This window comes from Ascaphus truei, chromosome 3 (assembly GCF_040206685.1).
Source record: "Ascaphus truei isolate aAscTru1 chromosome 3, aAscTru1.hap1, whole genome shotgun sequence".
In the NCBI taxonomy this organism is placed as follows: Eukaryota; Metazoa; Chordata; class Amphibia; order Anura; family Ascaphidae; genus Ascaphus; species Ascaphus truei.
In genome coordinates this window covers 428,920,514-429,208,871 of record NC_134485.1, presented here as the reverse complement: position 1 = coordinate 429,208,871, position 288,358 = coordinate 428,920,514, and the positions used below count along the sequence as shown (strand labels likewise).

Genomic DNA, 288,358 nt, shown 5'->3' with positions numbered 1-288,358 from the left:
TTATCCCTCTCTTCCCCTTTATACTTCTTCCCTCTCTCTTCCCCCTACACCCACTCTCAATGCCACAGAGAGTTTACTGAGGCTCCGAACTACAGCTCCCACTGGGCTCCCACCCCACACTGTTGGTGGCAACAGAGGTTTGGCAGGTGTATGGACCTGCCACCCAGCCAGGCCCCCCTACAGCTGACGGACCCGGGACAGCTGTTCCGACTGTCTCCCCCTGTCGGCGGCCCTGCTCCCTCTTTCTCTCTATCTCTCACGGTTCCCCCCTTACACTCCATTCCCTCCTCTAGCAGTGCCATGTGTAATAAACCTTTAGGTATCGGTACTTTTACATCCATTTGGATTCTGACGTTTTGATCTGTTGTTAATAAACTTGTCTGATGCATCATGAGGGTTTTCTTCTTTCTTCTATGTTTTATGTTGTGAGCATCACTTGTGTAAATCAATCATTGATGCTCTTGAGACACATAGCTGTGGGTGTCACTATTATTCTATCCTTGAAAAGAGACCCCTCTACTGAATACTGTGGTTGTGTAGTAGAAAACATATTTGGGGTACAATTGCAGAGACATTTGGAGTAGATGCAGGTGTAAGGGTTTGTAATACCTGACCAGGGGGGTGTTTAAGTGCGTTTGGAAGGGGCAGACTAGCCTCGATGCACAGCTATTGGAATGCTTTTGGTTCATGAAGAAGACCAAGTTAAGGACCGGTGTTGAAGATGAGGAGCATTGGAGACCGGTGAAGACTTTGCACCAGATCTCAAATCTGGCAAGCTGTGGACGTTCCCTGCTGGTGAAAAAGCAGCAAAGATATGAAACGTCCCCAAACAAATCCCAACCACAAATCTCTTACTCAGAGAGCATCTCCGGCATCAACTCTCACAGAAAGGCCGGTCACTTATGGGAAAGTTGGGGTATATTGTAAGAAAATTGGGGAGTTTAATCAATACTCGCATAACAAAAAGTGAATCTGTAGTAAGTGGGATTTCTTTGTATCGCGTGGCAGAGAAGGGATTAATTATTCAAGCATGTAATTTTTCCTGTTGCCCTTCCCCCAAAAAAGAACAGGGAAGGTAGCTGCTAATTAGGGGTATTGCAAAATCTTGTCCCACACCCAACTTAAAAGTGTTGAAATTAGGTTTCCTGCATCTAAATTAATGCAAACCAAATAAGAACTGCATTTTATTATATGGTGAAGAATTAATAATTCATCATCTCATTTTGTTTTTTATATATATATATTTATAATACTTTTGAGACTCTTTTTAATAAGAGAACGTATGTGTCATAGAAGGCCTCCCACATTAATACTCCCCCTTTGCCTTGTTCACATGGTACAGCCCATAACTATAAATGGTTGAGATGTTCCGTGCTGTGATACTTTGTGATAATTGTGACACTGATACTTCTGTCTCATTTATCTGCTGTGTGCACATTGCTTAAGTTGCGACCATGAGTACTGGAGGAATTGGTTCTGTAGAGCCAGCGGACCAAGCAATCCAGGATATCTGTGACAAGGTAAGAGGAGCCGGTCACGCAGGCGACAAACTGGTAATGTTATGCAGTGCTCCTGAGTACCAGTACTTTTATTTATTACCTTTACCAGCTACACATATTTTCTCTCTCTCTCTCTCTCAAATCAAATCAGCTTTATTGGCACGACGAAAGAACATTTCAATATTGCCAAAGCGTGAATAATAGGGGGTGGGGGACAATAATTACACGAATACTAGGGGGTAGGGTATATAATGATTGCACGGTATATGGGTAAAAGTTTCACATAGTCTCTCTCTCTCTCTCTCTCTCTCTCTCTCTCTCTCTCTCTCTCTCTCTCTCTCTCTATATATATATATATATATATATATATCTCTATCTCTATGAATAGACGATACCGTTCTGTGACTAACAAAATCCTTTATGTGTGCGAGCTTTTGGGATACACTGATCTCTTCTTCCGGCGGTGTTACGCTGATCTCTTCTTCCGGCGATGTTACACCGATCTCTTCTTCCGGCGGTGTTACACCGATCTCTTCTTCCGGCGGTGTTACGCTGATCTCTTCTTCCGGCGGTGTTACACTGATCTCTTCTTCCAGCGATGTTACACTGATCTCTTCTTCCGGCGGTGTTACACTGATCTCTTCTTCCGGCGGTGTTACACTGATCTCTTCTTCCGGCGGTGTTACACTGATCTCTTCTTCCGGCGGTGTTACACTGATCTCTTCTTCCGGCGGTGTTACACTGATCTCTTCTTCCGGCGGTGTTACACTGATCTCTTCTTCTTCCGGCGGTGTTACACTGATCTCTTCTTCCGGCGGTGTTACACTGATCTCTTCTTCCGGCGGTGTTACACTGATCTCTTCTTCCGACGGTGTTACACTGATCTCTTCTTCCGGCGGTGTTACACTGATCTCTTCTTCCGGCGGTGTTACACTGATCTCTTCTTCCGGCGGTGTTCCACTGATCTCTTCTTTGGCGGTGTTACAATGGATAAAGCAAGAAAGGGTTTACTTAAAAACAGTGCATCCTGGAATGTATCTGTGATATATATACACACACACACTCTGAAATGCATTGCAGGCTTCTCTGGCACCAAAGGGGTTACTTAAAAGTCCCTCTTGCAGAACAATTAGAATAAGCCCCATTAGTGGCATGTAACTGGCGTTGACCATTTGCATGAAAGGTTTGGTCTTTTCTATGGGATAAAGCACAGTACCGTTTCATTCATATGGCTCTTTGGCCACTGCTGACAGTAATGTATGTGGCTTGACTACAGTTTTAGAAGGGTGATGATTATTGATGGGCAAATGTATCAAAATTTGGTCAACAACTTCATGGACAAACTTTTCTATTTCTCACAATCCAACGCAAAATAACCTTTTCTTATTCCCCAAACCCCCCGAAGCACGCAATTCTGTCCAAGTCTCTATTTCGCTGCCTTTTCATAATAAAGATTTTTGTATTTTTTTTTAAGTCCATCGTTGTTGAATTTTAATCAAATTTTTGCAACTTCTTTCCAAATTGGAGAACTTGAGAAGAAATGCTATTTTCTTTGCATATATTTAAACTTAGGTCAAAAGTTCGCCTATCTCTAATAATGATGTTAGAACAGAGAACCAGAACTTTTTTTTTTATTTACAAACCTTAACTATTTAAAGAAAATTCTCTCAGCCTCTCATACGATGACCATCCCCTGGGCCCTATTCCCTCACATCTTCTTTTCTCCCTCTCTGGCACACTAAGCCCAACCCTAACTCACCTTTTTAACCTTTCTCTCACACTCAGCATATTTCCATCTTTTTTTTAACATGCACACATCATGACCATTCTAAAGAAACCCTCTCTTGACCAGCTTCTCTCTTTCTCTAACTACATCCCTATCTCACTTCTCCCCTTTGCCTCCAAGATACTTGGGCAGCTCGTATATTACTGCATGACTCACTGTGTCTTCACCTATTCACTGCTTGACTCTTTAAATCTGGTTTCCACCCTCTACATTCTGCTGAGATAGCTTTATAAAATGTGTGCGGCGAACGATCTAGTCACTGCTAAATCTAAGGGTTTTTTCTAATGACTAATTCTCCTGGAACTCTCTACTGCCATTGAAATCGTTGATTACCCCCTTCTCCTCCCCACTCTCCACACCATTGGCCTCTGTGTGACGCAGCACTCTCCTGGTAGACGTCCTACCTATCCAACCTCTCTTTCAGTGTTTCCTTCTCTCATGTCTCCTCTTCTTCACTACCACTTTCTGTTAGGGTCCCGCAAGGCTCTGTCCTTGGCCCTCTGCTCTTCACACTCTACACCTCTCCTTTTGGGGAACGAATACACTTATTTGGCTTTCAGTATCATCTGTATGCTGATGACACCCACATTTACCTTTCCTCTCCTGACCTCGCCTCCTCTTCCTTGACCCATGTCACCAAATGACCCACCTGATGCTTAACATATCCAAAACAGAATTTTTAATCTTTCCTTTTCTGTCACCCTTACACCCACACTCTCCCACATTGTCAATAATAACACATTCAAATCAATACCCCAAGGCTGCTGTCTAAGGACAATCTTTGATTCTCCTCGCCACGGGAGACCAGGTTATTTACACCTTTTTACCACGATCATTCATCGAGCAAAACAAGGTAGAGAAATAAATTGTAATTTATTCGGCATAAATTCGCATACACACAATGAAACATAAAATACAGACGAAAATACACATTTTCTGGGGGCCTGGGGTCGAAAACTAGACTCTCCTAGGTGCAGGGAACTCTATGGGAGAGTTTTACCCTGACCGCGAGTAAGCGTAAATCTCCTAGAACTCAAATCGGTGTAAAATCCCTGCCGCGACCGCTACGTTCGATTCTGAGAACTTGGGCGCAAAATGATGGACTTAGTCTCAGGCTTGAAATCGAAGCCGGTTGCCTTGGTATTCCGATCAAAGCATCTTTGAAAAGCCCAACCTCGCTCTTTCGGCTCTGACGCAAGGGGAACACATCATCTGATTGCCTCACGGCTTCTTATAGTATTCCCTGCTTTAGTAATAAAATAAAAGCAGACCGGACAGCCAATCAGCGCGTGGGAACTTTCTTAAGCAGCCAATCAGAGCCAAGCTGGGTAGAAAAGCCGGGTTAGCAGGACATTTCAAATAGCTAAGGGACATAAACAAGCCTGCGACATCTCCCCCCAGCTATCCCAATGCCACCCGCTGGGCAGGCACCCCTGGGTCTGGCAGAACAAGTGGCAACCCGGAGGACTGTCCTTGATCTCCAGACCCAGTACTCCACCTTTCCCTCTAACCAAACGCTGTTCGCACCTCTGGGCATTCTCTGGCTGCTTTGAACTCCGACGTCAAGCAGACATACCGGCGCCTATGGGTTTACACTGGCCTCCTGTTTGGACATGGGTTCCGAATATTTAAACATATTAAAACAGTATTTTAATACACTCGGAGTCTCTGAGTACAGGGAACAGAAAGGGGAAAATATACTCTTTTATTTCTGTTTACAAGATGTTCCCACATGCTTTCCCTTTGGCTCAGGATTGACCTCAGAGTCCCCCCCAACCTAATGTACGGTTCGGTACCCACAAACCATATATTGTTTGTGGGTCACATTGGCACTAGCTGGGGTACCCCACCCCCCTTAACCTAGGGATTCCCTCAGCTCCAGCAATACATTTTTATCACTGTGCCTCATTCTCCTTTCCGAGTTGTGCTGAAGCAGGATGCCCTAGTGGTGAGTCGCGCTAACGTTTTCAAGGGGAGGTATTACAGTATTGTTTGTGGGTCACTTTGGCACTAGCTGGGGTACCCCCCTTAACCTAGGGATTCCCTCAGCTACAGGAATAATTTTTTATCCCTGTGACTCATTCTCCTTTCCGAGTTGTGCTGAAGCAGGATGCCCTAGTGGTGTGGTGCTTACGTTTTCAAGGGGAGGTACTGCCGGGATAATGTGCCTACATGTATCCGAGAATCAGGTATGATCCCCGGGTACATTTATTGGGGAATCGGTAACTCTGGACCCCAACCTCCTAGGCACATTCGGACAACGGTTTCACTGCAAAAAAAAACTTGAAACTCATACTCTAGCAATCCCTGCTCAATTGCACGCCCGGAAAGGGAAAAACACAAAAAAGGGTTTTATTACAGACAGTATAATACAATGTTACTGGGTCCAAGAGCTAACTCTCTTAGACCCTTATACACGGAGCAGGGGTAACCAATCAGGCTTTAACTTTATTATATAGCCTTGTTAACCCCTCCCGTCACACTCCTTCATTCTTCCCATTCAATCCCTCACTAAGTCCCGCCTTCGCCACCTCCAAAATACTGCCAGAATACACTCACAGTGCAACTGAATTCCTCATCCCTTCCCACCTTGACTACTGCAACCTTCTCCTTGTTGGCATTCCCTTCATCCATCTGTCGTCACTCCAATTCATCCAAAATGCTTCTGCTAGACTCATCTACCTTACTGACCTCTCCCCGTGTGCTGCTTCACTATGAAAATCCCTTCACTGGCTTCCTGTATCCTCTAGAATAAAATTTGAAATCCTGGTTCTGATTTACAAAGCTCTCCGTGATGCTCTCCCCTTTCCTCTCAGCCCTCATCCCCAAATACTCCCTTACATGCCTTCTCTATTATGCCCATGACCTCTGCCTCTCCTCCTCCCTTATTATTTTGTTTTCCTCCCACCTACAAGACTTCTACCATGCTGCACCCTCACACTTGAATTTACTACCACATATATCAGACTCGCCCCCGAGCTTTCAGACTTATAAAAACTTCTGGGAAAGCTCACCCTAACCCAAAAGCATAATGTTTTGGAAGCTCTGTACACACTACTGCATCTAAGAAGAACTATCATTAAAATGTACCACAACTTGGTTTGGTCTATTTAATTTTCATGATAAACTAGGCAATGGTGTATGGTACAGGGATATTTACCATAAAAAAATAACCATTGAAATGTTTAATTATAAAGGAAAGTATTGAAATTTCATTAAGTTAGCAAACTAACCTTATCACTTTACCATCTTCCTCTATTATCATTCCTGAAGAATGTCGTCAACGTATCAAGCCCAGTTCAGAATGTACATGTTCCGTGCAGAAGCTCAGGTTAGGCAGTGCTGAGCTCTCTTCCTCTCCAACTTAAATATTTTGTTCCCACACAGATAAAGCCACAGGTCGAAGAAATGGATGGGGCAAATTTTGGAACGTTCATAGCCGTGAATTATACATCTCAAGTTGTTGCTGGAACAAACCTCTTTATTAAGGTAAATGAGGGTTGATGGGAAATAACAGGGGTTTTGAGACCTTATAACCTTCTAAAAAACATTAAGTGCTGGAGAAACTTGACTCCTGTCGACTAAACTATTGTCTAACATGTCTAATTAATCTTATAGATGATGTATATACAATACAGTCAATAACACCAATTCTGCTGGCCTCTATAGTGGGATGCTATTCATGTCTCTGCAGAGGGATTCTCTGAAAGTGTCTAGCTGAATGATTTGCTAGTCTTTATAAAGTGCCCTTGGAGACTCTGAAGAAGGGACCTGAGGGGCATGTGCTCCAATTATTCTAATGGCCAATAAAGGTTTCATATATATACCCTACATTTGTTAGTTTACTACGACAAACAATATTTTCTTTATTGACCAACACACAGTACCATCTTCTTTTTGCAGTCTCCATAATAGAATGTCCAGCTGGAAGCTATAGAGAAATAATCTGTTGGTCTCTACACTCTTCTGGTCTCTGCAGAGAGGTGCGCAGCTGATCTCCATAGAGGAATTTATTGCTGGCCTATCCTTACAGTCATAACAAATCTACGTAAGTACCAGCACTCACTGTCTAATAGCTAAATGATGAAAACAGTTGTAATGCAGAATAAACATTTAATAATAAAATGAACCAGAAATAAATCAAATGTGTTTGCAGAAACCAGTATCACAAATGGGCATATCACAAAGTGAGGGGTGGGGGGGGGGGGAAAGAAGGAAAAGGGGAAAAAACATGAAACACAAGGAATATACACAAAAAAACGGATAACGGAAAGTATGCTAGGGGGGCGACGTTTCGAGGGACTACCTCTTCATCTGGCCCATTCCCCCTGGTCCAAAAGGACCGAGAGGTACTTCCCTAAGCCTCCCTTCCCCTATACCTGGTCAAATCAGACACCCCTAAAAATAGCTAGTAAACATATAGTGTAAGCTAAATACAGCTAAACAGCTAATAGCAGGGCAGCAAGAATCCACTAATGGTACAGTTAAAGCTGAACACAGCTTGCAAGAAAGCAGCTTGCAAATGAGCACCAGGAGTCCACACAGTCAGTGAAAGGTTAATGAGAAAAATAAATGAAGTGGTCAAACCCTCAGTGGCTCTGCTCCTTCAGCTGCTCGTGTGGAGTGCACATATAGGGAAAGGGAGGCTTAGGGAAGTACCTCTCGGTCCTTTTGGACCAGGGGGAATGGGCCAGATGAAGAGGTAGTCCCTCGAAACGTCGCCCCCCTAGCATACTTTCCGTTATCCGTTTTTTTGTGTATATTCCTTGTGTTTCATGTTTTTTCCCCTTTTCCTTCTTTCTCCCCCCCCCCACCCCTCACTTTGTGACATTGCCCATTTGTGATACTGGTTTCTGCAAACACATTTGATTTATTTCTGGTACATTTTATTATTAAATGTTTATTCTGCATTACAACTCTTTTCATCATTTAGCTATTAGACAGTGAGTGCTGGTACTTACGTAGATTTGTTAGTACTATACAGGGGAATAAGGGTCCCCTTTTGTTCCGTGCACCCTGCAATTGCATATATTTAACACCATCAGAGTGCTGTCTATCGTCCCCTTTTACCCTATCCTTACAGTCATGTTCAGTGGTCTTCTCTGTGTGAGACTCTAGGAAGCAGACTGTTATGTTAATTTCATATAACAATCTGGCAGCAGACACATCCTGCCTTATAAACTGGATGAGTGATAGGCAGCACTGAGTGCCTGTAGCTGGTTATGCTTCTACCACACCTCTCGTCCTAAAATCGCCGCAGGGCAAAGGAAAGATGCACCAAATGTCTAGACTTTAGGAACTGGTCTAGCCAGTACAGGGGCTATTTACTACGAATAATCTATAAACAACATGCAATGCGTCATGGAGGAGCAGTTCCATTCTCTGGTACATATGTCCTGTGTAAGAAACGTGATAATAAGATCTGATACATTTGACAAATGTTCTTAGAATAACGTCAGTTCAGACGAGAAGTTTAATTGACACATATATCGGTTGAGGAAGATGACACTTCAGGGACAGTCACTTGAAGTTTTAATGGATGGAAATGCCCCTTTTGCCTTAAAATGTAGAACCTACCTAAGCAACAATGTATTAATAGGCATATAACAGACAGCGCCATCTGTATGAAAAAATCGTATAAAAGATATGATGTATATCAAAAGATGGAAGTAGTAGGGCTGGGGAGAAAGGGGATTCCCAAATTCCCACACAAAAGATAAAAGTACACAGATGTCATCATGTTTAGGAACCAAAATGTGGTATGTTTACTGATAGATAAAAAAATAGATGCACAGCGCTAGAAGGACAAAACTGTCAAAATAAGAAGCAAAAAAACAGAAAAAAAATCACAATAAGTTGACACTGGTGTGTCTCTACCCCAGCTTGCTGAGATCAGAAATCTCTCACAGCCGAGCCAGACACTGCTGATATTAGAGCCCCCCTTATCTTATTGACTTGTACGGGGTTGTTTTTTGATGTGTATATTTTTTCCCTTATTTTTTAATTTGCATGCACTGCCCTGTTTTCCGCTCCTTCTGTTGGGATAAGGCGTGTCTTCCCCACATCTTATTTCCGATCTCAGCACTTTTCAGCTGGGGTAGAGGCACACGTGTATCTACTTATTGTGAGTTTGTTCTGTTTTTTTTGCTGCTTGTTTTGTAATTTTTGTACCATGTGTGTCTCTTCTAGCTCTGAGTATCTATTAGTAAACATACCACATTTTGGTTTATAAGCATTATGACATCTGTGTACCTTTTATAAGTGCGGGGTAGACCTTGGTTTATCTATCGATGTATTCATGTATTTCATCACCTACAGTAGATTCAATCAGAGGAATATCAGCAGTGTGTGGCTAGTGTTCTGTATTAAACGAACGACACATATTAACACGTTTGATACCGTTGCAAGCACACACACAAAATACTCCTCTCCATAGCGTGACAGCTAGCACGTTCCCGGGACTTCTGCAGTAAGTTCTCTTGTTCAAATAATATACAGTATGCGCATGTATCTTGCAAAATGAATACATGGATCTTGGAGTAGTAATATTAGGTAACACATGATTAGTAGAATAGAATATATGATTTCATGAGAAGCAGGGGGCTATTTATCAGATACATTTTTCTGCACTATTAGTGTATAAAAGAACCCCACATTGTGCGATATTTGCTGCTGCTCTGTCCGAGATTATTTGGACGGTTTTGCCGCACAGAGAATTTGATGCGCTCTTTCCTTTACACATATCTCACATTACATTTCAAGCTGAAATCCCTCACACACTACTTTTTTATTTAAATATTCTTAAAAAGGAGAACATTATTAGTCATATAAAAAGAATTTCAAATTAAAACGGAACGGCCACTGGATTTCTTCGGCTTTGGGTCCACTTGGGATACGTTGGGTTAATCTGTGTGGCACGATGTGTCCCAAATGAAAATAGTGAAGTTGCCGGAGGCCATGTTGTTGTATCCCAGGCCACACGTGAAATCGGAGGCCTGTTACAGAGGGGTAAGAATGGTTTTCACTTAAAGGGGGCTCACAACGATCTTCTTTATAAAAAATCTATAATAATAATAATAGCATGTTATTGTATAGCGCTGCTAATTGTACGCAGCGCTTTACAGAGACATTTTGCAGACACAGTCCCTGCCCCGTGGAGCTTACAATCTATGTTTTTGGTGCCTGAGGCACAGGGAGATAAAGTGATTTGCCCAAGGTCACAAGGAGCCGACACCGGGAATTGAACCATGCTCCCCTGCAGCAAACTTTCAGTGCCAGTCAGTGACGTTACTCAGTGGGAGGAGGGGGGGGGGAGTGGGAGGAGGGGGGGGAATGGGAGGGGGGGGCGTGGTTTGAGCGGAGGGACCTGCTACTCCCCCCCTCCCTCCACGGGCTCGGTATTCAGGACAGGAGGGAGCTGCTGCGGGCTGCTGGAAGATTAGCAGCTCCATCCCCCTTCCCCCACAAATGCCCTCCTCAGACACGCTGACACTGAGACGCTGACGCACACACACACACACACACACACACACACACACCCCTACCTTGTATAGGAAGCTGTCTGACAGCTCCCGCTCCCGCCCCCGCCGCTGATTGGCTCATCAGTGCACCATGTGACGCGTCACCGCTCAGGATCACAATTTTCTTGCATCCCCTGGCGGCTGACGCATCACAGCGCGTAGTGAGCCGTGCAGCGAGGGGGGACTGGGCCCGGATCAGAAGGATCCCCCTGCTGGTGGGGAACGCTCACGCGGTCGTCCGCGCCGCCGGGCGCAGCGGGTCCCAGCCCTTACTCTCCCCCTACACTCCCCTCTCTCTTACTCTCCCCCTACACTCCCCTCTCTCTTACTCCCCCCTACACTCCCCTCTCTCTTACTCCCCCCCTACACTCCCCTCTCTCTTACTCTCGCCCTACACTCCCCTCTCTCTTACTCTCGCCCTACACTCCCCTCTCTCTTACTCTCGCCCTACACTCCCCTCTCTCTTACTCTCGCCCTACACTCCCCTCTCTCTTACTCTCGCCCTACACTCCCCTCTCTCTTACTCTCCCCCTCCCCCTACACTCCTCTCTCTCTTAAGGGGCGGCCCAGTAACTTCTCAGCGCACGCCGTGCATTCAAACTTCGCCCCCCCCCCCAGTTCCTCCGGTCCCAGTCCCTACCTTGTCGCGCACCTTTCCCCGCGGTGCGCGACAGGTTTTCAGGCAGGCAGGGGAATTTGAGATCAGAGTTTACGACGGAGGCGTGGCCACGCCCCCCCGGCAGTTCAGCCAATGAGGGCGAACCACGTGAGGTCATGGCCACGCCCCTGCAAACCCACTGCCACGCCCCCTCCCATCGCAAACGCTCCCTCTCCCCCCCCCAGACCACAGAACGCGGTGCAGCGCTGTGCACGTGCCCCCCCCCCCCCGCCGGGCGCACGCGCCACAGTGCTGACTGGGACCTCACCCTTACTCTCCCCCTACACTCCTCTCTCTCTTACTCTCCCCCTACACTCCTCTCTCTCTTACTCTCCCCTACACTCCTCTCACCCTTACTCTCCCCCTACACTCTTCTCACCCTTACTCTCCCCCTACACTCTTCTCACCCTTACGCTCCCCCTACACTCCTCTCACCCTTACTCTCCCCCTACACTCCTCTCACCCTTACTCTCCCCCTACACTCCTCTCACCCTTACTCTCCCCCTACACTCCTTTCACCCTTACTCTCCCCCTACACTCCTCTCTCTCTTACTCTCCCCCTACACTCCTCTCTCTCTTACTCTCCCCTACACTCCTCTCACCCTTACTCTCCCCCTACACTCTTCTCACCCTTACTCTCCCCCTACACTCTTCTCACCCTTACTCTCCCCCTACACTCCTCTCACCCTTACTCTCCCCCTACACTCCTCTCACCCTTACTCTCCCCCTACACTCCTTTCACCCTTACTCTCCCCCTACACTCCTCTCTCTCTTACTCTCCCCCTACACTCCTCTCTCTCTTACTCTCCCCTACACTCTTCTCACCCTTACTCTCCCCCTACACTCCTCTCACCCTTACTCTCCCCCTACACTCCTCTCACCCTTACTCTCCCCCTACACTCCTTTCACCCATACTCTACCCCTACACTCCTCTCTCTCTTACTCTAACCCTACACTCCTTTCACCCTTACTCTCCCCCTACACTCCTCTCACCCTTACTCTCCCCCTACAATCCTCTCTCTCTTACTCTACCCCTACACTCCTCTCTCTCTTAATCTCCCCCTACACTCCTCTCTCTCTTACTCTAACCCTACACTCCTCTCACCCTTACTCTCCCCCTACAATCCTCTCTCTCTTACTCTAACCCTATGCTCTTACTCTCCCCCTACAATCCTCTCTCTCTTACTCTACCCCTACACTCCTCTCTCTCTTACTCTAACCCTACACTCCTTTCACCCTTACTCTCCCCCTACACTCCTCTCTCTCTTACTGTCCTCCTACAATCCTCTCTCTCTTACTCTAACCCTACACTCCTCTCTCTCTTAATCGCCCCCTACACTCCTCTCTCTCTTACTCTAACCCTACACTCCTCTCACCCTTACTCTCCCCCTACAATCCTCTCTCTCTTACTCTAACCCTATGCTCTTACTCTCCCCCTACACTCCTCTCTCTCTTACTCTACCCCTACACTCCTCTCTCTCTTACTCTCCCCCTACACTCCTCTCTCTCTTACTCTACCCCTACACTCCTCTCTCTCTTACTCTACCCCTACAATCCTCTCTCTCTTACTCTATCTACACTCTTCTCTCTCTTACTCTCCCCCTACTCATCTCACCCTTACTCTCCCCCTACACTCCTTTCTCTCTTACTCTACCCCTACACTCCTCTCTCTCTCTTACTCTACCCCTACAATCCTCTCTCTCTTACTCTCCCCCTACAATCCTCTCTCTCTTATTCTCCCCCTACAATCCTCTCTCTCTTACTCTCACCCTACACTCCTCTCTCTTACTCTCCCCCTATACTCCTCTCTCTCTTAACGAGCGTTAGTAAAAGTAGCAGCGCTAATAACAGGGATTTTTCATGTCACAAGGACGTGTTAAAAACATATTGCAAGTGCGTTAAAGAAGCATTAGTCAGGTGAATTAACAAAAGCTAATACAAATCTTGTTATAATATTGATAAATTTAGCATTTTTACACTGACACTTTTCCCATTATTTGTAGTGCCCTTCCTTGATGTCTTTTAAGTGTAGACTATTAACAGTTCATTAATAATAATTATTGTAGAGGTATGTATGAATATAAAGTATCATACACACATACTTAATACAGTCATGATTAGGTCACCCACACATATCATACATTCCCTTTAATCACTAAAAAACTTACTATACTTAATGAGTTTCAGGCATTTATATGATCCCTAATATATATCTTTGTATGCAACTTGTAGCTTTTGGAAAGGAAAGGGTTAAGTCCTGTACTCAGTACATTGCTTTTACCCTATTCCCAGGAATAACACAATGATAACATTGGTCTGGATGTAACTGTAACGCCAGGTTTTGATGTGACCTAATTATCGTTGCGTTATTTGTGTGCGTTAACATTATCCGAGGTGTGAGGATCCGCATTGTCAGGTAAACGGCACATTAGCATATGATCTGCATATGATTAAGCCAGGCGTCCTTTAAACGCAAGGGTATCGTCATGCAAATCCCCTTTCGGGATACGTTAAATGGCGATGACATAACGATAGACATTTAATGGACCTCTTGTTGAGTGTACGAGGGATGGGGAGTGAGCAGACAGTATCTATCCTCACAACATTTCTCTTCCTGAATTTCAGGTTGATGTGGGAGGTGATGAATTCCTGCATCTTTGCATCTTCGAGGACCTGCAGGGAGAACTTCTCCTCAACGGCTACCAGAAAAATAAAACCTTGAGTTCCCCTCTGAGTTACTGCTAAAGGACAACGACACAGCCAAGTTCACCATGCAGAAGAATCCTACATCAGTCTGCAGAGGAACACAGCAGAGCATCTGACAAACGAGCCTTTGTAATCCCTAATAAAGTCTTGTTTATCCCCTACTTATATCGCCCTTGTATGATCAAAGCTTTTATGTCTCGTTTGTCTCTTCAGTAGCAAATAAAAAGTGAAAACAAACCAATGGAATCCAATGATGAATATTTGGAAACTCTACGCACATAGATACTTTGGACCATTGATGACTCTGGAAATAAAATAAAAGCACTCAGCCATGTAACCCCTTTCTTATCACTTTTAACATTTGCCTCTGTATTTAAGAAATATGAGAAGCTTTGCAGGTGTGGGCCTGGAAGCCAAACTCTAAAATGCACAACAGGTATATAACGGAATATACTATGTAGCACAGTTTCCCCCACCCTATGGGAGATAAGGCGGCTACGTTGTGTGTGTGTGTGGTGCGTTACCTGCGGCTCACAGGAGGCCTGAACCTCCGCCGCTGGGAGCCTGGGGTGTGCCTGATCCGTCTGGTGACAGCGCCTCCAGCTGTGCGGGATCCTACTAAGTTGGATAACCCCGTCACAGGACCCAATGCAATAACACACACACTGATATAGATAACAGTTTACTGCACGCATATGAAAAAGTAACAACAATATAACACCCACACCAAATAGGCCACACACGGCCGTAACCCGACAGTGCCCTCCAACGCAGTGCCCACACCCTGATGGGATATCCCCCCAAAGTACTGAGGTGCCCCATGGCACCCAACCACCCTGGTGTCCACAAGAGTCAACCCACCAATGTGTGCAACAGCACTTCCCACAACTAAAGTGTGATGTGTTGGTGCACTTGGTGATACCTGACGGGGCTGCAGCACCTGGTAGCGCAGACTGAAGACAAGGGGAAGCCATCCGGTCCCACGCCGTCGTTGTCAGCGATGAGTCTGCCTCCACGTGGGGTGGTGTCCACATGGAGGGTCCCACCATGAAGAGAGTCTCTTATCTGTGGGGTGATCTGGTCCCAGACCAACAGATTGCGAGTTCGCCGCCGCGTCCTGGCTGTGTCCCTCTCACTTGGCACTACAGGGGCAGTGTTCCTATCTAATCGGGCTGTCCCTGCAGCCACCACAAGCGTAAGGGAGTTGGGGCTTAGCTGGGGCCAAAGGGGGTCTCTGGCCTAGTGCAGGGGCCACAGACACCCTGCACACACACCCTATCCTCGTCCCAATTCTGACTTGCGTGCTCCTAGGGTGCCAACTGTATCTATTCTCCTCAGCAGGGAAACCAGGCATCGCGATTGGCTGCTGCAGCCCATGTGATCTTCAGCCCCATGGCCTTCTGGGGGCTGTAGTCCCTCTCTATACCTCTCTATAATGGACGCATGCGCAAACGGTACTGCACATGTGCGCGCATTATCAAGATGGCGGCACCCTGCCGCCGCGGATATCCGGGGACCCGGTCGCCCCTGCACATCCTCCCTACCTACGGCGGTCTACCCGCCACCTCCGGCGGCATTAGCATCACCTGGGAGGTAAGGGTGGGCCACGGGGTAGTCCAAAGGGGAACCTGGCCACAACCTCCCCCTGGTGAAAAGACCAACGTCCCGGCTTGGGAAAAGCGTAACACATAATCACAACAGATTATATAATAAAAATGCATTGCAATATGTACAACTTATCACGTCATAACTCTATATCAAGTTATTGTAACGCTTGACTGCCCGCAGACCTGGCCAGTCCCCAGTACTGAGGTGGGTAAGGGTATAACACGCACCCACAGCAGTGAGGGCGTGCCCGGAGTGTGGTATGATGCGTTGCCGGGTCTGGTGAGAAAGGGTTTGCCAGATACTTGCCGCGTCCGGGGCGCCAGAGGTCCGAAGGTTTAGATCCGAAAGCTGTAGGTCAAGGGCAGGAGAGAGCAGCGTAGTGAGGTCCAATGCCGAGTCTAGGGAGTAGCGAGGTACACGAAGTCCAACGAGAGCCGAGATCAAATCCAAGGGTATCAAACGAGGGCAGGGACCGGAGCGAGAGCTGCAAAACACAAGAGAGCCAGGCATAGACCTCCGTACTACAAAAGCCACAAGAAAACTATGCAGAGCTAGGAAGGAGAGGGCAGACTGGGGTTATATATGTGGGAGAACCAATGGGAGAAAGAGGTGGAGCGGGGGCCTGACTGAGCGGCCCCATCGATAGGCTCAGATGCCTGGCGTGGTGTTCACTGGTGGGAGGTGGAGCCAAGACTGCAGGAGGATTGCAGAAGAGAACGGGTGCGGGCGCACCCTGTAATTCTCCCGCGCGCGCGCCCCGGCAGCGTGTGGGTGGAGGCGGCATGCGCCGCGGAGGACAGGAGCGGCGCCCAACCGGAGCGGGTAAGGAGCCGGCGGGGAGGGGGCCTGGAACGTGCGGTAGTGCTGGGAGCCGGGGTGACGGGGGCCCGCTGTAGGGCGCGTGTCCTCCGATCCCTTACAGTTATACATTTCCGTGAACATCACAATAACAGGTTTAACTTTACTGCGAGACCACTGCTGAGCATCATAGTGGGGTGCCCCAAATTAATCGCACGCTACCCGGTTGGGAGGGTACCTCATTCTTTGGCTTCTGCAAAGCTCTTCTTCAACTCCCTCGGGGGAGTAGTGTCCATACTCTTGAGACTCAGCCTATCTCATTGGGGTACTACGTTCTCTGAAATGTCTCTATGAGGTATAAAGCAAGGACTTCTGGAGTCCAGAGGAGGGCTCATTGGAGCTACCGGAGTAGGTGTCTGAGGCCTGGGCCCATTACCCGGTACTCCTGCGGGAGGTGACCCTTGATTTCTGGGTGCCCTTTGAGAGGGTCCTTCCATAGGATCATCATTTTTTTCCGTTACTGTCTCTTCAGGACCTTCTGGCTCACCGGCTAATGGTGTAGTCTCTGTCTCTGGTTCATCATCCCACTCTTGTCGGATAGGCAGAAGATGATTGCGGTGCCAGACCTTTACCCAGATCTCCGCATCTTTTATTCGGTACACCGGGAGGCCTGGCCTCTGCGATTCGACCTCGAATACCCTGTCGTGCCAATGGTTGGCCAATTTGTGTTTGCCTGTGATCCCGAGGTTACGGAGGAGAACTGCGACTACAGGACTGTTATTGGCATTCAGCTGAGCGGAAGTTTTCTCTATTAGCTGGTAAGCTTGTGGCAAGCTTTCTTGAAGCCGCTGTACATATCTGAAGTGCGTCCTGTTGGGTACCCCGTTGGTCGATACCCTCAGACGTATGTCTACAGGAACCCGTGCTTCTCGCCCGAACATTAACAAGTAGGGAGTGAACCCCATGGACTCGTGACGGGTGCAATTATAGGTGTGCACCAGGGACTCCACATGCTTACTCCACTCATTCTTCTGAGACCCTTTTTGGGTGCCGAGCATATCCAGGAGTGTCCGGTTGAATCTCTCCAGCAGAGCGTCTCCCTCTGGATGGTTGTTCGGGACTTGGTGATATTTAAAAGCTTAAGCTTTCGAAGTCCTGGCCTTGATCCGAATGCAGGTGATTGGGCAGTCCATAATGGATGAAGTACTTCTCCCATAATATCTTGGCCACCTTAATGGCCTTCTGGTCTTTGGTTGGAAAAGCTTGGGCGTACCGGGTGTAGTGGTCTGTGATCACCAGTACGTTGCCGATGCTTCAGGAATCTGGTTCGATACACAGAAAGTCCATGCACCCGAGCTCTTCAGATGAGCCATTGGAGCGGCTCTGGTAGGGAGTGCCTTTCTCTGGATGCACCGTGAGCATCGGCGGAAATGGTGTTCCACCGACTCTCTCATCCGCGGCCACAAAAAACGGTCTCATATCAAACCGAAGGTCTTGTACACTCCAAGATGCCCATGGTCATCATGTAGCGATCGCAGGGCCATGTGTTGTAGGTTCTTGCGTAGCACCAGCTACATTCTATCCAGGTGGTTATGGTATTAAACCACCCGATAGAGTAGACCCTTGTCGATTTTGAATTTATCCACTTTTCGCATTAGTATTGTGACCGTGTCGCTGGGATTACGTTTCAGCAATGAAGGTTTGTTTTGCTGGATGGCCTGGCGGATAGCTCCAGCCACAAGATGACGTATCTGGTATTGCACCAGATCCTTCCAGGCGATGATCTTGTCTGGGGTGATATTCATTCCATCGGGGTTACAATAGGCGGCAGGGATAGCCTTGGATTGGCATCCCAATGAATTCATGACCCTCAGTTCGGAGAAGGCCACTTTATCTTCCACGATGGCTGCGGTTGCACACATAGCCTGCAGGGATTTCTTCCCAGAGGTCCTCATGCGGGATGGTACTAAGTCCCGGTCTTCTGGATAGAGAATCGGCTCAGATGTTCAAGGACCCCAGCTTGTACTTCAACGTGAACTGGTAGTTTGAGAGGGCCGCCAGCCATCTGTGGCTTCTGGTGTCCAATTTGGCGGACGTCAAAATGTATGTCAAAGGATTGTTGTCCGTACGCACCTCGAAGGTAACTCCATACTGGCAGTTATGGAGTTTGTCCATGAATGCCAACTTGTGGACGGGATAATTCTGCTCACTGGGGGTTAAACTATGGCTGACATAGGCCACTGGTTGGAAGCCAGCTGGGTACTTCTGGTGCAAGACTGCACCAAGACCGTTGAAGCTCGCATCCACATAAAGGATGTAGGGCTACTTGGGATCGGCGTAAGCGAGAAAGGGTGCCTCCATTAAGCATTTCTTTAAGCCGATGAATGCCTTTTCACAGGTGACCATCCATTTGTTGTCAAATGGTAGTCGCGCAGAGGTGGCTTTCCGCCCTATATCCTCTGGGTATATTTTGAGAAGATTGTTGAGGACCTTCGCTTTTCTTGAATATCCCGCCACAAAGCGGCGATAGTATCTGTAGAATCCGAGGAAGGAACGTCGCTCTATGACGTTTTCTGGTCTTGGTCAGTTCACCACGGATTCAACTTTGGTGGGGCCGGTAGCTATCCCATCTGCAGACACTATGTGTCCTACGTAGGTCACAGATGTGCAGCAGAACCGGCAATTGTCCAGAGACGGCTTAAAGTCTTCCTGGCCCAGCCAATCCAGCACTTTCAGTAGCCGTTCTTTGTGTTCTTCCAGAGTCTTTCCGAAGATGATGATGTCGTCCAGGTATACTAAGCACTCCCGTGGGTTCATGTCGCCGATGGTCTTCTCCATCAAGCGCTGGAACATTGCCGGGCACCACAAATGCCCTGGGGCATGCGGGTTAACTGGTAAAAACCAAGGGGACATACGAATGCCGTCTTTTATTGGTCTTCAGCACTCATTGGTACCTGGTAGTACCCAGATCTCAGGTCCAGTACACTGAACCACTGACTTCCCGACAGCGCATTGAGAATTTCTTCAATGTTCAGGGTCCGACAATCCACACAGGCGGACCGATCCATTCTTCCTCTGCACAACCACGATCGGTGATGCGTAGGGGCTACGGGATTCCATCACAATCTCCGCCGTCTCCATCTCTTGTAGGACATCTCTCACATCCTCCACATCTAAGGGAGCGATGCGACGGGAACGCTACCGAAAGGGCATGGTGTCACTTAGCCGGATGATGTGTTGGGCGTTTCGGCTGCAGTCCACATCCATCTCGCTGGTGGAGAACACTTCATGCGTTCTTCCAACTTGACCGTTAGCCGATATTTCCACTCGGCGGGCAGGGTTGAGTCCCCAAAGTCGAATGCCAGCCTGACCGGCTCTTCCTGCACTGCGGCGGTGTTCACCTGAGCCATCGTCGTCACGGGGGTGACAGGGTATATTCGCCCCAATCTTTGACCTTGATCGAAGGGCATGGGGTACGGGGCGATCTTCTGGACGAACATCTTGATCCTCCCAGGAATCTTGGATTTCCCTTCCCACACTTCGGCACCAGCTTGTAGCCTCGGTTGGCATCTTCCTCGAGCGTAGTCTGTAGGGAAAAGAGATGATCGGCCTCATCTCGGCCCGGGTAGCAGCACACTGCGGACAGGCACTTCCCTCCCCCTGGTGGAATCTCGGTTAACCCCGCCTGGAAGTTGAAGAGGTCCCCGTACCCATCTTGGGCTGATATTTTGCAGCACTCTTCCTGTAGTACTGGGTAGATTTGTAGGGCAGACAGAGGTCATTCGCCGGCCTCTTGCAGGTATGCGTGGATCACAGCCCACACCACATGGCGTTGGTCCCCAATATGATCGGGGAACTTGGGTATTTTCGAGGCTCGGGGCATATCAGAGCCTCCACATCTATGGTGTGAGACTTTTCGGTGCGCAGCTGTGGTATCTTCAGCCGAATCTTCACCACGCCATCAATGGGGTAGTCCTCATTGCTGAGTCCCCACAGCTTAATCTTGTGTGCCGACTGCAAGGGCAGGTGTTTAAGATTTTGGTCATAGAACGGGCGGTACACAATGGTCACTTGGGACCCAGTATCCAGCAAGGCGGATGCATATTTGCCATCCACGAGGACGCGTATGATGACAGGAAGAGGAGGGCCGCTATGGAAGAAATCGCCCCCGCCTTTAAGAGAATAATTAAGAGTCTTGAGATAAAGTTATGCTTAACACTGTTATACCTTATTGTGATTTCTTTCCTGTTTGGAAACTCAACACCTTTCCTCTTTACTAATGTTTTTGATTAATACTTTTTTTCCCCCACCCTTCTGTAGCCTATTGTGTAACAGCTAGCACCCCGAAAGCCTAACCAGCCACATGGATTTAAGAGGGCAAGTCTGGTACACTGTTCTCTAGTCCCTGTGACCACCTCCAAGTCATTCGTCAACAAGCCAAATACTGAAGTCGCCCACTAGTCCAATCTAAATAAAATGAATGATCACTGTCTGCTACTTATCTTTTAATCAATTCTCACCCAGAGGTAAATATTTAAACCCAGGCCAATGTTCTTTATTTTGTACAGCATCCTGTAAAACGCTACATAATTCCTAAGGTGGAGCATTATGTATTCCTAGTGAAAACTTTTAGTTTAGAAGAATTTGAAGATAATTACATTTGAATAATTATGGACATTGAAAGCCTATCTACTATATATTTCTGAAAGCACTGTATGTCTGCGTCCCTAGCGGCAATCTCATTGGTCCCTTGGCCCGCCCGCCCCCGCACACCTCTCATTGGCCTGAGGCGGAGTGACGGGCCAAAGGACACACAGACACACAGACACACAGACACACAGACACACAGACACACAGACACACAGACACACAGACACACACACACACACACACACACACACCTCTCTCTCTCTGTCCTCCCCCCCATCACACTCACCTCCCTCTCCACTCACCTCCCTCCATCTCCCGCTCCACTCACCTCCCTCCCGCTCAACTCCCTCCCCGGCGCGGGGACAGGCAATGGGCAGAGCAGCCTGCCGCTGCCTCCACTCACCTCCCGCTCCCTCTACTAACCTCCCGCTCCACTCACCTCCCCGGCGCGGGGACAGCCAATGGGCAGGGCAGCCTGCCGCTGCCTCCACTCACCTCCCGCTCCACTCACCTCCCCGGCGCGGGGACAGGCAATGGGCAGGGCAGCCTGCCGCTGCCTCCACTCACCTCCCGCTCCCTCTACTAACCTCCCGCTCCACTCACCTCCCCGGCGCGGGGACAGGCAGTGGGCAGGGCAGCCTGCCGCTGCCTCCACTCACCTCCCGCTCCCTCCACTCACCTACCGCTCACCTCCCCTCACCTCCCGCTCCCTCCACTCACTTCCCCTCACCTCCCGCTCACCTCCGTGGCGCGGGGACAGGCATTGGCCAGGGCAGCCTACCGCTGCCACGCGGCACCTAAGATGGCGGCGGACGGAAGGACCCCTCCCTCGCGGACTAACTAACATGGAGGCGGCCAGAAGGAGAGGTGAGAGAGAGAGAGAGAGAGAGAGAGAGAGAGAGAGAGAGAGAGAGAGAGAGAGAGAGAGAGAGAGAGAGAGAGAGTGTGTGTGTGGTACACTGTGTGTGTGTGTGTCTGTGTGTGTGTGTGTGTGTTACACTCTGTCTCAGACACTGTAGAGTGGGGACCGTAGCTACACATGGGGGGGGGGGGTCAGGAGCGGAGAAAGATACAGGGGGAGTGGAGAGGAGGGACCCGTCAATTTAAAGCAAACCAACCCCCCTCCTGTCCACTGCCCCCCCCCTCCTGTCCACTGCCCCCCCCTCCTGTCCACTGCCCCCCCCTCCTGTCCACTGCCCCCCCCTCCTGTCCACTGCCCCCCCTCCTGTCCACTGCCCCCCCTCCTGTCCACTGCCCTCCCCTCCTGTCCACTGCCCCCCCCTCCTGTCCACTGTCCCCCCCTCCTGTCCACTGTCCCCCCCCTCCTGTCCACTGTCACCCCCCTCCTGTCCACTCTCCCCCCTCCTGTCCACTGTCACCCCCCCTCCTGTCCACTGTCACCCCCCCCCTCCTGTCCACTCTCCCCCCCTCCCATCCCCTCCTGTCCACTGTCCTTTCCACTGTCCCCCCCCCTCCCCCCAGCCACTGTCCCCCCCTCCTGTCCACTGTCCCCCCCATCCCCCCGGCCACTGTCCCCCCCCCCTCCTGTCCACTGTCCCCCCCCTCCTGTCCACTGTCCCCCCCCTCCTTTTCCCCCCTCCCTCTCCTTTCCCCCCCTCCCCCTCCCCTCCTTTTCCTCCCCTCTCCCCCCCCCTTTTTCCTAGCGCTAAATGTAACTTACGGCCAACGCCGGCTCTCCCCCCCGCTCCCCTTTCTCCCCCCCCCCGCTCCCCTTTCTCCCCCCCCCCGCTCCCCTTTCTCCCCACCCCCCGCTCCCTTTTCTCCCCACCCCCCCGCTCCCTTTTCTCCCCACCCCCCGCTCCCTTTTCTCCCCACCCCCCCGCTCCCCTTTCTCCCCCCCCCCGCTCCCCTTTCTCCCCCCCCCGCTCCCCTTTCTCCCCCCCCCCGCTCCCCTTTCTCCCCCCCCCCCCGCTCCCCTTTCTCCCCCCCCCCCGCTCCCCTTTCTCCCCCCCCCCCCCGCTCCCCTTTCTCCCCCCCGCTCCCCTTTCTCCCCCCCCGCTCCCCTTTCTCCCCCCCCGCTCCCCTTTCTCCCCCCCCGCTCCCCTTTCTCCCCCCCCCCGCTCCCCTTTCTCCCCCCCCGCTCCCCTTTCCCCCCCCCCCCCGCTCCCCTTTCTCCCCCCCCCGCTCCCCTTTCTCCCCCCCCCGCTCCCCTTTCTCCCCCCCCCGCTCCCCTTTCTCCCCCCCCGCTCCCCTTTCTCCCCCCCCGCTCCCCTTTCTCCCCCCCCGCTCCCCTTTCTCCCCCCCCCGCTCCCCTTTCTCCCCCCCCCCGCTCCCCTTTCTCCCCCCCCGCTCCCCTTTCTCTCCCCCCCCGCTCCCCTTTCTCCCCCCCCCCGCTCCCCTTTCTCCCCCCCCCGCTCCCCTTTCTCCCCCCCAGCTCCCCTTTCTCTCCCCCCGCTCCCCTTTCTCTCCCCCCCGCTCCCCTTTCTCTCCCCCCCCCGCTCCCCTTTCTCTCCCCCCCGCTCCCCTTTCTTCCCCCCCCGCTCCCTTCTCCCCCCCCCGCTCCCTTCTCCCCCCCCCGCTCCCCTTTCTCCCCCCCCCGCTCCCCTTTCTCTTCCCCCCCGCTCCCCTTTCTCCCCCCCGCTCCCCTTTCTCCCCCCCCCCGCTCCCCTTTCTCCCCCCCCCCGCTCCCCTTTCTCCCCCCCCCCGCTCCCCTTTCTCCCCCCCCGCTCCCCTTTCTCCCCCCCCCCGCTCCCCTTTCTCCCCCCCCCCGCTCCCCTTTCTCCCCCTCCTCCCTTCTCCCCCCCCTCTTCCCCTCCTCCCTTCTCCCCTCCCCCTTCTCCCCTCCCCCTCCTCTCCCCTCCTCCCCTCCCCCTTCTCCCCTCCCCCTCCTCTCCCCTCTTCCCCTCCCCCTTCTCCCCTCCCCCCCTCCCCTCCCCCCTCCTCCCCTCCCCCCTCCTCCCTTCTCCCCTCCCCCCTTCTTCCCTCCCCCCTCCTACCTTCTCCCCTCCCTCCTCCTACCTTCTCCCCTCCCTCCTCCTCCCCTCTCCCCTTTCCCTCCCCCCTCCTCCCCTATCCCTCCCCCCTCCTCCCCTTTCTCTCCCCCCTCCTCCCCTTTCCCTCCCCCCCTTTCCCTCCCCCTCCTCCCCTCCCACCCCCTTCCCCCCTCCCACACACTTCCCCTCTCCCACACCCTTCCCCCCTCCCACACCCTACCCCCTTCCCCCCCTCCCACACCCTACCCCCTTCCCCCCCTCCCACACCCTTCCCCCCTCCCACACCCTTCCCCCCCTTCCCACCAATCTTCGCCTTCCTGCTCGCCTTCCTGCCTCCCCGCCTCTGCTTTCGTGCCCACCCGCCTCTGCCTTTCACCCGCCCTTACTCCGCCCGCCTCTGCCTTTCACCCACCGCCTCACAGCCGCTGCATGCACTCAACAGACTCCCGCCACACTCGACACATACCTGCCGCCTCACACACCTGCTGCCTCCCGCCCCTACGCACCGACATCACTGACCCACCGCCTCACACCCTAGCAGGACCCCCACTCACAGAGAGCACTCACAACCCACGCGACACCTGCCGCCTCACACCCTAGCAGGACCCCACTCACAGACAGCACTCACAACCCAAGTGCCACCCGCCGCCTCACACCCTAGCAGGACCCCCACTCACAGACAGCACTCACAACCCACGCGCCACCTGCCGCCTCACACCCTAGCAGGACCCCCACTCACAGACAGCACTCACAACCCACGCGCCACCTGCCGCCTCACACCCTAGCAGGACCCCCACTCACAGACAGCACTCACAACCCACGCGCCACCCGCCGCCTCACACCCTAGCAGGACCCCACTCACAGACAGCACTCACAACCCACGCGCCACCCGCCGCCTCACACCCTAGCAGGACCCCCACTCACAGACAGCACTCACAACCCACGCGCCACCCGCCGCCTCACACCCTAGCAGGACCCCACTCACAGACAGCACTCACAACCCACGCGCCACCCGCCGCCTCACACCCTAGCAGGACCCCCACTCACAGACAGCACTCACAACCCACGCGCCACCCGCCGCCTCACACCCTAGCAGGACCCCACTCACAGACAGCACTCACAACCCACGCGCCACCCGCCACCTCACACCCTAGCAGGACACACGCCTCACATTTTTACATCTGTTATGTCACCAAAATATACATTGTACTGTGGTGTGTGTACAATAAACCATTTTTAAACAACATCGTATTACATTTTATTCCGTCTTTCTTTTCAACATTATTATCCAACCTTTACAACAAATAGTCATCTATTGTTCCACGATTTATAAATAATACTACCTATTACGCATTTACATCCCGGGCAACGCCGGGTCTCTCAGCTAGTACACAAATATTCCACATCAACAGCGAGTACCAGATGCAGAATACTATTTTAACAACAGATATGACTCACTTCAACCTCATGCATTCCTATTAGAAATAGTTGAAATGAAATTTACACATTCTGTTGGTTAAGAGCGTTAAGTTGTATGTAGGTTAATATTACACATTTTCTTTCTGTGTTCTCTTTGTGCAAATCTGTGCATCCTATCTGTTTCTGTGATAAAATCTTCCTGAGTGACACAGTGATGACTTGTCCTGCTAATCACAGTGCACCAGATGCGGCTTTAATGCGGCTGGGGAACGCTGTTGCCGCTCTCAGCTGTGATAGACACGTTAAGTCACCACGGGCCGGGGGGGGGGGGGGAGGGATTCTAGGAACCTGGAATTTTTATGTAACGGGTATTCCCTATGAATACAACCGCTACTACCTGCTGTGCAACCTGTGTGGCTCTCAGGAGCCTAAGCCTCCGCTTGGGGAACCTGGGGTACATGCATGCTATACATCTCGTGGTGCAACGCCTCCACCTGGGAGGGATTCCACTGGAATGGAAGAAGGCCCTCACAGGAAACAATCACACAAAGCGAGCAATATAAAACAGGACTGTCTTTACTGCATATCATAACATATATCATCACATATCAACACAACATCCATGCGCCACGGCGGACGCTAACCACTCTGCGCCACGGCGGACGCTAACCACTCTGCGCCACGGTGGACGCTACCACCTCTAGGCGTCACGGCGGACGCTAACCTCCCACAGAGTGATCCCACCCCGTGTCCAGTAACCCCCACCCAAATGTCTCGCACCCCCAAAGTCAAATACCACTGTGCATGTGTATGTGTGACTGCGCAGCCACTATGTCTGGTGATAGGCCTGGTTGGTGCACGTGAGTTGCAGGTTACCTGCCCGGGCTCCAGCCACGGGTACCGCGATATCACTGGAGATCCGCCCGATCCGACGTTGTCCTCCACACCGCGTTGGGTGAATTCCAGCGCGGATAATATCACCTTAGTCCCAGGGATGTAGGTGGTGTTCTGAGCCCAGAACCCACCTCACAGGGCCGCACGGATTCAGCACTGTGTCCCTGACTAAGCAACCAATTAATGGAGTAGTGTCCCTATCTAGGGCCTGTCCCTAAGCTCCACAAACTACTAGGTGGCTCAGGACCTAACTGGGATCTTGGGGGCTGCTGGCCTAATGCAGAGGGTCACTGACCCCTGCATCCACACCTTACCCCTAGCTGGTCCGGATCCTGACTGCCTGCGTGGCTGCAAAACCCCGCGAAATGTATCCTTATTCCTGCAGGGCCATACCTCAGCCCTATTGGCTCCCTGGGGTCATGTGTCTCTGCCCCTAAGCACCCTGGGGGCTGGCAGTCTATTCTCGCGCATGCGCGAGCTGTCTGGGCCTCCCGCGCTGTGCATTGCCATTGCGCATGCGCAACAGCCCTATGTATGGCGGCGCCCTGCTTCCCGAGCCGCCGGGCCGGTGGCAACGCGATCGCGGCCTTAGCGACGGCCCGATCGCGTCCCCGGCAACCGGCCCGCTTGCGTCCCTAGCTACCAGGGATTCCTCTGCTCCCGCTCCGGCCCCCCCTCACTCCCTCGCACACAGCGTTTGGCCAAAGGGAGGAGGGGGTCAGCCACAACAAGGGGGGACCTGGCTATATCTACATCCCTGATTACAGGTATTACTGGTTTATCATTCACTACCACATGCCACAGTGCAAGCATAATAGAATTACTAATACCAAACATTTATTCTGCTGAGCAAACAAAGGGACGAGTTTATGTGAGTCCTGGATGTGTTTGGAAATGTGCTGACGTTGCAAAGAAATGGGAGAAACATTACTTTATTTGTAACATAGTGGATCAGCACTGGTAGATTTCTTATTCGGCATACATTTCTTTTCTAAAACGATGTGTAACCTTTTCTTAAAGATAGCTACTGGATCTACCATCACATGCAATGGGTAGTAGCAAAGGTTGTTTTGTTAATTGTGTGCATTTAATCGTCCAACTTGTAACAGGCAGATTTATTGGGGGGAGGGTCATGTGACTGCTTAGATGTATAAATCACCAGTTTAAGGATATGCATTGGCAGGGTAGCGTTGGCAACTTAAATGATGCATCTTAAATGATCATCTTTATGTGAAAATATATAGTTAGACTAGAGGTTGACTGGGGACTGGATCTACTGCAAACTCTTCTACACAAGGCAACAAACGGTGAGCTTATATTACCACACTATGATCCCATGCTTGTCAGCCTGCACTTTTAACCACCGCACCCCCCGTACACCGTATTTACTGCAGCCTCTCCCAACACTGAGTGCACACAACTCCCCCCCTCCCTCAACCACCAACCAACTCCATCTGCAAACCCTGAATAGGCCCTAGCATTGCAATGCAGCAAAACATTTTGGCAAGAAAAAGGCACACCTCTGCTGTGTACTCTGCACACACTCACTTGGCTCACAACAGCTTCATGCAACATTACCTACCTCTGTGATAATGAACCTGCTAGGTATCCCAACTCTGTTCTTTCTTGTGGCCTCATGGAAATGTTACTCTCTTTATCCATTACAATATAGGTCACGCTATATAGTCAGAGTAGACTACAACTTGACAGAGTAACTGATTCTAAATTTCAGACATGCGCAATGCCCAGTTGAGGTTTCTGACTATTCCACGACTTCAATACTTTGATTGGTCCATCAGCAACATGTGACTGCTGACGTCCATTGAGCGCGCTGGCTTGATAAACTCCCCCGCTGAGAGACTTCACTCCCGGAAGAAGCCGAGTGGGGCGAAACGACCGTCGGAGTTCTGCGGGGACCAGCCTCTTACCGTTTATTGCAGTCTTCCCTGACCGGGAGCATGACGGAGTTCTGTGCGTGGCTGAGGATCTAATGTGCGAATCATATGTGTGCTTGGTGCCCACCGGGTGATATCGATTTCATTACATCTATCCCTAACTACACTGCCTAAACTCAGGCGGTGCTCCTTTATACAGCGTTTATATACAGCATGTTCCTGCTCTTGCTATAAACCCTCTCCATTATACGGCAACCGTTACCATGCTTCAGCCACTATATAGTACTGCCCGTTTGGAAGATGTGCTCTTTTCCAAAACACCCAGCTTTAACATCTATGTGATCGGGACTTTAATTATTGGCATGGACAATTATTTTTGCTATTAAGCATTTCGAGCACCTGCCCACACCGGATGCCCTTGTGTTTTCGCTACAATCAACATTTTTTTTAGGACATATGGTTACTTCAATCTATTTCTACACAGGATCAATCACTCATACTCTCACTCTCCTCACATGAGTGCTAATACTGCTAACAATTATATGATATCCTTTGGGCGTCTTCATATGACGATTAGGAATGATAATCTACAATTAGGAAGAGTAGTGTTCTTTTATTAAGAACAGCTAATCGGTGATATTAGGCTCTATCAATTATACTAGCCTTTTCCTTGTCTTATAATGCAGGGATCTTCTTGGCTATCCCTGTAAGGACATTCTCTTTCCTCTGTGTTTCCTTTATCCTGGAGACGTTCTGTTCCATTCTGTGCCTTTTGATTGTTATTATATAAGTGTGAATTAATTACACCCGCAGGTCATTACTTTAATTGGGAACTTATAGTTCCCTTTGTCTGTGGTAGGTCAATTGTTCGGATTTTATTTTTTCCATGTCATGAGTTTGTTATTAGGTCTCTTTAATGATACTGTGTTTTTTTTTTTTGCTTTATGTTATATGAGGTTTTCTTTAGGTTCCTGCTTTGATTTTAATCTGTCTTTTTTTATCAATTCTCGTGTTCATTTTTTTTTTGTCTTTAATAAACTCTTTTGTACAATTGTTATATATCAGAGTGATCCTTGTGGGTTTTCTTCGTTTTGTGTTTTGATTATATAAAAAATAAATATATATATATCTGTGCATGCAATGTATTGTATATAATGTATACCCTGCTCACTGCTCTTACTGTAATTCCTTTTTTTTTTCTCCTCCTGACCTGCTCTTAAATGTTTTGTTCAGCAAGTGCAGAAAGGTTTTCTTTGTCAGCTGTGATGGATAGTAAGATCCACTGAGTGTTAGCAGTTCTATGGTTCGATTGTCAACAGCAGGATATGCATTGCTGGCACCTCTACAGTTGTAAAACATTCACCCAAACTATTGTTTAGGACGGATCAGAAAAAAATTATTTTATACAGGGTAAATGATAATCCATTTAATGTATTTTACAGCCAAGTTGTGTGTGTGAGATTAAGGGACCTTTTAGACAAAGCTTTAGAAACCCAATTCATTTAATTCTTTATTGCATTTTGAAAGTGCTCACTCACTTGGGATTAGGCGATCGGTCTCTGTATAACAGTCCTTGTTACAGATGTTCTTATGGTTAAGCCTGATTGATTAACCAATAAATATATATTTTTTTTTATTACTATAACTTTGGTTCCCTGGCTGTGTGCTGCTGAATTTTTTCATTACTTACCTGGATCCTTCTACATGCAACTGGTAACGCCCTACAACTACACTGAGAGAACTCCAGGAGTGGTAAGGATTACAATTCATATACTTCCAAGGACTCAATTAAGAAGAATTGAAGCGAGTTATTTTGTCTTTCAATCGTTGTTTATACCTCCAATGAGGCTGCTTCAGTAGTGTTGGACTCTTATGCTGGTTGCTGCCTTCAGGAGGGCTATGTACCTCAATGAAGACTACACACTCACTGTTAAGTTACCCACTCTATCACTAGGAGTTTCTGTCTTTGTTAGCCTTTAAATGGATATTACTTATCATACATCTTTCAACTGTTTCAGCACCCAATTTCTCTCTTTGCAACCCTCTTGTTACAGAGGACTAGAAAGCCAGTCGAGAATTTTCATTGTGGTTTAGGCGTCTTTTGTCTGAATTAATGGTGCTGCTTTGAAAGTCTGGGTAAATGCTACAAATATTAATACTAGAGGCATGAATACAATATAAAGCATGGGTATTTCCCTGTAATTCCACCTGTGTGAGAAAGACTTTACAGCAAAATTTAAATGAGGAAAGGAGAAAAAAAAAGATAAGTAGACGGATTAAAAAGAAGTAAAAACATGTTTGGGGGTGCAGCAATGCTGTTCCTCATCTGCTAAAAGGTTTGGGTATGTACCCTGTTACATAGGTGTGTGAATCCCAGGTAATCTTGCAATAAAATGGTAATTCTTCCAGGGACAACTGAACTAAGACAAGAAAACAGCGCACAACGCTCATAGTGTAGTATTAATAATATATATTGTGTTTAAATTACACAATATATATTAACCCCTTTTTTTACACAATATATATTAATACTACACCGAGTTTTGTGCGCCGTTTTCTTGTCTTTTTCTCCCTCCAGCTGTTGGGGGGGTGTTGAACCACCCCCTTGTTAACAGCTGCAGACGCTCATTACATACCCGTTTCAGGTCACGTATACTTTTAACATCACATTGATTTTTGTGTGTAATATCACTTTGATTGTTGATAATTTGTGGGTTCAAATTACGGTTGTCACTGTTTTGTATTTAATATAGTATCGCACCTCTTTCATTTTGTTTCTCAACAGAACAAAGGCCTTGAAAAAATATATAATAGAGATTGCATGGGGAAGCGGGCAGCTGCACAGGGTACTTACAAAAAGTGTATAAATGAAGGGAAGACAGCCGCATGATCATGATGTCATTCTGATCCTAATGTGCCAATATCAATAATACTTTGTATATATTTACGGTGTGGTATTACCGAGTACAGTTTTAAGCACTTCTACATAGAAAATAAAACGAACTGCAGAGAAAGGCCCCAAATGAATAAAAGGTGATTGAAGATGTAAACTAATCTGGATAACCGTTCCCTTAGGCTAAGGCCCTGCTGCACGCGGCCACCTTGCGTTGTGGCAGCGCGTTCACGGCACTTCGCCACGATCTGCAGGAAGCCGTTTAGGCGTGGGGGAGGCATGGCCAAACCGGGTCGGGGCCACGATGTACATTTTCTGACCCCTGTGTGTCCAGCATTCAGGAAGGATCCACCCCCTGCCGGCGATCTCCCCCCTGCCTCATTGGCCCCATTCCACACCACGTGACGCGTCGCCGCACGGTATCACAATCCTATTGTAGCCCCTGCTGGCTGACGCATCACAGTGCGTAGTGCGCCTGGCAGCGAGGGATTGGGGGCCGACTAGGGAGGAAGCAAGGACCTGGTGAGTGGCGCACACCCAGTCGTGGACCCAAGCCGTAGTTTAGATCAGAAAAAAAACGTCTAAAATACAAATATAATCAGGGGAGGGGGGGGGGGGGGGGGGGGGGGGAAGAAGAACCACCACGAAAAGTAAGCAAGCTTCATCCCAGGGGCAGTACAAATGACCAAGATCCCTTAATACTGGAGGAAAGAAGATTACCAGCAAAGTGTTATTTACAGCAAGGACAGGCAAAGTTGGGAATTCTCTACCAATGGATAATGTGATGGCAGATACATTAGATTTTATTAAGGTTAAAAGGAAAGTTATACATGGATATGCCAAATAAGTTAAAACCCATGTTAGTAAGGATGTTGACTAGTGAGAAATCAAGTTGCCATAACTGGAGTCAGAAAGGAATTTCCCACTATGAAGTAATTTGCTGTTGGATCTCTTGATAACGGAAGGGACAATTACCCACAAACATTTTGGCCAAAGTAGGGTCAGGATTAGGGGTGAAAGTAAAGATTGCCACCGCAGGCAAACTGCCCTGGTGTTGAAACGGCCGAGGCTAATCGTCCTAAACACCTTGATTAAATGTAACATTGGTTGAACACATTTCTTTCAACCTAAGCCATGTTAGAATATGTCCTTGTAATGTCAACTTGGTGGGAAAAAACTAATCGGCAGCTATGAAAAAGTATCGGAGAATTGGGGAAGGTACAGCCGGATTAAAAATAGTAACATATTTTAGGAAACATGGCTGATACTCCCATCTTGTGATAAATGTATGTTTTTGAATTATGTCCCATTGCGCAGGAGCAGTCAACCACTGAAAATCCTGCTATAAAAATGGCAATTTGTCCACTAACCAACACTTATGAATTAAGGTCATCAGCTGTACGGTGTTTTCTGAGCAGTACCCGTGCATCCCCTAGTTACTACCTTCATATGAATGGAATTTGTATTTTAATTTTCTCTGAATAAACTTTAAAGATTTTAAGTGCACCCGTGCTTTCTTTGTTCTGGTCAAGTTACATAAAACTCCCTTTAAAATAGAGTTCAACCAATCCCCACTAAGTCCAATGAGCCATCAATCTGCAGAGAAAATACATTCACCAGAATCAAAATACCTTTTCCCTCCAACCCATGAGGTGTAGCCAAATAATGATTGTACTGGTTCAGGAGTAACATGATTTAATTTGTATCACAATTACATTTGTTTGCAAAAGGTGATAGATAAAAAAAGCTTTCCAGATTACAAAAACAGAAGGTTGAAAGTCAGCAAATGATCATTTAGACGGAAAAGTTACTAAATGTTAGCAGAGTAATGTGTTGCAGGTGCCTCTAGCAGTGAGGGAATTAAGGCGTCCTCATCCCAAGTGGCTTATGAACAGGACATCGGAGAAGCAGACAGCCTCCTGCTCAGAAATAGGTAAGCTCGTCATGCTTGTTCTTGTCGATCTGGCAGTCCGAGAGTGTCAACGTTGCCCCCGCATGAGGAAGAGTTTGATAGACACGCACATGCAAATACTCCTCACCTCCCACGTGGATCTGAGGAAGGCAACAGATATAAATATATCAGCAATACCACATTGCTTGTATAAAGAAAAGAGAAAATGGGGTAACGCATACGACCATGTATAATTCTACATTCTTACCCAAGATGGCAATCATTTTGTACTCCGGTTATAAATTATGATTGTGTGCCTAACATAATGGCTGCCCTAGTGTTTCGATCAATCCTGCAGTCTGAATAACTCAGCAGCTACAAAGTATCCTTATAGTACTAAGGTAACTATCTATTGTTGCAGTTTACAGCTCAAACTGCTAGGAACATTTCTCTCACTCTGCTCCTCTTTGCTATAACTGAGACTTGGCTCCCTCAGTCTGACAGCTCAGGAAGTTGCCCTCTTATGGTGGCCTCCCACACTGCACCGTGATGGCAGGGGTGGAGGCGTGGGGCTCTTCTCTGCCATTACCAAACCCTTCCTATTCCTCCTTTGAGGCTCACTGTCCAGATTGTCTCTCCACTCCCTGTACACATGGCGGTCATCTATCGCCCACCTTCATCTACTCATCCGCCTCTCGCTCACTTTGAGAAAGAAAGAGCCAGGATTCAGACTCCCCTGTTCGTCTCCTTGGGGACTTAAACTGAAAACATTGATGACCCCTCTCTCCCTTGGGCTTTCCTCTTTAGTACATCTAGATGGACTGCAGCCAGCACCAACGAGGATGGCCACTATCTAGACCTGAAGTTTTTAGTGAAAACCAGATTTCTCCATTTCCCTTTCCTCTGACCATCACCTCATCTTTTCTCTCGCTTCTCCCCATCTCCATCATGTTTCTGCAGAAACCTGCTCTTAACCTACCAGCCTTTGACTTCACTTTACACTCCTCCATCTTTCAATTCTGCTAGAGACCCCGACAACCTGGTCAGGAACTACAACTCTAGTCTTATCCTCCTCTTGATCTACATGCCCTGCTTTCTCTGCCTTACACGCCCTTCTAACCCCAGAACCTGGCATAATTACCACACGTATGCTGCGTTCCTCCACTCGTTCCTCTGAAGCAAGACACACCCTCGCAGACTTCCTTCACTACAAATGTATGCTATCCTGTTTCAACTCTTCCCTCAGGCTAAACAAACCTAATTTTCTTCACTAATCAACACACAAGTCTAACCCATGCCAACTGTCTTTGACGCTACTCAAACCAACCTCAGCTGTCTCATCCTCCATCTCATGACTTTGCCGACTATTTTAAGGAAAAGGTGGAATCCATATGTTAGATCATCCCCTCTGAAAGTGGACATTCATTTTCAAGAGGTGTTCCTCTTTAGATTTCCCTGTCTATACAAACACAATTTTTTTTCTTATTTTTGTTGTGTTCAATATTCCATTCAGACAGGGAGATATTTTGTGGTATGGCATGGAGAAGTACCCCAAGTTCCTTTAAGGTTCTGATGGAACGGGCCTGAGGAAGGGGAAGTCAGCCCCGAAACGTTGTCCCTCTTTTGCTCCACCACACATGCTTTTTTTTGCAGTGAGGCAGTTTATTGTTCGTACCCAATTCTCCTCGTTTCCCTTCCCTCCCTCCTTGTCATTTCTTGGCTTGTGTTTACATCGATTTTCCCTAGGACGATAACATCATCATCAACAACTTTATTGTACATTTCTATTACAATACAATCTATTTTTTCATATTCCAGTGTTTTTTCAGTTTATTCTCAGGAGTTCTGGGGACATTACTTTTGACAAACGCGAAAGTGTTACAAAGATCTTGCACTGCTTGGGAGGTGTGCCAAAGCCCGCTATATTATAATAATAAAAAAACCCACACGGGTGTGTACGCATGTTCCAAGTCAAACTTGTGTTTTGTACTTGTACCGTGGCAGGTTTGGATATTAAAGTACTAGTGCTGTGAGAATTGAGCCAGAGCGGGGGGTGGGGGGCACGATCGTGCACACGCCGGATCGTGACACATTTGTCTCCATGAAGGAGTTTTAGTCCTATGAGAATTTAGGTAGGTGCCAGCAAAGAAGTTTCACTTCAAAAAAAAATATAAAATATAAAAACAAACCAGTCACTAATATTACAGAATGCTGCTTTAAGCACCATGTATTGTTGTCACTCTGTATTGCCTTAATATTTCCCTTGAAGGATTCCCCCCCCCCACTAATATTGATCACCTGCATTTAACATATAAACCCTTCATCCCGAGAGCAGCCAGAGAAGTGGTTAAACATGCCTGCAAGTCATTCACTCTGGTCCTAGGAGGGACTGCATCTCTACCGAAGGAAGCTACAGAACATGAATCTTAGGGCTCCAGGGTTTGAGGCTTGTCAGCTATCTGCAATGTGTGGGGCTTAATGCGAGTCCAGGTTTGTGTAGACTGGAGCAGTGCATCACTTCTTAGGCTGGGATCACACCGTGCGAGATGGCCAAGCACATATTGCAGGATCCCTAAAAGGCCGCTCCTAGTGCGCACGCAAGAAGCGTCCGCGTCACGCGAGCAGTTCAGACAGTCATGGCGAATCAGCACCGTGATGTCATAGCCATGCCCCCAGCATCACTATAAGCAGGGATTGCTTGTGCTACAGCCGTGTGGCACGGTAAGAGCACGGTCGCAAGCAAGCAGAGTGCATGAGCTCTGCCTTAGGCCAAGGCCCGAATGTGCGCGACAGGGTGTCTGGCATCGCTCGTTATCTGCATCAGCGCGGCCCGATTGACTCCAGGCAACGTGTGGCGGGGAGACATGGTGGGGGCGCGGTCATGATTTCACACGGCTGTTTCACCCTCATTGGCTGAACACAAAATTTGTCTTTTGGCAACGGCAGTCCCGCATCGGGCCTACGCACACATTCCAACTGGGGCCTGCCCCATAGAGAGCTGTGCCTTGCGCGCGGCACGCACGCCAACGCGTGAGCAGCCAGCGGGGACTAAGCCTTAGGCAGCAAGTGTTGCAGAATGATACTTTTCATGGAACAAAAATTGGAGGGCTTGGCAATGGATAAAACCCTGATTGTGTGTGAAATATTTAACCAAGAAGTGATCTTGTAGGAGAAGAGTTGATCATACATTGCAATGTGTTGCAGTGACCAATATATAAATCCTTGGTTTCTCAGCCTACGCTATGGAAAAGGAAATAGAGGACCAATAGAACAGTTTGGTTATTGATTATAATAAATAGACTTCTAGCTGATATGTGGAACTTCTCCTCCCCAATATACACATTATTATGATTTATTTATTTTTAAGTTGAGAACATATACATCTACTTGTGCTTCAATGTCAGGGTGGAAATAGCCGCATGAACGCAATACCTAGCATACATGTGTGATTATTTTAGTCCTTGATGTCTGGATGGTCTGAATTAAGTTAATACCTTAATGAAGTAATTGGTCCCAGCAACAACCTGAGTTTTGTACTCAATGGCTGTAAATGTGCTGCAGTTCTTCCCAGACTTCTGTTCAACCTCCACCTTCACCTGGGGAAACCAAAAAAGGGACAGGGTGGTCAATGCTACAATTTCACCATGAAAAGTTTCCCAAGTGGACCACCCCCGTGTGACATTTACACAAACTAAGCACATTGGACAAAAACAGGAGCCAGGTGCTTGATATTGCACATTGATGCAGACAAGATTAAAATTATGCCATTTACAGTAATGTGGTTACAAAAACGCCTCAGTACATAACTCTCAAACTTTATGGGGCAAAACATAAATAAGTACATTTTCTGGGTGTACATGCTCTAACTATCCCCAAGTAGTAAGACACAAAAACACTTTAATGTTACCTTTATTTCATACCTCACTACAATCTCTCAGTGGAACATTTCTATTTTTGAAGATTAGCATAGCAAAGCAAAATAAGTTTGTTGGGCCACATATATAAATTGCATCTGTAAATATTGTAAGAACGGTTTACACAACCCCAATCTAATGCATAGATTAGATCTTATGGCGGTATGAGCCCTTAAGGGAGTATGCTTTTTATAGCCTACATTTTACTTTTGTCCGTGCATTAATGTTACCCTCTCATGGTGCACTAAACTCAATTACACCAGCTACTGAGGTTTATCGGTTTCACCAATAAGGGCTTTATAATTACTATACAAACAATGGACAAAATAGATACAACATTCACCTTTAGTTTTGGTGGTTGGGGAGGGGCATGGGACAAACCACACCCAAGGCTCTTACATTAATGAAAAGATTGAGAAAAAAAAAAAGTCAAATATATGTTTTTTTATTTAAGTGGGAAAGCAGAGCCACATTTAACCCATGAAGGAGACCACTGTGCTTAGCTGAATTTCCTCCAAGGAGGGGACTGCCCATTTAAAGAAAGCCAATTAAAATTACATTTATGCCAAAATGGTTTCCTGGTCGGCTACCAGGGATTGCACTTTTAACCAAGAGTTTCCATGGAAGCCCCATACATGGCATAGATCCGATCTTGGTTGTGCCACTTCTAAAATAGGCCCATAGTGAGAGCCCACATTAACTACAATGTCCAATAGTGCGGGATCAGTGTGATAACCAGTGTTGGAGAGCAGTGAAACTCCCACTGACTGTATATCATCACTGATTAGGCCTACTGTTCCGTACATAAAGGTTATTTGTAGGCCCAATAAAGCAAACATCTTTGGATAACTGTATGAAGCCATTTAACTATACTTGGCTGATGTGCTTGTTTTCCAGACCATCTAATGTCATGTTGTCTATTCAGATGCCTTCACAAGCCCAACCAAGATCATTGCACCATAGAGCATCATACGACTTCTGCAATATGACTCACAGAGCCCCATGACTTAAGATACTAGGAAAGTATTTGCAGTTTCCTCTAATGATTTATATGTAAAGAGTGTGTACAAATAAAAAGAAGAACTGAAGCTTTCTGCAATAGAAGCTACAGAATGACACCCAGGCCAATGTTTAATATGCTGAGAAGCGTTAATTCTGCCGTTAAAGATCCATTCCAGTGTTTAAAGTTAATGCATCGTTAACCAAGTTACCCTACTTTGCATGTCCACAGCCAGAATTTTGATATTGTTAGGGCTTTAACCATATGATGGACACCAAGAGGCTTGGAGAGCCCATAAAACTGATATTTGGATGAAATTTGGTCTTGGACAGTTTAGAAACTTGAAGGCCTAGAAACAAACGCTAAAGGGACCTGGCATACTCAGTTGGCCCTTTTCATTAAATGGACAATTAATGTAGTTGACAAAATCACTTTATATAAAGGCAATAAGGAAATTTGCCCCTTTAGTTAGATTTTGCAGTGCAGACAAACGTTAAAAAGCAGAGAAATAGGATTTTGATATGGTACATGAAATGGTTTGTTACATTTACAGCTAGCAAAGTCACTAAGGTGCAGGGTCACAGCATTACTTAAGTGAACCCTGTTCCCTTATGTAACTATTTGTAACCATGTATTTGTCATCTTAACGGTGCCCAGGACATACTTGAAAACGAGAGGGAACTCAATGTATTACAGACATACCCCGCATTAACGTACGCAATGGGACCAGAGCATGCATGTAAAAAGAAAATGTACTTAACGTGAAGCACTGCATTTTTCCCACTTATCGATGCATGTACTGTACTGCAATCGTCACATACGTGCATAACTGATGTAAATAACGCATGTGTAACAGGCTCTATAGTCTCCCCGCTTGCGCACAGCTTCGGTACAGGTAGGGAGCCGGTATTGCTGTTCAGGACGTGCTGACAGGCGCATGCGCGAGCTGCCGTTTGCCTATTGGGCGATATGTCCTTACTCGCGAGTGTACTTAAAGTGAGTGTCCTTAAAGCGGGGTATGCCTATACTACCAGGTAAAACATTTTTATAAATAAACCAAACATTAAACCCATGACAGTAATATGCTGAAAGGGTTAACCCTTGATTAATTGTTAAAACAAATAGAGTATAAAGGTTATTGTGATTGTTTTAACATTCATTAGTTTCCATAACAGTGCCAAAAAGGTGCGATTTAGGCTTGTTCAGGCTAATTCTGGTTGGCATTTTCCCACTCCTCCCTGTATCACATGCTAGTGCTGTGTCAAGTGTATGTGGCCAGGTCTGGGTCACACCCACAGAATTCCTATGGTCAGACAAATGCTTACAGTGAGACAAAGTCATGTGGAGCTGAGTCACATCCAACTCACCGGGGCTTTCCTTTCCTGAATATAACCCTAGAATAAGAACCTGACCTGCTTTACAAGTGGGACATGGGGCAGCGCATACACTGCACCTGCTTTCAAACTAAGGTCTATAGAGTTGATAGTTAAGGTCATCTTTTTCCCTTTGAGCTGCATTAACCCTTTGAGTGCTTGAGAAGCCAGAGCACCAGCATCCCACATCACGGGGTGGCCCCATTCCAGCAACGTGCCAGCATGCACCCAATGCCCACAAGTAACCAGGGCCCTAAGGAAGGTGTTAGGCGATAACCCTGTCACTACCAGAGGGGCCAGCACTTACCAGGTACTGATTAACCCTTTCACTGCCAAATGAGGCTCATGCAGGCCTCTCTAGCAGCAAAGAGAGGTCAATCACACAGCAGGGTATAAAGGGAGGAGAGAGTTACCCCAGGTACTTTGGAAGCACTTTTGACTTGGAGAGAAGGAAATCAGACTCACTATCTCAGGCTGTGGAAACAGATTAGCATCATACAGAATAGTTATACATTCAATTGTAAAGGGGAGAGGGAGGCAGCTTAACTCTTTCAGGGCCAGAGGAATCTATGTGACTACAAATATACAGTTAATAATATATTTGTAATTTATTTTACTAATTAATATTTATATGTACATTTATAATAAAAAGACAATAAGAAATCTATATTTGTAATGAAATATAAAACATTTACTAAAATAAAACACAGTTACACCTGTAACAAAGAAGTCCCTCGCTCGGCGGGCGTCACTCACCGAGTCACAGATAGCCTGCACCTCCGGGCTGGCGGGCTTGGCCGACGCGAGTCCTCCACAGAGCGGCATGATGTGAATCCGAGCGGCTGCGGGTCCACCGTCCTAATGTCAGCTGAGCGCTCCCGGCACAGCCATGTGACCAGCGGGGGGCGTACCAAACCCAGGAGGCTGGGGGGGGGGCTGTGACGTCACCAACCCCTGTACAGCGCAGCAGGGAGAAGTGAACCCCGAACAACGCCTGGCCCCGAGATTAGCGCTGCGTCAAGTGTATTAAATATGGAATAAGACTACTGCATACAAATTGGGTTTGGTTAGTGTTTGAGTAAGGTTGGGTGTTCTGCAACCTCTCCCCCCCCCACTTTGATCACAAATGGATTGATCCGGGGTGGTCTGCTGTGTGCAGCGGGGGAGTCACGTGGGGGTTTGCCAGAGCTGGAGGCGTTGCCATGGTAGCGGCGCAACGCAAAGGACGGGCGGGGTAGAGGAGGCGCTGGGGACGTGTCGCATATTATAATGTGTTGCGCAGTGCATCATGGGAGTGACAGGATCAGTAATGAGTGGCAGTTATGTCTCCCGCCATTTTCTTCGAGGGGGGAGGAGGGAGGAAACAGACAAAACTTGTTTATTATCTATACTATAATCTATACTATAATTCTAAATTGGATTCCGTCTGTTTGTTTGTATGTCCGAAGCATTGAAATCTCAGAAACCACACCACGTAGCACAACAGCACTTTCACTGTACATTCTGCTGCGGATTTGTAGGTCAACGCAACTATTTTGAGCTTCCAATGTGACTCACCTCCCAAGTTATGGACATTCTAAGTTTCCCTCGGCTGTCCAGCAAAAATGTTATAGCCCCCCGCTCCCCGCTGCTCACACTCCCCCCCAGGTCCCCGCTGCGCACACCCCTCTGCTCCCCACACCCCCCCCGCTCCCCGCTGGTCACACTCCCCCCCAGGTCCCCGCTGCGCACACCCCCCTGCTCCCCACACCCCCCCGCTCCCTGCTGCTCACACTCCCCCCCAGGTCCCCGCTGCGCACACCCCCCTGCTCCCCTCCCCCCCGCTGCGCACCCCCCCCTGCTCCCCACACTCCCTCCCAGGTCACCGCTGCGCACACCCCCGCTCCCCACACTCCCCCCCCACTCCCCCCCAGGTCCCACACTGTTCCGGTCCCCGCTGCACACCCCCCCCCCCCCCCCCCGGTCCCCACACTTCCCCCCCCCCCCCCGCTCCCCCCCCCCCCCAGGTCCCCGCTGCGCACATCCCCGGTCCCCGCTGCACACTCTTCCGGTCCCTGCTGCTCACACTCACCCCCCCCCCCCCCCCCGTCCATAGCTATGTCACATTACAATGTGTTATTTTTATACCATAATTCAATTTTACATTCCCCGGGCGAAGCCGGGTACAAAAGCTAGTTGTTATATAATTGTTATGCATATAGTAAACTGTTTTACCCATACCCTTGTGTATTGGTTACTGTATGTGGGTCCTGTGTCAGGGGTTATTCTACACCCTAGAATCCCACCCAGGTGGAGGCGCTACGAGCATCGTTCCAGGATACACCCCAGGCTCCCAGCAGCGGAGGCACAGACCTCCTGTGAGCCGCAGGTATTGCACCGCAACACACCGTAGCCACACATCTTCCACCGGGTGGGGGGGAGGAAGTGTGTTACATTGGGAATGTGGGTCTCTGCACCTTTGGGTGTAGTGTATCACGTGAATACATTATCCAGGATAGTTTTCATATGCACAGTATCGTGCATTTAATGAGTGAGGGACTAATCAAACCATATAGAAATGTGCCGTGCTCAGATCAGCCCCTTTTCAATAATTAAAAATAAAATAACTTATACAAAACGCCTAGTTACCAAGAACTGTTTGTATTGTGCGCCAAGTAAAATAGATACTGCACTGCAGGGTGAGGGTGACCTGTCCATGGCCCCTAAGGAAACAGAGACACAGCACAATTAGGACTGCAGGGTATAGATAGAGCAAGAGACACAACCCTTTCATTATGCGCATTAGGCTGAGTTTAGACAGGCTACTACACGTTCGCGTGTCCGCACCTCTGTCTGCTGGGCGGTGTGTGCTCATGCCCAGCAGACAGAATGAACCGACTTGGAGGCCGGCGTCAACGCTGCACTTCGCCGTTTTCAGTTTGGAAACTCCCACACAGCAAAGCGCAAGAGTGGCGAACGCGCGTGCACGGCGCATCGCGTTCTGTTTGAACGCAGCCTTACTAGGTGAAGAGATAGGGGGAGGTTAGGTATCTTGTTTTTAATCCTGTGCAGTAGCTGACATGTCATGTGCTCTGAGCAGCTCTCTGACAGTTAGGGCAGTTGAGATTACAGACTGGCTGGCATTGTTGCCACCTTCTGCTGAAAATAACCCGGAGACTTTAAAAAAAAAAAAAATTGTATTTATATATTTAACTGTCTTACCTTCTCCGGCGGTTGCGCAAAACTTTTCTTGCTGCGCCCCCCCCCACCTCCACCCGCCGCCTGCTCTCCTCCGTTGTCGCACGCCCCCCTAACCTTGGTGCGGCATCAAATGACGCCGCGGGGTCGTGTGACGTCACGTGACCCGCGGCATCATTTGACGTCACGTTACCATGGCAACCGTGACGTCATTTGACGCCGCATTGCCTTGGTCATGCGTCCTGGAGCCGGCGGAATCTCGGTAAGTAGAGGTTGCAGAGGCCTCACGTGGTCCCCCCCCGGCATTTAATTTAATTTAAATGCCTTGGGGAAGAGCGGGACCTTTGCAACTGCCTGCGCTGCCCCCAATAAAATCTCTAATGGGTGCGCGAACTGGAGGGCGCAACATTTTCTAGGAGGGGGGTGGGGGGGATGCGGCCCTTACATAGGCCCAGCGCTCTTCCTCCAAGCATTTAAATTTAATGCTGGGGGATCGCATGAGGCCTCTGTTTATAAGGTGACCATATTTTTCCCGGCAAAAAGCCGGACAAATGTCGCGCATGCGCAGTCGCACTCGTGAATGGCAAGTGCCGACTGCGCGTGCACGAAGATCACTTGGCGGTCGCTTATGCGCATGCGTGATCGGAGCTTGCGGTCGGCGTCGATAGAAAACCGGGACAGTGGCCCAAAAAGTCGGGACAGAGGTCTAAAAACTGGGACTGTTCCTGCTAAACCGGGGCGTCTGGTCACCCTTTACTATTTACCTGCGTCTCTGATATTCCTTCCTTGGTTTTAATACACTATAAGTTATTATCACCGTACTATTTGGGACGTCTTGTTATTTTCATGTTATTTTACTGCGCTCGGCTCTTTTTTAGTAGCATGTAAATAAAAGTTACGTTTTATATGCCCGTGGGTGTGCTCCAATAGTGTGCTCGTGTCTCTAGAGCAGTGATTCTCAACCGGGGTTCCACCGAACCACCCTTCAAGGGTTCCACGGTCAACAGTGGGCGAAAGCTGGGGCAAAATATTCTTTTCAGAGTTCTCTATTGTTAGTTTATAGTTTATAGTGTTTATAACCAGTGCACAGATAGCACCCCCCTGATACAGCACAGTGGGTTGGGGCCAACATCCTTAACTCAGTTTTCGCACAAATTTTGGTCATAAATAAATGTATTTCGACTATTTGAGCTGTGCCGTTTTTTTGCTACTTTTTATATATAGATTTTGCATGTGTCAGCAAGTTAGGTGGAGTTTTCCACTTGTAACGTTTAATCTGTGAGAACATATTTATGCAACTTTTCTGCCAGTATTGCACGTAGAGAGTGTCTCGCTGTTGTTACTCGTACACACTGTGCCCAAGTTGCTGAGTAAGGTTTTTTTCCCCCAAAGAGTTCCTTGTATCAAGTTGTATATTTCTCATTATGCTAAACAGCCTTTTTTCCAGAAGCATTGCTGTGAGGAATTAGGCAGATAAACATCACAAGTTTTCGAAGCATAGATAATCTGATAGTCCTAGAATTTGGAAAGCAGACAATTTGAGAGCTCTGTCGGTATTCATAGTGTGGGGGACTCGTAACTCTAGTCCATGCTTTTAGCCCGCCTTGCTGTAGCTGGCTGACTGTAAAATCAGAATTCTATACACTATTACAGGGAAGCGCAAACTTTTTATGCTGCGCCCCCCTGTCTTCCATGCTGCGTCGCCTGCGCCCCTCGCCCGCGATCCCCCCTCCCACCTTAGAGCTGCGTCAAATGACGCTGCTGGTTTGTGACAGGGTGAATGAACGTCACCAGCCATATACCTGGCAAACCTATGTTTAGGCTTGCAGTGCAGCAGTGACGAGGTTAAGTTTCAGTTGAGAAGGGCTGCTTAATTATTCTGACCCCAGCTGCATAATCAAGGTGTTTTAAAACCCCCAGGCTGTACACACATGCAAGCTAGCTGGTCAGGAGACAGGACTGAAATACTGAAGAGATTACTGCTATAAGGTCTGTTTTTCAAAGTACATGTGTGATGAACTGTCTGTGTCCTGCATGCTGAAGAGAAGCTGTCTTGTTTTCTATGCTGAAGAGAAGCTATTTTGTTTTTGTCTGCTGAAGAGAAGCTATTTTGTTTTTGTATGCTGAAGAGAAGCTATTTTGTTTTTTGTATGCTGATGAGAAGCTATTTTGTTTTTGTGTGCTGTATATTTTTAAGGCTCAATAAAAAAAAGCCTTATCAAGAGAACCCGCGTGTGTGGTTGCATGTACCCTGCAACAGGGGTCATGTGATGTCACGTGACCTGCGGCATCATTTGACACGTGTCACGTCACATGACCCCGCAGCGTCATTTGATGATGCGTTGCCATGGCGACATGTCACAGAGCAGCTGAATCTGGGTAAGTAAAGTGTTGCAGAGGCCTCACGCGATCCCACGGTATTTAATTAAAATGTAATGGGGAAGAGCACGGGGCCTCTGCAACGTCCTGCGCCCCCCCAGCAAAATCCCCCGCCCCCCAGTTTGCGCACCCTGCACTATTACACACTTTCAGCTCTGGATAATTTATGTCTGCTCTCATCTAAACTGGCATCTAGTGCCAACCCCAAAAATGTTCTTTGACCTTGAATTACACTTTGAATATTTTAAAGTGCTTTAGTTGACATTGCAGCCTTTCTAGTAAGAGTTGCTATTGTGGATCAACATTTTGGCCCTCCACATGTTTCATTGTACAAGTCCATGTGAGTGCAACGTATCTTCCTGCATGTATCTTCAATACTTCAGCCTGCCGAGCACCCATGGAATATACTTCCTTGGAGTTATCGTGAGTGCCCTATTACGAAGACCATTATTTTTTTAACTCTTGATATGAGACCACACAAGTCTCCCCAAAGGCAGCTCCCCAAAAAGGTCTCCACACCATGCCCCTCTTCACTGCTCCTGTCCACTAAACCAGCGTGGGCAGGGTCAGTTTCATCAAGGACAGCTTGAAAAACCTGGAATTCGTCAGCTTCCCTTCCCTCCCCCCGCCCCCCACCCCCCCCATTCGGCATTTTGCAGCTGGTAGCCATCACTTCGCAGCATGGGCTCATTTTGATATGAGACCACACAAGTCTCCCCAAAGGCACCAGCCAAAGGTTGTCTGCCGTTCGCTGATGTTTGATAATATTACAGCTGTTCTATTACAATCTGAAACTCACCAACCCTCTCGCCCACTGTACCCAATGTTTCAACTTACCCTGCATATAGATTGTAAGATCATTGTGGCAGGTCCTCTACTAACACAACACATTGCAGGTTTATCCTACCTCTCCTAAGACAGCACATTGCAGGTGTATCCTACCTCTCCTAACACAGCACATTGCAGGTGTATCCAACCTCTCCTAACACCATTTTAATCTACAGTAGTCTGTAAATGCTACATACGTCCATAATCATATCTCTAACTGAACATGAAATGTCTGTAAATTGAATATATAACTTCTGTTCATTTAATACAACCATGTATTATTACCAGCCCGTGGAGCGGTAGACCTTTTGGCTGCAGACTGAGTCAGGGAAAGTTAGATTGTGAGGGTATATACTGCACCAACACACTTTATTCGAGCAAATACCCGGTATGTACCTGGCAGATACCTGGAATGCGCCGCTCCTCACCTCTGGCAAGCCCCGTTGCATTTGCCTTCCCAGCCTGGGTTCATGCCTGGCTGATGGGCGGCTGATCTGTTAAATGATAATGATTAGGATTTAATAGGCTGCAATGCTTCACGTGTCTACCAGATGGCATAAATTCATGAATTGTAATGCAGTATATATATATGTACTGTGCAGTATTGCAGCCAGCGGGAATAAAATGCTTCAATCCCTGCCGGAAAATAACTCAATGCACTCGGGCAGAAAACAGTCACAAACCTCAAAACACCCGGGTATACCCGAATTCGTGGGACTAGCCGAGCTCGAATAAAGTGTGTCGCCAGTGTACCCTCCAGTATATGTGGTAATTATAGCATTTATTAATCTTTATGTGATTGCGCTTATTGTATTTCTTTTTTCTATAATGTATTATGATAACTCTGTTTTTTCCTGTCTGACTCTTGTGTAACAAAATAATTGTATTTAATTTTAGTTGTTCTCAGTAAAGTTTTGCGCGTATTAGCCCCCTCCACCTTCCACAATGTGCAGAAACAGGCAGTATCTGGCATGAAAAGGCCTGGCTCACAAATGCATTAACAAACATTTGCTCAGCTAACATGCTTGGTGATGCAGAAATTCTGTCATGGTTCTTGGATTCTTTGCACGTTGTGATGTGTTTTATTGGACTGGAATGACAATTAATGACACATCTTATTGTGCCAGACCTGTTCATCAGCACCTTTCGAGAATCTAGTTCTGTTCTCATTATGCAGTATTGCAGTTGTCCACCAGGCTTCAGACTAGAAGAAAACTACAACTCCCACAGGCATTGCAATGCAGGACCCTTCCACTTGAGCCCCATTTAAAGGAAGTCCTATGCGCCTGACATTGAAACTTTGTTTCTGAACAGTACCTGTCAAGCTAAGTACCCTGCCTGTGTTCCATGGTGTTTTGACCTCCGACTTTCTTTGGACTTTGTATTGACCTAATCCTCAAATACCGTGCTGCCAGATTGTATATGGCCTCGGAACTATACTGGACTTTGCTTTCCTGATCCTTTCCTTCTGAAAATAACTTCCAGAGTTCTGTCATCCTCAGTGTTCTCAGATATTGCACCTATTCATTTCAAAACCATAACACAGCCTTCCTTAGGTGTGACTTCAAAAGTGACAAGGTGTTCACCCCAGGAACAAGACAGGTGAAAAGTGAGCCCTCTGAAAATGTCAGGGTGCACTATAAAGTTGTCCAACCTCTTCTAGGCTAAAGAGAATAAAGTCAGATAAAGATCCCCCAAGACAAATGTCAGCGAGGTTTGTAGGGAAAAATCCTGGTGTGGGTGGCTTTGAGAGAAAAAACATCCAGAAGACCTGAGTATCTAAGGAGTTATTAGCAGAGAGCCTTTGATAGAATGGCCTGAATGTCTACACTGCAGTTGGCTGCAGAACCTTAGTGTGAATAATGAATGTGCACCATACTGTTGCCATTAACCACCTCATCACCACCACACCAGTATACAAACACTGGATCAGCCAACCTCCCACTGCTTAGAAACAAAATAATACTATCCTGTGCTCGAAGGAGTGAAGCTATGCTCCATAGAACTAAGTATGTAGCAATGTAGATATCATGAATCGAGACATCAGATCATATAGTCATCCTTCAGAAACGCACCTAGCCAGGACATATATAATGTACAGGGCAATTATAATCCGCTTACCTCCTTGTGAGTCTCTGGATCTCTAGTGCCGTGGACTTCCTAAGTTGCTGCTCGCGGCTGTTGGCAGAGTCGCTTGTATGTAGCTGGAGTCCAGTAGATTAAAGACCTTCTCTTTATGTGTGAATCCGAGTGGTAGAAAGTAACAAAAAAAGAAAAAGAAAGAACGGAGCCTTGCAACCGTACCAAAAACTAGAAGTCTCGAACCCGACTTGAAAAATGAAAGGCTTTATTCAAACAACAAGTTTAAAAAACAAACAAAACCTCCCACGCGTTTCACACCACTAGGGGTGATAAAGCACCCTGGCTGTGTGAAACGCGTGGGATGATTTGTGTGGTTTTTAAATATGTGTTTGTTTTAATAAAGCCTTTATTTTTCCAAGTCCGGTTCAGGAGTTCTAGTTTTTGGTCCGGTTGCAGTGCGCAGTTCTTTGTTCTCTTTTTTTTTTGTGTTTGTCTACACTGGATTATAAAGGGGCACAGACTGTAATTAAAACAACTGTACCAATAATGCACATTGTTTTGAAGGTACCATCCCTCCTAGTAAATACGTGAACTAATTACCTTGACATGTTCAGTAGGTTAAATGAAGTTGCTTGACACCCCTTTTATAAAAACAATACAAGTATTTATTCTTAAACTTTTAGTGTTTCCATGATAACCAAAGGCTTCGGAATATTTAGCAATCCTTACTTATCAGGACACTATTGCACGGAAATTCCCTTTCAAGACAATGGGATTTTCCATGAGACGGGGCCCAGATTGGCACTGTCCCATTTTTTTGTTTCACAACAGTTTTTTTTTTTTTTTTAAGTGTAGCCCCGGGGTTATTTTTGACTCACTGACCCCCCTCCGTGAGTGCCGAGTGGTCGCGGGTGCCGCCAGAGGCAGCGACGGACCCGCCGGCACTTCGCGAGGGTGGGGGCCAGTGCAGGGAGCGCTCGGCCTCCCTGGAGCTCCGGCGGCGCACCCGGCTAGCGGGGGCCGCCATGACACACTACGCAAGCGTGCGCGGGATCGCGCATGCGCAGACAGAGGCAAAGCGTCCCGGCAGCCCTTAGGAAGTCGCGCGAGGGCAGGGACGGTAAGGGAAGGGTTGCGGCGGCCATTAGGTGTTCGCGCATGCGCGGGAGAAGGGCGCACGCGGCCCCAATGGTATAGCAGCCTCCTGGGAACTACAACTCCCAGGAGGCATAGGGAGACAGGCACCAGGTGCCTGATAGGAGCCAATAGGGCTGGAGGATTCTCAGCCCAGAAGAATAAGATACATTTCGCGGGCTTAGGAACGTTAGTTGGAGCTGGGAGCAGGAAGGGGAAGGAAGGGTGCAGGGAGCGAGTGGCTCCTGCACCAGGTAAGGATCCCCAAGTCCCAGGCAGGCCCCAAATCCCTGAGAGGGTAGTGGGTAATTGATAAGGGACGGCCCGAGATAGGGAGCTGCCCCTTAGGTGTGAGAGGGTGCTGGCTTGTCAGTGGATCCGGCTGGTGTTGCTGTGAACGCTGACAAGTAAGCACAGAGCTTGTGCAGCGTGTGCGGTGTGTTATGGCTGCATGTTGCTATCTGCAGGTTGACTGGGTGTGCGGTGTGTCTGCTGCAGGCGCTGTTATTTAGCTAGTTGTTAGTGAGGCTTAGGGGACTTGGAGAGCGAGGGGAGTGGGACAGGTCATAACCCCTGCAGGCCCATAGGAGTTCCCCAAGCCACTACAGGTTGTGGTACAACAGGGACAGGCCCTAGGTTAGGGTTCCTGTCACGTGAGTGCCACTTAGAGAGATAGGGACACAGCGGCTGCTGCTGTTCCTGGGAAGCGGTTCGGACCCACGTTGGGTCCGCAGAGACTATTCCAGAGTGGGACCGCCCTGGCGGTCCACGTGCCCGGAGTTCGGTTGGGGATCAGAGGACGTCATCCTACAACTGACCCTTTGTGAAGAGTTGCTGACCCGAGCACCGGAGTGCTCGGCAGGTATCACATATTCCTAAGTGCACCACCGGGCCCTTAGCTTAACTGTGACTGCGCAGTCACCCACGATCTCCGTAGGAGTGCGGGACATTGGGTGGGGGATTACCGGACACTGGGTGGGAACACCGATATTGTGTGGAAGGTCATACAGTTATAGTATAAGGTTATGTTGTGTTATGTTTTCTATGTGCGTTAGTAAAGTATTAGTTATTATCTATACTGTGTATGTGTTTATTAAGTGTCCTGCGAGGAACCACTCCCCCGTCGGTGGGAGCCATCGCAGGTGGAGGCACTGCGCTATGTAATTGAGTGAGTATTACCCCAGGCTCCCAGCTAGCGGAGGCTCGGATCTCCTGGAGCCACAGGTGTTAGACAGCAACCAGTAGTCCCTTAGGAAAGGCGTCAGAAAAAGGGCTACATAAGAGGTGAAATGGACAAGGGTATAGAAACATAAAAAGCAGGAGGGTGGACACCAGGTATAGGGGGGGGGAGGGTAAACAGGGCGGCAAGTTTTTCAGTCACATAATTATTACAACATCATTTGTAGTAATATAGTCAGCATAATGGCTTATCAATAGTTATAGTCTTCTAAGGGTTTATTTCTATTGAGTGTGGACTCGGGTGTGGCAGGGAAGCGACTGTCAGGTCCCTGTTTAAATTGGGTAGAATCGCAGACACCCTCACCTCCTAGGTGCCGTACGTGACAACTAGAAAGGCACAAATAATTTGCCTGCAGGCATTGCTGTGCTTGGCTGTACAAGTGTTTGCATTTTCCACTTTTTGAGCAACTGAAAATGACTCATAAAAAAAAATGTTTTACTTTCCAAATGGCTATAATTTCGTTGCTAACTTTTACTGCGGGGAGATCTTCCCGTCGAAGAAGAGTGTGGGGGATTAGAAGGGATATGTACTGTACTATGCAGACTATGCCAAAACCAGCTTTGTTAAACATGTATGTAGTGGGTAGGCAGGTCAGGGCAGGAGAGAGCAGAGTAGTAGAAGGACAAGCCGAGGTCGAAGAGTGGAGAGGTGCGGATCGTAGAGGTCACTAGCCGAGTCGATGGTTGGAGTAAGCAGGGGAGTCAAGGCAAGGCACGGCAGAAGTGCTTGCGACTAGCACACGTCACGTGAGACTATGCTCAGCCAACTTTCTGGTGGAAGAGGCTGAGCATAAATAGCTGGGTGAACCAATCAGGCGCAGAGCTGAACCGCAGACAGGAACAGGACTGAAAATAATCAGCTGACCGGAGCTTGATGGGGGCGAAGTCTACAACAGATCCTCACACCCGGAGAGCTTACAATCTAAGTGGTATGTTGGGAGACTTACCTGATAGTGGGTGAGGGAATAAGTGCAGTAGATGGCAGTGCTTGGCCACAATGGTTGGTAGGAGCGACTGTGGGTATGGGACTGTAGCTACAAGTCCAGGCTAATAAAATGCTTAATTTAAGAGCTGAGTTTTAATGTTTGACTTAAAAGTGGGGAGAGAAGGTGCTTGGCATATACGGAGTGTGGGGGAGTTCCACAGGTAAGGGGCAGTGAGGGAAAAGATTTAGGGCGACAGAGAACAGTAGAGGTGAAAGGAGTGGAAAGAAGACCGTTATGGCTAGAGTGCAGGAGAAGAGCAGGGACATTATGAGAGATCAAGACTGATATGTAGGGAGGAGCCGATGAGTGGAGACCCTTGAAGGTAAGGAGGAGAACTTTGTAGGGGATCCGAAATTTTATGGGAAGCCCCATAAAGAGAGTCTGAATAAAATGATTAAACTGTGACAGCATGAACCAGCAAGGGATGGGTTAAAGTTTGAATGCAGAATAGGGTTAGTTTGAAGGTCAGCAAAATAGCTTATCAAGATACAGGCAAATACAGATGCAGGCAAGAAGCCGCAAGGTCTACAGACTATTGACCTTCTTGAAGATAAAGACTTTTTCAACACCATTACTTTAACTAACCTAAATATGCAGGAAAAAAACCACCAAAGACCCTCCATCCCCCCACACTAAGCCAGAGAAAGGAGATAATAGGAAAATGCTGACAAGAAGATACAGCTAGGGCAGGGGAAGATTGAATATGCGTGAGTAGGAATGAAATAGGGATACTGTTGTGTGTGAGTGTGAGTGACTGGGGCCGGCCCCATAGAGGGCCGTGTATTGTTCACGCCGCGCACGCCATAGAGCGCGCAGCCACGAGCAGCGGGGACGAGGCGATAGATGGGAACACACAGGGTTAGCTGTTTTAGAGATAATAATACATTGTAATTACTATTTGTTTATATTCTTCTTTATTACTCAGATTTTTCTGTGCTGCTTTATACTTCCATGTATTTACAGTTAGAATCCTTCATAGTTGTGTAGCCATGTCCCCCGAGCCGTTACTGGACCCCCCCCCTCGAGACACTCACCGCGGCGATAGGGAGGTTAGAGCCGCTCGTGGGGAGGTGCGGGGGCTCTTGTGCACGCGGCCTGTTGCCGGGGATGCGATAGGGCTGTCGCTAAGGCCATGGTCGCGTCGTTAGGGTCCGGCGGCTAGCGGAGCAGGGCGCCGCCATTAGGGATAGCTCTCGCATGCGCAGTTAGAGCAGGCGCCGGGAGAACTCCAGACAGCTCGCGCATGCGCAGATAGGAGCCCGCGGAACCCTAGCCTACCAGGGAAGGCTCCAGGCAGGGACTACGTGATGCCAGGGAGCCAATAGGGCACAGTGACTCCCTGCAGGAGCAAATAGATACTTTTCGCGGGTTGTCTGCACGTTGGAGTTGGTGACCGTAGCAGCTAGGGGAAGGAGGTAGGGTGCAGGAGTCAGTGACTCCCTGCACTAGGCCAGCAATTCCCCTAGGCCCCAGATAGCCCTGAGTCACCCTAGTGGAGTGTTGTAGGGACAGGCCCTAGGTTAGGGACTCTGCCCCATTAGCTATTTGTTATAGAGTGCAACGAACATTGTGTGTCTGGCTGGGAGAGAGCTAGACTATTATCAGAGAGAGATCGCCTCTGATGGATCATCCTGCGGTGGATCACGGATATCGTGCGGGAGTTCGCCTTGATCCTTTGTGAAGTCCGCTGCAGGTCCGAGCACTGGAGTGCTCGGCAGGTAACCCATAACCTCACGTGCACCAACAAGGCCTATCACCAGACATAGTGGCTGTGCAGTCACACACACACACTTGTATATGACTTGGGAGTGCGAGACATTGGGTTGGGGTTACTGGACACGGGGTGGGATCATTCTGTGGAAGTGTTAGCGTCCGCCATGGCGTGTAAAGTGTTAGCGTCCGACATGGCGCATAAAGTGTTGGCGTCCGCCGTGGCGCAAGATAGCGTTAGCGTTGTGTGAGACGCAGTGGGTAGTGTCTTCTCTAGAGAGGGACACCTGTTATATTCAGTGTGATGATATATGTGTTTCTTATGCTCCAAAGTAAAAGGTATTTGGTTATCTCCCATACGTGTATATGGTTATTGTATGATGTCCTGCGAGGAACAATTCCTGCTCTGCTAGGAACCATCGCAGGTGGAGGCGCTGCACCGAGTAAGTGGTTACTCATAGTATCATAAATGCCCCAGGTTTCCCTTGGCGGAAGCTCAGCCCTCCTGTGAGCCAACAGGTTAAGCACCACACGCATGTAACACTGTATGTTCTCCGCACCCACACTATAATCTGCGATTGGGTGGGGGAATACCCGTTACATTTGGAGGTGCTGCTGAGATTCTCAGACCTGGGGTGCCCTGTTCCAAAATTTGTTTTCAAAATGTCACTACCGTTACCATACCCGTCGTGCGCAGAAGCGCATGACTGGGCAGTAGTGCTGCAAGTACCGCCGCGCCACACGCTTGTGGTGCGCCGCGTTCCTGTTGATACTCCGTCATCGTTCATACAAGTGGCCTTGAGGCAACACCCAAATCTGCAGGAGGCGGCCACAATAGAAGTGTTAGAGCGACATTTGGAGACCGAGGAGTATTGCTCCGTGTTAGTGAGTATAGGGCAAGACATAACTGAAGGTCAGGGACCCTCAAGCTTGTGGCTCGGAAGCTCAACCGTTTCCTGCTGTACGGTGGTTTACCCTGAACTGTCCATAAAATCTGAACCCCGCAGCTCTTGCACGAACTTAGAAGAGGTTGCTATGTATACATCGCCTGTCCCTCCTGAGAGTTATGGCGGGGATGATCTGGTTGCGCCCACTTATTGTAGTCGCCCGCTAAGTATTGCTCAACCGTTGTCATATTCTCTAGCCTGCTGTACCCATGCTTGGCCACCGGGACTGCTGCCACTCTCAATGTCTTGTTCTAGCCTGCAGTACCTATACTTGTCCACCGGGATTGCTGCTGCTAAACTAAGGAACATTCCAGACTCTGATACCTGACACCTCTGCACCTGTGCTCCACCTCAGCCTGCCTATATAAACCTCCCTTTCCAGTTCCTCCCTTCCCTGTTTATACTGGTTCCTAGCTCCTGCAAGGTTCCTGTGTTTACTGCTGTCCTAGCTATTGCTATCATCCTGTTCCAGTTTCCTCGTTGCTGATCTCTGCTTGTTTCCTGACTTCGCTACCTGCCGCCTGCCTTGGACCCCTGCTTGTTTCCTGACTTCGCTACCTGCCGCCTGCCTTGGACCCCTGCTTGTTTCCTGACTTCGCTACCTGCCGCCTGCCTTGGACCCCTGCTTGTTTCCTGACTTCGCTACCTGCCGCCTGCCTCTGATCTCTGCTTGTGACCCCTACTTCGCTCCCTGCTGTTTCTGCCACTGGGATCCACTTCAGCCGAAGTCCAATCCTTGACAACCGTCCTCTACATTTGGGGATGAAATCCGACTGCTAGCTCAAACTATCATAGACATGGGGGCGGCCAAATCCGATGCGTCGGCCAACAGCAGTATCGCAAGCTAAAAATCTTTTCGGGAAACAAGCCGACCCCGACGGGAGAAGAAGAGCTTGAAGTTTGGAGAGAATATACTTCTCAGGTTCTAGACGAGTGGACGTGATGAGTTGGTGAAGCGGCAACGCATAATGGAATGTCTGCGCCCTCCCGGCTCCACCACAATACAGATGGCTAAAGATCAGCATGCGGACGTCACCGCACATCAAATGCTAGAGACTCTTGTGTGGGCTTACGGGCGACCCGAAGATGTAGGACAACTGATGAAGCGGTACCTCGATCTTTGCCAGAAAGACGGAGAGGAGCTATCGGATTTCCTACAGCGGATTCGAGCAGTCTTATGGGAGATGCGAAAAAGGAAAAGTATTACGGCCGCCCAAGTGGATGTATACTGTCGTGCTCAATTTCTGAGAGGAGCGATACCTGACCACCATATCGTAATCATGATGAAGGGTGACCCCCCTTCCTGGGAAAAGCTAATGGATGTGATAAAAAAACATGAAGCCTATGCCCAGTTGCACACTTCCAAGAAGACTAAGGAGCCCTCCACAAGTGAACCTTCACAGGCTGCTGCGGCAAAGACCAAGAAAACCCCGATTCAGGACGATGAGGACACCACCAAGGCCTCGGTCCCCACATCTAGACCAGCAAGGGAATCATCTTCACCGTACAGGGGTCCTCCTGAACGAAGAGAACTCAATTGCTATACCTGCGGTTAGAAGGGCCACTTCTCCCGGGACTGTCCAGAAAGGGAGGACCCCCCGGGGGAAAAACCTCCCGACAGAAGGCCCCCAGCCCGGTCGATGGTGTGCCGAGTACAAACTGCCGGGTCGGACATGGAGACCCCTCCGGGAACCACCGCGGCCCCTGCAGAGGCCGACGCCGGGGATGACGCCTCCAACCGGGAAGCTTACAGCCAAGTAGGCCCCGCAGCTGTCGTGCGGGTGTTAATAGAAAGGATCTATGCGTCGGCTCTACTGGACACGGGGTCACAAGTGACCATCATATACCGCCCGTTCTATGACCAGCACCTCAGACACTGCCCCTTGGGAGCGGCCGATCATGTGAAAGTACGGGGGTTAAGTAATGAAGACTATCCCATCGATGGGATTGTAAGGGTCCAAATGGAAATACCCCAACTGAACACCGGCAAGACCCACTCCATGCTTGTAGCGGCGCTGGTATGTCCGGAGCCCCAGGATCAGTACAAGTATCCAATCATCCTGGGTACCAACACCGACATAGTGCAAGCAGTGGTCCGAGCATATATGAAAGAGACTAACGAATTGCCGCTAGCCACCTCCCTCCTAGATCCGGTCCTACGAGAGGAGTGCAAACGGGTATATGCCCTGGAGCGTCACGGGGATCTCTACAACCGTCAACGCGGACTGACGACCATATTACCAGGGGGAGTGCAAAGAATGGCCGTCTGGTGTCGTTATCCCGAGCGAGATGAGAGCGATCAGCTGCTCTCTCTGGAGAGTACACCGGAAGAAGAAGAAGTTCGGAGAGGGTATAGGGTACTACCCGAAGTGAGGGAGTGGGCGACTAAGATCCCTCTACGAACCCATGTGTATGTGCAGAATCTCTCCCTCTTCCTGATGGAATTTGATGCCGACCAGAAGTTAGGTTGCATATATCCGGTCAGCCCTGTAGAAACCACACCTCAGGTGAAGGCGGCGGCCGTGGATGAGCGGTTAGTCGAGCTGGACTTCAACTTCGGTGAGTCGACGCTGTCCACCCAGTGGAAGGAGCGGCTGGCAACCCAGTTGAATCAACGACGACAGCTGTTCTCCACGAGTCAGATGGATGTGGGGTGCAGTCGCAGCGCCCAACATACCATTCGACTGAGTGATGCCACCCCGTTCCGAGAACACTCTCGTCGCATCGCCCGCGGGATGTTTGACGATGTGAGGAACATCATTCACGATATGGAAGATGCCGGGATTTTGACGGAGTCTCAGGGCCCCTACGCGTCACCCATAGTGGTGGTGTGTAAAAAGAACGGATCCGTACGACTGTGTGTCGACTATCGAACTCTGAACAATCGTACGATACCGGATCAGTACAACCTTCCGCGCATTGAAGAGATACTGAATGCGCTGAATAGAAGTCAATGGTTCAGCGTGCTCGACCTCCGATCCGGGTACTATCAGGTACCTATGAATGCGGAAGATCAGGAGAAAACAGCTTTCGTCTGCCCATTGGAATTCTACCAATTTACACGTATGCCCCAAGGTATATGTGGGGCGCCTGCTACCTTCCAACTGCTGATGGAGAAGACTATCGGGGACATGAGCCCGTGGGAATGTCTTGTATACCTGGCTGACATCATCGTCTTCGGAAGAACTCTGGAAGAGCACGAAGAGCGGTTACTTAAAGTGATAGACCGTCTGGGGAACGAAGGGTTGAAATTGTCCCTAGACAAGTGCCGGTTTTGCCATACCTCAGTGACCTACGTGGGACACATCGTGTCCGCCCAAGGGATCGCCACCGACCCCGCCAAGGTAGAAGCAGTAGTGAACTGGCCTCGTCCCGAGAATGTCACGGAGCTGCGATCCTTCCTGGGATTCTGTGGGTATTACTGTCGCTTCATGGAAGGGTACTCTAGTAGAGCTAAACCCCTGAATCTGTTGAAGATATACCCCTCAGAGACCGGAAGGAAGGCTGTATCGGCACACCAACCGTTTGGTGATAAATGGACGTCTGAGTGTGAGCAGGCCTTCCTGAAATTGAAGAAGTGTCTGACCGAAGCGCCGGTGCTTGTGTATGCTGATCCCGAACAGCCATACGTTCTGCATGTGGATGCCAATCTCAATGGACTAGGTGCCGTCCTGCACCAGAAGCACCCTGAGGGTCTTCGGCCTGTAGCCTACATCAGCCGCAGCTTGATGCCCAGTGAACAGAGATACCCCGTCCACAAGTTGGAGTTCCTGGCTCTCATGTGGGCTATCACCGAGAAGCTCCACGATTACCTGTACGGTGTTACCTTCGAGGTAAGGACGGATAACAATCCCCTCACATACGTCAATACCTCGGCCAAATTGGACGCCGCCGGACACCGCTGGCTGGCTGCCCTAAGCAACTACAGGTTCTCCATGAAGTATAAGCCGGGACCTTTGAATATAGGGGCTGACGCCCGGGTTAAGTGCTATTCCAGATGATGAGGAATGGGAGGAACTCCCAGGACCCGGAGTGCGAGCTATGTGTAGCATGGCCACCATCGTCAACGACCAAGTGGCCTTTTCAGAATTACGAGTGGCCGATTCATTGGGATGCCGGTCGCAGGCTGTCCCAGCCACCTACTGCGACCCAAAAGGGATGAACATCACGCATGACAAGGTATTACGGTGGAAGGATCTGGTAGACTACCAAATACGAGACCCTGTCGTTAGTATCATCAGGCGAGTCGTTGAAAAGAAGAACCCAGCCCTTCTGAAACGCGCGCCCAATGATTTGGTGGCCTTGCTCATGCGGGAATGGGACAAATTCGAAATAGACAATTGCTTACCACCCGGATAGGCGACAACTAGTCCTCCCTCAGAACTTACAATACCTGGTGTTGAAGTCCCTACATGATGATCATGGACATCTTGGTATAGACAAGACCTTTGGGCTGGTCAGGGATCGCTTTTTCTGGCCCAAGATGCGAGAGGCCGTTGAGCGTCACTGTCGCCGCTGTACTAGGTGTATACAGCGCAAGACCCTGCCTACCCGAGCAGCCCCCATGGGCCATCTAAAAAGTTCTGGCCCCATGGATCTTGTGTGTATGGACTTTCTGTGCATTGAACCTGATAGCCTGGGAATATGCAACGTACTGGTCATCACGGACCACTACACCCGATATGCCGAGGCCTTCCCCACGAAAGATCAGAAAGCCATCACAGTTGCAAAAATATTATGGGAGAAGTACTTCGTGCACTATGGTCTTCCCAATCGCTTTCACTCCGACCAAGGGCGGGACTTTGAAAGCACCTTGATCAGAGAACTACTCAAACTGCTGAACATCACCAAGTCGCGAACGACCCCATATCACCCCGAAGGAGATGCACTGCCCGAGCGTTTTAATCGAACCTAACTGGACATGCTCGGAACACTACAGAGTGCTCAGAAAACTGAATGGAGTCGACACGTGGAGGCCCTGGTGCATGTGTACAATTGCACCAGGCACGAGTCAACGGGATTCTCCCCATACTTCCTCATGTTTGGGCAAGAGGCGAGACTGCCAGTGGACGTAAGGCTTAGAGTTTCGACGGATGGGATACATAATGCTGCCCATTTTAAATACGTGCAGAGACTTAAAGACAGTTTACAGTAGGCCTATCAACAAGCTGAGAAGGCTACAGCTAAGTTGAACGCTGGCAATAAAAGACGATACGATCATAAGGTCAAATATCGGGAACTTCGTCCTGGGGACGCTGTGTTGCTTAGAAATCTGGGAGTCCCGGGAAAACACAAGTTAGCTGACCGATGGAGGGATGGAGTGTATGAAATAGAGTCTCAGATGCCTGGCCTCCCGGTCTATCGCATCAAAGACACTGAAGGCCGGGTAAAGGTATGGCACCGAAATCATCTTCTTCCCATCCCACAAGTGGGAGATGAAGATGCAGAGATACTGGCCACACCGCTCAACGGTGAGTCCGACGTACCAGAGATGGGTCAAGAGACTGTCCATAACGAGACCCACTCTGAAACGCCTGAAGACCCTATGGAAGGACCCTCTCAAAGGGACTACCCTGCGGATGGGACATCTCCCGGGGGAGCTACGGGTAAAGGGCCCCGTAGGCCAATGCCTACTAAGGTGGCACCAACAGGCCAGCCTTTGAATGTACAGAGCCCGTGCTTTGTGCCTAACAGAGACTGTTCAGAGACATTTCTCCCCGCAAGGGAAGAGGCTGAGCCTCAGGACTGTGTTTATTACTCCCCCGAGGGAGTTGCAGAAGAACAGCTTCGCCGGAGTCAAAGAGTAAGGTACCCTCCAAACCGGGTAACCTATGATCAAATTGGGGCACCCCATTATGAGGCTCAGCAGTGGGCTTGCAGCAGAGTGCAGTCTGTCATTGTGATGTTCACTGAAATGTGCAATCTGATCTAGAGATATTTAAGATCGTATGTGGTTGTTGCAATTTTTTATTATATAACTTCTGTACATAGTTATAGTAGGTTGTGTCCCAAGCGAGGACGTTGGGGATTTTACCAGTGGGAGGATGTAGCCATGTCCCCCGAGCCGTTACTGGACCCCCCCCCCCCCTCGAGACACTCACCGCGGCGGTAGGGAGGTTAGAGCCGCTCGTGGGGAGGTGCGGGGGCTCTTGTGCACGCGGCTGGTTGCCGGGGATGCGATAGGGCTGTCGCTAAGGCCGCGGTCGCGTCGTTAGGGCCCCAGCGGCTAGCGGAGCAGGGCGTCACCATTAGGGATAGCTCGCGCATGCGCAGTTAGAGCAGGCGCCGGGAGAACTCCAGACAGCTCGCGCATGCGCAGATAGAAGCCCGCGAAACCCTAGCCTACCAGGGAAGGCTCCAGGCAGGGACTACGTGATGCCAGGGAGCCAATAGGGCACAGTGACTCCCTGCAGGAGCAAATAGATACTTTTCACGGGTTATCTGCACGTTGGAGTTGGTGACTGGAGCAGCTAGGGGAAGGAGGTAGGGTGCAGGAGTCAGTGACTCCCTGCACTAGGCCAGCAATTCCCCTAGGCCCCAGATAGCCCTGAGTCACCCTAGTGGAGTGTTGTAGGGACAGGCCCTAGGTTAGGGACTCTGCCCCATTAGCTATTTGTTATAGAGTGCAATGAACATTGTGTGTCTGGCTGGGAGAGAGCTAGACTATTATCAGAGAGATCGCCTCTGATGGATCATCCTGCGGTGGATCACGGATATCGTGCGGGAGTTCGCCTTGATTCTTTGTGAAGTCCGCTGCAGGTCCGAGCACTGGAGTGCTCGGCAGGTAACCCATAACTTCACGTGCACCAACAAGGCCTATCACCAGACATAGTGGCTGCGCAGTCACACACACACACTTGTATATGACTTGGGAGTGCGAGACATTGGGTTGGGGTTACTGGACACGGGGTGGGATCATTCTGTGGAAGTGTTAGCGTCCGCCGTGGCGCATAAAGCGTTAGCGTCCGCCGTGGCGTGTAAAGTGTTAGCTTCCGCCGTGGCGCATAAAGTGTTGGTGTCCGCCGTGGTGCAAGATAGCGTTAGCGTTGTGTGAGACGCAGTGGGTAGTGTCTTCTCTAGAGAGGGTTATCTGTTATATTCAGTGTGATGATATATGTGTTTCTTATGCTCCAAAGTCAAAGGTATTTGGTTATCTCACATACGTGTATATGGTTATTGTATGATGTCCTGCGAGGAACAATTCCTGCTCTGCTAGGAACCATCGCAGGTGGAGGCGCTGCACCGAGTAAGTGGTTACTCATAGTATCATAAATGCCCCAGGTTTCCCTTGGCGGAAGCTCAGCCCTCCTGTGAGCCAACAGGTTAAGCACCACACGCAGGTAACACTGTATGTTCTCCGCACCCACACTATAATCTGCGATTGGGTGGGGGAATACCCGTTACAGTTGTGTGAATGGGAGTGAAAGATTTTGTTTAGGTTTCATCACCACGCCCGGGAAGCAAAGCAAAAAGTGGGTTACCCTATTGGGTCAAAGAGGGGGTTATGTTTAAGGCTGCCAGGGGACTTCTCCGAAAATACTGGACACAAGGGTGAAAGGTGCGACATGCTCGAAACACACACACTCACACCCCTCAACGCTCAATGTTGTTTCCTCCTCTCCTTGGCCCCACCCCCAAGCTCCTGATACCTCCTCCTGATTGGCTGTTGCTGGGTAATGCAGCCAATCAGAATGGAGGAAGCTGCCCAGGCCTCTAACAGCAGCCCTGCTCTCTCCCTACTCAGGCAACTTCTGTGGCACCAACCCGGTCAGGTCACTATGCCCAGAGAGGTAATACCGGTATACACATACACGCCCAAAGAGGTAATACCGGTATACACATACACGCCCAGAGAGGTAATACCGGTATACACATACACGCCCAGAGAGGTAATACCGGTATACACATACACGCCCAGAGAGGTAATACCGATATACACATACACGCCCAGAGAGGCAATACCGGTATACACATACACGCCCAGACAGGTAATACCGGTATACACATACACGCCCAGAGAGGTAATACCGGTATACACATACACGCCCAGAGAGGTAATACCGGTATACACATACATGCCCAGAGAGGTAATACCGGTGTAACGGATTTTCTGGACTAGCCTGACCCACCCAATCTCACATTGGCCCCTGTGGTCTAACCAGTCCCCATTACAGTGTGATGTCTGGTGGTGCACCTGTTGGCAACAGGACTCCTGAGTCTCCCGCATGATGGTGTGTGGGGATTTGCCAACCCAGACAGGCAGCTGAGGTAGTGTGCTTGAGTCCTACCTAGATCCAGTGCAGCGCCTCCACCTCATCAGGATCCCATCTTGAGCTTGTGGATGGTCCTGGTGAGGAACTCCTCTGTGATGCAGCCCCCTGCGTAATCACTCCACACTTACACACGAGGGTATCTTTCAAGAGGAACATCTTTATTGTTGGATGTGGCTAGCTGCCCTCCACAATGGGTGTATTTAGCCACACATGATTGTCCAGCGGCTTCCCTCTGAAAGGTATATTCCTCCTTGATTAGGGAGTCCCTATCCCCGTAGGGATATCTACCCTGTGCCAGGTCCCTGGTCACAGTCTCATAATTCCGCAGCGTATAACATAATCACTCCTACAGCCTAGCAACAATTTCTGAACTCCTAACTTTTGATCAGTGCTGTGCCTTATGTATCCTCTGGGGGCTGACACAACTCTGACATCACCAACCATGGAGTCAGGGCCTGTGACCACTCCCATCCATACATAGGGCACCTCACCAGGGTGTGTGGGCAAACCTCCATAATTACTGCTGGCATGCCCATAACTTACCAGGCCTTACTGTCAGCAGGAGAGATGACTGCAGCCATTTTACAGCATGGCTACACCGGTATACACATACACGCCCAGAGAGGTAATACCGGTATACACATACATGCCCAGAGAGGCAATACCGGTATACACATACACGCCCAGAGAGGTAATACCGGTATAAACATACACGCCCAGAGAGGTAATACCGGTGTACACATACACACCCAGAGAGGTAATACCGGTATACACATACACGCCCAGAGAGGTAACACCGGTATACACATACACGCCCAGAGAGGTAATACAGGTATACACATACACACCCACAGAGGTAATACCGGTATACACATACATGTACAGAGAGGTAATACCGGTATACACATACACGCCCAGAGAGGTAATACCGGTATACACATACACGCCGAGAGAGGTAATACAGGTATACACGTACATGTCCAGTATTACCTCTAATCGACAGTCCTGTTTAATACTGGACACCTGGCAATCCTATCTTATGCTGGACTTTGGAATGTAAAACCCCCATAAAGAGGTTAGTTTGAAGGTCAGCAAAATAGCTTATCAAGATACAGGCAAATACAGCTGCAGGCAAGAAGCCGCAAGGTCTCCGGACAATTGACCTTCTTGAAGATAAAGACTTTTCCAACACAATTACTTTAACTAACATAAATCTGCTGAAAAAACCCACCAAAGACCCTCCATCCCCCCACACTAAGCCAGAGAAGGGAGATAACAGGAAAATGCTGACAAGAAGATACAGCTAGGGCAGGGGAAGATTGAATATGCATGCGTAAGGCTGCGCTTATGGTGCCCGCGACGTCGCTCCAATAGAAAAATGATAGTAAGTGCGATGGCGTCGGAGTGACAAAAATTTGAAAGCCGGGTAAAATTGATTTTTCAGAGACTGTCGCCACATGTGACTGTCTCTGAACCAACCAATCAATCACCCCGTCGCTAGCGAAGTCGCTGAAAGTTAAATTATAACTTTCTCGGGTGGCGACGCACTATAAGCGCGGCCTAAGAATGAAATAGGGATATTGTTGTGTGAGAGAGGGAGAGCGAGAGGGAGGGGGAGGGGGAGAGGGAGAAGGAGAAGGGGAGAGGCGAGGGAGGGAGAGAGGGAGGAGGGAGGGAGAGGGAGGGGGAGGGGGAGGGAGAGAAAGAGAGAGAGAGAGAGAGAGAGAGAGAGAGAGGGGTGTGTATACACATATACTTTAGGAGGGATCATTTGTCGTGACCAGCTGTTTGCTCTCCTCACACTGAGGCAACACTGGGCTATTATCCTACTTGCATGCGGTGCTATTAAACTAAAGTTACTGTGAGAAACTTCTCTGTGTTGAACTCGCCTTCACTCAGGTGCCCACAACTGATCTCCATATTCAGGATGTGATCTGACTTCCAGCTCACCATCTAGTGGCAGTCAAGTGAAGCACGGACCGGACTCCTTCGCAGCACCCTGACACTATGCCCAGAGGGACAGAGTCTGGGGCACTGCAAATGTAATGCAACAATGACCTTTACTGAGCACCTACAACTCAAGAAGCTCAAATTGCCCTTTTGCAGACACCTGCAGGCTACATAACCCTTAGGCTAAGGACATGGTGCCGCAGTCCGCGCGGAGGCTGAGGGAAAGCGGGTGCTTTCCCTGGCCATAGTACTCGGGCCATGGGGGGGGGGGGGGCGTTCCTGGGGGTGTTCCTAGTGACGTCATTGGGCGAACCGCTCACGTCACCGCCCTGTCGCGCGAGAAATCACTTTTAACTCATTTCTCGCGCATTGCGCGCCCTCTCCTGCGCCCGCACGCCACATGTACGCGAACACTGCTTTAAGGCAGTCTGTTTGCTCAGCGTGCGGACGCATCTGCGCGGTCTGAGGTACCATGGACGCAGCATTACAAATGCCTGCTCAGACAGACGCTGTTACAATTTCCCATCTCTCTCCAGACGAACAAGAAGTGCTGAGAAAGTCCCTCTGTCAGTGGCAGGTCGCATCACACACCTGTACAGCTCGGGGAATCCCGGGTGTGGGATAGAACAGACAGGACAGATTCCTAGGCGCCATTCTGCCTACTTGATTCAGCACCATAAAGTTTTTAAGCTGCGGCAGCGCTGCTGTAACCTTCCAATGCAAAAGGGGCCTGGCAACGCATTGCTCCCTTTGCCGGGGCATGGGTAAAAATGGTCATTACACAACATAGGGAAGATCAGACTCGTGATTGAAATATTAGATTTCACAAGAAATGTCACGCAGCTGAAAAAACATTTATTTTTGATTTTCAGGAAGTTGGGGCTATAAAAAAAACATTAATCTGTGCCACATATACAAGTCATGTGCTCACAGGTATGCTGAATGGGACACCTATGAATGCCGAGGCAGCTGTTTGGGACGTTTTTGGACAAAAATCCCCATTTTCAGTTGAAAACAGAAGGAAAGTCCACTGCAGTGTGTGTGTATGTGTATGTGTGTATATATATATATATATACACACACACACACACACACACACACACACACACACACGGCTCGACCCATGCAGTTGCCCGGTCGCCATGGGCGACTGCATTTTGACCGCTGTCGACTGCTTACCTGCGGCGGCACAAACCCCCGGTCTTCATCTGCAAATTCTTCTTTTCCCCCCGCCATGGCCACGCGCTGTCATTTGACGTCGCGCGGCCATTTTAACTGAAGCTGCAGGGGGAAAGGTTGAATTTGCAGGGAAGAAGACAGAGAAGGCCGCACAACGCCGTCGAACCCCATAGCGGGACCCCGCCGCAGGTAAGTGTCGTGAGGGGGAGGGGGAGGCAACTGACTTTGGGGGGCGGGGGGGGCTTAGTGGGTTTTTGCCCAGTTTGTCGGGCCCTGAATATATATATATATATATATATATATATACAGTGGTTGACAAATCACCAAAAAATCTACTCGCCACACAAAAAAATCTACTCGCCACCTAGTACCAAACGTGTGCTGCTTGGGCCAATATTTACTCGCCCGGGGGTTAAATCCACTCGCCCGGGGCGAGCAAATGTATAGGTTTGTCGAACACTGTATATATATATATATATATATATATATATATATATATATATATATAAAATAAAGTCTGTGGTGCTCTATTTATAAGGGTCTCTTGGTGAAAAAGATGGAACAAATAACAGCACCAGACTTACCAAGGTACAAGCAAAATGAGTGGGACTTTTTCCTTTGCTAAAGGTGGCACCATCGCGTGTTCCAGTTTTGCAGCCAGAAGGCTTCGATAAAGAGACCCCCATATTCAGTGTTCGACAAACCTATACATTTGCACGCCCCAGGCGACTGGATTTAACATCGTGGCGAGCTCCTATTGGCCCAAGCAGCACACGTGTGGTACTAGGTGGCGAGTAGATTTTTTTGTTCGGCGAGTAGATTTTTTGGTGATTTGTCGACCACTGCCCATATTCACTAAAGTATGACAGCTATTATTGATCCTTAATACCCACTCAGGTGAATGGCTGGTTAATGAGTGGTTAATGAGTGGCTAATGAGTAAAACCAGTTATCACACGTCATTATTACAGTATTCGATTGCCTGGCAGGGACATGTCTGCGGTTTTATGGCTTTCTATTATAATAATAATAATTGTTTGTTCTCATATAGAGCTGACAGTGTACGCAACGCTTCACATATAATCTTTGCAGGCAGGAGTCCCCCCCCCCCCACTGTAGAGCTTACAATCTATGTTTTTGGTGCCTGAGGCACAGGGCGACACAGTGACTGACCCTGGGGCAGAAGGAGCAGACATCGAGATTTGAACCAGGCTCCCCTGATTCTAACACGGTGATCCCCGTTATCAGAGTTGGGGTCTTTACTCACTGAGCCGCTTTTTCGGCTCTAGTAGAATAACCTTTACTGAAGCCACTGAAAGGGGTGTGGAAGATCGCTTCCTCAGACAATCTCTGTTGGATCTAACAATGTGGTTTTGACGCCACACTTCCAGCGCTTGCAGAACAATACCAGCATGGTGACACATAATGTGGTGTCTGGTAAGTAACCCGGTGCTTGTCAGAAAGTTGAGGTCTTGTAAAGGAGCCAGCACTGGCAGCTGACCTAAAAATAAATAAACATTTTGTAAAGTATTTAACAATTGTCGTCTACATTTAGCATAGGCTTAACTTGATGGACGTATGTCTTTTTTCAACCTCCTCTACTGTGTAACTATGTGACTATGTATTGAATTATCTTCTTTGAACAAATGTAACCATTCTCACACCTCTCCCAAATCTCAGCTCATCAACTTTACATAATATTTATTTTTCAAACACTAGGAAATGGCATCAACCACCCAGATGTCCACCGCGTAGTCATGACATTGCTATTACTACACTTTGCTCCTTCTTAGGAGGGACTCCTCTTTTAACCCCTTGGGTGCCATGCTTGGCTTGCCAGGCAGTGTGCCTGGGATTAGTTCGCTCAGGGTTTGATGTTGTGTATCAACTCTTCACCTAAGTATTCGCAGCTGCATTCAATCTGAACCCCTTCGGTGTACATCTGCATTGCCCCAAAGGCGGACAGCCTGATGGGGCTCCCCAAGAGCTGCTCCCCCCCGCACAGGACGAGCGTGCTAAGGCTTAACATGTGCTTGTACTTTGTGGAACGTCAACCCCACCCACTGGAATGTTAAGGAGCCAAGAGGACAAAGAACTTTGTGTTCGCAGCTGCATTCGATCTGAACCCCTTCAGTATATATCTGCGTCGCCCCAAAGGCGGACAGCCTTTGGCGCGGACAGCCTTTGGCGCAGCCAAAGGGCAGCTAAAGGAAGTGAGCCATTTGCTGATGTTTGGTGATGTTGAAGCTTCTCTATTTCATTCTGAAACTCACCAACCCTTTGTACCCTGTACCCAATGTATTGTTATAACTCTGTGCCCAGGACATACTTGAAAACGAGAGGTAACTCTCACTGTATTACTTTCTGGTAACACATTTTTATAAATAAATACAATTTGTTATATTTTGCACTTCAATTCTTTTATATATTTATTCAACAGATTAAATTTTTCTGATTTTAGGTGGGAAATGATCACTAATTGAATCTCTTCCGCTGCCCTGGATGAATGTATAGTGGCCTTGATGAATGTACAGTATAGTGGCCTGGATGAATGTATAGTGGCCTGGATGAATGTATAGTGGCCTGGATGAATGTATAGTGGCCTGGATGAATGTATAGTGGCCTTGATGAATGTATAGTGGCCTTGATGAATGTATAGTGGCCTGGATGAATGTATAGTGGCCTGGATGAATGTATAGTGGCCTGGATGAATGTATAGTGGCCTGGATGAATGTATAGTGGCCTGGATGAATGTATAGTGGCCTGGATGAATGTATAGTGGCCTGGATGAATGTATAGTGGCCTGGATGAATGTATAGTGGCCTTGATGAATGTATAGTGGCCTTGATGAATGTATAGTGGCCTGGATGAATGTATAGTGGCCTGGATGAATGTATAGTGGCCTGGATGAATGTATAGTGGCCTGGATGAATGTATAGTGGCCTTGATGAATGTATAGTGGCCTTGATGAATGTATAGTGGCCTGGATGAATGTATAGTGGCCTGGATGAATGTATAGTGGCCTGGATGAATGTATAGTGGCCTGGATGAATGTATAGTGCTTCCACTTCTGTGCTCTATAGCTTCGGGAGCTGATACCACTTGTTAAAGATTTGGCGTATGGATCTCTGACTCGCGTGTATCAGCTATCATTGCAGAATTTTTCTTTAGTGTACATAACACGCACACTATATAGAAGACCCATTCACTTATAGGATCATTTAGAAGCGCCTCTTGAAACAGGTTTTTAGTTGGTTTACTGTAGTGGTTGAACATGACCTGATATTGCTTCTTATCAGTCATTCCTTGGAGTTGCTAGCCGCAGATTCAGTGTATAACGTCCCATGTGGCCTCTGACTGTATTGCAGGGGTGGCCAACTCCAGTCCTCAAGGGCCACCAACAGGTCAGGTATTCAGGATATCCCTGCTTCAGCACATGTGGCTTAATGGATGGAGCCACCTGTGCTGAAGCAGGGACTGACTGAGCCACCTGTGCTGAAGCACGGATATCCTGAAAACCTGACCCGTTGGTGGCCCTTGAGACCTGCAGTTGCCCGCCCCTGCTGTATTGTGTCACAGGGTCTGATGCTGCACACTGTCATGAAACCCGGACGCAGCGCACACGGGAAAACCCCGCAGCGCACACGGGAAAACGCCGCAGCGTGTTGATCAGAGGAAAGGAATCTTATTGCACGTTTATCCTTTGCTATGTCTGATGCAAATCTCTGTATTACAGGCAGGTATAACGTGACTCGGCATTTACAGCAGCAGTCCTGGAGACACTTGTGTAAAAAATAAATAAATAGGTTTGAAGCATGGGGTCTTCAGAGCTGCACCCCATTAATTTCAGCTTTCGGGGACCACCTGCTTCCCGAGATACTTACTTCTGAAGGCAGTGCCGGTAGGAGCCCCGGCTGGCGGTTTCAAAGTGGCACGTCCTGCAAGCCAATAGGAAGCCGCGATGTCATCTCTCATGACTTCCTTATTGGCCCATGCGAAGCAGGAGATTTAAACTGCGCAGAGATACCGGTACCCCCTACTGAGGCGAGGGTCTCAGGAAGCAGGGGGTCCCCAGAGCTGAAATCAGCGCGGGTCAGCTAAGGAGACCGCCTGCTTCAAACCCAGTAAAAAAAAAACCAAGGTATCGCCAGGAGCGCTGGTTTAAAAGGACAGTCCCCGAGAGGGCGCTGACAAATCCCATCAATAAACACCTAATTAGTGTAATTAGAAGGATTCAGTAGCCCGTTCACTTACTTGTATCCGGCGGGAAACGAACATGATTTCTCCCTCGCTCCGGCTGTTCACGGTTACCTGTTAGGCTAATGAGGGGTTTATTCCTTAAATGAAGTGGAGCACTATATACCTGATTTGAGGGCGGACCAACAGTCTTATCACTCAAAGAGATTAGATAAATATTGTAAAAACTCGCCATATCTTTTGTCCACCGTGAAAACCTCAAACGATTTTTTTTTTTGGCACCAATTACCTACATTTAAACTACGAAACATTCCACTTTGATACTCGGAGGGACTACACCTTTTAAATGCAGGTTGTTTATTAAATTAAGTAATCTAAGACACCATTGTTTAACTTCTGCTTTAGGTTAGACCAGGGGCGGGCAACTCCACTCCTCAAGGGCCGCCAACAGGTCAGGCTTTAAGGATATCCCTGCTTCAGCACAGGTGGCACAATCAGTGGCTCCGTCCATTGAGCCACCTGTGTTGAAGCAGGGACTGATTGAGCCACCTGTGTTGAAGCAGGGACTGATTGGGCCACCTGTGCTGAAGCAGGGGCGGATTGAGCCACCTGTGCTGAAGCAGGGATATCATTAAAACCTGACCTGTTGGTGGCCCTTGAGGACTGGAGTTGCCCGCCCGTGGGTTGGACTGTACGAATTTGTAGCCAGGAATGTTTTTTTTTACCCTGGCAGTCCCGCAAAAGAAAATCCCCACGAAATAATTGAAATGAAAGAGAAGCGCGGGTGAATGAACGAGGGAGGGAAGATGACGTTTTATTGGCGATAGCTTTAGCAAGTAGATTCTATCTTCCTTCACATAGGGGATGTCACACTGATTGTAATTTCCCTTCTGCATAGAATTCCAGGGCGGATTGGGCGCCGAGGATATAACAGGACAGCGTTTAACCCTACTGCCCGACATTAAACCAGTCTGTATATCCCATAATGCAAAGTGCCTACACCCAATGGTTTTACCCGGTGTCTCACGCGCAGGCGTCATCCCGTGTGCTGCCAAGCTGCTTCCCTGAGCCGGAGAAGATATTAGCCCCAGTCATTTGAGTGGAGACCGTTCCCTTCTTCGCCCCCCCCCCCCCCCCCCCCCGGGAAGAGGCTTTGCAGCATACTCAATACGGACCGCCGAAGTAACCGGACCATGTTGATAGATAAAAGATACCTGCTCTCCACAGCTCACTGTTCTAGAGCGAGAACCCTACATTTGTATGTCAAGCGCACACATTTTATTGTTTCTGTTTATCATTGGAGACCCAGATTTATAATACATGGGGTGAGTTAGCCTGTGTGATAACAGATTGCTACATTCCAGGCATTTGTTCCCTCCTCACTGCCCCACGTGTAAGGCAGTCCGTGGTTGCATAAGAGGTAGGTGTATACAGGGGTGGGCAACTCCAGTCTTCAAGTGCTACCAACAGGTCAGGTTTTTAGGATATCCCTGCGTCACAACAGGTGACTCAATCAGCCCCAGCTTCAGCACAGGTGGCTCAATCAGTGGCTCAGTCAAAGACTGAGCCACTGATTGAGCCACCTGTGCTGAAGCAGTGATTTCCTGAAAACCTGACCTGTTGGTGGTCCTTGAGGACTGGAATTGCCCACCCTTGGTGTATACTAACGCAGAGGTTCCCACCACCACTTCTCAACGACCCCTAACCGTGCGGATTTAAGGCTATCCTCACATTAGCACAGGTCGCCCAATCATTTTGACTGAACCCCCCTGGACTCAAGCAGGGGTATCCTTAAAACCTGACCGGGTTGGTAGTCCCTGAGGTCTGGAGTTAGGAACCTATGTCCCAATGTATCAGTAGGTCTGAATTTGGAAGTACGGCGTCTACACACAGAGCCAGATCTAATCTACTTTCACAGGGTCCCCGGTAACATCCAATTCACAATGACTTTAATGTAACTGGTATATCATTAAAAAAACAACGCCCTACTACACACGAAAGTACTACGCTCAACGAGTGATATCCCTACTCATGCTCAAGACATCAAATACTGAAAACTTTCTATGGATCTCAGTGAGCGTGGGAGCTTTTAGATAGAGAGCCCTGTCCCTCACGGTGAGAAAGGCTTTGTAAAGAGTGACAAAGGCCAATCGGCTGAAACGCGTCAAAGGATCTGTCAGCTCCACACTCGTTGCAATAAAGTTTTTTTGAATCACGTGACCGGCCTTCATTCTGTTTGCACGGCGGTGCATCGCGTCTTTTCCCTTCACGAGGTGTTCCTGCTCACACTCATCGTTTCCGGTCGCACGCCGGGTTGCTGTGCTGGCCGCACACCACCTCACCGCCGGTCATAGACCACCCATCACGGCGGATGAGTCGTTCGAGGGTTGGCGGTGCTACGCATCAGGAAGATTTTCTACAGGCACGCCACCTACGGCTACATCTGGGTGAGTCCCTCTATACAATCATTATAGTGCTCCGGGGGCAATTGCTGGGAGAGACTGCTATCACCTGGTGAGCTTTGCCTAAGACCTACAATTTATTCATTGAATTTGGCCATCTTCAGCAACTTACCTATACTTCTTGAGCACCTAGTTGGTTCACTTTATGTGTACCTGTGTGTACCTTTGTAAAGAGTGAAGCTGCCCCCAGCTCATGGTTCTAAAATCTAAAAGTAAGAGGGCGATCTCTTTGGGGTGAGACTTCTTTGGGCTGCACCGTGATACCCTGCAGCACCACATCTAATGTTAATGTATCGTTTGTAATCCCCTCCGCGGCAGAGGTGCGGGAAAGACATCGCTTCGCAAAGACTTTCCAACAAGTAGTTTATTAATGTGCTAACATGTCACTTATCTTCCCTTTTGGTTACACTGAGAATACTGGACCATTTATACAGCAACGTCTTTATCTGCACGGCTATGCAATACGATAACGGGATACTCTGCCATTCTCTCGTTCCATTTACAATCTATGGTGGTTACAGGAGTATTCCGTCATTAATACAGATAATAGAACTCATCTTACCTACCACATATATTAAGGCATCAGTTACGATGCACACTGAATGTCTTTTACGCGGACTTGTTGCACTCACTAGAGACATTCCTGTTACTAGGAAGCATTATGCGGGTTTAAGCGACTATATAAACAGGATACAATGTCTTGTGAATCCCTGGCTCCTCCGCCTACATTATTATTAAACACAAGCAACACAGTTGGAGAGCTATAGCGGCAGGGTTATCAGTGCGTCTCTGTATGGTTTCCACCGGCGGTTAGTGTCTGGGCAAGGTAACTGTTTGGCAGAAGCTTCTTTCGTCCTTACAATCAGGTTGGAAATACGACCCTGCTTTCCTTCGAAGCACTGACGGGTTTGGGAGCGAGAGGTCTTTGATTGTTCAGCCTTGGCCAGTGTTATCTTACTACACTATGTTGATACTCCTACATTTCAGATGGGCCCTATAGTGCATTTAAGTGCAATTATTACGAGTTTATTGTGTTTTCTGTAATGTCACCATCCACGGCATTCTTTGCATTCCCCATCTGAGTTGAAGGTAGTTCTGTGCTTTGGTTCTCTAGATTGGTTTGGCTGGCAGACTCCTGGGACTCTGTCTCATCAATGTTGGAGGCTGTTCTGAAGCTTGACTCGCTTCCTCCATCACTGTTCTGGAGTGGCAGCAGAGCCTTGTGCCTCATCAGGCTGTCATCACTGTTCTTGCCTTCCAGTGAGTTCTTGGGTTTCATTGTTTTGTTAGCCACAGCATTCTTTTGGGGCTCATCAAAGCTCAGTGACAGGGTGACTGTACCACTGCCGAAGCTTACTTTTTGCTTGCATCCTCGGGCCCTTTCTCCAGCAGAAAAGGGTTCCTCGTGGTTGCCCTTACTGCTGATTGAGGACGATGGCGTGGAACCTGTAGATCCTCCCAAGCTATTGGACCTTTTGTGAGAGACGTTGCTACGCCTCAAGGTGGCCCTGGCTGCCACCTTAAAAGCATGGGCTACTGTACTGCAACGGACTTCTTCAATTGTATTTCTGGAGGGCTTAAACAAGATGATGTAGATTTTGTTAAAAAAGATGCAGGCTAGCAGGCCGAAGCTGGAAGCCAAGATAGCGATGACCTCAACTGCAGAAACAAACTTCCCATAGGTGCTTGAATACGCTGGGATGAAGGAGATCCAGACAATGAAAAAAATGAGCATACTAAAAGTGATGAACTTGGCCTCGTTGAAGTTTTCCGGCAGCTTTCTGGCCTTGAAGGCAAAGAAAAAGCAGATGGCAGCCAGCAGACAGGTGTAGCCAATCAGGAACCCCAGTGCCATCAAGGACCCTTCGTGACACGTGATAAAAATAATCTCATCTTCCAGCTCCTGATTCCTGTAGCTCAACGGGGGAGCTGTGTACAGCCATATAACGCAGGTCACAATCTGCACGAAGGTGCAAAGGAATACCAGGAGGAACTGGAGGTTCAGTCCCCACCACTTCCGGTGGAAGCTTGTAGGGATTTTTGCTTCGAAGACAAGGAGGACGCGGTTGGTCTTTACTAGAATGCAAGAGATGCACAGGACAAAACTGATGCCAAACGCCGGTTGTCGTAACCGGCACGTCCAATCCTGTGGCTCGCCGATAAAAAACAATGAGCTGGAAAAGCAGCAGAGCAAGGAGAAGAGGAGGAGGTAGGACAGCTCGCGGTTTGTAGCTTTGACAATGGGAGTGTTGCGGAATTTTATGAAAACACCAAGAACAAAGGAAGTTAGGACTATTCCCAAGATGGCAAACATGGTAAGCGCAATGCCAAAGGGCTCTGTCCAGGACAGGAACTCTATCTGCTTGGCAATGCAGAACGTGTGGTTTTCATTGGACCAGTAATCTTCGGCACATTTTTCACAGGCACTTGCATCTGAAAAAGTCAGAAGAACATCAGTTTTGTTAGAACTGTTGCACTTATGTATTGTATTGTATGTCTTTATTTGTATAGCGCCATTGATGTATATAGCGCTTCACAGTCATAGTACACATGGTAATCATATAAATAACAAATAATATAAATAACAAGTCATAATAATAAGTGCTTCAGACATAAACGTAACATTTAGGAAGAGGAGTCCCTGCTCCGAGGAGCTTACAATCTAATTGGTAGGTAGGAGGAACATACAGAGACAGGAGGGGGGGATTTTGGTAAGTGCTTCTGCAGGGGGCCAAGCTCTATGCATCATGTGTCTAGTAATATTTACGCTGCTACTCATATGCTTCTTTAAGCAAGTGTGTCTTAAGGTGGGCCTTAAAGGTGGATAGAGAGGGTGCTAGCTGGGTATTGAGGGGAAGGGCATTCCAGAGGTGTGGGGCAGTCAGTGAGGAAGGTTTAAGGCGGGAGAGGAGTTTAGATACAAAGGGGTAGAGAGAAGACATCCTTGAGTAGAACGCAAGAGTCGGGATGGTGCATAGCGAGAAATTAGGGCTGAGATGTAAGGAGGGGCAGAAGAGTGTAAAGCTTTAAAAGTGAGGAGGAGAATTGGGTGTGAGGTGCGGGATTTGATCGGAAGCCAGGAGAGTGATTTCAGCAGGGGAGACGCTGAGACAGATCTCGGAAAGAGTAGAGTGATTCTGGCAGCAGCATTTAGGATAGATTGTAGGGGAGACAGGTGAGAGGCAGGAAGGCCGGACAGCAGGAGGTTACAGTAATCAAGACGGGAGAGAATGAGGGCCTGAGTCAGAGTACTAAGATGTAATTGTTTATATGTCTGATCATTCAGAATAATTGTACATTTTATAGGAAGGCTACACCCCCAAAATTTTACGTGCTTTTTATATCCTTTTTTGTTATTGTTTTAATTTTTTTTTTTTTAAGCATGTTGAAGTTATAAATGAAAAAAAATAAGAACAGGAGGCTTCCATGTGGCCTCTTTGGTGTTGTGGTTTAGAGTCAGTTGAAGCGGCACTTTGAAAAAAAAAATGTCTTAAACAGTAGCAGGTTTTTCCATGTTCCTGTGCAGGACGGGTCCACTGTGGCCATTCTCCCTCCACTGCAGAGGTAAATGAGAATTCTCACAGGTAGTGTTAGGACCTGCATACTGGTCATGCCATGACGTGGCTGCATACTGGTCATGCCATGACGTGGCTGCATACTGGTCATGCCGTGACGTGGCTGCATACTGGCCATGACGTGGCTGCATACTGGTCATGCCATGACGTGGCTGCATACTGGTCATGCCGTGACATGGCTGCATACTGGTCATGCCGTGACGTGGCTGCATACTGGTCATGCCGTGACGTGGCTGTAGGGTAGTGTTAGGACCTGCAGACTGGTCATGCCGTGACGTGGCTGCAGAGTAGTGTTAGGACCTGCAGACTGGTCATGCCGTGACGTGGCTGTAGGGTAGTGTTAGGACCTGCATAATGGTCATGCCGTGACGTGGCTGCAGAGTAGTGTTAGGACCTGCATACTGGTCATGCCATAACGTGGCTGCATACTGGTCATGCCGTGACGTGGCTGTAGGGTAGTGTTAGGACCTGCAGACTGGTCATGCCGTAACGTGGCTGCAGGGTAGTGTTAGGACCTGCAGACTGGTCATGCCGTAACGTGGCTGCAGGGTAGTGTAAGGACCTGCATACTGGTCATGCCGTGACGTGGCTGTAGGGTAGTGTTAGGACCTGCATACTGGTCATGCCGTGACGTGGCTGCATACTGGTCATGCCGTGACGTGGCTGCATACTGGTCATGCCGTGACGTGGCTGCAGGCTTACAACGCTTTGGCCAAAGGGTTTAACCAAATGGACCTTACTCATGAGAATACTAAGATTGAAGCATTTAACTAGGTATTTTGTCACATTGGATGTAGCATTGGGTATTTTTGTCTTTTGTAGTATAACTGTTTACACATCATGGCGTCCTTGAGAATAAAGAGAGCCCTGACAGATAGGAAAGGTGCAGCATGAGAGACGTGCCAAGCCCCTCGCTATGCTCCCGGGGTGAGGGGGTTAAAAAAGGTTCCCTCCCCCATGGTTGTGGCTAGTGGGGTGGGTATTTCTTCTCCCCCTTCCCCCATTTTGCCCCTCGTGTTCCTGCCTAGAGATCTGGGTGGTGGAAAGCAGGCCCAGGAGGTAAGGCGGTTGGGGTGAAGAGGTTAATCCAGTGGAGGAAGGGTCAGGTAAGGGTCAGGGATGACCACTGGGAGATGGGGAGGAGGAGCGGGCAGCAGCTTTATGGGGAGGATGTTTCTGGGAGGGGCAGTCATGCGCTGTTCTAGGGAAGGGAATCTTCTCCCACCCTCCCTTGTGTGTATGTTTATAGTTACTGTATATGGTGTAGGACGTGTTTGTACTGTCGATGTGATGTTTGGGGGATGTTGGGTTATTTGTGAGTATTATTGCCACAGCTGTGGCAAGGTTGCTTCCTTTGGGGGGGATAACACCCTGTCAGAGTGGGGGGCGGGGGGTTATATTTGTGGCCTATGCGGGCAGTTAGTGAGAGGGGTCTGTATCTGCTGGGCTGTGGGTACAGGGAACTGCCTCAGTAAGGTCAATTAATTTGTAAGGAGCCAGGAGCTGGGCGGCACCTGGCCAGGGTTTGGGGCCACAGCTGGGAGGTACCTGGTCGGGGTATGGGGCCACAGCTGGGCAGTACCTGGCCAGACCACAGTTGGGCAGTACCTTGCTGGGAGATGGGGCCATAGCTGAGTGGTGCCTGGCCGGGGGATGGGGCCACAGCTGGGTGGTACCTGACATGGAGATGGGGCCACAGCTGGGAGGCACCTGGCCAGGGTATGGGGCCACAGCTGGGAGGTACCTGGCCAGGGGGTGGGCTGGGCAGTACCTGGCCGGGGCCACAGTTGGGCAGTACCTTGCTGAGAGATGGGGCCATAACTTAGTGGTGCCTGGCCGGGGGATGGGGCTACAGCTTGACAGTACCTGGCCAGGGGATGGGGCCACATCTTGGTAGTACCTGACCGGGGGATGGGGCCACAGCAGTTGGGTGGCATCTGGCCAGGGGATGGGGACACAGCTGGGCAGTACCTTGCTGGGAGATGGGGCCACAGCTGTGTGGTACCTGCCTGAGGGGTGGGGCCACAGATGGGTGGTACCTGCTGAAGGGGTGGGGCCACAGCTGGGTTGTACCAGGCTGGGGGATGGGGCCAGAGCTGGACGGTACCTGGTCTGGGGATGGAGCCACAGCTGTGTGGTACCTGCCCGAGGGGTGCGGCCACAGATGGGTGGTACCTGCCAGAGGGGTGGGGCCACAGCTGGGTTGTACCAGGCTGGGGGATGGGGCCAGAGCTGGACGGTACCTGGTCTGGGGATGGAGCCACAGCTGTGTGGTACCTGCCCGAGGGGTGGGGCCACAGATGGGTGGTACCTGCCCGAGGGGTGGGGCCACAGATGGGTGTTACCTGCCGGAGGGGTGGGGCCACAGCTGGGTTGTACCAGGCTGGGGGATGGAGCGACAGCTGGGCAGTACCTGGCCGGGGATGGGGCCTAAGTTGGGCAGTACCTGTAACTAGGACAACTCACTGGTGCAATATTCCTAGATTTTGCAAAGGCTTTTGATACTATTGATCATGTTATCTTGCTATGAAGGAGCTACAGATCAGAACCAACTCTAACACTATCCTAGACCCTGTTACTAGTTTCAAATATTTGGGCATATGGTTCGACTCCCATTTAACATTTGGGATGCACATTGATACCCTGACATCCAAAACCTATGCCAAACTGGTGTACTATATAGGAACAAATCCTCCCTAAGGCTGATGGTCAGAAAGTACATCGCACGGCAGATGCTGATGCCAATTATAGATTATGGGGACATAGTATATGGCACGGCACCCCAAACTCACCTTGGCAAACTTGATACCCTCTACAACTCAATATGCCGCATTGTCCTCCAATGCAATTGCAACAAACATCACTGCAAAATGCTCAAAGCACTAGATTGGTCATCACTTGAGTCTAGGCGCAAAGTTCATCTCTCCTGTCTTGCCTTCAAATACTTTCTGGGCAAACTACCCACCTATCTAAACAAGCTCCTCACCCCTACCACATGTAGCACTTATCATCTGAGATCTGACTCCAAAAGACTGTTCATGGTCCAAAGGTTCAACAAAGTATCCGGCCGCTCCTCCTTCTCTTACCGTGCACCCCAAAACTGGAACAGTCTACCGGAGACTCTCATTGCTGCCACCAATCTAAGTTCTTTCAAAACTAAAGCTGTCTCACATTTTTATCTGGTCTGTAACTGTTATATACGCCAATAACATATATTATCCTTAACTATGCATGCAATGTCTTGTATATAATGTACAATATAACCCTTTTCATTAATTGTAACTATGTATTTGTAACCATGTGTAGCCATACCACCTTTGGCTACTAACCTGCCCTAATCCTGGCAGTAAGCCCTGGTAGAATCAGGCTGCCAGTAGTCAACATGGGGGTTTCCCCCTCCTTGGTGCTGCACTTGAGTGACAGTGAGAGGTGGTGATATCAGGCCTGAGCATGTCCAATCATGGGGCAGACCTGGTGCCCTCTTCCTGGCTGTACTTAAGGGCAGTGCCGCCCAAAATTTAGTAGTGCGCCTCCCTGCTTGAGAGAGGCAGGGATCACACAGGATTGCCTGGAGCTTGGCCCCCCTGTTCCTCTTTCCCTTGGGGGAGAGTGAGTGATACCCTATACCCCTGGTCCTGATAGAGGGCCAGGGAAGAGCTAGGACAGCTGCGGGGGGCCTGACCTGTAGTGGTAGTCCAGGGACCGTCCTCAAGTTGAACATCCCAGAGACTGCAGTGGGCAGAGATCTGCCTTGTTCCTGTACTGTACAGACAAAGAGAATAAACCCGTTCCTGTAGTTATACCTCTGCCTAGTGTGTGATCTTACTGGGAGGAGAGGTGATTATCTTCCCCTATCTGGAGCCCTCTGCAGATGGAGGCGCTGCACTGCTAGAGAACCATGTGGGTAATGTACCCCCGAAACCTGATCCTGTGTCCCCACTACCATCATCGGACGACTCAGCCCTCCTGTTACCAGCAGGTATCATGCACCACACGACCAGTACTGGCAGAAACTCCCAGAGTGTGGGGGAAACATCGCTACACATGTATTTGTCATTATAACTCTGTGCCCAGGACATACGTGAAAACAAGAGGTAACTCTCACTGTATTACTTCCTGGTAACACATTGTATAAATAAATAAATGCGCTTCGTTTTATGTTTTTCGATTTTCGGACAGTTTGTTGTGAGTGAGATTGTTACATGGAAGTGTTTTGCAGTTGGTGATATTATATTAAACGTGTTCCTTTTAAAGTCACAATAATGTGAACGTTTAAGTGATATTCAGTATTTACATTTTTGTTTGACTTGAAGACCATGCTTGATCGTTGTGACAGACAATGGCCGGCCTTTCTGGGGAACTTTGCGACCGGCGCCCTGACTGTGTCACGCCTGTATGCCCGCAGACCAAGCTAGACCCCAGTACTGAGGTGGGAACGGTATGATACCACACACCCACAGCAGTGGGAGCAAGCCCGGAGTGTGGTATAGCGTTGCTGGGCCTGTTGGAAGAGTTGTTAGAGTATACTTGCAATGCTTGGGGAATGTCCGTGAGAATAGTCGTGTCCGTTTGCCAATGTTCAGGGATCCATAGGGTAGAGTCGTCAGAGGGCAAGCCAAGTCCTAGGAAGCCAGAGGTCAGCGGAGTCCTGTGCCCGCGCGATGGCCAGCAAAGGCAGAGAGGAGCATGCACGCGCGTCCTCCGTGGGCTGAGGGGGCGCACGCACCGGACGCGTCACCAGGCGCGCAGAACCCCGCGCCGTGGGCACCACACGAGAAGGAGGCAACGGGACGGATGGCGCCACAGGGGAAGGTAAAGGAGCTACCGCGGGGGAGAGGGAGCGGGGAGGATCAAAGCAGGGGCTAAGGGAGCGCGTGAGTATGCGGGACCTGCGGGGGACGCGCTGCGGCAAGGGGAGAGAGGTAGAAGGTGAAGGAGAGGAGTGGGAAGGAGTAGAAAGGGTAACAGGAGATGGGAGAGAGGGACAAAGAGAGGAAGGAATCTCCTGAGTCGTCACAGGCTGTCAGTGGAAACTAAACTTATTTACAGTATATGCTCATAGAATACCGCACAATAGTATGAGAATACTCGAGCAATTTGATGACACAATCCAAAAATTGATGGGGTTTAAAAAAATTTTTTTCCCCCCTGTGTTTCATTCAGTGTTATGAATCTTTTTCCTATTAGGTTTAATCGCTCACCCTACTACACAGTGTAAAATATAGCGTTTTCCTAGTATACCCTCATGGGCTAGATTTAGCAAGCAGTCTTCTGGCAAAATGCAAAGCCAGGGTGTGCAGCGCACAGCAGTAGAGAGGAGCAGGTCTAGCAGTAAAAGTCCTTTATTTAACAATTCATGATGTGGGACAACAGCATCATGAATTGTTAAATAAAGGACTTTTACTGCTAGACCTGCTCCTCTCTACTGCTGTGCGCTGCACACCCTGGCTTTGGATTCACACTCAATACAGCTGCACGCTTTGGAAGGGAGACTGGGAAGGAAGGAATATTAAAAACAGTGAGTACTATACCTGGGGCTACCTAATGAGGAAAGAGGGGGCTGTCTATGGGCAACCCACTCCAACCTTCAAGGTACCTTATGCCCATTTAAAGGCACAGTACTAAAAGTAAAACTGTTATTACCCAGATAACTCTCCCTTCCTTCAATACAGTCCCAGCACTTTTTGAGCACCATCACAAACATACAATTCTGGCAAAATGCACCTTCCAAAGCTGCAATACATCGTACAGCTCGCTGAAATCAATGTAAGGTGTGTACCGGCGTTGGAAGGTGCCTTATGGCAGAAGACCGGTTACTAGATATAGGCCCGCATATTAGTGTTAACTCCTAACATTATTAACCCCTTCATGTTGCTGGCCATTCTGTCGTTGAAGGAATTGTGGCTCATTTAAAAAAATTGGCGTCATGTCATAAGACACCTTCCAGCGCTGGAAACACCTTCACATTGGCCATAGCAGGTCTTCCAGCACCAAATGGTATCTTATGAAAAAGATCCGCGTCGTAAATATGCCCTTATTTGTGAAATCCATCTTACTAAATTTTACTTTCTAACCTTTACTAAAGAAAACCACGCTGACTCCCCCCCCCCCCCCCCAAATCCCACTGAAACGCGTCAGTAGAATGCTGCGGTGTTATGATATTGGAGATCTGTTTCTTCTGTTTTTTACTAATGAGATAAAAGAATAAGTGAGATATTTTAACCTTTTTTTCTTTTTTTGTGATGGCTTGGGCGATTGATCGAACTGGGAGACTTTGTTACTATTTATATAATACACTATACGTGTCGGTGTCTGTTTTCCAGAACGGCTACAGTTTATTTGATGGCTGTTATAAATAATTGCACACTTCGAATTTTGAATATGAGGGATTATAATGCGGCTTTGTTCACACAACTAATTAATTGATCTTCAGAGAATTCAGATTCCAGGAAACTAGTACCCACTTTTGGGGTCTTCCTTGGTGATATTGTATTTTTGGTCCAATTCTCTGAATTAAATATATTTTGTGCATTTTCTAATATTTGATATCACAATCTATATATTTTTCCAAAACTGGCCAACTATGGCTATATACCAGGGACAGGCCCCTGTTTTTAGCTAGAATATGTATAGTGGAAATCAGTGGAAGGTGAAGAAAGTCTATTCAGTATTTTCCTCCCAAATCTTTCTGTTGGTTACATTTTTGCAAATTAAAAATGAGAAATGTGTTTGCAGTTACCCACACCTGCCCCTAGATGTCCCCATTGCACTTCAGTGCAGCATTTACCATATACAGATGCAGCGGCCATTATTTTAACAAATCACGGCGCCGTTTTCGTGTGCTCTGCTGTACTCCACGCGGCATGAACGCCGCCAATCGCCCCAGGCACACGTGTTTATCGCGGTTGCTTTGTTTGAATTTCATGGATTGTGTGCAATTAAATGCAATGAAATAAATGAATTGCAATGTGTACAGCACTGTGCTACTGTGTCACTTTCAGGTGTTTAAAAGCCACAACAACACTAAAATGCCATTTTTTGCACTCGCCTGCACTTGCGTCTTAAGGCGGTACGGTTGGAAGTAATCCCGCGCCATGACATGGGTATTCCGAGGTATACACCGCGTGATTTGTTAAAATAATGGCCGCTGCATCTGTAAGTAAGTAATCCATCAAGCGCCTGAACGGACACTTTTTTCTTTTCGCCCTATAACCTTCCCAAAGCTTTCCGGGTACAACATTGCGGCATAACCAGTGCAAACATAGCACCATATTATAAAAGAACGGGAAACTCATAAAGAGAAACCTTTCTTTTTTTTATGTTGGTGTGGCCAGATCTCCTGCTAGGCTCCCCCTTAACCCCCCTTACCTCTGAGGGTGATGTGGATGCCGCCGGAGGTTGCTGTTAGACCGCCGTGGGGAGGGAGGTTGTGCAGGGGGCGACCGGATCGCCGGAGATCCTCGGCGGCACCCTGAGCAGGGTGCCGCCATCTTGATCATGCGTGCGCATGCGCAGTACCGATTGCGCATGCGCAGTGACTCCTAGAGTATGGCAGCCATTACATAGTAGCCCCGCAGTGGAACTACAGTTCCCTGCAGCCCCCGGGGCTGTTGATCACATGCTGCGCATCAGCCAATAGGGCTGCAAGGATTCCCTGCTTCACAGAACGATACATTTGGCGCGCTGCGAGCCACGCCAGTCGGAGCTGGGACATCAGAGGGTAAGGGTGTAGGTGCAGGGTGTCAGAAAGCCCCTGCACTAGGCCAGAGACTCATGGCCTGTGTAAGCCTATCAGGAATAGTTATAGACCATGAGCCCGCCCCTTCTATCCTAATTAGGGGACTGCCAAATGTAGGAGGAGTCCTGCTCGTGCTCTGGAAGAGAGGAAGCAGAGAGCTGCCAGTCTCTCCTATGGCAGGATGAGCGTGCTCGCCCTCAGTCTTTGGACTGAGGGAACATCAGACTCAGCCACAGTGTTGCCCTATACTACCGGGGGCAAAGCACCATGCAGAGGTATGGAACCTTTGAGACCTTGCATTGCTGTGAGAAGATCTGCAGTGTATGCTATACAATAAAGATCTGTTCAGAATATACCCCTGTCTGAGTATCAGTCCTTGGGCAGGGGGAGAAAGAGTGCAATGGTGGGGGCTGACCTCCGAACTCCTTGCAGCCCACTACTGCTGGAGGCGCTACGCACCAGTAAGAAGAACTACCTGAAAAGAATCTAAGCCTGTCCTGATCTCCACACCATCGCAGATCAGCTCAGCTCTCCTGGACCTACAGGTATGCCTCAGCAACACACGGTAGCAAAAGAGTGGTTCTCCCAGAGGCGGGGGGGGGGGGGGGGAGGGGGGCGGGCGCGGTAGGGGGGGGAACAGTGCTACATATGTGTGTATATATATATATATATATGGTGAATGCTACTAAAATTAGAAAGGTCTTTCTCTCTCGCGCTCTCGCTCTCTCTCTCTCTCTCTCTCTCTCTCTCTCACATACAAACATTTCACTGAAGAATAGCCATTGATACATTGCACGCAGTGCACTTGAGGCTGCTCTGGCAGAGAAGGAGTTAAATCAGTGGGTAACTGCAGTGTGATTACCTGTTTCATCTGCGTACTCCCCATCAGGACAGTCCACACATTCGAAGCAGCAGGTGGGCTGTCCCTCTATGATCCCCTTCCTGGTACCTTCCTGGCAGTCTCTGGTGCAGTTGGAGAATGGAACCTAGGCACAGAAGGGATATCTACTTGGGTTATAGGAATCATGGGACCCTTACTCCATGGAGTATGTGTAGGGTCCACCTCTGAGTAATATGAAGTATTAAACAAAGTGGCAATACGAAGTAAAGTCCCCAAACGCTGGGTTCAAAGGGGGCTGTCACAATAATAGCATATTGTATATTTAGATTAACCAAAGTCTACCCCGCACTCATAAAGAATACATAATAATCAAAGTGCTTATAAACCAAAATATGTTATGTTTACTTGTAAATAGAGGTAGACAAGAAATACATACACACAGCTAGGTGGCTTCACATAGTACAAAAAACGACATTAAGAAACAAAAAACAGGGACGATCACAAAAATAGAGAAAACACGCACAGCCGGTAGTAACAGCATCAGGCACTACACAACAATCCCCCAAAACAAGAACCACTCATTTATCATGATCTATAAATGGTACAATCATTTACCAGACCTTTCACTGGTCACTAATTGTCCATGTATCTCGCTGATTTGGAGTCAGTGCAACTCATAGATGTCCTTATCAATAGACTCTCACTAATGATAACCAGGGCTACACTATTATGATGCTATTGCTTTGGTCAAGAACCCCCTAAATCCAGTGATTTCACTCATTGGAGGTTGATTGATTCTGATGTACATAGCAAAGCGAACATCTCAGGGGTTTATTCAGTAAGCTGTGATATCGCCGATCCGATGCTACCGCATGGAAAGCACCGTTGAAGTCAACCGGTTTTCTGCGTGATCGCGCTAGATCGTCGATAACACAGCTTGCTGAATAAGCTGCTCAGTCTCGCACTCAAGGCCTTTCTAAAATGTTTAAGCATCTTTGCCCCCGAAGAAGATCCCAAGAGTGAGGCCCAAACGTTGTCTTTCCTATGTGGGACCTATTAAAGGAGCTATAATTTACGCCGAGTGTCTCCAGCGCCGTGGCTGAGAAAGCAAAAAGCCACGGCTCTAGAGATGGTGTCTGCCGAACTTGCGCTGGAGGGGGGTGGGGGTGGAGGTCAATGCTCTGGGTTGAGGGTCACGTGCCGGAGACAATAAGTCTGGCTACATCTGTACTACTACTGGTAGTCAACAACGAGAGGTGGTCTGTGTCCCTTCCCCCACCAAACAGTCTCCATTCACTAAGAGCACCCACCTCTCTGGAGAATCCGCTCCACAGTATCTTACTTTCGTTGATGAAAAGCCGCTCGTTCTGCTTTGCGTAGACGTTGTAGTGTCCAATCTCCTCGAACACCACGGACCCGTCTTCTTCCGACAGATGCCAGTTGACGATCGTATAGTTCCCCACCAGGTCCCCGGACTCATTGAAATCCACATGCTCCCCCATGTTATTGGTGAAATTGAGGTGCCGCAGGTATTTCAGCACCTAGAGGAGGAAAGGCAGGTTAATGCTAACGATGCAAGTGTTTTCTTAACCTTTTTCCTAACCTTTTTTCCACCAGCTCCTTATCATGGAGCCAATAATGGTAAGGGGAGGGATAGAGCGGGAGATTTTTGCCTGTGAAAACTCTTGTTGAACATAAAGTGACATCAGGATCAGGAGCAGCCAGAGGAAAACGCCACCCCACCCCGAGTCTTGGCTCGCCCTGTGTACAAACAAACCTTAAAAATACCATTTTATAATACTGTATTTTTATATTGGCATAGATCACCAAGATGTAATACCTTGACCATGCCAATGCCACTAGTAGGAAGCAAAAAAGTTGATTGGTAAGTTGAATCGCGTGAAGTCCCCAAAAAGCACTGACAGCTCACCAAAATGGAAAATAAAACTGTTTAATGAAGACTACATAAAAAGGAACATCAGGACAAACAAAAAAACTGTTACATAACTACCCTACGCGTTTCAGGCACCTTAGTGCCCTTTCTCAAGGGGAATGGTGGGGACTGAATGAGTGTCAGGTATATATAGCCCCTCCTGTCTTATTTAACACACAGCTGAACACAGTTGGTATCTGATAAGTAGTAACACCTGTTATATCTAGGGATGCACCATGATGTTGAATAGGTAACCAGGGCGGTACATCGACTAATTAATAAAATAATTAAATCAATGGGTATTCAATAAGGACCCTATGACTAAGAAGTCTAAGACATAATTGATATATAATGGAATGCAATCCTATTACAGAGTCTATGGAATATGATACAGTCAATTGGGAAAGAGGGATTAGTAAGGGTTAAATACAGAAGGAGAAAAGGAGACACAATATTGGTAATAAGTAACTAACAGTGGATATGATAATTGTAGATATCTATCGCTAATGGTTTAAACATGACAATGATGACAATTAACTAACAGTGAATGTTAAACATAATGATGGTCAAATAAATGGTAATATGCAAAATAAAAACTGAAATAACCATCAAATAGACAATCGTTTGTAAATTAGACCAACTTAACATCACAGAGGCTAATCATAAAAAACTCTAAAGGTGATCCAAGGGGTCATATATCGATGTAGAATACGAGGATAAATGTAAATAAGATTATATCTGATAACATACATAAATTACAGGAAATGTTTGAGATCCCACTCTGTGTTTAATCCCTTTGGAATTAGTGTATCAAGGGTAAAGATCCAGTGGGCCTCTCTGCGGTAAAGTGTGTTAATTCTGTCACCGCCCCTGTAATGTATGGGTATCTGTTCTATTGCTAAACATCTGAAATTTGTTAGGGTGCCATTTTGACAGATATTAAAATGTTTTGATACAGGATGCGTTTCGTCTTTTTTAAGTATTAATCGCATATGGTCCAATATTCTTATTTTAAACATGCGTGTAGTTAGGCCTATGTATTTTTTGTGGCAACCACAAATAAGCATGTATATTACGAACTCTGTTCTGCAATTCAAAAACATTGGAATATAGTAAGACCTAGTATTATCAATATTTGTGAAGGTAGTGGATTTAGACACATATCTACAAATTTTACAGCGTCCACAAGCAAAACATCCTTTAAGATTTGGAAAAAAACTCTTTTTTGGTGGTTGATTTATCTTTTTGGATAACACTAGGAGCTACAATGTTACCTAGAGTTTGAGATCGTTGGAAGACAAATCTGGGTTTAGTGGTAGTAATTCTCCTGAGGAGGGGATCTATAGTAAGTATGGACCAATGTTGGTTTACAATGTTACGGATAGCCTCTGCTTGCCTACTGTATTTTGTAATAAAGTAGGGGGTATCTGAGTTGATATTTTTCTCTCTGTACCACTAAATCTGTTAGTTGATTTATCTATAGACCTATTGATCATGGCCTCCCTATTTTGTTGTAAGGCATTTTCATTTGCTTCTTGAAGATTCTTTTTGGTGTAACCTCTTTTGAGGAACCGATCAGTTAGCTCAGTGGACCTATTGTGGAAATCTTCTAAATTAGAGCAGTTTCTCTGGAGGCGGATGAACTGTCCATAGGGTATCCCTTTAATTAGAGCATGACTATGTGCACTGTCCGCATGCAGCAAGGTATTTTTTGCATTATCCTTGCGGAAAATGTCAGTATGAATCCGTTGATCCAGCCCTACGTAAAGCTTCAAATCAAGATAATTAACGTGAGTACAGTATAGTGATAATGTGATAATGTGAAGTGAACAATAAATCCAAGTTCATCCCAGACAATACTAAAGGGACAGCCATTGAACTATTTACCAAAGCAGTACAGAGAGATCTTCTCCTCTTGTCAAAGGGTATACAATTTTCTGAGAAACCTAATAACAGAGATAATCTTAGTCCTGATCTCAGACATGCGCTATCTTTCCTTAAAAACAATGAAAACATAGTAATTAAAAAGGCAGATAAAGGTGGCGCGTCGTAGTTATGGACTATAGTTATTATCAGACTGAAGCACTCAGACAACTGAATGATATTACATATTACAATCTTTTACCCTCTGATCCAACGAGAATATTTCTAACTGAACTCAATGACCTGTTGGAGATCGGCAAAGATCTTGGTTTATTGTCCCCCAAAGAGTTTGACTATTTGCAATGTCTGCATCCTATCACTCCCGTGTTCCACCACCTGCCTAAGGTACACAAATCATTAGACACACCACCAGGACGTCCAATAGTTTCTAGTATAGGGGCACTGGGTGAACACCTTTCAATTTATATTGATTTTTATTTACAACCCATTGTGCACACCTTACCCTCTCACTTACTGGACACGTCACATCTTCTCACCTTATTTCAAGATTATCACTGGTCACCAGACTTTATGTGGGTCACATTAGATGTCTCTTCACTCTATTCTATTATATCGCACACCCAAGGTCTACTTGCCACCAGATATTTCTTAGACTTAGACCCCTCACTATCACCTCTACACACGGTTTTTCTACTTGACTGCATTCACTTTTTGCTCACGCACAACTACTTTCTTTTTTCTGGCCACTACTACCTCCAAACACGTGGGACTGCCATGGGCACATGCTTCGCCCCCTCCTATGCGAACCTTTTCATGGGATGGTGGGAAGCGACCCACGTGTTTGGAGATAGTAACCCTTTCAGACACCACATACACTTCTACCGCCGCTTCATTGATGACTTACTTATCATCTGGAGCGGTTCGGTGGAAGAATTACATTCATTCATCAACCTTATTAACACTAACACGTACAATCTCCACTTCACTTCACATTATCACTATACTCACGTTAATTATCTTGATTTGTAGCTTTACGTAGGGCTGGATCAACGGATTCATACTGACATTTTCCGCAAGGATAATGCAAAAAATACCTTGCTGCATGCGGACAGTGCACATAGTCATGCTCTAATTAAAGGGATACCCTATGGACAGTTCATCCGCCTCCAGAGAAACTGCTCTAATTTAGAAGATTTCCACAATAGGTCCACTGAGCTAACTGATCGGTTCCTCAAAAGAGGTTACACCAAAAAGAATCTTCAAGAAGCATATGAAAATGCCTTACAACAAAATAGGGAGGCCATGATCAATAGGTCTATAGATAAATCAACTAACAGATTTAGTGGTATAAATACCTCCAGAGAGAAAAATATCAACTCAGATACCCCCTACTTTATTACAAAATACAGTAGGCAAGCAGAGGCTATCCGTAACATTGTAAACCAACATTGGTCCATACTTACTATAGATCCCCTCCTCAGGAGAATTACTACCACTAAACCCAGATTTGTCTTCCAACGATCTCAAACTCTAGGTAACATTGTAGCTCCTAGTGTTATCCAAAAAGATAAATCAACCACCAAAAAAGAGTTTTTTCCAAATCTTAAAGGATGTTTTGCTTGTGGACGCTGTAAAATTTGTAGATATGTGTCTAAATCCACTACCTTCACAAATATTGATAATACTAGGTCTTACTATATTCCAATGTTTTTGAATTGCAGAACAGAGTTCGTAATATACATGCTTATTTGTGGTTGCCACAAAAAATACATAGGCCTAACTACACGATTGTTTCAAATAAGAATATTGGACCATATGCGATTAATACTTAAAAAAGACGAAACGCATCCTGTATCAAAACATTTTAATATCTGTCAAAATGGCACCCTAACAAATTTCAGATGTTTAGCAATAGAACAGATACCCATACATTACAGGGGCGGTGACAGAATTAACACACTTTACCGCAGAGAGGCCCACTGGATCTTTACCCTTGATACACTAATTCCAAAGGGATTAAACACAGAGTGGGATCTCAAACATTTCCTGTAATTTATGTATGTTATCAGATATAATCTTATTTACATTTATCCTCGTATTCTACATCGATATATGACCCCTTGGATCACCTTTAGAGTTTTTTATGATTAGCCTCTGTGATGTTAAATTGGTCTAATTTACAAACGATTGTCTATTTGATGGTTATTTCAGTTTTTATTTTGCATATTACCATTTATTTGACCATCATTATGTTTAACATTCACTGTTAGTTAATTGTCATCATTGTCATGTTTAAACCATTAGCGATAGATATCTACAATTATCATATCCACTTGTAGTTACTTATTACCAATATTGTGTCTCCTTTTCTCCTTCTGTATTTAACCCTTACTAATCCCTCTTTCCCAATTGACTGTATCATATTCCATAGACTCTGTAATAGGATTGCATTCCATTATATATCAATTATGTCTTAGACTTCTTAGTCATAGGGTCCTTATTGAATACCCATTGATTTAATCATTTTATTAATTAGTCGATGTACCGCCCTGGTTACCTATTCAACATCATGGTGCATCCCTAGATATAACAGGTGTTACTACTTATCAGATACCAACTGTGTTCAGCTGTGTGTTAAATAAGACAGGAGGGGCTATATATACCTGACACTCATTCAGTCCCCACCATTCCCCTTGAGAAAGGGCACTAAGGTGCCTGAAACGCGTAGGGTAGTTATGTAACAGGTTTTTTGTTTGTCCTGATGTTCCTTTTTATGTAGTCTTCATTAAACAGTTTTATTTTCCATTTTGGTGAGCTGTCAGTGCTTTTTGGGGACTTCACGCGATTCAACTTACCAATCAACTTTTTTGCTTCCTGCTATCATCTGATTGGAGTGACGCGCTGAGGATCGGAGGCTGCGCGGGTGTTGGCGGCGGACCATTCTCCCCCGTGCAATCACGCGTCTACTGGGAGAGGAAGATTTTCCCGGACGGACCGGATACACCATTACGTGTTTCCTGTACTCTTGATCTTCGCGCCACAGGAGGGAGAGAGCACGGAGGTTATCCAGGACGGCGGCGTCCCCCCCCGCGGAGAAAACTGCACTGGAAGAGAGCTACACGAGGGATCCGTAGGGGCACTGATCCAGGCCTGCTACATCTCAGGATCTCAGGTAGCGTTTCCCACTGGGACTCTTCCTCTACACATACAGCTCACACTGTCTCCCCTTCTACTTCATCCACACCCACGCTTTTGAATCGCCTCGCGGCTTACCTCAGCAGTCCCACTCATTATCTATTTATTATCTTTCTATACTCGCTGTTTTGAGCTGTTAGTAGCCCTTCACTCACCAATGCCACTAGTATACTTTGGTCCTGGGACAGACTGCACTTTGAACCCTTTTGCTGCGGAAGAGGACCACTTTGGACCACCATGGTATTCTTGCAGCTATCCAGTCCCACCAGGTTTTATGAATAACTATGTGTTCCCATTAAATTGCACATCAAAGCAGAAACCCCTAGAACAAAAGGGGGTTGTGGAACCCCCTTACCCCATTTAAAAAATTTGTGTAACCCCCCTATGGGATTACTAGGGTCTTATGGGGTTAACTGTGTGGGCTCACACAGAGTAACACCCCTTCCCCATCACATGGTGCTGGGGTGACTCAGCAGAAGTTAAACCCTGTCCCATCCTGCCTGGAGACAGTGACATCATGCTCGGCTATAAATAGTAAGGGGGACGCTTCTGAAACTCAGATCCCTGGAGGAGGTGAAGAAGAGGGGGTCTCACTGTGAATATGTATATACATTCCTATGTTTAGGATAGGGCAAGGTCACTTTTATTGCTTTCTAGTTAGGGAGAGTGCCCTGTTAGATAGTGTCCCACAGCAAATGATCCAATACTAGCCTCTAAGTTCGGCGAGAGACAGCCTATGCCCAGAGGGGGCTCCCCAAGTCACAGCCCCTAGGTATGGTTGGACCAGCCCCATTGTCGGGTCCATTGCTGGATTTCATCCAGAAGGCCACGTAGTGGGAGGCCACCCCAAGGGGGAAACTGAGGGAGTAGTACCAGGCCCGCCAGTGTCCGCAGTGGACATGGAGCATTAACTTTTCTATAAGACAGAGGGAGTCTTTATGTAAAGTAAGAACCATTAAGCCTCAGCACCTTCCTATCGGGCTGAGATAGGGGCAGCTAGGGAAGCCATACAAACAGTATCGCCAAAAGGACACCCAATTAGGTACGCAAGATGTACTTTATATAACAAATGTGAGGCTGAGTATAAGAGATAGTAAAGCTGCTAGTTGACTGAATAAAGTTCCTGGCGCCCATGCTTGCTTACCAACACCCAGCCTGCCCGAAGCCTGCACCCTGCACCCTTTACCCTGAACAAGGTAATGCCTCCTGAGCAGCCCTAACACCGACACTGATGTCATCTCCCTAAGAGCTGGGCAGGGAGATTTACATTTGTAATGATTTTCCCCCCATTTCTCCTCAGCACTTCTACAATACGCAGCAAATAGCATTATTTTCTTCGAGAAATGACAGACAATATATACACCCCCAAAAACCCAGAAGGAACATGAGCTGGTGTCTGGAGTGCAGCTCTGCCCTTTGCAATCACTTACTGGCTTCTGTGGCAGCTAAATAGTGTTTGGAAACAAAGAGTTGTAAATTCAGCTACGACGATTTTGCTGCTTTTAGGGTAAAATCCCTGACCAGCACTTTTTGGATCATCTGTTACTAAACATTGTAACGCTCCGGGCAAGGCACTAGTGTGCTTGGAGCTGCGCATATAGCGGGTGTTAACTGTGCAGTTACTCCCTGCAGGAATTATTAACACGTTGAGGGTCGCAGCACTGAAGTGCCACAGCCTCTCCGTCATGCCGCGATCACGTGACGCCTTTGACGCGAACGGGAAAGGAGTCTTACTCCTGTGGAGCGCATAAAGTTATCTCCCCTTGAATATGAGCAAAAAGCCCATAAGGTAGCCACTAAGCCATGGAGGGCGAGACCCCATGCAGAGGTGGCCACTGTATGCAATGGGGCACTCCAAGGGTCAAACGTGTGGTCCTACTTCCAGTAGAAAGTATGGAAGTATGTAACCTGGAACCTTCACTGTAAAGTGTCTGATGCCTATAAAGTTGGACTCAAACAGGATTGGACTAAAATAAATGATGTCACTAGGTTTTAAGCACAAATAGGTTTTTGGCAATTTGTATTTTTTTACTTTCCTCCTTTGAGAGTTGTTGTTTTTGTAATGGTGTGTTTTGCTGATTTTGTGGCAGTTAAACAATGTGTTTAAGCCCGTTACGTTTCAGCGTTTGTTTCCTGCTTTACAGGATTAGATACTTCTAGTGCTATTGATGCAGAGAAAGGCAGACACATAACTCTGCCAATTCTCTTTCACAAGCAAAAAAAAATAATAATGCACACAACCAATGCCTTCCTGTCTCCAGATAATGGCAATCAGATTTCTCCCCGGATCAATACACTGCCTGTTTGTTTTAACAACGCTCTGCTATGTGTGACCCTCAATAACTTCTATCCACGTACCAATCTCAGATTGTTAGAATTTTTTGGGACCTACAGTATATGATTAAATTGCGTGAATTGAATTTTCCAGCGGTAGATGGCATTTTTCGCCCAGAAAGTCTTCTCACCGTATTCACTAACATGTCCTCGAAAGTCCAAAGCAGAGAGTGTTATTTAGGTAGCGATTTCATTTGGTCTTTGAGCTTCCGTGCAATATGGACATTTTATATCTCCCACAATTATTATTGTGGTGGCAACAGCATCCAGGCTACGCACCTCTGTTAGTGCCGCTTGCGAGCCGTCCGGCGGGGCAACAATAGGGGCAACCGGTTCTACCGGCCAGAAGTAGAATATCCCACAATGCGGGCATCGTGCTGGGCTCACCCCCTGGCAATCTGCCCTGCAGACACAGACATCTCAAGAATTCTCTGCCGCCTACTACCACCACCAGGAAGCCTCCTGGAAGTTGGTAGGTGGTTACGCGACAGTCAGCCATCTCACTAGTCGCTTGGGCAGCTTTGGAATCAAGAGCTCGACAAACAGCTTCTTCTAGCTCGCCAACTCTGAGAGACTGAGGGTGCGACAGCTCACATCCGGCTCCTCCTTCAGTCAGGGTAGAGCTTGGTGATTGTCTGTCACTGTGCCCCCTCCCTCTTGTGTTGAGGGAGAGCCTGACGGTCCATGGTAGGGAATTCCAGAGAGAGAAGTCTTGTAGGCGGGACTGGGAGGCTGTGATAAGACAGGAGGAAAGGCGGATGCCACGGGCAGAACATATGGGGTGTATACTGTATTCGGGGGTGAGGGTAGAGATGTAAGAGGAGCATTGTCGTTGAGAGGGCAACGTGTCTGAGCCATCTTATCTATGGCTGATGAGAGTGTAATGTTTAGAGAGGTTGGTAGGTCAACAGGAAACAATAGAGATGAGAGATCTCATTAGCAAAAGCTTAACGGCATGTTTAGTTACAACTACCTTGTGTTACCTTCAAATTACAGGGCGTTAAGCATGTCTTACCAAAAGGGGGCTTTAATCTCATCTAGACCCTGAATAGGTGTTTAATAAAAGTTAAAGAGAAGACAGGAGGGGGAAAGAACCCTGTAAATAGCATTTTAGTTAAATTATTCCTAACTGTGGTATTACCCTCATCCCGAGCCTTATTTCAGGGTGTGAGTGGGAGTAACGCCACGTTTAGCTACGACCTACAGTAACCAACATCTCGCTAAATCCCTGCGTTAGCTTTAATGTAGCTCTGTGGATAGGCGTTGTTAGAGGAAACACTTCTTTTGCTTATAATTAGCAGGAACGTCTGTTAAAGGTGCACAATGCCCTCTTTGGCCAAAAACAGCACTTAACACGGTGTTAGTGAGCCGTGAAGATTCCTGTTAGCACTTAACGATGTACTAACGGCGTTCAGCGGAACGAGTGCAAGAGCGCAGAAAGTGCGTATGTGCGTTTTGCCCGGGTTGTGGGTTGGACTGCCATGAGTGTCGCCGTACAGGAGGAGCACACTGGTCATGTCAGGAGAGCAAGGGCAATGTTGTAAGTCTTGACAAGACTGTTGGGGTCAGAGGTGGGTGGCAGTAAAGAAAAGGCTGATTTTAGGCTGGATTCCAGGGACTGAAGGTCAAGGAATCCAGGAGATGCAGGAGGTTGAGTGTGAGGAGTGTGAGAGAGAGAAAAGTGATGTCAGAGAGTGGGTAAGGGGATGTTTGATCATGTTCCCAAGTGATCCAAACAGAGATGATGTCCACTGGAGGTCACACGTGCCACCACAAACAGTTGGCCCTTGTGATGTCCATCACTCGGGACTCAAAGGATTAAACATGCCACTGCCATTAGTTCACTTTGGTCATAGCAGGGATTGGACCAATGCTTAGAAGTATCTGATTTGTATTATACAAAGGTCATCGAGCACAGAGCAGTAACTAATTCAAGGGTCACTTCAACAGGGGTGAGAAAAATAATGGTTCTAAACAAGTTATCGGTGTAATTAGTTTCCCTAGAAACAGTAAATTATCCTTAAATTAACTGTTTTACTTATTTGTTTCTCGGGAAAAACAAACGTGTATCGCTTCTTGTTGGGAACATTGGATTCAAGCAGATCAGCTACCTCTGTTTATCTGTCTTACTAGTGACGGAACCATACTTACAGTATGTTTTAAACGAAAAAAGCGGAGGAAAGCGAACAATGTAAACAGTCTCATCACCAAAATGAGAGGAACCTGCTTTCTGATCATCACCGTACACGTGCCCCCTGTGTCTGGGCCACCAGCAGGGGGTGGGGGACAGCTGGTATAAGTGTCCCAGGTCAGTGGCTGCGGGAGGCCCAGACACCATTAGAAGTTGAGCCCGACGTATGCCCGGGCCCAACTTCTTTGCCCGGCTGTCGGTCTTCTCGTTGCCGCCGGGACCTGGCTTCCCCCAGCTGTGGGCCTCCCTCACTGACATTGTCCAAAGCCGAGCATATGACACAGGGCCTCTCACAGATGTTGGAGCACACCAAAAGCTGGGCCCAGTTTCTGGCGTGCACCGGCATGTGAGACACCTGGTGCATGCTGGCGTCAAGAGGCTCGCCATGGCACAGTGTCAGTGAGGGAGGCTCGTAGCTGGGGAGAGCTGGGGGCCCGACAGCAATGAGAGGACCGGCAGCCAGCCAAAGAGGTTGGGCCAAAGTGGTTTGTCCACAGCTCTCCCAAGCTGAGGGCCTCCCTCACTGTCTGGTGCAGGGCCTCTGCTCTCCCCAGCTGCAGGCCTCCCTCGCATTTCCGTGCATGGCCTCTGTTCTCCCCATCTGCGGGCCTCTCTCACTTAGGGTGACCAGATTTACAAAAGTAAAATCCGGGACACATTAAAAAAAGTATTTATAAAACAAATGATCACCAACTGCGCCCCTTCTCCTTTATGTCTCTCCAACCCCCCCCTCTCTCACACCCCCCATCCCTCCATTCTCTCCCCCCGTCCCTCCATTCTCTCTCCACCCGTCCCTCCATTCTCTCTCTCCCCCCAACCCTCCATTGTCTTTCTCCCCCCAACATCCCTCCATTCTGTCCATCCCTCCATTCTCTCCCTCCCCCATCCCTCCATTCTCTCTATCCCTCCATTCTCTCCCTCCCCATCCCTCCATTCTCTCTCTCCCCCATCCCTCCATTATCTCTCCCCGTCCCTCCATTCTCTCCCTCCCTCCATTCTCTCCATCCCTCCATTATCTCTCCCCGTCCCTCCATTCTCTCCCTCCCTCCATTCTCTCCATCCCTCCATTCTCTCTCTCCCTCCCCCATCCCTCCATTCTCTCTCTCCCCCATCCCTTCATTATCTCTCTCCCCCATTCTCTGTGTCTCTCTCCCCCCCATTCTCTGTGTGTCTTTCACTCTCCCCCCCCATTCTCTGTGTGTCTCTCTATCCCCCCCCCCCATTCTCTGTGTCTCTCTCCCCATTCGGTGTATGTTTCACTCTCCCCATTCTGTGTGTCTCTCCCCATTTTGTGTCTCTCTCTCCCCATTCTGTGTTTCTCTTTCCCCATGCTGTCTCTCTCTCTCTCTCCCCACGCTGTCTCTCTCTCCTCATGCTGTGTCTGTCTCTCTCTCCTCATGCTGTGTCTGTCTCTCTCTCCCCATTCTGTCTCTCTCTCTCTCCCCATTCCATCTCTCTCTCCATTCTGTCTCTCTCTCCATTCTGTCTGTCTGTCTCTCTCCCACATTTTAAAGAATGTCGGGCAGCCGGGACAGACCTTAAAAAAACAGGACTGTCCCTGCTAAACTAGCACATCTGGTCACCCTACCCTCACTGTCCCGCGCAGGGCCCCTGCTCTCCCAAGCTGCAGGCCTCCCTCACTGTCCCGCGCAGGGATTCTGCTCTCCCCAACTGCAGGCCTCCCTCACTGTCCCGCTCAGGGCCTCTGTTCTCCTCAGCTGCGGGCCTCCCTCACTGTCCCGCTCAGGGCCTCTGTTCTCCCCAGCTGTAGGCCTCCCTCACTGTCCCGCGCAGGGCCTCTGCTCTCCCCAGCTGCAGGCCTCCCTCAGTGTCCCGCGCAGGGCCTCTGCTCTCCCCAGCTGCAGGCCTCCCTGAGTGTCCCACGCAGGGCCTCTGCTCTCCCTAGCTGCAGGCCTCCCTCACTGTCCCACGCAGGGCCTCTGTTCTCCCCAGTTGCGGGCCTCCCTCACTGTCCTGCACAGGGACTCGGCTTTCCCCAGCTGCAGGCCTCCCTCACTGTCCCACGCAGGGCCTCTGCTCTCCCCAGCTGTGGGCCTCCCTCACTGTCCCGCTCAGGGCCTCTGCTCTCCCCAGCTGCAGGCCTCCCTCAGTGTCCCACGCAGGGCCTCTGCTCTCCCTAGCTGCAGGCCTCCCTCACTGTCCTGCTCAGTGTCTCTGCTCTCCCCAGCAGCGGGCCTCCCTCACTGTCCCGCACAGGGACTCTGCTCTCCCCAGCTGCGGGCCTCCCTCACTGTCCCGCTCAGTGCCTCTGCTCTCCCCAGCTGTGGGCCTCCCTCACTGTCCCGCTCAGGGCCTCTGCTCTCCCCAGCTGCAGGCCTCCCTCAGTGTCCCACGCAGGGCCTCTGCTCTCCCTAGCTGCAGGCCTCCCTCACTGTCCTGCTCAGTGTCTCTGCTCTCCCCAGCAGTGGGCCTCCCTCACTGTCCCGCACAGGGACTCTGCTCTCCCCAGCTGCGGGCCTCCCTCACTGTCCCGCTCAGTGCCTCTGCTCTCCCCAGCTGTGGGCCTCCCTCAGTGTCCCGCGCAGGGCCTCTGCTCTCCCTAGCTGCAGGCCTCCCTCACTGTCCCGCTCAGTGCCTCTGCTCTCCCCAGCTGCGGGCCTCCCTCACTGTCCCGCTCAGTGCCTCTGCTCTCCCCAGCTGTGGGCCTCCCTCACTGTCCAGCACAGGGACTCGGCTCTCCCCAGCTGCAGGCCTCCCTCACTGTCCCGCGCAGGGCCTCTGTTCTCCCCAGCTGCAGGCCTCCCTCACTGTCCCGCTCAGTGCCTCTGCTCTCCCCAGCTGCAGGCCTCCCTCACTGTCCCGCTCAGTGCCTCTGCTCTCCCCAGCTGTGGGCCTCCCTCACTGTCCCGCTCAGTGCCTCTGCTCTGCCCAGCTGCGGGCCTCCCTCACTGTCCCGCTCAGTGCCTCTGCTCTCCCCAGCTGTGGGCCTCCCTCACTGTCCTACGCAGGGCCTCTGCTCTCCCCAGCTGCAGGCCTCCCTCACTGTCCCGCTCAGTGCCTCTGCTCTCCCCAGCTGTGGGCCTCCCTCACTGTCCCGCGCAGTGCCTCTGCTCTCCCTAGCTGCAGGCCTCCCTCACTGTCCCGCACAGGGCCCCTGCTCTCCCCAGCTGCAAGCCTCCCTCACTGTCCCGCACAGGGCCTCTGCTCTCCCCAGCTGCAGGCCTCCCTCACTGTCCCGCACAGGGACTCTGCTCTCCACAGCTGCGGGCCTCCCTCACTGTCCCACGCAGCTCCTCTGCTCTCCCCAGCTGCAGGCCTCCCTCACTGTCCCGCTCAGTGCCTCTGCTCTCCCCAGCTGTGGGCCTCCCTCACTGTCCTGCACAGGGACTCGGCTCTCCCCAGCTGTGGGCCTTCCTCACTGTCCCGCGCAGCTCCTCTGCTCTCCCCAGCTGTGGGCCTCCCTCACTGTCCCGCGCAGGACCTCTGCTCTCCCCATCTGTGGGCCTTCCTCACTGTCCCGCGCAGCTCCTCTGCTCTCCCCAGCTGCGGGCCTCCCTCACTGTACCGCGCAGGGCCTCTGCTCTCCCCTAGCTGCAGGCCTCCCTCACTGTCCCGCGCAGGGCCTCGGCTCTCCCCAGCTGCAGGCCTCCCTCACTGTCCGGCGCAGGACCTCTGCTCTCCCCAGCTGTGGGCCTCCCTCACTGTCCCGCGCAGGACCTCTGCTCTCCCCAGCTGTGGGCCTCCCTCACTGTCCCGCGCAGGACCTCTGCTCTCCCCAGCTGTGGGCCTCCCTCACTGTCCCACGCAGGACCTCTGCTCTCCCCAGCTGTGGGCCTCCCTCACTGTCCCGCGCAGGACCTCTGCTCTCCCCAGCTGTGGGCCTCCTTCACTGTCCCGCGCAGGACCTCTGCTCTCCCCAGCTGTGGGCCTCCCTCACTGTCCCGCGCAGGGCCTCCCTCACTGTCCCGCGCAGGGCCTCTGCTCTCCCCAGCAGCGGGCCTCCCTCACTGTCCCGCGCAGGACCTCTCTCCAACACCGACACTCACTGGCATAACAGTGAGGCCCACACAGCTGGAGAGAGCTGGGGCACTAGAGGCCTGAGACCAACCCCATAGTACGTAAGTCAGTATTATGTATTTATTTGGGGTGGGTATTTTTGTGTCTGTATGTATTTGGGGGGGGAGGGTTGTCTGTATTTGGGAGTGGGTTTTTTGTATGTATTTGGGGGGGTTGTATGTAGTGGGGGGTTGTATGTAGTAGGGGGGTGGGTTTGTATGTATTTGGGGTGTGTTTAATTTGTATGTATTTAGGGGAGGTTGTATGTATTTTGTGTGGGGGTGGTAATTATTGTGGGGGATTCTGTGTGTGTGGCCATGGTGGGGGGGGGGGGGGGGAGAGAATGAGTGTGAAGGAGGGAGTAGGGATTGGAGGAAGCAGGATTGAGTGAGAGTTGAGTAATTGATAGAGGTGGGGGGAAAAGAGAGGGAGGGGAGAGAACTACATGGGAAGAGGGGGGGGAGTGGAGAGGGAAATAGAAGAGGGGGATCGCATGGTGTGAAATGGGCTTGCAAGACTGCCGACACGGGGTGAAGGGCCCTGATCGTAACTCGAGTCCTTGGCCCCAAGAAATGTGTGATCCGCCCTGCCTTGTACACCTGCAGAATGTGTGTCATGTTCCCTGTTCCGCGGCCTCATCACCTTGGGACGCCGCTACCTGTGGGGGAGTGTGACAGGTTCGTTAATGTCACACCTGCACATGTGCGTGTTTAAGCCCCGGGGCCCTGGTCATGTTGTTGCTATGTTTAACTGAAACACAATCTCTTTTCCCCACGTGCAAACACGAGTGATTCTGTAATGATTAGCTGACAAGATCACTTGGAATGACTAAGAGATTAAAGTGTGTCACTGCGCAGACTGTAAGTTTCATATGGAAGGAAATCTGCTCACAGAGACTTTGTCTCACATCAATGCATCGTTGCTATATATATTTTTATATATATAGTAGCACTAGCTGAGAGACCCGGCGTTGCCCGTGAGTTAAATTTCCCGCTATGAGGGGGGGGGGGGGGGGGGGGCAGTGGACAGGAGGGGGGGGCAGTGGACAGGAGGGGGGGGGGCAGTGGACAGGAGGGGGGGCAGTGGACAGGAGGGGGGGACAGAGTGGACAGGAGGGGGGGGGGCAGTGGACAGGAGGGGGGGGACAGTGGACAGGAGGGGGGGAGGACAGTGGACAGGAGGGGGGGGGAAGGGACAGTGGACATGTTTCTCCGCTCCTCCCTCTCTCTCCGCTCATCCCCCCCCCACCCACGCGCAGCTCCGGTCCCCACCCTACAGTGTATGACACACACACACACACATACACACACACAGTGTCACACCCACACCCACACTGTGTCACACCCACACACACACACCCACACACCCACACAGTGTCACACCCACACAGTGTCACACCCACACAGTGTCACACCCACACCCACACAGTGTCACACCCACACCCACACAGTGTCACACCCACACACACGGTGTCACACAGTGTCACACAGTGTCACACCCACAGTGTCACAGTGTCACAGTGTCACAGTGTCACAGACACACACTCACACCACCTCTCCTTCCGGCCGCCGCCATCTTAGGCACTCGGCGCCGCGAGGGAGGAAGGGGGTCCTTCCGGGCGCCGCCATCTTCGGCACTCGGCGCCGCGAGGCAGCTGCAGGCTGGCTGCCCACTGCCTGTTTCCCCCCGCCGGGGAGGGAGGTGAGCTGTGCGCCGGGGAGAGAGGTGAGCGCCGCGAAGCAGCTGCAGGGTGCCTGCCCACTGCCTGTCCCCCCGCCGGGTAGGGAGGGAAGGAGGTGAGCGCCGGGGAGGGAGGGAAGGAGGTGAGCGCCAGGGGAGTAAGCAAGCATGTACACAGGGGAGTAAGGATGAGTGTTAGCTACAGGGGAGTAAGCAGTGTGTACACAGGTGTGACAGCATGAGTGTGAGTTGTGGGATGACAGTGTGGTCAGTGTAAGTGTGTGGGATGACAGTGAGTGTGTGTGTGTGTGTACACAGGGGTGACTGTGAATTGTGGGATGACAGTGACTATATGTGTGGGATTAGAGTGTGTGTGTTTGTGTACACAGGAGTCAGTGTGTGTGTGAGTGTGAGTGTGAGTGTGTGTGTGTGTGTGTGTGTGTGTGTGTGTGTGTGTGTGTGTGTGTGTGTGTGGACAGGGGTGAGAGGACTCGGCAGGGGTTCTGTGGGGGTATGCTGTCAGTGCAAGTGTGTGAGACTGAAGTAGGTGTGTCAGTGATGTCACTGTAACTTGTGGCCAATGACAGTCTGTGGGAGGTGTGTGTCACAGTGGGGCGTACCTCTTGGCCAATGAGAGTCGGGGTGGCGACGGACCAATCACGTTCCCCGCTGCTAGTACCAAAGTTTGGATTTTATATATTAAGATACAATAGTAGCATACAATAGTAGCATACAATCTCAAAGGAGATTATGATACCGGCCCAGGACAATTATTGTAAGAGAAATAAAGATGGATTTATGAATCGATAATACGATCCTAGGTAACCTGAGGTTTCCATCTTGCTTATGATAAGTGTCCGGTGCTGATATTATAATCTCCTATGAGCGTGTGTGCTGCATTCTAACAGTCTCCACATACCACGCAACGTACAGTGCCACGCACGCACAGTGCCACGCACAGAATCGCCTTGTGAGGCACTGCACTAATAGAGTGCGGCCACCTTTCCTAGCCTCCTTTACTGTATACCGTATTTGTGTGTGTGTGTGTATTTATGTGTATATTTTTTCACGTTTTTATCATTGCCAGAGTAAGCGTAAATAAAATGCTGCAGTGTGGTGTCTGATAAAATGTATATTTTTTGTTAGGGTGACCAGATTTGCAAATGTAAAAACTGGGCACATTAAAAAAAATATTTAGAAAACAAATGACACCACCAACTGCACCCCGCCCCCCCCCCCCTCCTCTGTCTCTCTCCTATCTTTTCTCTCCCCCTTCTTACTCGCTCACCCCCATTATCTCTCTCTACCCCCGTCCTTTCATTCTCTCCCGCCCTCCTTTCTCCACCTGCTTCCTGTCTCCCCTCCATACTTTCTCTCACCCTTCCTCCCTCCATATCATCTCCCACCTCTTCCCTCCATTCTCTCCCTCCCTCCATTCTCTCTCCCCCTCCTTCCCTCCATTCTCGCTCCCCCTCACTCCATCCATTTTCTCTCCCTAAATTCTCTTTCCCCTTCCTCTCCTCTACCTTCGGCCCTTCTCCATTCTCTCTCCCCTTCTCTCCATTCTCTCTCCCCCTCCCTCCATCCATTTTCTCTCCCTAAATTTTCTCTCCCCTTCATCTTCTCTACCTTTGTCCCTTCTCCATTCTCTCTCTCCCCCTCCCTCCGTCCCTCCCTCCTCTCTCCCCCTCCCGCTCCCTCCTCTCTCCCCTTGCCCTCCCTCCATCCATTTTCCCTCACTCCATTCTCTCTCCCATTCCCCTCCCTCCATCCATTTTCTCTCCCTCCATGCTCTCTCCCCTTCCTCTCCTCTCCCTTCGTGCCTCCCCCATTCTCTCTCCCCGTCCCTCCCTCCTCTCTCCCCTTCCCTCTCTTCTCTCTCCCTCCATTCTCTATCCTTCCTTCCTCCCCTCCCTTCATTTTCTCTCCCCCCACGCTCCATTCTCACACACGCACGCCTGGGAGAGGAGCTGCATGAGCTCTGCAGCGCCGCCTCATGGCCAGATGGATCAGTGAGCTGCACACATACCCTGCTACCGACTCGAAGTTTTTAAAGCTGCAGTTCAGTCAATATCCTGTATGTGTTTTTTTTTTTTAATAAATCAGTTCTGTAGTAAGAAAAAATACTTTTAGCATTTTCTGTTTTTAAAACAACTACTTTGAAAGACCAATTTTCTTGTATTCTATTTTAACAAGCATTTACTAAGGCACTGCCCCTTCATGTCCTGTCACAAGCCCTGGCACACCCCTTTGTCAGCCCTGCCCTCCCTCTTGCACATGTCAGTGCAGGAGTGCTCATGAATATTCATGAGCTTCCACTGACGGACTGAAGCAGAATATAAACAGATCCCTTCACTAATTGTCACCAAATTTCGCCGATCAATACATGGAGAACGAATTGACTGGCAGCTATGCAGTTCTTTAGGTAATTAGAGATTGCCCACATGAAACTATAGAAGTAAAAAAATTAAAAAATAAATAATATAAAAAAAAAAACTGAACTGCAGCTTTAATTCTGTGCTCAAAACCTGGGACATTTGAAAAATTGAAAATATTGGGGCAAAACATTTGGGATGGTATATTGGGTTTGAAAATAAAAGAGTAGTGGTACTGAGTACCCCTTAGTATGCTGGGTTAAAGGTCCAGACACAGGAATTATCATGTCGACTATCAAATACGTTGTATGTGGTATAAATAAAATGCAGGAGGGAAACATCTTCCAGGAAGACCATATTTACTAGAACCGGGTGTGGACGTGTGATGATGTCATGCGGTGCTGGGTACCCGCACCGGGTGTGGACGTGTGATGATGTCATGTGGTGCTGGGTACCCGCACCGGGTGTGGACGTGTGATGATGTCATGCGGTGCTGGGTACCCGCACCGGGTGTGGACGTGTGATGATGTCATGTGGTGCTGGGTACCCGCACCGGGTGTGGACGTGTGATGATGTCATGCGGTGCTGGGTACCCGCACTTTTTATTTTTCAACCTTTCTTTTTATATTTCGGAAATATGCAATACACCTTCAACGTTATAGATTAAGACGGGGGTGCGCAAATCCTTTCAGTTCGCGCCCCCCTGCCTGCGCGCCACCCCTCCTTACATGCTCTCGGGCTTCGACGGCGTCATATGACGTCATGACATCATGTGACGTCGCGTTGCCGTTGCCATTAGACCCTGCGGCATCATTTGACGCCGCGTTGTCAGAGACCTAACGCCTCCCTTGGCATTTAATTTAAATGCCTCTGGGAAGAGCGTGGGGCCTCTGCAACCGCCGCGCCCCTCCCCCCCCTCCCTAGAATATCCCACGCCTCCCAGTTTGCGCGCCCCAGGATTAAGATATGGCGGAAAATACGTTGTCGTGAATGCGGAGGCAGTATCGCTGCCTTATTAAAGCAGCAAGCCGCGCTGATCACCATTTGCTTTTTACATTTAATACATTTGGATTTTTTTTTTCATCCGATACTCCGTTCTGAAGATACGACCGTTTGAAATATTTAGTGTACGGGAAGTTAAAATGGAGCTCTCCCCAGAGCCCAGTGCCCCTCAGAGGTTAGAGATGAAGAAAAACATGATTTTTAACGCTCTCCCCCTTCTTACTCGCTCACCCCCATTATCTCTCTCTACCCCCGTCCTTTCATTCTCTCTCGCCCTCCTTTCTCCACCTGCTTCCTGTCTCCCCTCCATACTTTCTCTCACCCTTCCAGCCTCCATATCATCTCCCACCACTTCCATTCCATTCTCTCTCCCTCCATTCTCTCTCCCCCTCCTTCCCTCCATTCTCACTCCCCCTCACTCCATCCATTTTCTCTCCCTAAATTCTCTTTCCCCTTCCTCTCCTCTACCTTCGGCCCTTCTCCATTCTCTCTCCCCCTCTCTCCATTCTCTCTCCCCTTCTCTCCATTCTCTCTCCCCCTCCCTCCATCCATTTTCTCTCCCTAAATTTTCTCTCCCCTTCATCTTCTCTACCTTCGTCCCTTCTCCATTCTCTCTCTCCCCCTCTCTCCATTCTCTTTCCCCCTCCCTCCGTCCCTCCCTCCTCTCTCCCCCTCTCTCCCCCTCCACCTCCCTCCTCTCTCCCCTTCCCCTCCCTCCATCCATTTTCCCTCCCTCCATTCTCTCTCCCATTCCCCTCCCTCCATCCATTTTCTCTCCCTCCATGCTCTCCCCTTCCTCTCCTCTCCCTTTGTGCCTCCCCCATTCTCTCTCCCCGTCCCTTCCTCCTCTCTCCCCTTCCCTCTCTTCTCTCTCTCTCCATTCTCTATCCTTCCTTCCTCCCCTCCCTTCATTTTCTCTCCCCCCACGCTCCATTCTCACACACGCACGCCTGGGAGAGGAGCTGCGTGAGCTCTGCAGCGCCACCTCATGGCCAGATGGATCAGTGAGCTGCACACATACCCTGCTACCGACTCGAAGTTTTTAAAGCTGCAGTTCAGTCAATATCCTGTATGTGTGTTTTTTTTAATAAATCAGTTCTGTAGTAAGAAAAAATACTTTTAGCATTTTCTGTTTTTAAAACAACAACTTTGAAAGACCAATTTTCTTGTATTTTATTTTAACAAGCATTTACTAAGGCACTGCCCCTTCACGTCCTGTCACAAGCTCTGGCACACCCCTTTGTCAGCCCTGCCCTCCCTCTTGCACATGTCAGTGCAGGAGTGCTCATGAATATTCATGAGCTTCCACTGACGGACTGAAGCAGAATATAAACAGATCCCTTCACTAATTATGTCACCAAATTTCGCCGATCAATACATGGAGAACAAATTGACCTGCAGCTATACAGTTCTTTAGGTAATTAGAGATTGCCCACATGAAACTATTGAAGTAAATAAATAAATAAATAAATAATATTAAAAAAAAACTGAACTGCAGCTTTAATTCTGTGCTCAAAACCTGGGACATTTGAAAAATTGAAAATATTAGGGCAAAACATTTGGGATGGTATATTGGGTTTGAAAATAAAAGAGTAGTGGTACTGAGTACCCTTTAGTATGCTGGGTTAAAGGTCCAGACACAGGAATTATCATGCCGACTATCAAATACGTTGTATGTGGTATAAATAAAATGCAGGAGGGAAACATCTTCCAGGAAGACCATATTTACTAGAACCGGGTGTGGACGTGTGATGATGTCATGCGGTGCTGGGTACCCGCACCGGGTGTGGACGTGTGATGATGTCATGTGGTGCTGGGTACCCGCACCGGGTGTGGACGTGTGATGATGTCATGCGGTGCTGGGTACCCGCACCGGGTGTGGACGTGTGATGATGTCATGCGGTGCTGGGTACCCGCACTTTTTATTTTTCAACCTTTCTTTTTATATTTCGGAAATATGCAATACACCTTCTATAGGACAGAGGAAGAGGAAGTCTTGAGTACACAGAAGAGATGTGCTGACAAGACACCACACGTCTTTTCCTGGACCCACCTAGACTCAGAGGGGCCGATTCACTATGCAGTGATAAGTGCTTTTAAGTGAGATAAATGTCTTTATAGCGTGATACTGCCTGCTGCGAGATTCACAGTTAGCCCGTACACAGGAGTAGGTGTTTGTTTCTTTGCATTGTTTTGCCTTAAAATGCTGCTTAAAGAGACAGGCTTAATAAAGCCATGTTTAATTTCCCCCAAATCGGTCTCCCTGAGTGTACCTCTGCACAGGTCTCTTACAGGGTACCTTCAAAGTCTAGTATAATGGACATTAGTGCTAACGGTATGCAAAAGTGTTGTTTTCTGCAACAACGCCATTACAGAGCTCCGTTAGAGTTGACGCAGGGATTTATTGATGCATTACATAGGTCATACCTGAAGATGGCGCTAGCTCCCTCCAGGAATTTGGGCGAGAGTCTTATTTTACTGGGGACCTGAGTGCTGTATATATCCCTTCAAGCCCCCCTTCAAAGAACATGGGAAGAGACACCTGTGCGTAAAAAGGAGCACACCTGTGCGTAAAAAGGAGCACACCTGTGCGTAAAAAGGAGCACACCTGAGATACCCTAGATATATACTAATGTGAGTCATTAAAATATACTTGGCTGATCTTTCTTTCTCATAGCGCAGGGCTTGACGCAAGCCAACGCCACCTTCAGGTATGACCTATGTAACGCATCATTATATCCCAGCGGTAACTATACCGGAGCGCTGTGGATCAGCGCTGTTACAGGGGACACCTGTTTTGCAAGGGCTCGTTAGGGCTGAAAACAGCACGTTCTGTAACACTGCGTTAGTGAGTTTGAAGATCCCCGTTGGCACTTAATGAGGCGTTAACTCAAACTAACGACTCGTTAAGTCAGCTTTGTGTATCGGGGGCCTAAGGCGGCGTCCATGCTGCCTGCTCGCGAGCGCGAGACGTAGCGCCATGACGTAGCACTTGCTTGCAGCAGAGGCGATTCCTGGACTGAGCTCTTGCGCGTGAGGAGGCGTGTCGGGCGGGGGGGAGGGGCGTGGCCGTGACATCACAGAGCTGGTTTGCCCTCATTGGGCGAACCGCTAACGTGACCCGGCCGGCACGCCGCAAATACAAAATAATTTGTCTCGGCTCTCCGGCCAACGCTCGCGGGTGCGCTCCATACACGATCACATTACCCCAATGTGATTTATCGCGCAGCTCTCTCTCTCTCTCTCTCTCTCTCGCACAAGCAAGCAGCATGGACGCGGCATAAGGGGGCGGCCCCAGTCACTTCTACAGCGCACGGCTCGGCGTGCGCTGTGCTATCAAGCCCCGCCCCCCCAGTCCGGCCGGTCCCAGTCCCTACCTTGCCGCGCACCTTTCCCCAGCGGTGCGCGACAGATTTTCAGGGAGGCAGGGGAATTTGACATTAGAATCCGCGACGGAGGCGTGGCCACGCCCCCGCCGGCGGTTCAGCCAATTAGGGCGAACCAGCCGCGGGACGTCATGGCCACGCCCCCGCGAACCCACAGCCACGCCCCCTCCCGTCACAAACCTTCCCTCTCCCCTCAGACCGCCTATCGCGGTGCAGCGCTATGCATGCGCCGCCCCCCCTCCCCCCCCCCGCCGGGCGCGCGTGCCACAGTGAAGACTGGGGACTCAGCCTTAGAGTGGAGAAAGAAACCAAATAGATCCGGGTGCAAAAGAAAAGTCTCACTGTAACATTTGTATGCAGGATCTGGGGCTGGTTGGCTCCTTATTGGCTGCGGGGTGTCCCCGGAGCAGATTAAGAGGGTAGGGGTGTCATTCTAGGTACCCCACAGTAGCCATTTAGTCCTTTTGTGGACGAAAAGTCCCACCAATGGGGTTTCTTGGCCAAAAACTACCCCAATGGTCACCTTGGAGCATATAGAATTACCCCCTAATACTTCTTGGGACTAAAAGATCAGAACCGTAGAGATTAGGAAATATCATACAGTAGGTGAAACTTTAATATGTCCAGAAACAGATTTTCTGCTTGGTCTAAATTGTGTGCATTATTGACCCGGCCGGAATGGCCACACGTTTGAACCAGTAACAGCAGCTAACAGTAACAATGAATATTAAAATACAATCGCAATAAAACATGCTGTAAATAATTCAACAACCTAAGTGGCTTCCTTGAAATAATATAACCATGCTAAAAGGGGAGTTTGGGCTACTTTTTGTTTCTATAGAGAAACCCCCCTGAAATCTGCACTTTTTCATTAAAATGATTTTTTTTTACCTATATGCACCAAATCTCACTGGGGTTTTTTTCCCCCATGGTAGGTGAAGAATAGGAGAGGGGGCAGGCACTTTGCATGTCTATGGTCCTGCTCAACACGCAGTCACATCACACAGAGTGTAAGCTCTTCGGAGCAGGGACTCCTCTTCCACAATGTTACTTTTATGTCTGAAGCGCTTATTCCCACGATCTGTTATTTGTATTATTTGTTATTTATATGATTGTCACGTGTATTACTACTCTGAAGCGCTGTGTACATTAATGGTGCTATATAAATAAAGGAAGGTATAAAGAACAGGGCTCCACGGAATTCATTCATTATGCCACTCGGCTTTGAGAAAGGCCACGTGTGGCCGAAACGTCAGTAATTTTGTTGGCAATAAATTCGTTTTGAAAATTCCGTGGACCCCTGTTCCTTATACAGTACCTTCCATTGTAAGCTGGATCATCACAGACAATCCTAAACCAGGAGCACAGGTAGTTGTATCCTTATGTTATTTTTATGTGGTGTGCAGAATTTTCCCTATAGTAGCTATAGAAATAAAGACATACATACATCATACATACATACAGTGACATCACACATAGGGATGATGGCAACCCCCTCTCAAGACGCAGATTACAAGTTGTGCCTTTCGACTTATATTATTGGTATATTCATTGGTAACAGGTACATTGATCTCAATAATATATTTTGGTACCATTTGGACTTGACTGGAAGGATGTCTATTCTGGGTCTACAAGGATTTTGTGTATTAATGAAGACTAGCCAATTCTACAATACTTATTTCCGAGCTAATACCCAGGAAGAAGCTTGGAGGATTAATAACAGGCAGGAAGAAACTTGCCTATTAAACTGTTTTATTTAGTTAATTATATGTGTTGTGTGTGCGTGTGTGCGTGTGTGCGTGTGTGCGTGTGTGTGTGTGTGTGTGTGTGCGTGTGCCCTTAACCTCTTCCCTGCCAGAGGAGCCAGGTAAGCATTGCAAAGTAAGGTGTCCCACTCCTCTCTGGCAGTTAAGGGGTTATTTCTTGCATTTCACATTACGCTATGGATGTGCTCTGTGACCTCTGAAGTGGGAGATCAGTTGGAAGGCAACTAACCACTGCTGTTGTGATTGTGAGCAAATGTAATTAAACCATAGAACCAGACAAGTAACTCCACCTTGTCATACTGACCCAGTTCTGGTGTTCTACTCCCTGTCGGTTAGCAGCTTTTTTTTATCATAGGGGGTTATTCATAAAAGGTGTGGTAGTGCCGATTGGGCAGTATCCCATAATAAATAACCCCCAGAAAGTGAGATCTGGATGACTGCCCATGATTGGCTGAGATACATACCCAAGAAGGGGGTTCTGGTAGCAGCTCTGGCTGGGCTAGTTGGGGTTATCGATAGGGCGACTTTAAATTGAAGTGTAAGTGTTCCTGGTGGACGTGAATACAATGAAGCAATTCAAAGCTTGCGCGGGGGTGCCGCTGCGACGTTGGGTTCAGGGACAGCTGAAAAGTTATCCTAGCTCTCCCCCTCCGAGGGGCACAGAACCCCTGATCGCGGCAGCCATTTTCCCCCCGTTATAACGCGGTTGCATTATGTGGACCCCAAGCACCGCGTTATAACGGGGTTCATATGTGTGTGTGTGTGTATATATATATATATATTTATACACATGTATACAAGATGTTCTTCTTATTACCTTCAAGATTGTCCACTCCTCTGCTCCTCACTACATATCAGCTTTGATCTCTCGTTATGTCCCAGCTCGTATTCTGTGCTCTGCTCATAACTATCTGCTTTCCACCCCTTTCACCTTTACAGCTCTCTCTCTCTCTCGCCCTACACTTTTTTCACTTACTGCCCCTTACCTGTGGAACTCCCTTATACTCAGTATACGTTAAGCACCTTCTCTCCCCACCTTTAAGTCAAAAACACACCTTCTGAATGAAGGATTTCCCTAGCCTGGACTCATGGCTACTGTCCCACACCCACAGTGGCTCGTACCACTGTTTGTGGCCAAACACTGTCAATTACTGCACTTATTCCCTCACCTTTGCTATTTATGTAAATGTCTGATTTTATTGTAATACCTGCATTTTCTCTTTTGTAAACATGTGATAAGAGAATTAACTATCTAGATATTGAGCCAAAGAAGGATCAAAGAAACTCAATTTAAGCACTCAGTACATATATATTAATCAATAAACGGGACTGTAATAATCCCTCCTAATAAAATGGAATTTAAGCAGTCCATTGACTTGTGTTAAAAAACAAAAATAATAAAGCTTTAATACATCACAATAATAGTACACAAAAATTAAGTATATTCAAAGAAAATAAAGTTTTATAAAATCCTCTTAGTGGTGTGGTAAATCAAAACCATGGGGATGTATCTATTGCAACTAACAAATAAGCTAATTACATCCCGATGGAACAGTGACGCCTTATTAACCCGAGCTATGTAAGGTAGATTACTGTATTGCATCCCTATTATAACATAGTAGTAGGTAGGAAGTATCCCCATCATAATCACCTATATACAATAGTGTAGTCTCAACAGTACTGCAGTTTTAATGTATAAACATAGAACCATACTATACACTCCATAGAATTCAAGCATACAAACAGATAGTGTATTCAAGTACATATACTGGTTTGTAATAGTATCAGCATTTCTGGATAAGAGAATTAAGCATGAATGAAAATATGAGTCCCTGCCCCAAAAACCATACAATCTAGTGGTCATTTAGAACGAGTGCAGATTGCTTGTTACCCCATTACTACAGGCAGCGAAAGCGTACACTGGTACAGTACAGTTAAAGCTTGAGCACATACTGTATCTGGGTAAAGAAAATGCCGATTAGTAAAAGAAAATGAGACATGAGCGGTACTGGATTACAATCATAAATCCATGTTAAAAATAGCCTGTGTGCTCTAATTAACTTAGTAGTAGCCATTTTGTTCTATCCCTAGGTAGAACAACAATCCCTCCTACTTCATAATTCTTTCATTCATTATCAGAACCACTCGGGTTCTAGCATTGAGCAGCGCTATTCTCAACTCTGGGGACCCCCTGGCTCCCCCCCCCCCCCTTCTTTTTTTTTTTCGTGCCATCTTGATTTTTTCTTTCTTTAACACTACCGTCAAATTAAATGGCTAGTTTTCTTATGGATCGAGGGGGGGGGGGGGCAGTTGTTCCTGGTAAATTATTTAAGAAATACTGATGCTGTGCCCACCCTGATCCCCCCTGTCCTAGAGGTATAACAAATGAGTCCGTTGTTACTTTAGTTTCTTTTCTATGGACTTCTGGAGTGAATTAAATGGCATTAGGAATCAGCAATGGGAGTAGGCAGCTGTCATTGTGTTATTGTTAGTTTGAGTGATCTTTCTCTCGGTTGATATGGATCAATTGTCCATTTTCACTGGGGAAAGGTCCAAAAAAATATATACGAAATGTGGCTTCAGCTTTATTTCTGACACAGGGATTGGGGAAAACAATGAATTTGTAAAGTCTGGATCAGCACCTACCTGCCAGGCTTCCACTTTCATTATGTCGGCACACGAGCCATTGGTGAAGAGCCCATTCCCAGGTGCACAGTTGTATATGTCCTGCAGGGCGTGAGCAATGGAGTAGACCGCTAGATACACGTTGTAGGATATCCGCAGATGAGTAAAATCCAGATATGGGGTCTCCACGCTGGTGAGGTTTTCCTGACCAGTACACAGCAGTCGGAAAGCAGACGTATTATTGCCAACTCTGTTGTTATCCATATGGTTACTCAGGAAAGGAACTGAAGGTGCAGGGTTCTGGGATCCCTCAGGTAGGTAACAGTTGAAGGTCTCTTCCCAGAATTCCTTCACAAAGCCATTACTGGGGGACCTCTTGGGATGCACCTTGTGAAGGAACTCACGGAAGCCAGGAATGTGCCCAGCCCTCAGGGCAAACCCAATGGTGCCTCCGATGACATGAAAGAACTCAGGAATGGCAATCAAGGAAGAACTGGCCCACGCCTCACTCGCGAGCCAAATGCGGCCTGTGATGTTACGCCGCACGATCTCCTTTATCAGTGGCTCAAGGTCAGGCCCACTGGAGAAGACAACAATGACCTTGGCGGTGGAATTCTGAATGTTGTGAACTGCAGTTTGGATATCATCTTCATCCGAGTACTGGGAGATGAGTTCGCTGAAGTCTATGCAGATGCCCCGCTCTTCTGCCTCCTCACGAAACTTCTCAATTCCCGGACGCCCATAGTCATCGTCTGCCGCAATGGTCCCCACCCAGTTCCAGCGGAAGTACTCAATGATGTCAGCCATGGCAGTGGCTTGTTGTTCGTCATTGGGCATGGTGCGCATAAAAGACTTAAACTGGTTCTTGTTGCTCAGAAGGCGGCTGGACGAGGCATAACTGACCTGTACAGCATAGGAGGAAATAACAAATTAGCTTTTTGTAATGTATGTTTTATATGTTTTCATACAAGAGGTGCTGTGGATTTTTGTCTCCATCTTGGTACTATCCATGACTTTCCCATTCATGCAAGTGCTTGGATTGGATGTATGTGGTGCTTCAGACATAAAAGTAACATTTAGGAAAAGGAGTCCCTGCTCCGAAGAGCTTACAATCTAATTGGTATGTAGGAGGAACGTACAGAGACAGTAGTAGGGCGTTCAGGTAAGTGCGTCTGCAGGGGGCCGAGCTTTATGTACGAGGTGTAAAGTATCAGCCACGGAGCTACTCATATGCTTCCTAAGCAGGTGTGTTTTAAGATGGGTCTGATTGTGAGCTAAGTGTTTGACGGGTTCCTCCTCTTAGCTTTTTTATTAAATTCCATAAAACAATTTTTTTCTTTATAGCACTTACAATGTACACAGCGCTGTACACAGAATTTTGCAGACACAATGAGTCCCTGCCCTGATGAACTTACAATTTGATTTTGATGGCTGAGACACAGGGAGATAAAGTTACTTGCCCAACGAAGGCAAAGCTTTAAAGACAGAGATTACCACTGAGCTTTTCCTAACTCAGTGCTTAGCATATACTAGAACATGTCATTAAATATCATTCCCATTGAGTAAGCAAGACATACAAGGTCAATACAAGGGTGAGTGCTACAGACATAAATGGAGAAGGAGTTTCTGTCACCATCTAAACTCTAGTTACTTATTGCAACTTAACACTCATATTCACTTCAACAAACTGTGTTTTGGTATTTCTAAAATACGCTTGGTATTGAATTTATAAATAAATTATTTAAAGAAAAACAACCATATTTTTTAATTCGACCTACTTTTTTTTCACAAAATATTGCATTTTCAGTATGGTCAATTTATTAGAAAGAAAGCAAAAAAAGTGAAAAAAAAAAATTTGGGGCATAAAGTTAATTCCGAAGTTCGACTCGAACATGCGAGCGAACGTTGAAGTTCAAATTTTAAACCTGGGAATTTGCTCATCCTTAGGACTCCTACTACTGTTTGGAAAATGCTTCTCTGTAATATGCAATGCTATGTGTCATACCGCAAAACCTGGCGTATACCCATGACATCATTAAAAAAAAAAAAACAATTCCTAAACAACGATAAAAGTGACTTAAACAAAAAAGTGGTGGCAAAGGGTCTGGTTACACGAAATTCGGAGTGTGTTAGACATTGGGACATTTAGGCTGTAAGAACAGAATATTAAATAAGTCTCTAAAAAGACAGGGAAGCTGTGAATAAAAGGTACTGTAGTGGTACCTGTTACGGTAGGGACCTCCTGGCCAGCACATTAAAGGTTAACCCCCTACCTATCGAGATGAAAGCCTCGGTTATAGGCTAAAAAGACCATTTTATCATGACTAAAATGGCTGACTTGTGCACTGGGAACCATTGCTCCGTCGTCCCGATTCCCATTGGCCGGTTCGAATTTCCCACTCTAACCCTACGGGCTGACCAGTGGTGGGATTGCTGGACTCATAGCTGAACTACTTGCGGGCATTTCAGCACTGAGTCAGCCTCAATTTTGAGGCCAGAGAATGAGGCGTTCCGGGCGCTGTGTGCATGGCAGAAGGCTTACCTTAGCACCCCTCAAATAGTTAGCTTAGTCGACCCAAGGACCGACTAAGAGGATGGCGTCCAAGTTTCAGACCTTGACCAAGGAAAACGGGATCCTTCATTGTGAGGAGTGCGGGCTGCGGATGGAGTGGTGCAAGAAAGCCGCAATGGTCGAGGACACCATCTAGTATGAGACCAGGTTGTAGGCAGCCACAGGGGAACAAGTTTCGGAGTCAGCCGAGGTCCTGTCACCGGATCCCAATATGGAGTCCCAAAATTCCAGCTCGGAGCACATGCCAAGTCCCCCGGTAGCAGAACCTCCACTTGTCAACCAACTCACAGGGCTATTGGTTGCCCTTCGGTTGGATATCATGCCAAAGCTGCAGTTGGCAACTATTGAGCTCATGACAGCACAGGCAGCTAGCCTGGCTCCCACACGATCGATGACCAGTAGCCGCAGTTCCCGATCCAGTCTTCCTCCTCACCTAACGTGCAGTAGTTTTGTCAAGTTCAACTAGAACAAGGATGACATAGGTGGGTATCTGCGGGCGTTCGTGACCCAGTGCTTCCTTTACGAACTCCTGGAGGAGGATTGGGTAAAGTACTTGTCCCCCCAGCTTAGAAGAAAAGCAAATGAGGGAAGCCTTGTAATCGAATCCGAGTTTAGAGGGCATGAGGCAGTGCACTGCTGGGCTTGCCTCAGAAACCAGACCCTATTGGCTCCTATGGAGCAACGATCTCTTGTACAGGGAACAGACCCCTGAAGCTCCAGACTGACTATTGGACACGCTTAAGACATCTGAACGTCCCTAAGTCATACCAGGCCCAGCTTTTACACTTGCCCACCAGATCCCTTTAGCTGGTCATCAGGGGGTCAGCCGCTAGAGAGCCAGGCTGATGCTACATTTCTACTGTCCGGGGGTATTACATGAGGCATTGACGTTCTGTCACACCTGCGATACCTACCAGCGAGTAGGGACATGGTGATCAGACAAAGGCCCCCATGCGACTGCTACTGGTGATCGGGGAACCTTTCCAGCAGGTAGTGGTTGATATAGTTGGGCCCCTTATGATCTCAAGACGGTCGGGGAAAAATTACATCTTACCAGTGGTGGACTTTGCCACAAGGTACCTTGAGGTGGTGGCTCTCTCCTCAATAGAAGCCTGGTAGTTATCGGAGGCACTTATCACTAGGTTTTCCCAGTGAGATCCTAACTGATCAGGGAGCCCAGTTCATGTCTGAACTGCCCCAGTGTCTCTGGGCTATGGGTGGAGTTGAACCTTTCCACACAGCCCCATCCCATCCTAAACTAACGTGTGAGCGGTTCAATGACACCCCGACACAAATGCTGTGAGCATTTGTAGAGGCTGAATGGGGACACTGGGAAGAACACCTGCAGCACCTACTGTTTGCCTACAAGGAGGTGCCGCAGGAATCTACCAGCTTTTCATCTCTTGAGTTTCTTTACGGTCCTGGGTCCGTGAACCGCTCAACCTGTTCCATGAGGGATGGGAGGGGGTGACCCCCACAATGGATGCCACAGCGCTGTAGTATGTGGTGGAGCACAGGGATCAGTTAGCTGATCTCATGGGGTTGGCAATACCATTCCGGGTTCCTCATGTATCTTATATGCCACAATTTCATGTACAGAATGTGAGTACATTAAGTACATGCTTTTTGCCATAAATGTGATATTTTGATCTATACTATATTTGTTTCTACTCCTTTACCCTGGGGTGAATCTCCATATATCATCCCAAGAAGGAACACTTATTTACACGTACACACTGTAAGTAGAACACCCATAAGAGCCAAGATCCCATTGACCAACCAACTTGTCACAACAGTGTGCACTATATTTTCTCTTTTATTTTTGGGTTGATCCTGCTCCCTCTGGAATTTGACTTGGGAGGGGATAAGCCTGCTTTCTGGTCATATCTTTTTTCTTTTGCTTAGAGTGCCAGAATTTATGTCAATTTGTATAACAAGTGTAGCCCCGGTCCCTTGGTCTCCCATTCCCCCCCCCCCCCCCTCTAACCTCCTTGCCTTCATTGCGGGTGCCGCCGTAGTCAACGACGGACCCGCTGGCTGGCTGCAAAGGTGGGGGCCATAGCAGGGAACGCTCTGGAGGTTCCGCGGCACATCCAGTTAGCAGGGCCACCATCTTCAAGTGCGCACGCATGCGCAGAAGGCAGGCAGCCAAGTCAGGGCTTTGCGCATGAGTGGCAGAGAGAGCGGCAGCCATTACACATAGGTTCTGCATGGGGGACTACATTTCCCAGCAGCCCAAGGGCTGTTAGTCACCTGACCAATGCCAGTCAATGGGTGTGTGAGGATTACCTGCAGCAGGGAATAGATACTTTTCATGTGCTGAGCCCACGTTAGTTCAGTTGGAGCTGAGAGCAGGTTAGGGGAGGTTGTAGGTGCAGGGAGCAGTAGCCCCTGTACTAGGCCAGCTTACCCCCATAGGCCCCAGATAGTTCCACCATTACCCCCAGCTTGTGGTTGCTTCAGGGACAGGCCCTAGATAGGCATCCTGCCACTTTAGCTATTTGCTGAGATAAGAGAACAGCTCATCTCCTGCGCAGCTCTGATCATTGGGTCTGGGATCAGACAATCCTCTGGGTAGAGACTATCTTCGCGGAGGATCACGCCACGCGGTGACTGCGGCCTGCGAACGGACCAGTCCCATGGTATAGACGGTAGGGTGATATTATCCACGCCGGAATTCACCCCACACGTAGGCGGACGATACGTCGGATGTGACAGATCCCCTTCTGTTATTCTGCTCCACCCGGGTGTAGGAGCCCCGGGCAGGTACCTATTGCAGTGCACTAACACTCCACGGGGAAAACGCTATCTCCAACACTTTGGGTGGGCCCGGACATAAGGGAAAGGGACATCAGGGAATTGATGCCCAGCACCCAAGGTACTTTGGGGACACCCATGTTGGTATGCGGCGGGGTGAACTGCTATATGTATGGTTATATGTATATTACTGTGTGGTACAGAGTACCGAGATTATCGCTTATAGTAAAGGTTGCTAGCATATACTGTGTGTGTGCATTACTATTATTATTGTTCCTGTAAGAGGACCATCCCATCCTGTTGGGATCCCTTATAGGTGGAGGCACTGTATCCAAAGACTCAGGTAACCCCAGGCTCACAGCGGCGGAGGTTCAGGCCTTCTGTGAGCCTATCAGGTAACGCACCACACACGGTAACACAGGTGTATTCCCACACATGGTCCCTATCTGCGATTGGAGGGGAGGGGGCAAAGTGGGTTACACAAGTAACTGTGTAATTGCTGAAACCACAAAGTAACGCCCAGCGTTGTAAGACGCGGTGAAAAGATGTATTCATGCCTCCTTGCCTAGGTTATAAAATACATGTTTTAAGGATAAAGATTTAGCGCCCATGTTCTTCAGAATCAGGTCTGACTATTATATGTAACTCGTGCAGTAGCTACGCAAAAAACATCAGTCTCTGGCAGACTGTTGCCCGAAAATATGAGTGGGGTCTTGTTTCTTCCACACTACACTAAGCTGTTCCTCGTGCCGACCGATGCCTCCACCTACAGCCTCGGCGCTGTGCTCATCCAGGTGAGTGAAGATAGGTTAGAACATCCCATAAAGTGGAAAGAAGATACCCGAAGCAACGGCAGATGAACCTGCAATCAGCACAGACGAACCCCGGTGTAAGGAACCGTGGAGCACGCCCCCCGCGGCGTGCTCCCTCCTTACCTGCCGCTTCACAGCCTCCCGCGCACCTTACAGAGCGCGCACACCCATGGAGGGTTTTCAAGGTCCCTACAGAGCTTGGCTCTGCCTCCCCCGCTTGCGATGGACGGCCGCCCCGCGCGGCGCACACGTGACGCGCGTGCACCGCTCCCCAGCTTGCTCACCTGTCTCCTGCACCTCACAGCCTATCCCTGCCTCCGCAGAGGCCGCTCCACCCCCATGTCTCATTGGACTCTCACACACATATATGCTCAGCTCGCTCACTCCTTCTTTGGCTGAGCATAGTTCATTGTAGCCTTGCTGTTCCCACGTCCCTGTTCCTGCGGTTTTGCCTTGCCGGTCTCTGTGTTTGATCTCCTGTGTACCGACCCGGCTAGACCTTGGACCCTTCTCTGGATATCGACCCCGGCTTGCCTCTGACCTTTGCCTCTGACCTCTGACCTTCCGTATCTCTCCATCCCTGACCACGGCACACGAACGACGACTATTTTACTGGCTCCAACCCCTTGACCACGGCACCCGGCTACCGACTACTCTCCTGGCTCCTACCTCTGACCTCGGCAAGTATCAAGACCATTCTACTCTCTCCAGCCCTGGCCCGGCTAACCTTGACTATCCACTCTCCAGACGTGCCTCTGCTGCTGTGGGTCGCGTGTTCTATACTCTCCCACCTCAGTACCGGGGTCCAGCCTTGTTCGTGGTGAGCGCAAGCGTTACACCCGGATAGAAAAAGGCTTTATTGGTTGCACACATAGGAATAGGCGTGTCCTCCCATTTCACGCCGCAAGGGCGCTTTGTCTAGGACTCAACGTAGAGTTGGAGACCAGAGAATAGAGAGAGACACGTCCTGCTGCCTGCTATCATCCGGGGGAACCAAATCGAAAGTTCAGAGCAGTTACGTGAGACGCCGGCGACTGCAAGAATGGAGCCGTCCATTATTTCGGGAGTTCTTCATTGTATCACTAATGTTTCAAAGAATGTACGCTATGAGTGTGGATTTTTATCGGTTACTTTTTATTTGATTATAAAGAGATTGTCATGGAACAAGAACTGCATTTCTGATTCACCTCCCTCTCTCCTTTGCAGCTTCTGCCTCTCAGTTCTTATTTCAGCTGCATGGAGTTTGCACACACATACTGTGCCTGTGTAACTTGCAACAATGTTGCATTTCTTGCCTCTGGGCATGACATCAGTGAGCTGCTATTGCAGCCTCTGAGATCCTCACCAGAATGGGCTAGTCTGCCCCCCCCCTTCTGTTTGTTCAAGATAGTCTGTCCCAAGACTATTCCCTTTACCCACACTGCCCCACACTTCCTTTTCCACCATAACCTCTGGATGAGTGAGCACTCTGCTGTAAACTCCTGTACTGGTAGGATTATCTTTTTCACCTGCCTTTAACTACAAAGCACCCACAGAGAGACATTATCCCAACACCTACATCTATACACAAGTACCTGTTTCTTACCTGCTTTCCACAAATAAAGTAAAGAAAAGAAACAGACTTGTTGTGCTTGGAAAAGAGGGCCGAGTTGACACTATCTGGGCTAAATCATCTTACATATGACCCTGGCTTTCAGAATAGAGATTTACAGTACTGTCTGCACTATTGGGTGCATCTCTCTGTTTTCCGGGGACGTTTCCTGTTGACCGCACAACCCGTACAACATTTGCCACAGTTTTGGATATGACGTGTTTTATGGGGAATATGTGAGTAACATTCCAAATCCCCGCGTTATCAATGAGAGAATGTATCCTACTATTTGTTGCACGTGTCTTTATATTTCCGGTGTCCATTTTGTGCGCTCCCTTAACTTGGAAAGAAATTCACAACATGGCTGCCTGACGCTAAAGAGGAAGTGCTGTGCCTTTGCTAATCAATGCTGTAGGCACTTAGGGAAGCTTAATACATTAAAACTCATTAAAAAGAGTATAATGAGTGAGGAGGGGGGAGAGGAGGAATTTAAAAAAGGCAGTATTCTCTAATACTACACAACTGATTTATAAAAAAAAACTAAACACATGAGTATTGCTGCATTAACAGCTTCCATGCCAGAGAGAAATGGAGAGAAGAAGGCGGTGCAGCTGCCTACGTCAGTGCAACAGACCGGGACTCCTCTGGATCAGCAAACTATAAATGTATCGGCACATTAAACAGCAAAAAACGTCCGCTCTGACATGTTTCGTGCGAGGGATCGCACTTTATCAAAGCAGAGGAGTCCCAGTCTGTTTCACTGACGTAGGCAGCTGCACCGCCTTCTTCTCTCCATTTGTTCCTGCCAGCACCTGGGTAGGAGCACGCCGACCGCGCCAGGATCCCACACACCAACAGTGAGTCCTGCATTGATTTGTTTCCGGTTTCTTCTTGCAAAGTGTTCCTCAGGGAAGAGGTTACAGAGGGGCCGGATAACACTCTATTATAGAGCGTGGCTACGTGGGATTTCTCTTACATTGCGTTGTATATACGTCTCAATATTGCATTTGTGCCTGATCTAGTCTGAGTAGCGCCGCTGAGGGAAGTGGTGTCCCCATTTCTCTTGATGTCCATGCCAGAGAGGCCAGTAACATATCTCTCCAACCGTTACTATTATCTGTAATGTTTACTATAATAATTGTGTGAGAATTTTCCCCCTACGTTGCTGGGCTTCTACTCAGTTACAGTGCGTAAGAAGTTGATTGAGTTCTAGGTTGATGAGCGTGTGCTAGACACTGTGTTTCGGTTACCTGAGGTATATAGAAGAGTCCCAGTAGGTTAGCCACTGCTGTCGATATCCCGGATCCCGTGGCTCCCACCACAGCGATGGTGGAGGGAATATGCTTTGAACAATTACAGAACTCATCCAAGTTCAAGGAATCGATCTTGTTCTGGGCCACAAAGCTGAGAGTGGCCTCCAGAGCCTTGGACACCGTGTTACAAGTGTCGAATATCCTGTATCCCAGGGTCATGTTGGGTAGCAGCGTGGTGGAGTTATTTATTTCTTCTATGGCAAAGATCATAGCTTCTAACCAGCGAAAGCCACGGAAATTGTACCTACAAATTATAGAAAATGACACTTTAGTTTAGTATATTAAATAGTCCAAATCGTCAGATTGGTTCTGGAGAAGTGTAAGTTTGGCCCTGGTTGTGATACTTTTTAATGGACCAACATAAGAATTCTATATGATCTTTAAATATTTTATGTCTGTACCTCAAATGTACCCACAGCCACAGACAAAATTGTAGCTCCAAGCTTTTGAAACACTTGTCTACAACACGTGAAGAAGAGAATTGAGATTTCCAAAGCTTTGTGCAATATAATTTCATCTATTAACATCTAGATCAGGAGTGGCCAACTCCAGTACTCAAGGACCACCAGCAGTTCATTGTTTCAGGATATTCCTGCTTTAGCACAGGTGGTTCAATCAGTGGCTCAGTCAACAACTGATTGAGCCACATGTGCTGAAGTAGGGATATCGGGAAAACCTGACTTATTGGTGGCCATTGAGGACTGGAGTTGGCCACCCCTGATCTAGAATGTTGGTCTATTAAAGATGAAACTGTGTTTCAACATCTCAAACCCATGACCTACAGTCACTGGCAGTTGACCCACAAACTACACTTTACCAATCTAATTGGCTTCCTTAAAAATACAAATCTAGCTAGGCTTCAAAAAAAGATCTGGCTGCTTCTGTTTATCTGGAAATGAAGTGCAAATGACTTTTCTTTGGGACCTCCGGATTGGTTATTGTTTGTTCTTATGAGAGAGGAACTAAAGTACAGGGACTAGAGGACATCCAAGCCTCTTCCCCAAGTCTCAGTTAGGTTCTTTACTCTGGAAAAAAAAATCTTTTCTGGCGCTGAGGTGTGGTAGAGATGAGTGGATTTTTGATTTCTTCTGATGAGCAATGACCTCAGGAAAAGGAGAAAGAAAAAGACAAGACATGCAGGGGACCTGCAATAGTGTATTACCTAAGGGATAACCGGATGATTACAAAGAAGGAGCAATTTATTATTAAAAAATCGTGGTTAAAAACCATGGATAACAGTTAATATACATACATTGAAATTAATAAAATAATTAATGAACTGGTGCCTAAGCACTGTCCACACTTGAATAGTTAGGAACAATGTCCAGCAGTACTGTTCTTTGCTCCGCCTGAGCTAAAATTGGAAACCTACTCACCACAGGTAAGTAGTATATAAGCAGTGTATAAGCACTTGGTGCTGGTGGTCTTGGCCTCTGATGTCGCCGTCCGCCTTGTGATGTGTTCGCATCTGCTGCCGGGGATCTGTTTCTGTGTTCCTGTGAGCGCTGCTTCCTGGAATACACCCGATCTCCTTGGCGTGATGACGTCACCTGTATTGGTCCTCGGCTACGGTGGCTCAGCGGTACCACCAGACCTTCCTTGTGGTTTAGTGTCCCAAAGTTCAAGCAGCAAGTTAACGTGACAATATGTAGCTTGGAGAGAAAATATCCAGCAGTTAGCACTGCTCTTACTGGTGGTAGTGTGGGGACCTTCACGCTGGTAGGACTCTGCAACCGGTCCACTTAGCTGATGTTAATCCCTGCTCCAGCGCCTCGGATCATTCGCCAAGTCGTCCCCTCTCTCACCAACTCTTCTGGCCGGATATCTCTCCACTTTCGCTACCACTGCAAACGGACAGGCTCCCTGATCGTAGCTCTCTCAATTTCAGGTGTGTTTGTAAATAGCCTGTTGTATCACCGTTTGCGTATCGCGTGGCATGCCCATCAGCCTCGCTATGTTAGGTACACCGGCTCCACTTTTCCCGTCTCTCAACCCTCACTGGACAGACACCTGACGCGGGCAAATTAGAGTGTATGCACCAGTCACCGGAGCACCACTTCTCAGTATATCCAGCTGGATATACTGAGAAGTGGTGCTCCGGTGACTGGTGCTGATGGGCATGCCACGCGATACGCAAACGGTGATACAACAGGCTATTTACAAACACACCTGAAATTGAGAGAGCTACGATCAGGGAGCCTGTCCGTTTGCAGTGGTAGCGAAAGTGGAGAGATATCCGGCCAGAAGAGTTGGTGAGAGAGGGGACGACTTGGCGAATGATCCGAGGCGCTGGAGCAGGGATTAACATCAGCTAAGTGGACCGGTTGCAGAGTCCTACCAGCGTGAAGGTCCCCACACTACCACCAGTAAGAGCAGTGCTAACTGCTGGATATTTTCTCTCCAAGCTACATATTGTCACGTTAACTTGCTGCTTGAACTTTGGGACACTAAACCACAAGGAAGGTCTGGTGGTACCGCTGAGCCACCGTAGCCGAGGACCAATACAGGTGACGTCATCACGCCGAGGAGATCGGGTGTATTCCAGGAAGCAGCGCTCACAGGAACACAGAAACAGATCCCCGGCAGCAGATGCGAACACATCACAAGGCGGACGGCGACATCAGAGGCCAAGACCACCAGCACCAAGTGCTTATACACTGCTTATATACTACTTACCTGTGGTGAGTAGGTTTCCAATTTTAGCTCAGGCGGAGCAAAGAACAGGACTGCTGGACATTGTTCCTAACTATTCAAGTGTGGACAGTGCTTAGGCACCAGTTCATTAATTATTTTATTAATTTCAATGTATGTATATTAACTGTTATCCATGGTTTTTAACCACGATTTTTTAATAATAAATTGCTCCTTCTTTGTAATCATCCGGTTATCCCTTAGGTAATACACTATTGCAGGTCCCCTGCATGTCTTGTCTTTTTCTTTCTCCTTTTCCTGAGGTCATTGCTCATCAGAAGAAATCAAAAATCCACTCATCTCTACCACACCTCAGCGCCAGAAAAGATCTTTTTTTCCAGCCTTCACTCCATCTCTGGGTAGAAGATACCAGAAATATCTTTTAAAGGCAGCTCCTGGACTACCTACTGGACTCTTTATCAAAGGTTTTTTTAATTCCATTATTGTCATTGCACCAGCGCTGAGTATACACCTATTATTTTACTCATAGGTTCTTTACTCATTGAGGCCTGGGTTTCCCAGCTCAGGACCACTGAAACATGGGGTGTGAAGAACATTGCTGTTTCCCTTTTGTTTACAAATGAACTTGAATACATTATTACACATGTCCCAGCTAATGATTCATTTTAGTGGACCTCCCCATTACAAGGACTGGGCTCTTTTCAAATCAAGCCCAATTCCACCACTTTATGACTTTTGGTTCAATGACTGACTTTAGTTGTCAGCACATACCAAGAGCATGCTTGGGAGTAGGGATGGGTGTGTTTCGCTTGGCTAAATCCTAGCTCTCCTCAACACCTGCAGATTGGATTACTCTGAACGATGGCTCAGTCCTGTAGACCAGGGCCCAAGCGAAAACACGGCAAAACATTTTTGTGTTTGGTAGGGAAGGAAATGCCATGAGAACAAGCATTAAATGCATGAAGGCGTTTCCTTCCATTAATGGCCAGTTCCCCTTTCCTTGACCCATTTCACAGTGGCAGTCAAAAAGGAGGGAGTGCTCGAGAGAGAGGGGAAGGGAGAGAAAGTGAGCACGGCAGAGAAAGAGAAGAGATGGGTAGAGAGAGACAGTATGGCAGAGGAAGAGACGAGAGGGGCAGAGAGAAAGAGATAGTGCCAGAGAGCGAAAGAGACAGTATGGCAGAGAAAGAGAACAGAGAATGAGAGAGAGAGAGAGAGAGAGTGCATGGCAGAGAAGAGAGGAGAGAGAGTGAGAAGTTGTCATGATAACCTGAAAGTAAAATATATGAAAGTATTTGTCTATTGTAGTGTTAAAATAACACAGTAATACAAAGAATAAATAATAGGTCATATATATATATATGTATATATATATATATATATATATATATATATATATATAATCACTGTCTCTAGGTCATGTAATAATGCAGCTAGTGGACTTTCCAGCATGATGCAGGAGGTTAAAGTCCTCTGTAGAAGCTTGCTACAGCTGCAACTAACTGCAACTAATTGAGCAGGCTGGACTCCTGATTGCACAGGGAGTTAAAAATCAGGAAATTGCTTGCCCAGAGAGAGACTGCTTTTCCCCAGAGAAGGGGGAGAGAGAGAGAGCTCCCCAGCTAAGAAGAGGCTGGCACAGTCCCCTAGTCCAGCTGGACGGTGGTCGCGGAGTCTGCTGGGACTGACTGGGTCTTAATCCCAGAAAGAAGAATGAAGGACGTGAGACTGCATTGAAGCAGGGACGTCCTGTCCATAACATTGGAACTACAGAGAAGTGGGATTCTCTGAACTCTTGCAGGGTCTAGAGGGAATTACCTGGAGTCCCAGCAGAAACAGATAAGAGATAAACATTATATTGCTGTGCCTAGAGACTGTGTATATAGTTTATATATAATGGTACATGTTTTGGTGTAGTAACCAGCTTAGCTGGCCACTCAGCAAGAAAGGGCGGAAGCTGCATGTTTAGTCAGTCTCCTATGAAGGAGTAGATATTTCTTGTATGATTTGTTTTGCCTTAAAGGGACGGTGGGCCTGTTATTGTATGATTTAACCCTGTAAATAAACTGTAAATAAACTCAGTGTAGAGAAATACAATGTTTCCGGCCTTAATCTGGGGCTAAAAGATACTGCGACGTGATGCAGACATCCCTATATATGTGTATAGTGCAGAATAAATGAGTTCTTCAGTATTAGGTGATACCTTTTTTATTTGGACTAACAATTTATGTCATAGGATAAGCTTTCGAGTACATATAAATAAAGTATTGTACAGTGGAATGAAATAAATTAATAAATAATAGGTTGTCAGAGATAATACCACCATCCGAGCTACAGATGTAGGAGACGTTATTACGCGTGCTGGCGCTTCACTGCGGGACATACACAATGCACCAGCGGGAAAAGCGGCCACTGGGTACAATAACGTCTACTACATCTGTATCTTTCTACAAGATGTAGATGGATGTTGCCTAGATCCCCAGTTCTGTTCATAGTCTCTGAAATAACTAAATATCTGAAAACAAAAATTATCAAAAATAGTGTAACCGAGCTTCCCTCTCAGCCGCAGTCAGAGACACGGACACGTTCCTTGTAAATCTGGGATCTTTTTATTAGAAATTAATTACAACTGGGATGACCAGACGTCCCGGTTTAGCCGTTTATTCCGTGTCCTGACTTTTTTGGTCACTGTCCCGTTTTTTCCCCGCATGTGCGATTGTTGCTTGCCAGCCGCACATGTACGATCGGTGCTTGCTGGCCATGCATGTGCTGCCGGCAACCTCCGATTGCACATGCACATAAATGGCCGGCAAACACAGATCGCGAATGTGCGTCCGGCAATTGGCCATAGCTCATGCGCAGTTGAGGCTCGCCATGCACGCATGCGCAGTCGGGGCTCGCCATACACGCATGCGCAGTTGGCGAACTGCACATGCGCAACGTTTGTCCTGGTTTTTCCCTGGAACAAATATGGTCACCCAAATTACAGCAACAAATCACCTGAACTGAGTTGCCGGGACCATCAAGTACTGGGGGCACTTCACTTAGAGGGCACTAAACACAGCATGGGCTAGGCTTGTTGTAGGAATGGTGACTTGTCTATGGAACGTCTCTGTTTGGAAGGAAGTCTAGCATTTTAGCCAGAAGCTCATCCTTCCTCTTCGACGAATCTTGAGAACCTCATCTAACTTGTCCTCGCCTCCAGCTGGTAAGTCCAGGAGCAGGGTTACAGCCGCACCCCTCTGCTATTGTAACCCTACCCGGTTATCTGCAACTAGAAACTGATACTGCAATAACTAAGAAATTAGAACTCTGAACTTCAAATCCCCAGTGACACCGCAGACACGCGATTGCTCCGAGGGGCGGTCATGTTATCACGATGTGCCGGAGGTGCCGCGGCCCTTTTGGCGTTTAAGAGATTGACAATCTCCCTCTTGGTTTTTGTCAGCTTCAATGAGGAACACTTTAGTAGTATTTAAAGCACCAGAACATAGACCCTTCATTGCTGCATTATACCCCCATAGTAACCTATAGTAATCCTATTGCTTTTAATAAAGCTTTATGTCTATACAAACCCATTTTTGAATTCTCTTACTGTTATAGACTCTATCACTTCTGTTGGGAGGATAGTCCCCAAATACACCACCCTTTCGGTGAAGAAGTACTTCATCATATTTCCCCTTAGCTAGGGTGACCAGATGTCTCGGTTTAGCAGGGATAGTCCTGGTTTTTAGGGCTCTGTCCCGACTTTTTTGAGCCACAAATGCGCGATCGGCGTTTGCTGCTCGCTCATGCGCGAAGCTCCGATCGGGCATACGCATGAGCGGCCGGCAATCGTCGATCACGCATGCGCGGTCAGCATGTGCCGACCGCGCATGCGGAGTCGGCGAGCACATGATATCTTATTCTAGCACTTCTTGTTCTCTAAATTTGTTTTCATTCTACACCTTGTTGAAACCTTTGAGGTAATTGAAAGTTTCAATTATACCCCCCCCCCCATCTCCCTTCTATCCTCTGAGCTGTACACAATACGGTCCTTTAGTCTTTCCTGGTAAGTTTTATGGTGTAGACCAGGGGTGGACAAACTCAGTCCTCAGGGGCCACCAACAGGGCAGGTATGAAGGCTATCCTTCAGCACAGGTGGCTCAATCAAATGACTGAGCCACCTGCGCTGAAGCCGAGATATCCTTACAACCTGCTCTGTTGGTGGCCCTTGAAGGCTGAGATTGACCACACCCGGTGTAGACCATGCACCATTTCAGTAGCCCTTGTTTGCTCAATATCCAATTTATTGATGCCCTTCTGGAGACATGGTCTCTAGAACTGAACACAGTACTCTATACGGGGTAAAAGATAATAATCCTAAAAGTTAAAACATGGTAGAGAAATATCCTAATACCATACATCAGCGGCGTGACATACTGTAAGGGTATATTTTTATGGGTGATATAATGAATGGGACCAGAAGGGCAGAGGCCCCACCTCCCTCTGTCCCGATGCAATGTGTCTTCCAGCACTGGAAGGTTTCTTGTGGCAGAAACAGCTTAGTAAACATGGTCCTACATATTTATATAGGTTCTTGGGGTTTTGCTGCATTCTTTCCTCAAGCTGTCCTACATAACCCAGATTCGGAGGCCTATTCTGGCAACTCCGAAGTGTGTCAATCCGCTTGCAAAGAGCCCTTTCCGGTGGGATTAGCATGCTCTGCTGTCCTGTAAAACGCAGGCACAATCCCTTTCTAAAGAGACTCTTTTAGAAGCGGATTCACTCCGGCTCCGCCAATCCGATCGGTTTGTCAAAAAAGCCAGTATAACCAGCTGATGAGACCCCAAAATGTCAAACCACTATGATGGCGGTAATGTGCTGCAATGCATCCCTGCCCCCCCCATCCTTTTCCGGACAATGAATGGGTTAATTTGTCCTGTTTTAGGAGCCCGGGAATAATAAGAAGTGAAACTCGACTCTCAACGTTCCAGAGACACCAACCACCATTCCCGTATGTAAGTGGGCTGTAAGGTGTTTGTTTCGCCACGAAAGGTGTGTTATGGAGTAACACTGCTTAATAAATATGGCCCCTAAAGGCAGGGGAAGGGTTAATTTGTCCTTCGTTTAAGGACCCCACGAATAAAGACACTTTCTCGTAAAAAACTAATACAAGTAAATGTAGGGCTCATATTTACTAAGCAAAGCTCTGTCGGAAGACACTTTCAGTTAAATGGACTGTAATGTAAGGTGTCATCCAGTCCTGGAAGGTGTTTTATAGCCTACCACTGCTTAGTGTATATGGCTATGTAACTGTTCATGGCTAACTGACGTTACAGGAGAATTGCGAGTGCTGAGGACCACTGAAGTTCCTTCCTCAGGTGTCAGCTTAGGAAAGTAATCTTTCTGCTCACACCCGTCCACCTTCTTACCTTATGCACTCAACTGATTCTGGCCTTGATTTCAGATCCTGGTCCTTAGCCTCTACCCCGAAATGAATTGGAAACAGCCCTCCGAGGATGATGTCTCCCTTCTTCTGAGCCCTCTGGTTTGGTCCATAGGCAGAAGTGTCCAGTGTAAACCACAACAGAAGTATGAGCAGGCAGCGGCTGCACAGATTCATCCTTCTCTTGTGCAGTGTCTTGGTTTAGAGGAAGGATGGGAAGAGGATGGACCACGGGGGACAAGGTGAGTGAGGGTCACAGAGCTCGGTCGATGTTTGCTCTCCCTACTGTGTAATGCTTTGGGCTCCGGCCTCATGTCTACAGCCAAAGGAACTGATGGGAGGCTGCCTTTGTGTTGGGAGCTTCTCCAGTGTTGCCTTCTCCATTGAAAACGGGAAGTCCTTCTGGGTACAGTATTCTCTGTCATGGGGAACCCATTTCCTGAAAAATAAGGACAATTAATAGAGCTTCTTTTCCCTCCCACTACTATTAGGCTAAATTATACGATTATGGGAAAACAGGAAGTTCAAATTGTACAAAATGCAGGTGTCCTCTAGGACAAAGTGCATCTCTATTCACAAGTTCATAATGCAATTCTTCATTTATTGTGACAGCCAAGAACAGAGGAGGAACAACGTTTCAGGTTCGATATGGACATTTCATCAGGTGGTTCCCCATAAACTCCTTCTCTGTCAGCAGTAATGTATTTGTCCCTCCTCTCCCCCTCCTTCTTTAGTACTTAATCTTTGAACCATTACCCTCTTTTTATTTAGATATACTGTATGGTGTATTAGCTTAGATACAGTACAAGTGGATAAAGCTGCTTCCAAATGTAGCTCTAATGTGTCCGATTTCAAGGAATTGTAAACCCGTTAAACATTTGGAGCAAAGCGATTTGGACTTCGTTGTTGAAAGGATTCTACAAACAGAAACGGAGGCAGTTTTTATTAAATAAATCAATTTTCTTGGTAAAGGAAGCTGTACTGTAAACTTATTTTTTTTTAAAGTAATGGTGCTCTGGGTTTGCCACTAAAGTGGTGGTACTCCTTACCATCATACTCTGACCACTGAACATGTCACAAGAGATACATTGCTGCTTTTATCCAAAGCAATATTGGGATGGAAAATACAGATTAGTGATAAATCGTCACCCTATGGCAGGGGTGGGCAAAATCCAGTCCTCAAGGGCAACCAACAGGTCAGTTGCTCAGGATATCCCTGCTTCAGCACACGTGGTGCAGTCGGAAACTGAGTCACTGATTGAGCCACATGTGCTGAAGCAGGGATATCCTGAACACCTCTTCAGGACGGGAGCTGCCCACCCCTGCCCTATGGTGAAGTAGGAATAGAAATGCTGCACAGAATCCAAAGATGCAGTGATCAGAGCTGATAAAGCTGGCCTTATAACATCCAGAATGAAGCCCATTTTAACTTGCCTAAACAAGAGTCCCCTCCCCTAGGTCCCTCCAGCCTGCTGATGCCAGAAGTTAGGCCTCAATGTGTAACCAGCTCCCTCTAAAATGTTTAGAGAGGGGGCATAGGAGAAATACAAGGGGGAGGGAAGGAGTGGGGAAATACTAGGAGGGGGAGATGGAGTCTAAGAAATATAGGGGGGAGAGAAACACAAGGGAAAGTGGGGGAATAAGAGAGGGAGTTGGGGGGGTGGCGCGGGCAAATAGGGAGTAAATGATTGGAGGATGAAATATTGGGGGGAGTGTGAAAGTGAGAAGGGGGAGAAAAAGAGATGAGGGGAGAGTGCAGAGTGAGAAAGAGAGAGAGAGGGAATGAGAGAGCGAGAGAGAAAGAGGGGAGCAACGTTTGAGAGAGTGGTGAGAGAGAGGGGAAGAGAGAGAGGGGAAGAGAGAGAGAGAAAGGGGAGAGTGAGAAAGAGAGGGAATAAGAGAGCAAGAGCGAAAGAGGGGAGCAAAGTTTGAGAGAGTGGTGTGAGAGAGGGGAAGAGTGAGAGAGGAGCAGAGTGAGAGAGAGTGAGAGAGAGTGAGAGTGAGAGTGAGAGTGAGAGAGAGAGTGAGAGAGAGAGAGAGAGAGGAGCAGAGTGAGAGAGCGAGAGGAACAGAGTGAGAGAGCGAGAGGAACAGAGTGAGAGAGAGGTGACCGAGAGAGGGGGGACAGAAAGAGAAAGGTGGGGCAAGTGAAAGAGGAGAGAGAAAAGAGAGATGGGGAGTGAGAAAACAAAGAGGGAGAGATTGAGAGAAGGGGAGGAGTGTAAGAGAAGGAGAGGGGGAGTTGCATGGCACCCGACGGGCCCTGGAAAGCCAATGGGTACTAATATTGTTCTCTCTCCTGCCCTCCCAAAAGCTGGGTGTGGACCAATGGTGCCAAATTTGGCGAAAAGATTTTGCATGGTTCGCAAAGTGCTGTGAACATTTGGGATATCTGCAGCACTGAAGCGGTTAAAGGAGCAATTCATATGTAAGGGGGTCACCCCCGGTTCCCCTGATTTTCCTTTGCCCCTGCCTTACCCCTGTGGCAGTGGGGGAAGGGGACGGCGACTTCTCCCGGCGGGCACCGCCCTCTTGGTTTTGGCGCGAGCTTCGCCCATGCGCAGTAAAGATCGTGCACGCGGTCCCCATAGAAAAGAGCTTTGCCAAGGACTACAATTCCCAGCAGCCTCTGGGGACTGCACTTTCACCCTTGTCACAGGCAGCATTGAACCAATAGAGCTGGCAGCTTCTCATGCTGCAGAGTTGCAACAATGTTGTGTGCAGACAGGGTTTTTGTCAGTTGCAGCACGTTAGGCAGTCAGAGACCGGAGCAGCCCAGGGAAGGAGGTAGGGTACAGGAGTCAGGGACTCCCTGTACTAGGCCAGCACCCCCAGGGCCCGAGATAGCTCAGCTCCCCAGTAAGGTGAGTGTTGCCAGGGACAGCCCTCAGGTTAGAGACCCTGCCACTTACATTAGTGGGAGCTGGGAAAGAAAGAGTTGGAGTCAGGGAGCTGTGAGGGAAGGAAGGGTGCGGGGAGCGAGTGCAGCTCCTGCCCCATATAGGTACCCACACCCCAGGTAGGTCCCAACTCCCCACTAGTTTAGTGGGTAAGTGCTGAGGGAGGCCCAAGATAGGGATGCTGCCCTTAGTGTAGAGTGCTGCCTTGTCAGAGTCACGGCTGTTAGTGCTGTGAGGTCTGACAGGCAGGCACCTTGTTGCGCAGCACGTTGGCTGCAGCATCCAGTGAGCTACAGCTTGCTGCTGTAGGCGCTGGGACTCGTTAGGTCTTAGTGAGTACAGTCAGGGCCGGGAAGAGTTAGGGGAGTGGGGCAGGTTATTAACCCCTGGTAGGCCTCTAGGAGTTTTCCCCAAAGCCACTTTAGGTTGCGGTACCACAGGGACAGGCCCTAGGTTAGGGTTCCTGTCACGTTAGTACCAAGTGTTAGTTAGGGACTCAGCGGACGCTGCGGTTCCTGTAAAGCGGTTCGGACCCACGTTGGGGTCCGCAGAGACTATTCCAGAGGGAGACCGTCCTGGCGGTCTGCGTACAAAGGAGTTCGGTTGGAGGATCAGACGGATTCATCACACGTCTGACCCTTTGCGAAGCCAGTTGCTGATCCGAGTACCGGAGTGCTTGGCAGGTACCATACAGTCATAAGTGCACCAACGGGCCCCTTAGTGTAACTGTGACTGCGCAGTCACCCACGTTCTCTCCAAGAGTGCGGGACATTGGGTGGGATTCTCGGGACACTGGGTGGGATCACCTGGTGTTGGGGAAGCGTCCTGCGCAACGCCGTAGGTGTCTCCTCTAGAGAGGGACACAGGTTATATAAAGGTATTGCGTGATATGTTATATTGCTTGTTAGTAAAGTCACTCGTTAATATATATATTCCCGTGTATGTGATTATTGTATTGTCCTGCGAGGAACCACTCCCCCTCTGGTGGGAGCCATCGCAGGTGGAGGCGCTGAATTGAGTAAGTGGTTACCCCTAGTATAATTGCCCCAGGTTCCCCGTGGCGGAAGCTCAGCCCTCCTGCGAGCCAACAGGTAATGCACCACACCTATGGTAACACCGTATGTTCCTTGCACCCACATCAGATCTGCGATTGGGGGGGGGGGGGGGGGGCAATACCCGTTACATTTGGAGGCGCTGCTGAGATAGACCTGGGGTGCCCTGTTTTCATTTTTTCCAAATTGGCCAATTTAGATTTTTTCACCATGTTTGGGCCTGCAAGCCATGAGGCCCACGAACGAACCAAGAGGACAGAAGTATCCCCGCGACATGTGCTAGTAGTAGGGGATGTTCCCAGTAGTGCCGTGAAGTTGAGGGAAATTTGTGAGGCCCTAGGGAGACTCCTGGGCATAGACCAAGGGTGGAAGAGGATAGAGCACCGGTACGACCCCACTGACCAGTGTAGTAGACTATGGCTAGTAACGGATCAGGAAATATGCCGGGAAAATGTCCCTCCGACCTTACATTTCCCAGGGGCCCCACCAGAAGGCTACCCTCTTGCATACTCAGAGAGCCTTAGTGAGATTACCAGAACTGTGATCAAAATGGAGGCTCCCTCATCAAGGGAGTCACACCTAAAATGGCGTCTCCCGCCAAAGCAGGAGAGCACATGTGCTGCTGACTGCAAGCCTGCACTAAATTGTGTCGCAGAAATCCGTCCGGGACTGGCGGGAAAACCAGAGCTCTGCCCCCGCAATGTGAGTGACTCAGTGCTGTGCCAGAACCAATCAGTGATAGAGCGGGCCCCTCCTTTACATTCCACCAGGGGGAGCAAGCAAAGTGAACAGCCATCAGCAACTGCTGTTCCCATTAAAAACAGTACAGAATGCAGAGAAATACACCCTCATTTATATGGAGCATGGCGGTCTAAAGGAGGGAAAATATCCTTTCTGGTGTGCCCGTGCCTACAAAAGGACTTGAGTCTATCTGGTGGTATGGACTTTAACCATTTTAGGCTACCAATAGAATATCGGGTGGCCGTGGTGGAGGACGAGGGGTGTATACGATGTGTTTGTAATCAGTGTGACTTCCCAGGTGGCAAACAGACCTGGGGTCCCAAGTGTGCCGGCTGCGGGGCACAGTTTCTAAAGCCTGTGCTGCTGCAGTCTACAGTCCCCGATCCCAAGCAGGAATCTCAGATGTCAGAACCCAGAGATGAAGATGTTGTTAATTGTTCTACCACAACCACGGAGGTGGAGGAGCTGACAGACAAGGCTGCCCTAGTCCCCCGTTGCAACCAAGCGGGAAGAACTGAGGCCCAGCCAGCTACGGAAAAGAACGAACCATCGGTGGCGATGCGCCTACCGGCGAACCACCCCAGCAGTGATACAGTGCATCCAGATGCTGTGGGCCCGTGTGCCCTACAACGGCCAGTCCGGTCTACAGAGGTACCATCGGTCCCAGGCGTGGGATCAGTAACTATTAGTGACGACAAGGGGGAGTCGACTACCCTAGGGGTGTCGGGTGTGAGCCTCCAGGTGACCGCGGAGCATGGTAGCTCCTTAAGTCTGGCCACCAGGGCGAATGGCTCCACTCGGCATCGCGTCCTGGTGGAGGTGTCCCCCTTAGGGGATAGCTGTCCCGCAGTACGAGTGGACCAGTACTCCCCACATATCGTTCAGGTGAAGAAGAAAGACAATGGCCAACCAGCTGTGGTGATGCGCCTGTCGGCGGACCACACATGTGAGACTGAAGCATCAGCGGTGGACCCTGCTGTGGAACCGCTGCACATTGATATTCCCCAGCAGCAAGCAGTGGTGCGGCCGGAGCGGCAGAAGAGGCTCCCAGCCATGGCGACTCTCCGTGTACAGGAAGGACATCCAGAGACGATTCTTGATGAAGAGAAACCCATTGCAAGCCAGCTGAGTGGTAAGGAAGCCCCTTGCTCCCCACAGGCTCTGATGGAGGTGGCCGTAAAGAGGGCCAGAGTAACAGCTCCTGATCTGAGTGAGAACCCGTGCGTTCCAACCCATATGGCCCCAGGTCTGGGATCCAACGCTCCCGAGTTGCAAGACAGTGAGTGGACTGTCTCAGAAGTGTTGTGGACAAGCCCCACGACAGTTGAGGTGGGAACTGACAGCGTCTCCGAGGACCTGTTGGCCACCGGGAGTCACCGCAGTGGTAAGGTATCTACCCCTTACCCCGTGCCATTTGAAGAAGAGACTTTAAGTAAAGGGACAATGTTCCATTCCCGCTTCCCAGTGGAAGCCTCGCAAGTAGGTAGGGACCAGGACTGTGTGGCAAGGAAGCTAGTAGAAGTTGCCTCCTTTGCACCCAAGAAGCGGCCCATTCGCCAAGTAGTGGACCGCGGGAAAGGTCCTGGCCGCCTGGCCTGCTGCTTCCAGGCCGTGGATGACCGGGTAAAGACTGGTTTGAAAGACAATGTGCTATTCCTTCCACCAGGGGGAGGAAGTAGTACTGAACCGGTGACTGTCACCCCAGAGTGTGCTCTTCAAGAGATTCACCAGGGGGAGGCTCACGGACGCAAAAGTGAGGTACCCCAACATGATCAGTTAGGGGCACCCCACAACTGGTCTCAGCTAGTCTCGGGTATAGTATGTGAATTGCCATGTACCCTGTTGTGTAAAGTCGAAATGATAAGTTGTATTTTCTATGCACTGCATTTTGATTATATAAAAATTGTGCCGAGTGACGTCGTTCCCCAAGCGGGGACGTTGGATTTTCACCAGGGGGAGAGTGTAAGGGGGTCACCCCCGGTTCCCCTGATTTTCCTTTGCCCCCTGCCTTACCCCTGTGGCAGTGGGGGAAGGGGACGGCGACTTCTCCCGGCGGGCACCGCCCTCTTGGTTTTGGCGCGAGCTTCACCCATGCGCAGTAAAGATCGCGCACGCGGTCCCCATAGAAAAGAGCTTTGCCAAGAACTACAATTCCCAGCAGCCTCTGGGGACTGCACTTTCACCCTTGTCACAGGCAGCATTGAAGCCAATAGAGCTGGCAGATTCTCATGCTGCAGAGTTGCAACAATGTTGTGTGCAGACAGGGTTTTTGTCAGTTGCAGCACGTTAGGCAGTCAGAGACCGGAGCAGCCCAGGGAAGGAGGTAGGGTACAGGAGTCAGGGACTCCCTGTACTAGGCCAGCACCCCCAGGGCCCGAGATAGCTCAGCTCCCCAGTAAGGTGAGTGTTGCCAGGGACAGCCCTCAGGTTAGGGACCCTGCCACTTACATTAGTGGGAGCTGGGAAAGAAAGGTTACAGAGAGTTGGAGTCAGGGAGCTGTGAGGGAAGGAAGGGTGCGGAGAGCGAGTGCAGCTCCTGCCCCATATAGGTACCCACACCCCAGTTAGGTCCCAACTCCCCACTAGTTTAGTGGGTAAGTGCTTAGGGAAGCCCAAGATAGGGACGCTGCCCTTAGTATAGAGTGCTGCCTTGTCAGAGTCACGGCTGTTAGTGCTGTGAGGTCTGACAGGCAGGCACCTTGTTGCGCAGCACGTTGGCTGCAGCATCCAGTGAGCTACAGCTTGCTGCTGTAGGCGCTGGGACTCGTTAGGTCTTAGTGAGTACAGTCAGGGCCGGGAAGAGTTAGGGGAGTGGGGCAGGTTATTAACCCCTGGTAGGCCTCTAGGAGTTTTCCCCAAAGCCACTTTAGGTTGCGGTACCACAGGGACAGGCCCTAGGTTAGGGTTCCTGTCACGTTAGTACCAAGTGTTAGTTAGGGACTTAGCGGACGCTGCGGTTCCTGTAAAGCGGTTCGGACCCACGTTGGGGTCCGCAGAGACTATTCCAGAGGGAGACCGCCCTGGCGTCTGCGTATAAAGGAGTTCGGTTGGAGGATCAGACGGATTCATCACACGTCTGACCCTTTGCGAAGCCAGTTGCTGATCCGAGTACCGGAGTGCTTGGCAGGTACCATACAGTCATAAGTGCACCAACGGGCCCCTTAGGGTAACTGTGACTGCGCAGTCACCCACGTTCTCTCCAAGAGTGCGGGACATTGGGTGGGATTCTCGGGACACTGGGTGGGATCACCTGGTGTTGGGGAAGTGTCCTGCGCGACGCCGTAGGTGTCTCCTCTAGAGAGGGACACAGGTTATATAAAGGTATTGCGTGATATGTTATATTGCTTGTTAGTAAAGTCACTCGTTAATATATATATTCCCGTGTATGTGATTATTGTATTGTCCTGCGAGGAACCACTCCCCCTCTGGTGGGAGCCATCGCAGGTGGAGGCGCTGAATTGAGTAAGTGGTTACCCCTAGTATAATTGCCCCAGGTTCCCCGTGGCGGAAGCTCAGCCCTCCTGCGAGCCAACAGGTAATGCACCACACCTATGGTAACACCATATGTTCCTTGCACCCACATCAGATCTGCGATTGGGGGGGGGGGGGGCAATACCCGTTACACATACAATATCCTACATGTTTATTTTTAAATAAATCCGTTCTGAAGTATTAGATCATACTTACTACATTTAAAAAAAAATTATGATTCAACTCAATGCTATTTTGAACGAGTTTTAATATACTGCGCATCCTTTGATTTCTATAGCGGGTTTTAGCACACTTCCCCAGCAGTGCAAGATATTTGCAACACTTTCATGTTTGTGAGCATTTGTTGCCAACATTCCCAGCTGTTTGAGCTGCAAACGGTAATAGATAAGGTTACCTTAGCAATATAAGAATACATTGTAGCTGCTGAGTTACACTGACAGAAGCATTGATTGAAACTGAAAGGCAGCCATTTAGTGAACCCCAGGAAGCAGGATCTTTGCTGATTGATCACGGGAAAAGGAATAGATCGGGCAGCTTCGATACTTAATTTTCAATTAAGGTAATCAAAGGCGGCATATATTAAAGCAAAAAGGGATTTTTTTTTTTTTAAGTGCCACTTGTGCTGCCTCTTTAAATGGTGTTCTGAACGGTGCAACCAAGAAATATATGGTCGCTGTAAAACTGGTTCACAGCCAGCCCCAAGAGAAAAGCCTGTTCCCACAGCCCACTTACTGCTGAGTGCTCACATGCTTTGAAGCGGTCACCACAAGGTGCAGTTAGACAGGCTGGGATTAGGTCACGTGACTTCACAGGGCAAGACAACCGCTAAAACCTGCTGCAATGTGCCCTGGGAGGGTTATTACACGAGCCTGTGTTTGATCTCGCAGTCTGAATTCACTATTACAAGTAACTAATGCTGGGAGCGCGGCCCTTCAGGGACTGGAGGATTAGCTCCGTGGTTAGAACTTTCAAACAGGTCAAACTAGTTTAAATCCGAAGTCTTGCCTCCCCGTGTCCTTCCTCCAGTCAGTTTAGATTGTAAGCTTCTGGGATCAATTTTTGGAAATGCGGCGAGAGAAATGCAAATCGGAGCCTGATTACAGTATATGACCGGGCAGTTGCAGGATCCATCTGGCAGTGAAGGGGGTTAAAAAAAAAATAAAGTTCACGTCCACGGTTAAAAAAACCCAATAACAATAATTCTTTATAAGGTCGGGGCTCTAAGTTTTATATAGATTGTAAGCTCTTCGGGGCAGGGATTTCCTTTCCTATAGTCTGATTTTGCAGCACTTATTGTATTATTATAATTCCCTGTGCTGTATTCTTTGTGAAGTGCTGAGTACACTTTTGGCGCTATATAAAGAAAGACATACATACATTTCATTCACAAGGGTAGTCTGGGAAACATGTAGACTTTATTTAGTACACCAGTGCAGGAGAGAGGAGCTTCCAGGCAAGAGTCACCCTCTGAGAGGAGTCGCGTGCAATGTACTATGTGCCTGAATTCATACCAGTGATCACGGGTATATTTAAATCTATTTTGATATACTTATATACACACAGTAGTCGTGATGTGTTAAACAGCTGATCATTATCAATTCAGTAATCAGTCTCCCAGCTGCTTTAATAAGCTGATGGTTCTGAGCTTCAACTATTAGCAGAAACAGATACTGTAGGTACAGCTGGGTTTAATAGGTACCGGGCATAAAAACAGGTTTAGTGCCCACTATATTATTTATAAAATGTGTTACCAGGAAGTAATACAGTGAGAATTACCTCTCGTTTTCAGGTGTGTCTTGGGCACAGAGTTATGTTGACAAATAATATATGGTTACAAATACATAGTTACATAAGTGAGCAGCGTTATACATTATATGCAAGACATTGCATGCACAGTTAAAGATAATATATTATAGGCGTATGTAACAGTTACAGACCAGATTAAAATAGGGAATATAGGGAAAGGTGGAGCGTATGAATAACTTTACAGGACATGTAAACTTACATGAACTTACATGTTATTTGGTGTATATTTTCAACCAATAAATCATGGTGTCTGCATTGGTCACGTAAAAAAAAAAAGAGGCAGGGCTAATGCGTTGCTGGCACAAGCTTGAAGGTGACCCCTGCTACATCTGTATACACCGACAGTGCGGCTACATGGATATCGACTTCCGTGCAATAGTGTCCCAATCAGCACTATTACAGTTTAATGAACAACCCCATTCTCCTCAAAGAGCTTCAAAAAGAAAAAGACAAACAAACAGGTCTGCGGTCTTGTAATCAGGCTCCGATGTGTATTTCACAGACCCGGGGACCCTGGAGTGGATCCTTCACGGTGTGCTGTGACTTCAAAGAAAGAACAGTAAGAATAAATCTATTGCAGAAACTCAGCGGGAATCATTAAGAGCTTGTTCATTGCCAGTAAAAACAGGTAGATGCATTTAAACAATGTATCAAACACACTGCAAGTCCTTAACCTCACTGCAAGTGTGCTTTATATAGATATCAAAGTGAAAAGTATCCTTGGAAGTTCTCACACATACGGCCTGTCAGATCTCACACATACGGACCCGTCAGATCTCACACATACGGACCTGTCAGATCTCACACATACGGCCTGTCAGATCTCACACATACGGGCCTGTCAGATCTCACACATACGGGCCTGTCAGATCTAACACATACGGACCTGTCAGATCTCACACATACGGGCCTGTCAGATCTCACACATACGGACCTGTCAGATCTCACACATAGGGACCTGTCAGATCTCACACATACGGACCTGTCAGATCTCACACATACGGGCCTGTCAGATCTCACACATACGGACTTGTCAGATCTCACACATACGGACCTGTCAGATCTCACACATACGGACCTGTCAGATCTCACACATACGGACCTGTCAGATCTCACACATACGGACCTGACAGATCTCCCACATACGGGCCTGTCAGATCTCCCACATACGGGCCTGTCAGATCTCACACATGCGGGCCTGTCAGATCTCACACATACGGGCCTGTCAGATCTCACACATACGGGCCTATCAGATCTAACACATACGGACCTGTCAGATCTCACACATACGGGCCTGTCAGATCTCACACATACGGACCTGTCAGATCTCACACATACAGACCTGTCAGATCTCACACATACGGGCCTGTCAGATCTCACACATACGGGCCTGTCAGATCTCACACATACGGACCTGTCAGATCTCACAAATACGGACCTGTCAGATCTCACAAATACGGACCTGTCAGATCTCACACATACGGACCTGTCAGATCTCACACATACAGGCCTGTCAGATCTCACACATACCGACCTGTCAGATCTCACACATACGGACCTGTCAGATCTCACACATACGGACCTGTCAGATCTCACACATACGGACCTGTCAGATCTCACACATACGGACCTGTCAGATATCACACATACGGACCTGTCAGATCTCACACATACGGGCCTGTCAGATCTCACACATACGGACCTGTCAGATCTCACACATACGGGCCTGTCAGATCTCACACATACGGGCCTGTCAGATCTCACACATACGGACCTGTCAGATCTCACACATACGGACCTGTCAGATCTCACACATACGGGCCTGTCAGATCTAACACATACGGACCTGTCAGATCTCACACATACGGGCCTGTCAGATCTCACACATACGGACCTGTCAGATCTCACACATACGGACCCGTCAGATCTCACACATACGGGCCTGTCAGATCTCACACATACGGGCCTGTCAGATCTCACACATACGGGCCTGTCAGATCTCACACATACGGGCCTGTCAGATCTCACACATACGGGCCTGTCAGATCTCACACATACGGACCTGTCAGATCCACACATACGGACCTGTCAGATCTCACACATACGGACCTGTCAGATCTCACACATACGGACCCGTCAGATCTCACACATACGGACCCGTCAGATCTCACACATACGGACCTGTCAGATCTCACACATACGGACCCGTCAGATCTCACACATACGGACCCGTCAGATCTCACACATACGGACCTGTCAGATCTCACACATACGGACCTGTCAGATCTCACACATACTGACCCGTCAGATCTCACACATACGGGCCTGTCAGATCTCACACATACGGACCTGTCAGATCTCACACATACGGACCTGTCAGATCTCACACATAAAGGCGTGTCAGATCTCACACATACGGACCTGTCAGATCTCACACATACGGACCTGTCAGATGTCACACCTACGGACCTGTCAGATCTCACACATACGGACCTGTCAGATCTCACACATACGGACCTGTCAGATCTCACACATACGGACCCGTCAGATCTCACACATACGGACCCGTCAGATCTCACACATACGGACCCGTCAGATCTCACACATACGGACCCGTCAGATCTCACACATACGGACCCGTCAGATCTCACACATACGGACCCGTCAGATCTCACACATACGGACCCGTCAGATCTCACACATACGGACCTGTCAGATCTCACACATACGGGCCTGTCAGATCTCACACATACGGGCCTGTCAGATCTCACACATACGGGCCTGTCAGATCTCACACATACGGACCTGTCAGATCTCACACATACGGACCTGTCAGATCTCACACATACGGACCTGTCAGATCTCACACATACGGACCTGTCAGATCTCACACATACGGACCTGTCAGATCTCACACATACGGACCTGTCAGATCTCACACATACGGACCTGTCAGATCTCACACATACGGACCTGTCAGATCTCACACATATGACCTGTCAGATCTCAGACATACGGGCCTGTCAGATCTCACACATATGACCTGTCAGATCTCACACATACGGGCCTGTCAGATCTCACACATACAGACCTGTCAGATCTCACACATACGGGACTGTCAGATCTCACACATACGGACCCGTCAGATCTCACACATACGGGCCTGTCAGATCTCACACATACGGACATGTCAGATCTCACACATACGGACCTGTCAGATCTCACACACACGGGCTTGTCAGATCTCACACATACGGGCCTGTCAGATCTCACACATACGGGCCTGTCAGATCTCACACATACGGACCTGTCAGATCTCACACATACGGGCCTGTCAGATCTCACACATACGGACCTGTCAGATCTCACACATACGGACCTGTCAGATCTCACACATACGGACCCGTCAGATCTCACACATACGGACCTGTCAGGTCTCACACATACGGGCCTGTCAGATCCACACATACAGACCCGTCAGATCTCACACATACGGACCTCACACATACGGACCTGTCAGATCTCACACATACGGACCTGTCAGATCTCACACACACGGGCCTGTCAGATCTCACACATACGGGCCTGTCAGATCTCACACATACGGGCCTGTCAGATCTCCCTCACTGCAACCATTTTTTTTCAATTAAAATGCAATATTGTGCACCTCCAAATGTCACAGCTTTTTTGGGCCGGGAGGTAGTGAATTGTTTGGCCGGGCGGGTGAAAAGTAGTCGTGCAAGGGAGGGTGGGTGGGAGGGTAGCAGTTTGTTTGGCTGGGTGGGAGGGAGGGTAGTAGTGAGTTTGTTTGTCCGGGTGGGAGGGTAGTAGTGAGTTTGTTTGGCCGGGTGGGAGGGAGGGTAGTAGTGAGTTGTTTGGCCGGGTGGGAAGTAGTGAGTTGTTTGGCCAGCCGGGTGGGAGGGTAGTAGTGAGTTGTTTGGCTGGGTGGGAGGGAGGGAAGTAGTGAGTTGTTAGGCCGGGTGGGAGGGAGGGAAGTAGTGAGTTGTTTGGCCGGGTGGGAGGGAAGTAGTGAGTTGTTTGGCTGGGTGGGAGGGAGGTAGTGAGTTGTTTGGCCGGGTGGGAGGGAAGTAGTGAGTTGTTTGACTGGGTGGGAGGGAGGGACGTAGTGAGTTGTTTGACTGGGTGGGAGGGAAGTAGTGAGTTGTTTGACTGGGTGGGAGGGAGGGAAGTAGTGAGTTGTTTGGCTGGGTGGGAGGGAAGTAGTGAGTTGTTTGGCCAGGTGGGAGTGAGGGAAGTAGTGAGTTGTTTGGCCGGGTGGGAGGGAAGTAGTGAGTTGTTTGACTGGGTGGGAGGGAGGGACGTAGTGAGTTGTTTGGCTGGGTGGGAGGGAGGGACATAGTGAGTTGTTTGGCCGGCCGGGAGGGAGGGAAGTAGTGAGTTGTTTGGCTGGGTGGGAGGGAGGGAAGTAGTGAGTTGTTTTGCCGGCCGGGTGGGAGGGAAGTAGTGAGTTGTTTGACTGGCCGCGTGGGAGGGAAGTAGTGAGTTGTTTGGCAGGCCGGGTGGGAAGTAGTGAGTTGTTTGGCAGGCCGGGTGGGAGGGTGGGAAGTAGTGAGTTGTTTGGCCGCCCGGTGGGAGGGAAGTAGTGAGTTGTTTGGCTGGCCGGGAGGAAGGGAAGTAGCGAGTTGTTTGGCCGACCGGGTGGGAGTGAGGTAGTGAGTTGTTTTGCCGGCCGGGTGGGAGAGAAGTAGTGAGTTGGTTGGCCAGGTGGGAGGGAGGGAAGTAGTGAGTTGTTTGGCCGGCCGGGTGGGAAGTAGTGAGTTGATTGGCAGGCAGGCCGGGTGGGAGGGAAGCAGTGAGTTGTTTGGCCGGGTGGGAGGGAAGTAGTGAGTTGTTTGGCTGGGTGGGAGGGAGGTAGTGAGTTGTTTGGCCGGGTGGGAGGGAAGTAGTGAGTTGTTTGACTGGGTGGGAGGGAGGGACGTAGTGAGTTGTTTGACTGGGTGGGAGGGAAGTAGTGAGTTGTTTGACTGGGTGGGAGGGAGGGAAGTAGTGAGTTGTTTGGCTGGGTGGGAGGGAAGTAGTGAGTTGTTTGGCCAGGTGGGAGTGAGGGAAGTAGTGAGTTGTTTGGCCGGGTGGGAGGGAAGTAGTGAGTTGTTTGACTGGGTGGGAGGGAGGGACGTAGTGAGTTGTTTGGCTGGGTGGGAGGGAGGGACATAGTGAGTTGTTTGGCCGGCCGGGAGGGAGGGAAGTAGTGAGTTGTTTGGCTGGGTGGGAGGGAGGGAAGTAGTGAGTTGTTTTGCCGGCCGGGTGGGAGGGAAGTAGTGAGTTGTTTGACTGGCCGCGTGGGAGGGAAGTAGTGAGTTGTTTGGCAGGCCGGGTGGGAAGTAGTGAGTTGTTTGGCAGGCCGGGTGGGAGGGTGGGAAGTAGTGAGTTGTTTGGCCGCCCGGTGGGAGGGAAGTAGTGAGTTGTTTGGCTGGCCGGGAGGAAGGGAAGTAGCGAGTTGTTTGGCCGACCGGGTGGGAGTGAGGTAGTGAGTTGTTTTGCCGGCCGGGTGGGAGAGAAGTAGTGAGTTGGTTGGCCAGGTGGGAGGGAGGGAAGTAGTGAGTTGTTTGGCCGGCCGGGTGGGAAGTAGTGAGTTGATTGGCAGGCAGGCCGGGTGGGAGGGAAGTAGTGAGTTGCTTGGCTGGCCGGGTGGGAAGTAGTGAGTTGTTTGGCCGCCCGGTGGGAGGGAAGTAGTGAGTTGTTTGGCTGGCCGGTTGGGAAGTAGTGAGTTGTTTTGCCGGGTGGGAGGGAGGGAAGTAGTGAGTTGTTTGGCTGGCCGGGAGGGAAGTAGTGAGTTGTTTGGCCGGCCGGGTGGGAGGGAGGTAGTGAGTTGTTTTGCCGGCCGGGTGGGAGGGAGAGAAGTAGTGAGTTGTTTGGCCAGGTGGGAGGGAGGGAAGTAGTGAGTTGTTTGGCCGGCCGGGTGGGAGGGAAGTAGTGAGTTGTTTGGCTGGCTGGGTGGGAGGTAAGTAGTGAGTTGTTTGGCAGGCCGGGTGGGAGGGAAGTAGTGAGTTGCTTGGCCGGCCGGGTGGGATGTAGTGAGTTGTTTGGCCGCCCGGGTTAGAGGGAAGTAGTGAGTTGTTTGGCCAGCCGGGTGGGAGGGAAGGAAGTAGTGAGCTGTTTGGCCAGTCGGGTGGGAGGGAAGTAGTGAGTTGTTTGCAGGCCGGGTGGGAGGGAGGGAAGTAGTGAGTAGTATGGCCGGTCGGGTGGGAGGGAAGTAGTGAGTTGTTTGGCCCGCGTGGGTGGGTTGGATGGGAAGTAGTGAGTTGTTTGGCCGTCCGTGTGGGTGGGAGGAAAGTAGTTAGTTGTTTGGCTGGCCAGGTGGGAGAGTAGTGAGTTTTTGGCTGGCCGGCCGGCCGGGTAGGAAGTAGTGAGTTGTTTGGCCTGGCCAGGTGGGAGGGAGGGAAGTAGTGAGTTGTTTGGCCGGCTGGGTGGGAGGGAAGTAGTGAGTTGTTTGGCTGGCCGGGTGGATATGGAAGTAGTGAGTTGTTTGGCTGGCCGGGTGGGAGGGAGGGAATTAGTGAGTTGCTTGGCCGACTCGGTGGGAGGGAGCTAAATATTGAGTTGTTTGGCCGGCCGGGTGGGAGGGAAGTAGTGAGTTGTTTGGCCAGCCGGGTGGGAGAGAGGGAAGTAGTGAGTTGTTTGGCTGGCCGGGTGGGAGGGAAGTAGTGAGTTGTTTGGCCGGCCGATGGGTGGGAAGTAGTTAGTTGTTTGGCCGGGTGGGAGGGAGGGAAGTAGTGAGTTGTTTGGCCGGGTGAGAGGGAGGGAAGTAGTGAGTTGTTTGGCTGGCCGGGTAAGTGGGAGGGAAGTATTGAGTTGTTTGGCCAGGTGTGAAGGAGGGTAGTGAATTGTTTGGCCTTGTGGGAAGGAGGTAGTGCATTTTTTGGCCGGGTGGGAGGGAAGTAGTGAGTTGTTTGGCCGAGTGGGAGGGAGGTAGTGAGTTGTTTGGCCGGGTGGGAGGGACAGGAAGAGGTGAGGGGAAAGAATTGACGTGGAGAGGGGAGAAGATATATATAATGTCACATGTGTAGTAATTGGGAAGTTAAGCAATGGGAATGAGTGAGTCAGTGAGCTGCACAGATTACAATCTAAATGGAATAATGGGAGATTTACACAGTACAATAGGGGCAACTGCAGTATTAGAACATATTTGATGGGCAGGTAAGTGCAGCAGGAGTGCGACGAGTAACCACCGACCCAAACTATTCAAGTGCTTTGCTGAAGAGGAGAGATTTCAGGCGTGACATGAAGATGGGGAGGGGTGTGGATTGGAAAAAGCTGAACTGAGTATTAAATCAGCATATGCATGTATGTCTTTATTTATATAGCGCCATTCATGTACATAGCGCTTCACATCAGTAATACACGTGACAATCATATAAATAACAAATAATATAAATAACACATACAGTTAAGACAGCGGTGCGTCAACTGGGGGGCGCAAGATTGTTTAAGGGGGGCGCAGGCAGCGGGCGGCGATTTTGCCAGGAGCAGAGAAAAGCAGTTGGTAGATGCAATTTCTCTTTCGGCCATTAGGTGTGCTACACAGCTCCCGCAGTTCTTCCGTGTTGCATGCAGCGTGATGAGAGTGTGAGAGTGTCAGAGTTTGACATGGGGGTGGGTGAGTGTGTGAGTGTGTGTGGGACATGGGGGAGGGGGGGTGAGTGTGAATGTGACATGGGGAGGGGGGATGAGAGTGTGACATGGGGCGGGGTGGTGAGAGTGTGACAGTGTGACATGGGGAGGGGGGGTGAGAGTGTGGGTGTGAGAGTGGGGGGTGTGAGTGTGACATGGGGAGGGAGGGTGAGAGTGTGAGTGACATGGGGAGGGGGTGAGAGTGACATGGGGAGGGTGGGGTGAGAGTGAGTGCGTCAGTGTGACATAGGCAGGGGGTGAGAGTGAGTGTGACAGTGTGACATGGGGAGGGGGGTGAGAGTGAGTGTGACAGTGTGACATGGGGAAGGGGGGTGAGAGTGTGGGGGGGTGAGAGTGTGACATGGAGGGGGGTGAGTGTGACATGGGGAGGGGGGTGAGTGTGGAGGGGTGAGCGTGTGACATGGGGAGGGAGGGTGAGTGTCGGGGAGGTGAGAGTGTGACATGGGGAGGGGGGTGAGTGTGGGGAGATGAGTGTGACATGGGGAGGTGAGAGTGTGACAGTGTGACATGGGGAGGGGGGTGATAGTGTGACATGGGGAGGGGGGTGAAAGGGTCATGGGGATGAGAGAGACACTGGCGGGAGGGCGAGAGAGACACTGGCGGGAGGGAGAGAGAGACACTGGCGGGAGGGAGAGAGAGACACTGGCGGGAGGGAGAGAGAGACACTGGCGGGAGGGAGAGAGAGACTGGCGGGAGGGAGAGAGAGACTGGTGGGAGGGAGAGACACACAATGGCTGGAGGGAGACTGTGAGAGAGACACTGGCGGGAGGGAAAGAGAGACACTGGGGGAGGGAGAGAGAGACTGGCGGGAGGGAGAGACACACAATGGCTGGAGGGAGACTGTGAGAGAGACACTGGGGGAGGGAGAGACAATGGCTGGAGGGAGAGTGTGAGAGAGACACTGGGGGGTGGGAGAGAGTGAGAGAGGCACTGAGGGGAGGGAGGGACACTGGTGGGAGGAAGAGACACAATGGCTGGAGGGAGAGTGAGAGAGACACTGGGGAGAGGGAGAGAGGCACTAGGGGAGGGAGAAAGAAAGAGAGACACACTGGGGGGAGGGAAAGAGAGTGGGGGGAGGGAGAGACACTGAGGGGAGGGATAGGGAGACACTGGAGGGGGAGTGAGAAATACTGGGAGAGGGAGAGACTGGGAGAGGAGTGTGAGATGGGGGAAGAGGGGAGAGAGGTCCTGATGTGGCGGAAAGAGAGAGATTAATAATACAGCATAAATGGGGACGCTATTAGACAAATATCATAATATTTATTTTTAAATGATTTAATTTGTTATAAATACATTTTTGTAGACGCGTGGCGGGGGCGTTACAAAGCTGGTTCTCCCTCATTGGCTGAACCAGCTCACGTGCGCTGACGTCATGTGATTTTGATTACATCAGGCAGGGGGGGCCCCAAGAAATTTCATGGATGAAAAGGGGGGCTCAGCATAAAAAGTTTGCTCACACCTTAGTTAAGGGAAGAAGTGCTTCAGACATAAAAGTAACATTATGAAAAGGAGTCCCTGCTCTGAAGAGCTTACAATCTAATTGGTAGGTAGGAAGAACGTACAGAGACAGTAGGCGGGCATTCTGGTAAGTGCGTCTGCAGGGGGCCAAGGTTTATGTATTAGGTGTAAAGTATCAGCCACGGAGCTTTCTAAAGGGCATCCATATTTATAAGGCCCACAAAAATAACACCTACTGCACAGTACAAATTGATGAACATTGTTGACAATCCCAGACCCTATTGTAGCCCCCTGTAAACAGCACAGGCTATACCTATCTTCCTTCTGCTGTGGTATGTCCTGTTAAGATCAGGCACCAGTAATCATCCTGGGTTTTCCCCCCTTTTAGCCCTATCCTGAATGATAGACGCAGGCCTGGACTCTGCTGCAGGCGTGAGCACGAGGGGAGGTCCTGTTGACATCACGAGGGGCGGGCCTAGCTCTATATTTAGTAGCCAACTCCGGTGAGTAGTGTTCTTCGTGCGAGAGTAGCTCTTCGATTTCGAGATTAGTCAGAGTCTGGAGTTGCCGGTGAGTTATGCCGGGAGTATGCAGTGCCACTAACAGGCCATGAGTCAAGAAATCCTGCGGATCGGACCGAGGATTTGGAGAGAAGTACGGTTTCCCCTGCGCAGAGTGCAGGCGAAAGGAGAGTGTACAGAATCAGCGTCTTTTAAGTAGAGCTGATAGAGTTATAGACTTGGTGGACCAATGCCCTCCCCCCCCTGCCAGGGGTGATGGGGGAGAATTTAAGACCCACCTCGAGGCTAACCTCGGGGGTGGGCCACGGGGTATTGAAGCCCTAGCTCAGACCATCCTGCCGGAGGAGCGACTTGGAGGGAAGGAGAGGAGGAATTATCTGGGCGAAGGCGAGCGGCGTATAACCCGTCCTGGCTATTGTGTTGCGGCTGTTGGAAGCCCTTATCGTTGGGATATTGTTGCGTTGTCAAATAAAGAGACTATTCCTCATCCAGAAAGACTGTGTGTGATTTGGAGAGTATAACCCTGGGACCCGAGGGGTTCTTCTATACCGGTCCTGTCCCATTACCCTGGGAGTATAGAAGATGGAGGCGCTGCACCACTAAGAGATCATGGAGGCTACCACCCCAGAAGCCCGGTCCTGGCTCCCCCACAACATCGCGGGAAGCTCAGGCCCTCCTGTTCCTCACAGGTATGCACCACACCACGTGTAATCTGCCCTCATGCACCCTAGACACCACCTTAGAGTCTGGGACGAGGGGGGGGACGGGGAAGATGGGTTACACTATTTTTCCCTTAGCTCTCTTTCATATTCAGCATAACCTTGCTGCTATCCCCTAACTGCATTGCACTCTACCACCTCTGCTGGGAAGCTACTCCATGTAACCACAACCCTTTCTGTAAAGAAGTACTTCCGCACAATTCCCCTGAGCCCCCTGCCCTTCTGGTACTTCTAGAACACATCATTGTATGGGAGTATTTCGCTAGCATTGAACATGTCCGGATGATCTGACAGCCAACTGCGACTCCTTCACCACTCAACCGTGATGTTTGCATGCTGGAAATCACTGCACGAATCCCTAACACAAAGGTACACCTGCATGCATGTTATATGCATTATCGTGAAGCTATTATGCACAGGGGGAAATTGTGAAGCAAATGTTAAACACTGTTGAGATGGCGTAAAGTAGCTGAGTGCCTCACTTTATTTACGCTGCTGAGCGGGACTGCGCCTTTTATAGACTTTGCAGTGCGCGCTTTCAACTTTTATAGCTTTTATCTCCCTTCAAGCTCACCAAATATTTATCCCATGCAGCTCTCTCATGGCTCATATCCCAGGCCAGGCTATTGATCACGTATCCACTCAAGCACTCACCTATTGACTTATCGCGTTGGGCTCTGTCTGCAGGATGTAGAGGGATAAGGATGTTTTATGTATGCTGTCCTAGGGATTAGTCTCTCCAGGGCTTCGGTTATATGGGTTAGGACATCCTCTGTTAGGGATAATGTAGTATATAGCCTTCAACAATATCACCTTCTATCGAATTCTATTTATCTAAATCACAATTAACCAGGGGCAGGCTTTTATTTTTAATGAAGAAGCCAGGATACATTTTATCAGACTTTTGCCTGAGAAGCTGCGAAAAGAAGCAGTTCTATGGTGATATAATAGCGGGTGGGGGGGGGAGGAGGGGGGTGGCGTCAGGTGAATCACATTTTTAGAATGCTTGATAATGGGATTTTATAAGGATATTTTATAAGGATATTTATATGCATTTATTTTTGTGTCTTTATACTAATCACACACTTTGCTGTCAAATCATCCTGCAATTTCCAATGTCTGATATACAATACAAGCAGTTCTCGTTTTACAACGCTTCGCTTTATAACGAATGGCTTATCCAACACTGTGCAATGCATACCTATGTTCATTTTTACAACGCCAAAGCGGCTTATCCAACGCTATTACGACGCTTTGCAACGTTGTGTATGTGTGTGTATATATATATACACATTCACATAAACAACGTTGCAAAGCGTCGTAAGAGCGTATATATATAATACTAGCTGAGAGACCCGGCGTTGCCCGGGCGTGGAAGGGCAGGGGGCATGGAGTGGAAGGGAAGGGGGGGGAGGGGCGTGGAAGGGCGGGGGGGGTGTCCCGTAGGTCACTTGTGTGCCTCCCGCGCCGGCCGCACACGATGGCAACCAGTCCCACACCTACCCGGCACTGCCTGTGCGGGTCGCGTGCTTCCACCGGACCCCCCCCCCCCACGCACACAAACCCCTCTGCCCTGAGACCACTAATCCCGCTGGGCGTCCGCCGTGGCCCCAAAGGGGTAGGAGGGGGGGGCCTCTGCCCTACGCTATGCTCCCACTCGGGAGAAGGAAGGCCCCCCGGGGGAGAAGCTGTACTTACGTGGCCTCGGGTCCAGGAGAGTGCGGGGAGAGCTCCAAAGCAATTAGCTGGCGGGTGGCAAAGAGGACTTGCTCCTGCCAGCTTGGCCTTAAAAAGGAGGGGGGGAGGAGGAAAAAGCGCGGGAAACCGGGAGACCCGGGGAGAGGAGGAGGTGCTCGCGGGTCCCGATGAGCGCGGTGTGTGTGTGTGTGTCCGTGTGTCCGTGTGTGTGTGTGTCCGTGTGTCCGTGTGTCCGTGTGTGTGTGTCCGTGTGTGTGTGTGTCCGTGTGTGTGTCCGTGTGTGTGTGTGTCCGTGTCCATTGGCCCATCACTCCGCCTCAGGCCAATGAGAGGTGTGCGGGGGCGGGCCAAGGGACCAATGAGATTTCCCCTAGGGACACAGGAGATGCAGACAGGCATACAGTGCTTTCACTAATATAGTATAAGATTATACTATATAATATTATATTATACTATATATTATTTATTATGTTATATTATATATATAATACAGTATATACACTATATAATTTATGTGTGTGCTGCATATCTTATTGCCTGCATAAAATATTTGGTGTATTTTAGTGTTAAAAATGCCTTCAGGAACGGAACCTTTCATTTAAACAGTGTTCCTATGGGAAAACATGTTTCGCTTTACAACGCCATTTTGAGTAACGCATTGTGTCGGATAACCGAGGACTGCCTGTATATATATACATATATATATATATACATATATATATATATATATATATATATATATATAAACCATAATACTGAGTTAAGTTATGGTGAGTAAAAAAAGTGACAAAAACCCTCCACAGGAAAGCAAATATGCAAATATAACTGTATGCTCATCTGCATGTCTTAGGCAGGTCTGCAACCCCGCCTTTCCCCATTATCACCCAGCATACAGCACTTCCACTGCAGCAAGGGATTCTGGGAAATGACACTGTGTGCTCATTTGCATGTCATTTCCCAGAATCCCTTGCTGCAGTGGAAGTGCTGTATGCTGGGTGATAATGGGGAAAGGCGGGGTTGCAGACCTGCCTAAGACATGCAGATGAGCATACAGTTATATTTGCATATATATATGCACTATCGCAACTGGACTAACACGTCTAGTTTCTGCTATATATATGTAACGGGTTTCCCTTCCCCCCAATCGCAGATACAGTGTGGAGGTGCAGGGAACATACAGGCATACCCCGGTTTAAGTACACTCACTTTAAGTACACTCGCGAGTAAGTACATCTCGCTCAATAGGCAAACGGCAGCTCACGCATGCGCCAGTCAGCACGTCCTGAACAGCAATACCGGCTCCCTACCTGTACCGAAGGTGTGCGCAAGCGGGGAGACTATAGAGCCTGTTACACATGCGTTATTTACATCAGTTATGCACGTATATGACGATTGCAGTACAGTACATGCATCAATAAGTGGGAAAAAGGTAGTGCTTCACTTTAAGTACATTTTCGCTTTACATACATGCTCTGGTCCCATTGCGTACGTTAATGTGGGGTATGCCTGTATAGTGTTACTCGGTATTGGTGCTATACCTGTTGGCTCACAGGAGGGCTGAGCTTCCGCCACGGGGAACCTGGGGCAATTATACTAGGGGTCCTTACTTATAACGATGCAGCGCCTCCACCTGCGATGGCTCCCACCAGAGGGGGAGTGGTTCCTCGCAGGACAAACACAATAATCACATAGACGGGGAGATATATTAACTAGTGACTTTACTAACATGCATAACAACTCATCACATTCATAATGACCTGTGTCCCTCTCACGAGGAGACACTAACCGCGACGTCTCGCAGGACGCTTCCCCAACACCAGGTGATCCCACCCAGTGTCCAAAGAACCCCACCCAATGTCCCGCACTCTTGCAGAGAGTCAATGGGTGACTGCGCAGTCACAATTACACTAAGGGCCCGGTGGTGCACTTATGTATTGTAGGTACCTGCCGAGCACTCCGGTGCTCGGGTCAGCAACACTTCACAAAGGGTCAGTCGGGCGATGACTCCTTCTGATCCTCCAACCGAACTCCTGGCATGCGGACCGCCAGGGCGGTCCCACTCTGGAATAGTCTCTGTGGACCCCAAGGTGGGTCCGAACCGCTTCACAGGAACAGCAGCAGCCGCTGTGTCCCTATCTATCTAAGTGGCACGCACTATACTATAGGCCGTCCCTATAGCACAGCAACCTGTAGTGGCTTTGGGGAAACTCCTAGGGGCCTACAGGGGGTTAACGACCTGTCCCACTCCCCTAACTCTCCAAGTCCCCTCAGCCTCACTAATACCTACCGAGGCCCAGCGCCTATAGCAGCAAGCTGTAGCTCACTGAATGCTGGCAGCCAACGTGCTGCGCAACAAGGTGCCTGCCTGTCAGACCTCACAGCACTGACAGCCGTGACTCTGACAAGGCAGCACTCTAACACTAAGGGCAGCGTCCCTATCTTGGGCCTCCCTCAGCACTTACCCACTAACCTAGTGGGGGGGTTGGGGCCTACCTGGGGTGTGGGTACCTATAGGGCCACAGGAGCTGCACTCGCTCCCCGCACCCTTCCTTCCCTCACAGCTCCCCTGCTCCAATTGACTCACCTGAGTGACAGGGTCCCTCTCTAGGGCAATCCCTGGCAACACTCTCTCTCAGAGAATACTTAGCTACCTCAGACCCTGGGGGTGCTGGCCTAGTACAGGGAATCCCTGACTCCTGTACCCTACCTCCTTCCCTGGGCTGCTCCGGTCTCTGACTGCCTAACGTGCTCCAAGCCCGCCAAATGTATCCACTTGCCTGCTGAGACTTCCTAAGCCCTATTGGCTCCCTGGTGTCACATGGGGCATACAGAGGCTCATGGGATCTGTAGTCCCTGCTCAGAGCCTTACCTGCGCCTGCGCGATCACTGCGCATGCGCGAGTCTGTCTTCAATGGCGGCGCCTTCAGGAACGGAACCTTTCATTTAAACAGTGTTCCTATGGGAAAACATGTTTCGCTTTACAACGTTTCGCTTTACAACGCCATTTTGAGTAACGCATTGTGTCGGATAACCGAGGACTGCCTGTATATATATATACATATATATATACATATATATATACATATATATATATATATATATATATATATATATATATATATATATATATATATATATATATATATATATATATATATATATAAACCATAATACTGAGTTAAGTTATGGTGAGTAAAAAAAGTGACAAAAACCCTCCACAGGAAAGCAAATATGCAAATATAACTGTATGCTCATCTGCATGTCTAAGGCTAAGGCCCCGCTCCCAGAGTCAGCGCACCTGCGCTGCTGACAGGCGGTGCGCTGAGATACACAGACCGCGATCTGCGGTCTGTAGGGAGCGGGAGCCGGAGCGGGAGGTGGGCGGGAGGTGGGAGGTTTGATCGGGAGGTTTGATCGGGAGGTGGGCGGGAGGTGGGCGGGAGGTGGGCGGTTTGACAGGGAGGGGGGGCGTGGCTTGAGCGGAGGGACCCGCTACTCTCCCCCCCCTCCCTCCACGGACTCGGGCTGGAGCTGGAAGGTAAGTTTAAACACACACACGCAGGCACTCATTCATACACACACACGCGCACACACACACAGGCAGGCACTCACGCACTCATACACACACACGCGCGCACACACAGGCAGGCACTCATACACACACACACACACACAGACAGAGGCAGGCACTCACGCACTCGGGCACACACATACACACACAGATAGGCATGCACGCACTCAGACACACACACAGAGAAAGGCACTCACCTGCTGTCCCTCCACACTCCTCCCCGCTCCCCGAAGCCTCTCCTCCTCCCGAAGCCTCTCCTCCTCCCGAAGCCTCCCCTCCCCATTGGCTCACAGCCACACACGTCACGCGTCAAAGCTAGAAAACACCATTCTCTGGTGTCTCCAGCGGCTGATGCGCTACAGCGTGTAGTGCTCTGTGCAGCCAGTGGGGAGCGGGACCGGCTCGCGAGGATTCCCCTGCTGGTGGGGAACTCGCGACCCGCCGCCCGCGCCAACGAGCGCAGCGGGACCGAGGCCTTAGGCAGGTCTGCAACCCCGCCTTTCCCCATTATCACCCAGCATACAGCACTTCCACTGCAGCAAGGGATTCTGGGAAATGACACTGTGTGCTCATTTGCATGTCATTTCCCAGAATCCCTTGCTGCAGTGGAAGTGCTGTATGCTGGGTGATAATGGGGAAAGGCGGGGTTGCAGACCTGCCTAAGACATGCAGATGAGCATACAGTTATATTTGCATATATATATGCACTATCGCAACTGGACTAACATGTCTAGTTTCTGCTATATATATGTAACGGGTTTCCCTTCCCCCCAATCGCAGATACAGTGTGGAGGTGCAGGGAACATATAGTGTTACTCGGTATTGGTGCTATACCTGTTGGCTCACAGGAGGGCTGAGCTTCCGCCACGGGGAACCTGGGGCAATTATACTAGGGGTCCTTACTTATAACGATGCAGCGCCTCCACCTGCGATGGCTCCCACCAGAGGGGGAGTGGTTCCTCGCAGGACAAACACAATAATCACATAGACAGCATGTATATTAACTAGTGACTTTACTAACATGCATAACAACTCATCACATTCATAATGACCTGTGTCCCTCTCACGAGGAGACACTAACCGCGACGTCTCGCAGGACGCTTCCCCAACACCAGGTGATCCCACCCAGTGTCCAAAGAACCCCACCCAATGTCCCGCACTCTTGCAGAGAGTCAATGGGTGACTGCACAGTCACAATTACACTAAGGGCCCGGTGGTGCACTTATGTATTGTAGGTACCTGCCGAGCACTCCGGTGCTCGGGTCAGCAATACTTCACAAAGGATCAGTCAGGCGATGACTCCTTCTGATCCTCCAACCGAACTCCTGGCATGCGGACCGCCAGGGCGGTCCCACTCTGGAATAGTCTCTGTGGACCCCAACGTGGGTCCGAACCGCTTCACAGGAACAGCAGCGGCCGCTGTGTCCCTAGCTAATCTAAGTGGCACGCGCTATACTATAGGCCGTTCCTATAGCACAGCAACCTGTAGTGGCTTTGGGGAAACTCCTAGGGACCTACAGGGGGTTAACGACCTGTCCCACTCCCCTAACTCTCCAAGTCCCCTCAGCCTCACTAATACCTACCGAGGCCCAGCGCCTACAGCAGCAAGCTGTAGCTCACTGGATGCTGCAGCCAACGTGCTGCGCAACAAGGTGCCTGCCTGTCAGACCTCACAGCACTGACAGCCGTGACTCTGACAAAGCAGCTCTCTAACACTAAGGGCAGCGTCCCTATCTTGGGCCTCCCTAAGCACTTACCCACTAACCTAGTGGGGGGGTTGGAGCCTACCTGGGGTGTGGGTACCTATAGGGCCGCAGGAGCTGCACTCGCTCCCCGCACCCTTACTTCCCTCACAGCTCCCCTGCTCCAACTGACTAACCTGAGTGACAGGGTCCCTCTCTCTAGGGCAATCCCTGGCAGCACTCTCTCTCAGAGAATACTTAGCTACCTCAGACCCTGGGGGTGCTGGCCTAGTACAGGGAATCCCTGACTCCTGTACCCTACCTCCTTCCCTGGGCTGCTCCGGTCTCTGACTGCCTAACGTGCTCCAAGCCCGCCAAATGTATCCACTTGCCTGCTGAGACTTCCTAAGCCCTATTGGCTCCCTGGTGTCACATGGGGCATACAGAGGCTCATGGGATCTGTAGTCCCTGCTCAGAGCCTTACCTGCGCCTGCGCGATCACTGCGCATGCGCGAGTCTGTCTTCAATGGCGGCGCCCTCTTCGCCAGCCGCCGGGACCTTAGAGACGCGACCGCGGCCTTAGCAACGGCCCGATCGCGTCCCCGGCAACCGGCCGCATGCGGGGGAAGCCGCACTGCTCCCTGCTCCAGCCCCCACCCTTGGAAGCAGCCGTCGGGTCCGTTGGCACCCGCGACCGCACTGCAACAAGGGAGGGGGGTCTCCAGGAGCCACGGGAGCTCCAGGCTACATATATATATATATATATATATATATATATATAATAATCAAAAAATAAATAGATGATACCGTTCTGTGGCTAACGAAATGCTTTTATTTGTGCGAGCTTTCGAGATACACTGATCTCTTCTTCCGGCGATGTTACAATGAATGAAGCAAAAGGTATACTTAAAAACAGTGTCTCTTGGAATGTTATCTGTGCTTCTCCTTCCCCCGGTGTGGATGTGTTTTATGGCTAGAGGTGTCAAAGGGTAACTGAAAGCAAGTGAAGAAAGAGTGTGTATGTGTATCAGTGTGAATAAAAATGAATGGAGAGCCCACAGTATAAACAGTGCTCTACACAAGGTGTGTGTGGAGTGAGAGGGATATAAATGGTGTGGGTGGGTGTGGAAATGTGAGAGTTTGTAGCCATACTCAAAGGTAATCTTAAAACCCCGAAAGAGAGACGGTTGCATGAATACAAATTTATGCAACTGTTCGGGACACTTAGCAGTGGCCTAAACAGAGATCGAAATTTTATGAGTCATTACTGACACTAGCGAACTCTCTTCCCATGAGCGCTAAAGGCCATGTCTGTACATACTGTGCTATATGTATGCACACACAGCTGTCTCTCACACATACTAATACTCCTTATTTTTCCATCCATATACACCAATAGGGACCACATAGTATCCACACACACTTTTAGTTGTGCTACAAACTCTCACATTTCCACACCCACCCACACCATTTATATCCCTCTCACTCCACACACACCTTGTGTAGAGCACTGTTTATACTGTGGGCTCTCCATTCATTTTTATTCACACTGATACACATACACACTCTTTCTTCACTTGCTTTCAGTTACCCTTTGACACCTCTAGCCATAAAACACATCCACACCGGGGGAAGGAGAAGCACAGATAACATTCCAAGAGACACTGTTTTTAAGTTATCCTTGCTTCATTCATTGTAACATCGCCGGAAGAAGAGATCAGTGTATCTCGAAAGCTCGCACAAATAAAAGCATTTCGTTAGCCACAGAACGGTATCATCTATTTATTTTTTGATTATTGAAGCTCGGCTAACACGGTACTGATACCTCTACATATATATATATATATATATATATATATATAGAAACCCTGTCTTCCCATAAGAGAAGGCACAAAAGCAGCAACACTCAGATATAGCAAAAAGACATGTATTAGCAGTGACAAAACAGCACACTATAAACCCTGGGTTTAGTGGGTTTATAGTGTGCTGTTTTGTCACTGCTAATACATGTCTTTTTGCTATATCTGAGTGTTGCTGCTTTTGTGCCTTCTCTTATGGGAAGACGGGGTTTCTATATTGATTTCTATGGAGCATGCACCTTGACTTTACATTTGTTGCTTGGAGTGCTGGCTGCTGCTTTTTGTTATGTATATATATATATATATATATATATATACATTATTTTGCAGAGCTTTGTAAATATGGGCGCCCTTGAAAAATGCTGATATAATAGTAAGTTCAGCTAGTACGAGTCAAATCTCATACCTTTTTTTTTAAAAGATATTTTACAAGAAAACACAGATATTAATCTTCTTTAGCAGCATGTCCTGGGAGGGCACCGGGAGAGAAAGTGATTTGCTCTCAGATATGCCAAATTGTAGTTGGCCCAGGTCGAAACTGAACCCATGAGCTTGTTTATGTCCTCTACAGTAGACCTCTTCCCACTCTCCACCGCTACGCTGTGGGGACTATTCACAAAGCAGTGGTAAGTGGTTTAATGGGCGATAAATGATTTTATAGCGTGATACTGCCTGCTCTGCTATTCACAAAGCGGTGATAACAGTGCAGTATCGCGCTATAATGAACTTTTATCGCCTCTAAACAGTCAGAGACCAAACAGTCATCCGATAGGCCAAAAAACGGCAAACCCGACGTTTTTTGCCAGTAACTGCTATTCACAAAGCAAAGTGATAAGTTTATCGTAGTATAAAATCTCGCTATCTTTTTTCACCAGCTAAAGGCTGGCGCAAAAGAGATTGAGACATGCATAAAAGCATTATGTTTTTTTCCCAGCACAGTATTGATACCAGAGACCGGCGGGGGCCTCCAGGTGGTTGCCGTGGGTGTCTGGGGGTCCTCGGGTGGTCCCTGCGGGTGTCTGGGGGTCCTTGGGTGTTAACTGTTGGTGTCCGGGGGCCCCACAGGTGTCCGGGAGTCCTCGGGTGGACCCTGCAGGTGTGTGGGGGTCTCCAGGTTGTCCCTGTGGGTTTCTGGGGGGCCCCTGGGTGTACGGGGGTCCTTGGGTGGTCCCCGCAGGTGACCACGGAGGCCTCCAGGTGGTCCCTGTGGGTGCCTGGAGGACCCACGGGTGTCAGGGGGTCCTCAAGTGGTCCCCGTGGGTGTCCAGGGGAACCCGCGGGCCTGTGGTACCAATCCTGTGCTGAAAAAAGTGCTATACACTGATATAAATACCCCCCCTCCCCCCCCCCAATGCATACAGTACAGTAATGGGCAAAATGACTATTATCCAGATATATATAATAGTGCATTTGCCCATTTAAAATAAACATAAAATCAGCAGCATAAAGTAAATAAAACTTGCACTTACCCCTGCCATGATGAAGGCCGTCCTCATCCTCATCATTGTCCTTGTCCTCTGTAGGCATCAACAATACAATAAAAATATAATCTAAAGGCCCCTAACCCCTTAATCACCTTAGAGGTTAGTAAACGCTATAGTCATTAAGGTCAGGTAAGGTCCCCAGCTACCCACCCAGCAAGCCTAACCACCCTACTCGTTGACACCACCATCGCTACCCATTGATTGGCACAGTGTTAAAACATGCCCATATAATATAAATGGGGAAGCAAAAAAAAAAAAAACAGGCCCAAAGTAAAACACATTACATAGAAAAATGAAACCATTTGAAATGCCAAAAAAACAATTGATTGGCACAGTGTTAAAGCATGCCCATATAATATGGGCATGACTCAACACTATGGCAGTCAATGATCAACCTAAAAAATAAACAACCACCAACAATATCCAATTCAATCAAAACAATCACCAAATAAACAACAATAAACAAGTAAACACAACACAATTACCAGCAATCAATTAAGCAAATACCAAATAAACACCAGAATTAACAATTAAAACATCAAAAAATCAATAAATAAAAGAAAACCACAAATAAAACTCCAAATAAACACTATTATTAAAAACCAAACAACAAAAAAGTAACAGAAATAAACAATTGAAAACACCACAAAAGTTCCCATCATGAAAAATCTAAACACAAAAAACATTGCCGAAATTATTAAAAGCAAAGAACCAAAATACATTTAAAAGAAATAAAAGCAAGCATTTGACAAAAAAAAGCATTGCTTGTCACTGTATATGACACTCTTCCCCTCCCCTCAATATGACACACTCTCCCCCTCCCCTCAATATGACACACTCTCATGCATACATAAATACAATGGCAATCAATGGGCAATGAAAAAACAAAATAAAATACAATGAAAAAACCTGCAAAATAAAAATAACATATATTCAATGTTTATTCTTACCTTTAGATGTCTTCACCCTCCGATTCCCGGGGTCTCAGGAAGCTCTCAAACAAATCCAGGATCCACAACAGCCACAGTCCTCAGGTAAAGTCCAAAGTCCTTTTCTTCTTTCTTTATCTTCATCTGTTAATTGTAATCCAATTTGGGACTCTTCTTTCTTCTTCTTCTTCATCTGTATCTTCATCTTCATTCATCTTCATCTATAACACCCATAGTATGACAATAGGGGAGGAGATCTTCACTGGTCAGCTTCTTGCCGTCAAAATTAGACTGCACAGACTTTTTTACTGCCTGTGACGTCACATTTGAGTGAGAAATGGTTCCCACGCCGTCTGATTGGTTGGGATAACCATGTGACCAATTTTTTTTTATTTTTAGGATGTGACATCATGTAAAGGGAGTGAAGCCAGACAATCAGAATGGCTGTGCTTCCTTTCCCTTTAAGTTGACGTCACAAAAACCAAGATGACTACCGTCACACGTTACTTCAGCCAATCAGATTGTGAGATGTATATCCCCAGTCTGATTGGTTGTAGTAAACCATGTGACAGTCAAGTTTTGGAAAGGATGTGATGTCATCCAAAGGGACTGACGTTACATCCTTTACAAAACTTGATTTCCTACACCCAATCAGATTGGGGATATACATCTCACAATCTGATTGGTTGAAGTAACATGTGATGGCGCCATCTTTGTTTTGGTTGCGGCATGCTAAAGGGAAAGGAAGCACAGCCTTTCTGATTGGCTGGCTTCACTCCCTTTACATGATGTCACTACAAAAAATTAAAAATAGTCACATAGTTATCCCAGCCAATCAGATGACGTGGGAACCATTTCTCACTCAAATGTGATATCACATGCTGTATAAAGGCCTGTACAGGCTAATTTGAGGGCAAGAAGCTCAAGGAGCAACATCTCCCCCCAACTGGATTGTAAGGGTTGTACAGATGAAGATAAAGAAGAAGAAAGAAGACCCCCAATTGGATTACAGTTAACAGATGAAGATGAAGAAAGAAGAAAAAGACTTTGGACTTTACCTGAGGACCGTGGCTGTTAAGGATCCTGGCTTTGTTCGAGAGCTTCCTGAAACCCTTGGAATTGGAGGGTGAAGACATTTAAAAGTAAGAAAAACCATTGAATGTATGCTATTTTAATTCTGCAGGTTATTTCATTGTATTTTCTTTTAATTTGTATTTTGTTCATTGCTCATTAAGATAACAACTTTTTTTTATTAGGACTACCGTCAACCTTAAGAAGAAAGCATTGCTTTGCAAGCTTGCCATTCAAGTGTACTCTGTTTGTCCAAAAAAAAAGGGCTACCTATTTGTAGCCCTGGCTGGTTTTGGGCTACCAGTCTGCCCTCCTCCTGGCAGTAAGTCCTATTAGAAGCAGGCTTGCCAGGAGTAATCAAGGGTTTCCCCCACTTCTATGCAGCCTCAGTGAGTCACAGAGAAGACGGTGCAACCAGGCCTTGTGTCCAATCAGTGGCACGAGGGTGGTGCCTGGTTTGCCTGTACTTAATGAGCTGCACTTCCTTAATTTAGTTAGTTGCCTCTACCTTGAGATAGGCAGGCCTACCCATACCAAGCTGTGGAGGGCTCTGTCAGTTTGCAGCCCTCACTTAGAGTAAGGGGAATGATCTCCCTCCTCTTCCCTATCAGGGAGTAAGGGAAGAGCTAGGACTGCTCCTGGAGGCCCTTGGCTGAGGGTGAAGGTCCAGGGACATCCTGAGGGTGAAAGCCCTACGCTCAAGTATCCAGTTGCTGTGTATGCTGTGCACTGTACAGTGAGAATAAAGTGTTCCAGTTGTTCATTATACCTCCTTGCCTGAGACTGAAATCTATCAGGGGGGAGAGTAGAGAGTTCTCTTGCAGGGATTTCACCCCTCATTCCTGGGGTCTGCACGAGGTGGAGGCGCTGTCACCATGAGTACGAATCAGTTATACCCCAGAAGCCTGTTCTGATATCCCCTACCACCATGCGGGAGACTCAGGACTACTGTAAATGTGTTACATACTGTTGAAGTAGTCCAGTTGCAACTTTGCAATAATGAGTGAGTACGATAGCTACCAGAACCTATTTCATGTACAGTATACACAGAAAGATTTAGAATACAGAACTAAAGGCCTGTACAGGAAAGGGTTCTTTACAGTAAGGGCAGTTAAAATGTGGAATTCATTACCCATGGAGACTGTGATGGCAGATACAATAGATTTGTTCAAAAAAAGGTTGGACATCTTTTTAGATGGGAAAGGTATACAGGGATATATCAAATAAGTATACATGGGAAGGATGTTGATCCAGGGATTAATCCGATTGCCAATTCTTGGAGTCAGGAAGGAATTAATTTTTCCCCTTAATGGGGTTTTTTGTTTGCCTTCCTCTGGATCAATAAGTAAGTACGGATATAGGATAAAGTATCTGTTGTCTAAATTTAGCATAGGTTGAACTTGATGGACGTACGTCTTTTTTCAACCTCATCTACTATGTAACTATGTAACAGAACTAAGAGGCAGGTGAAGCTGGTCCTATACAAACGGCCACCCACACACCAGGATGTACCACCAGCCCAGCATAGCAATGGCCAATGTCGGGAAGACCTCTCCTCTGGCCTTATTCATGACATATCTCACCACAATTGGATGAAAATTACCATTGATTTGAATGGCATTTTTCCCCCCAGCCGATTGCGCTCTGATAAACAGCTTTGCAGATTCACGAATAAAGCCCCACATTTCTACAATTATGGATGAAAGGGCACACAATTCATCAAGGCGCACTTAGTAAGGGGCTGTGTGCTAGGGTTCCTTTAAGAAATAGAATAAGAGACTTTGGAAATAGATACACAGATGTTTGGTACAATACACAATAAAATTGAGGATGGGCACTTTTCTGTGGAACATCTATCCTTCTTTCGGTTACTGGCTTGGTTGCGTAAGCGGCTTCGTGCAGCATTCAGCAGCTTTAGGGATATCCCTGTTAGGTAGGATTTGGAAGCTAAAGACTGACAGTTGTTTGCATGTTCCGAATATTAACATCTGAAGTGTAAGCACTGTCACCAAAATGGCCCGTGCAATCGTTGCGGTGCCATGCGTGGAACCCTCTGGCAGTGAAAGCGTTAAACACAGCGTGATTATTTAGAAACTGGAGTAGACTTGGGAAACCTACAGGTCCTGTACGTGAGATGTGGATTCTCTCTATGGCCCTCATTCTACAAAGTGTTCTCGCATGAAAAGCCTCCATGAAGTCAAGCAAATCCTTTTTCTCCCCTACAAAAAAAAATCAAAGAACTAGGGCTTTTGTGTTTTTACCAGGCTCCCTTAAAATGAAACCTTGTATAAAAGCCACGGATCTGTTGGGTAATGACGGGTGCACAGCGGATGGATTTGAAGTACCTGCTGAAAGAAAGCTGTGCACTGCCCACTTGTACACAATTCCGAGAGGGCCGACTGCCAAGAACAAGCAAAAGTATCATCAACGCTCATAAATAATGCAGAGGGCATTTAAAACAAGCAAAAAACACCCACAAGAGCCCTCCTCAATCACTTTGCTCTCTTAACACTTCCAGTTTGCCATCAGCCTCTGACATCTCCTGCTACTTAGTTATTCCATCCACTTTAACATTAAATAAATACTGACTTGTTTGCTGTACAATATTTGCTGACCATTAAATGTATGCTAAGTAGGGCAGGGGGCCGTGCTGGTCCTTCCTTCCATGTAGTAACACAGGAAGAAGAGGGAGCAGGTGGGAGAAGGCTTTTTACTGGATCAACAAGTGGTTGGTAAGTTACAAGCTTTCCAACCTCTCAGGGTCCTTTGTACAGAAACACAATATAATATACAGTGTGTGTAAGGGACATAATGTATCTGGTTACAATGGACGTTGAAGGGAAGTGGGAGATAAGATGAGGTAGAAACAGGTAGCATGGTGTGACAATAAATAATACACACATAAAAGGATTTACTCTATCGAAATGAAAAGGTGGTCTAGACTAGGGGTGCGCAAAGTTTTGTCCCTGCGCCAACCCCCCACCTGCCTTCTCATCTCCCGGCACGCGCACCCCCCCCCCCCTCCGGCTTCAAAAGATGTTGCGGGGTCATGTGACGTTGCGTGACTCCCGCGGCGTAATTTGACGCCGGTTACCACGGCGACGCGTCACCGAAGATCAGGTAGGAGAAGCTGCAGCGGCCTCGCGCAGTCGCCCCCGGCACTTAATGTAAGTGCCTTGGGGGAGAGTGCGGGACCTCTGTAGCCGCCGCGCCCCCCCCATCCCCCTCCCTGGAAATTCTCCTGCGCCCCTCACTTTGCGCACCCCTTGGCTAGACAGCCAGGGGACGGGAGGGGGTGAAATCCCTCTTGGGATTTTCAAGGTCAACAAACCTGCTGCATTTTGAAATTTTGTCAAAAATATTGTGAAAACTGCAGTGAAATACGGCACTTTTCCTTAATGTGGACCAAAGGTATACTCATTATTATTATTAATTATTTATTTGTTTACAAACCAATGAAAACCATTCCTGTCTTATTTACAAACTAGGGGCACCAATATTTTATATACAAACCTACTGTTTCCCCTCCTTTTTTTTATAGGATTAAAAAAAAAAAAAAAAGGTATTTATTTTTAGAAGATTCTTTACCTTTTGGTAAAACACAAAAAACTCCCATCCCAAAAATAACTTGTGTAAAAAAAACCCAATAAAATACAAATTTTTAAAAAAACAAAAAAAAGCTGCATAAACTGTTCTGAAACAAAGTCCGATAAGCTTTTCCCCAACATTTAATGTAGCAATCGCTCCCGATGTTTTTTTTTTTTTTAACCTTACCCAGTGTCAGATTTCCCATTAGGCCCGGGCCTATAGCGGCAAAATTTGGGGGCGGCAAACATTTCCGCCCCCATATAATTTTGCCGCGCTCTCGGGCCTTTCGGAGCTAATGCGAAGGTAAATGCCTGCGTGGCCGCCTCCTTTCTGCCGCCCTCCTGCTCCTTTGGAATCCCAGCGCCAAATGACGATGCGGACGTCCCCAACATGACGTCACATGGTGTCATCGCAGCGTCATTTGACCTGACATCGGAGGATTCCCGGGTTACTGGTAAAAAAAAGCAATTTAAATGTCTTGTAGTTTATTTTAAAACAAAAAACCTGAAAAATACGGACGTCGGGGTCAACAATAGAAAGCTGCGATATTATCTCCCAGTGTCGTATCTGCTTTCTGACCATGCGGCTATTTGGTGTAAAACGGGCAAATATTTGCCCCCGTGCAGGGCCCACAAGGACCACAAGTCCCGGATGTTCAGGTAAGTTGTATTTTATCCCAGGTAGGGCAAACGGCGGCTTTAACAGGTATAGAGTTTCTTCACATTACACACAATGGCCCCACATTCACTAGGAGACACTGTCCAATGCTAGAAAACACCTTACAGCCTATTTAACAATCTACCGGAGACTCTCACAGCTGCCACCAGTATACAGTTAGGTCCGGAAATAATTGGACACTGATACAAGTTTTGTTATTTTGGCTGTGTACCAAAATAAATTCAAGTTACAGTTAAATAATGAATATGGGCTTAAAGTGCAGTCTATCAGCTTTAATTTGAGGGTATTCACATCCAAATTGGAGGAAGGGTTTAGGAATGACATCTCTTTAATATGTAGCCCCCTCTTTTTCAAGGGACCAAAAGTAATTGGACAATTGACTCTAAAGCTGTTTCATGGACAGGCGTGGGCTATTGCTTCGTTATTTCATCATCAATTAAGCAGGTAAAAGGTCTGGAGTTGATTCAAGGTGTGGCATTCGCATTTGGAAGCTGTTGCTGTGAACCCACAACATGCGATCAAAGGAGCTCTCAATGCAAGTGAAACAGGGCATCCTTAGGCTGCAGAAAAAAAAAGTCCATCAGAGAGATAGCAGGAACATTAGGAGCGGCCAAATCAACAGTTTGGTACATTCTGAGAATAAAAGAACGCACTGGTGAGCTCTGCAACACAAAAAGGTCTGGACGTCCACGGAAGACAACAGTGGTAGATGAACGTAGAATCCTTTCCATGGTAAAGAAAACCCCCTTCACAACATCCAGCCAAGTGAAGAACACTCTCCAGCAGGTAGGCATATCAGTATCCAAGTCTACCATAAAGAGAAGACTTCACGAGAGCAAATACAGAGGGTTGACCACAAGGTGCATTCGTAAGCCTCAAGAATAGAAAGGCCAGATTAGACTTTGCCAAACAATATCTAAAAAAGCCAGCCCAGTTCTGGAACAGCATTCTTTGGACAGATGAAACTAAGATAAGCCTGTACCGGAATGATGGGAAGAAAAAAGTATGGAGAAGGCTTGGAACAGCTCATGATCTGAAGCATACCACATCATCTGTAAAACACGGTGGAGGCAGTGTGATGGCACGGGCATGCATGGCTTACAATGGCCACTAGTGTTTATTGATGATGTGACAGAAGACAGAAGCAGCCGGATGAATTCTGAAGTGTATAGGGATATTGTGTCTGCTCAGATTCAGCCAAATTCAGTGAAGTTGATTGGATGGTGCTTCACTTTACAGATGGACAATGACCCAAAACATACTGCGAAAGCAACCCAGGAGTTTTTTAAGGCAAAGAAGTGGAATATTCTGCAATGGCCGAGTCAATCACCTGATCTCAACCCGATCGAGCATGCATTTCACTTGCTGAAGACAAAACTTAAGGCAGAAAGATCCACGAACAAAAAACAACTGAAGACAGCTGCAGTAAAGGCCTGGCAAAGCATCACAAAGGAGAAAACCCAGCATTTGGTGATGTCCATGCGTTTCAGACTTCAAGCAGTCATTGCCTGCAAAGGATTCTCGACAAAGTATTAAAAATGAACATTTTATTTATGATTGTGTTAATTTGTCCAATTACATTTGAGCCCCTGAAATAAGGGGACTGTGTATGAAAATGGTTGCAATTCCTAAACGTTTCATACGATATTTTTGTTCAACCCCTTGAATTAAAGCTGAAAGTCTGCACTTCTATTGCATCTCGGTTGTTTCATTTCAAATCCATTGTGGTGGCGTACAGAGCCAAAATTATGAAAATTGTGTCAGTGTCCAATTATTTCCGGACCTAACTGTAAGTTCTTTCAAAAGTAAAGCTGTCTCACATTTTAATCTGGTCTGTAACTGTTACATACGCCTATAATATCTGTTATCTTTAACTGTGCATGCAATGACTTGTATATGTAGCGCACTTCCCCCCACCCCCTGGGAGATGTGTGGCTATGGTGTGTGTGTAAGGTGCAATACCTGGTGGCTCACAGGAGGCCTGAGACTCCGCTGCTGGAAGCCTGGGGTGTACCTGGATCGATGCTTGGTAACGCCTCCACCTGCACGGGATTCTATTATGTAGAATAATCCTGTTACAGGACCCACATGCAATAAAGCACACTAGTGAACAGATAACAGTTTTACTGCAGCCAACATAAAGAATATATATATACAGTCCCACCAACCAGGCCATACACGGCCGTAAAGTACTGGGGGGGTCCACAAAGTCCATAAAGTACTGGGGGGGTCCTAGGGCAACCAAGCACCCCGGTGTCCACAAAGTAATACCCCACCCAATGTGTGGTACAGCACTGCCCACAAAAGTGTTTGTTGGTGCAGGTGAAGAGTTGGGTACTTGTCGGCTGATCCCACACCTGGGCGCGCTGATGTCGCAATGATGGGATCCATGGATCCAAGGATGTCCTCCGCAAAGCCTCAACGTTGGGTGGGTCCCGCGTGGATGGTATCACCTTTAAGAGTCTCTGTGGTCACAGATGGATGATCTGATCCCAGATCACCCTGGGCCAGGATGCAGCTGAGTCCTGGATTTGTCCCTATGTTTTGGTTCTACAGGGCAGTGTCCCTATCTATGAGCCTGTCCCTGCAGCAACCACAAGCTACACAGGGGAGCCGGGGCCTAGCTGGGGCCTAACGGGGGGTATCTGGCCTACTGCATGTGCCACAGACACCTGCACACACAACCTGCCCCTTCCTCGTCCCAGCTCCGACTGGCGTGGTCCTCCCAGCGTGCGGAATGCGTCCATGTGACATACAACCCCTGTGCATCATGGGGCTTGTAGTTCCCCTGCAGAGCTTCTTCTATAATGGCTGCCGTAACTTGGGCCTTGGGCGAGCTGCCTGCACATTCGCACTCACACTGTCATGGCGGAGCCCCGCTACGGGAGCCGCCGAGAGCCTCCGACGACTGGGTCGCCTGCCAAGCCTCCCTGCACCTGCCCGATGTACCCGCAGCACTCCTGTCCGTGGCGGGGGTGAGCGCAATGAGGAGGACTGAAGCGGAGCCCAGAGGGGGGGGACCTGGGCTATATATATAATGTATAACCCTGCTCACTTAATGTAACCATGTATTTGTAACCATGTATCTGTCATCAAAACTCTGTGCCCAGGACATACATGAAAACGAGAGGTAACTCTCACTGCATTACGTCCTGGTAACACATTTTATAATATTTGAATATGTCCAATATGAATAATTCTCCTGTTAGACCATTCAAATGTATCATAGCATGTAACATATCTAAATTTCTCCCTGTAAAAAAAAAAAAAATCTGTCTGTTTTGGTGCAAGATAAAAAAAAAAAAAAGAGAAATGTGCATCTAAATGTTCTTTCCCGAACTTTGATACATTGAACCCATAGTTCAGAGGTGCGTCAACTGAGGGGGGTGTGGGCGAGAGATTTTTCTGGGGGGTGCGGGCGGTTGCAGAGGCCCCGCGCTCTTCCCCAAGGCATTTAAATTAAATGCAGGGGGATCGCGCGAGTCTCTGCAACAATAAATTTACCATGACAACGCGGCGTCAAATTACGCCATGGGTCACGTGATGTGCTGTCACATGACCCCGCAGCGTTATTTGGCGAAGCTGCAAGGTAGGAGGGCGGGGGGGGGGGGGGCGCGAGCACCGGGGCAGGCCAGACAGGGGGGTCGCAACAGCAAAAGTTTGCGCTCCTCTGCAATAGTTCACATCATGTGGTGGGGCCCTGTAGATGCACACAAGATGGAGGAGGGCCACCTAATGTCGTCACGGTTGCCACGGTGACCCCGGCAGCCTGACACAGGCCTAAGAATGTGAAGGTGATCTTCTGGCAGTGAATGGGACATGAAAAAAAACAACAAAAAAAACACAGTCACAGTCACACTCCGGTGACTCTCCCCAATCACACTATGTGCCACATCACCGGGGTGACAGTGTGACTTTTCGGAGGCTCCATGCCTCATTTAGCCTTAGTAATAGCCTAATTGGACTGGAAAAATGCAAGGGCAGGAGCGTAGAAGCAAAATGAAAACAGCTTTAGCAGGGCTTATTAAGGCATCGGAAAGAAGAAAGATGACACAGATAAGAGCTATGTTACACTCTTTTCTTGCTGTTATTGGTGTCCGTGGTGGGAAATTAACATTTAACCCCTGCACTGATAGGGGTGCGTCACCTTATGAATGTACTCTCCAAATACAACCCTCAGCAGTATATAACTGTGTATTAGGGTGTGTGGGTAGTGCCGGTTGTATGTTTGAGTGTAAACGTACTGTATATGCAGCTCTGTGTATATCACTCTATATATCAGTGTGTTTGATCTTTTCACTGCCATATTGTGTGTATAACTCTGTCTGTATGTGTATCATTGTGTATTAATGTGTGTATAACTGTGTCTGTATGTGTATCATTGTGTATTAATGTGTGTATAACTGTGTCTGTATGTGTATTAGTGTGTATTAATGTGTGTAGAACTGTGTCTGTATGGGTATCAGTGTGTATTAATGTGTGTATCTGTGTGTGTGTGTGTGTGTGTGTGTGTGTGTGTGTGTGTGTGTGTGTGTGTGTGTGTGTGTGTGTGTGTGTGTGTGTGTGTGTGTGTGTGTGTGTGTGTGTGTGTGTGTGTGTGTGTGTAACTGTTTCTGTATGTGTAGAGGTGTACTAATGTGTGTACTGTGTGTATTAGTGTATTAATGTTTATGTATAACTGTCTGTATGTGTATCAATGTATGAATGTGTGTATCAGTGTTTATGTATCAATATACAGCACTCACACACACAGACACTAACCTGCATAACACTCACACACACACATTGACCTGCACAACACTCACACACACAGACACTGACCTGCATAACACTCACACACAGACACTGACCTGCATAACACTCACACACACAGACACTGACCTGCACAACACTCACACACACACACACACAGACACTGACCTGCACAACACTCACTCACACACAGACACTGACCTGCACAACACTCACACACACAGACACTGACCTGCACAACACTCACACACACAGACACTGACCTGCACAACACTCACACACAGACACTGACCTGCATAACACTCACACACACAGACACTGACCTGCACAACACTCACACACACAGACACTGACCTGCACAACACTCACACACAGACACTGACCTGCACAACACTCACACACACAGACACTGACCTGCATAACACTCACACACAGACACTGACCTGCATAACACTCACACACACAGACACTGACCTGCACAACACTCACACACACACAGACACTGACCTGCACAACACACACACACACACTCACACACACAGACACTGACCTGCACAACACACACACACACACACACACACACACTCAGACACACACACACACACAGACCTGCATAAAACACACACACACACACACACACACACACACACACACACACACACACACACACACACACACACACACACACTCAGACACTCAGACACACACACACACACACACACACACAGACCTGCATAACACACACACACACACACACACACACACACACACACACACACACACACACACACACACACACACACACACACACACACACACACACACACACACACACACACACACACACACACACACACACACACACACTGACCTGCATATCACTCACACACACACAGACACTGACCTGCACAACACACACACACACACACACACACACACACACACACACACACACACACACACACACACACACACACACACACACTGACTTGCACAACAGTCCTACAGGAACAAGCTCTAAAAGGAGGGGCTGAAGAGAAGACCCAGATGAGGAGCAGCCATGCTCACAGGCGCCCCCTGTGGTGTTATAGAGATACATATCATGCTCACAGGCGCCCTCTGTGGTGTTATAGAGATACATATCATGCTCACAGGCGCCCCCTGTGGTGTTATAGAGATACATATCATGCTCACAGGCGCCCCCTGTGGTGTTATAGAGATACATATCATGCTCACAGGCGCCCCCTGTGGTGTTATAGAGATACATATCATGCAGTTCAGTCATAGAAATGCCTTTATCGGGAAATATGGGAAACATAATCATAATAATATTTTCCATTACAGTTTAACCCCTCTTTATTTTACCTCAGATTATATGGCCTATCACTGAGGTGGGAACCTGAGTCCTATGGGATCCTGTTTAATTCTTATAGTGTTTGGTACATGTTGTGTGAGACTGTAGGGACTAGACACAACACAGTGGTAATGAATTATAACAAGCTTTATATACACATATAGCTATAATGTGTGGTGTTACATATCTCATATGAATCATTACAGTGACTCTTAATCTCAGAATCACTCCATACATATATATACTTAAACAAACTATACCAACAGTGCGAACGCTGCGCAAACAAATAATAACTTTTATCTCTGTCCGGCCTCCCAATCATGGGGCACTGGCCTGTAGATCCTGGTGTGCTAGCACAATCGTTGGTGCTCATAAACTGTAAGTGTGGTGCAGGCCTGGTGCTTCACAAAGATCAAACTTTGATGGCAATATAACTGCAGTTTATATCCTTTGTGAGTCAGCTCACCCACTCCAACCTGGTGTAATTCCTGCACAGCTGGGCTCCCTAATTAAGGTGAGTGACCAGATTTACAAACGTAAAAAACCACATTAAAAAAAATATTTATAAAACAAACGACATCACAAACTGCGCCCCTTCTCCTTTATGTCTCTCCACCCCCCTCTCCCACACACACACACACCATTCTCTCTCTTCCCCCATCCCTCCATTCTCTCTACCCCTCATCCCTCCATTATCTCCCCCCATCCCTCCATTCTCTCTCATTCTCTCTCTCCCCCCCATCCCTCCATTCTCCCCCTCCCCCATCCCTCCATTCTCTCTCTCTCTCCCCCCCATCCCTCCATTCTCTCTCTCCCCCCATCCCTCCATTTTCTCCCTCCCCCATCCCTCCATTCTCTCTCCCTCCCCCATCCCTCCATTCTCTCTCTCCCCCCATCCCTCCATTCTCACTCCCCATCACTCCATTCTCTCTCCCCATCACTCCATTATCTCTCTCCCCCATCCCTCCATTCTCTCTCCCCCATCCCTCCATTTTCTCTCACCCCCATCCCTCCAATCTCTCCCCCCATTCTCTGTGTGTCTCTCTCCCCCCCATTTTTTTGTGTCTCTCTCTCCCCCCATTATCTGTGTCTCTTTCACTCTCACCCATTCTTTGTGTGTCTCTCTCTCCCCCATTCTCTGTTTCTCTCTCTCTCCCCATGCTGTCTCTCTCTCCCCATGCTGTGTCTCTTTCTCTCCCTCTCTCATCCCCCCATGCTGTCTCTCCCTCCCCATGCTGTGTCTCTCTCTCTCTCCATGCTGTCTCTCTCCCCCCCATGCTGTCTCTCTCTCCCCCCATGCTGTGTCTACCCCCCCATGCTGTGTTTCCCTCCCCCCATGCTGTCTCTCTCCCCCATGCTGTCTCTCTCTCTCCCCATGCTGTGTCTCTCTCTCCCTCCATGCTGTGTGTGTCTATCTCTCCCCCCATGCTGTTTGTCTCTCTCTCCCCATGCTGTCTCTCTCTCTCCCTCCCCATGCTGTGTGTGTCTCTCTCTCCCCATGCTCTCTCTCTCTCTCACAATGCTGTCTGTCTGTCTCCCCGTGCTGTCTCTCTCTCTCCCCCCATGCTGTCTCTCTCCTCATGCTGTGTCTCTCTCTCCCCCATGCTGTCTCTCTCTCCCCCCCCCATGCTGTGTCTCTCTCTCCCTCCATGCTGTGTGTGTCTCTCTCCCCCCCATGCTGTGCCTCTCTCTGCCCCCATGCTGTGTTTGTCTCTCTCTTCCCATGCTGTCTCTCTCCCCCATGCTGTGTGTGTCTCTCTCCCCCAATGCTGTCTGTCTCTCTCCCCATGCTGTCTCTCACCTCATGCTGTGTCTCTCTCTCTCCTCATGTTGTGTCTCTCTCTCTATGCTGCCTCGCTCTCTCCCCTTGCTGTATGTCTCCCCCTCTCTCCCCCATGCTGTATCTCTCTCTCCCTCCCCATGCTGTGTTTCTCTTTCTCCCCATGCTGTGTCTCTCCCTCCCCATGCTGTGTGTCTCTCTCTTCTCATGCTGTATCTCTCTCTCTCTCCCCATGCTGTGTGTGTCTCTCTATCTCTCCCCATGATGTCTCTCTCTCTGTCTCCCCATGCTGTGTGTGTGTCTCTCTCCCCATGCTGTCTCTCTCTCCCCATGCTGTGTGTGTCTCTCTCTCCCCATGCTGTGTGTGTCTCTCTCTCCTCATGCTGTGTGTCTCTCTCTCCCCATGCTGTGTGTGCCTCTCTCTCCCCATGCTGTGTGTGTCTCTCTCCCTATGCTGTCTCTCTCTCTCCCCATGCTGTGTCTCTCTCTTCCTCTCCCCATGCTGTCTCTCTCTCCCCATGCTGTGTCTCTCTCTCCCCATGCTGTCTCTCTCTCTCCCCATGCTGTCTCTCTCTCTCTCTCTCTCTCCCCATGCTGTGTGTCTTTCTCTCTCCCCATGCTGTGTCTCTCTCCCCATGCTGTGTTGTGTGTGTCCCATTCTGGACTCTACCTTTCACTGTGCAGCATGGGTGGGGGGGGGGAGGGAAGCCATCTTGAGCCCTGGCAGCAGACACCTCACTGCTGGGGCTCCGCTGATGCAAACCCCACCCGGCCTCCGCCCTCCTCCCTGCCAGCATTCTCTGCTCTCTGCTGCCCCCCCTGCTCTCCCTGCGTTCGCTGCTCTCTGCTGCCCCCCCCTGCTCTGGTGGTCAAAACCGGGACAGCCACACAAAAAAATGGGACCAGGACGGGCAGCCGGGACAGACCTTAAAAAATGGGACTATCCCAGCTAGACCGGGACATCTGGTCACCCTATCCCTAATCTCTCTCTGTAGTAGCCTCTGTCTGCCTGCTTCCCTCTGCACTGTCAGGTCCTGGTCTCGCCTGGGCCCTGCTGCATGCACTGGCCCAGTGGGCCAACTCTCTCTCTCTCTGCAGTTCCCTCTCTCTTAGAGGTCCTGCATGGACTCTCTGTGCAGGATGGGCCTGCACACCCTCACTCCCTCAGCTCCCTTTCCAACTGTCACCAACTGTCATTCCACTGGCTAAGCACAGTCACATGGTCCAGTGGAATGTAATTCTTAAAGGGGGCCATGTCCTGTGCTGATAGCAGACACAGGGGGTTACAACAGTATATGATGTACACAAGTTTGTACTGCCCCAAAGAGCTTACAATCTAATTTAGGTGATGAAGCCACAGGACAATAACGTGGGTTGTCCATGGTCACAGGGAGAGCTGACACTGTAATTTCAATGAGGTGCACCCCCTTCAAATGCACGGTTCTTACCTCCAAGCTATTTCTTTATCTCCCAATGACTTGCAGATGGGTATATTTTATCATGGAGAAAATAGAACAGTGATACATAAAATCTAAAATCTGCTGAATGGGATTAAGGAACGCTGGTTTATTTTTAATGTTTATCAGTTATAAATTGTATAGAAATATTGGCTGAGATCCACAGAAGGGGGCTAAGCTTTAGCACGTCTTTAATCCCAGTCATATGAATGGGTGCTGAGGCATGCTAAAGCTTAGCACCCTGTTGTGGATCTGGGCTATTATTGCTTGCGATACATGAGGTGCAAAGTGCAGTCCATGTGCCTCTGCTTGTTTTGCTTTTCTATCAATGGCTGTAGGGTGATGTGCAGCCTCGGGCAAGGCTGGGAAGTGTAGAAGCAATTACAGGGGAGGGAGGTCTTAACTAAACAACAAGGTGAATTTGTGAATTCAAAAAAAGCTTTCACACGCAGGCCTTAACCCCTGGAATGTGTCCTTAATGGGAATACACACTGGACGTAACCGTACAGATGAATTCAACGACTCCCTTCTGTCCACCTGGCTACAGATCTCATACTTGGAAACTTTGATTCAATGCCCTACATTGGCAACGTTCCTGTTTTATTGCTATTGGGTGGCTCTGGAAACGTACTGTAGACATGGGTGGCATCTTGGCAATGAACTGACAATTAGAAGAATATGTTTAGTTATCAGTCCACTAAGTAGCTTTCGTCATTGAATATCCACCCATTTATTATGCCAATATGTTGGCCGTTTCAGGGCTCTTGTACAATACAATTTGCCCTGAAGATGGTCTCTTATAAGACTGAACGGTGACACAATGAAATCACATTGTGAACTTTCAAAAATGACTCTTAATAATTGAGTGCTTGAATAAATTATTATTATAAAACTCTCTTATTATGATAATACATTTATAGGGACGTGTGTTTACAGAATCTATATAACTAGGGTTGGGAGGGGGAGAAAGAGGTTGACCACATAACATCAATTGACACAAACAATGTAATATACAGATAACACAAGTACTATTCATATAAAAGCAGTGACAACAGTTTAAAAGGCAGGGAAATGGATCTCCAACCCATATCCTTGCACTGTTTGGTTTACCATTGAATCTCAAACTGTATCACATGTATACATGAACTTTATAAATTATATATGGGAAGAATGTTGATCCAGGGAATCATCTCATTGCCAATTCTTGGAGTCAGGAAGGAATTTATTTTTCCCCTTATGAGATATCATTGGATGATATGACACTGTTTGTTTTTTCTTGCCTTCCTCTGGATCAATAAGGAAGTATAGATATAGGATAAAGTATCTATTGTCTAAATTGAGCATAGGTTGAACTTGATGGACGTATGTGTTTTTTCAACCTCATCTACTATGTAACTATATATGAATGGATTTAGGGAAACTACAGTATGGTAGGCTCAAACAAACCATGGCTTACTGTTGATATTTCATAGCCCATAACTGCAGACTTCACTCTAAATAATGTCCACCAATCCACAATCCCGGTTATAACACGATCCCGGTTATAACGCAGTCTCATTATGTGGACCCCGAGCACCGCGTTATAACGGGGTTCAGCTGTATGTATATATATATATATATATATATATAATACTGAGTTAAGTTATGGTGAGTAAAAAAAGTGACAAAAACCCTCCACAGGAAAGCAAATATACAAATACAACTGTATGCTCATTTGCATGTCTTAGGCAGGTCTGCAACCCCACCTTTCCCCATTATCACCCAGCATACAGCACTTCCACTGCAGCAAGGGATTCTGGGAAATGACATGCAAATGAGCACACAGTGTCACTTTTTGCCTCAAAAACCATTTTTAACATGGTTCCCTATAGGCTTAAGCTTGCTGCATGGTCACAGCTTTGAGCACAGCCAGGGTTAAGGTGCATACCCAGAAAACCACCCACAGACAGCTGTTTCGACCTTAATGGGTCTCATCAGTGTGGGGCTGATTTAACTGGGTATGCAAAGAGGCTATGGGATTGGCTATACCATAATACTGAGTTAAGTTATGGTGAGTAAAAAAAAGTGACAAAAACCCTCCACAGGAATATATATATATATACATTTTTTTAATTTTTATTATAAAACAAAACAATCACAACACTAAGAGGGAAGAAGCTCGGTTTAGCTCTAGGGACTCCATGATTCCCATCCTAGTGTAGCTGCCCCCTCCACTCCCCTCCTAAAGGATTTCTAGCAGTGTTAGTGCTTGCTAGGCTTGACCCCAAATTCCTATGTGGATCCAGACATCACACAGGGTATTTAAGGAGGAGGAACTGTTATAGAAGGTTAGGTTCCAGAAGGACGAGGAGAGGAGTATGAGGAGAGTAGACACCCATGTTCTTGAGGTAATTGTATAGACCAGGCCCTCCTACTTTATTATGTTATAGACAGGGACAGTAACCTTGTTTGTTAGGATCCCTAGAGAAGACTAAGGGAGTCCAGCATAGTTGCTAAGTGACATGACATGCGACATAGGGCCTCAGTAACTAAGATTCCTGGATGCCGGCGGATTGACTCTAACCACGGATCTGCATTGAAATTCCTCTTGGGCTGAACTGGAAGTGGCAGTTACCATAAAGGCCAAGGTATTGGGTTACATATACAGGTATAAGGATCCCTCAACATGGCCGCTGAGGCAGGACATCTGCCTCTACCAACATGGCCACTGAGGCAGGAAGTCAGCCTCATTCTGGGTCGACTAGGATCTCCAAACATGGCCGCCGAGGCAGGACATCTACCTCTACCAACATGGCCGCAAGGCAGGAAGTTAGCATCATTCTGGATTTATTGCCTGCACCTGTCACTTGCCTTTATAAGGCTTCATTACCCTCTCTTCCTTGCCTGTGCAAGGTTCAGCTTATCTTGTTCCCTGCTGGAAGCCATGTAATGTCTGTCTTGCTCTTTGCCTATCGTTGACGACCTCGGAACTGTGACCCCTACTACTCTGCCTTCTCCAGCCCTGACCCCGGAACAGTGACCACGTTTATCCTTCCTTCTTCTGCTCTGACTTCGGACCCTGACCTTACTACTCTACTGTTCAGGAGTCGGATCCCAGGTACGAGTTGGTCTCTACTCTCCACCTCTGCCTAGCGGGTCTGTCTCCTGGACAGTACACAGAGACGTACACAACCATAACAACAGGACCCGCTAGGATCCCCAATGGACATAGCGTTACTGAGATAATATTACTGAGGAGAGATGTCCCAAACCAATGAGGAGGGGGCCCCGGGTCTTAGCACAGTGAAGAAACAAGATATGTACCTCCATTCGAGTGTTAAGAATGGGCACTGGTGGAAGAACCATATTCATGTATGTCTGATATAAAACACAGTGCAATGTTGTCACAATATGAATGACCGATCTCTGTGCATGGGGACACAAATTAATTACAATTGTATTATAAAAGTTCCTGGCACCCTTATTATCCAACCTTGCTACCTTATCGCCCAGCCGCCTGAATTACAGCACCATGCGGAGTAGCCATATACATATCACACCGCTGTTTCCTCCCTAGGAAGCTGGGCACAGAGGGTTACACCAGTAAAAAAAAACTAAAGCAGGAGCGTCAACGGGAGAAGTGGTGGGAAGTTGGGGAACTGCTGCTTTAACTGCTTCACTATTAGAAAGCTTGTTAGGTGCTGGTAGACATCACTATCCAGGGATGGTATAGCAATCTATCTATATATTTCTGAAAGTGTTGTATGCGTGTCTGGTTGTCCTGTGTCTAGGGGCAATCGCATTGGATCTTTGGCCCGTCACTCCGCCTCAGGCCTCAGGCCAATGAGATTGGCCTGAGGTGGAGTGACGGGCCAAAGGGGACACACACACACACACACACACACACACACACTCTGTTGCTTGGCCTCACTCTCCCCCGTCAGTCGGACCGCAGCTCACCTTCCACACACCCCTCCCCCCCCTCTCCCGGTGCCCCTCACTCTCTCCCCCACCTCCCCCAAACCCGCACGCTCCGCAACATCCCCAGCCGCACTATCACGTGCGCTCCCGGATGGAGGAGAAGCGCGGCCCGGGCCTCCTGCACTCCCCCGGCCTTCTGCACTCACCATCACGTGCACCGGCTCCCGGACGGAGGGGTAGCGCGGCCCGGGCCTCCTGCACTCCCCCGGCCTCCTGCACTCACTATCACGTGCGCTCCCGGACGGAGGGGAAGCGCGGCCCGGGCCTCCTGCACTCCCCCGGCCTCCTGCACTCACTATCACGTGCGCTCCCGGACGGAGGGGAAGCGCGGCCTGGGCCTCCTGCACTCCCCCGGCCTTCTGCACTCACCATCACGTGCACCGGCTCCCGGACGGAGGGGAAGCGCGGCCCGGGCCTCCTGCACTCCCCCGGCCTCCTGCACTCACTATCACGTGCGCTCCCGGACGGAGGGGAAGCGCGGCCCGGGCCTCCTGCACTCCCCCGGCCTCCTGCACTCACTATCACGTGCGCTCCCGGACGGAGGGGAAGCGCGGCCCGGGCCTCCTGCACTCCCCCAGCCTCCTGCACTCCCCCGGCCTCCTGCACTCACCATCACGTGCACCGGCTCCCGGACGGAGGGGAAGCGCGGGCCGGGCCTCCTGCACTCACCCTCACGTGGCAAGGGTCTCCTGCCCCAGCCTGCCACTCTTGCCCCCCCGCCAGCTTCAGAACCCACCTCCTACCCCAGCCTGATGCCACGGGGATATCCGTGCCAGGAGGGGAACCGTCTGTCACCAAGAAACACCACCCGGTCAAGGTAAGTCACCCACCGTCTCCCACCCACGCACTGTCACCCAGTTACCCACCGTCTCCCACCCACTGTCACCCAGTCAAATTCACCCACCCAGTCACCCACACATCCACCCAGTCACTCACTCACCCACTTTCACTCACCCACCCACTTTCCCCCACTCACCCACTTTCACCCAGTCACACACTTTCACCCAGTCACCCACTTTCACCCAGTCACCCACTTTCACCCAGTCACCCACTTTCACCCAGTCACCCACCCACTCATTCACTCACCCACCCACTCACCCACCCACTCAGTCACCCACCTACTCAGTCACCCACCCACTCAGTCACCCACCCACTCAGTCACCCACCCACCCAGTCAGTCACCCACCCAGTCAGTCAGTCACCCAGTCAGTCACCCACTCACCCAGTCAGTCACCCACTCACCCAGTCAGTCACCACTCACCCAGTCAGTCACCACTCACCCAGTCAGTCACCCACTCACCCAGTCAGTCACCCACTCACCCAGTCAGTCACCCACCCAGTCAGTCAGTCACCCACCCAGTCAGTCACCCACCCAGTCAGTCACCCACCCAGTCAGTCACCCACTCACCCAGTCAGTCACCCACTCACCCAGTCAGTCACCCACCCAGTCAGTCACCCACTCACCCAGTCAGTCACCCACCCACCCAGTCAGTCACCCACTCACCCAGTCAGTCACCCACTCACCCAGTCAGTCACCCACTCACCCAGTCAGTCACCCACTCACCCAGTCAGTCACCCACTCACCCAGTCAGTCACCCACTCACCCACCCACTCACTCACTCAGTCTCACCCAAAACCACCCACTCACGGACCCCACCCAAAGTCACCCACTCACCGACCGACCCACCCAGCGACCCAAAGTCACCCACCCACCCACCCAGCGACCCAAAGTCAAAGCCACCCAAAGTCACCCACCCACCCAGCGACCCAAAGTCCCCCACCCACCCAGCGACACAAAGTCACCCACCCACCCAGCGACCCAAACTCACCCACCCACCCACACAGCGACCCAAAGTCAACCCAGCGACCCAAAGTCATTGCGACCCAAAGTCACCCACCCACCCAGCGACCCAAAGTCACCCACCCACCCAGCGACCCAAAGTCACCCACCCACCCAGCGACACAAAGTCACCCACCCACCCAGCGACCCAAACTCACCCACCCACCCACACAGCGACCCAAAGTCACCCACCCACCCAGCGACCCAAAGTCACCCACCCACCCAGCGACCCAAAGTCACCCACCCACCCAGCGACCCAAAGTCACCCACCCACCCAGCGACCCAAAGTCACCCACACACCCAGCGACCCAAAGTCATTGCGACCCAAAGTCACCCACCCACCCAGCGACCCAAAGTCACCCACCCACACACTGACCCAAAGTCACCCACCCACCCAGCGACCCAAAGTCACCCACCCACCCAGCGACCCAAAGTCACCCACCCACCCAGCAACCCAAAGTCATTGCGACCCAAAGTCACCCACCCACCCAGCGACCCAAAGTCACCCACCCACACACTGACCCAAAGTCACCCACCCACCTAGCGACCCAAAGTCACCCACACACCCAGCGACCCAAAGTCACCCACCCACACACCGACCCAAAGTCACCCACCCAGCGACCCAAAGTCACCCACCCACCCAGCGACCCAAAGTCACCCACCCACTAGGTCACCGACCCACCCACCCACTCAGTCACCGACCCACCCACCCACTCAGTCACCGACCCACCCACCCACTCAGTCACCGACCCACCCACTCAGTCACCGACCCACCCACCCACTCAGTCACCGACCCACCCACTCAGTCACCGACCCACCCACCCACTCAGTCACCGACCCACCCACCCACTCAGTCACCCATCCACCCACACAGTCACCCACACACTCAATCAACTGAGTCACCCACCTAGCTGTCAAGGGGGGGGAAGCCCAACCCTGTCGCCCGCCCCCCCAAAATTACATCCCGGGCAACGCCGGGTATATCAGTTAGTAATCTATAAGGAAAGCTACGGCACACTTGTTTTTCAATCAAAATAAGACACTCTTTGACAAAGGCCAGTTGCGGCTGAAACGCGTCAGTGTTTGTTTGTTGCTGTTTTTATGTGCCATTAAACTTTGTTGTACCCAGTTTCTTGCAAGTTTGGTCCCACGAATTTTTTCCAAGGCAGATGCACCGCCCTCCAAGAATCTTCAGCAATGCAAACCACCTCGGTAGGAGCACGCCCCACAGCACCTGGATCTCCAGAGACTTGTGAGTTCTTTTTTTCCTTTTTTCAATGTACCCATTGCCTGTGACACCCATACAAAATATACCCCCTACAGAGGTTAGTGGGAGTCCACAAAGAATGGACCTAAGGGTTATTAGTGACAAAGGATTACTGATACGACTACAAAGCTGTGTGTATATGGAATAATATTACTGTTTGCATTGATACATGGACGTTCCCTGTGAGCATTGCATAGGAGTTCTATCTCCTATCCCTCCACCTATATTATAAAGAAGAAAGATATGTAATACCAATAGTGTGGTCTCTATCCCTATCGCATCTCTAAATTTGATTTTAAATATTATTTATATGCTGATTAAGCAGAAATATTTATCTCATTCTCCACTTTTTCTGGCTTGACTTTTATTTGAAACATTGGTATCTCTTTTGATAACTTAGCAAAAATTCATGGTATTTTATTCAATTCAGACTTATTAGAAGGCATTTTCTGTATGGCCAAAAGTTATTGATTATCATTTGCTAAATCTTTGGAAACTAACACCACATTTGACAGCTGATTTTGCTGAATCTTTAGCATGGGGTTTGGTTTTGTCACTATTAGATTCTGCAAATTCATACTTGCAGGACTACAACTGAAATGTATTTTTTCCTTTCAATTAAGTTAAAACACTGCTGCATTGTGTGTGCAAGAAGTCGTGCTGGCCATCCGATACCCTTCTACTACAATACCTTTATTGGCTACCTAAATCTGCTAGTATTCATTTAAAAATATATGACTGTGGTATTTTTAGCCTTTCACCAGCTGGCTCCAGTTTACGTAAATTCGGTACTTATTATCGATATATTCCACCAAGGTCGCTTAGAAGGGGTAATAACAGCTGTCTTACAATTTGTCATACTTCTCTTGCTCCGTCAACATTTTTGAGCCTTATCTTTATTTGGTCCCAGATTGTGGAATTCATTAGCCGTGAATTTTGAGATGAATAGATACCTTAGCCGCTTTAAAAAAAACTTTAAAAGTTAATTTATACACATTTTTCCAGTTAATTATGTATATATATATTTCTCTAAGGATGTCTGCACATCCCTCTGTAATAGGCTGAATGGCCTGTCACTCACCCAGAACAGCCAATGAGACTGCACATCCTGTGTAATGAGACTGCGCATTGGCTGTGTAACATCTTAAGTGTCACATATGAAGTGTCTAGAGTTCAAATTGGAGGTGAAGAATACAAGAACAGGACTCAGCACTTCATCATCAACCGTGCAACTGTGAGAACTTGGCTTTGAGTACAATTTTTTTTACCCATAAAGACTAACTTTCTAAGCTGATGTGTAACCTTTAGTAATACACTCCCTTCCCAGGCCTGATTTATAAACCTGCTCTTTCACTATCCTACTCCTCATCTCCTCCAATACCTGGGACCTCTCCCCTCCTACCTCTCTCACTACATCTCACTGTGCCTCCCTATTGCTTTTTCTGTTTCCTCACTCCTTTGTAAACTTCTCTGTTCTCTCCGACTTCCAAACTCTCCTTCTATCCACATATCTTCATCTCTCCTCCCCCCCCTATGCCCGTGCCCAGACACTGCACCACTATTAACACACCTCTTTCTCAACAACTTCTACACCCCTGAATAAAAAGCACCCCCCACAAATCCTCCTCTCACCTCCCTCTCCCTCTCTCCCTCTCTCATCTCTCTCTCTCTCTCTCATCTCTCTCCTAATTCTGGACCAAGCCATACACACACCTGCTCTGACCCACGCCTCCCATTACTCATCTAATTTAATACCAACCAATTTTATATCTCACCTCTCAAAAGAAGCGTCCCAATAGCCAGCACTCATGGCTACTGCCCACACCCACAGTCACTCCTCCCAAACATTGTACTTAGTCTTTCAACATACCACTTAGATTGTAAGCTCTCCGGGGCAGGGATTTCCTTTCCTATTGTCTGACTTTGCTGCGCTAATTGTATTATTATAATTCCCTGTTCTGTATTGTCATTGTAAAGCATTGAGTACACTGGCGGTGCTATATAACTAAATATATACATACATTCCCCTCTGGGATAGATTGAGCGGATTGTCACTCACCCAAGAAACACAAGGGAGGGGATTTTAATGGCAGTGGAGAGGAGGTGACAGGTGAGATGTGTAGGAGAGGAGGGAGTGCAGTATGCACAGAGAGGAGCAGACACAGTAAGGCAGGGAATGCAAAGAGAATGGGGTAGAGAGTGCTAAGAGGAGCAGGGCATGATGGAGGGGAGAGGAGAGACAGCAAGGTGAGTAGGAGGAGGAAAGAGAAGAATAGCAAGGAGAGGAGACAAATGAGTAGGAAAGGAGGCGTCTAGTGTTCATAGAGAGGAGCAGGTACAGTAAGGCAGGGAGTGCAAAGAGGGGCAGGGGGAAGAGAGTGTAAAGAGGAGCAGGTTTAAAGCCCCCAGACATCTCAGGAAGTACGGGGTCACCGTAGCTGAATTTAATGGGGTTCAGCTCTGGAGACCTCCTGCTTCCGACCTAGGGGAGGGGGTAATTTTTGTGGAATTTTTTTCTTCCTTTGGGGGGGAGGAGGGCATCCTTAATAGTCCTTGCCTAAGACAGGGAGTGGAAAAAGGGGAGGCGAGAGTGCAAAGAGGAGCAGGACACAATGTAGGAGGGAGGGGAGGACAGAAAGGAGGGGAGAGAAGGCAGAGAGAGAGACAGGAAGAAGGGGAGGAAAAAAAGACAGCACGGAGAGGAGGAGACAGAGAGAGAGAGAGACAGCAAAGAGAGGAGTAGGCAGAGAGACAACGAGGAGAGGAGGAGATAGAAGGATGATGAGGAGGATAGAATGGAGAGCATTGTGCATATCAGTTAGGAGGGAGTGCAAAGAGAGGGGAGGAGAGACAGCAAGATCAGTAGGAAGAGGAAACAGCTAGGCAGCAATTAGAGGAGTAGACATGAGTAGGAGAGGTGGGGGTTTAGTGTGCACAGAGAGGATCAGACACAGTAAAGCAGGGAGGTCAAAGAGAGGGGAGAAGAGAGTGCGAAGAGGAGCAGGGCATGCTGGAGGTGGGAGGGGAGGAGAGATGGCAATTAGAAGAGGAGATAGAATGAGACAGCAAGGAGAGAAGGAGCCAGAGGGATGACGAGGATGAGGGAATGGAGACCGGTGTGCACATGGGGCAGGAAGGAGTGCAAAGAGAGTGGAGGGGAGACAGCAAGTTGAGAAGGAGGAGAAAACAGAGAGACAGAAAGGAGAGGTGAGACAGATGAGTAGTAGAAGATGGACTGTATTGTGCATAGAGAGGAGCAGACACAGTAAAGCAGGGAGTGTAACGAGAAGGGAGGAGAGAGTGCAAACAGGAGCAGGTCATGATGGGGGGGAGAGTAAGGTGGGGAAGAGAGGACAATAGACAGCAAGGTGTTACAGGGAGGGGTAAAAACAAAGAGTAATGTTAAATAACCTTTCAGATCTCCTTGATAGGCAGATGTTACAGCTTGTATGGTTTATTTTGTAATTGGGAAAAAAGCACAATAGAAATAGGTAAATAAATGAATAAATAAGAAGTCTTTTTGAGGGATATTGCCATTTAACGATTGAAAAGTCTATTCTCGCACTTTAATGAAAAGTCCCCACAGACTGGGACTGTAGGAATCCTGTGCAGAGGTGCGGTGGCCATCTTGGCACACCCAAAATGGACTGGAAGCAGAGGAACAGGATATCCTCTGGGAGAGAGGATATCCTGTGAGATTGGAGACCGCGCTGGGGAAGAAAAGCACTGCCCAGGGAGCCAGTTAGGCTGCCTAGGGCTAGGACAGGACCTACCCCCACAGGCCCCAGTTAGTCCCTATTCCCCAAAGAGGAGTATTGCAGGGCTTTCCAGTAGTCAGGGACTTGCCCTAATAGTGTGCACAGAGAAGAAGCACCGGAGCAAAATGGACCGCGGCAGAGGATTCCCCAGACCTGGTGGAATGACCACGCGGCTGCCGGAAGTAAGGAGGGATTAGATTGTGTCGGAAGCCCTGCATTGTGGGATCACGGATGCGGCCTATCTTTGGAAAGCAATACCCTGGTGTACCTGAGTACCCAGGAAGATACCCATGTGCACCAACACTACACGCGGGAGGGTAGCGCTGCCCTCACACTTACACTTGGTACTGCCTTGGCGGACACCTTGCACCCCTAGGTGCCCAAGGGACATTGTGTTCCAAGAGGTAAGGGGATATAGCTTGCTCTTGGGGATAGGTGGAAAGGGGGCAGATTTCTCTGTATCATTGCTGTGTTATGTCCATGTATTTGTCAGGACCCTGCTGGTAAATAGCATCGTTTATCATTACTGCGTGTCATGGTTATTGCTGTATATGTTCCCGTGAGGAGCCATCCTGCCTACGCTGGGATACCCATGGGTGGAGGCGCTGCGCCAAGCACCCCCAAGCTCCCAATCAGCGGAGACTTAGGCCTTCTGTAAATCTGCAGGTAGCACAATACAGTACAGTAGCGCTGCTTTCCTGCAAATCTCCCTGGGGGGTGGGAGGGGTGCTAAATAGGATTAACTAAAAAATTGTCTCTAGACCTTCAACATTTTTCTTGCAAATGGAGCGCTTTGTTCTCAGCAGTGAACATTGCGCATCTTGAATTTTTAAGTGATAAAAGGACCTAATTGAAAGAAGAACTTAATTTTCAACAAGGATTCAAGAAACTGGTGGTAAATTAACCTATTAATATACAGTGATTCTTTTGTTTTGTTGTGTTTCCTACCATATTTCCTTACTTCAAGCTGGATTATTTGTTGTATTGCACATATAAATTCATTTTGGTTAGGATCCTGGCACTTTTTTCCCCATACAAGAACATCAGTGCTAGTAGTATGCCAATACTGTAAGTAACACTTTGCACGGACCAGCTCGAACTTCTAAAGACACTTCAAAGCAAGTGGGCTCGAGGCACCAGTGTGGGGAGTACTGTAGCATCCCTTGCATTTGAACCTAGAGGTGCTGATGAGACCCATCTTCCTGCTCTCTGCTTTTACAACTATCAAAATGCCCAATTGACTTGCAATGTTTAGTCTTAGACCTGAAGAAGTAGGGCTGTAGTCTTGTGGACTTGTACTAAATAGACCAACATTTTATTCATTGGTGGTACATAAATGTTGACCTCAATGGATAAACGTTTGTTCCATTAAGTACAAGTCCACAGGAGTGCAGTCCAACTGCTTCATGTTTGGCTCTAGCATCTTCTAAATAGATGTGCATTCATAGCCGGGTCATCTGCAATTATTGTGAGTGCTCCTTTCTTTATCCATAGGTCTTATGATTGGTGGAAAATGGCAAACATCGCTGCCATCAGCAACAAAGCAGAAGCTGGACTCCCAATTAGGCACCCAAGACATTCCTCACATCCCATAACAGCCGTATTGTGAGATACTGTTCCCAAAGTGCAACCAAACTCACCATAGTGATCCAGCATCCCTGCCTGAAAGGTCCACATCAATGATCAAGAGCCACTAGCACCATATTTGGGGGGTGAAGATGGACCTGGTGCAGAATTATCCTCTGTTTTCCTGATACAGGTAAGCAGCCCAGGGCTAAAACTCTTCTGTATAAATTACCTCTGATTTCCTTTTCCCATCTTGATTTTTCATTGTGATATCAAAACTCTGCCTTGTAAAAATGCCACCCAAATGATTTTTTTACGTGTAAAATATTTTCTTGTAACATTACGGATGAGCTTCTACTAAATTTATGTAACCCTGTGTAGTTTTGGGGTTATAGTTCTTTCTCCTCCTGTGCAATAACCCCTGGTAAGGGCAGGTTTGCCAGGAGTAGTGATGGTATTTCCTCCCACACATATGTGTTGTGCAGTATTTCAGTGAAGATAGTGTCATCAGGCTCTGTGTCCAATTACAGTGTGTCACGGTAACTTATGACAAGATATAATATACACCAAATAACTGGGTTGAACTGAACGAGGCTTAGATATAATAAAGTATATTTATTCCTTAGATAGGTGAACACAGCAATATAGTACAATTAACAGACAAGAAGGTGACACTTACTTAGGGGGTTGGGATGAAGAAGCATCAAATAGCAATTCTCCAGCAATCAGGTATCAATCAAGATGTAATCAGAAGACAAAAGACTGTAGGGTTGACAACAGTTTATATATCTTTGTAACCCTATTCTTAACATTGAGAAAGAATGTGTATCTAAGGCGCCTAATATTATATAACAAAAGGATATAAAAACTAAGCCTGTTGGAAGATCTTGAAGTAGCTTTCCCCGGTGCATCGAGGGAGGCAATCCGCCCACACACCAGCTGGTGTGTGCAACCCTTCACCAACAGAGGATCTCCTGTGCAGTTGCAGATTACCGGAGTAGAGAGGGGATACTCTCAGATATATCCACCGCTTGCCCTTATCATCCATCTGGTGAGTGGACATTTCTATCATTGCAGCAGAGTGTCAATCTGACCTACTTCAATTGTTTATATATAATTTATTATTTTTCATATGTCCTATGTATGTTTTTATTAAATGTTATATATTTAATTATCACCTGTTGAATTCTCAGCTGTTTGTTATCTGTATTGTATGTGTGTTTGTCACCTTATCAAACAGTATTATGCTATGCACTATGTTTTTCTTTTTTTTAAGCTTTCTACACACCACTTGGAGCTACTTCAAGATCTTCCAACAGGCTTGGTTTTTATATCCTTTTGTTATATAATATTAGGTGCCTCAGTTTTGTATCATTGGCAGCCCCTTATGTGTAGGTAATGTTCCATACATAAGGTTGTATATTGTCTTTTACCATTTATTCTTATTGTTGGCGCTACCCATCCTGTTTTTTCCCTATTCTTAACATTGAGTACAGGCTATTGGAGAACAATTACTTGTACCCAATCTCTACCGTGGGAACACAGTTGAACCCATGCCCCCCAGCTAGTTGGCCCATGCGTACTGGGACTCTGAGGGTCTCATTTCTGTAGCCCCACATCTAAATCAGGGGTGCTGGGCAGTCTACCAGATGGGATATCTCGAAGGATACTCTTTGTTTGTAAGTGTGAGTTATAACACCCACAAACCACTCCAGCTTCATGCTTCTCCGCCCTCATGTAAACAGTTAGAGTGGCTGAGTCTTTGATCAGGGGTCTGCTTCCTAAACATTTGGTTGCTCTCCTGACCATTTGCATTCCTTAGTAGGCAGGAATCTTTGCGGGCATTTGTCCCCGCTTTGAAAATACAGTATGATGGTTAATACACAAACATATTAAAATAACCGGTTCTGTTAGGTCCAGCGGGTCCAAACTACCCAGGCCTTACTGTCGGAAATGGGACACTATAGGGTCCAAGTTTCAACCCGCTGCGACCTTCAGAACCGGAGATATGCAAATACCACATAAACAGTTTCTAAGTTTATTACAAAATTCTCCACTGTAAAATAAATCTCAGTTTTTCACTCATTCCCCATTGAAATGAATGGAGCTTCAATGGCGGCCTATGGGACTCTGCAAAATGGTGCCTGAAAAGGTGGGAACATTAAACAAAGGGCTATAATCACTATTTAACTATTAACACTTGTCCTCCCGGATGGATCCCAGTGTGTGTGTGGTACAGACACTTACATGGTGGAAATACAGTACAACAGGGGAACATACATTTTCATGTCATAGCAAGGTGAAACCCACATTCCTGGACCGCAGTCCAGTTAACCCCTTGCCTCCCTGGTGAGGTCAGGGGGTGGCCATATGGGGTGCAACCCCTTTAATACTGGGCCAATCCCCCTCTCCCTCTACACAGTGACACAGGGATGGTGCCTATTGGAGATATTTCGTGCACAGCACTTCCTGAATTTAGCAGTGCCTCACCACCTATGAGTGAGGCTAGTCTGACCCAGCAAACTGCCAGGGCTCTGGCAGGTTTTGTGGCCCTCCCTCAGGGGAGTGGTGTGGGAGAAGACTATTTCTCTTACTCCATCAGGGAATAAGGGAAGAGCTAGACCTGCTTTCAGTGCCCTTGACTGGGAGTGTAAGGTCAGGGACTTCCTTTGGGTTGACAACCTATGATGATCGGCTAAGAAGATCGGCTGCATGATGGGCAGTCTGCCATATGTTGCTGCAATAAAGTATGCTGATGCTAAAGAACCTTCTTGCCTGAAAGTGGCGTCATTCAGGGAGAAGCTGCACACAGAGGTTCTCTTTCAGAGACTCTTCCCTACAACACTGGGGGTCTGGAAGAGATGGAGGCGCAGTACCAAGAGTGAGTATAACTCAGCCATACCTCGAGAGCCAGTCCTGATGATATCCCCCATAACATCGCGGGAGACTCAGAAGTTCTGTAAGCCAGCAGGTGCACCACACTACACCACATGTAACATGGGTCAGTTTCCACATGATAGAGCCAACATGAGATTGGGTGGGGGAAACACCGTTACATTTATTTAAAAAAAAAAAAAGAATCACCTATCATTTCCTGTGTGTGATAGATACGTCACCTCCCATAATGATATATATGACTAGCTGAAAGTACCCGCCGTTGCTCAGGAATCGCAAGAAACTAAAAAATACTGACATTTTTAAATGAATAATTTAATTTTCTCGTTTCCAGGAACAAAAATAGAAGGCGCACCGCAATGAAAGAAATGTATGTTGTTGGGTAAACTATATTTTAGTTTTTTTCAATCGGGCGCCAAAACATACAAATCACAGATGTCATGTGTGGTGTAATTTGTGATGTGATATGTGACCTCATGTATGATGACATCAACAAAGCCTGTGTGCCTGTCTGTCAGAGCCATAGCTCCAAGACCAAAGCCATGAAACCTATACTGTATATACACCGTACAATCCTAAAATCAGTGCCATTTTGAAAGGTTGAGTCTGCCACCTTGTTTTACAATGGCATCCAATTGTGTCCAAACATAGGCAAAAACCTGCTCCTTGATCTCAGGACCCATCATGCCAAATTTGGTTATCATATCTTCAGAGGTGTCCAAATACATAGCGAAAAGATAAACAACATTCCCAAATATATAGTAGATACTGTATACACACTCACATACACTATGTTTAGTATATAATAATAATAATAATAATAATAATAATAATAATAATAATATGTTCTTGTATAGCGCTGCTAGTTTAACGTAGCGCTTAACAGAGACATTTTGCAGGCACAGGTCCCTGCCCCATGAATCTTACAATCTATGTTTTTGGTGTCTGAGGCACAGGGAGATAAAGTGTCTTGCCCAAAGTCAGAAGGAGCTGACACCGGGAATTGAACCACGCTCCCCTGCTTCAAACTCAGTGCCAGTCAGTGTTTTTACTCACTGAGCCACTCCCTCTCCAGGTATCTGGTAGTTCTGTGCGGTTTTTACAATCACTTAGAAGCGATGTGGTCTATTGTGTCTCATCAGTTCTGCTCCTCACTCAGCTCCTCTAAATAGAGCAGGCCAAGGTAGTTCCATTGTCTAATGCTTGGTACTTATCTTCTCAGCAGACTACCCTCTGACAAGAAGATCAGCAAAAAACTACAGAAACATGGGAACTCATCGCTTATAGCGCTGCATAAAAACCAGCCATCTGGCTGGGACGTGTGCAATACAGGGAAACCACTACATACTGGAGCACATTTCAAGTAATGGTGTCCTAAGGCTGCGTCACCGCTAGCGCTGAGCTCGCTGAGCGGGCGGCGCTTGGCGAAGTGACTTGCATATAAATATATATGCAAGTCTCCGCTCACGCGATGCGCACGCGCTCACCGGCGCTCTGCGCTTACATAAACAAATTTTTCTGACTTACAAGCGCGCTCAGCTTCCCCTGCATCGTCCCCTCCCCCTCTCCCCCGCGAGCGCTTGCGAAATGTTAAAGGACAACCCGCGCTCATGCTTGGAGAGCTCTCCAAGCCTGAGCAAGCTCAGCGCCAGCGGGGACAAAGCCAATCATCACGTCCTTGTTCTGTGCTGCTCACGGAGCGTCACGGCTGGTAAACTGGGTGCCCTCTTGCTCATCTTGTAAAAAGTGATGGTGACTGTGTGTTTTGCTTCTGTTTAAACTTTGCAGGCACCTTTTTCCATTTTTTTATTGAATCTTTTCTGACAAATGTACCTGGTTAACAGCAAATGGCTCATTGGGTTAAACATACAGTCAGATGCAACATATTTTGTAAATGAAACAATATGGAAGCCCTGGTGTACGTCCCTAGCATATTCACTGCCAATGTTAATATTTGTTTTACCAGCTGATACGTAAGCAGCAGAACATGATGACACTTTTTTTTTAATAGGTTTGAAGCAGGGGGTCTTCAGAACTGAACCGCGCAAAGTTCATCTCCAGGCACCCCCTGCTTCCCAGGATTCTTACCTCGGAAGGGGGTGTCGGTAGCAGCTCCGGCTGGGGCGAGTTGGGGCTACTGAAATGGCGACTTTAAGTTTCCCGCGTCTTGCGGGCAAATAGCGAGCCGTGACGTCATCCCTTCAGGCTTCCTATTGGCCCGCGTGACCGAGACATTTAAACCTGCAGAGAGATACCGGCAGTAGCTTCCGAGGTAAGTATCTTGGAGAGAAGGGTGTCCCCAGAACTGAAATTAATGTGGTTCAGCTCCGGAGACCCTCTACTTCCTACCTAAGAGGGGGAAGACATCTTTTTTAAGAGCACATGCTCCTTTAATAGCTTATCAAATATGGGCTCAAAAGCCTAATTGTGTCCTTACATTCTTCTGTACCTCTAACTACAGCATCCTTACATTCTTCTGTACCTCTAACTAAGATCATCCTTACATTCTTCTGAACCTCTAACTAAGAACATCCTTACAGTACATTGTTCTGAGCATCTAACTAAAGCATCCTTACATTCTTCTGAACCTCTAACTATAGCATCCTTACATTCTTCTGAACCTCTAACTATAGCATCCTTACATTCTTCTGAACCTCCCTACAGCATTGTTATATTCTTCTGGACCTCTGACTACAGTGTCCTTACATACTTCTGAACCTCCCTCTAACTACAGCGTCCTTACATTCTTCTGAACATCTAACTATAGCATCGTTATATTCTTCTGAACCTCCCTACAGCATTGTTATATTCTTCTGGACCTCTGACTACAGTGTCCTTACATACTTCTGAACCTCCCTCTAACTACAGCGTCCTTACATTCTTCTGAACATCTAACAAGAGCAACCTTTCATTCTTCTGAACCTCAACTAAAGCATCCTGGCATTCAGTGTCCGATTAAGACCCTCTGGGCACCTCAACGTTGGGGGCCTTTTTTCGAGGTGGCCCTCCTTCTGCAGCATCGCAGCTTCATGATGTTGCGTCATCATGTGACGTCATTTGATGTCGGGTCGCCATGACAACATGACACTGCAGGAGGAGGGCCACCCCGGAGAAATGAAGAGATACCCCTCTCTCTCTCTCTCTTAAACACACCCACTCATATACACACTATACCTTGGGTGAGGCCCACGGACATTGCAGATCCCTTCTACAACACACTCCTCCAGTCGGGCGAAAGTTGGATCCCGGTGCCGACAGGAAGACGGAGAGTATGGCAGACAGTGACCACCGGCCTGCTGCATTGCGAACTGGGGAGCTACAGCACCGGCCCACCGCAACCTACCAGGGCCCCCTAACCTTGGGGAGCCTTTGGCACATGCCTAGTGGGTAATCCGACCCTACTGGCATTCTTCTGAACCTCTAACTACAGTATCTTTACATTCTTCTGAACCTCTATGTAGACAGAAATATGCTTTTAAAGTCGTATACTAACCCTGCTCAACGTCAAAAGAGGTCATTTAGTTACTAGAGGAACTCCCAAACAGTGGGGGGTGGGAGGAGGGTGGGGGAGGGCGGTGCTCACAGGGAATAAGGATTATGTATTAACTAGGAAAGAAAGGGATCCCTTTGTGTGGCACTAGAGAAAAAAAAACCCTAATTTAAAAAATAAACTTTATGAGTGTTAATTAAAATGATAATGTTTGGAAGTGAGGATGATAAACGGACAAAACAATACAATTAAAACAAATTAAAATGACGGAGGGCGTGTGGGCGTGTGGGTGTGTGGGCGTATATGTGCTGCTGATCAAGCTTATTTTTAGTATGCATGAATTTTATAGTATAAATTGTAACTTAAAGCTCATGATCTGCACAGGTAGTGTCTATGATTATCAAAAATGGATATATAGTGGTATAGCCACTTTGTACCCTATCACTAGTTGGTTGATAGGTATTGAGTATACTTAAGCTGTAAGATAATTAGTGTACCGTATATCCTTCTGTATAGTGACAAATAATAACCCAGAGGTGTAAGTAGGGACCCAGGCTTGGAACGTCTTACCACTAAACTGTTGCAAAATGAAACTGTCTCGTGTTTGTTCTTGAAGTAGCACTTCAGTGAATTCACAAAGCGACTACAGTCGTACATAACATCGATGTAGATGTTGATACTAACAGCAGTGTTTGTAGCACTGTTGGATAACTTGTAACAGTGATTGAGATGTGTATCAAGTTCAATAAGTATATCTACAAAATTGGTTAGAGCGCTGTTGCTGCCCACGGCTGCAGTCTGCGAAGCACTCCAACCATAAATGTGCCCACGCCTCTTCGATGAGCCAGCGTCACTAACGTACATTTCACCTTCGTGGCTTAATTGGGAGCCTTCTTCTGAACCTCTAATGATAGCAATCTTATATTCTCCTGAACATCTAACTAAGAACATCCTTACAGTACATTGTTCTGAGCATCTAACTAAAGCATCCTTACATTCTTCTGAACCTCTAACTATAGCATCCTTACATTCTTCTGAACCTCTAACTATAGCATCCTTACATTCTTCTGAACCTCTAACTATAGCATCCTTACATTCTTCTGAACCTCTAACTATAGCATCCTTACATTCTTCTGAACCTCTAACTATAGCATCCTTATATTCTTCTGAACCTCCCTACAGCATTGTTATATTCTTCTGGACCTCTGACTACAGTGTCCTTACATACTTCTGAACCTCCCTCTAACTACAGCGTCCTTACATTCTTCTGAACATCTAACTATAGCATCCTATAGTATCTCAACCACTAACTACAGTGTCCTCACATTCTTCTCAACCACTAACTACATCATCCTCACATTCTTCTCAACCACTAACTACAGTGTCCTTATGTAGCCCTGGTAAGAAATGGGGCTATAGTTCTATCCTCCTCCTGTGTGTAAACTCTGCTAAGGGCAGATTGCCAGGAATTGTCATGGGTTTCCCCTGCTTATGACACTGGGTTGTGTAAGTGAAGGTAGGTCATGTGACCCTGTGTCCAATCAAGAGATGCAGGGGCGGTGCCTACTGGAGGTTACATAAAGCAGTGTCACTTCCTATTTAGTGGTTTCTGTAGTAGTGTGTTCAAGAGTGAGTAGAGTTAGTGAGTTAGGAGGAGAGGAGTGATCCGCTCATGAGTAGAGCTGATCCAACTATAGTTTAGTGAGGTGGACCAAGTACCTCTCACCCTGCTTAGGGGGTGAGGGAAGAGTTAGAACCACTCTGGATGCCCTTGGTCCAGAGTGGTGGCAGGGAGGACCATCACAAGGGAGAACAGTTGGTGGACTGTGTATGAACTGTACCTGTCGGCTGCTGCTGCTGCCCTGGAGAATAAAGACTGCTGCTTTTAAAGATAACCCTGTGTGAGACTGGAATCTCTCATCCCTGTGGGGAAAACTCTGTGGTAAGGATTCCACCCCGCCTTCCTGGGGCTTACTATAGATGGAGGCGCTGCACCATTGAACAAAGACGAAGGCATCCACCCCAGTAACCTGTTTCTGTTATCCCCCATGTCATCGCGGAGACTCAGGCCCTCCTGTTGCCAGCAGGTATGCACCACACAAAGACACCTAGCCAGACCCCAGAACACCTTAGGGGACCCGATCTGCGATTGGGAGGGGGAAAAGGGGCTATACTTATATTCTTCTGAACCTCTAACTACAGCGTCCTCACATTCTTCTCAACCACTAACTACAGCATCCTGTCATTCGTCTGAACCTCTAACTACAGCATCCTTACATTCTTCTGGACCTCTAACTACAGCATCCTGACATTCGTCTGAACCTCTAACTACAGCGTCCTCACATTCTTCTGGACCTCTAACTACAGTGTCCTGACATTCTTCTGAACCTCTAACTACAGCGTCCTGACATTGTTCTGAACCTCTAACTATAGCATTCTTACATTCTTCTGAACCTCTAACTATAGCATCCTGACATGTTCTGAACCTTTAACTACAGCATCCTTACATTCTTCTGAACCTGTAACTACAGCATCCTGACATTGTTCTGAACCTCTAACAATAGCATCCTGACATTCGTCTCAACCCCTAACAAAAGCAACATGTTTAGTATATAAAATTGAACATGCTTAATGTAGTTTTTGGTAAGACTGACATAAGAATTTGATAAATTATGGTAATCCCCGACTTGAGGGAAAGTCATATAACATGTCAAGGTTTACCAGACCTTATTATAACCCAACATCCCAAATTTTGGCAACATTTTGGCAAATTTGAAAAAACTGAGCCAATTTCACAAGGGTTTTTGCCAACATTGCAAAAGCTGTGAATGTTTGATCCTCTCAAAATGTAACTAAACGATAGGTGAGTTTTGTATACTGTGTGATCAAAAGAAAGAGCGCTTAAACTTTTCAATTTTGCGGCAACTTCTAAAAAAAAATAAAAAATTGCACTCGCTGAACTTGCGGCTAAATATAACAATTCATTTTCCAGCAGTAAATGTTGCTAATATACAGCATGAAATAAACATCTACAATGTGTTAAATGCGTGAGTGGTTTAACAGTATTTGTCATAGGAGGCCAGGGCTTTTAACACCTTTTAACCGGGATCATTCACTCGGCAGAACACAGTAGTGGAATAAAATTGAGTTTATTCAGATAAAATCTGCAGACACATACATGGAACACAATACACAGAAGGATACTGTACACACTTACTGGGGGTCTAGGGTCGAAAACTAGCCTCAAATAGGTACAAGGCGCCTGCTTTGGAAGGCTTACCCTGCCAGGGAAATCCCTCCCGGCTTACCCTGACCGAGAAATCCCTCCCGGCTTACAAGTCCTCTTTTTGGCTAAAAAGCTTAGGCGGGACCACTGTGTGTTATTTTCAGAACTTGGTCCTGACGCCTGACTTAGTCTCTGCAAGGCAGACTTTCCTTGCCTCGGAAATGAAGCCGGTTGCTCTGCTATTCGTGACAGAGCAACTTTGAAAAGCCCGCCCGGGCTTCATAGACTCAAGCTACCAGAAGGTCTGGTTCTCTGCCTCAGTCAACTCCTTACATACCCTCCGCTGTTCTATCTTCAGCATGGAAGTAGGAGAAGCGACCAATCAGAGCGTGGGAATTCCTCCCACTAGCCAATAGAAACGGGGGGTGCTCGTCTCTTGGCTGACGTCAGAGGAAGAGGTGTGCCAAGCTGGTTCCAAAAACCGGGTGAGCGGGAAATATGAATTAGCCAATGGGAAATGTGCCTACGGGCTCCATCTTCCCCCAGCCAACCCATTGCCACCCGCTGGGCAGGCTCCACCAGGTCTGGCAGTCTCAAAAGGTGTCCCCACAGGGTGCCTTTGTACTCCGGACCTGGTAAATCGCCCTTCCCCTTTCACCTCTGGACATCCTCTCTCCCTTGAACTCTGATGTCTATCCAGACATCTCGGCACCTATGTGGATGCCCGGGCTGGCAGGATAGACATTTATACAAAATGCACCAAACACTATAAAACTTATATTAATACAGAATATGTCTTGGGAAACCTTGTACCTGTGAGGGAAATGGGTCGGAGATATGTGGGCTCGAAAGCAAGGAGTCTGGGGGACACTGTGCAGCCCCAGTGTAATTCACCCGCGCGTATCCGCAAATCATGCCTGCACGCCGGGGAGAACTAGGGGACTACCGGTAACTGTGTCCAAACGAATGGAGAAAGGAAAGAGTTAAGGGTACATACAGTTATACAGAATTATAGACAGCTTGTTTAAAAGTAAATTAATTAATCTGAATGGCACAGCTGATAATAATGTGGCTGATACTATACGCCTCATACAGTATGTCAACCTTGGCCCCCTGCAGACGCACTTACCAGAGCGCCCTCCTACTGTCTCTGCACATTTTTCCTACTTACCACTTAGATTGTAAGCTCTTCGGAGCAGGGATTCCTTTTCCTAATGTTACTTTTATGTCTGAAAGCACTTCTTCCCATTATATGTTATTTTTATTATTTGTTATTTATATGATTATGTCACATGTATTACTCCTGTGAAGCGCTATGTACATTAATGGCGCTATATAAATAAAGACATACATACATACATACATACATACATACATACATACATACATACATACATTTGTCACCCTATAGTACTTGGAAAATCTACTTAAAATAGTGCACATGCCGCATGATACATGTACATATATATGTACCGAAGAGGGTGGAACGGACCCGCCATCAAAAATAGATGGCGATGTTCTATATTTCAAACAATATTCACTGCAGAAATCATCAGGTTTGTTTTGTACAGGAATCCTTCCCAGTCTCCCGTGCTCAGCTCTCCCCAGATACCCGCTGGAGTTACTTCTGTATAGTACAGGGATCCTTCCCTGTCTCCCGAGCTCCAGCTCTCCCCAGATACCCGCTGGAGTTACTTCTGTATAGTACAGGGATCCTTCCCTGTCTCCCGTGCTCAGCTCTCCCCAGATACCCGCTGGAGTTACTTCTGTATTGTACAGGGATCCTTCCCTGTCTCCCGAGCTCAGCACTCCCCAGATACCCGCTGGAGTTACTTCTGTATTGTACAGGGATCCTTCCCTGTCCCCCGTGCCCCAGCTCTCCCCAGATACCCGCTGGAGTTACTTCTGTATAGTACAGGGATCCTTCCCAGTCTCCCGTGCTCAGCACTCCCCAGATACCCGCTGGAGTTACTTCTGTATAGTACAGGGATCCTTCCCTGTCTCCCGTGCTCCAGCTCTCCCCAGATACCCGCTGGAGTTACTTCTGTATTGTACAGGGATCCTTCCCTGTCTCCTGTGCTCAGCTCTCCCCAGATACCCGCTGGAGTTACTTCTGTATTGTACAGGGATCCTTACCTGTCTCCCGAGCTCCAGCACTCCCCAGATACCCGCTGGAGTTACTTCTGTATAGTACAGGGATCCTTCCCTGTCTCCCGTGCTCAGCTCTCCCCAGATACCCGCTGGAGTTACTTCTGTATTGTACAGGGATCCTTCCCTGTCTCCCGTGCTCAGCTCTCCCCAGATACCCGCTGGAGTTACTTCTGTATTGTACAGGGATCCTTCCCTGTCTCCCGTGCTCAGCGCTCCCCAGATACCCGCTGGAGTTACTTCTGTATAGTACAGGGATCCTTCCCTGTCTCCCGTGCTCAGCTCTCCCCAGATACCTGCTGGAGTTACCTCTGTATTGTACAGGGATCCTTCCCAGTCTCCCGTGCTCAGCTCTCCCCAGATACCCGCTGGAGTTACTTCTGTATTGTACAGGGATCCTTCCCTTTCTCCCGTGCTCAGCTCTCCCCAGATACCCGCTGGAGTTACTTCTGTATTGTACAGGGATCCTTCCCTGTCTCCCGTGCTCAGCGCTCCCCAGATACCTGCTGGAGTTACTTCTGTATAGTACAGGGATCCTTCCCTGTCTCCCGTGCTCCAGCTCTCCCCAGATACCCGCTGGAGTTACTTCTGTATTGTACAGGGATCCTTCCCTGTCTCCCGTGCTCCAGCGCTCCCCAGATACCCGCTGGAGTTACTTCTGTATAGTACAGGGATCCTTCCCTGTCTCCCGTGCTCAGCTCTCCCCAGATACCCGCTGGAGTTACTTCTGTATAGTACAGGGATCCTTCCCTGTCTCCCGTGCCCCAGCGCTCCCCAGATACCCGCTGGAGTTACTTCTGTATTGTACAGGGATCCTTCCCTGTCTCCCGTGCTCAGCGCTCCCCAGATACCCGCTGGAGTTACTTCTGTATTGTACAGGGATCCTTCCCTGTCTCCCGTGCTCAGCTCTCCCCAGATACCCGCTGGAGTTACTTCTGTATAGTACAGGGATCCTTCCCTGTCTCCCGTGCTCAGCTCTCCCCAGATACCCGCTGGAGTTACTTCTGTATTGTACAGGGATCCTTCCCTGTCTCCCGTGCTCAGCGCTCCCCAGATACCCGCTGGAGTTACTTCTGTATAGTACAGGGATCCTTCCCTGTCTCCCGTGCTCAGCTCTCCCCAGATACCCGCTGGAGTTACTTCTGTATTGTACAGGGATCCTTCCCTGTCTCCCGTGCCCCAGCACTCCCCAGATACCTGCTGGAGTTACTTCTGTATTGTACAGGGATCCTTCCCTGTCTCCCGTGCTCAGCTCTCCCCAGATACCCGCTGGAGTTACTTCTGTATAGTACAGGGATCCTTCCCTGTCTCCCGTGCTCAGCTCTCCCCAGATACCCGCTGGAGTTACTTCTGTATTGTACAGGGATCCTTCCCTGTCTCCCGTGCTCAGCTCTCCCCAGATACCCGCTGGAGTTACTTCTGTATAGTACAGGGATCCTTCCCTGTCTCCCGTGCTCAGCTCTCCCCAGATACCCGCTGGAGTTACTTCTGTATTGTACAGGGATCCTTCCCAGTCTCCCGTGCTCAGCTCTCCCCAGATACCTGCTGGAGTTACTTCTGTATAGTACAGGGATCCTTCCCTGTCTCCCGTGCTCAGCACTCCCCAGATACCCGCTGGAGTTACTTCTGTATAGTACAGGGATCCTTCCCTGTCTCCCGTGCTCAGCTCTCCCCAGATACCCGCTGGAGTTACTTCTGTATAGTACAGGGATCCTTGCCTGTCTCCCGTGCTCCAGCTCTCCCCAGATACCCGCTGGAGTTACTTCTGTATAGTACAGGGATCCTTCCCTGTCTCCCGTGCTCAGCGCTCCCCAGATACCCGCTGGAGTTACTTCTGTATAGTACAGGGATCCTTCCCTGTCTCCCGTGCTCAGCTCTCCCCAGATACCCGCTGGAGTTACTTCTGTATAGTACAGGGATCCTTCCCTGTCTCCCGTGCTCAGCACTCCCCAGATACCCGCTGGAGTTACTTCTGTATTGTACAGGGACCCTTCCCCGTCTCCCGTGCCCCAGCGCTCCCCAGATACCCGCTGGAGTTACTTCTGTATTGTACACGGTTCCTTCCCTGTCTCCCGTGCTCAGCGCTCCCCAGATACCCGCTGGAGTTACTTCTGTATTGTACAGGGATCCTTCACTGTCTCCCGTGCCCCAGCGCTCCCCAGATACCCGCTGGAGTTACTTCTGTATAGTACAGGGATCCTTCCCTGTCTCCCGTGCTCAGCTCTCCCCAGATACCCGCTGGAGTTACTTCTGTATTGTACAGGGATCCTTCCCTGTCTCCCGTGCTCAGCTCTCCCCAGATACCCGCTGGAGTTACTTCTGTATTGTACAGGGATCCTTCCCTGTCTCCCGTGCTCAGCTCTCCCCAGATACCTGCTGGAGTTACTTCTGTATAGTACAGGGATCCTTCCCTGTCTCCCGTGCTCAGCTCTCCCCAGATACCCGCTGGAGTTACTTCTGTATAGTACAGGGATCCTTCCCTGTCTCCCGTGCTCAGCTCTCCCCAGATACCCGCTGGAGTTACTTCTGTATTGTACAGGGATCCTTCCCTGTCTCCCGTGCTCAGCTCTCCCCAGATACCCGCTGGAGTTACTTCTGTATAGTACAGGGATCCTTCCCTGTCTCCCGTGCTCAGCTCTCCCCAGATACCCGCTGGAGTTACTTCTGTATAGTACAGGGATCCTTCCCTGTCTCCCGTGCTCAGCTCTCCCCAGATACCCGCTGGAGTTACTTCTGTATTGTACAGGGATCCTTCCCTGTCTCCCGTGCTCAGCTCTCCCCAGATACCCGCTGGAGTTACTTCTGTATTGTACAGGGATCCTTCCCTGTCTCCCGTGCCCCAGCTCTCCCCAGATACCCGCTGGAGTTACTTCTGTATAGTACAGGGATCCTTCCCTGTCTCCCGTGCTCAGCTCTCCCCAGATACCCGCTGGAGTTACTTCTGTATTGTACAGGGATCCTTCCCTGTCTCCCGTGCTCAGCGCTCCCCAGATACCCGCTGGAGTTACTTCTGTATAGTACAGGGATCCTTCCCTGTCTCCCGTGCTCAGCTCTCCCCAGATACCCGCTGGAGTTACTTCTGTATAGTACAGGGATCCTTCCCTGTCTCCCGTGCTCAGCACTCCCCAGATACCCGCTGGAGTTACTTCTGTATTGTACAGGGATCCTTCCCTGTCTCCCGTGCCCCAGCTCTCCCCAGATACCTGCTGGAGTTACTTCTGTATAGTACAGGGATCCTTCCCTGTCTCCCGAGCTCCAGCTCTCCCCAGATACCCGCTGGAGTTACTTCTGTATAGTACAGGGATCCTTCCCTGTCTCCCGTGCTCAGCGCTCCCCAGATACCCGCTGGAGTTACTTCTGTATAGTACAGGGATCCTTCCCTGTCTCCCGTGCTCAGCTCTCCCCAGATACCTGCTGGAGTTACTTCTGTATAGTACAGGGATCCTTCCCTGTCTCCCGTGCTCAGCGCTCCCCAGATACCCGCTGGAGTTACTTCTGTATTGTACAGGGATCCTTCCCTGTCTCCCGTGCCCCAGCTCTCCCCAGATACCCGCTGGAGTTACTTCTGTATTGTACAGGGATCCTTCCCTGTCTCCCGTGCTCAGCGCTCCCCAGATACCCGCTGGAGTTACTTCTGTATTGTACAGGGATCCTTCCCTGTCTCCCGTGCTCAGCTCTCCCCAGATACCTGCTGGAGTTACTTCTGTATTGTACAGGGATCCTTCCCTGTCTCCCGTGCTCAGCTCTCCCCAGATACCCGCTGGAGTTACTTCTGTATTGTACAGGGATCCTTCCCTGTCTCCCGTGCTCAGCGCTCCCCAGATACCCGCTGGAGTTACTTCTGTATTGTACAGGGATCCTTCCCTGTCTCCCGTGCTCAGCACTCCCCAGATACCCGCTGGAGTTACTTCTGTATTGTACAGGGATTCTTCCCTGTCTCCCGTGCTCAGCACTCCCCAGATACCCGCTGGAGTTACTTCTGTATAGTACAGGGATCCTTCCCTGTCTCCCGTGCTCAGCTCTCCCCAGATACCCGCTGGAGTTACTTCTGTATTGTACAGGGATCCTTCCCTGTCTCCCGTGCTCAGCTCTCCCCAGATACCCGCTGGAGTTACTTCTGTATTGTACAGGAATCCTTCCCTGTCTCCCGTGCTCAGCTCTCCCCAGATACCCGCTGGAGTTACTTCTGTATTGTACAGGGATCCTTCCCTGTCTCCCGTGCCCCAGCTCTCCCCAGATACCCGCTGGAGTTACTTCTGTATTGTACAGGGATCCTTCCCTGTCTCCCGTGCTCAGCGCTCCCCAGATACCCGCTGGAGTTACTTCTGTATTGTACAGGGATCCTTCCCTGTCTCCTGTGCTCAGCACTCCCCAGATACCCGCTGGAGTTACTTCTGTATTGTACAGGGATCCTTCCCTGTCTCCCGTGCTCAGCGCTCCCCAGATACCCGCTGGAGTTACTTCTGTATTGTACAGGGATCCTTCCCTGTCTCCCGTGCTCAGCGCTCCCCAGATACCCGCTGGAGTTACTTCTGTATTGTACAGGGATCCTTCCCTGTCTCCCGTGCTCAGCTCTCCCCAGATACCCGCTGGAGTTACTTCTGTATTGTACAGGGATCCTTCCCTGTCTCCCGTGCTCAGCTCTCCCCAGATACCCGCTGGAGTTACTTCTGTATTGTACAGGGATCCTTCCCTGTCTCCCGTGCTCAGCTCTCCCCAGATACCCGCTGGAGTTACTTCTGTATTGTACAGGGATCCTTCCCTGTCTCCTGTGCTCAGCTCTCCCCAGATACCCGCTGGAGTTACTTCTGTATTGTACAGGGATCCTTCCCTGTCTCCCGTGCTCAGCTCTCCCCAGATACCCGCTGGAGTTACTTCTGTATTGTACAGGGATCCTTCCCTGTCTCCCGTGCTCAGCACTCCCCAGATACCCGCTGGAGTTACTTCTGTATTGTACAGGGATCCTTCCCTGTCTCCCGAGCTCCAGCTCTCCCCAGATACCCGCTGGAGTTACTTCTGTATTGTACAGGGATCCTTCCCTGTCTCCCGTGCCCCAGCTCTCCCCAGATACCCGCTGGAGTTACTTCTGTATTGTACAGGGATCCTTCCCTGTCTCCTGTGCTCAGTTCTCCCCAGATACCCGCTGGAGTTACTTCTGTATTGTACAGGGATCCTTCCCTGTCTCCCGTGCTCAGCTCTCCCCAGATACCCGCTGGAGTTACTTCTGTATAGTACAGGGATCCTTCCCTGTCTCCCGTGTTCAGCTCTCCCCAGATACCTGCTGGAGTTACTTCTGTATTGTACAGGGATCCTTCCCTGTCTCCCGTGCTCAGCGCTCCCCAGATACCCGCTGGAGTTACTTCTGTATTGTACAGGGATCCTTTCCTTTCTCCCGTGCTCAGCACTCCCCAGATACCCGCTGGAGTTACTTCTGTATTGTACAGGGATCCTTCCCTGTCTCCCGTGCTCAGCTCTCCCCAGATACCTGCTGGAGTTACTTCTGTATTGTACAGGGATCCTTCCCTGTCTCCCGTGCCCAGCTCTCCCCAGATACCCGCTGGAGTTACTTCTGTATAGTACAGGGATCCTTCCCTGTCTCCCGTGCTCAGCGCTCCCCAGATACCCGCTGGAGTTACTTCTGTATTGTACAGGGATCCTTCCCTGTCTCCCCTGCTCAGCACTCCCCAGATACCCGCTGGAGTTACTTCTGTATTGTACAGGGATCCTTCCCTGTCTCCCATGCTCAGCACTCCCCAGATACCCGCTGGAGTTACTTCTGTATTGTACAGGGATCCTTCCCTGTCTCCCGTGCTCAGCTCTCCCCAGATACCCGCTGGAGTTACTTCTGTATTGTACAGGGATCCTTCCCTGTCTCCCGTGCTCAGCTCTCCCCAGATACCCGCTGGAGTTACTTCTGTATTGTACAGGGATCCTTCCCTGTCTCCCGAGCCCCAGCTCTCCCCAGATACCCGCTGGAGTTACTTCTGTATTGTACAGGGATCCTTCCCTGTCTCCCGTGCTCAGCACTCCCCAGATACCCGCTGGAGTTACTTCTGTATTGTACAGGGATCCTTCCCTGTCTCCCGTGCTCAGCACTCCCCAGATACCCGCTGGAGTTACTTCTGTATTGTACAGGGATCCTTCCCTGTCTCCCGAGCCCCAGCTCTCCCCAGATACCCGCTGGAGTTACTTCTGTATTGTACAGGGATCCTTCCCTGTCTCCCGTGCTCAGCGCTCCCCAGATACCCGCTGGAGTTACTTCTGTATTGTACAGGGATCCTTCCCTGTCTCCTGTGCTCAGCTCTCCCCAGATACCCGCTGGAGTTACTTCTGTATTGTACAGGGATCCTTCCCTGTCTCCCGTGCTCAGCTCTCCCCAGATACCCGCTGGAGTTACTTCTGTATTGTACAGGGATCCTTCCCTGTCTCCCGTGCTCAGCACTCCCCAGATACCCGCTGGAGTTACTTCTGTATTGTACAGGGATCCTTCCCTGTCTCCCGAGCTCCAGCTCTCCCCAGATACCCGCTGGAGTTACTTCTGTATTGTACAGGGATCCTTCCCTGTCTCCTGTGCTCAGCTCTCCCCAGATACCCGCTGGAGTTACTTCTGTATTGTACAGGGATCCTTCCCTGTCTCCCGTGCTCAGCTCTCCCCAGATACACGCTGGAGTTACTTCTGTATAGTACAGGGATCCTTCCCTGTCTCCCGAGCTCAGCTCTCCCCAGATACCCGCTGGAGTTACTTCTGTATTGTACAGGGATCCTTCCCTGTCTCCCGAGCTCCAGCTCTCCCCAGATACCCGCTGGAGTTACTTCTGTATTGTACAGGGATCCTTCCCTGTCTCCCATGCCCCAGCTCTCCCCAGATACCTGCTGGAGTTACTTCTGTATTGTACAGGGATCCTTCCCTGTCTCCCGTGCTCAGCTCTCCCCAGATACCTGCTGGAGTTACTTCTGTATTGTACAGGGATCCTTCCCTGTCTCCCGTGCCCAGCACTCCCCAGATACCCGCTGGAGTTACTTCTGTATAGTACAGGGATCCTTCCCTGTCTCCCGTGCTCAGCGCTCCCCAGATACCCGCTGGAGTTACTTCTGTATTGTAAAGGGATCCTTCCCTGTCTCCCCTGCTCAGCACTCCCCAGATACCCGCTGGAGTTACTTCTGTATTGTACAGGGATCCTTCCCTGTCTCCCATGCTCAGCACTCCCCAGATACCCGCTGGAGTTACTTCTGTATTGTACAGGGATCCTTCCCTGTCTCCCGTGCTCAGCTCTCCCCAGATACCCGCTGGAGTTACTTCTGTATTGTACAGGGATCCTTCCCTGTCTCCCATGCTCAGCACTCCCCAGATACCCGCTGGAGTTACTTCTGTATTGTACAGGGATCCTTCCCTGTCTCCCGTGCTCAGCTCTCCCCAGATACCCGCTGGAGTTACTTCTGTATTGTACAGGGATCCTTCCCTGTCTCCCGTGCTCAGCTCTCCCCAGATACCCGCTGGAGTTACTTCTGTATTGTACAGGGATCCTTCCCTGTCTCCCGTGCTCAGCACTCCCCAGATACCCGCTGGAGTTACTTCTGTATTGTACAGGGATCCTTCCCTGTCTCCCGTGCTCAGCTCTCCCCAGATACCCGCTGGAGTTACTTCTGTATTGTACAGGGATCCTTCCATGTCTCCCATGCTCAGCGCTCCCCAGATACCCGCTGGAGTTACTTTTGTATTGTACAGGGACCCTTCCCTGTCTCCCGTGCTCAGCGCTCCCCAGATACCCGCTGGAGTTACTTCTGTATAGTACAGGGATCCTTCCCTGTCTCCCGTGCTCCAGCTCTCCCCAGATACCTGCTGGAGTTACTTCTCTATAGTACAGAGATCCTTCCCTGTCTCCCGTGCTCCAGCTCTCCCCAGATACCCGCTGGAGTTACTTCTGTATAGTACAGGGATCCTTCCCTGTCTCCCGTGCTCAGCACTCCCCAGATACCTGCTGGAGTTACTTCTGTATTGTACAGGGATCCTTCCCTGTCTCCCGTGCTCAGCGCTCCCCAGATACCCGCTGGAGTTACTTCTGTATTGTACAGGGATCCTTCCCTGTCTCCCATGCCCCAGCGCTCCCCAGATACCCGCTGGAGTTACTTCTGTATAGTACAGGGATCCTTCCTGTCTCCCGTGCTCAGCTCTCCCCAGATACCCGCTGGAGTTACTTCTGTATTGTACAGGGATCCTTCCCTGTCTCCCATGCTCAGCTCTCCCCAGATACCCGCTGGAGTTACTTCTGTATTGTACAGGGATCCTTCCCTGTCTCCCATGCTCAGCTCTCCCCAGATACCTGCTGGAGTTACTTCTGTATAGTACAGGGATCCTTCCCTGTCTCCCGTGCTCAGCTCTCCCCAGATACCCGCTGGAGTTACTTCTGTATTGTACAGGGATCCTTCCCTGTCTCCCGTGCTCAGCTCTCCCCAGATACCTGCTGGAGTTACCTCTGTATTGTACAGTGATCCTTCCCTGTCTCCCGTGCTCCAGCTCTCCCCAGATACCCGCTGGAGTAACTTCTGTATTGTACAGGGATCCTTCCCTGTCTCCCGTGCTCCAGCTCTCCCCAGATACCCGCTGGAGTTACTTCTGTATTGTACAGGGATCCTTCCCTGTCTCCCGTGCTCAGCTCTCCCCAGATACCCGCTGGAGTTACTTCTGTATTGTACAGGGATCCTTCCCTGTCTCCCGTGCCCCAGCTCTCCCCAGATACCTGCTGGAGTTACTTCTGTATTGTACAGGGATCCTTCCCTGTCTCCCGTGCTCAGCGCTCCCCAGATACCCGCTGGAGTTACTTCTGTATTGTACAGGGATCCTTCCCTGTCTCCCGTGCTCAGCACTCCCCAGATACCCGCTGGAGTTACTTCTGTATTGTACAGGGATCCTTCCCTGTCTCCCATGCTCAGCTCTCCCCAGATACCCGCTGGAGTTACTTCTGTATTGTACAGGGATCCTTCCCTGTCTCCCGTGCCCCAGCTCTCCCCAGATACCCGCTGGAGTTACTTCTGTATTGTACAGGGATCCTTCCCTGTCTCCCATGCCCCAGCTCTCCCCAGATACCCGCTGGAGTTACTTCTGTATTGTACATGGACCCTTGCCTGTCTCCCGTGCCCAGCTCTCCCCAGATACCCGCTGGAGTTACTTCTGTATTGTACAGGGATCCTTCCCTGTCTCCCGTGCTCAGCACTCCCCAGATACCCGCTGGAGTTACTTCTGTATTGTACAGGGATCCTTCCCTGTCTCCCATGCTCAGCACTCCCCAGATACCCGCTGGAGTTACTTCTGTATTGTACAGGGATCCTTCCCTGTCTCCCGTGCTCAGCACTCCCCAGATACCCGCTGGAGTTACTTCTGTATTGTACAGGGATCCTTCCCTGTCTCCCGTGCCCCAGCTCTCCCCAGATACCCGCTGGAGTTACTTCTGTATAGTACAGGGATCCTTCCCTGTCTGCCGTGCTCAGCACTCCCCAGATACTCGCTGGAGTTACTTCTGTATTGTACAGGGATCCTTCCCTGTCTCCCATGCTCAGCACTCCCCAGATACCCGCTGGAGTTACTTCTGTATTGTACAGGGATCCTTCCCTGTCTCCCGTGCTCAGCACTCCCCAGATACCCGCTGGAGTTACTTCTGTATTGTACAGGGATCCTTCCCTGTCTCCCGTGCCCCAGCTCTCCCCAGATACCCGCTGGAGTTACTTCTGTATAGTACAGGGATCCTTCCCTGTCTCCCGTGCCCCAGCTCTCCCCAGATACCCGCTGGAGTTACTTCTGTATTGTACAGGGATCCTTCCCTGTCTCCCGTGCTCAGCACTCCCCAGATACTCGCTGGAGTTACTTCTGTATTGTACAGGGATCCTTGCCTGTCTCCTGTGCTCAGCGCTCCCCAGATACCCGCTGGAGTTACTTCTGTATTGTACAGGGATCCTTCCCTGTCTCCCGTGCTCAGCTCTCCCCAGATACCCGCTGGAGTTACTTCTGTATAGTACAGGGATCCTTCCCTGTCTCCCGTGCTCCAGCTCTCCCCAGATACCCGCTGGAGTTACTTCTGTATAGTACAGGGATCCTTCCCTGTCTCCCGTGCTCAGCTCTCCCCAGATACCCGCTGGAGTTACTTCTGTATTGTACAGGGATCCTTCCCTGTCTCCCATGCTCAGCTCTCCCCAGATACCCGCTGGAGTTACTTCTGTATTGTACAGGGACCCTTCCCTGTCTCCCGTGCTCAGCGCTCCCCAGATACCCGCTGCAGTTACTTCTGTATAGTACAGGGATCCTTCCCTGTCTCCCGTGCTCAGCTCTCCCCAGATACCCGCTGGAGTTACTTCTGTATTGTACAGGGATCCTTCCCTGTCTCCCGTGCTCAGCTCTCTCCAGATACCCGCTGGAGTTACTTCTGTATTGTACAGGGATCCTTCCCTGTCTCCCGTGCTCAGCACTCCCCAGATACCCGCTGGAGTTACTTCTGTATTGTACAGGGATCCTTCCCTGTCTCCCGTGCTCAGCACTCCCCAGATACCCGCTGGAGTTACTTCTGTATTGTACAGGGATCCTTCCCTGTCTCCTGTGCTCAGCTCTCCCCAGATACCCGCTGGAGTTACTTCTGTATTGTACAGGGATCCTTCCCTGTCTCCCGTGCTCAGCACTCCCCAGATACCCGCTGGAGTTACTTCTGTATTGTACAGGGATCCTTCCCTGTCTCCCGTGCCCCAGCTCTCCCCAGATACCCGCTGGAGTTACTTCTGTATAGTACAGGGATCCTTCCCTGTCTCCCGTGCTCAGCGCTCCCCAGATACCTGCTGGAGTTACTTCTGTATAGTACAGGGATCCTTCCCTGTCTCCCGTGCTCAGCGCTCCCCAGATACCTGCTGGAGTTACTTCTGTATTGTACAGGGATCCTTCCCTGTCTCCCATGTTCAGCTCTCCCCAGATACCTGCTGGAGTTACTTCTGTATTGTACAGGGATCCTTCCCTGTCTCCCGTGCTCAGCGCTCCCCAGATACCCGCTGGAGTTACTTCTGTATTGTACAGGGATCCTTCCCTGTCTCCCGTGCTCAGCACTCCCCAGATACTCGCTGGAGTTACTTCTGTATTGTACAGGGATCCTTGCCTGTCTCCCGTGCTCAGCGCTCCCCAGATACCCGCTGGAGTTACTTCTGTATTGTACAGGGATCCTTCCCTGTCTCCCGTGCTCAGCTCTCCCCAGATACCCGCTGGAGTTACTTCTGTATAGTACAGGGATCCTTCCCTGTCTCCCGTGCTCCAGCTCTCCCCAGATACCCGCTGGAGTTACTTCTGTATTGTACAGGGATCCTTCCCTATCTCCCGTGCTCAGCTCTCCCCAGATACCCGCTGGAGTTACTTCTGTATTGTACAGGGACCCTTCCCTGTCTCCCGTGCTCAGCTCTCCCCAGATACCCGCTGGAGTTACTTCTGTATTGTACAGGGACCCTTCCCTGTCTCCCGTGCTCAGCGCTCCCCAGATACCCGCTGGAGTTACTTCTGTATAGTACAGGGATCCTTCCCTGTCTCCCGTGCTCAGCTCTCCCCAGATACCCGCTGGAGTTACTTCTGTATTGTACAGGGATCCTTCCCTGTCTCCCGTGCTCAGCTCTCCCCAGATACCCGCTGGAGTTACTTCTGTATTGTACAGGGATCCTTCCCTGTCTCCCGTGCTCAGCACTCCCCAGATACCCGCTGGGGTTACTTCTGTATTGTACAGGGATCCTTCCCTGTCTCCCGAGCTCCAGCTCTCCCCAGATACCCGCTGGAGTTACTTCTGTATTGTACAGGGATCCTTCCCTGTCTCCTGTGCTCAGCTCTCCCCAGATACCCGCTGGAGTTACTTCTGTATTGTACAGGGATCCTTCCCTGTCTCCCGTGCTCAGCGCTCCCCAGATACCCGCTGGAGTTACTTCTGTATAGTACAGGGATCCTTCCCTGTCTCCCGTGCCCCAGCACTCCCCAGATACCCGCTGGAGTTACTTCTGTATTGTACAGGGATCCTTCCCTGTCTCCCGTGTTCAGCTCTCCCCAGATACCTGCTGGAGTTACTTCTGTATTGTACAGGGATCCTTCCCTGTCTCCCGTGCTCAGCTCTCCCCAGATACCTGCTGGAGTTACTTCTGTATTGTACAGGGATCCTTCCCTGTCTCCCGTGCCCCAGCTCTCCCCAGATACCCGCTGGAGTTACTTCTGTATAGTACAGGGATCCTTCCCTGTCTCCCGTGCTCAGCGCTCCCCAGATACCCGCTGGAGTTACTTCTGTATTGTACAGGGATCCTTCCCTGTCTCCCATGCTCAGCACTCCCCAGATACCCGCTGGAGTTACTTCTGTATTGTACAGGGATCCTTCCCTGTCTCCCGTGCCCCAGCTCTCCCCAGATACCCGCTGGAGTTACTTCTGTATAGTACAGGGATCCTTCCCTGTCTCCCGTGCTCAGCTCTCCCCAGATACCCGCTGGAGTTACTTCTGTATAGTACAGGGATCCTTCCCTGTCTCCCGTGCTCAGCGCTCCCCAGATACCCGCTGGAGTTACTTCTGTATAGTACAGGGATCCTTCCCTGTCTCCCGTGCTCAGCGCTCCCCAGATACCCGCTGGAGTTACTTCTGTATAGTACAGGGATCCTTCCCTGTCTCCCGTGCTCAGCTCTCCCCAGATACCCGCTGGAGTTACTTCTGTATAGTACAGGGATCCTTCCCTGTCTCCCATGCTCAGCTCTCCCCAGATACCCGCTGGAGTTACCTCTGTATAGTACAGGGATCCTTCCCAGTCTCCCGTGCTCAGCTCTCCCCAGATACCCGCTGGAGTTACTTCTGTATAGTACAGGGATCCTTCCCTGTCTCCCGTGCTCAGCTCTCCCCAGATACCCGCTGGAGTTACCTCTGTATTGTACAGGGATCCTTCCCTGTCTCCCGTGCTCAGCTCTCCCCAGATACCCGCTGGAGTTACTTCTGTATAGTACAGGGATCCTTCCCTGTCTCCCGTGCTCAGCACTCCCCAGATACCCGCTGGAGTTACTTCTGTATAGTACAGGGATCCTTCCCTGTCTCCCGTGCTCAGCACTCCCCAGATACCCGCTGGAGTTACTTCTGTATAGTACAGGGATCCTTCCCTGTCTCCCGTGCTCAGCACTCCCCAGATACCCGCTGGAGTTACTTCTGTATAGTACAGGGATCCTTCCCTGTCTCCCGTGCCCCAGCACTCCCCAGATACCCGCTGGAGTTACTTCTGTATAGTACAGGGATCCTTCCCTGTCTCCTGTGCTCAGCTCTCCCCAGATACCTGCTGGAGTTACTTCTGTATAGTACAGGGATCCTTCCCTGTCTCCCGTGCTCAGCTCTCCCCAGATACCTGCTGGAGTTACTTCTGTATAGTACAGGGATCCTTCCCTGTCTCCCGTGCCCCAGCTCTCCCCAGATACCCGCTGGAGTTACTTCTGTATAGTACAGGGATCCTTCCCTGTCTCCCGTGCTCAGCTCTCCCCAGATACCTGCTGGAGTTACTTCTGTATAGTACTGGGATCCTTCCCTGTCTCCTGTGCCCCAGCTCTCCCCAGATACCCGCTGGAGTTACTTCTGTATTGTACAGGGATCCTTCCCTGTCTCCCGTGCCCCAGCTCTCCCCAGATACCCGCTGGAGTTACTTCTGTATTGTACAGGGGTCCTTGCCGGTCTCCCGTGCTCAGCTCTCCCCAGATACCCGCTGGAGTTACTTCTGTATTGTACAGGGATCCTTCCCTGTCTCCCGTGCTCAGCACTCCCCAGATACCCGCTGGAGTTACTTCTGTATAGTACAGGGATCCTTCCCTGTCTCCCGAGCTCAGCACTCCCCAGATACCCGCTGGAGTTACTTCTGTATAGTACAGGGATCCTTCCCTGTCTCCCATGCTCAGCTCTCCCCAGATACCCGCTGGAGTTACTTCTGTATTGTACAGGGATCCTTCCCTGTCTCCCGTGCCCCAGCTCTCCCCAGATACCCGCTGGAGTTACTTCTGTATTGTACAGGGGTCCTTGCCGGTCTCCCGTGCTCAGCTCTCCCCAGATACCCGCTGGAGTTACTTCTGTATTGTACAGGGGTCCTTGCCGGTCTCCCGTGCTCAGCTCTCCCCAGATACCTGCTGGAGTTACTTCTGTATAGTACAGGGATCCTTCCCTGTCTCCCGTGCCCCAGCTCTCCCCAGATACCCGCTGGAGTTACTTCTGTATTGTACAGGGGTCCTTGCCGGTCTCCCGTGCTCAGCTCTCCCCAGATACCCGCTGGAGTTACTTCTGTATTGTACAGGGATCCTTCCCTGTCTCCCGTGCTCAGCACTCCCCAGATACCCGCTGGAGTTACTTCTGTATAGTACAGGGATCCTTCCCTGTCTCCCGTGCTCAGCGCTCCCCAGATACCCGCTGGAGTTACTTCTGTATAGTACAGGGATCCTTCCCTGTCTCCCGTGCTCAGCTCTCCCCAGATACCCGCTGGAGTTACTTCTGTATTGTACAGGGATCCTTCCCTGTCTCCCGTGCTCAGCTCTCCCCAGATACCTGCTGGAGTTACCTCTGTATTGTACAGGGATCCTTAACTGTCTCCCGTGCCCCAGCGCTCCCCAGATACCCGCTGGAGTTACTTCTGTATAGTACAGGGATCCTTCCCTGTCTCCCGTGCTCAGCTCTCCCCAGATACCCGCTGGAGTTACTTCTGTATAGTACAGGGATCCTTCCCTGTCTCCCGTGCCCCAGCTCTCCCCAGATACCCGCTGGAGTTACTTCTGTTTTGTACAGGGATCCTTCCCTGTCTCCCGTGCTCAGCTCTCCCCAGATACCCGCTGGAGTTACTTCTGTATAGTACAGGGATCCTTCCCTGTCTCCCGTGCTCAGCTCTCCCCAGATACCTGCTGGAGTTACTTCTGTATAGTACAGGGATCCTTCCCTGTCTCCCGTGCCCCAGCTCTCCCCAGATACCCGCTGGAGTTACTTCTGTATTGTACAGGGGTCCTTGCCGGTCTCCCGTGCTCAGCTCTCCCCAGATACCCGCTGGAGTTACTTCTGTATAGTACAGGGATCCTTCCCTGTCTCCCGAGCTCAGCACTCCCAAGATACCCGCTGGAGTTACTTCTGTATAGTACAGGGATCCTTCCCTGTCTCCCGTGCTCAGCTCTCCCCAGATACCTGCTGGAGTTACCTCTGTATTGTACAGGGATCCTTAACTGTCTCCCGTGCCCCAGCTCTCCCCAGATACCCGCTGGAGTTACTTCTGTATAGTACAGGGATCCTTCCCTGTCTCCCGTGCTCAGCTCTCCCCAGATACCCGCTGGAGTTACTTCTGTATTGTACAGGGATCCTTCCCTGTCTCCCGTGCCCCAGCTCTCCCCAGATACCCGCTGGAGTTACTTCTGTATAGTACAGGGATCCTTCCCTGTCTCCCATGCTCAGCGCTCCCCAGATACCCGCTGGAGTTACTTCTGTATTGTACAGGGATCCTTCCCTGTCTCCCGTGCTCAGCTCTCCCCAGATACCCGCTGGAGTTACTTCTGTATAGTACAGGGATCCTTCCCTGTCTCCCGTGCTCAGCTCTCCCCAGATACCTGCTGGAGTTACCTCTGTATTGTACAGGGATCCTTCCCTGTCTCCCGTGCCCCAGCTCTCCCCAGATACCTGCTGGAGTTACTTCTGTATAGTACAGGGATCCTTCCCTGTCTCCCGTGCCCCAGCACTCCCCAGATACCCGCTGGAGTTACTTCTGTATTGTACAGGGATCCTTCCCTGTCTCCCAATCTCCAGCTCTCCCCAGATACCCGCTGGAGTTACTTCTGTATAGTACAGGGATCCTTCCCAGTCTCCCGTGCTCAGCTCTCCCCAGATACCTGCTGGAGTTACCTCTGTATTGTACAGGGATCCTTCCCTGTCTCCCGTGCCCCAGCTCTCCCCAGATACCTGCTGGAGTTACTTCTGTATAGTACAGGAATCCTTCCCTGTCTCCCGTGCCCAGCACTCCCCAGATACCCGCTGGAGTTACTTCTGTATTGTACAGGGATCCTTCCCTGTCTCCCGTGCCCCAGCACTCCCCAGATACCCGCTGGAGTTACTTCTGTATAGTACAGGGATCCTTCCCTGTCTCCCGAGCTCAGCGCTCCCCAGATACCCGCTGGAGTTACTTCTGTATAGTACAGGGATCCTTCCCTGTCTCCCGTGCCCCAGCTCTCCCCAGATACCCGCTGGAGTTACTTCTGTATAGTACAGGGATCCTTCCCTGTCTCCCGTGCTCAGCACTCCCCAGATACCCGCTGGAGTTACTTCTGTATTGTACAGGGATCCTTCCCTGTCTCCCATGCCCCAGCTCTCCCCAGATACCCGCTGGAGTTACTTCTGTATAGTACAGGGATCCTTGCCGGTCTCCCGTGCTCAGCTCTCCCCAGACACCCGCTGGAGTTACTTCTGTATTGTACAGGGATCCTTCCCTGTCTCCCGAGCTCAGCGCTCCCCAGATACCCGCTGGAGTTACTTCTGTATTGTACAGGGATCCTTCCCTGTCTCCCGTGCCCCAGCTCTCCCCAGATACCCGCTGGAGTTACTTCTGTATAGTACAGGGATCCTTCCCTGTCTCCCGTGCCCCAGCTCTCCCCAGATACCTGCTGGAGTTACTTCTGTATAGTACAGGGATCCTTCCCTGTCTCCCGTGCTCAGCTCTCCCCAGACACCCGCTGGAGTTACTTCTGTATTGTACAGGGATCCTTCCCTGTCTCCCGAGCTCAGCGCTCCCCAGATACCCGCTGGAGTTACTTCTGTATTGTACAGGGATCCTTCCCTGTCTCCCGTGCCCCAGCTCTCCCCAGATACCCGCTGGAGTTACTTCTGTATAGTACAGGGATCCTTCCCTGTCTCCCGTGCTCAGCACTCCCCAGATACCCGCTGGAGTTACCTCTGTATAGTACAGGGATCCTTCCCTGTCTCCCGTGCCCCAGCTCTCCCCAGATACCTGCTGGAGTTACTTCTGTATAGTACAGGGATCCTTCCCTGTCTCCCGTGCTCAGCTCTCCCCAGATACCCGCTGGAGTTACTTCTGTATTGTACAGGGATCCTTCCCTGTCTCCCGTGCCCCAGCTCTCCCCAGATACCTGCTGGAGTTACTTCTGTATAGTACAGGGATCCTTCCCTGTCTCCCGTGCTCAGCTCTCCCCAGATACCCGCTGGAGTTACTTCTGTATAGTACAGGGATCCTTCCCTGTCTCCCGTGCTCAGCGCTCCCCAGATACCCGCTGGAGTTACCTCTGTATTGTACAGGGATCCTTCCCTGTCTCCCGTGCCCCAGCACTCCCCAGATACCCGCTGGAGTTACCTCTGTATTGTACAGGGATCCTTCCCTGTCTCCCGTGCTCAGCTCTCCCCAGATACCCGCTGGAGTTACTTCTGTATTGTACAGGGATCCTTCCCTGTCTCCCGTGCTCAGCTCTCCCCAGATACCCGCTGGAGTTACTTCTGTATTGTACAGGGATCCTTCCCTGTCTCCCGTGCTCAGCTCTCCCCAGATACCCGCTGGAGTTACTTCTGTATTGTACAGGGATCCTTCCCTGTCTCCCGTGCTCAGCTCTCCCCAGATACCCGCTGGAGTTACTTCTGTATAGTACAGGGATCCTTCCCTGTCTCCCGTGCTCAGCACTCCCCAGATACCCGCTGGAGTTACTTCTGTATAGTACAGGGATCCTTCCCTGTCTCCCATGCTCAGCACTCCCCAGATACCCGCTGGAGTTACCTCTGTATTGTACAGGGATCCTTCCCTGTCTCCCGTGCTCAGCGCTCCCCAGATACCTGCTGGAGTTACTTCTGTATAGTACAGGGATCCTTCCCTGTCTCCCGAGCTCCAGCGCTCCCCAGATACCCGCTGGAGTTACTTTTGTATTGTACAGGGATCCTTCCCTGTCTCCCGTGCTCAGCACTCCCCAGATACCTGCTGGAGTTACTTCTGTATAGTACAGGGATCCTTCCCTGTCTCCCGAGCTCCAGCGCTCCCCAGATACCCGCTGGAGTTACTTTTGTATTGTACAGGGATCCTTCCCTGTCTCCCGTGCCCCAGCACTCCCCAGATACCCGCTGGAGTTACTTCTGTATTGTACAGGGATCCTTCCCTGTCTCCTGTGCTCAGCGCTCCCCAGATACCTGCTGGAGTTACCTCTGTATTGTACAGGGATCCTTCCCTGTCTCCCGTGCTCAGCGCTCCCCAGATACCCGCTGGAGTTACTTCTGTATTGTACAGGGATCCTTCCCTGTCTCCCGTGCTCAGCTCTCCCCAGATACCCGCTGGAGTTACTTCTGTATAGTACAGGGATCCTTCCCTGTCTCCCGTGCCCCAGCTCTCCCCAGATACCCGCTGGAGTTACTTCTGTATAGTACAGGGATCCTTCCCTGTCTCCTGTGCTCAGCGCTCCCCAGATACCTGCTGGAGTTACCTCTGTATTGTACAGGGATCCTTCCCTGTCTCCCGTGCTCAGCTCTCCCCAGATACCTGCTGGAGTTACTTCTGTATAGTACAGGGATCCTTCCCTGTCTCCCGTGCCCCAGCTCTCCCCAGATACCCGCTGGAGTTACTTCTGTATTGTACAGGGGTCCTTGCCGGTCTCCCGTGCTCAGCTCTCCCCAGATACCCGCTGGAGTTACTTCTGTATTGTACAGGGATCCTCCCCTGTCTCCCGTGCTCAGCGCTCCCCAGATACCCGCTGGAGTTACTTCTGTATTGTACAGGGATCCTCCCCTGTCTCCCGTGCTCAGCGCTCCCCAGATACCCGCTGGAGTTACTTCTGTATAGTACAGGGATCCTTCCCTGTCTCCCGTGCCCAGCTCTCCCCAGATACCCGCTGGAGTTACTTCTGTATTGTACAGGGATCCTTCCCTGTCTCCCGTGCTCAGCTCTCCCCAGATACCTGCTGGAGTTACTTCTGTATTGTACAGGGATCCTTCCCTGTCTCCCGAGCTCCAGCGCTCCCCAGATACCCGCTGGAGTTACTTTTGTATTGTACAGGGATCCTTCCCTGTCTCCCGTGCCCCAGCACTCCCCAGATACCCGCTGGAGTTACTTCTGTATAGTACAGGGATCCTTCCCTGTCTCCCGTGCTCAGCGCTCCCCAGATACCCGCTGGAGTTACTTCTGTATAGTACAGGGATCCTTCCCTGTCTCCCGTGCCCAGCTCTCCCCAGATACCCGCTGGAGTTACTTCTGTATTGTACAGGGATCCTTCCCTGTCTCCCGTGCTCAGCTCTCCCCAGATACCCGCTGGAGTTACTTCTGTATAGTACAGGGATCCTTCCCTGTCTCCCGTGCCCCAGCTCTCCCCAGATACCCGCTGGAGTTACTTCTGTATAGTACAGGGATCCTTCCCTGTCTCCCATGCTCAGCTCTTCCCAGATACCTGCTGGAGTTACCTCTGTATTGTACAGGGATCCTTCCCTGTCTTCCGTGCCCCAGCTCTCCCCAGATACCTGCTGGAGTTACTTCTGTATAGTACAGGGATCCTTCCCTGTCTCCCGTGCTCAGCTCTCCCCAGATACCTGCTGGAGTTACCTCTGTATTGTACAGGGATCCTTCCCTGTCTCCCGTGCCCCAGCACTCCCCAGATACCCGCTGGAGTTACCTCTGTATTGTACAGGGATTATTCCCTGTCTCCCGTGCTCAGCTCTCCCCAGATACCCGCTGGAGTTACTTCTGCATAGTACAGGGATCCTTCCCTGTCTCCCGTGCCCCAGCGCTCCCCAGATACCCGCTGGAGTTACTTCTGTATAGTACAGGGATCCTTCCCTGTCTCCCGTGCTCAGCTCTCCCCAGATACCTGCTGGAGTTACTTCTGTATAGTACAGGGATCCTTCCCTGTCTCCCGTGCCCCAGCTCTCCCCAGATACCCGCTGGAGTTACTTCTGTATAGTACAGGGATCCTTCCCTGTCTCCCGTGCCCCAGCTCTCCCCAGATACCCGCTGGAGTTACTTCTGTATTGTACAGGGATCCTTCCCTGTCTCCCGTGCTCAGCACTCCCCAGATACCCGCTGGAGTTACTTCTGTATAGTACAGGGATCCTTCCCTGTCTCCCGTGCCCCAGCTCTCCCCAGATACCCGCTGGAGTTACCTCTGTATAGTACAGGGATCCTTCCCTGTCTCCCGTGCTCAGCGCTCCCCAGATACCCGCTGGAGTTACTTCTGTATAGTACAGGGATCCTTCCCTGTCTCCCGTGCTCAGCGCTCCCCAGATACCCGCTGGAGTTACTTCTGTATAGTACAGGGATCCTTCCCTGTCTCCCGTGCTCAGCTCTCCCCAGATACCTGCTGGAGTTACTTCTGTATTGTACACGGATCCTTCCCTGTCTCCCGAGCTCAGCACTCCCCAGATACCCGCTGGAGTTACTTCTGTATAGTACAGGGATCCTTCCCTGTCTCCTGTGCTCAGCTCTCCCCAGATACCCGCTGGAGTTACTTCTGTATAGTACAGGGATCCTTCCCTGTCTCCCGTGCCCCAGCTCTCCCCAGATACCCGCTGGAGTTACCTCTGTATAGTACAGGGATCCTTCCCTGTCTCCCGTGCTCAGCGCTCCCCAGATACCCGCTGGAGTTACTTCTGTATAGTACAGGGATCCTTCCCTGTCTCCCGTGCTCAGCTCTCCCCAGATACCCGCTGGAGTTACTTCTGTATAGTACAGGGATCCTTCCCTGTCTCCCGTGCTCAGCGCTCCCCAGATACCCGCTGGAGTTACTTCTGTATTGTACAGGGATCCTTCCCTGTCTCCCGTGCTCAGCACTCCCCAGATACCCGCTGGAGTTACTTCTGTATAGTACAGGGATCCTTCCCTGTCTCCCGTGCTCAGCGCTCCCCAGATACCCGCTGGAGTTACTTCTGTATAGTACAGGGATCCTTCCCTGTCTCCTGTGCTCAGCTCTCCCCAGATACCCGCTGGAGTTACTTCTGTATAGTACAGGGATCCTTCCCTGTCTCCCGTGCCCCAGCTCTCCCCAGATACCCGCTGGAGTTACTTCTGTATAGTACAGGGATCCTTCCCTGTCTCCCGTGCTCAGCACTCCCCAGATACCCGCTGGAGTTACTTCTGTATTGTACAGGGATCCTTCCCTGTCTCCCGTGCTCAGCTCTCCCCAGATACCCGCTGGAGTTACTTCTGTATAGTACAGGGATCCTTCCCTGTCTCCCGTGCTTAGCACTCCCCAGATACCCGCTGGAGTTACTTCTGTATAGTACAGGGATCCTTCCCTGTCTCCCGTGCTCAGCGCTCCCCAGATACCCGCTGGAGTTACTTCTGTATTGTACAGGGATCCTTCCCTGTCTCCCGTGCTCAGCTCTCCCCAGATACCTGCTGGAGTTACTTCTGTATTGTACAGGGATCCTTCCCTGTCTCCCGTGCCCAGCTCTCCCCAGATACCCGCTGGAGTTACCTCTGTATAGTACAGGGATCCTTCCCTGTCTCCCGTGCTCAGCGCTCCCCAGATACCCGCTGGAGTTACTTCTGTATAGTACAGGGATCCTTCCCTGTCTCCCGTGCTCAGCTCTCCCCAGATACCCGCTGGAGTTACTTCTGTATTGTACAGGGATCCTTCCCTGTCTCCCGTGCCCAGCGCTCCCCAGATACCCGCTGGAGTTACTTCTGTATAGTACAGGGATCCTTCCCTGTCTCCCGTGCTCAGCTCTCCCCAGATACCCGCTGGAGTTACTTCTGTATAGTACAGGGATCCTTCCCTGTCTCCCGAGCTCAGCTCTCCCCAGATACCCGCTGGAGTTACTTCTGTATTGTACAGGGATCCTTCCCTGTCTCCCGTGCTCAGCGCTCCCCAGATACCTGCTGGAGTTACTTCTGTATAGTACAGGGATCCTTCCCTGTCTCCCGTGCCCCAGCTCTCCCCAGATACCCGCTGGAGTTACTTCTGTATAGTACAGGGATCCTTCCCTGTCTCCCGTGCTCAGCGCTCCCCAGATACCCGCTGGAGTTACTTCTGTATAGTACAGGGATCCTTCCCTGTCTCCCGTGCTCAGCTCTCCCCAGATACCCGCTGGAGTTACTTCTGTATAGTACAGGGATCCTTCCCTGTCTCCCGTGCTCAGCTCTCCCCAGATACCCGCTGGAGTTACTTCTGTATAGTACAGGGATCCTTCCCTGTCTCCCGTGCCCCAGCTCTCCCCAGATACCCGCTGGAGTTACTTCTGTATTGTACAGGGATCCTTCCCTGTCTCCCGTGCTCAGCACTCCCCAGATACCCGCTGGAGTTACTCCTGTATAGTACAGGGATCCTTCCCTGTCTCCCGTGCCCCAGCGCTCCCCAGATACCTGCTGGAGTTACTTCTGTATAGTACAGGGATCCTTCCCTGTCTCCCGTGCTCAGCACTCCCCAGATACCCGCTGGAGTTACTCCTGTATAGTACAGGGATCCTTCCCTGTCTCCCGTGCTCAGCGCTCCCCAGATACCTGCTGGAGTTACTTCTGTATAGTACAGGGATCCTTCCCTGTCTCCCGTGCTCAGCGCTCCCCAGATACCTGCTGGAGTTACTTCTGTATAGTACAGGGATCCTTCCCTGTCTCCCGTGCTCAGCGCTCCCCAGATACCCGCTGGAGTTACTCCTGTATAGTACAGGGATCCTTCCCTGTCTCCCGTGCTCAGCGCTCCCCAGATACCTGCTGGAGTTACTTCTGTATAGTACAGGGATCCTTCCCTGTCTCCCGTGCCCCAGCTCTCCCCAGATACCCGCTGGAGTTACTTCTGTATAGTACAGGGATCCTTCCCTGTCTCCCGTGCCCCAGCGCTCCCCAGATACCCGCTGGAGTTACTTCTGTATAGTACAGGGATCCTTCCCTGTCTCCCATGCTCAGCTCTCCCCAGATACCCGCTGGAGTTACTTCTGTATAGTACAGGGATCCTTCCCTGTCTCCCGTGCTCAGCTCTCCCCAGATACCCGCTGGAGTTACTTCTGTATAGTACAGGGATCCTTCCCTGTCTCCCGTGCTCAGCGCTCCCCAGATACCTGCTGGAGTTACTTCTGTATAGTACAGGGATCCTTCCCTGTCTCCCGTGCCCCAGCTCTCCCCAGATACCCGCTGGAGTTACTTCTGTATAGTACAGGGATCCTTCCCTGTCTCCCGTGCTCAGCGCTCCCCAGATACCTGCTGGAGTTACTTCTGTATAGTACAGGGATCCTTCCCTGTCTCCCGTGCTCAGCGCTCCCCAGATACCCGCTGGAGTTACTTCTGTATAGTACAGGGATCCTTCCCTGTCTCCCGTGCTCAGCTCTCCCCAGATACCTGCTGGAGTTACTTCTGTATAGTACAGGGATCCTTCCCTGTCTCCCGTGCTCAGCGCTCCCCAGATACCCGCTGGAGTTACTTCTGTATAGTACAGGGGTCCTTCCCTGTCTCCCGTGCTCCAGCTCTCCCCAGATACCCGCTGGAGTTACTTCTGTATAGTACAGGGATCCTTCCCTGTCTCCCGTGCCCCAGCTCTCCCCAGATACCCGCTGGAGTTACTTCTGTATTGTACAGGGATCCTTCCCTGTCTCCCGTGCTCAGCGCTCCCCAGATACCCGCTGGAGTTACTTCTGTATAGTACAGGGATCCTTCCCTGTCTCCCGTGCTCAGCGCTCCCCAGATACCCGCTGGAGTTACTTCTGTAAAGTACACGGATCCTTCCCTGTCTCCCGTGCTCAGCTCCCCAGATACCCGCTGGAGATACTTCTGTATAGTACAGGGATCCTTCCCTGTCTCCCGTGCTCAGCGCTCCCCAGATACCTGCTGGAGTTACTTCTGTAAAGTACACGGATCCTTCCCTGTCTCCCGTGCTCCAGCTCTCCCCAGATACCCGCTGGAGTTACTTCTGTATAGTACAGGGATCCTTCCCTGTCTCCCGTGCCCCAGCTCTCCCCAGATACCCGCTGGAGTTACTTCTGTATTGTACAGGGATCCTTCCCTGTCTCCCGTGCTCAGCGCTCCCCAGATACCCGCTGGAGTTACTTCTGTATAGTACAGGGATCCTTCCCTGTCTCCCGTGCTCAGCTCTCCCCAGATACCCGCTGGAGTTACTTCTGTATAGTACAGGGATCCTTCCCTGTCTCCCGTGCTCAGCTCTCCCCAGATACCCGCTGGAGTTACCTCTGTATTGTACAGGGATCCTTCCCTGTCTCCCGTGCTCAGCTCTCCCCAGATACCCGCTGGAGTTACTTCTGTATAGTACAGGGATCCTTCCCTGTCTCCCGTGCCCCAGCGCTCCCCAGATACCCGCTGGAGTTACTTCTGTATAGTACAGGGATCCTTCCCTGTCTCCCGTGCCCCAGCGCTCCCCAGATACCCGCTGGAGTTACTTCTGTATTGTACAGGGATCCTTCCCTGTCTCCCGTGCCCCAGCTCTCCCCAGATACCCGCTGGAGTTACTTCTGTATAGTACAGGGATCCTTCCCTGTCTCCCGTGCTCAGCTCTCCCCAGATACCCGCTGGAGTTACTTCTGTATTGTACAGGGATCCTTCCCTGTCTCCCGTGCTCAGCGCTCCCCAGATACCCGCTGGAGTTACTTCTGTATAGTACAGGGATCCTTCCCTGTCTCCCGTGCTCAGCTCTCCCCAGATACCCGCTGGAGTTACTTCTGTATAGTACAGGGATCCTTCCCTGTCTCCCGTGCTCAGCTCTCCCCAGATACCCGCTGGAGTTACTTCTGTATAGTACAGGGATCCTTCCCTGTCTCCCGTGCTCAGCTCTCCCCAGATACCCGCTGGAGTTACTTCTGTATAGTACAGGGATCCTTCCCTGTCTCCCGTGCTCAGAGCTCCCCAGATACCCGCTGGAGTTACTTCTGTATTGTACAGGGATCCTTCCCTGTCTCCCGTGCCCAGCTCTCCCCAGATACCCGCTGGAGTTACTTCTGTATTGTACAGGGATCCTTCCCTGTCTCCCGTGCCCAGCTCTCCCCAGATACCCGCTGGAGTTACTTCTGTATAGTACAGGGATCCTTCCCTGTCTCCCATGCCCCAGCTCTCCCCAGATACCCGCTGGAGTTACTTCTGTATTGTACAGGGATCCTTCCCTGTCTCCCGTGCTCAGCTCTCCCCAGATACCTGCTGGAGTTACTTCTGTATAGTACAGGGATCCTTCCCTGTCTCCCGTGCTCAGCTCTCCCCAGATACCCGCTGGAGTTACTTCTGTATAGTACAGGGATCCTTCCCTGTCTCCCGTGCTCAGCTCTCCCCAGATACCCGCTGGAGTTACTTCTGTATTGTACAGGGATCCTTCCCTGTCTCACGTGCTCAGCTCTCCCCAGATACCCGCTGGAGTTACTTCTGTATAGTACAGGGATCCTTCCCTGTCTCCCGTGCCCCAGCTCTCCCCAGATACCCGCTGGAGTTACTTCTGTATAGTACAGGGATCCTTCCCTGTCTCCCGAGCTCAGCACTCCCCAGATACCCGCTGGAGTTACTTCTGTATAGTACAGGGATCCTTCCCTGTCTCCCGTGCTCAGCTCTCCCCAGATACCCGCTGGAGTTACTTCTGTATAGTACAGGGATCCTTCCCTGTCTCCCGTGCCCCAGCTCTCCCCAGATACCTGCTGGAGTTACTTCTGTATTGTACAGGGATCCTTCCCTGTCTCCCGTGCTCAGCTCTCCCCAGATACCCGCTGGAGTTACCTCTGTATTGTACAGGGATCCTTCCCTGTCTCCCGTGCTCAGCTCTCCCCAGATACCCGCTGGAGTTACTTCTGTATAGTACAGGGATCCTTCCCTGTCTCCCGTGCTCAGCACTCCCCAGATACCCGCTGGAGTTACTTCTGTATAGTACAGGGATCCTTCCCTGTCTCCCGTGCTCAGCGCTCCCCAGATACCCGCTGGAGTTACTTCTGTATTGTACAGGGATCCTTCCCTGTCTCCCGTGCCCAGCTCTCCCCAGATACCCGCTGGAGTTACTTCTGTATTGTACAGGGATCCTTCCCTGTCTCCCGTGCCCAGCTCTCCCCAGATACCCGCTGGAGTTACTTCTGTATAGTACAGGGATCCTTCCCTGTCTCCCATGCCCCAGCTCTCCCCAGATACCCGCTGGAGTTACTTCTGTATTGTACAGGGATCCTTCCCTGTCTCCCGTGCTCAGCTCTCCCCAGATACCTGCTGGAGTTACTTCTGTATAGTACAGGGATCCTTCCCTGTCTCCCGTGCTCAGCTCTCCCCAGATACCCGCTGGAGTTACTTCTGTATAGTACAGGGATCCTTCCCTGTCTCCCGTGCTCAGCTCTCCCCAGATACCCGCTGGAGTTACTTCTGTATTGTACAGGGATCCTTCCCTGTCTCCCGTGCTCAGCTCTCCCCAGATACCCGCTGGAGTTACTTCTGTATAGTACAGGGATCCTTCCCTGTCTCCCGTGCCCCAGCTCTCCCCAGATACCCGCTGGAGTTACTTCTGTATAGTACAGGGATCCTTCCCTGTCTCCCGTGCCCCAGCTCTCCCCAGATACCCGCTGGAGTTACTTCTGTATAGTACAGGGATCCTTCCCTGTCTCCCGAGCTCAGCACTCCCCAGATACCCGCTGGAGTTACTTCTGTATAGTACAGGGATCCTTCCCTGTCTCCCGTGCTCAGCTCTCCCCAGATACCCGCTGGAGTTACTTCTGTATAGTACAGGGATCCTTCCCTGTCTCCCGTGCCCCAGCTCTCCCCAGATACCTGCTGGAGTTACTTCTGTATTGTACAGGGATCCTTCCCTGTCTCCCGTGCTCAGCTCTCCCCAGATACCCGCTGGAGTTACCTCTGTATTGTACAGGGATCCTTCCCTGTCTCCCGTGCTCAGCTCTCCCCAGATACCCGCTGGAGTTACTTCTGTATAGTACAGGGATCCTTCCCTGTCTCCCGTGCTCAGCACTCCCCAGATACCCGCTGGAGTTACTTCTGTATAGTACAGGGATCCTTCCCTGTCTCCCGAGCTCAGCACTCCCCAGATACCCGCTGGAGTTACTTCTGTATAGTACAGGGATCCTTCCCTGTCTCCCGAGCTCAGCACTCCCCAGATACCCGCTGGAGTTACTTCTGTATAGTACAGGGATCCTTCCCTGTCTCCCGTGCTCAGCTCTCCCCAGATACCCGCTGGAGTTACTTCTGTATTGTACAGGGATCCTTCCCTGTCTCCCGAGCTCAGCACTCCCCAGATACCCGCTGGAGTTACTTCTGTATAGTACAGGGATCCTTCCCTGTCTCCCGAGCTCAGCACTCCCCAGATACCCGCTGGAGTTACTTCTGTATAGTACAGGGATCCTTCCCTGTCTCCCGTGCTCAGCTCTCCCCAGATACCCGCTGGAGTTACTTCTGTATTGTACAGGGATCCTTCCCTGTCTCCCGTGCCCCAGCTCTCCCCAGATACCCGCTGGAGTTACTTCTGTATAGTACAGGGATCCTTCCCTGTCTCCCGTGCCCCAGCTCTCCCCAGATACCCGCTGGAGTTACTTCTGTATAGTACAGGGATCCTTCCCTGTCTCCCGTGCCCAGCTCTCCCCAGATACCCGCTGGAGTTACTTCTGTATTGTACAGGGATCCTTCCCTGTCTCCCGAGCTCAGCTCTCCCCAGATACCCGCTGGAGTTACTTCTGTATAGTACAGGGATCCTTCCCTGTCTCCCGTGCTCAGCGCTCCCCAGATACCCGCTGGAGTTACTTCTGTATAGTACAGGGATCCTTCCCTGTCTCCCGTGCCCCAGCTCTCCCCAGATACCCGCTGGAGTTACTTCTGTATTGTACAGGGATCCTTCCCTGTCTCCCGTGCTCAGCTCTCCCCAGATATCCGCTGGAGTTACTTCTGTATTGTACAGGGATCCTTCCCTGTCTCCCGTGCTCAGCTCTCCCCAGATACCCGCTGGAGTTACTTCTGTATAGTACAGGGATCCTTCCCTGTCTCCCGTGCTCAGCTCTCCCCAGATACCCGCTGGAGTTACTTCTGTATAGTACAGGGATCCTTCCCTGTCTCCCGTGCTCAGCTCTCCCCAGATACCCGCTGGAGTTACTTCTGTATTGTACAGGGATCCTTCCCTGTCTCCCGTGCTCAGCTCTCCCCAGATACCCGCTGGAGTTACTTCTGTATTGTACACGGATCCTTCCCTGTCTCCCGTGCTCAGCGCTCCCCAGATACCCGCTGGAGTTACTTCTGTATAGTACAGGGATCCTTCCCTGTCTCCCGTGCTCAGCGCTCCCCAGATACCCGCTGGAGTTACTTCTGTATTGTACAGGGATCCTTCCCTGTCTCCTGTGCTCAGCTCTCCCCAGATACCCGCTGGAGTTACTTCTGTATAGTACAGGGATCCTTCCCTGTCTCCCGTGCTCAGCTCTCCCCAGATACCCGCTGGAGTTACTTCTGTATTGTACAGGGATCCTTCCCTGTCTCCCGTGCTCAGCTCTCCCCAGATACCCGCTGGAGTTACTTCTGTATAGTACAGGGATCCTTCCCTGTCTCCCGTGCTCAGCACTCCCCAGATACCCGCTGGAGTTACTTCTGTATAGTACAGGGATCCTTCCCTGTCTCCCGAGCTCAGCGCTCCCCAGATACCCGCTGGAGTTACTTCTGTATTGTACAGGGATCCTTCCCTGTCTCCCGTGCCCCAGGTCTCCCCAGATACCCGCTGGAGTTACTTCTGTATTGTACAGGGATCCTTGTCTGTCTCCCGTGCTCAGCTCTCCCCAGATACCCGCTGGAGTTACTTCTGTATAGTACAGGGATCCTTCCCTGTCTCCCGTGCTCAGCTCTCCCCAGATACCCGCTGGAGTTACTTCTGTATAGTACAGGGATCCTTCCCTGTCTCCCGTGCTCAGCTCTCCCCAGATACCCGCTGGAGTTACTTCTGTATTGTACAGGGATCCTTCCCTGTCTCCCGTGCTCAGCTCTCCCCAGATACCCGCTGGAGTTACTTCTGTATAGTACAGGGATCCTTCCCTGTCTCCCGTGCTCAGCACTCCCCAGATACCCGCTGGAGTTACTTCTGTATAGTACAGGGATCCTTCCCTGTCTCCCGAGCTCAGCGCTCCCCAGATACCCGCTGGAGTTACTTCTGTATAGTACAGGGATCCTTCCCTGTCTCCCGTGCTCAGCACTCCCCAGATACCCGCTGGAGTTACTTCTGTATAGTACAGGGATCCTTCCCTGTCTCCCGAGCTCAGCGCTCCCCAGATACCCGCTGGAGTTACTTCTGTATTGTACAGGGATCCTTCCCTGTCTCCCGTGCCCCAGGTCTCCCCAGATACCCGCTGGAGTTACTTCTGTATTGTACAGGGATCCTTGTCTGTCTCCCGTGCTCAGCTCTCCCCAGATACCCGCTGGAGTTACTTCTGTATAGTACAGGGATCCTTCCCTGTCTCCCGTGCCCCAGCGCTCCCCAGATACCCGCTGGAGTTACTTCTGTATTGTACAGGGATCCTTCCCTGTCTCCCGTGCTCAGCTCTCCCCAGATACCCGCTGGAGTTACTTCTGTATAGTACAGGGATCCTTCCCTGTCTCCCGTGCTCAGCTCTCCCCAGATACCCGCTGGAGTTACTTCTGTATAGTACAGGGATCCTTCCCTGTCTCCCGTGCTCAGCACTCCCCAGATACCTGCTGGAGTTACTTCTGTATTGTACAGGGATCCTTCCCTGTCTCCCGTGCTCAGCTCTCCCCAGATACCCGCTGGAGTTACTTCTGTATAGTACAGGGATCCTTCCCTGTCTCCCGTGCTCAGCTCTCCCCAGATACCCGCTGGAGTTACTTCTGTATTGTACAGGGATCCTTCCCTGTCTCCCGAGCTCAGCGCTCCCCAGATACCCGCTGGAGTTACTTCTGTATTGTACAGGGATCCTTCCCTGTCTCCCGTGCCCCAGCTCTCCCCAGATACCCGCTGGAGTTACTTCTGTATTGTACACGGATCCTTCCCTGTCTCCCGTGCTCAGCGCTCCCCAGATACCCGCTGGAGTTACTTCTGTATAGTACAGGGATCCTTCCCTGTCTCCTGTGCTCAGCGCTCCCCAGATACCCGCTGGAGTTACTTCTGTATTGTACAGGGATCCTTCCCTGTCTCCTGTGCTCAGCTCTCCCCAGATACCCGCTGGAGTTACTTCTGTATAGTACAGGGATCCTTCCCTGTCTCCCGAGCTCAGCGCTCCCCAGATACCCGCTGGAGTTACTTCTGTATTGTACAGGGATCCTTCCCTGTCTCCCGTGCCCCAGGTCTCCCCAGATACCCGCTGGAGTTACTTCTGTATTGTACAGGGATCCTTGTCTGTCTCCCGTGCTCAGCTCTCCCCAGATACCCGCTGGAGTTACTTCTGTATTGTACAGGGATCCTTCCCTGTCTCCCGAGCTCAGCTCTCCCCAGATACCTGCTGGAGTTACTTCTGTATAGTACAGGGATCCTTCCCTGTCTCCCGAGCTCAGCGCTCCCCAGATACCCGCTGGAGTTACTTCTGTATTGTACAGGGATCCTTCCCTGTCTCCCGTGCCCCAGCTCTCCCCAGATACCTGCTGGAGTTACTTCTGTATTGTTGGTTGCGGTTTCCTCTCATTAGAGTTATAATAAATGCTAAATATAAAACACAGTATATTTAAATAGCTCATTTATCTGTACCCCATAAATATATCAATTTCTAAATTTTATCAAGAGCGATAGGCTTTCCTGCGCTTTGTGAATATCATCTTGCAAGGATATCGCTTTAGTCGAAGATAAATGAGGGTTATACGTTTGGTAAAGAAATTAAAGGAAATAATATCAGCGCCGGGCACTTTCCTGTCCTGTGTTTGTCTGCTGCTTCTACATTTCACTACCGGTAATTCATTTCCATTTCCTTTGAAAACCAGAAATGTTAAAGTAACATTATTAGTCCTATCGGCTGAGAACACTCAGTGATGCATAGGACCCATTATCTCCCGAAACCCTATCCCTTTATCAGCCCCCGTCATTACAGGACGGCACAGTATGTAATGGAATCAAAGAGACATGACAGCTCTGCCACCGTCCTGTGTGAAAGTGCATTATACAAAGAAAAGCAGTGGTACTGTGTCCAACAGAGCCACGCTTTTCTCCTGTCCTGATCCCACAACAGGATCCACACTGTACTCCTGGGATCAATTCGAGTTCTGTTACTACATGTCGCCATGCTTAAAGCAAGACTGTGAGGTTAATAAGGCTGAACAAGTACTTTGAAAGGTGTCCTGTTTTCATTTAGTTGAGAAGGGGGTAGACCGCTCTAGGGATATAACAAGATGCTATACAAAGGTAAAGAATTAGATGTAGCGGGGTACCCCCTGGCTACTATTCTACCCAATGGGCTGGCAGTAAACCCTGGTATTTACAGACTTGCCAGTAGTTGCTATGGGGTTTTCCCCGTTACCTTTGGTACTGCACTTGAGTGACAGCAGGTGGTGGTACATCCTGTTGTAGCTGGGACAACGGGGTGCCCGCCTCCTGGTTGTACTTAAGGGCAGGACTGCCCTAAATTTGGAAGTTGTTTCTTCCCTCTGAGGAAGCAAGGTCACACGTCTGGGAGCCTGAGATTGGGGCCTACCCATGTGCTCTTCCCTGCGGGGAGGAGTCAGTGTGATTATACCTCTGCCTCCGCTAGGGAGCTGGGGAAGAGCTAGGACGGCTGCGGGTGCCCTTGGCCTGTAGTGGCGGTCCAGGGACCACCTCCAGTGATAGCTGTGAGTAAAGAGACTGTAACCGGCAGAAGACTGCTGAGTACCTGTTGTATTACTGCAAAGTGTGTAGTAATAAACCGTTCCTGTTTGCAATATATCTCCGGCCTGGTGTGTGATCTAACTGGGGGGAGAGGTACAAGTTCTACCGTGGGAGATCGCCTCCATATCCCTGGAGCCTGCGGCAGATGGAGGCGCTGCACTGCTAAGTATTATGTGGGATATGAACCCCAGAAGCCTGTTTCTGTGTCCCCAAGTCATCGCGGAGGACTCAGCCCTCTTGTTACCAGCAGGAATGCACCACACACCCTGTAATGGCCCCGATCTGCGATGGGGAGGGTGGGGGTGGGGGGGTAAGGGGAACACTGTAACATATACAAAACTGCTAAACTGGGGAAAGAACCCCCAAAAACACCTCTTAATTCTGTGCACACTCAAATAGATGAGTTGTTCGGGACAGTTTAAATGTTAAACCTTGTTGTTAGATCAGAGTTGTGAAGATACATTAAAACATAAAATGTTTTGAAATCATATCAAATAAATTGTACATAGAGGGGCCTATGCTATAATCCCCGAAGGATTACTGCTATTCAGTAAGCCTCGATACAGTAAGTGGCCGACTATCATTTATCGGCATTTCCCCCCCCCCCCCCCCACCCCACCCCAAAAAAAATTTGCAAGGCAAGCCGCAATAAGCCACTTACCGGCAGTTTCTCACATTCGTGCAATTCTAGTAGCCTCAAGTAGGTTATCGGAGCTAATCGAGGCTCTAGAATGGCGAATTCCTCTCACAATGCTGCCGCCAGGAAAAGTTGGTGAGAAGCTGCCGATAAGGCGGCGAGAGAGGACTTAAAAAATAAAATGCATTTTTTTTTTCTGCATCAGATTCATGCCGGAAAGTCTCCGGAGCTGATACACATTAATATCAGCACCGGAGACCCCCGGCATGAATCCCATGCAATAAAAATGCATGTACAGGCAAATTCATTACCTTAGCGGCTAACCGCTAAGGCAATGAAGGGGTTAACTACCAGTGCCATGTTTATTTTGGGTAGCGGGGTGGGTGAAGGTGGTATGTGGCCCTTGGTGGGTGTTTAGGCCTTGCGGGGGGGTCGCAGGTGGAGTTAACGCCTTCATTACATTAGCGGTTGATACCGCTAAGGTAATGAAGGGGTTAAGCCCTCCCGCTGCCACCCAGTAGGCCTAAACATCCATCCTTGAGGCTACTTCACCCAATCCCTCTACCTACAATAAACAAAAATACACACAACAACCCTAATACCCACCTCCTCTACCCCCAACAACAATCCCCCCCCCCCAACCAATACAGTAATGGGCAAAATTACTATTATCCAGATATGGATAATAGTGCATTTGCCCATTATAAAATCAAACATTAGCCAGCCAGCATAAATAAAGTAAATAAACCTTTCTACTTACCCCTACCATCACGAAGAGTATCCTCATCAGCATACTGCAGGTCCATGTCCTCCGATGCCAGCAAGAATACAAGAAAAAATACAATCTAATGGCCCCTAAACCCTTAATCATCTTAGCGGTTAATAACCGCTATAGTAATTAAGGGGTTAACCCACCCTCCCCAGCTACCCACCCGGGAGGTCTAACCACCCACCCAGGGACCACTATACCCACCATGTACCCATTGATTGGCACAGTGGTATATCATACCCATATAATATGGGCATGATAAGCCACTATAGCACTCAATGGTTAAGCTATGTACTGTATATGTCGTGGGAGTTTTTTGGTGGTAAAGGAGGAGGGTATTATGGTTTTTGTGTTTCTTATTGTTTCTTGGGGGTAGAGGTATTGGTTTAAGGGGGTAGTAGGCCCAAGGGTGGATGTTTAGGCCTACCGAGGGGGTAGCGGGACTGGTTAACCCCTTCTTTACCATAGTGGCTCCCACCGCTATGGTAGTGAAGGAGTTAACTCCTCTCGCAACCTGTCATGCAAGCCTAACCAAGCACTCTGGGAGTACTACCCCCTTCATCGACCCCCTCTGCCCCAAGAAACAGACTATTGATGTTTAACCTCTTCATTGCCTTAGTGGCTAGCCGCTAAGGCAGTGTTTCCCAACTCCAGTCCTCAGGGAACCCCAACAGGTCAGGTTTTAAGGATATCCCTGCTCCAGCACAGGTGGCTCAGTCAAAATGACTGAGCCTCTGATTGACCCACCTGTGCTGGAGCAGGGATATCCTTAAAACCTGACCTGTTGGGGTTCCCTGAGGACTGGAGTTGGGAAACACTGCGCTAAGGTAATGGAGCTGTTTTAATATACATTTTAATACTAGTGTAGATGAGCAGGGGGTCTCCAGAGCACAACCGCGTTGATTTCAGGTCCGGGGACACCCTGGTTCCAGAGATACCGGCCCCATTTCGGGCGAGATGCGCAGGGGGAGGCGGCTCTCTCTGTGCAGCTCTCTCTCTGCAGCTAAAGCAAATCGCCATATTTGGCCTTTTGAGAGAGGCAATCATCATGTCGCCGGCTACTCGCCCGTTTTGGGAATGTTGCTATCACTAGTAATCAAGGCTTTCTGATACCGTGATAGCAACGCTCAAACAACTGGCGGATTAAACAGCCGGGCTACTAACATAGGCCGCAAAGTGTATTCACATCTGAAGGGGGAGGAGAGAGTAGTATATTATATCAGGATGGTAACTATCGGTACCCAGTAGGGTCTTATACTGATATGTGCATAATATTGGAATACGTATGCTTATATAAGTACTTATGGAAGCTGGAAGCAATATACTGTGGAAGTGGTTTAAAGAGCTAACTACAGATCAACCCCGTTATAACGCGATCCGTTACAACGCGAATCCACTTATAACGCGATGCAAGCGTGGCTCCCAATTTTTGTATTTATGAATACTTACAACACGATTATTGGTATCTTAAATACATTATTGTACAATGCATACAATTGTACATTATTTTTAACGCGATCCGCTTATAGCGCGATGTGATTCTTTGCACCCCAAGCACAGCGTTATAAGGGGGTTGAGCTGTATTAGCTTAAAAGTGCTCTAGTATTTAGAAGTGGTTTCAGTATCTCACAGGTACATTATACTGTGCTAGTGAGCTGTTATCTTACAGGGCTGGCAATAAATAAAGCCTTTAAAACCCTGTATAATAGCTCAGCACAAGTGACTGCAGATACTGCCTCAGTCAGTGCCAAGATAGTCTAATGTATATGCATATGCCTGAGAGTTAGTGTATAAATCATACATTACACACAAATCCCAGGATATTGGCTGAAGTTATAGTTCAATGGAAGTAGATGGAAGAGAGCTACAGTAGCTGATAATAATGTGCCTAGATAGCTCTCCAAAGCACCAGTGTGCAAGGTTAATCTCGATCTATAAGAAGAGCAAAATTATTAGGGGCAGAATGGGCAGTGAGTAAAAGCCTCCTCTTACCCTATATAATGTCGTTTCATATCACTAAATAGTTCAGCCAATGTATTGAATCCATACTGTAAACTAGCTGCGTGAATGGAAGCCATGTAACCTGATCAGCGTTCTTTAGTTACCATGACAACCCGCTGGTATAAAGGCTCAAACAGGGGCGTGATCGCTTTAGCACTCCCTTGAGAAAGCTCTAATAGGAGTGAAACGCACGTCGGCCGATTGTGAGTAACGTGAGACATCACGGCATTGCTGGGAAAACGAGGCAGCGTTTGTACTAGCGTATACCGTAGACCATGTCTAAATTCTAGATTGCTTATAAGCTAATAGTTAGCTCTTTAAACCACTCTCTTACTTTAGACCATAATCACAGCCAATATCCTGGGTTTTGTGGCCAATGTATTTAAGGGGCACTGGTGTTCTCATGTGAATAGATATATTCACTCACTATCAGGATTCATCCTATATACAGTATATTGCTTCCAGCCTCCATAAGTACTTATATAAGGTCCCAGTATTAGGTCCAATTGGGCACTGATATTTACCCTCCCAGTATAACATACTACTCTCTCTTCTCCTTCAGATTTTAATACACTTTATGTACAATTTATTTGATATGATTTGAATAAATGTTATGTTTAAAAGTATTGTCCCAACTTTGATCTAACAATGAGGTTTAACGTTTAAACTGTCCTGAACACACAATTAAGAGGTGTCTGGGGGTTCTTTCCACAGGTTTGCAGTGTTGTATGTAGTTTTAACATTTATAACAGGTCAAATGTGTTTTCTAAATAAATGTTACATTGATAAAATTTATAAAAAAAGTAAACATCCTTATTTCTCACAGAACATCAGAGATGGGACAAATTGATCCTTTTGGGAGGGAGAGATCCCACTATTCTTGAGGGATGGAGGTGTGAAAGGTGGGTGGCTTGATCCAATTTACATTGGCTGGCTGTTTTTAAGCTGCTGTATCTTGGTTTTCAGCTCCAGGGATCCATTGGCTTCCAGCTCTTTGGATCACTTGGTTTCCAGCTCTGGGGATCCCTTGGTTTTCAGCTCCGGAAATCCCTTGGCTTCCAGCTCTGGGGATCCCTTGGCTTACAGCTCCAGCGATCCCTTGGCTTCCAGATCTGGCGATCCCTTGGCTTCCAGCTCTGGAATACCTTGGCTTTCAGCTCTGGGGATCCCTTGGCTTCCAGCTCCAGGGATCCCTTGGCTTTAAGTTTTGGAAATCCCTTGACTTCCAGCTCCATGGATCCCTTGGCTTACAACTCTGGGGATCCCTTCATTTCCAGCTCTGGGGATCCTTTGCTTTCCAGCTGCGGGGATCCCTTGGCTTCCAGCTATTGGGATCCCTTGGCTTCCAGCTCTGGGGATCCCTTTGCTTCAATCTCTGGGGATCCTTTGGTTTCTAGCTCTGGAAATCCCTTTGCTTCCAGCTCTGGGGATCCCTTGGCTTCCAGCTCCGGAGATCCATTGGCTTCCAGCTCTCGGGATCCCTTGGCTTTCAACTCTGGGAATACCTTGGTTTCCAGCTCTAGGAATCCCTTGGCTTCCAGCTCCGTGGATACCTTGATTTCCAGCTCCATGGATCCCTTGGTTTCTAGCTCCATGAATCTCTTGGGTTACAGCTCTGTGGATCCCTTGGCTTCCAGCTCCAGAAATCCCTTGGCTTCCAGCTCTGGAGATCCCTTGGCTTCCAGCTCCAGAGATCCTTTGGTTTCCAACTTTGGGGATCCCTTGGTTTCCAGCTTCATCAGCTTTCTACTCTGGGGATCCCTTGGTTTCCAGCTCTGGGGATCCCTTGGCTTTCAGCTCTGGGAATCCCTTGGCTTCCACCTCTGGGGATCACTTGGCTTCGAGCTCTGGAGATCCCATGGTTTCCAGCTCCAGGGATCCCATGGCTTCCAGCTCCATTGGCTTTCAACTCCGGAGATCCCTTGGTTTCCAGCTCTGGGGATCACTTGGTCTCCAGCTCCATCGGCTTTCAACTCTGGGGATCCCTTGGTTTCCAGCTCCGGGGATCCATTGATTTCCAGCTCCATGGTTCCCTTGGTTTCCAGCTCTGGGGATCTCTTGGCATCCAGCTCTGTGGATCCCTTAGCTTCCAGCTCTGTGGATCCCTTGGCTTCAAGCTGTGGGGATCCCTTGGTTTCCAGCAGTGAGGATCCCTTGGCACAGATCTGGGTATCCCTTGGCTTCAGCTCTGGAGATCCCTTAGTTTCCATCTCTGGGGATCCCTTGGCTTCCAGCTCCAGAAATCCCTTGATTACAACTCTGGGGATCCATTGGCTTCCAGCTCTGGGGATACTTTTGTTTCCAGCTCTGGGGATCCCTCAGCTTTTACCTCAGGAGATCCCTTGGTTTCCAGCTCTAGAGTTCCATTGGCTTCCAGCTCTGAGGATCCCTTGATTTCCAGCTCTGGGGAGCCCTTGTTTCCAGCTCCGGGGAACCATTGGTTTCCAGCTCTGAGGATCCCTTGGCTTCAAGGTCTGGGGATCCCTTGGCTTCCAGTTCCGGTTATCCCTTGATTTCCAGCTCTAGGGAACCCTTGGTTTCCATCTCCAGAGATCCCTTGGCTTACAACCTTGGAGATCGTTTGGCTTCCAGCTCCAGGGATCCCTTGATTTCCAGCCCCAGGGATCCCTTGGCTTCCAGCTCTGGGGATCCCTTGGCTTCCAGCTCCGGGGATCCCTTGGCTTACAACTCTGGGGATCGCTTAGTTTCTATCTCCAGGGATCCCTTTGCTTCCAGCTCCAGAGATCCCTTGGTTTCCAGCTCTGGGGATCCCTTGGCTTCTGGCTCCAGAGATCCCTTGGTTTCCAGCTCTGGGAATCCCTTTGTTTATAGCTCCATGGATCCCTTGGTTTACAGCTCTTGGGATCCCTTGGCTTCCAGCTCTAGGGATCCCTTGATTTCCAGCTCCAGGAATCCCTTGGTTTCCAGCTCTGGGATCTCCTGACTTTCAGCTTTGTGGATCCCTTGGCTTACAGCTCCAGAGATCCCTTGGCTTCCAGATCAGGGGATTCCTTGGCTTCCAGCTCTGGAATCCATTGGCTTTCAGCTCTGGGGATCCCTTGGCTTCCATCTCCAGAGATCACTTGGTTTCCAGCTCCGGGGATCCTTTGGCTTCCAGCTCCAGGGATCCCTTGGCTTCCAGCTTTGGGGATCCCTTGACTTCCAGCTCCAGGGATCCCTTGGCTTACAACTCTGGGGATCCCTTGGCTTACAACTCTGGATCCCTTGGCTTCCAGCTCTGGGGATCTCTCGGCTTTCAACGCTGGGGATCCCTTAGTTTCCAGCTCTAGGGATCCCTTGGCTTCCAGCTCTGTGGATCCCTTGATTTCCAGCTCCAGGGATCCCTTAGTTTCTAGCTCCATGAATCTCTTGGGTTACAGCTCTGTGGATCCCTTGGCTTCCAGCTCTGGAAATCCCTTGGCTTCCAGCTCTGGGGATCCCTTGGCTTCCAAATCCAGAGATCCCTTGACTTCCTGCTCTGGGGATCCCTTGGCTTCCAACTCTGGAGATCCCTTGACTTCCTGCTCTGGGGATCCCTTGGATTAAACTCCAGAGATCCCTTGGTTTCCAGCTTTGGGGATCCCTTGGTTTCCAGCTTTGGGGATCCCTTGGTTTCCAGCTCTGGGGATCCCTTGACTTCCAGCTCTGGGACCCATTGGTTTCCAGCTCCAGGGATCCCTTAGTTTCAAGCTCTGGGGATCCTTTGCTTTCCAGCTCCAGGGATCCATTGGCTTCCAGCTCGAGATCCCTTGGCTTCCAGCTCTGGGGATCCCTTAGCTTCCAGCTCCAGAGATCCCTTGGCTTCCAGCTCTGGGGATCCCTTGGCTTCCAGCTCCAGAGATCCCTTGGCTTCCAGCTCTGGGGATCCCTTAGCTTCCAGCTCTGGTGATCCCTTGGCTTTTAGCTGCGGGGATCCCATGTTTACAAGTTCCAGGGATCCCTTGGTTTCCAGCTCCATGGATCCCTTGGTTACCATGGAATGAGAATGTGTAAGCCTCATTTCGGCATCAGTTATTGATTATCGACTCTTTGGCCATAGTTAATGTTTCTATTTCCATAAACTGCAAAAATAGTTACATTTTATGGCAACTGAGGCTCCTCCGTCCTGCGATTAGTACGGCGGTTATGTTCCGAGTACTGTTTTAAGCATCTTACTCGGGATCAATGTGTGCATACTTTTTAATGGTAGTTTGAATATAAGGACTCTGGTTTCTAAAGGTGAAATTAAGAAACAGGCTCAATCATTTTTTTTACTTGCTTTTCTGAGTTTCTTCCTGAATCATTTTTTTTTTGCGGTACTTTATTTGTAGTCCAAACTACATGTCATAACCCAGGAGGGCGCAAACTTTTTTCCCTGCGCCCCCCTGCCGGCTGTCCCCTCACTCCCGCGCCCCCCCCCAACCCCAACTTACCCTCACTCCAGCGTACTGACGTCACGTTGCCATAGCAACGTGACGTCACATGACCTCGCAGCGTCATTTTGACGCCACGTTGCCATGGCGACGCCGGGAGGAAGCCGCCGGAGCCACGGGTAAGTATGGTTTACAGAGGCCCTGCAGCTCCCCCGGCACTTAATTTAAGTGCCTTCGGGAAGCGTGCGGGGCCTCTGTAAACCCCGCGCCCCCTGTCGGCAGTCTCGCGCCCCCCTGGGGGTCGCGCCCCACAGTTTGCGCACCGCTGTCATAACCTGTGCTAACAAGGTCCATAAGCTATGCAAAGCTGGGTGGGGATGCAACAAAAACTGGAAAGGGTTAAAGCGAGGGAAAGTGTTATTCTGAGCCATTTCCTCTCTATCTATCCCCCACCTCTTCACCATCACACACCTCAGCCTTAAAATAACTCAGGTGAAGTGTTGTTACCCTTTGCCGGTTAATAAATGACCGGAGGAATATAAAGTAGCCTGCCGAACGGTGGAGAGTGTGTGAGGCTCCTGTAATTCCCTTCCCCAGAGAGGGCTCATTAATCTCCTCGCAGATCATTCAAACCTCGCAGCTCACGCTTACTCTGAAGGTGTCACTCACAGTTACCACCCACCAATATGGGGTTTCTTTATGCGAAACTGGCCCCACAGTAGAGGAGCCCCCCAAAACTCCAGCGTCGTCCTTTCTTTTCTGGTCTTCCATGTTGGCTCCTTTAACTCCTTGGGTGGGGGGGGTCAAATTCTTTAGGTAACTTTGATCCTATATTGGACTGACCCTTCATCCCATTAAACGTATCGCTGTCATTGGTTCCTATGCAGGACAGATCCTTTAACCCAGGGGTGCGCAAACTTTTAAGTTCAAGCCCCCCCTGTCTCCGCTCCACCTTGCCTATGCCCCCGCCCCCCCCCCCTCCTTACCTGCTCTCGGGCTCCACGCATCATATGACGTCACTACGGCATGTGACGCGTTGCCATTTGACCCCGCGGCGACACGTCGGGGAAGAGCCGGCTGAGAGCAGGTAAGTGAAGTTGCAGAGGCCTCGCGCCTCCCCCCGGCATTTAATTTACATGCCTGGGGGAAAAGCGCGGGGGCTCTGCAACCGCCACGTCCCCCTTAGGAAATCCCACGCCCCCCCTGGGGGGCGCCCCCTAGTTTGCGCACCGCTGCCCTAACACATTGTAATAGGAAACATATACTAAAAATAAATATTACTAAAGAAGATCAGTATAATCAACTTAGTTTAGCAACAGCAATAGATACATACACATAGACTAAGACTAACATATAAATTACAGGCATACCCCGCTTTAACGTACGCATTGGGACCGGAACATGTATGTAAAATGAAAATGTACTTAAAGTGAAGCACTGCCCTTTTCCCCACTTATCGATGCATGTACTGTACTGCAATCATCATATACGTGCATAACTGATGTAAATAACACATGTGTAACAGGCTCTATAGTCTCCCCGCTTGCGCGCAGCTTCGGTACAGGTAGGGAGGCGGTTTTGCTGTTCGGGACGTGCTGACAGGCGCATGCGTGAGCTGCCGTTTGCCTATTGGGCGATATGTCCTTACTCGCGAGTGTACTTAAAGTGAGTGTCCTTAAACCGGGGTATGCCTGTACTAAACCAGCACACAAACAGTTAGCCGATATCAATTAGGGCTTGCATTATGGTTCTGCAAAAATGAGTGAAAAACATCTGACGTAATCTGCTAGATTGCATATTTTATTTGATAAACCACAATGATAACAATGAAACAACAAAGAATGCTGCAGTTCCTTCTTTTTCAATGTATAAGAAGGGCGGCCACAGAATCCTGTGTGTTCCTCTTTTTATGCTGGTTGTCCTCTCGGATGGGCTGTCAGTGCTGATAAAATTACTGTATATGGCATGAGCTTGGAGACTGCGAGGAAGCCTCCCCCCCCACTACTCTCGGTGACCAAAACCCCAAGATAACGTAACCAATTAAATAACCACAAACAAGGTCTGGAGGTATACGTCTGCGGCTGATCAAAACATCAATTAGTCCGATAAGTGCCAACCTCCTGCCAGAGTGCTCGCTAATTGAGTAAAGGCCCACTATACTCGAACCCATGGCCTGTAACACCCCCCCCCCGCCCCCACCAAGCAGGGCACCACCCGGTCCGGCCGTTTGGTGAGAATTGGCCCCAAGAACTCACGTTTAAATGAGCCCTGCCCACTCCCAACCACCACCGGGCTTTATCGACCATGGAGGCACGTCTGGCAAGGTTAACTACACTTATTCCCCCAACTGCCACCCGCTATGGGGCTATTTAACCCCACTTGCACTAGATCCGCAACACCAGACCCGCCAGGACCCTTTCAAGTCCATCCTGGATTGCTATTAAATAGATTGGTTCCGATGTCCAACAGATGCACCCCATCAGCCGCAAACAACCCACTATTAGCTGAATCAAACTCGGGGTGGTTCAACACCCACCCTCCGAACTGTAACACTGTAACTAACTTCAATAGTGGGGAAGCTACTTAAAGGTTTAATATGGGATAATATTCAGGAATACCTAATGGAAAACAAAATTATTAGTAATAGTCAGCATGGATTTATGAAGGATAGATTATGCCAAACTAACCTTATTTGTTTCCTTGAGGAGGTAAGTAGGAATTTAGACCAGGGTAATGCCGTTGATGTGGTCTACTTAGATTTTGCAAAGGCTTTTGATACAGTTCCACACAAGAGGTTAGTGTACAAAATAAAGCAAATTGGACTCTCTAATAATGTATGTACCTGGATTGAAAACAGGTTGAAGGATAGAAAACAGAGGGTTGTCATAAAAGGAACTTTTTCAGGTTGGGCTAAAGTTGTGAGTGGAGTACCTCAGGGATCGGTACTGGGACCCCTGCTTTTTAACTTGTTTATTAATAACCTTGAGGTTGTCATCGAGAGCAAAGTCTCTATCTTTGCTGATGACACTAAACTGTGTAAGGTTGTACTTTCTCTCCAAAAGGACTTGGAGAGACTGGAAACTTGGGCAGGCAAATGGCAGGTGAGGTTTAATACAGATAAATGTAAGGTTATGCATTTGGAAACAAGAACAGGCAACTTACAAATTAAATGGGAATAAATTAGGGGAATCCTTGCTAGAAAAGCATTAAGGAGTGCTTGTAGACAGCAGGTTTAGCAATAGTGCCCAAAGTCATGCAGTAGCTGCAAAGGCAAACATGATCTTATCTTGCATTAAATGGGCAATGGATGGAAGGGAAGTAAACATAATTACGCCCCTTTCTTAATAATTGTAAGACCACGCCTTGAATATGGAGTACAATTTTGGGCACCACTCCTTAGAAAACACATTATGGAACTAGAGAGAGTGCAGAGCAGAGCCACCAAATTAATAAAGGGGATGGACAATCTAACATATGAGGAGAGGCTAGCTAAATTAGATTTATTTACATTAGAAAAGAGGCGTCTAAGAGGGGATATGATAACTACTGTATATAGAAATATTTTCGGGGACAGTATAAGGAGTTTTCATAAGAACTATTCATCCCGAGGGCAGTCCAAATGACACAGGGTCATCATTAGTAATCCATTACCCATGGAGACTGTGATGGCAGATACAATAGTTTTGTTCAAAAAAAGGTTGGACATCTTTTTACAAAGGGAAGGTATACAGGGATATACCAAATAAGTATACATGGGAAGGATGTTGATCCAGGGATTAATCCGATTGCCAATTCTTGGAGTCAGGAAGGAATTTATTTGTCCCCTTATGAGATATAATTGGATGATATGTCACTGGGGTATTTTGTTTGCCTTCCTTTGGATCAATATACTGTAAGTACAGATATAGGAAAAAGTATCTGTCGTCTAAATTTAGCATAGGTTGAACTTGATGGACCTATGTCTTTTTTCATCCTCATCTACTATGTAACTATGTAACTATGTAATCTGCAGTGAAATTTATGAGACTGTTTCCAAATCAGTGGTACTCACAGAAAAATGAATGCCAGTTGACCGGTCTGTGTGGATCAGCCACCATTGGATTGCGTATGAGGTTATTTCCGACTGCATAGCATTGTGTGCCGCTCTGGCACTAAGGGGTTAGTTGTGTTGGTTGGAGCGAATTACATGCACCTTTTTACAAAGCTGCTACAAGCTCTCCCATTTGTAATGTCATTGGGTCATTCATTCATTGACTATGGCCCCATCACATGACCTCACTGTGGGGAATGGGCATGTTTACAGTATGTCAAATAGTAACACATTTCAAGGTAAGGTTGGTCCGGGAATGTGTAATACAGTATGTGGTATTCCATATAACCCCTCCCCACTCGGCACCATCCCTGGAAATGTGAATTATTTTACACATACAAAGACCTTCGAAGCATTAGAATAATTTAACTAATGCACCTCCCAAAGTGCTCTGTAACCTATTGCTCTGCGTGGAGTCTCCCTGATTCATTGCCATGCGTTGTGGGCGACTTTGGCAGCAAACTTACCGGGTGCACATATTTGAATGAGATATATCAAGTGCCAAAATCAGGTTGCATGTGGCTTAAACCTGGAAGTCAATGGAGGGTTAAGGGTTAACCAGTTCAAGTTTGCATTGGTACAAAGATAGTGAGATAACAGAACGTCCCTAAAACAAATGGTGATTACAGTGTAATATTGTGTATAAAAAACGGTTTAATATGGTCTTATAGACTAAAATAAAATACAAGGGTGTGACGGTGAAGGGGTACCCAGGCCATTAATAAAGGTATTTGGCCCGGCTGGGTGCCCATGAACCAGATTGGGAATTGTAGAGTGTCAGCTTTGCAACCCAACCAGGGTAATAATACTGCAAATGTATTCAAAATGCCTGTGTCTCTCCCCCAGGGATAAGAGGGCGAGATTAATACCATGTATCAACTCTATAAGCCATGTAACAGGGTCAACAAAACACAGAACCCCAGCAAGCTCTTTTTGGGAACCCCTGAGCCCCCACAAAATATATATATGTATATGTGTCAAAATGGAGTGCTATTGAGCGTGGCATACAGTATGTATATCTCTGTCGTCTGATATAACAGGGTCCCCTGAGTCATAGTGGGTAAATGTAAAGTGTCAGCTCTGCAGCCCAATTGTTGCATATAATTGAATGTGTAATAAAGATATGAGGGGGGTTTTACTGTTCCAAGAGTGCTGGCCAGCGGAGATGTGCAAGGCGTGAGTCTCAGGGGTGATTTTACAGTAAAATTTTGTCAGGGTGTGTTTGAGTAGAAGGGGGCCAATGTTGCGGGTACCCCAAAACATGCACTCAGGAATCTCCCCAGATTCTTGAGGACATGAGGAACACAGACCACTGGACAAAATCCTCCCTAGAACGCAGTTTGCAGCTCACCGTCAAATCCCCCTGCTTCAGCACAAACCAGGGCAGCAAGACCAGGCAGGGAACTGAGTTACCTTACAGGTCCCGGAGTATGCCCAAATCCCAGAACCCAGTGAGGGGTTCCGTACATCTCTCACCAGGTATAAGGTGGAGAGAGTTGTAGGGGTTAAAATAAAATATAGAGTGTCAGCTCTGCAGCCCACTAAGCGCTACAGTCCTGTAAAATGTGCCTCCCACCAGGGGTAAGGTAGCGAGGATCATATCATGTTTTAAATGTATGGGTTATTGTAACAATGTTTTTCTGAATAAGAGGAAAAGAAAATGGTTTTTAACAATCCCCAAAGATTATATTTTTATTACTGTAAGGAAGTAATTTAGTATAAATAAAAATCCATTTGCATAGGGAGCTACTCTGCCTACCAGCTTCAAAGGCCAGGAGATGAAGGTGTTAACCATTGGGGTAGCCAGGATATGGACGTATTAAACCTTTTGTTAGCAAAGAGAGAAGAAGGAAGAGAATCTCAATAAGCATCCTGGCAAATGGCAGACTTTCAGGCGCTGAGCCGGCAGGAGGGCTGCATGACAAATGGGGAAAGATGGCATTTATCGCACATGCTCAGTTGCTATACTGAAGCTCTCTGCCAGGTTCTGTAGAGACTGGCAGAACTCTGCTAAAGGTGGGATGATTGGTTCCCACGCAAAAGATTGGCTGCACGTGATACAGATAGGCTTTTGGTGTTTTTAAAAAGTCCGGTGCAGCCAGTCAGGAGTGAGTTCCATCTAAGAGTTCCATCATGTAACAAGATTCATCTGAGCTACACCGTGCGGTGCAAAGGTCATAACATCGTACCTAAGGATTGCACCCTGCTTCAAAAGTTCGTTAGAACTAAGGATTGGAGAACAAATCCTGCAAGGACAGAACAAAAATATTCCTTTCGGCGGAGAAACGGGCTGCAAGTGGCACCCCTAGACAAGAACAGTTACACCACTCTTTTTGTGCAGCAACCCCCCTTAAGGGAATTGATGCCTAGAGACTTGATTTCTGTGGATTTCGTTCCATGGACATTTTATTTCGTTTTGCCCCATTCCAGTAAGTGTTTATTCGTGTTATTTTGAAAATCAAGCTGTGTGTTTCTCGTGTAAATAAAACACAATTTATTTTATCTCACGCTTTGTTCAATCAAAGGATCCAGGTATTTTAGGGTTAAAAGCATTGGCCTCCCGTGACAAAGGGGCAAGTACATAAATACAGAGTAACAGTGCAAGGAGGGCTAGTTCGAATTTAGCTAAGCTGACATGGTAATGGCAGCTATACTCGCTAATGAGCCCCTCCTTCTAGTAAGTCATTCCGTGAGGTCAGGCACTCTGTGTATAGTGTCTCAGCAAACGATGAACGGATCCCCTTAGATATACAAGAGAGCTCTGTCGCTAAAGCTGATGGAACAGCTGGTGAATGGGTATAACACAAATGCGACTGGTTGGTGGGATATTCCTGATCCCTTATGAAGGTGTATGTTGGCAACCTTGACTTTCTATAGTCATTAAGTTACCTTTTTTAGCTATCTTTTTATTTTTCTTCCTATTTTTGGTGTGCTTGACTCCCTTTTGCTCATGAATGTTATTCCTTGACCGGATCATTTGTCGTAGAACCCACTCTGTAATTTTCTATTATCTTGGAGGGCATCCCAAGTAGCTAGAACTGATTTCCCCTTTCTTTTCATGTTATCTGTTGCTAACATGTCTCCGTCTCCTGTTGATCTGTCTGTTGGTGGACCTCAGGGCTTTGTTCTGGGACCTCTCCTTTTCTCTCTCCACATTATCACTTGGCGACCTCATCAACTCTCTTGGCCTTAGGTATCATCTCTATGCAGATGATACACCATATATCTATCCACCCCTCACCTCACACCTGCAATCCAGTCCCAAGTCTCTGATTGCCTCCTGGCTATATACGCATGAATGGCGCTCTAGTGCCTTAAACTTACTATCTGTCTAAAACTGAGCCCCAACTATTACCCACAAAACCTAGCCCAATACCCCCTTTTTCCAGCATGGTAAACGGTACTACCATCCATCCTCGTGCCAAAGCACGCTGCCTGCGAGTGACATTTGACTCTTCACTTTCCTTCTCCATTCACATTCACGGTATTGGATAAAATGTATCGCTTCTTCCTCTGTAATATTGCGAAGATCCGCCCTTTCCTCTCTCAATCTACTGCTAAAACTCTAATGCATGCCCTTATTGTCTCCCGATTATTGTAACTTACTGCTAACAGGCCTCACAACTTTCTCCTTTGCAATCTATCCAAAATACTGCTGCTAGAATAATTTCACTTTCACCCAAAATAGTCTCTACTCATCTCCTCCTTATTTATATCCCTCTCCTGGCTTCCACCAAGTTTCACCTACAATGTACTCCTCCTTACCTTCAAGGCTCTCCACTCAATTGCTCCTCCCTACATATCAGATTGAATCCCTTGTTACACCCATGCTTGTCTCCTGCGTTCTACCCATAACTGTCTCCTTTCCATCCCATTCACCTCTACTGCTCTCTCTCTCGTTTTAAACATTTTTCGCTCACTGCCCTTACCCATGGAACTCCCTCACACTTAGTATATTCCAAGCACTTTCTCTCCCCACCTTTAAGTTAAACCTTAAAACTCAACTCTTCAATGAAGCGTCCCAATAGCCTGCACTCATAGCTATTGTCCCACACCCACAGTCACTCCTACACTACCGACACACTTTATTGAAGTGTGGTCGGTACCGCAAGCCGGGAAATCTCCTGGCTTGCTAGTGGCCGCCCCTCGGCGTGCCGCGCGTCATAGACGCGCGGTCACGCGTCATCGGGAGCGTGCGCCCCCTGCACGCGTGTCCAGGGGCTCCCTGAGGGAGCCCTGGTGTCCCGCGATCGCGGGACAGCGGCAGGGGGTTCCGGGGGACCCGGCGGACCCGGCAGCGGTAGGGAGAGCGCCCCGATCGGAGGGCGCTCTTCCGCTGCTTCGGCGCGCGCCCGTCACACTCGGGCGCGCGCCAGGCTACTGCTGCGGCACAGAACGGGCAAATGCTCGAATAAACTGTGCCGCAGCAGTACCAACCATTGTGGCCAAGCACTGCCATCTACTATCCCACACCCACAGTCACTCCTACCACCCATTGTGGCCAAGCACTGCCACCTACTATCCCACAGTCACTCCTACCAACCATTGTGGCCAAGCACTGCCATCTACTGTCCCACACCCACAGTCACTCCTACCAACCATTGTGGCCAAGCACTGCCATCTACTGTCCCACACCCACAGTCACTCCTACCAACCATTGTGGCCAAGAACTGCCATCTACTATCCCACACCTACAGTCACTCCTACCAACCATTGTGCCAAGCACTGCCATCTACTGTCCCACACCCACAGTCACTCCTACCAACCATTGTGCCAAGCACTGCCATCTACTGTCCCACACCCACAGTCACTCCTACCACCCATTGTGCCAAGAACTGCTATCTACTGTCCCACACCCACAGTCACTCCTACCAACCATTGTGCAAAGCACTGCCATCTACTATCCCACACCCACAGTCACTCCTACCATCCATTGTGGCCAAGCACTGCATCTACTATCCCACAGTCACTCCTACCAACCATTGTGCCAAGCACTGCCATCTACTACCCACACCCACAGTCTCTCCTACCAACCATTGTGGCCAAGCACTGCCATCTACTGTCCCACACCCACTGTCACTCCTACCAACCATTGTGCCAAGCACTGCCATCTACTATCCTACACCCACAGTCACACCTACCAACCATTGTGGACAAGCACTGCCATCTACTATCCCACACCCACAGTCACTCCTACCACCCATTGTGGCCAAGCACTGCCATCTACTATCCCACAGTCACTCCTACCACCCATTGTGGCCAAGCACTGCCATCTACTACCCACACCCACAGTCACTCCTACCAACCATTGTGGCCAAGCACTGCATCTACTGTCCCACACCCACAGTCACTCCTACCACCCATTGTGCCAAGCACTGCTATCTACTGTCCCACACCCACAGTCACTCCTACCAACCATTGTGCCAAGCACTGCCATCTACTATCCCACACCCACAGTCACTCCTACCAACCATTGTGGCCAAGCACTGCATCTACTATCCCACAGTCACTCCTACCAACCATTGTGCCAAGCACTGCCATCTACTACCCACACCCACAGTCACTCCTACCAACCATTGTGGCCAAGCACTGCCTTCTACAGCACTTATTCCCTCACCTGCTGTCTCTGTAACTCTCCCAACATACCACTTAGATTGTAAACTCTCCGGGACAGGGATCTCCTCTTCTATTGGTGACTTTTTGTAGCACTTATTATATTATAATTCCCGGCACTGTGTTGATTCTTTTGTAAAGCGCTGAGTACACTTTGGGCGCTATATAAATAAAAATATACATACAACAAACATACATGTAATCAGTCTCATGTTTATATTTTAGGGTTAGGCTAAAGTTTGCCAGAAAGTGAGTAAAATGACGAAATGTGGAATTACTCCAAACCAGATGTACGAAAAATTACGTGAAACATGAAGTATATAAACAGACCTGCTGCATTTGTGTCCATGTTGGGTACAATGCACAATGACATTTATATATATATACAGTGGTCGACAAATCACCAAAAAATCTACTCGCCGAACAAAAAAATCTACTCGCCACCTAGTACCACACGTGTGCTGCTTGGGCCAATAGGAGCTCACCAAGATGTTAAATCCACTCGCCCAGGGCGTGCAAATGTATAGGTTTGTCGAACACATATATATATTTATATATATATATATATATTATTAAAGGTTTATTCGTTTTTAAGGTATGATTAACAGGGATAAACACACAGATACCCAGCAAGCTCTAAGAAACCACATTATATATATATATATATAATGTGTCAAAAGGGCATGGCTAAATGTATACAACAAAAAACAAAGAAGCCCAAAGCTACATCCAATAGGACCTGCGATATTTGGTCATGCCTTGATGTGGCTCGCAGGCTTAAAACGCATTGGCCAAAGGGTTTAACTAAATTATCCTTTTTCAAGAGATATATAGGTATTTCACTGTATATTTTTGTCATATTGGATATAGCTCTGGGTTTCTTTTTTTTTGTTTGTTGTATGATTAACAGGGATGCAGAAAACAAATGGCCTTAAAAGGGTGTGACAAAGTATAGATAAAATACAAATTAATTCTATAAATAATAATTTTAACTGTAGCTACTATTCTACCCAATGGGCTGGCAGTAATCCCTGGTATTAACAGGCTTGCCAGTAGTTGGTATGGGGTTTTCCCCTTCACCTTTGGTACTGCACTTGAGGACAGCAGAGGGTGGCACATCCTGTTGTAGCTGGGACAACGGGGTGCCCGCCTTCACGCTGTAATTAAGGGCAGGAACGCCCTAAAGTTGAGAAGTTGTTCCTTCCCTCTGAGGAAGGTCACACGACTGGGAGCCTGAGATTGGGGCCTTCCCATGTGCTCTTCCCTGCGGGGAGGAGTGAGTGTGAACCAATACCTCTGCCTCCGCTAGGGAGGTGGGGAAGAGCTAGGACGGCTACGGGTGCCCTTGGCCTGTAGTGGCAGTCCAGGGACCATCTTCAGTGATAACTGAGCCAAGAGACTGTATCCGGCAGAAGACTGCTGAGTACCTGCTGTGTTACTGCAGACCGTAGTAATAAATCGTTCCTGTTGGCAATATACCTGCCTGGTGTGGGATCTAATTGGGGGGAGAGGTAATCAGTTCTACCGTGGGAGATCATCTCCAATTCCCTGGAGCCTACGGCAGATGGAGGTGCTGAACTGCTAAAGAGATATGTGGGGTATGAACCCCAGAAGCCTGTTCCTGTGTCCCCACTACCACCGGCGAACGACTCAGCCCTCCTGTTGCCAGCAGGTATATGCACCATACACCCTGTAATGGCCCCAATCTGCGATTAGGGGGGGAAACACCGTTACATAACAAAAAGAGAACAGAGGTAATTACATTTCTATGCAGTTGAATATAAGTGGGGAGGACAATCAGTGAGCATGAACAGATATCAAGTCTTATAGTATGAAATAAGTCACGCAAGACTCCATGGCACCCAGCCAAGGTAAATATATAGAATAGTATATCTGTAGCAGACATATCAGCACGTAGGTCTTCATATTTTCCTATCCCGTCCTCTCAATAATTTACTTAGAAAATCATTAAGGACACTTGTTAAATGTCCGTTAATGCACAGTGACCTTTGACACAGCGAAATTTGGCGAAATTGCATCTATGCAAAGATGTTTGCGTTGAAACCAAGGGTCAATTCTGCATGATTCGCAGGCTGCAGAGTGAGCATTTGGCACACCTCTAGTCATTAATGCATCTCAAATGGCTTTGCTGTAAGTGGGTTAAAAATATGAACCCTAACAAGCGTAAACCAGTTCCAGAAAATATATTATATGTTTATTTAATGTTCAGGCCGGTCATACAAATGTGCTATTAAAGAAAAAGGAAGGCTTGGAATTAAACCGCTTAAAGAGGTAATCTCATGTAGTAAGTCCGAAAAAACAATATTTGTATACAATTGCTCGGCTTCCTCAGAAAAGATTGAATCCCCCATAATTCCCCTTTTTCTCTGGTTCTGCTGCATTCAATCTTATCAGCTGATGATGGCTTCATCATCACTATATGAACAATGAGCCAAACATAGACAACCACTCGCCTCTCATTGTAAGGCCTGGGACATAGTGGTGTAAGCAAGGCTGAGCCGTTCTGAGCCGCGCTCACACTCGGCACTGAGCCCCTGCAGCCGCAATGAGAGCGGCTTTAGCAGGGGCTCGCGCACGCGCCCGCACGCTTGGGGAAGCGTGTGTCTCACCAAGATTTCAAATTTGGCGCTCGCCGGAGCGCAGGGCCGGTCACGTGAGCGGTTCGCCCAATGAGGGCGAACCAGCTCCGTGACGTCACTGGCCCGCCCCCAGACATGCCCCCGACACGCCCACGGACGGCGCGCTGTGTAAGGCCAGGGAAAGCGCTGCTTTCCCTGAGCCTCAGCGCGCCTCCGCACTGATTAAATAACTATGTCCCAGGCCTTTGAGCCACCTAGCAGTCTTATCACCAGAAGACATACATTGTAACAGCCCTAACCAGCATTTGGTTACTATGAAAAAGTTCAACATTTAAACAGTGATTTAAAAAGCCTCACTCCAGCTCCATTTAATCCTGGGGTGGCCAACTTCTGTCCTCAAGGGCCACCAACAGGTCAGGATTTCAGGATATCCCTGCTTCAGCACAGGTGGCTCAATCGGGGGCTCAGTCTTCGACTGAGACTGTCACTGTCATGAATGAAAGTCACCATGCATGTACGTATATCTTTATTTATATAGCGCCATTAATGTACATAGCCCTGCACAGCAGTACTACACGTGACAATCATATAAATAACAAATAATACAAATAACACATAGTGGGAAGGAGTGTTTCAGACATAAAAGTGACTTTAGGAAATGGAGTCCCTGCTCCGAAGAGCTTACAATCTAATTGGTGGGTAGGAAGAACGTGCAGAGACAGTAGGAAGGCATTCTGGTAAGTGCGTCTGCAAGGGGCCAAGGTCGATGTATGAGGTGTATAGTATCAGCCATGGAGCTACTCATATGCTTCGTTAAGGAGGTGGGTTTTAAGATGGGTCTTAAAGGTGGATACAGAGGGTGCTAGTCGGGTACTGAGGGGAAGGGCATTCCAGAGGTGTGGGGCAGTCAGTGAGAAAGGTTTAAGACAGGAGAGGGCTTCAGACACAAAAGGGGTAGTGCGAAGACATCCTTGAGCAGAACGAAAGAGTCAGGGTGGTGTATAGCAAGAAATTAGAATGCCATTTTTTGGTATAGAGTCCCCAAACTTCACGGATAGGACCTAAATTTGAAGTCAACATCTCTCCAGATTTGGTTGTAGGCTTCACCATTGGAGCCTGCAAGAAGCTGCCCTCCCTCCACTCTCGGTGACCCCACATCCACAATAACATAACATAAGGGGCTCAACCACTGGGTAAAGGCCAACGGTACTCCAACCATGGCCCGCAACACACCCCAAGCTGGGCACCACCAGGCCTGGCCGTTTAGGGAGAATGGGCCCAAGCAACTCACGCTTAAATGAGCCCTGCCCACTGGCCACACCCAGGCACCACCGGGCTTTACTGACCATGGACCCCCATCTGGCAAGGTCAAACACACTTAGCTCGGCTACAACACGCCTAAAAATTTACCCCAGAAAGATAATGTAATCTGAGATTTTATCTGACTTTCCTTCAAGGAACTTTCTTCCCTCTTTTCTCTCACCTTTTATTTTAAATTTAGTACAACATCAGCCATATTAACATCACACACAAAGGGGACGGGTGGGAATTTCTTGACAGGGCGCAGACTGACCTCTCGCCCCTGCACGAGGCTATACATAACTTCCCTGGCTCCTCCACCCCATAAGCTACCATTATACCAGATGCCGCTGAGCACCAGCGCTATCCGGTGGCGTCACCCTGCGCTGCCGCCGAGCGGCATCTTGAACATACAGGGGAGACAGTATAGAAGAGAAGCAGAGGAGACAGGGGGCGTGACGGAGGCGTGGCTGTGAGCAGTTCGCCCTCATTGGCTGAACCGCTCACGTGCGTCACCTCAAGAAATAATGTTTACTTTCATTTGATTACAGCAATTTGTTTTTCAGCTGCACAGCGTCGCGTGCCAGCGATTTTTGGTATAATCGCGGCCTAACTTGCGTCACTCCCGATGCCGGCGGGGCATGGGAGAGAGGCCAGAGATGATGCTGCCTAAAAATGCACAGGTAAGGGTAGATATTCCCTTCAATCATGCCGCCATGAGATCTGAGATCAGACTCCAAAAGACTGTTCATGGTCCCAAGGTTCAGCAAAGTATCCGGACGTTCCTCCTGGAACAGTCTACCAGAGACTCTCAGAGCCGCCACCAGTCTAAGTTCTTTCATAACTAAAGCTGTCTCACATATTAAACTGGTCTGATACTGTTATATATGCCAGGGGAGCGCAAACTTTTTGTGCTGCGCCCCCCTGTCTATCTGCCCCCGGCTCTCGCGCCCCCCCTGCCTACCTTTATCTGCGTCAGATGACGCTGCGTGGGCGTGTGACATCAGGTCACATGGTGCCGCGGCGTCTATTGACACAGACGGCTGAATCCCGGTAAGTAAACAGTTGCAGGGGCCTCACGCGATCCCCCGGCATTTAACTTAAATGCCGAGGGGAAGAGCGCGGGGCCTCTGCAACTGCCCGCGCCCCCCCAGCACAATCTCCCGCCCCCCCTGGGGGTCGCGCCCCCCACTTTGCGCACCGTTGATATACGCCTATAATATATATTATCTGTAACTGTGCATGCAATGTCCTGTATATAATGTATACCCTGTTCACTTACGTAATTGTATTTATAACCATGTATTATTTGTCATCTTAACTCTATGCCCAGGACATACCTGAAAACAAGAGGTAACTCTCAATGTATTACTTCCTGGTAACGCATTTGATAAATAAATAAATAAATAAATGTGGCATAGGGCTCAAAGCTACTCCATACAAATTTTCAGTTTATGATTTCTTTTGAAGTAGAAAGATATTCAAAAGGTATCTGTCTGACGGGATCTCCCACAAACCGTCACCGCATGAAGTTTCTCATCCAGGAATAGATACAATATAGGCACTTATATAGAAAATGACGGTTTGTTTACAATATTAATTATATCACTTAAAGGGAGGTACCAATCACCTCATCTAATTTTCATAAGGTGGGGAATGTAATAGATTTGTGATTGGTGGTCGATAAAAGAACGATGTTTGCTCACACTACTAGTTTTATCCACCTGATGAAGGATAACAAGCTCGAAACGTTGTACTCTATCGATCTTTTGTATATTCAATACATGGTCTAAAAGACCCCTCCTTCACTTAACCGAGTGCGTATATCTGTTTCTGGATGAGAAACAATATTAGGTTATCAAGAGACACACAGCAATTTCTTGTTGTCCCACATCCAGGAATATCTACTTTGTCTATGGTGCCAACCATACGAAGTAGGGATTAAGCTCCATGACACCCATCGTGAGTACCATAGATTGGATTACGGAAAATATGTCCATGTTTGGACAAATATAAGATCTTATTGAAGGGACTCGTTCCATTGTATTTGAAACTTTGAATCAGTATTTTTAGAAAAGGACCCTACCCATGGATAACCATGAATATAGGAAGTTTATATACAAATGTTTCGCACAGACAGGCAATAGAATTTTTTGGAACAATAGCAATGACAAGTCGAGATAAATTTGACAAGTAATGTCTTTGAATGTAAAAATGGCTGCTAGAACCAAATAAAAGGATCAGAAATGGGGGGGGGGGGCGATAGTTTCCCCCAACTACTTTCCGCAAAGCTATATGTGGGGAACTGGGAAGGGTCCTTATATCTTTCAGATCTACATAGCGAAGGGTACAGGAAACGATTTACCCACAGGATTTTGTTGATATGGGGAGGGGATCAGTAAGATGTTCTTCACTTTGTTGACTTTGTTAGTGCGACGAACATAGAGTTGAGGTTTAAAATTCAAATTGGAGATGTTCTCTAACGCAATTCATTTCTTTGGATTTAGATATTACAGTAGAGCAGCGGTGCGCAAACTGGGGGGCGCGACCCCCAGGGGGGGGCGCGAGACTGCCGACGTGGGGGCGCGGGGTTTACAGAGGCCCCACGCGCTTCCCAAAGGCACTTAAATTAAGTGCCGGGGAAGCTGCAGGGCCTCTGTAAACCTAACTTACCGTGGCTCCGGCAGCTTCCACCCTGCGTCGCCATGGCAACGCGGCGTCAAAATGACGCTGCGAGGTCATGTGACGTCACGTTGCTATGGCAACGTGATGTCATTACGCCGGAGCGCGGGTAAGTTGGGGTTGGGGGGCGCGGGAGTGAGGGGACAGCCGGCAGGGGGGCGCAGGGAAAAAAGTTTGCGCCCCCGTGCAGTAGAGGACACTGGATTAATAACAAAACCATCTAGGGATGAGATTGACTGCAGCAACCTCGAGAGGAACCAGTTACCATACACATCACATAACTACAAATATACCAAAAGGACAGCTCATTAGAGCTAGTGTCATGTATGTATGTATGTACATCATTATTTATATAGCGTCCACAGTGTACTCAGCACTTTACGAAGACAATACAGTACAGGGAATTATAATACAATAATTGCAACAAAGTCAGACCTTGGGAAAGGAAATCCCTGCCCCGCAGAGCTTACAATCTAAGTGGTATGTTGGGAGAGTTACAGAGACAGCAGGTGAGTGAATGCGTGCAGTAGATGGCAGTGCTTGGCCACAGTGGTTGGTAGGAGACAGTAGCCACGAGTCTGGGCTATTGGGATGCTTCATTTAAGAGGTGGGTTTTCAGGTTTGTCTTTAAGGTGGGGAGAGAAGGTGCTTGGTGTATACTGAGTGTGAGGGGGTTCCACAGGTAAGGGGCAGTGAGGGAAAAGGTTTAAGGTGACAGAACAGTAGCGGGGAAAGGAGACAGTTATGGGTAGAGCGCAGGTGACGAGCAGGGACATAACGAGAGATCACAGATGATAAGTAGGAAGGAGCAGATGAGTGGGGAGACTTAAAGGTAAGGAGAAGAATGATGTTGGATATGCACCAAGGAAGGAGATTTCCCTAGGGAAATGGATAAGAGTAAAATATTTGCAGAGAGGTTTTGACAAAATGAACATACATAAGATCTTAGGAGGCGTAAAGTACAACATTCGGAACCAACAGCAACAACCAATGAGAACGTTGTAACGCAGGCGAATCTATTCATTACAAAGTATACCCCCGGCTAAAATGTATCAAATACTACAGAAGAGCTGGCATATACTAAAATCAGATGATACACTGAGCAAACACTGTATATACATGTCACACCAAAACGTAAACACAGCAGATCTAAACATCAGAGAGATCTCACTACACAGGTAACATGTGTAACAAAAACAATACATCAGAAAGTAATAAGGAATGTACCTTTCTACCCAGATTAAAAGGAAAGTATACATGTGGAAAATAAGTCCAGTGCAAGACTGCAAAAAATAGTAAAACATTTAAGCACCCGCATACAGGAACAATTAGCATAGGATGGTGGCATTTATTCATTGTGAAACAGAGGTCTGTATTCTAATATGTACCCAGCACTCATTGATAAAATTAATAATCAATTATAGTGATAACAAACATACTGTAATTACTACGGTGCTGATAGGGATCCTAGAAACAAAAATATAACAAGTAACCCACCAGAGATAGAGAGAGGAAGAAAGATGCAATCCCAAATCAATGCAATCGAAAAGAAATATACATTTATTATTTGAATATAGAAATAGCAAAAAGACGCAGTAAATCTACACAAGTATAAAAACAATCTTATAAAGTGAGAGGGTACTTGAATCATCTATAATGCTAACTGGTAAATCATAGAGCTTGAAAATAGGTCACATGGGGAGCAAATAAAATATGTACAATATGTATTTCTGTATGTATGTATGTACAGCTCAACCCCGTTATAGCGCAATCCGCTATAACGCGGATCCGCTTAGAACGCGGTTTGAGCATGGACCCCGTCATTTAATTTTTTTTACTTTTTTTTGCACACTGCGCACACACTACACACACTCACTAAACACTGCACACACTCACAACACACTGCACAGCACACTACACACACTCACAGCACACTGTACACACTGCACACACTCACAGCACACTGACACACTCACATCACACACTCACAGCACACTGTACACACTGCACACACTCAGCACACTCTCACAGCATACTGCACACAGCAAACACTCACTGCACACTCACAGCCCCCCCCCCCCCCTATCCCCTTACATCCGGTGTCAGCTGCTGGGGCATCGTGGGGCTGCCTGAAGGGATCGGGGCTGGGGGGGGGGATTGGTGCCGGGCTGGGGTGCGGGGCTGCTGGTGGGGGGGATTGGTGCCAGGCTGGGGTGCGGGGCTGCTGGTAGGGGGAAATCGGTGCCGGGTTGGGGTGCGGGCTGCTGGCGGGGGGATTGGTGCCAGGCTGGGGTGCGGGGCTGCTGGTAGGGGGAAATCGGTGCCGGGTTGGGGTGCGGGCTGCTGGCGGGGATCAGGGGTGGAATCGGTGCTGGTAGAAGTAAGGCTGCTGGGGGAAGTGCAAGGGGAATGCTGGGGGAAGTACGGTGGCTGCAGGGGACATGTGCGGCTGCCGGCGCCTCACTCCACCTCTTCCCCCCTCCTCCCTCCTCCCTCCTCCCCCCTCCTCCCGATCGGGCATGCGGCGGCCATTTTTTTTTTAAATTAGCGCAACCCCGGTTATAGCGCGGTCGGATCGGGTGGCCCCCGAGGACCGCGCTATAACGGGGCTGAGTTGTATATCTTTACTCATATAGCGCTTCAGAGCAGTAATACATGTGAAAACATCATTTTATAACACATAATGGGAGTAAGCGCTTGAGACATAAAAGTCACATTAGGAACAGGAGTCCCTACCCCGAAGAGCTTACCATCTAAATTTTAAGTTCAGAGAACTTACAGAGACCGGAGGAGGGTGTTCTGGTCAGTGCGTCTGCAAGGGGCCGGGTCAGTGCATATGAGATGTATAGTATCAGCCAGCGGAGCTGCCCGTGTGCTGCGTTAAAGAGGTGTGTTTTAAGATGGATAGAAAGCTGTACAAAGTAAAGGTACAAAATATTCAATTGCTTAACATTTGTTTGTATTTGTTCATCATGATTTCCACACACCTATTACACATTTAGCAATAGAGAAAGTGACAAAACATAAAAGAAATGCTAGCTGTGAAGATTATATTATTCTATCATTTATTTACTATACAAAACAATTTTCTTCACTATATGACACATTCATGATTGGAATACAGTGATGAGTGGATGACATTTAATGAGAGATACTAGCTAGCTGTATAACCAAGGAGATTGGTTCATTGGTGTGTCTGATATCTCCCTCACAGATCAATAGCCACTAAAAGATATTATATAATTTGTTAGTTTAAAGGTTTAATGAAAAACATTTTGGTCAATAATGTATTTGTTATATTAGAAACTATATGTATGTATATGTATATGTATATATGTATATATGTATATGTATATATGTATATATGTATATATATATGTATATATATATGTATATATATATATATATGTATATAAATATATATATATACAGTGTTCGACAAACCTATACATTTGCTCGCCCCGGGCGAGTGGATTTAACCCCCGGGCGAGTAAATATTGGCCCAAGCAGCACACGTTTGGTACTAGGTGGCGAGTAGATTTTTTTGTGTGGCGAGTAGATTTTTTGGTGATTTGTCAACCTCTGTGTATATATATATATATATATATATATATTTATATATATATATATATATATATATATATATATATATATATATATATATATATATATATATATAAAAATAATGGACCCTATACAATTAAAATGTTATAATAACATTATAAGGTTATTTTATATCAAGGCTATTGTTGACTGCATCAATCCATTCTGACAATTTCATTTCGAGAAACTGTCAATAACCTGGTTCGTTCCATGTGAGATGTTAGATGGATGTCTAAAGAGATGAGATAATGTATATGGAACGGATCTTTCACTTATTTTCTAATTATCACCATGACGTGAAGAATAATATTATCGATATTGATCTGGTTTTACTTAAACTTGTATGTATAAAATGTGTTTAAGTAATTCATTGTCTAACATACTTGTCCATTATTGAGTAATTGTACTGATTAACATCAGATGACAAGTTAAAGTATAACATGGTGGAACTGGTTAAACGGCCCTGGGGAAGAGCTATTTAAGTTTGAAACGCGTTGGCTTTCTAATATGTTTTTTTTTACTAATAAATGAAAGAATAAAGATATTTGTTCAAAGTAATGCATTTCGGCGAGTTGTTTAGTAGGCAGTGGAACATGGTGACGTGGGAACCAACAAACCACCCGGTCTTGACAAAGTGACGTCATCTCCGCGGTCTGCAGAGAGGGACCCTGTGGAGCAACTATGCAGAAGTAAACGTGGTGCATGGGCTGCTATTACTAGCACGTTACTACGGAGCGTGGAGACTACATACAAGAGCACAGCGGGGCAATCATGTTAGCATGTTGCAATTTCTAGAATAGTAAGACTCCAAAAGGTATATGTATCAAGGAAAAATCCCTTCTGCCTTGGCACACAGAGGTCCAGGGGAGTTACATGTTTGTCAAAGTCTGCGAAAACTCAGAGCAAAAAGAGGCGCATCCCCTGGATTTCTAACAGAAGACTTTTCCATTGACAGCACAGAGAATTTCTGTATTTTAAGACTCTTGCGTTGTTCGCATACACTCGGGAGACTCTGATACATGACCCCAACATGGATCAGAAACTAGTAGTCTACATTGGGTTTTAGGACTGAAATTCTCTTTACTTGCAAAACGAGTGCAACAAACAAAACCAAATGAATAAAACAAAAAACAATCGAAACCAATTGGATTTTTGTTCCTTGATTAATCAGGGGGGGAGTATTTTTCCATCTCGCTGGGATTAATGTAACAGGGTCTACAAGGGCTACTTATTAAATGCTCCCGGCAGCAGCCGGAGTAAAAAACCTAGAACTGGAGAGAAAAACCGCCCCAGATTTGCATCGCTTCTGCTCAACTTCTGCAGCCGGACACGTCAGTGAAACAGACCCATTCGATGCGCAAAGTTTCCTCCCTGCATTCCCCTGCCTACTCCCCCGCCCCCCCCCCCCATGCTCCCCACCCCCCACCTGCTCGGCTCTGGCGTCAAATGATGCCACGGGGGGGGCATGTTACGTCACGTTGCCATTTGACGCTGGGTTGCCATGGAGAAGTGTCTCTGGAAGGCAAGGTAAGTAAAGTTACAGAGGCCTCGCGCGATCCCCGGCATTTATTTTAAATGTCTTCGGGGAAGCGCTGGGCCTCTGTAACAGGCGCCCCGCCCCCCCCCCCCCCCCAGAAAATCTCCCTCACTTTGCGCACCCCTGCAGTAGGAGATAATTTAGTGACGCAATAATAAATTAAGTCCTGCCATTACTTATCTAAACAAGCGAAAACAAAAAATGTGACCCATAATTATTACAAATTGCTCTTATTTGTGGAGTCAGCAAGAAATTCCCCAAATTTGTAAAAAAATAAAAAAAAATAAACACTTTGGTTCATTTGTATGTAACTAAAAAGCTGAGGGGACACAGAGGGGAAGAATACAGATATAGGGGGTAAAGGGTCCGTGGAGTGATACATGAAGGGGCGTTTTTAGCAAAATGTACGCAGATTGCATTATTTTCATCTTGCGTCCTTTAGTGTCAATGTATCAAGGTCTTTGCTCAAAGTTTTGCGCCGTTTGCAACACCTGGCTTTGTGAGGAGTGACATAGGAGGAGTTCGGGAGGAGTTACATGACGCACAGATTGTAATAAATTGTATCAATTGTATCAAACTCTGCGTCTCTGTGCGTCACTTTTTTATTTTGTATTTGAGTCAAAATAACCCGCCTGGCCGAAGGCGGCATAGGACACTTTTCTGGCTAACAATAGTCATCAAATGTGAGGGACACTTTCTTGCATTTGATGAAAAAGCGAGCAGAAAATGGAGCAATGTGTCGAAACAAACGTATCTCCCCCTACAGTGCAGTACAGTGCAGTACAGTGCAGTACAGTGCAGTGCAGTGCAGTACAGTGCAGTACAGTGCAGTACAGTGCAGTGCAGTACAGTGCAGTGCAGTACAGTGCAGTGCAGTACAGTGCAGTGCAGTGTGTCAAAGTCTTCCAGCTGCAACATTGTAGAAAAAACCCTGCACAATATTTGTAAAGGAAAGAGGTTCTGTAGAAAGCAATGAGACTGATCCCAGCCTGCACTGACCCAGCATCCTGACCAGGTCTGAGAGACTGAGCACAGCCTGCACTGACCCAGCACCCTGACCAGGTCTGAGAGACTGAGCCCAGCCTGCACTGACCCAGCATCCTGACCAGGTCTGAGAGACTGAGCACAGCCTGCACTGACCCAGCACCCTGATCAGGTCTGAGAGACTGAGCCCAGCCTGCACTGACCCAGCACCCTGACCAGGTCTGACAGACTGAGCCCAGCCTGCACCCAGCACCCTAACCAGGTCTGAGAGACTGAGCCCAGCCTGCACCGACCCAGCATCCTGACCAGGTATGAGAGACTGAGCCCAGCCTGCACTGACCCAGCATCCTGACCAGGTATGAGAGACTGAGCCCAGCCTGCACTGACCCAGCACCCTGACCAGGTCTGAGAGACTGAGCCCAGCCTGCACCGACCCAGCATCCTGACCAGGTATGAGAGACTGAGCACAGCCTGCACTGACCCAGCACCCTGACCAGGTCTGAGAGACTGAGCACAGCCTGCACCGACCCAGCACCCTGACCAGGTCTGAGAGACTGAGCACAGCCTTCACCGACCCAGCACCCTGACCAGGTCTGAGAGACTGAGCACAGCATGTGTTTATACCCAACTCAATGTAAACTCCTTTAGAGTCAGGCAAGGAGGGTTACACGTCATTACCCAGAATCCTTGGCTGCAATGGAAGCATTGTATGCTAAGAGATAATGGGGAAAGGCAGATTTGCAGACCTGTCCGTGGCTGCGCTCACGAGTGGTATTTTTATTTAATATATAAAAACAAATGTGCCTACGTCCCCACCCAATCCATTATAAACAGACAACATCGTTTTCTCTTTCCATGAGGTAGGTTTGGGGGGAGGTGGTGGACCCATTAAGGAAGAATAGATTTCCTTGTCACCACAGCCACTGCTTCCAATGAGGCTTTCTCACTATTTGCACCAGTTAGTGCCCCAGTTTTGCTTTGATACAAACCCCCCTATTGTTCCCCCGGATAACACACCGCATCCTCCGTCTACATCTGCACCATGCAGCTGATACACAGGGGAGCAGCTGATACACAAATATTCATTAAGTAAAAACACACCCAACATTTCTACGTCGTTCAGCAAAAAGTGACACAGTGCGAGTGCTCAGTTGCGTGTCATTACCCAGAATCCCTTGCTGCAGTGGAAGCACTGGATGCGAAGAGATAATGGGGAAAGGCAGCGTTGCAGACCTGTCTGAGACGTGTGAATGTGCTCGCCGTGCGGGATTTTTTATTATAAGTCATTAGAAAATCTGTGATCATTATCCGTGTCCCCGATGTGTTCCAGGCCCATCTCCAGCGCCGACGCGATTACGGAAATGCAAAGCCAACACATAATTATTCGCGCAACAAAAATATGAAACAAAAAGCGTGTACTGGCAATAAAACCACGAGGGACATGTGTGCGCCTCTTCCCTCATCGGAGGAAATGAGGCTATTAGAGCCAGCAGGGGATTTACCAGGCCGGTGGTTTCAAAGGCGGCGAACCAATAATCCAGGGCTTGCCGGTTCCAAACCCGATGATTACTTTACAGAAAGTTCATTTTTCCTCCAATTGACTCTGGCAGAGGCTGCTTTTCTAGTCATAATTAGCAGGCCAATTAAGCTGATTAAAAAAATGCCGTTAACCCCTTTCAGTGCCAAAGGGGGACCTGCAACGCCTTGCAAGACAATGATCCCACTGGCACGTAAATGGTTAAAAAAAATTACAATCAGTTGCACCACAATTAAAAGTAGGATCGATTAGTTGTTTTAATAACAACTTTACTGCATATACTTAGCTTATTTACAGTATAGTGTGGAGTACGCAGCACATGGGAATGTTACAGACACAGTCCCTGCCCCGTGGAGCTTACAATCTATGTTTTTGGTGGCTGAGGCACAGGGAGATAAAGTGACTCGCCCAAGGTCACACGGAGCCGACACCGGGAATTGAACCAGGCTCCCCTGAGTAACACTCAGTGTCATTGTTTGCAGTCAGTGTCTTTAGTCACTGAGCGGCACCGTCGGCCATTTTGTTTTCCCCTACCACAGGGGACAGCAGCACATTGCTTTACCGATGCCCTTGGCAGCAAAATGGGTAAAGAAATAAGCAAAGCTTCACAAACCATTAAAGGCCAATGAAGCTTCACTCATTTGGAGAAGGTTGTATTGTCTGAAAATGCGGCAAAACACCCCCCAGCATCAATCACTACCCAGAGTTCTCCTGGGTGTCGCTCTGAGACACCACACTTATTTGATCCGCCCATATTCTGGCATCGGGCTGGGGCTGGTACTGAGGCTCATACAATAGGCGACTTCTTTCACTGACCCGACTGGCTGACCTGCCCTCCTTAGTCATCCTTCTGTTGTATCTCGGTCTTCTCTTGTCTGCTTCTAAACCTGACATACCGGAAAGGTGAGCTATTCCCACACACACAACTGGCTTCTCCTCCATTACTTCAGGAGCTTCGCTTTGTAGTTTGAGTTCAGGAGCAGTGGACTCCTTCGCCTTAGGCCTCGGGCATGGTGCCGCGGGCCACGCTGATCCGCGCTCCTGCTCTGCCTCGCCTGCTCAAACTGGAGCTTTTTTGTGTCCTGGCAGGCGAGGCAGTGAGCGCGCTTTGGGGGCGGTGTGTAGGCGGGGCGGAAGCAGGCCGGAGGCGTGACGGGAGGCGGAGCTAGTCCCTCGCTCCCATTGGATGTGAGCGATCACGTGACCGCTCCTCCGCTTCCCTGAGCGGCAAATTTTAAATTTGCCTGTCTCTCCAAAATACCTGAGCCTCCGCACGCATGCGGAAGCGTGCGGAAGCGGCTGCTAAAGCAGGGGGTAAGTGCATCTGCTCAGCACGGCTCAGCAAGGCTCACCGTACTATGTCCCAGGCCTTAGCCTTTGCTACTCAAAAAGAAACTCAGTACTGGAGCACAATAATAATAATAATAATAATAATAACTTTATTTCAGATAGCGCTTTTTTCCCAATCAAAGCGCATCACAATTACAGAGCAGCGCGCGTTACGCAGCACATACGAATGTTACAGACACAGCCCCTGCCCAGGTGAGCTTACACTCTATGTTTTTGGTGCCTGAGGCACAGGGAGATAAAGTGACTTGCCCAAGGTCACAAGGAGCTGACATGGTCCCCTGGTTCACACTCCATGTCTCTGGTTACAGAGTCAGTGTCTTTACTCACTGAGCCGCTCCTTCTCCTTGGTTCTGTGCGGGAGGATACAGAGGGAGAAAAGTCTATCTTAGGAAACAAATATTTTAGATTTGTAAAAAAAAAAACGTGGCCCTCATCTGAGTGCCACCACATATTCACCCCTCAATTGGTAAGAGACCTTAAAATAAATGATTTATACCTCTCACGGTATTTGCTGGCACCTCCGACGTGCAAGTTGGGGTGCCAGGTGGCTTCTCCAAAAATACTGGACACAATGTTGAAAGGTGCGATACGTTCGAGACACACACACACACACACACACACAAACATGGTCGAGAGACACACACATCTCTCTGCTCCATGCTGTTTCCTCCTCTCCTTGGCCCCACCCTCATATTCCTGACACCTCATCCTTATTGGCTGCATTACCCAGCAGCAGACAAATCGGTATGGAGGGAGCTCCCCAGCCCTGCCCGGGAAATCCCGCAGCCCCACAAGCCAGTCAGGTCACTACAGTATGTCCAGAGAGGTAATACCGGTATACACATACATGTCCAGTATTACCTCAAACTTATTACTGGACGGAGTGTCCAAATGCAGGACAATCCGGTTCAATACTGGACATCGGGCAACCCTGCCGTGCAAGGTGTTACACAGTGTATCTAAGTATCTAACCTTTATTCTCACATGACCGAATCTATCCAGCCGACAACCTGAGCAGTGCTGGGGTTAATGCATTCATGAAGGGGTCATGTTAGCTCGTTAAATGCAAATTCCATCCTCTGGGTTAATAGCTCATTGTATTAGCGGGTAGAATTTCCAATCGCCAGCACAGGCCGCTCACACTTTGGGGCTAACTGTCCGTTTAACCCTGCGGCTGCCGCCCGGGATGAACCCCGCCCAGCTTCTCACTTTCCTTTCTGTTTTATTGCAAATTGTTGTACAACATGATGTTTTGCTTTGTTCCCTATTCTCCGTAATCCTTTTAAGGAGATATCCTTAACACCTGACCTTTCGCCCCGGGGGACCGGTGAGGGCCAACCCTTGATTTAGACATTGGCAATAAGCTGGAGGATGAAGGTACAAGTTGAACCCGGCAATGATCCTATAACACTACCAACATTTGTTATTCTAAACCCTCACCTACTCCTGCTCCTCAGCACATGATCCTTTCACCTAATAAAGTGCGATCGAGCGCCAGGTACTTTGCATGCGATGTTCAGCACTTCCTGACACCCACAAATAGCCTCTCAGGAAAGTCTTCCGTCCAGAAAAACCCTGAGAGGAAACTTTCTGATGCTCACTGAGCGTCACTTTCAAAGTAACCGTCTCCGGCACAAATATTAGCACTTTTGACCCCGTTTCCAAAGTTATTTTTATCGTTTTTGTGCCTTGTTTTATCACACGCAAAACGACACGTATTTTATGATGTGTCAGGCCGCGTTTACAGTGCCGGCGACCGATGATGCTCACCCGTCGCCATTGGCGAAATTTGAACTTTAGGTTTGAGCGACGTCGCTGGCGACAAGGCCAGTGACGTCACGAAGGGGGAGGGCAGAGTGCAATAGGTGCTCTGTGATTGGTTTAGAGACAGTCACCTGGGGCGACTGTCTCTCCCAAAATCAAATTTCACTGGCTTACAAATTTTATGTCGCTCCATCGCTGCCGCGCCTACTATAAGCGCATGCGATGGATTTAATGTATTTGTTTTGGCACGACGTCGCGTCGCCAGGCTCTATAAGCACAGCCTAAGATTTGAGGGGCAGAGTTTTCCCCAATATTTGCACTTATGCTTAATGGTATTATACCTGTATTGTGTATGTCATTTGAGGCATTTTAAATTGTATATTTAGTATTGTTTATATATTTCTTCCAAAAAGTGCAGCACTCATGGACAGCGCTGTATAAAAATGACTAATAATTTATAATGGTAGTATAATTAAATTATAATGACAGCATAAGTATAATAATAATAATGCATTCTTGTGTAGAACGTCCCCTATGAAAAACCCTCCATTACAGTGGCAGTCCTGCTCAGGACGAGTGAACAAGGACAGTCACACGTTTAATACACTGAATGGAGCTGATGGAAACCTTTAAAAAGGAAGAAAAGAAAAAACGAAAAGTATTTTCTAAAGTTTAAACATTTCAATTTGTTTCGCCGGCAGACAGATAAATAAGGCCCTTGTTTGGCCTTATTTAACTAGCAGAAGAATAAATAAAAGACTGATGTTCAGCCTAACCCTTACCCCAATCCTAATATACCAGCCTAACCCTTACCTCAACCCTAATATACCAGACTAACCCTTACCTCAACCCTAATATACCAGACTAACCCTTACCCCAATCCTAATATACCAGCCTAACCCTTACCTCAACCCTAATATACCAGACTAACCCTTACCTCAACCCTAATATACCAGACTAACCCTTACCTCATCCCTAATGTATCAGCCTAGCCCTAACCCAACCATAATATACCAGCCTAACCCTTACCCGAACCCTAATATACCAGTCAAACCCTTACCCCAACCCTAATATACCATCCTAATCCTTAACCCAACCCTAATATCCCAGACTAACCCTTACCTCATCCCTAATGTACCAGCCTAACACTAACCCAACCATAATATACCAGCCTCACCCTTACCCAAATCCTAATATACCAGCCTAACCCTTACCCGAACCCTAATATACCAGTCAAACCCTTACCCCAACCCTAATATAAAAGCCTAACCCTTACCCCAACCCTAATATACCAGCCTAACCCTAACCCAACCATAATATACCAGCCTAACCCTTACCCCAACCCTAATATACCAGCCTAACCCTAATCCAACCCTAATATACCAGGCTAACCCTAACCCAACCCTAATATACCAGCCTAACCCTAATCCAACCATAATGTACCAGCCTAACCCTAACCCAACCCTAATATACCAGCCTAACCCTAACCCAACCCTAATATACCAGCCTAACCCTTACCCCAACCCTAATATACCAGCCTAACCCTTACCCAACCCTAATATACCAGCCTAACCCTAATCCAACCCTAATATACCAGGCTAATCCTAACCCAACCCTAATATACCAGCCTAACCCTAACCCAACCATAATATACCAGCCTAACCCTTACCCCAACCCTAATATACCAGCCTAACCCTAACCCAACCCTAATATACCAGGCTAACCCTAACCCAACCCTAATATACCAGGCTAACCCTAACCCAACCCTAATATACCAGCCTAACCCTAACCCAACCCTAATTTACCAGCCTAACCCTAACCCAACCCTAATATACCAGCCTAACCCTAACCCAACCATAATATACCAGCCTAACCCTAACCCAACCCTAATATACCAGCCTAACCCTAACCCAACCATAATATACCAGCCTAACCCTAACCCAACCCTAATATACCAGCCTAACCCTAACCCAACCCTAATATACCAGCCTAACCCTTACCCCAACCCTAATATACCAGCCTAACCCTTACCCAACCCTAATATACCAGCCTAACCCTAATCCAACCCTAATATACCAGGCTAACCCTAACCCAACCCTAATATACCAGCCTAACCCTAACCCAACCATAATATACCAGCCTAACCCTTACCCCAACCCTAATATACCAGCCTAACCCTAACCCAACCCTAATATACCAGGCTAACCCTAACCCAACCCTAATATACCAGCCTAACCCTAACCCAACCCTAATTTACCAGCCTAACCCTAACCCAACCCTAATATACCAGCCTAACCCTAACCCAACCATAATATACCAGCCTAACCCTAACCCAACCCTAATATACCAGCCTAACCCTAACCCAACCATAATATACCAGCCTAACCCTAACCCAACCCTAATATACCAGCCTAACCCTAACCCAACCCTAATATACCAGCCTAACCCTAACCCAACCCTAATATACCAGCCTAACCCTAACCCAACCCTAATATACCAGCCTAACCCTAACCCAACCATAATATACCAGCCTAACCCTTACCCCAACCCTAATATACCAGCCTAACCCTAATCCAACCCTAATATACCAGGCTAACCCTAACCCAACCCTAATATACCAGCCTAACCCTTACCCCAACCCTAATATACCAGCCTAACCCTAACCCAACCCTAATTTACCAGCCTAATCCTTACCCCAATCCTAATATGCCAGCCTAACCCTTAACGCAACACTAATATGCCAGCCTAGCGATTACCCCAACCTTAACACGAATATAAGACAAAAATACCCAATGCTACATGTGACAAAATACATAGTTAAATACTTCTTTGTTAGTATTCTCATGAGTAAGGGTCATTTAGTTAAACCCTTTGGCCAAAGCATTATAAGCCTGCGGCCACGTCACGGCATGACCAGTATGCAGCCACGTCACGGCATGACCAGTATGCAGCCACGTCACGGCATGACCAGTATGCAGCCACGTCACGGCATGACCTGTATGCAGCCACGTCACGGCATGACCAGTATGCAGCCACGTCACGGCATGACCTGTATGCAGCCACGTCACGGCATGACCTGTATGCAGCCACGTCACGGCATGACCAGTATGCAGCCACGTCACGGCATGACCAGTATGCAGCCACGTCACGGCATGACCAGTATGCAGCCACGTCACGGCATGACCAGTATGCAGCCATGTCACGGCATGACCAGTATGCAGCCACGTCACGGCATGACCAGTATGCAGCCACGTCACGGCATGACCAGTATGCAGGTCCTAACACTGCCTGTCAGAGGTAAATGGTCATGCCATGACGTGGCTGCATACTGGTCATGCCGTGACGTGGCTGCATACTGGTCATGCCATGACGTGGCTGCATACTGGTCATGCCGTGAAGTGGCTGCATACTGGTCATGCCGTGACGTGGCTGCATACTGGTCATGCCGTGACGTGGCTGCATACTGGTCATGCCGTGAAGTGGCTGCATACTGGTCATGCCGTGACGTGGCCGCATACTGGTCATGCCGTGACGTGGCCGCAGGCTTATAACGCTTTGGCCAAAGGGTTTAACTAAATGACCCTTACTCAGGAGAAGATTATCACTGAAGTATTTAACTATGTATTTTGTTACATTGGATGTAGCATTGGGTATCTTTGTCTTTTGATGTACACATTTGGCCACGCTCAGTAGTACTCCTTTTCTTGTACAGTATACATTTGGCCATGCTCAGTCAGTAGCTCTCCTTTTGATACAAATATATATATATATAGTGGGTTCTGGGGTTAAAGCTTGTTGGGATTGTGTGTTTATTAATTTGAAATTTCTAACACGAATATGCTTGACTAACCTTTATCCCAACTCTATTATACCAGCGTAACCCTAATATACCAGCCTAACCCTTACCCAACCCTAATATACCAGCCTAACCCTTACCCCAACCCTAATATACCAGCCTAACCCTTACCCCAACCCTAATATACCAGCCTAACCCTTACCCAACCCTAATATACCAGCCTAACCCTTACCCAACCCTAATATACCAGCCTAACCCTTACCCAACCCTAATATACCAGCCTAACCCTTACCCAACCCTAATATACCAGCCTAACCCTTACCCAACCCTAATATACCAGCCTAACCCTTACCCCAACCCTAATATACCAGCCTAACCCTTACCCAACCCTAATATACCAGCCTAACCCTTACCCAACCCTAATATACCAGCCTAACCCTTACCCAACCCTAATATACCAGCCTAACCCTTACCCAACCCTAATATACCAGCCTAACCCTTACCCCAACCCTAATATACCAGCCTAACCCTTACCCAACCCTAATATACCAGCCTAACCCTTACCCAACCCTAATATACCAGCCTAACCCTTACCCAACCCTAATATACCAGCCTAACCCTTACCCCAACCCTAATATACCAGCCTAACCCTTACCCAACCCTAATATACCAGCCTAATCCTTACCCAACCCTAATATACCAGCCTAATCCTTACCCAACCCTAATATACCAGCCTAATCCTTACCCAACCCTAATATACCAGCCTAATCCTTACCCAACCCTAATATACCAGCCTAATCCTTACCCAACCCTAATATACCAGCCTAATCCTTACCCAACCCTAATATACCAGCCTAATCCTTACCCAACCCTAATATACCAGCCTAATCCTTACCCCAACCCTAATATACCAGCCTAACCCTTACCCAACCCTAATATACCAGCCTAATCCTTACCCCAACCCTAATATACCAGCCTAATCCTTACCCCAACCCTAATATACCAGCCTAACCCTTACCCAACCCTAATATACCAGCCTAATCCTTACCCCAACCCTAATATATCAGCCTAATCCTTACCCCAACCCTAATATACCAGCCTAATCCTTACCCCAACCCTAATATACCAGCCTAACCCTTACCCAACCCCAATATACCAGCCTAACCCTTACCCCAACCCTAATATACCAGCCTAACCCTAACCCAACCCTAATATATCAGCCTAATCCTTACCCCAACCCTAATATACCAGCCTAACCCTTACCCCAACCCTAATATACCAGCCTAACCCTTACCCCAACCCTAATATACCAGCCTAACCCTAACCCAACCCTAATATATCAGCCTAATCCTTACCCCAACCCTAATATACCAGCCTAACCCTTACCCAACCCTAATATACCAGCCTAATCCTTACCCCAACCCTAATATATCAGCCTAATCCTTACCCCAACCCTAATATACCAGCCTAACCCTTACCCAACCCTAATATACCAGCCTAATCCTTACCCCAACCCTAATATACCAGCCTAATCCTTACCCCAACCCTAATATATCAGCCTAATCCTTACCCCAACCCTAATATACCAGCCTAACCCTTACCCAACCCTAATATACCAGCCTAACCCTTACCCAACCCTAATATACCAGCCTAACCCTTACCCAACCCTAATATACCAGCCTAACCCTAACCCAACCCTAATATACCAGCCTAACCCTAACCCAACCCTAATATACCAGCCTAACCCTAACCCAACCCTAATATACCAGCCTAACCCTAACCCAACCCTAATATACCAGCCTAACCCTTACCCAACCCTAATATACCAGCCTAACCCTTACCCAACCCTAATATACCAGCCTAACCCTTACCCAACCCTAATATACCAGCCTAACCCTAACCCAACCCTAATATACCAGCCTAACCCTTACCCCAACCCTAATATACCAGCCTAACCCTTACCCAACCCTAATATACCATCCTAATCCTTACCCCAACCCTAATATACCAGCCTAATCCTTACCCCAACCCTAATATATCAGCCTAACCCTTACCCCAACCCTAATATACCAGCCTAATCCTTACCCCAACCCTAATATACCAGCCTAATCCTTACCCCAACCCTAATATACCAGCCTAATCCTTACCCCAACCCTAATATACCAGCCTAATCCTTACCCCAACCCTAATATATCAGCCTAATCCTTACCCCAACCCTAATATACCAGCCTAACCCTTACCCCAACCCTAATATACCAGCCTAACCCTAACCCAACCCTAATATACCAGCCTAATCCTTACCCCAACCCTAATATACCAGCCTAATCCTTACCCCAACCCTAATATACCAGCCTAATCCTTACCCCAACCCTAATATACCAGTAAAACCCTTACCCCAACCCTAATATATCAGCCTAATCCTTACCCCAACCCTAATATATCAGCCTAATCCTTACCCCAACCCTAATATACCAGCCTAACCCTTACCCAAATACTAATATACCAGCCTAACCCTTACCCCAAAGCTAATATACCAGTATAACCCATACCCCAAATACTAATATACCAGCCTAACACATACCCCAACCCTAATATGCCAGTCTAACCCTTACCCCAACCCTAATATATCAGGCTAACCCGTATCCCAACCCTAATATGCCAGAGTAACCCTTATCCCAACCCTATTCTAGCCCAGCCCAAATATGCCAGCCTAACCCTTACACCACCCCTAAGATTCCACTTTAAGGCTAATATGCCAGCCTAATATGCCAGCCTAACCCAAATCCCAACCCTAATATACCATCCGAACCCTGGCTCCAACCCTAATATGCCAGCCTAGGCATTAATCCCACACTAACCCATATATACCAGCCCAACCCTTATAAGGAGGCTAACCCTTACCCCAACCCTAATATGCCAGCGTAACCCTAATATGCTAGTTTAACCATTAACCCAACCCTAATATGCCAGCCTAACCCTAACCAGACCTGCCTGGGAGAGGGACTAGGTTATAGAGCCGGCAGCCGGATAAATAGGCACGTCCTTTCTTGTCACTGTTTATTAGCAGACTGTATCAATGTGTTAATATGAGGAGATAGAACTCTTTCCTATGATGCATCTATTATAATAGCATGCACCAAATCCCGTGCGTCACCTTTTCTACCTGGGAGACTTCGATACACGACCCCCCCAAAATCCCATATTCCGAGGGTAAATCTCTCTCCGAGTCACAATCTCCATTACTTTGACTAAATTATTAATCTACTACAAAATAGGGCCGTTTGCCCAAAAAGCTGCGTCAGCGTCACATTGCTGGGGGTCATTCTGCTTTGCGTCACTTATGAATTAGCAACTTCACTTGCTCTAGTCTAGAGAATACAATAACTCAATACAAACAATGTTTGCCCTTAATACAGCAGAAACTTTTTTTAATATTAATATTCCCGTTGAACAGGATTAAATCTGATGTTAAATGGGAAGGTTGAACCCTTTCAATGCCAGAGGGCACAGCTACACATTGCAGAACAATCTCCCCCAAAATGAATAGCTGACCCTTCTGGCACTGAAGGGGTGTCAAGGGCTTTTAAGTTGTAATGTCTATTTTTATCTTGATCCCCCAAATGTCCCTTGTGTGTGTGGACATATCTTCACTGCTATGACCAATAGAATACATTAAAGGTAGAATAATGTATTAAGACAGGGGGGCTCAACTCCAGTCCTCAAGCACCCCCCACCCCAACAGGTCAGGTATTTATGCTATCCCTGCTTCAGCACAGGTGACTCAATTAGTCTCTGCTTCAGCACATGTAGCTCAAACAGTCCTAGCTTTAGCACAGGTGGCTCAATCAGTCTGTGACTGAGTCTCTGATTGAGCCACCTGTGCTGAAGCTGGGATGCACTGAAAACCTGACCTGTTGGGGAGGTGGGGGGAAGGGCTTGGGGACTGAAGTTGAGACCCCCTATATTAAAGGTACAACTGCTTTTTTTTCTAAAAATAGACTTTCTAAAAAAAAATGGTGTCCAAGATTTCATATGGCACAGTACCACTACTTTCTCATGTAACAAGGGTTGCAGAAGACTTCGTTATAGACACAGCCAGTGTTTCAGTCTCACAAACAGAATATGGTACCAAGAAGCCCCAGAGAAGGACGCACTTACCTGGTGCAGAGGGGGAGCCCGGAGCTGCAGCTGGGAGGGGGCTGATAAGGGATCCGAAGCTGGAGATGGGGGTCACCCAGTCCCGGGACTCCTGAATCCGAAGGAGGTCACTGAATCTAAAGAGGGGACCCCCCAAAAACTGCAGAGCTAAGATACATGGAGACCCCAAAACCTACACAGATGTAGGATCCCCCTACTAATCTGCAGAGCTAAACTGCACAGCTAGGACCACTGAATCTGCACACTGTCCCCCTGTATAACGCTGCACAGCTAGGACCCCTGAATCTGCACACTGTCCCCCTGTATAACGCTGCACAGCTAGGATCCCTGAATCTGCACACTAAGTACCCCTTTATAACGCTACACAGCTAGGATCTCTGATTATGCACACTCTGCGCCTCTATATAACGCTGCACAGCTAGGAATGTATCCCTGAATTTGTACACTCAGGCTCCCTATACTGTATAACGCTGCACAGCTAGGATCCCTGAATTTGCACGCTCAAGCTCCCTATATAACGCTGCACAGCTAGGACCCCTGAATCTGCACACTGTCCCCCTATATAACGCTACACAGCTAGGATCTCTGAATCTGCACACTCAGGCTCCCTATATAACGCTGCACAGTTAGGACCCCTGAATCTGCACACTGTCCCCCTATATAATACTGCACACTCTCCCTATATACTGTAACACTGCACACTGTGCCCCTATATAACACTGCACACTCTGTGTCTATACTGTAACACTGCACACTGTACCCCTATATAACACTGCACACTAGGATCACTGAAGCCACCGCTCCGATGCTGCCCTTCTTGCAGCGCTCACTGCGCCCCCTCCCTGTCACCGAGGATGGCTGGATGCTGCTGGGCTCCCTCCTCTCTCCCCTCTCTCTCTCCCTGCACCTTGCTGCCTCTTCCTCTCTGATCCTTCACTTCCCCTTCTTCTCCCCTACCTGCTATTCCCTTCTCACACAGAGAGAGAACCCCTGCCCTCCCTGTATTCCCTTCTCACACAGAGAGAGACCCCCTGCCCTCCCTGCTATTCCCTTCTCACACAGAGAGAGACCCCCTGCCCTCACTGCTATTCCCTTCTCACACAGAGAGACCCCCTGCCCTTCCTGCTATTCCCTTCTCACACAGAGAGAGAACCCCTGCCCTCCCTGTATTCCCTTCTCACACAGAGAGAGACCCCCTGCCCTCACTGCTATTCCCTTCTCACACAGAGAGAGAGCCCCTGCCCTCACTGCTATTCCCTTCTCACACAGAGAGATACCCCCTGCCCTCACTGCTATTCCCTTCTCACACAGAGAGAGAGCCCCTGCCCTCCCTGCGCTTCTCAGTTACTGTTCCCTGTGCACTAACTACGGGAGCATCATTTCTATCCCCTCAATCTCTCCTTCACCCCACAACCTTCTCTCCTATTCCTTCTATTACACACACACTATCTTCCCTTTCTTCCCCGTCTCTCCCCTCTCTTCCTTCTCTTCCCTCTCTTTCCTTCTCTTCCCTCTCTTCCCTCTCTCCCCTCTCTTTCCCTCTCTCCCCTTTCTTTCCCTCTTCTCTCTCTTCCTTCCCTTCCCTCTCTTCCCTCCCTTCCCTCTCTTCTCTCTTTTCCCTCTCTTCTCTTTCTCTCTTCCCTATCTCTTCTCTCCTCTCTTCCCTCTCTCCTCTCTTCCCTCTCTCCTTTTCTATTCCCTTTCTTCTCTCTCTTTTCCCTCTCTTCTCTCTCTTCCCTCTCTTCTCTCTCTCTCTCACCCCTCCCTCTCTCCTTTTCTATTCCCCTCTCTTCCTCAATCTCTCTTTTATTATCTCTGTCCCTCTCTACTTCCCTGCCTATGTTGTAGTAGGTATCTCTGCCTCTCCCTTCTCCCCCCCCCCCACCCCCCCTTTCAACTCACTCACTTTTTCTATCCAGCCTGCAGTCTTCAGGAGTTCACAAGTGACACTGGCAGCGTGTAGAAAGGAAAGCAGTGGAGAGGCAGTTCCCCCTCTTCCCAGTAGGGGGACATCACTGGGTTATTGGGATGAGTTCTCCTTGCTACAAGCAATACAATACCTCTCCCTGTACCCTCTCTGTTACAGACCAAAAACGCATTGGTTCTTATCTAGGGTTGTCTTATCAAATCAATCAAATGCTGCACTTAACCCTGTCAGTGTCAGCCCCCAATACATGTGGGGGGAATTTAGATCTCAGGATGCAAAACTAGGGAAAAATAATTCCACCAGACGTGTCAGGGACAATAACTTAATGGGATAAAGCTAGTTTTCCAGTTTTCCTCTTGTTTCTCCCAGATAAGATCCCGGGAGACCTTTACACAATGTGTATCTTCTTTATTATAACTTGAGTAGTTGTTGTAACATGATTTCATCTGACCCTGTGCACCATGGTGCTGAATTTCTTCATACACAAATATACTTACGTGTATATACATTGTACACTTAATATACTTCACATAGCAAAAGGGGTATACAGCTTGTCTGAAATATATTTCTGTCGTATTTATGTGCACTGTTTCCACATTTACGTGATGCAACTGCATTAAATGTGCATCATTTTTACAATGGTTGATACCTATTAACACACACTTTTTGCTATGCACCTACAAATAATATACCCAAGTCAGTTTTTATGCCAGGAAAAAGTATGCCTATGAAACTGACACATTTATATGTGAGTTTATGATACACAAACAAAGAAATCGTTGATACAGATCATTTAATCATGTGCGATGCTCAAAAATGTCACTCTAACACAGGAGTGACCATCTCCCGTCCTCAAGGGCCACCAACAGGTCAGGTTTTCAGGATATCCCAGTTTCAGCACAGGCGGCTCAATTGAGCCACTTGTGCTGTAGAAATGACTGATTGAGCCACCTGTGCTGAAGCAGGGATATCCTGAAAACCTGGCCTGTTGGTAGCCATTGTGGACTGGAGTTGGACACCCGCTGGTTTAACACAATTGTCACTGCAAATGTTTGAACCAGATGCTTCGCTCGCACATTACAAAACTTTGGTTTGATACATAGACGCAGTCCCAGATTATAAATGTCTGCGTTATGTTTGTAATGGATAGACCTTAATATATTTTGGGATTTCACACTGCAGTAGCTCTTAGAGTTAATAATATAGATTAGATAATAATAGTTAGCAAACTTACCCCTGAGGGAGTGCTATGGAGTAGAGTATCCACTGACACATACCTTTCCAAAATAACCTCTACACGACACATGGAGAGATACTATACAGTACCTGTGAACACATCTGGGATATGTACGAAAAGGGCTCATTTGAATATGCAAATAAAATGTAAATATTAAAAGCAGCTTATTTCCCAGGAATCACAGGTGTGTGCATACATCTCCCCATGTGTTGTATAGAGGGGTGTGTTAGGGTGTATGTAAGTCAATGGGTACACCATTATAGAGGAGTCCCCGAGTCCCCGAGTCCCTCTTTGTAGCAACATACATGTTATTGAAATGCCCATGCCCTTTAGGATCAGAAAAGCAATACTGCTTCTTAGGATTCCTTGGGGTTTGGACCTCCTGACCTATTAAAAAAAAAATGGCGCCCTTGCTCAGCAGACACGGTTAGTGTTGCCCATTGGAAGTGAGCGTTGGAAGACTTGCTTACTCATTGCTAGCAGCCATAGTTTCACAGCAGAGAAAGTGAAGGAGAAAGCAAGAAAACTACTGCCAATCAAGCCAACGGTGCTAATCATTTGCTCATGCATATTAGTATCTCATTATAGGTATATGCAATACTAATAAGGCTGGGGGTCGGAAAGCCATTTAATTTATTACAGGCAGATTTGACCTAGGTTGTATTTATAGGGAAAAACAAACCACGCATCCTTTCCGAAACCGGTCTTGCATTAGCTGAGTCTGCAACTTCGTGTGGGGATATTTCTTCAGAGAAACTCTAGTGCGCAAGCTAAAAAAAAATGTTATCTCCTGATCAAAGGAAACCTGACTTTTGTGAGAAAGCATCGGAGGGGAATGATTTATTAGGCTGCAGGCCCATATTTATGAAGTTGCTGCTAGTCTATAAGGCCGCGGGCATGGTCAGCGCCTAGGCGCTGAGCCGCGCTCAAGCTTGCCAGTGAGCCCCTGCAGCCGCAATGAGAGCGGCTTTAGTAGGGGCTCGCGCACACTTAAAAAATGTCGTTGCGCGCTGCGGGGATTGGGGGGCCGGTCAGGTGAGCGGTTCGCCCAATGAGGGCGAACCAGCTCCGTGACGTCACTGGCCCGCCCCCCCGACACGCCCCTGGACGGTGCGCGGAACTAAGGCCAGGGAAAGCACCCGCTTTCCCACAGCCTCCGCGCGCCTCCGCACGGCTGAAGTCACTATGGACTCGGCCTAAGGCACCTTCAGGGGCGAATGGACACCTTGGACAATATTTACTAAGCCGTTACTAAGAATCCCTGGCAGCTCTCAAAATATTCAGCTCTTCATAACATTTCTTCTTAGAAATCATAAAATAATATATATATTTTTTACACGTGTGTAGCCCCCCCCCCCTCCTCAACCCCCTCCCCCTGTGGAGACTGCTAGTGAGTGTAAGGGGTTAAAGGAAAACGGCGCTACTGCGCATGTCCGGAAAAAAGCTCCCAGAGTAATCTTCACACAACTTTATTGGACACACACAGGGCTACACCAGCATCTCCCCCTCTACGCGTTTCACCCTTTCACAGAGGGCTTCGTCTCGGAGTGAAAGGGTGAAACGCGTAGAGGGGGAGATGCTGGTGTAGCCCTGTGTGTGTCCAATAAAGTTGTGTGAATATTACTCTGGGAGCTTTTTTCCGGACATGCGCAGTAGCGCCGTTTTCCTTCCAGTTTCCAGATACCTTTTGACGGCGGCACGCAGGAGCCAACGAGGAGAGTGGGCCCCAAACCGGAGGACAGCAGGTGAAGTATCATACCCCTCTCCCTGCACCGGTTATTTCTGTGGCCTGGCATAACTCCCTCGTGTGGCTCCAGTGTCTGAAGCATCCAGACCTGGTCAACTACACTGATGCGCATGACAGACCCATTGGCACTTGTAAGGGGTTAAAGGCCTTAATGTGGGAACCGTGTGGAATCACTCAGGTTACCCTTCCCATCATGTGATGTAGGATGACACTGCAGAAAGGATAGCCCCTCCCCAGCATGTCTCGTGACCAGTGATGTCATCATAAGGAGACGGTAGGGTATATATAGCTCCCCTGAATGTTCTAGAGCTTATGTTCCTGGGAGTGGCTGTTGGAGGAGCCTCGCTGTGAATAAAGTAAATACAGTATGTCTCTGTGGATAGATATGTGTACTAAGATTGATCTGTCCCGTTTGTTGTTTTATAGTTAAGGAAAGTACCCTACACAGGTAGCATTCACGATGAACCTGTCCTGGAACAGGATTGTTTCTTTCTGTTCCCCCCTTTGCAGCTCTCTCACTTACAGCTTTCCATATTTCAGTTGCATGCTTCTCTGTTCTGAAAACTCACAGTGCCTGTGTAAATGATACATTTGTTACATGTCTCTTTTCTACGCAGCCTGTAGTCTTGGTTGCCCTAGCAACCTTCCAGTTCTCTTAGCTGAGAATAGGTTATTCCACCCCCCTCCCCTGTCTCTGTTGACAAGATAGTTTAGTCCTGAGACTATTCCTGTCTCCCAGGAACCCCTCACTTCCTTTACTTCCTGAACTGGCTGAGTGAGTACATCTTGCTACACACCTCTTGGCAAGGCCATTCTGTTTTTACCTGCCTCTGATTACAAAGCACCCACACAGAGAAGCACTCTCTCACCACATCATACCACCTACAAGTGCGTGTATACGTTTGTTGCCTTTCCAATAAAGTTAAGAAAATATCACAGGAGTTGGTGTGCTTTGGAAAAGGGGCTGAGTTAAGCTATCTGGCCATACTTATATCGAGCATATACCCTTTGGCTACAGAATAGAACCCATTTGTTTAGATACAAGGAAGCCTGTGCCCAAAAGGGGTTCCCCAGATAGGAACATTAGGAAATAGTAGGATTGGCCCAATTAGAAGGTCCGTAGCTAACTCAGACCCAATCTGACTAGAGGTGGCAGTCAGTGCACAGTACCGGGATATTGTTCCCGAGGAAATAGAATGTCGGCCAATGCCTTCAAGGGGCTGACTAGTAATGGGAGATGTTAGTTGCCATACAGAAGACGGATGATTCAGCTAACCCAAAGAGAAGCAAGCCTAAGTTACTCCCTAAGGGTGAGGTCCCAGTGCATTCTGTTGCACGCACGCCCGGCAGGGGGGTGGGGGGGGGGGCGGCGCATGCGTAGCGCTGCACCGCGATCTGCAATCCTGGGAGAGAGGGAGCGTTTGCGACGGGAGGGGGCGTGGCAGTGGGTTTGCAGGGGCGTGGCCATGACCTCACGCGGCTGGTTCACCCTCATTGGCTGAACCGCCGCCGGGGGCGTGGTCACGCCGTCATCGCAAACTCTGAGTTTAAATTCCCCTGCCTGACTGAAAACCTGTCACGCACCGCTGGGGAAAGGTGCGGGACAAGGTAGTAACTGGGACCGGACTGACTGGGGGGGGGGCGGAGCTTAAACGTACAGCGCACGCCAAGGCGTGCACTGTAGAAGGGACTGGGGCCGCCCCTAACATATTAGGCTTGTTTTATAGTAGCCGCATCCGTGCACTCGTGCGCGACTGCTACAGCTCGTGCACGTGAAACACACATTTTGTGAGTATAGAGTTCAGTGCTGTGAGCGACAGATGGGCGTGGTTATGACGCCTGATTCACATACACACAGCCACACACACACAAGTAAGCACACTAGGACTTACGCACAACGTTTATTACGAAAGGTGAAACGTTGCAGCTCTCCAAGCAGCACTTTTCACAGATATTATTGTAATTAAACAAGTTACCAAGGGTAAAATTCAATAATAGGATTATTAGTTTAGGAAATTTTAAAGAAATACAGTGATCCCAGAGACCTGAATGAATGATATGTTCTAGCATTGATACGCCTGCATTCGGCCGCACACACCTGTCTGGGAGCGAGATTTTAACACGTCGGGGGGGATTGCGACCGCCCAGTTAAAGATTCTGGAAGAGAATTTTTGGGACACTCAATTCACTTATACTGTCAAATAGACATCTTTAAAGCATGCTTTAAAGGGAGTGCAGGGAAAGAGAAGAGAGATAGCATTGTGATTGGGCAACAAAATGTGACGTCGAGCGGCAGCTGCGCGAAAAGACTCTATTCAGAGTCTTTCATCCAATCTGCCGGCTCAACGCTCACTGCCGTGCGCGCGCGGCCGAACTATATAAAGTCAGGCTTAACACAGCCAATTATAAGTGAAAATGGCTGTTGGCGTCAAATGACGCCACGTTGCCATGACAACGGGATGCTACGTGGCATCACAACCTCACGCGGCATCCCATTGTCATGGAAACATAGAGTCATTTGACGCCGCGGAGCCATTTTCACAGGAGCTGCAGGGGAGACTCTCACAAGTTGCAGGGGAGAAGCAGGAAAATGGCAGGAGATGCTGCACCGCGCCCCAGGTAAAACTCGTCAGCAGGCAAAATGCACTCACCCCAGGCGAGTGGGCCAGTGGATTTGTTGAGCCCTGAAGATGAGGGTACCTAAGCAAGAATTATAAAACATACAGAACACCTACAAGCTCAAATTGAACCCCCAAAATACCCACAACATATATATGAGCATATAAGTTTCACAGAGGAGTGCTACTGAGCATGGCAATATAATTTAAAACCAGAGACATAACATAAAACACAGACAAAGCTCAGTGCACATCCAGAAAAACTTATATACGGTACAGTGCCTAAATATACATGTATAAATAACTAATAAATAAAATGGTCTTTTAGTTTAACATTTTGGCCAAATTGTTGTAAGCCCTTGAGCCAAACTTCACGGCAGACCACGTTTCAAGGGTCCCTACACTAATATAAATTCTTAATAACCTGTGCATTGCCAGGAAGAATGATTTATAATAAATCTGTCAATATAAGTTGCAAAAGTTGCAGGCAAGTTCCCCTGATCCATGGCATCTCCAACTATCAGGGGAACTTGCCTGCATGCAGTGTGATTGTGACAAATCTATTACAGAGTGCTTTTCCTGGTAATGTACAGGTTAATAAAAGCTTCAATCAGACTTAGAACTTTTGCAACTTATATTGACAGATTTATTATAAATCATTCTTCCTGGCAATGCACAGGTTATTAAGAATTTATATTAGTGTAGGGACCCTTGAAACGTGGTCTGCCGTGAAGTTTGGCTCAAGGGCTTACAACAATTTGGCCAAAATGTTAAACTAAAAGACCATTTTATTTATTAGTTATTTATACATGTATATTTAGGCACTGTACCGTATATAAGTTTTTCTGGATGTGCACTGAGCTTTGTCTGTGTTTTATGTTATGTCTCTGGTTTTAAATTACCTAAGCAAGAAGCAAATAGTACAAACACTGTAGATATATCAGTAAATATGAATAGAGTGGTGTGTCTAAGAATGAAGAACATGATCAACGGCTTTTAATAAAGCTCCCGTTTGTAGTATAAAAGTTCCTGGCACCCATTACTATTCCATCAGCATATCTACACCCAACCTGCACTTACCCAGCACCCTGACCCGGTCTGAGAGACTGGGCACAGCCTGCACTGACCCAGCACCCTGACCAGGTATGAGAGACTGAGCCCAGCCTGCACCGACCCAGCACCCTGACCAGGTATGGGAGTCTGAGCAAAGCCATGTGCATAGTGCTCCTTAAGAGCCGGGCAGGGAGGTTACATATGGATACATGCATAAACCATTGCACTTTACCTTTTTTCTTGACCTTTTTACTGTAGTGTAGTGTAAGTTTCATGGAAACATCTACAACACAAGGAAAACTAGAACAGAGGGATTCACATAGCAAAGAAAGATAGCTTTCTCCTGGTGTAACAGTGCTGGAGTCAAAGTTAATAGGACAGCAAAGAAAGGTAGGGGCTCATTAACTGACGCTAAGGTTAAAGAAACCCACTCATTGAAATGATTGTTTTTCTTTTAAAGACCTAGTTTTGTTGCCACCTACTGTACGTGTCAAAGGGAATGTTCCCAATGGTTTCTGTGTCTGTCTTGTGGTGTATCCTAGTAAATTGTACATCATTGTAATATGGTTTTGGTCTCTTGTTCTTATTTGGCTATGTGACCCCATTGATCTGATGGGCAAAATATTAGATATCTGCCCTAACTTTGCAACACAATACATAATATAGCTATTCAGATTTTTCTGCATAAGCCATATTCCACATTGTATAAACCGTCTGTTGCAGGGTACATGCAACCACACACGCGGGTTCTCTTGATAAGGCTTCTTTATTGAGCCTTAAAAACATACAGCACACAAAACAAAATAGCTTCTCTTCAGCATACAAAAACAAAATGGCTTCTCTTCAGCAGACAAAATAGCTTCTCTTCAGCATAGAAAACAAGGCAGCTTCTCTTCAGCATGCAGGACACAGACAGTTCATCACACATGTACTTTGAAAAACAAACCTTATAGCAGTAATCTCTTCAGTATTTCAGTCTCCTGACCAGCTAGCTTGCATGTGTGTACAGCCTGGGGGTTTTAAAACACCTTGATTATGCAGCTGGGGTCAGACTAATTAAGCAGCCCTTCTCAACTGAAACTTAACCTTGTCACTGCTGCACTGCAAGCCTAAACATAGGTTTGCCAGGTATATGACTGGTGACGTTCATTCACCCTGTCACACCGTCATTTTATTTACTTTTGGAAAAAAATAACTTTCAATACATTTTCTTTTTAGTTATTGTTTTTACAAGAGAAAACAGTGCTGGGTTCAGGAAGAGAATTAGAAAGATTTTGATGCACCACTATATTCTCATGTAATTACAATAACTGAACAATGATGCTCAAACATACATTATAGAACTAGAGAAAGTGCAGAGAAGAGCCACGAAATGAATAAAGTGGATGGGTAATTTCACTTATGAGGAGAGGCTAGCTAATGTAGATTTGTTTACAGTAGAAAAGAGGCGTCTAAGAGGGGATATGATAACTATATACAAATATATTCGGGGACAATACAAGGAACTTTGAAAATAACTATTCATCCCACGGGCAGTACAAAGGACTCGGGGCCATCCCTTAAGGTTGGAGGAAAGGAAATTTCACCAGCAACAAAGGAAAGGGTTATTTACAGTAAGGGCAGTTACAGTGTGGGATTCATTACCCATGGAGACTGTGACTGCAGAGACAATACAATACGGTAGATATATTTAAAAAAAAAAAAGTTGAATGAACAACTTTTTTAGAAAGGAAAGGGATATACCTAATAAGTAAACATGGGAAGGATGTTGATCCAGTGAGTAATTTGATTGCCAATATTGGAGTCAGGAAGGAATTCATTTTCCCTTATGAGATATCATTGGATGATACGTCACTGGGGTTTTTTGTTTGCCTTCCTCTGGATCAAAATACTGTAAGTACGGATATAGGATGAAGTATCTGTCATCTAAATTTAGCGTAGGTTGAACTTGATGGACATATGTCTTATTTCAACCTCATCTACTATGTAACTTTGTAGCTATGTAAGAAGAGAGAGGCACAGCACACCGATGTGAATTGATGTAGCTAGTGTAGCCCTGTGTGGTTTGGGCAATAGGTATGCCTCCTGGCAGTAATACCTAGTAAGGGCAGGTTTGCCAGGAGCAATCATGGGTTTTCCCCACTTCATGCAGTGCAGTGAGTCAGTGAAGGCAGTGTCATCAGGCTCTGTGTCCAATTAGAGGCACGGGGTGGTGCCTGCTAGAGCTTGCTTAATGTGCTGCAACTTCCTATTTAGTGAGTCTGTCCCTACCGTGAGAGGGGCAAGGTTACCCATACCAAGCTGTCAGGGCTCTGGAAGGCCTCCCTCCGGGGAGCGCAGGGGATAGGGGAAATACCTCCTATTCCACCAGGGGATAGGGGAAAAGACAAGAACCACTCTTGGTGCCCTCGGCTGGGAGTGAGTTCAGGGACATCCTAAGGGTGGGCACCCTAAGAAGAACTGCTGTGATTGTGACTGCTGAAGAAGGAGATCAAATAAACATACTGACCTTTTATAAAATACCTCTTGCCTGAGACTGAAGTATATTGGCAGGAGGGGAACAAGTTCTTTGGCAGAGACTTCACCCCATACATCTGGGGGCTGCACGAGATGGAGGCGCTGCACCTGCAAGTAGAATTTGGGCACATCCCCAGAAGCGTGTCCTGTTCGTCCCCTATACCATCATGCGGGAGACTCAGGGCCCCCTGTTGCCAGCAGGTACGCACCACACTGTAGGATGTAACCAGAGTAGCATTTCCCCTAGTATACCCTATGTGAGATTGGGAGGGGGAAAGAGGGTTACACTATGTAACTATATAACGATGTACAGTAACTATGTAACTATGTAACTATATACTGTAACTATGTACAGTAATTATGTAACTATGTACAGTAACTATGTAACTATATACTGTACCTATATACTGTAACTATGTACAGTAACTATGTAACTATGTAACTATATACTGTAACTATGTACAGTAACTATGTAACTATGTAACTATATACTGTAACTATGTACAGTAACGATGTAACTATGTACAGTAACTATGTAACTATATACTGTACCTACATACTGTAACTATGTACAGTAACTATGTAACTATGTAACTATGTACAGTAACTATGTAACTATGTAACTATTTACTGTAACTATGTAAGGTTCAGTGTATCCTTTCTGAAAGTAAATGATCAGGGGATTCCTGGGCAGGGCCAATATGAACCAATCATATCCTAACGGTTACAATGTAACCACGTCGATTGTCTCGTTCTATGACAGCTAAAAAATAACATTTTGTTTCAGTGTTGTTCTCCGGCGCCCATTGGTACAAGAAATGGGGAATTTCATTTCTCCGTGTTTACGATTTGCAGTCCGGAATTGATGAACTCTACTTAATTTTCTCCTAGCTCCACGTTTTCTTATCTCTTGTTTTCTTTTCTCTCTGAATGAGCAGGAAACCGGTGATAAATATCAGTTACACCAATGATATGAATGAGATTGGCAGTGCAGGTTGTTTTTAATGTGGACTCAGTATCTGTAGCATCTTGTGCCCCTATATGGGGACTGAGTAGAACCATTACATGAATGTGCTGACACAAGCTGTAGAGTAGGGTTCCATACATGCACAAACAGAACACACTGCTGCTGGAAAAATACTAGGAAAGAAAGCGTGGAATAGAACAGGTTATTTATACAGAAGTAGTAAGACTCAGGCCCGGCCACGGTGCCTTCGCCTGCGCTGAGGTGTGCGCAGGTTGTGGGAAAACGGGTGCTTTCCCTGGCCATGGTCGCCGGGCCTCGCCGGGCCGTGGGGAGTGTGCTCTGGGGCCGTGCCTAAGGGCGTCACGGAGCTGGTTCGTCCTCATTTGGCGAACCGCTCACGTGATTGGCCTGTCGCGCCAAGAAATCAGTTTGAACTGATTTCTTGCGCAACGCGCGCCCCCTCCCGCATTCGCGCGCACGCGCCCGCACGCCGCATGGACGTGAAAACTGCGTTACCATGGCCCCAGCCTAAGGGTTTATCCATAGTAGGTGCGCGTGCTTGCGACTGGGTCGTGACGTCACGTGCGCCTGTACTTGCCGAGATCTGTGTCCTGCAGGGTTGGGTGATGGGGGTGTGTGGCGTGGATACGCCGGGGGGGCAGGGTCGTCCCCGTGACATCAGGTAAGCGGTTCGCCCTCATTGGCTGAACCGTGCATTTGACCTGGCCGTCGCGCGGCAAATTCAAACCGGTTTGTCTCGCCACGCATTGGCCACCTCGGCGCTCACGACCACGCACGAACTCCGGACACGTGCATTGGCCTCCATTGGTTTGTATTTGGCTCGAGCGACGTCACTCGCGCCGTCGGATCCACTATGGACGCGGACTTACTGTCTCCGTTGCCACGACTACAAATGCAAAAGGCTGCGGCTCTAGATAGTCTGCCGCGGTCGCGTCGCAGGGGGTTCCATGCTTCGCTATTTGACTGCGCACAGTGTCCCTCCTCCGACCCCGAGGCAGCTGCCGTCACATAGCTGCTGGTTGCTCCGGTGCCAGGAACAACTACTCTTGCTACATCTGTATGTAGCCTCCTGGCTACAAGAGAGTTGCCAGAAGAAACACTACAAGATTTATTGTAGAGAAAAAAAAGGTTTACAAATCTTGATTGAGAATAGGATGTTCATTTCTGGAGGTGTCATCTTCAACAGGACATAGGCAGGATGTGGCAGGTGAAAAGAATGTGCAGCTATATACTGTATCCAGAACCTTCTAAAGATGTAACAAATCACTATGTACACTCTTGAGGAGGAGGATGAGGAGGATGAAGATGAGGAGGATGAGGAGGAGTAGGAAATAGGAGATATACAGTAATAGAGACTTTTTTTATGTCTCAAAGGCAGGAACAAGGTAAAATTAAAGTACTAGGGTTTTTTTTTATAGAGAAGACCAGCAGACTAGATAGTCCTTATCTGCTGTAATCTTACATGCACAGCTTCACCTGTCACCCCAGACTGCTGCCCTCTCTCCCTCGTGCAAATGGTTGCCATGAATTGGCATTTCTCCCTGGCTCTCTCCAGTCAGCTGTTTAATGATAGTGAGCTGATAAGTGCTGTCCCGCTCCTCTCCTGTGCTAATCATTAGTCCCGTGTGTAAGAAGAGGTGGGGGGAAGCCCCAACCAACGTTTGTAATGTCCCTGATACCTGTGCACTGATCCTCCCCATGTCACTCTCTCCCCTCATATCACTCTCTTCCCCCACTG

The 288,358-nt window shown here is 48.8% G+C and overlaps 3 protein-coding genes across 3 annotated transcripts; 1 reads left to right on the top strand and 2 right to left on the bottom strand.

Moving 5' to 3' along the window:
• The first annotated feature begins 1,363 nt into the window (after positions 1–1,363).
• LOC142490499 (cystatin-B-like) lies at positions 1,364–14,406 on the top strand. Its single transcript, XM_075592866.1, has 3 exons — positions 1,364–1,520; positions 6,673–6,774; positions 14,089–14,406. The coding sequence occupies exons 1-3, from the start codon at positions 1,455–1,457 to the stop codon at positions 14,206–14,208; spliced, it is 288 nt and encodes a 95-aa protein (XP_075448981.1). The 5' UTR covers positions 1,364–1,454; the 3' UTR covers positions 14,209–14,406.
• Positions 14,407–32,958: 18,552 nt separating this feature from the next.
• On the bottom strand, positions 32,959–40,369 carry LOC142490498 (cystatin-B-like). The gene is made up of 3 exons (XM_075592865.1): positions 40,215–40,369; positions 36,666–36,767; positions 32,959–33,332 (listed from the first exon to the last, which is right to left on the bottom strand). Exons 1-3 carry the CDS (start codon positions 40,281–40,283, stop codon positions 33,204–33,206), a joined length of 300 nt encoding a protein of 99 aa, XP_075448980.1. The 5' UTR covers positions 40,284–40,369; the 3' UTR covers positions 32,959–33,203.
• A 31,949-nt stretch (positions 40,370–72,318) lies between these two features.
• CASR (calcium sensing receptor) lies at positions 72,319–275,085 on the bottom strand. Its single transcript, XM_075592879.1, has 7 exons — positions 274,534–275,085; positions 129,654–130,106; positions 121,525–121,831; positions 112,564–113,445; positions 85,465–85,695; positions 84,176–84,299; positions 72,319–74,433 (listed from the first exon to the last, which is right to left on the bottom strand). The coding sequence occupies exons 2-7, from the start codon at positions 129,842–129,844 to the stop codon at positions 73,019–73,021; spliced, it is 3,150 nt and encodes a 1,049-aa protein (XP_075448994.1). The 5' UTR covers positions 129,845–130,106; positions 274,534–275,085; the 3' UTR covers positions 72,319–73,018.
• Between the last annotated feature and the right edge of the window lie 13,273 nt (positions 275,086–288,358).

Excerpts from the sequence above, each read along its gene's own strand:
- LOC142490499 (XM_075592866.1), top strand. The coding sequence starts at position 1,455 with ATGAGTACTGGAGGAATTGGTTCTGTAGAGCCAGCGGACCAAGCAATC. Across the intron at positions 1,521-6,672 it reads TCCAGGATATCTGTGACAAG|ATAAAGCCACAGGTCGAAGA; the intron begins GTAAGAGGAGCC and ends GTTCCCACACAG. Across the intron at positions 6,775-14,088 it reads GAACAAACCTCTTTATTAAG|GTTGATGTGGGAGGTGATGA; the intron begins GTAAATGAGGGT and ends CCTGAATTTCAG.
- LOC142490498 (XM_075592865.1), bottom strand. The coding sequence starts at position 40,283 with ATGCCGCTCTGTGGAGGACTCGCGTCGGCCAAGCCCGCCAGCCCGGAG. Across the intron at positions 36,768-40,214 it reads TGCAGGCTATCTGTGACTCG|GTGAAGGTGGAGGTTGAACA; the intron begins GTGAGTGACGCC and ends TGGTTTCCCCAG. Across the intron at positions 33,333-36,665 it reads GGACCAATTACTTCATTAAG|ATCCACGTGGGAGGTGAGGA; the intron begins GTATTAACTTAA and ends TGCCTTCCTCAG.
- CASR (XM_075592879.1), bottom strand. The coding sequence starts at position 129,844 with ATGAATCTGTGCAGCCGCTGCCTGCTCATACTTCTGTTGTGGTTTACA. Across the intron at positions 85,696-112,563 it reads TGAAAGTGGAAGCCTGGCAG|GTGCTGAAATACCTGCGGCA; the intron begins GTAGGTGCTGAT and ends TTCCTCCTCTAG. Across the intron at positions 84,300-85,464 it reads GGAGCGGATTCTCCAGAGAG|GTTCCATTCTCCAACTGCAC; the intron begins GTGGGTGCTCTT and ends TTCTGTGCCTAG.